At 42.8% G+C, this 239,382-nt stretch overlaps 1 protein-coding gene and 1 pseudogene across 6 annotated transcripts; one reads left to right on the top strand and one right to left on the bottom strand.

Annotated features, from left to right (window-relative positions):
• Nucleotides 1-6,636: 6,636 nt before the first annotated feature.
• Nucleotides 6,637-204,714, bottom strand: EGFLAM (EGF like, fibronectin type III and laminin G domains). Of its 6 annotated transcripts, none has more exons than XM_031666120.1 (22): nt 204,637-204,714; nt 126,928-127,037; nt 125,776-125,859; nt 114,149-114,266; nt 112,510-112,645; nt 94,646-94,812; nt 65,127-65,242; nt 64,223-64,541; nt 63,455-63,555; nt 62,262-62,362; nt 58,793-58,937; nt 53,206-53,395; nt 46,405-46,530; nt 44,158-44,401; nt 40,129-40,240; nt 36,084-36,200; nt 32,907-33,087; nt 23,006-23,084; nt 19,939-20,082; nt 12,763-12,846; nt 8,564-8,667; nt 6,637-7,742 (listed from the first exon to the last, which is right to left on the bottom strand). In XM_031666120.1, exons 2-22 carry the CDS (start codon nt 126,964-126,966, stop codon nt 7,588-7,590), a joined length of 2,862 nt encoding a protein of 953 aa, XP_031521980.1. In that variant the 5' UTR covers nt 126,967-127,037; nt 204,637-204,714; the 3' UTR covers nt 6,637-7,587. The 6 variants fall into 6 exon arrangements, with proteins under 6 accessions (XP_031521980.1, XP_031521978.1, XP_031521979.1 ...); XM_031666118.1 differs by lacking the exon at nt 204,637-204,714 and adding an exon at nt 203,676-204,114; XM_031666119.1 differs by lacking the exon at nt 204,637-204,714 and adding an exon at nt 170,002-174,706.
• LOC110743436 lies at nt 41,021-41,522 on the top strand (annotated as a pseudogene).
• Nucleotides 204,715-239,382: the final 34,668 nt, after the last annotated feature.

Below are 239,382 nucleotides of genomic sequence, written 5' to 3'. Positions count from 1 at the left end.
TGCTCTGTCACCCAGGCTGGAGTGCAGTGGTGCGATCTCGGCTCACTGCAACCTCCAACTCCCAGAGTTCAAGCGATTCTCCTGCCTTGGCCTCCCAAGTAGCTGGGACTACATGCTCATGCCACCAAACCCAGCTAATTGTTTGTATTTTTTAGTAGAGACGGGGTTTCACCATGTTGGCCAGGCTGGTCTCAAACTCCTGACCTCATGATCTGCCTGCCTCAGCCTCCCAAAGTGCTGGGATTACAGGGGTGAGCAACATGCTAGGCCCACACAATCTTTTTATGCAGCATTAGGTCTTTTCAACATTTTACTTTTTATCCTTTCAGAAATATTTTCCTATGTGAATGTGTGTATATATATGTACATGTCTATTCATATATATGTATATGTGTGCATATATAAAAGGGAATTGTAGATTCTATTTTGGAACTTGAATTTTTATTTCACATATTTTGAAAATCTTTTCATATAAATAGAACACTTCTATGGTACTCCTTCATGGATATATGAAATCCCAATGTATGGATGAACTATTTAATTCTGTATTCTGGACATTTTTCTATATTCATACTTTTCATTAAATAATGGATAACTCTGAAACTCAAACAAAAGTGTTTGGCATTAGTTTGATATCTGAATTTCATACTAAAAGTCATTGGCACCTTATACACAAAAACACCCAAACCAACTTTTTGATGTGGTCTTTTATGAGTAACTGGCTACCGAAGATTCCGACGCAGAGTTCCATGGCTTCCCTGCTATCTCTTCTAAGATGTGGGCTGCTTGGGGTCATGCTGAGTGGCCACTGGAAAGGGCAGCTGCCTGACAATTTCCTCAGTCCCCCTGGGCACCCACACCATCAGCTGTACCCCAGCCTAGGTCCTTAGTCATGGCAAAGGGTCCCTGGACCCCAGGAACACAGGATTTTCAAGAACTATAAATAGGAATTTTAAAATACGGTTATGCTCTCTGAGAACAGAACCCCCCTCATCCTGAGTGTTTGACTCATTGTTTAGGGATGCAGCTGACCGTGGCGTAACCTTTAGTTGGGATAGCACAGGACAGAAGGTGCATTTTAGGAAAACCAACTTGGTTTTTGGGGAGGTATCATCTGGAGGTGGGAGAGACTGAAAGTTAGAGTTGATCAGGGTTGTAGTAGGCAGGACTCTACGAAGGCCCCCAAGATGCTTGCGTGGAACTGTGGAAATGATGGATTGTCGCTCCCACGGTTAGGCTACTCATCAATTGACTTGGAGTTAATAGGTGATGATCATGGGCGGGCGACCTATTCAGGAGAGCTCTTCTGAGAGGGACTGGGCCCTGCCTAAAGAAAGTCTCCCCTGGCTTTGAAGAAGCAAAGAGCCAATGAGCCTCAGGTGAGACCACAGCCCAGGCGACACCTTGACGCGGAGCTGAGTCCTCTCTATCCTTGATATCCTCACTGGCACTTTGGCCAGGGGCTGGTTTGTGAATAGCGCGTCCTCAGTGAGTGTCAGTGAAATGTGAACCAACCTTGTGTGGGCGAATGCCTGGAGGGGACAACTACAGCAATCCTTGTGAGGGCCCGTAGGCCATCGGCTCTCCACCCTCCATCCCCACACCCCCAAAGCCTCCCAACACACTCCCAGGGGCTCCCGGCTTCCAGGCCAGAGGCAGTCACATGGATAAGGGAAGGGCCCCAGCCCTAGGCACATCCTCTTACCTCTCTAGCCCCATGTGGAGCTGGAGCAGAGACCGCCCGGGCTACCTTCATTTCTGAGGTGGTATGAATGTGGCCTGGACAAGCAATCAGCACATGTTCCACTTTCCACTGTATTAGACAGGGCCCCCCATTTCATTCCGAACCCCACCCCACAGTTGCTCTCTGAACCCCATGTTCAGTGAGAACATGGAATGCTGCCAGCAGGACCTGAGGTCACCACGCAGCGAGCCTTGCGACCCCTGCGGCCCCACACCCCTCTCCTCCCACAGCTCTTTTTGCCTCATAGTCCATTTTCTCTGCCTCTGCTTTCTTTTGGCCAATTTCCTAACAGGGCTTTCCTTAGCTAAGCCCCTGGCCTGGTGCCTCTTACTTTTGTTATTAAGTGAGTATAAACGGCAAATTTCTTGAGCCTCCCTGGCCTTCCTTCGAAGAGACATTCCAACTCAAGTCCTCTCCTAGCCAAGTCAGAGCTGTAGCCCCTTGACAGCAGGCCATCCGGGGAGGCCATACCCCCGGGCCGGGCCCTGGCTTGGAGGTGAGCGCTGGGACGTCGGGGGAGGCCATGCCACATGCTGGGAAATTTCTATGCCTCTGGACACCATTTGCATCTTGAGCAAAACTGAGAGACAAGATGGATAAATAGAAAAGAGGAGACCTCCTCCCAAGTGCTCAGACATCATGTTCTCTCTCCTGTCTTTCCAGGAAAGGGCAAGTGCTCCTGGGAGCTATGAACTTTCTAGGACAAAGATGCCTCAGCAAGAGCAAACGGGAAGAAGAGGAGCGGCAGGGGAGGCCTTTCCCGGCTGCCCGCCCTGCTCTTTCAGCTCGTGGCTTGGCCGGGGCGAGGCAGGGGCCCAGGGGAACATGCCCCTGGGCAGAAATAGCTTGCAACCACTCCCCAGGGTTATGGAGGTTATTTGTGGAGATGAAAGCAAAGGAGGGAAGGGAAAAGAATTTAACCCACACCCAATTGCCTGTAGAGGGTCCTGAATCCCACCCCGCTGGACTAGCTCTTTAGCTTCTGCTTTCAGATTTGCTCAACCCAGAGTCCCTGCAACAGAAGGGCTTTGAAAGACGGCAGATTCAGGGCTGTGATGAGAAAATGGCATGCGCTGGCAAGCAGACTCTTGGGACCTGACCTTTGTCTGAATCTCCCTCACTTACATGACTATACTGTCCACGACAGCTAACCCAAGGGAGCCCCGGAATGTCCCTCAACAATGCAGGTGTCCCTGGGCAGACTGCACCTGACCAGAGGTCAGGGTAAGGGCAGAAAAGCTCCATGGCACAGCATCGTTGCTGCGTCCTCGTGGTGGCACCACGGGCAAGTCACCCGGTCTTTCTGGCCAGCGTCCGTCTTCCTAAGTCAAACAGTCCATGCCCATCTGCTCCGGCCATCATAGGAGGAGGACTGTTATGAAGATCAAATATGTGAACATTCTCTGACTGTGAGGTTGCGGTGCGGTTACTCACAGGGCCTAGCCCAGAAGCCAGCTCATGCTGTTGCATTGGATTAGTCATTTTGCTGGCCCGAACATAGCCACCTGTAAGCTGGAACTTCCTAACGGCAGCCTCTCACTTCCACGGGACCCACCAGCTTAAATGCCGGCAGCCCTGGGACTTCTGGCCTCACAATGGTTGAGGCAGGGCTGCTTACATTTTCCCTTCTCTGTTGAGCGTGTGCCGGCTAAGTCCCCAGGTAGGATACCGTCGGACGACCCACATCTCCATGTTGAGAAATAATGTGGGAGTGGGCTAAAGCTGTAAGACCCCTGATTTCGGATTCTAATTTTGATTTCATGCTGGCAGCTCTCTCCCCACTGCGGGGAGAAAGTGCTGGAGAATGTCGTCCCGCCTTTGATAAGCTAATCTTACCCCCTTCTCAGCTAAGGGTCTGGGCGGTGGTGGGTGTGCCCGGACTGACCCCCAGCTCCAAGGGCAACTACTGTGCGTTCCTGGACTGGGCAGAAGCTGGAAGAGGCAGGGAGGAGGTGGGAAGCGGCTCACGCCTTGTCCAGGCTCCTCTCCTAAAGTATTGTCTTTCCACTTGGAGCTGGAATTCTCTGCCTTTATTTTCCTGCAGCTGGGCCTCTGCAGGCTGCCCCTGGGTCATTCCCTCCCAGGAAGAAGGGCATTCTGGGGTGGGGGTTGCTGTTGGAGCTCAGAGGGGCTGGGGGCCCCTCCTACTACTGCCTATTCTTCCTCCTTTGGGAACTCACAGTGCTAAAAACAAGCTTTCTGAGAACCATATTTTTCTGGGTTAAAGGTGAAAAATGCAGCGTTTCCTCCAAGTGGAAAGCCCTGGGCCTGCCAGCTCCAGCTCCGGGCGCTTTTCCGAGCTCCTTCCTCCCACACAGGGAGGAGGCGGCAGCTCCTGCAGGGCCAGCGGAGGAGGTGGGCAGGGAGGAAGGAGAGGGGGCAGCAGCAGGAAAGCGCCAGTGCCCGTGCCAGCAGGGCAGTCTGTGTGTGGACACCAGCCGGCCTGTTTGTGTTGGAGGGGCCTGGAGACGGGAACGGGACTGTGTCAGGAAATGAAAGACAAATACCAGGGTAGGAGAGCGGGGTGGCTTTCAGGGCGGCGGGCAGGCCGTGGGAGCTGCCTGGGCAGCCGCAGGAGGGGACACAGAAGACACCACAGACCTTCCTGAGAGAAATCCTGAGGTGGGGTCTCCAGGAACATGGAGGGTTATGGAAGTCCATCTTAATAGGAAAAGCAAGGACATCCTCAGCCCATACTTGGTCACCCTTGCTTCAAACATGTGGGAGGTTCCAGGGAATTTTCTCGGATCCTGACTGTGGGAGAAAAGCTTTTCAGGATCCCGTGCCCCACTCTATCCTTCCTTCCTAGGACAGGGACTGCTGTTAGCCTCTGAGCTCCCTGGCGACACCCCAGACCTTTCTCTCCAGCCAAGAGCCTGGCCAGCCTTCTCCAACATGCTCTCCCCACAGCGGCTACCCAAAAGCCAGGCACAGATCCCATCTCCCGGCAGGTCCAGTCCCTCCTCCTCAGAACAGCAACGGGGCCAGCTGCCAAGTATCAGGGAGCAGGTGGAAGGAGGGCAAGGAGAAGAGAGGATACCACAATGTGAGGGGGAGGGCAGGTGCTGCTCGCATCAGACCTGGCCTGGACTGGCTGGGCACCGAGAACATCACGGACCTTGCCTCCAGCCCCAAGGGTTAGAGAAGGTCAGAAAAGAGCTATGGCCAGGGGGTCACGGCATCCCTACTGCGCTCTGTCGTGAATGACACAGGACTTGCTGGGGTGGACCGATTGCATCAGCAGTGATGCTTTCCTACTGCTCCTGAGTCCATGCCCACTGCCAGGCAGCTTGGTAGTTCTCTCATGCTGGAGAAGAGCCCATATGTCACGTGGGGGCTGGCCCATTTCTTCCTCTCTTGAATCCACAGATGACTGGGGTGTGGCAGTGCCAAGCCGAGGCCGCGAAAGGTCTTCCACCTTTACTCTCGTGCTTGTGCCCTCCCCCATCATCAGGACAAGGGCATGCTCAGGCCAGCCCATTGGCCCAGGAGCAGGACAAGAAACACACGGAGCAGACACAAGCCACCTCATCAATCCAGCCAAGGCTATCCTGAATTAGCAACCCTGACACGTGTGAGCAAGTCCAACCGACACCAGAACATCCCACCTAGTCAAGCCCAGCCAAGATTGGCAGAGCTGCCAAGCTGACCACTCAACGTGAGGAATAAACATTCATTGCTGTATGCCATTGCAGTTTTGTGATTTTTCTTATGCAGCATTATTGTGGCCATGACAACAGATACACATAGAGAGAAAACTGGACACCCAGGAGCCCACATGGGATACACTGTCTCTTACCCTGTCCTCTGAGCCCGAGCCTCCCAGGTCACCAGCTCCTCTGGGGTCCCTCCACTCTGCTGCTCTCTCACCTGTCAGATCCCTACTCCCCTGACCCTGTCATCACATCACTCTTCTCCCCTTAGCCTCATCTGCTTCCCAGCCAGAGGCAGGTGGTTCTACTCCCAGGCCTGCATCCCTGGGACATTGCATTTTTCTCTGGATAACACTTTCATGGAACAACAACTCATCAGCAACAGCTCTTCCAGCTTCAATTCAGCTGAAGATTTTGCTGAGATCACAATGATATTTATGGCTGGAGGGAATCCATCAAAATGGGCCGTAAAAGCAACTCCATGACATCTTGGGAAGCACTGGTCCCAACAGTATCAAAGGAAGAGGTGTTGAGGCGAGGGTGTCTGGGAAGTGAAGGACCCGCTTTCTACCATGTGGCCTTTCTCTGGATTGCACTCATGTAAGGTTATCTGTCTAGGAGTGGAGGATGATGATGATGACCATGATTCCTCTGGGAGAAAGGATCCTGGCCATCAAAGCTTCCCAAACACAGGAGACTGGGGCACAAAGTGACCTCTCTAGTTTATTCATCTTTTATGATTACATTATGTGCTTAAAACTGCCTTGCACAAACCCCAAGTCTTGGCGAATGAATGCTGCACAAACAAAAGTAGAGTCAAGACTGGGATTAATTATAGGCTCTTGCATAAGTTAGATCATATTTCCCCCCTCTCTGGGGACAGTGTTCATCTCACCTTTCCCTTAGTAAGTCCGTCATGGGGATCTGCCAGTGAACCAGCTGTCTCTGGGGTCAAGTGCATGCAGAGCGAAGGGGCACAGCTCATGGTACAGAAGGAAGAAGTCCTGTTTCTCTGGTTTTCACCCAGATGCTCAGACCATCCTGACAGCATGTCCCCCGACCCCTGCACAGCCTTAGAAACACTGATTGTATTAGTGTCCATTAGTATGGACCTGACCTCCGCAAAATCAGTAACACCTCCATAAGTGAATGAATGAATAAGTTCTAGCTTTGTCCCCTTTATTCAAGTTTACTACAGATATTCCCCCTCTCTTAAAGCAAAAATGACAGTGACCTACCTCGGTAACACATGTTCCTTTTAATGTGCTTATCTTGGAAAGCTTCATATTCATCCCCTTGAGCCGTCGACATTTACCAAAAGAGGATGGTCAGCTCCCCAAGTCGCCCACCCAAGTTACCTATCCATTCCACTGACACCACAAATGGCCCAAACAAGTCTCTTTTGGGAGAAATTTTTAGGAAAGGTGTGCAAGAATTCAGGGTCATCCACCCAAACTTCCAAAAGTATACTGTGTGGACAGTCTGCAGCTATAAAAATATACACATACAAAAGTACAGCTACAAAATCATGGGGCTCAGCTCCTTAACTCTGCATTATAAAAAGTAGGAATTTCACATTCGAGGTAAGCTCTGGGGAAGGGGGCCGCATTATGATTATGATTCTGTGTTTGGTCTCCTTCCATCTTTATTTTCATGGACTAGTCAGAACACAGTGAGCCAGCCAGTGAGGAGTGGAAGGGGTTAATCCGAACAATCCACGGGTCAAGGTGGGAAATGTGAAGTTCAAGGGCACACAGTCATTCTGCTGTCAGGAAGAGTGTCATGAGTCAGGGAAGGAGAGAAGTATTTTAATACTGCCCTGGGGGTTTCTTTCTCTCTCTCTCTCTCTTTAATGTACCATGAATCACAACACAGTCATTGAGCTATAGCAGACAGGCTCTGGAATTTGCATTGATGTGTGATCTCTGGCAGCCGCTACATATTCAATGGACAAGGTCCGATGCTTCCTACACAGGGAATTCTGCTGGGTCAGCTCGCAGAGTGTCAGCAGGAAAGGCCACCCAGGGACGCCTGTCTTGGTTCTCAGTTTCTCATCAGTGTGTACTTTCTTTTTGGTGAGAGGACACACACCTGGTCCCTGGGCCTCTGCATATAGCATCAGGCAGGATCTCAGGGCCCCTGGGATTCTCAGAATAGAAGGCTCTGTCCCTTGGGCAAGGTCAGCTGGTGTTACTTGGCTCCGCAAGTGTTGATGTTTTTCCCATCCGCGGCATCTTCCACGAGGGCAATGTGGTAATCGGTGGACAGGGTGAAGTGAGAGATACAGCCCACAAGCCCTCTCATATATTGCCTGTTAGTGTGCAGAGCAATTTCCTTCATTCCACCTGCCAGGAAGCAAGAGGGAGATGAGGTGAGCCAAAGGGCAGGTGTCAGCAGGGCAAGGTCGGGGTTCCGCTTTGGGGCACTTGAATGTCTGCTAATCAAGGCATCCCTTGATTCATAGGATACGTGAGGGCTGTGGGCCCCTTGAGCTGCTTGGTACCTCATTTCTCACTATTTTATAATTATCCTTGAAGGAACAGATTGACTTGGATCAGTTTGGTACACAATCAACAGCTATAAATTCATTCCTCTTGTGTGATTTCTGGCCCAACTGACCACTTTGAGACCAAATAGTGTCTAGTAAATTTTGAAGTGTGGTATACTGTCAACAGAATGCAACGTGTAGTTAGAAGTGATGTCATCTTAAACCAAAAGAAATGCACTAATGTTGAATGCTTTCAATAGAAAATATCATATAGATAAAAATAGCTTTTCATTTTTATGCATCTGCACTAGTGAATTAATTCTAATAAGCCATTTACAGAAATACTAGTCATTCTATTCTGCAAGGGGAAAGAAAGACAGGTCCTGTTTTGTCAGAGAGAATTCATGGAGCTATATTTAGCAGATTCCTGTTTTATAAACAAGAAAAGCCTGGTTTTCCTGGTGGATCTGTCCAAAGCATAAAAGCATCGAAGGGAGCCCTTCCTGCCCCCTCAGCCATGAGTCAGCTGTTCAGAAAATGAAAGAACGGAGTATCTGGAGGGCTTCCTGATTTTCAGGTATTTGATCCAGCCAAGCGTGCAGACTCGGCACAGCAAATGGAAGACTAATAAGAAAAGCACTGGCCTAAGTTAGCTTTGGTCGAGGGTCGATCACTTACCCACATACAGAGCTCCATTGATGTTAAGCTGCCGCATCATGCCTGGGGATTTGCCTGTTCTGGCTCCATAGTCATCCACGGTTATCTTCCCTGACTGGCCATCCCTGCAAAATGCCGAAACAACAAAGAACAAAAAGCCTGGCATTTTTGGAGTTCGTTCAATCATTCATTCATTTCAATATAAACGTATTAAAGGGACCCGCTATGTGCCAGGCACTGTGCTAAATGATGGGGCTGCAGAAATCAAAGCAAAAGGCAAATTTGTGGCCCTCCGCAGCCTGCGATCTACTGAGGAAGACAAAAAGTCAAACTGTGAATGACAACACAGTGCCAGCACTCCGCCACGAAGACCACAGGGTGCTGTGGAATTCCACCAGAGGAGCGGCACCTAACTTAGACTAGGGAGAGGACAGTTATTAGACAGATGGTCAGAAAAAGCTGCCCACAGGAGATTCTGGCCAAAATGAGTCTTGTAGCCCGGGTGGGTTAAGTCAAGTGAAGGAGAAGGTTATGCAAACAGAGGAAGCAACAACAGCAAAGAGAAAGAGCAGGGGTTAGCGCAGATGGAACTCACAAAACACTGGGGCTGGGAAAGATGAAGCCCCAAGCAAATGGTCAACCGCTCGTAAGGAGTTGAGAATTTATCCTGAAGGTGACAGCGGGCCAGGGAAAACCTTTCAGGTGAAGCGCAGGGGAGGAGAGCTGGTGGCGAGGCATGGGAAGCCATAGGGAGCTGGGATTCTAAGTACATTGAGAAGCCAACAAGCAGTTTTTGTAGGTAGAGGATCATTCTATGGGAAGACTGGCTTGGAAGTTTCTAAAGGACCCACAGAGCCCTAAAGTGACTCTGAAGACAGGAAAAGGGAGGTGTTCATTGGTGGCAAGGGCTTTGCAGTTTTCAAAGCTGTTTTTCAAACCTATCCAGCCCCATGAGCCTTCTTCGAGCAAATACATTTGCTTCTATAGCACTGGGGGGTGGACTCACTCAGGCCTCACTTCTTGATAGCACCTTCTCTAGAGCTTTAGAGAACTTTCTGTTGTTCTGTCCCCGTCTTTGAGACCACAAACTTCCCATTTGGGAAGTGCTTTCTTAGAATCCTGTATCTGAATGCAGTACCCGCAACAGCTTGCCTTGCTTGCCCTGCCTTTTAAAAGAAATTACTCTAAAATATTCCATTTTTTTATACTTACTCTAGTTCATAAAGTCTAAGAATTTTTCATTTTTTATATCTAAAATGAAGATATACCTTATAATCAATGGCATCTTAGATTTGAAAAAATGTGGCATCACCTTTTAACATAATAACATGCTTCTTTACCATGTTTATTATGTATTGTCTGTTGCTTACCATTAGAATGCAAGACCATGAGGCAAGGATGTTAATTTTCTTCAGTGAGGTGTCTCCTATGTCTGGAATAATATAAGGCTCATCCCAGAAGATGAATGAACAAGGGAATCTGTGGATCTTCAGCGTCCTCACCTGAGATGGGAATAGCTATGCCCATCTCCCAAGATTATTGTGGAGATCAGATGTTATGTGCACAAAGCACAGGGCATGATACCTAATACATATCTTGCTCTATAAAGACTGGTAGAGGAATGTGTTGCTATTGTTTTCAATATCATTATCATATCATCATTTTTATCCGTAAAATGAAGATTATAAAACCTAAGTTGCTGTGAATATTAACTGAGACAAAGTATGAAAAGTACCTGGCACCTGGAGATGTTTAATAAACTGGAATTTATTTTCTCTTTTCTGCTGGGATTAATGTCTGCAAGACCAGGATTCCCCAGAGCAAGACAGGGTCCAAAGCAAGGCCCCCTGGGCAATCTCCTTTTCACTGACACTTCTATCTCTAACCCTGGAGCCTGCCACAGAGAATTAAGGCATCCAGTCAATCCTTCTTACCATAATTGATATCCATGGCCTTAACCCAGTTCCCCCTGATATCTGTTGTATCCTCCCTTCTAGGCCTGTCTGCTCACAACTCTCAGCATCGGCTGGAATCCTCCCATTCACCCAGTTCTGGGCTCAACTTCTGTTCAGCCTCATTGCCACCTAACACCCACCAGGAGATGTATCCATCATGCCAATAGGAAAAGCCAAGTCTGCTGAGTCATCTGCATGGTGCCCAGCTTGACAAACTGACATGTGAAATTCTTCCACTGCTTTATCCCTCCCAAACATCTGAAATCCTAGCTTTGAGTGGGTTTCACCATGGGGTGGGAAGGAAAGGGCTTTGAGCTGGGATTCTAATCTTGACTTTTCCCACAAACAGTTGTACAGTCTAGGGGAAGATCATTTAACATCAGTTTCCTTAGATGTCTAGGAAGTGCCTGGTATCCTCACCAGTGTGTCATCTTAATATACATAATCAAACCCCAACAACAACTGTGAAGGTTTAAAAATTATTCCACAATGTGTGAATAACCAATGGTCTCCACCCAAGGAAAGTGGGAGAAGGGTGCTGTTTCCTGATGTTCCCAGGGTGGGGATTTGTAGGGATCAAGTGTAGTTAGAGGTAAAGAGCTCAAGCATTTCATAGTCCTTTAGATGTTTCCGGCCAAGCCCCTTTAAAGATGGGTAAGAGGGAGAAATGAAGAAGTTAGAAGCCATAGAGTTCGGAGTATTTTGGAGTTAACTTTTGACTTGTAGTCTAGAAACTATTTGAAATCCAAGCATGTGGATATTCATGATGGGAAAACATTTCTTTTTTCAGAAAGTTAGAGTTGGGACTTCATCAAAATCACCCTCTGTCTCAAGGGCTTTCTAGGCCACCTGGGAAGCTGAGAGGCACAGATTTGCCTCTGTATCCCCATTTCCTCTAGGGTTTCAAAGGCAGGCCCAGCAGCCAGGGGTTGGGGGCCCAGTGAAGCTCTCCCCATCGCAGCCTACATGGGAGCTGAGTAGGAAAGTAGCCATGGTGGGCACCATGTTTCCCAGGCCTCACTCATGACTTTACCCACTGGCTGCCCCAGAAACCGTTATGATAAATTCTCAGGGAACCCCAACCAGAGCCTCGATTCAGCTTTTCTTCTCCTAGGACCTTCATATAACATGTGGGATTGACATTTCTAAGTTTCAGCCTGCTATTTGGTTTCTGAAAATATGTTGTTAGAAATATGGACAAGGGTATTAATAGTAAAACTATTATACAAAGAAGAGCAAAGGAATGATTCATGCAAAGTTAATCAGAAGTCAGGGTGGTGATTAACTCTGTGATGGGGAGATAAGTAATCGATGCTGGGTGAAATACTGTCAGCTTCTAAGGTTTAGGTAATGTTATAAAAAAAAAAGTGGCCGGGTGCAGTGGCTCATGCCTATAATCCCAACACTTTGGGAGGTCAAGGCGGGAGAATCACTTGAGCCCAGGAGGTTGAGACCAGCCCTGGCAACATAGCAAGGCAGATAGTGCACACCTGTGGTCCCAGCTACTCAAGAGGCTGAGGTGGGAGGACTGCCTGAGCCTGGGAGTGCAAGCGAGGCTGCACTGAGCCATGATGACACCACTGTACTCCAGCCTAGGTGAAAGAGCGAGACCTTGCCTCAAAACAAATGAAACAAACAAACAAAAAAAGCCAGAGGGATGGGGGAGGATTGCCTGTACAATGAGATTTGAAAGTCTTTTTTTTTTTTTTTTGAGATAGGATCTCACTCTGTCACCCAAGCTGGAGTGCAATGGCATGATCCTGCTACCTCCACCACCCAGGCTTAAGCAGTCCTCCCACCTCAGCCTCCATGTGCCACCACACCCAGCCAGTTTCTGTATTTTGTAAAGACGGGGTTTTGCCATGTAACTCAGGCTGGTTTCAAACTCCTGAGCTCAGGCAATCCACCCACCTCAGCCTCCCAAAGTGCTGGGATTCCAGTTGTGAGCCACCATGCCCAGCCCAAACATTCTTTAAAGTCCACATACCCTGAACTCTCAAGGCTCCTCCAGTTCAGCCATCAAAAGGTTTCTTGTCCAGAAGGTTACTGCTTAGCGAAGGTTTAGGGGTTCAGTTTCCCTGGCCTGTTAGTGTCAGTGTAGGGCACAGCGGGAGTTCATAGAAAATTCCCTGAATGCCCTGGATCAGGGGTACTAGGATGCCAGGCAAAGTTGGGGAACAGGACAGTGGGACTACAAGGGAACTGGATACCGCATCCCTCCATTGCTCAGCTCTGGCTCTGGCTCATGCTGCAGGAGGGACTCACCTAACGGCCTTAACTCGGTGCCACCGACCATCGTTGAAGGAGCCATTCACCATGATGGATGCCACACCACTGCCCAGGTTATAGCTAAGGCGTTGGAGAAGAAGAAGAGAACAGAATAAAACACTGAGGCACAGGCAGACACGGTTCATAGATGATTCTCAGGGCAAAAGTTCTTTGCAACTCAGAGTGCAGTTTTCTTAACAGAAAACAAGAGTGTTATAAAAGTTGGTGGGTTTCCAGGCTGGTTCATGTAATTAAAAATTATCAGACTTTTAAATTATGGTAAAATATACATAACGTAACCATGGCCATTGTAACCATTTTTAAGCATACAGTGCTGTAGCATTAAGTACATATTCATATTGTTGGGCTGGCAATCTCCAAAACTCATCTTACAAAACAAAAGCATTGCATTAAACAATAATCCCTCTTTCTTCCCTCCCCTCAGCCCCTGACAACCAGCCTTCTACTTTCTGACTCTATGGATTTGATTCTTCTTCATACCTCATATGAGAGGCATCATAGAGTATTTGTCTTTTTGGGACTGTGTGACTGGCTTACTTCATTTAGCATAATGTTATCAAGATTGTTTTTTAATGCCCTCATGTAAGGCAACATCAGTACTAGAGTATCAGGAATAACAAGAAGGGCTTTATCATGTGTAACGTTTTACACTGTGTTACGATGATGGTCTGCCCCCTCCCTCCACCCGCCAAATTCATGTCTACCCAGAGCCTCAGAATGTGACCTTATTTGAAAATAGGGTCTTTGCAGATTCATTAGTTAAGATGAAGTCATACTGGATTAGGGCAGCCATGGATCCAATATGACCGGTATCTTTATGAGAAGAGATTTGGACACGGAGCCAGAGACACACAGAGACAGGGAACACCATGGGAAGATGGAGGCAGGGACTGCAGTGGGGCATCTCCAAGCCAAGGAACGCCAAGGGCTGCCAGCCACCACCAGAACCTGGGGGACAGGCATGGAGCCGATTCTCCCTGAGACCTTCTAGAAGAAGCAAATCCTAGCACTGCATGATGGATTTCTAGCTTTCAGAACCGCGAGAGAGCCCATTTCTATTGTTTTAAGCCACCTAATTTATGGTCATTACCAGAGCCCTAAGAAATGAATACATCTGTTTTCACTTTTTTTTTTTTAAACTGAACATTGAAGAGTAGGGTGAGCCCCAGAGAGATTAAGGGAATTTGCCTAAAATCACAAACCTAATGTAGAACTTGAACTTGGTGTATCCTCTGTCCTCATCCCATTTAACTCTGCTATCAGGTTTCTCTAGTGGCTTCCTATTTTCTATTTCAGTTCCCAGACACCCTGGTACCGTAAGGGTTTCAGAAAACATGAACATGTCATTACCAGAGAGAAATATCGCCCTTAATCCAGTGTTCATTCAATTATTCTAATTAAATTTAATTCGACAAATATTTAGTGAGTGACTACTCTAGCCTGGGCACTGGGCCAACTGCCCAGACTTTCCCTGGATAATACAACAAAGCCTAGGCCACCAAGCTTTTGAAGGGAAGTATGTTCCACCTGGGATACTCCCTCCTCATTTTGTAAGAGGACATATCTCTCCTTCAACTCATTGCCCAGGATAGAGGGATGTCGAGAGAAAACCCGGATGAGTTACCAGGCACTCGCATGTACTCATTCTGAGAAAACAGCAAGAATCGGAAGTGCTTGGCTTTCTGCAGAGAAAGCACCATATGTCATTCCTTTGATAATGGAGGCTCAAAGAACTCACCCAGCCCATTGACATTTAACCAAGAATAGGACTTGGGGTGACTCGACAAACACTGGGACAAAGCTGCCACTCTGACCCTGAAAAATCCACTGTTTTCTAATGAATTTTCCCACATCAAGTATCTCCTTGTATAAAGCAGTCTGGCGGCGGAATTTTGAGATTTCATGATTTGGTGGCTAAATACTTCTTGAATGAATAGGAAGTAGGGCGAGTTGCTGGTGGGCAGAAACTATCTATGGCCATTCTGAGAGGCGGCATGGGGTGATAGAAAGAGCACGGACACTCACATTCAATGGACATGGCTTGATCCCCAGACTCGCTAGCTAACAGCTCTGTGACCTTGGGTAACTTGTTTCATTTCTCTGAGCCTAAATATTCTCATCTGTCAAACAGGGATAATAATTCCTTCCCTGAAGAATCCTAGGGAATGCTAAGTAACATGACATATGTAGGAAGCACTGCACATCATAGGAGCCAAACGAATAATCCTGCCACTCCAAACAGAGGCAGCACTTAGTGCAGCTTGGATATGGGGTTGACAATGCACCCCAAGGAACTGGTAGGAAGGAGAAAGTTGCCACCAAGGCTTGAATGTGTCACATCTCTCCTAGAAGACTAGCCACGTGGGAAAGTAAGCCAACAAGCTGTCAATATATAACCAAAGCAGTCCGGAGCACCCAGATCTCAGAATCAAGGTGACCTGGCTGTGTAAGGGCAGGGAGGCTGGATTGCAACATGATTGTGGTGCGGTGAATGAAAACCTTTTCAGTTGTCTAAGAGCCCATCTAGACAAATGGTGCACGCGCTTCCTTCTGTTCTCCAACCCGACAACTCTCCTGTTCAGGCCAAGAGCCAGAATGTACTCTAGGGAGTCAACCGTGAATCTGGCAGATGGGAATCCAGCCATCACTGCGGGAGGGGTCAACTCAGTTGGCTTCTCCATGGCCTGGTTCCCCAACCCCCCAATTCCATCTGACTTCAGACCCTCCAAAGAACCTCCCACTTCTCCTGACATGCTGATACTCACCCTGGAAAAGCTCCCTCATGTATATAATCATAAATGACCAAGAATAGTGGTTACCTTCACTGGGAGAAGAATGAGGGAGCATTTTTGGGTGGTGGACATGTTCTATGTCTTGTTCTGAGTGATAGTGAATCAGTGTTTACATATTCTAAATGTGTCAAGCTCTACACTGAACAAGCGTGCATGGCAGGAAGGCATGCCTCAGCATAAAAATGTAGAAACAGATATAAGAATGTGTATGTCTAACTTCTCTACCCATGTCTTGGGAACCTGGCTGCCATGATGGATTATTCTGAGCCGCTCAGCTTGGTGTGCACTAGAGGCTGTGAGCCAGAGCACCAAGGTGGGCCACTCGGAAATACCTTCAGGTGAGGCCTTTTGGAAACCACTCAGCCACCTTCCTGTTTTCCTGTGGTGACACTTTTAATCATGTCCCCTTTAAACTGTAGCACAAAGCACTTTACTAATGTCAAGTCTCTTCCCCCTCTTCACTGCATGAAGATGTGATGAGGTGAAACTAAGTGGGCAATGTTCAGTGTGAACGGTCAAGCAATGTTCACAAACCCCGCCGGTGGTAGGTTTTATGCCCCACGTACAATGACAAAACAAAATGAAACAAAACAAAACCAAAACAGAAAACAGAAAAACACACTCATTTTCACCGAGCACTTTGATTTCCTTTTTTTCTGCTAAATCTTGCACCAAAACTATAAATATATATACATACATACATTTTTAGAATCCCATCGCTTTTCCCTATTCTCTGGCAGAAAGGCTTTGAGCACTAAATTAGCCAAAGAACCAGCATTTAGGTGAAGAAAGTCATGAAAGTTGAGACTGTATTTTATTATCTTAGGATTCCTCTTCATCTGCTTTGAGCCTGGATCAAACACTGAAACCTCAAGAACAATTTGTCTGCTCTGTAGAAAGATTCACTCTCCAGACTGCACAGATCTGTGCTCCTCAGGGGCAGGGCCCATGACTTATTAAAAATAACAGTAACAATAATAAAAATAAGAACTACATTTTAATAATAACTACATGTTCTCTCTCTGAGGTAAAGGCTTCTAAGACTCAGAAAATGCTTGAGCAAGGATCATAACTTTTCTTATCATTAATTAGCTATGTACGAAGCACTGCACATCATTAATTAGCTATGTACGAAGCACTGCACATCATGGGAGCCAAACGGATAATCCCACCACTCCTAACAGAGGCAGCACTTAGTGCAGCTTGGATACAGGGTTGACAATGCACCCCAAGGAACTGGTAGGAAGGAGAAAGTTGCCCCGCGTTGAACCCCTTACATGAATTCATTCATTTAATCTTTACAGCGAACCCTGTCGTTTTGCAAGGAGGGGACAGAGGCTGAGATTTAGGTAACTTGCATGAGCCCACATAGGGGATCAGGCATGTGTGATTCCAAAGCCACTTCAGACCCTGTTTCACAGGGTATGGGTCCTGGAACCACCCGGGTGCTTGTTTCTAATCAGACCCCGGTGCCCACCACACCTATTGCATCAGAATCTCAGGGGGCAAGCCTGGGAATCTATCTTTGAAACAAGCTCCCCAGTGATTCACTGTATGCTGACATCTTCAAACTACTGGCCTACACTGGAATTCCTCTCTGTCCCCAGCCCGCTGGGACGCTTCCCTACGTCAGCATCGGGGGCATTGATGCGGTGGGATAATAGCCCAGATGGAGGACGAACAGAGCGGCAGTGATGGGGTGGCTCCAGGACCAGAGCAGGCACAGAAGTCAGCCTCAGCCTGGGCTCAGCAGTGTATCTTACATAGATCACAATCAGAACTCCAGGATTAGAAGAAAAACAGAGGGCCAATTTTCAGAATCCTGAGAAAGAAATGGTAACAAGAAATATGTCCAGGATACAGCAGAGCTGTTTGAAGGATGCTAAGCAGGTGGGAGAGGGGACGGGGCTCTCCAGGGCTTGGCGTGGGAACTGGTGGGAGCTGTTTCCCTGCGGGGGTAGAGTGGGTGGTGAATAGGTTCAGCAGGCAGTTTAGGGGGAAGTGGGACCATCCCACCCACAGCTGAGCTACTGTTTCAGTTCTCTTTTCTGGGCACAATCAAGTACTTGAGGCCTTGATGAGGTTAACCACAGGAAAACCACAAGAAAATGGCTTCAAGGCAGCCAGTCTGAAATAGGGTGTGAAGAACTCTGTGTTCAACCTCTGGGCCGGCAATGGGTGGGAGGCTATGGAGGACAGGAAGGCGGAGATGGTAAGAAGCTGTCTCTCACCTGCCAGCTTCCAGCCTCAACTACACACGACTCTCCAAAGTCCCCAACAATCATAGGACTGAGTCACTTAGCATGCTCTCCTATTTAGGGAATAGCATGACACTGGACAAGTGACATTTCCTCTCAAAATGCCTTTTATTCAAATGGAAAGATTTTTGTTATCCTGCTTGGGCTGTCAGTAATCTTAGCACACGACCAACAGAAGCCCCAGAATTAAGTCTTCAACTTCTCCCTTGTTTAGTGAGCCTTCCTTTGTCTATTTCAATTCAATTACTTTCATATCATTTAGCGGCCACTCGAGCTAGTCATCAGAGGGTGAACTAAGAAGTACAAGCCTGAGAAATGCCTCCCCCATGGAGCTCAAAGCTTTGAGGGTATCAGAATTGTCTGGGGAAACGGTTACCACACAGATTGCTGGACCCCACCCCTAGAATGTTTCTGGTTCAGTAGATCAGGGTGAAGCCTGAGAATGTGGATTTCTAACAAGTTCCCAGGTGATGCTGAGGCTGCTGGTCTGGAGACCACACTTGGAAAGCCACTGTCTAGAGGAGCGATTTCTAACCTCGTGTGAGGATATGCCATGACAATCTCTAGAGAAGTGTTTTCATGTTACAGGAGACAGACCCTGCCCCTTGGAAGCTCAGCTTTCACCCAATCTGGTAAGAAGGGTAGGGAGAAATCATTCAGGTAATTCTTTAACTACTTCATAGCTATGTATTTGACACATTTGAAAACTGTCTAAATTCACTTAAAAGAGGGAAGAACTTCTGGCACCGCCTTATCGGTAACACCCAAGAAGCATTTACAAAACTCTCATGTTGGCTGGATCCACTGAGACACGAATCTGTGCTTTGTTCCTCCGGCAGCAGGAGACTTGAAAGCGGGGATTCTCCTTCCCACAGCTACACAGCTAACAGGGAGCCGAGTCAGAATTTAAAGTCAGGGCTCCTGGAGCTTAGGGTTTTAGACCTTCCTGAGCTGCTGAGTCTTAGGCTGAGTACTCGCTTCCATGCTTGGCCTTCGTGCTTGGCAGTATCCAAGTCCTCTTTCTGCTCCTTCCTAATTGATGAGTAGGGAGCATGCAGCGGTAACACACTCGACCAAGGGCACAGAATTGTTCCTCACAGGGGTAGATGGTCAATTCCTAAGGCTCTGCCATGCAGTTCCTATTGAAGCTACTCAAGTGTGCCACTGTAGCATGAACACGGCCATAGACGATATATAAATGAAAGAGTACAAGCCAGGCACAGTGGCTGATGCCTGTAATCCCAGCACTTTGGGAGGCTGAGGCGAGTAGATCACCTGAGGTCAGGGTTTGAGACCAGCCTGGCCAACATGGTGAAACCCCATCTGTACAAAAAATACAAAAATCAGCCGGGCATGGTGGCATGTGCTATAAGAGAATCACTTGAACCCAGGAGGCAGAGGTTGCAGTGAGCTGAGATTGTGCCACTGCACTCCGGCCTGGGGGAAAGGAGCAAGACTCTGTCTCAAAAACAAAAAACAAAAAACAAAAAACAAAAAAAACAAAAAAACTCCTGTTGGAATACTGGGGTACTCTTGGTTTTTGGTTTTTGTTTTTTGGTTTTTTTGAGATGGAGTCTTGCTCTGTCACCCAGGCTGGAGTGCAGAGGCACAATCTCGGCTCACTGCAACACCTGTCTCCTGGGTTCAAGCCATTTTCCTGCCTCAGCCTCCCTAGTAGCTGGGATTACAGGCACCTGCCACTACGCCTGGCTAATTTTTGTATTTTTTAGTAGAGACAGGGTTTCTCCATGTTGCTCAGGCTGGTTTCAAACTTCTGACCTCAAGTGATCTGCCCGCCTTGGCCTCCCAAAGTGCTGGGATTACAGGCGTAAGCCACTGCACCCGGCCCCAGCAAGACTTTATTTACAAAAAAGAGTGGTGGGTCAGATTTGGCCTCCAGGCTATAGTTTGCTGACTGCTGCTGTATAAGATGAATGTTGGAAAGAAAGACCAGGAGCTTCCAATAAGCCTTGAAGCTTCAGGCTTCAGCCAGTTCCAGCAGACTGTGTTCTGGCTCCCTTCTGAATCACTCTGCTTGGCATGAGCTGCAATGTCTGAGAAAATCACAAGGTGCTGCTGAAGGCAGCTGGAGAGTGGGTTACCTGAACACGAGGGCTCCATCCCGAAGGCCCAAGGAAATGAAGTCGCTATTGGGCCTCATGGGGCTGTCTCCTCTCCACAGCAAAAGGCCATCCTTGGCAGTTGTCTTAAACCTCATGAACACATTTGATCTTGATCCTGACACCCTGGAGGAAATACACAAACAAGTCCACCAAATCAACCACCAACATCTGTTTCCGAGTAATTCCAGTTTTGCCTGCCAGCCCTGAGGAACCAGATGTAGGATAATCTGGCACTTTCTGACGCTTACTTCATCACCCTGAGTCGCACCACGGATCTAAAGGTCTAGACTGCTCACTCAGCAGCAGTCTCCCTCCCCAAGCACTGTGAACCCCACCACGGAGCATTTGCTGAGTGACAGATTAGCAAGACTATGGCCAACGTCACAGCTTAGGCTGCACCCCGTACACACCTCATTCTTTTCTCTTTCCTGTTTTGCTACTCAAGGGCCCCATTCCCCAACAGAAAGTGTGTTTCCTAATTACCAAGAGGCTTAAGTTGGCAGCCACTCTAGGCTAGGAGCACGGCTGTGGATGGCCAGCTCTGGCCGGTGAGTGACTGTCCTTGGGGACAAGGTCTAGACAGGGAAAATACCCAAATGATGGCGTCTCAGACAAGGAACATGGCCTGATAGTGAATGGTCTGGAGTGGTGTTGAGGCAGATCCAGGGTGGAGAAGAACAGGAAGCTTCAAGGAAAGGAGGGGTGCTCAGGCTAGGCCGGCTCCATGCTCTACATCCATGGCTGGGAATGGGTTCACAGGCTGATGTGCTCTTAGCAATGCTTAAGAATAGACTGGTTCAGAAATTCATTCTTATTAGCGTGATCAGTGTTTCATCTTGCACAGGGAAAAGAGGAAGGCTGAGGTCCTTGAATCAAGGGTGAGATAGGAGGAAACATAATTTAATATTGCTACTAGCATAATGTTATTGGAAAGTTCCTTTGTCCATTCTCTAGTCACTTGAGCCATCCCTCTGTCTGTCCCACACACCTGGGTCTGTGTCTGCAGAGTGTCCTCAATCGTGAACAGTGGAGGGGACTATTGTCTAGGCTTCCCAGAGCCTGAGCTCGTCAGGAAGAGACCAAGTTTGCATTCCCCATGCAGGGCCTCAGCACGGCGAGGGAGGAGCAAGGTCCCCCAGGCCAGGTGCAGCACAATGCAGCACTGACCCGTTCCCTAGAGACCTGCTTAGCCCAGACTTTCGCTCAGGTTCCTTCCCTCTCCCATTTGCCTTGCGTGTATTGATTGGTTACAAGGCAGTCAAGAGGTTCCCATTTCTCTTGCCAGTGATTGATTTAGGGGCAGGCATGTGGCAGCACAGAAGAGACACAATCGTATCCCTTTTGTCCAGTGAGATACAATTCTGGGAAGAATTCCTTCTCTTTTAGAAAGAGTCACATGAGAAAAAAAGTCTTTTTAACTTCCACTGGATATAGTCAGAGTCATCTTATGTGCAGCTTATAGGCAGCTGGGGAGTGGCCTCGGGAGAAGATGCTGAGGACAACAAGCAAGAAATAGGGATGAGATTGGAATCTTTGAGGGTACAGCTGCTTCTCTTAATTGATCAACCCAAGATCCAGTGTAAGTCTGGACACCTTGTGATATGAAATAGTAAATATCCTTCATGCGGAAGACATTTTAAGCTGAACTTTCTGTTACTTTGCACCAAAGGTATCTGACTGGAATAGATCCTGAACTTGACTTTTACCTGCAGCCTCACATACATGCATTTGTACTGTCATATACACACATACACACACACACACGCATGTGTACACACACATACACACACACTATGGCACTCAAGGTAGCTGTGGTCTTGGGCCTCATGTCTCCTGCTCTCATCAATCCCCTCTACTCCCCCAAACCACCTGGTAGTCTCTCACTAACCCCCAGAGACTGAACGCTTGGGCCCTTTTCACCCTGTCACTGCTTTCTAGGCTGAATGACCTTCCATTTTTGGAGAGAAAGGGCTGAAGAAGGAGGACGGTCTCTCTTGGCTGGGAATCCATTTTACCTAAGTCCCCATGCCAAGACAACATAGATAAATACAACCTGGGATTAGAGAAGTGAAGCAGTGTCTGCCTGGGGTGTGCTGGGAGTTACCAGGGACATCCAGTGCCCTAGGAGAATTCCTCCCAACCACTTCTGTTCCCTGACAAGTCACCAAACTCCACCCTAAGAACTGGATGCCTTTTGTTTAAAGATTTGCCCTTGTGTGTTAAGATGCAGTCAATCTGAAGAGGCAGGGAAATCCCAGAATGATTGTGTGGAGAGCAGAAAGGGGAATAGCACACTAGAAGCCACAAAGAACTGGGGGAAGGGAAAGAAAGAGATAAGGGGCAAACTGAAAGTGCCAAAGACAAGCTTGAGTGAGTTGAGGATTTTGCCACGTTAAAGGCTATTCCAAACCAAGAGCAACTCCAGGCCAGGGCTGGGACTTCTGCCACCAAGGGTGAGACGCCATGGCTGTGACTTGGGCATTTCCCTGCATCCACATGAAGAGTGCTGAGAAGCCTCTCACTGAACTGGCCAGAGCCTGAAGGGGACAAGAGACCTTTGCTGATGAAGATGCAGGGTAGGTACGGACCCAGCAGGGAACGGGCTTGGATCTGTCTGTCCTTCCGCTGCTGGCCCAGGTCAGAGCTGCACAGTCCGGCACGGCACAGCATGGAACTGCCCTGCTCAGAGAATCATAGTCATCACTGAGGCTTCGGGAACATCACTGCTTCTCAAAGCCTGAATACTGGAAACTCTGGGACCAGTCAAGTTGCTCTCTCCAGGCCCTTTGACCAGAAAAATACTAGATTGTTTGTAACAGGGTTATTTGAAAGGCCAGTTTCTCAAGTTTAGTTTGTTTTTTGTTTTATTTTGCTCTAGTTTCTATGTTTATTTCATGTTGTGTGTGTTTTTCCCCTGAGGCCATGGCCGAATGGTCTTCTTTGAGAATTATCTTCTGGCATGAAATATAAGAAAAAGCTCTGAGAAAGATATAGAGAAAAATTTACCCCCAGAAAGCTGAGGAAGGTGCCTGTTGAAGCTTATTACCTCTTCAAGATATCTGGGTTGTCATACGTCAGGTAACTGCGGCCAATAAACTGCGGGATCTCAATGGCTTCTACGATCGCTGTGACAGAACAGAAAAAGGAGGTTACATAGTATGTGGTTCTCTTGGCTCCTGCACTCACACATACAGCAGGAAAACACCCAGCTCCTGGAAATAGGATGTTTAACAATTCATCAACCCCTTCCCTTTGGCCGCACGCATATTCACAGTTGCCCGGCCCCATGGCCTGGGGTTGGCTTCTCCCCCACTTTTCCCTCCTGGGGAAGTCTTGTCCCTGCCACTGGCCTCAACGCTGCTGAGAAGGCCTCACGATGTGCTGAAACTTGAACTGTTCCCAATTATTCTTGGAAGCCAAAGAGCAGGTCTTGGGCCATGTGGGGAGCAGCTGGGGATAACCCCAGATGTTCTCCTAGGGAGGCAGAGAAAACAAATCCCTAAGTAAGGCCCCCTAGGATTCTTGAAAGTTAATTTGCTGCAGAACCCTTTAAGCGAGGACTTCGAGAGACTCTAAAGCACTATGAATGAGGCTTGGACTCCTGCATTTCCGATCACTTTCCAGTGTATTTCACAAGATCTTTTGTTTTGAAAAGGAGTTTCGCTCTTGTTGCCCAGGCTGGAGTGCAATGGCACGATCTTGGCTCACTGCAACTTCCACCTCCTGAGTTCAAGCAATCCTCCTGCCTCAGCCTCTCAAGTAGCTGGGATTACAGGCACCCACCACCAAGCCCGGCTAATTTTTGTACTTTTGGTAGAGACGGGGTTTCACCATGTTGGCCAGGCTGGTCTCAAACTCCTGACCTTAGGTGATCCACCTGCCTTGGCCTCCTAAAGTGCTGGGATTACAGGCATGGCCACTGTGCCTGGTCTATTTCACAAGATCTTCACTACAATCTCATGAAGTAGCAGTTAGTATGGGGGAAGGGAAGGGTTGGTTATTCTCACTTTACGGAAGAGAAAGTGAGGAGTAGAAAGCATGGAGGATTTGCCTGAGATCATGTAGTTAAGAGAGCACTAGGCCTTGAACCTGACCGGCTCTTCTTAATTCTGGCTTCCAGACCCCTCTCAGCTTTCCAATATTTTAGAAATACATTTTCTTCCTCCCAAACTCTCATTACTTTGTTTTCCTGAGGAATTACCCTTTTACACATAGTTAGCAAAAGAAGAGTTTAAGTAGCTGTGTGTGGTGTCACGAACGGGGGATGAGGCTAGGGGATTTCTGCTAGAGAAATAACAGCAATATCTCTTTCCTCTTTGGAAAGATACAGAAATGGTGGTTTAAGGAAATTAAGGTAGAATAAATCTCAAATTCAAAGAAAAGTACAAAATGAGGGCGAATAAGAAGGTTTATAAAACACGTTATAGTTTCACGAAAATACATGGTTGGTGCAAAGAAGACACTGAACGAAGGACTCTCCACCCCAGAGAGGAAACGTAGAATTATTTGATATTATGAACAATCGTACAGATTAACCTTCAAACATAAAAAAAGAGCAAAAGCAGCAAAGCCGATGACAATGGGCCCCCCAGTAGAAGTCTCTATGTTGGCAGCTTCCCAGAGCCTTTCATAAAAACTAAAAAAGAAAAGAAGAGAGGAAAGAAAACAAGAAAAGCAAAGGATGAAAAATAAAATTTAAAAGAAAATTTTGGAGGTAACTACCGAAGAAATTGCTCTGTGGTTCTCGGAAGCAGCACAGCCCTGGACAAAGGCCTGAGGCTGCAAGGACTTAGCAGGGCCAGAGGTGAAGGGCTCTTGTCACTTACAGTTCAGGGCTGCACCCCCAGCCACTCCCTTCTGACTAAGGGAGGTAGGAGGAAGAGGAGACAAGGAAGGAAAACAGGGAGGAAAAGAGAGTGGGAGGCAAAATGGCAAGAGGATGGGAAAGGAGCCGAGTAGGAAAACAGGTGGGATGAATGAGAAAGAAGGGACACTGCAGCAAGAAGAGGAGGGAAGAAACTGCCGAGGAAGACAACTGGGAGAGAAGGCAGCCACCTTCCCGGGCAAGGAAGGACGGGAAACAGAAAAGGAAAGAAGGCAGCGCCGGAAAAGGAGGGGAGGGAATGGACCCAGAGGAATAGACAGACATGTCAGGGAGGAGGAGGACTGGGCAGCAGGTAGGAGTGCAAACATGGAGGAGGTGGAAGGAAGTTCTCAGCTGGGGCAGCGGGCCCCTCATTCAGGACACCATGGCTGGGAAGGGAGAAGGAGAGAAGATGCAAGCTGAGCGGCGGGGGAGGCCTTCCCGGAGCTAAACGGAACCAAGGAGTCCCTGGTGGGTTGGGCTCACCCCCAGAGGGGAGAGGTACAGCCAGGGCCAGTCCCTGCTGTTGTTGGCCGTGGCGGTGGGCCTGTGGCCAACAGCCTTCTTTCCCCTGAACTCCTTGCAAGGGTCAGGACGTGCCTGCCACACATCAGCTCTGCACACGAGCTTCCGAGGGGGTCTGTGGGCGCCCCCAGCAGCTGCCGGCTCAGCCCCCAGCTCAGGAGAGAATGTCCTCTGGCCGGCCGGTGGGAAGGCTTCCCACCATGCGTAGGCATGTCCCAGCTCCCACACCACTCACCCCGGGTCCCCCTGCATGCGGTTGGCTTGCCCTGGCAGGCCCTGGCCCCAGCCCAGAGCACTCTCGCCGTCTCTCATAGGACTTACTGTACTTACTATTGAGGCAGTAGTTCCCACACTCTGACCGGTGCCAGCATGAAAGAGAACAGGGAGAATCAGCCTTTCACAGTCCTTGTCAAATCCCAATTACTCTGGTTGCAGATCACTTGAAGCCAGCCTTGTTTCTCTCACAAAGCTCTGCCCAAGGGTCCAGAACGTCCTCTTAGGGAATGTGAATATGAGCCCCGCGGGGAACCACTGGAAATCTCTCCTCGGCATGATTGGCACCCTGCCACCCGCCTCCCCGCCTCAGCTCGGCTTAATGAAGGTGGGGGTGGTGGTGGACCAAGAAGATGTTTGAAATCAGCTGTCTGACACTTCTGAGGCTCCCTCACCTTCAACCGACAATCTGCATTTCTTTTAAATCTAGAGACACAGCTCCTTGCTCAAGAGTTACTTAGCTTGTCAATGATTGTGACTTTTCTTGGCTCTAGGCTGCGTGTGAAAAAGGAATGATAAGCCAGCTAGCTGCCTCTTCTCTCTGCCTAGTGGAAAATATCGCCCTCATTCCCACCCCGTCTCCACTTGCAAGATTCCAGACCCCTGGTTATTTTGTGATTAACAAAGGCAGAGGCACCCTCGAGAAACACCGCAGAATAAAAAATGGTCAAACTATGCTTCACTTAAGTGAGTATATACAGGAGCAAATAATCACATCCAAAATCATCACAGCTTGAAGTGACCATTGAGCCCTTTCTGGCTCTTTGTAGTTGGTTTAAATGTTGTAAACATAACTGTTGTTGTTGTTGTTGTTATTATTATTATTATTATTATTATTTTGAGACAGAGTCTTGCTCTGTTGCCCAGGCTGGAGTGCAGTGGCATGATCTCGGCTCACTGCAACCTCTGCCTCCAGGGTTCTAGCCATTCTCCTGCCTCAGCCTTCTGAGTAGCTGGGACTATAGGCATGTGCCATCATGCCCAGCTAATTTTTGTATTTTTAGTAGAATTGGGGTTTCGCCATGTTAGCCAGGCTAGTCTCGACCTCCTGACCTCACGTGATCCACCTGCCTGGGCCTCCCAAAGTGCCGGGATTACAGGTTTGAGCCACTGCACCTGGCCAACATGATTATATTTTAACCTAACCCTGTACCTAATTTTTTTGCTTTTATTGAAAAAAATTTAATTGACAATAATTGTACATATGTATGGGGTACATAGTGATGTTTTGATACATATATAAGATCACATCAGGGTAATTAGTGTATCCATCCCATCTCAAAATGTATCATTTCTTTGTGCTGGGAACACTCAATGTCCTCCTGCTAGTTATTTGAAACTATTTATTATTGTCAACTATAGTCATCCTATAGTGCTTCGGAACACCAGAACTTATTTCTCCTATCTCCCTGTAACTTTGTATCCTTTAACAAATCTCTTCCTATTCCCCACTTCTCTCTACCATTTCCAGTATACCTAATTTTTTCTACATTGCCTTTTTTCTGTGGCAATGGTCTTACTGATTAGTCGAAATGTGTTTTTTTCATTTTCTTACATTTATACCTAAAAGCCTGTGCCATCTGGTGACACACACACACACACACAAACACCCCAGTGGACAGCAGCCTCTAAGCCAGAAGCCCTGCAGTCCAGGCAAAGCAAATTTTCCGTTTGAGGAACTTGGAATTCCCAATAGACTATAAAGAGTTGGTCAGGTGTGGTGGCTCATGCCTGTAATCCCAGCACTTTGGGAGGCCCAGGCGGGTGGATCACCTGAGGTCAGGAGTTCGAGACCAGCCTGGCCAACATGGTGAAACCCTGTCTCTACTAAAAATACAAAAATTAGCCCGGTGTGGCAGGGCATGCCTATAATCTCAGCTACTCGTGAGGCTGAGGCAGGAGAATCGTTTGAACCTGGGAGGCAGAGGCTGCAGTGAGCCGAGATCACACCACTGCACTCCAGCCTGGGGTGACAGAGTTAGACTCCATCTCAAAAAAAAAAAAAAAAAAAAAAAGGTTGAAGGGACTAATGTTTCTTTCCCACATTCACAGGACCTTAGCAAAGGAAAAGGCCCTGTGGGCATGGAAGGCTAACTTCCCCAACAACCAGGGCTCCTCTCAGCAGCGTCCTTGATAGATGTCCATCCCGCAGGAGCAAACACTTCCCACAATGAGCAGCTCACTCTTAGACAAGGTAGCACTCTTGTGGACCATTCTACTAGGCACAGAGATCTTTATTATAGTACACTGACTGTAGCCACAAAGTAAAAACAAACAAAACTTTCCCTACACTAGCAGCCCTTCAACTATCTGAAGACCAACATCTACATTAAACACCCCCAGATCTCCCATTCTGGGGGTGTTTAATGATATACCATCCACAGAAAAGAAATTCCTCTGAATTTGGCTCTTGCAGTTGGTTTAAGTGTTTTCTAAAGGAAGTTATCCTTCGCATTTTAGTGCATAAGTACATCAAAGCATGACTCTAATCATCTTATATTTTTTATTTTTTGAGATAGAGTCTTGCTCTGTCACCCAGTCACCTAGGCTGGAGTGCGGTGGCATGATCTCGGCTCACTGCAAACTCCGCCTCCCGGGTTTAAGTGATTCTCTTGCCTCAGCCTCCTGAGTAGCTGGGATTACAGGCATGCACGACCACACCTGGCTAATTTTTGTATTTTTAGTAGAGATGGGGTTTCACCATGTTGCCCAGGCTGGTCCCAAACTCCTGACTTCAGGTGATCCACCCGCCTCAGCCTCCCAAAGTGCTGGGATTACAGGTATGAGCCACCGCACCTGGCCTGACTCTAATCATCATAAAAGCATATATTGTTATGCGATATCAGAGCATCTGAATGTTTGGTTGTCCTAGGGTTTGTCTTTGCAGGCATTACTAAGCTGCTTCCTTAGCCATAGACATCTTATATGACCGTGTGACTGACAAGGAATGTACCTTGCTAGTTTTAAGATGGAGCTGACTTTTAAAATGGTGTCACCCTGGCTCTCCTATGCTCCTGTTTCAGGAATCTTGGGAACCATCTTAGAATTGTGCTATTACAAGTTCCAATTACTAAAGGAGGAAATGACCAGAATGAGGAACTGGGAACAGCCAACATGGTCATTAGCTGAAGGACTGCAGCAAACGGTCTGGGTATTTGTTTAATGTGTATGTTTGCATGTTTCACTCTTTAATTCATCTGTAAGATAAACACAATTGAAATTTTTTTCCTATATAACAACTGAATTACTTGTGTAACAATAACCTCTCTTTTCCAAATAATTTGAAATGACGTATTTTTAATATATTAAATATATTTTTAACATATTAAATATATTAAAATAATTAATATATTAACATTTTATGTTTAGTATTAAATATTAACATATTGTTAATATAATTTAGTATTTAAAATCAAATATTAATATATTAATATTAAATATAAAATTTAGTATATTAATTTTCAATACATTAAATGATATAAAATTTAATATACTAATTACATTAAAGAGAAATTCCCTTTAGTATGCATGATTTATGTGTTTTATTAATTTGTGGTTTATATATGGAGTTTTCTTATAGTTGCAGAAGCTTTTTTTTATATATACACTGGGACCAAAAACAAAAAAATCACCCAAATCAGACCCTGGAACATGATGTTACCCAACTAAACCCAACATAAATGCCCTAAGTGTTGCATGTGTGGTAGGTCAGTATTGATCAGGCAGCATTGGATACTTACGGACTGTGCGCCCCTGATGAGTACATGTGCTAAGCCTAGCTTTGTCTCAACAGCTGTTGGCTTTCTTGTGCGGGGCCACCTGCTATAGAGAAACACTGCCATCTAGTGGCCTGTGGGATCCTACACAGTGTGAATTGAAGCTCTTCTAGTAACACAAGGAAGGGCAGGGCCAAAGCTTAGTTTCCCAGGTGACTTGTCCACTATTGACTGGGAGAACCCAGAGAAAACATCTGTGCCCTGCATTCACCTCTTAGACACTCAGAGCACAGCAAAGGCTCTGAGAAATTCTGCAGAAGAGAGAGAATTGTCGGTTTACTCAGGATTATCCAAATGTATTTCACCATAGAAGCCTCCTCCCATTTTGTGTACGTGAATGCGTGTGTGTGTGTGTGTGTGTGTGTGTGTACAAAGCAGCCATTAATATTCCTCAGAACTTAGTTTTTTACCTGTGCTTTGTGAAATTCTTCTAGAACATTTTAGTAACTTACTTAGATACACAAGCTCTGAGGAACTGGGACACAAGATGGGTCCACTTGGATGCAAGTAAAGAAAAAAGGAACGAAATCTCTAAATATGGAAGTAATTTTTGATGGGGAAGGCCTTGTTGAGAAAAAAGGGGGCCTAGGCATTGGGGTAATGCATGGGGTGCTGAGGTTTAGGGTGGGAAAGATGCCTGAAAGTCAAACTCACCAATTGGAAGGCGAGAGGACCCCCAAGGTCAAACCTCATGTTTTTTCTTGGCACCTGAAGTCATGGCCGGGAGTAAGAAGAACCTCTAGCTTCTCCTGTCCTGGTGGGTCTTGAAGGTGGGACAGACAGGTTTGAGTTTCTGCAGTGGCCACTGCTACAGGAAGCCTGTGGTATCCCAAGAGCCTCTCAGATGCTTAGTGGGAGCTTGGTGCACCCCTCAGTCTGGGTCGCACTCTCCTGTCCCTGCCTCCAGCCTCACAGGGAAAAGTGGGGGCCCTGAAACCACCATGTAGCCTAAGTGCCTGGAACTGCTCCAGGATTTGTCTGAGTTTCTGGCCCCTGCTCTCCTGGGTTACCAAGAGGTGGGAACAAGTGTCAAATTGTCCAACTACGGCCCTTGTGGAACTCACTTGCCACACTATCTGATGCAGCTGAAAAGACCCAGACTCACTGACAATCCAGAAAATGAAATTCCTCATGGAGAAAGGCCCTTTGGTGTGGACTGGATGAGGCCTGATGCTGGTTATTTCTATACCATTTTGCTCCATGTAAAAGGATTGGTTTAACTTCTGTAGGGATACTGGGAACAGGGTCTTGCTTTTAAAGCATGGTTTGATTATGAGGCAGAAAAAAACTCCAACTTTGAAATATATGAGGCTAAAAATCACCTTGCTGAATGAGACAGGATTCTTTCTGACAACCAAAGATGGCTTCTCACCATTCTTGGTCTTTCAAACCAAGGATTTCCCCAAACTTTCTATGTATTCTCTTGCATCTCTATGGAACAACATAATTGCCCATTTCTTTTCCTTTTCTTTCCAATCTTTACAATGGGACTAAATGCTTTCCCCAATATTATAGCAGTTGGCATGGCAACTGCCCACAATTGGTACCTGCTGGAGCCTGGAAAAATTGTTGCAGAGCCCCAATAATCCTCTCCAGTCATTATGATGGGAGAGGAAATTATGGGATAGGGGCCATACCTCCGATATATGAACCTTCTTAGGATTTGCAAAGGATGCCATCTTCCCAGAAGCGGTATCTTGATTTCAAAACACAATCAGATACTGATTCAACATGGAGGGTGGCTGCTGGCTCATCTGGATTCCAATCCTGGATCTAGACTGCTTTGCAGGAAAAGAGTGTCCTGCAGTTCCCTCTGCTATCATCCATTCTCACAGATTTTGCCAGATCCAGGTGCTCACTGGGATCTACCCCAACCTTCTGGTAAGATTTGCTTCTCACTGAACCTGAACCTATAGTTATAAAGCTATAAATGTGAGCACTTTATCTCTGTTATGGCTGATGTTCTGCAGCAGGAAATGAGGGCTAACAAGGTCACACATTATCCTTTCTTTCTCCCTTTCATTTCCAATGCTAAATGTTCATCTAAGTCTGGGATTTATATATTGATCATTAATGTTAGATATAAGGCAGGTACGAACTCGAGGCTCCTGTGGTAAAATTGGAGACTTAGGAAATTCAAACACTGATGTGTGAAATCCAAACCCAATTTTCTGAATGAATGAGCCACTCTTCAGCTAAATCTCTGCAAGTACAACCTATTAGCTAAACAGCAATTTGCTTGTTAGGATTATAATCAGGGTAATTCACAAATGAATCAATTACTCTTGCTTGTTAAAAATACATTTCATGATTTGCCATGTAGATTTCAAAATTCATTTAAATATAAGAAATACTACTAAGTCTTCCAACTGGCAAATTGGCATCTTTCATATTTTCCAAGACTGCTGTAGAATGACTTCTCCTACCATTCCATATACCAACATAACTACCTGTAATTTATAGTTTTCCTCTAAGCCCTAATTCTGATAAAAATCAAGAACCTGGAAATAGGACAGACAGTGCACGTTCCTTCAGAGGCTCATTGCTTTATTTCCTCCAGGTTTTTGTTTTTTTTTTTAAGTTCTTGGGCAGGTGAGGCCACATTGAGACTGAAAAATGAAGGCCCAACATGATGGATATATGTGGGAAGCCTATTCTAGATACCAGGGCCATGTCCTCCATTTCCCATAAGCAGGTACAAAAAGCAAGTCCAGCAGGGTCTCATGGTCTATGACCTGCCCTGGCTTTCAGTCTAGGGCAAGATGGAAACTGAGTAGCCCACAGCACCTGCTAATGGATTTTATTTTTCTCTCCATGAATAATAATGACCAGTATTGGTTGGTTGCTTGAGTACTTACCAGGCCCTCTTCTAAATGCTCTGGATACATTGTCTCATTTAGTCAACACCATAACCTTCTGTGTTAGACACACAATAACACTGCTATTATTATTCCCATTTTACAGTTGAGAAAACTGAGGTACAGCAATTTGATAGCTTAGAAAATAGCACTATACAGAAGGCTATGCATACTTTAGTTTGGAGCAACTAATGTATAATTTGTGTTTTTGCATATTTGGGCAAGGTTTCTGTTATATAGCACTCACAGACAGGGGTCAAAACATTTTTCAGTCTACAGAGCACAGGCATTCATCTATCAGGACAGGCTCCAGGAGTGGCTCAGGCGCAAAAGTTCTGGAAACCCCTACTCTGTTGTGAGTTAACTCTTAGGTGACTAGACCATGAAGCGATTCTCAAGGAAGGCGCCAGGGCAGAGGGTGGGAAACCTATTTACCCACTGTTAGCAGAAGTATTTCAGCATTTAATTCTTATTAAAGAATTATGGTAGCTTATAAATAATCATCCAATAAGGTATTGAAATAATTGATCAAAATAACCAGTATGGCTGTACCACTGTTACAACTCTCCCATTAAGAGTTGTAGTCCCCCAGTGGACTGTCCATTCCCTCCACTCCCTCCAGGGAGCTGTGCCTCAGACCCCTGAGTGTACCTTTCTGGCAGTGAAGCCCCTCAAAGCCCAAGGGGCAGTCACAGTCATAGCCCTCCTTCCTGGGCCGGCAGCTGCCCCCATGGGCACAAGGGGCCCTCACGCAGGGGTGGGCCGCATTCTCCACATTCACCCCGGAGGTGAAGTCATGCTTCACGTGGATGGTTCGGTCGTTCAGGATGATCTTGGGAGAGAAAAACGTAAAGAAATTCAGGAATTGGGAAACATCTTTGTAGTCTTCTAAAGCTTCCCTTAGCACATTAACCTGAGCTACACATACGGAGATTAAACAAAAAAGTTTTGAAGTCCAGTTTCTACTTTTTCTTTTTGCTGAGATGGAGTCTTGCTCTGTTGCCCAGGCTAGAGCGCAGTAGCACAGTCTTGGCTCCCTGCAACTTCTGCCTCCTGGGTTCAAGAAATTCTTCTGCCTCAACCTCCCAAGTAGCTGGAATTAGAGGCACCTGCCACCACGCCTGGCTAATTTTTTTGTTTTTAGTAGAGATGAGGTTTCACCATATTGGTCAGGCTGGTCTCGAACTCCTGACCTCAGGTGATCCGCCCGCCTCAGCCTCCCAAAGTGCTGGCATTACAAGCACGAACCACTGTGCCCAGCCCAGGTTCTACTTTTATAGTCTTGGCATCTATGCAGGAGCTGAAGTGATCTGAAGTTGATCCACTTGGGAGAATCTGCGGAGCGAAGCGCTCCTCTGGTTCCAGAAGACTGGCCACTCGATTAGGTTGTAAAGAAGTCCCAAGAACTACAAAGTTCGGATTTCAACCCAGTTGCACATTAGAGCCACCTGGGGGGCTCTTAAGAAATACTAATGCCCAGACCCGCCCATTCCCATTGAACCAGAATCTCTGAAGGTGAGACCAAGTTGTCAGTAACTTTAAAAAGTTTTTGAGAGTCACCTCAGAAGATGCAGCCCAGGTTGGGAGACACTGGTATATAAAGGAGAGCGGGGAGAGTACAAAACACAGTATTACGGAGGCGGAGGTCAAACAGGGCACCCTGGCTCCCGGTGGCTGTGGAATCCAGAGACACTTCCTAGTGTACTCCTGTATGTTTCCGACTAATGTTCTCAAGAAGTCTCCTAAAATTCTATGAGCTGGACCTCCCCGATTGTCCCACTCACTTCTGCCATCCTCCTTCCCTGACGTTCCTGAATCCCCTCCCTCTGCACATTCCCTTCCCCACATAAGAAACAAAAGTGAAACACAGGTCACATTCTTTACCCCACTGTACATGGATTTACTGGTGCTCAAGAGCTCCCTTGCACCTTCTGCCCTGTAATGTGACTCTAGTGAAACTGATAAATTATGAGGAAGGGCTACCTGGTACCCCAGTCCCCAATAAATGGATCCAACATTACCAGCCCTTGATTCAGAATATGGATTTACTTTGAACTATTGCTGGCTTTGCAGAACTTGGAGACAGAAAGAACGCCTCCCAGGGGAACCCCCACTGCCCAGGGTTATAAGAGGTTAGCAATGGCACTTCCTGCCATGAATCTAAGCTTCCAAAGGCTTGCCTGGCCCTTGGAGAGCACTGGGAGAGTTGAGAGAAACTTTTCCCCAGTCCTGAATCTGAGAAGCTGCTAGAAAGTAGGCAGGATCCTTCTACAATCTCCTCCTTTCATGCTGCAAGTGAAGGACCAAGAGACTGCATAATATGTGCTGAGACAAGCCAAGAACAGCACTGTTCACTACAGCACACGGCCAAGCCCGTGAATCAGGCAGGAGAGGGCGGTCCTTCTAGCAGGAGATAGGGAGAGGGTTGTGTGTACCGGGTGAAAGGGAGGGCACAGCCTGAGAAGAGCGGGCAGAGGATGGATAATGTCTTGGCATCCCAGCTTGTTTCCTAGGTGAGAATTTGAAACACCTGGTTAAGCATGGCCAATCCCACTCATGGGGGAGAATGGTCTGAACTAAGGTATCACACACCTCAAAGTTCAGCAACAAAGGGAGACACATGACTGTCAGCAAATGTTGACTGGGCCTGACACTGCGATGGGAGATAAGATGGCCACAGCCCCAGGGGTCCTTTTCAGTGAGAGGAGGGACTCTTTCATCATTCCTCCTTCACCTTAGCCTCCCTCATGCTCCATCAGGATCCTTTAGCCACCATTGGCCACGAAAGGAAAACAGGATGAAGCTAATGTCCAGGAACTAAACATGCTTTTCTTTAGATCCTTGTTCTCCCAGTGTTCAGTGGTTCTGCCCGCCTGGGCTGGGGGGTCAAGCAGGTCTGTTGTAGACAGAGCGTGTCTTCATAACCACAGAGATCATGGGCAGCCCCATGAGAAGGAATAAAAGACAGAGAGCAGGCCAGAAGCAGTGGCTCACGCCTGTAATCCCAGCACTTTGGGAGGCCAAGGTGGGCAGATCACAAGGTCAGGAGTTTGAGACCAGCCTGGCCAACATGGTGAAACCCTGTCTCTGCTAAAAATACAAAAATTAGCCAGACGTGGTGGCAGGCGCCTATAATCCCAGCTATTCGGGAGGCTGAGGCAGGAGAATCTCCTGAACCCAGGAGGTGGAGGTTGCAGTGAGCCGAGATCACGCCACTGCATTCCAGCCTGGGCGACAGAGTGAGATTCGGTCTTAAAAAAAAAAAAAAGACAGAGAGCAGGGAAGCAGGGGAGTCAGTATCTTTTACTGAATTTTTTTTTTTTCCTGAACCTTCTAGGGAAAAACTCTTGATGCTCTTAAGAGCTTGGTTACATGATCAATGAACACCAACTGCTAAAGTGTGGGGGTGGGGATGAGCACTGGCTCTAACGTTGAGCAAACTGCAAAGTACCGCCAAAGAGAAGCGCGGAGCCAAGGTTGCTATTCACCTCCATCCACTTCCTTCCCTACTGTGGAAGTATCTGCAGACACCTGATGCCATTTCACTCCCTCAGCAGTCCTAATATAGTTTGGTAGATTTGCTGTAAAAATTCATCATCACCAAGTAGCATTCATGGAATGTCTGCTGGGCATAGACCCAGGAGCAGATGTTATAAGAAAGTGAGGTTGGAAAGCCACGCTGTGGGCATTAAAATCTAAAATCTGAAAAATGTGAAAACTTTCTCAAAGTGTCTTTCTTGGGTGCAGCAGATGACACTGATCGCAACCCTCACTTTCATTGTCCACAGGCTGGGTGGCCCAGTAAACACGAGGAAGAGATGCCTGTACCTTCTGGATGCTCCCGCTGAAAGGCTTCAGGACACCTGAATTCTTCTTCACATCATCATAATTGGGGACTCCGCCAACAAAAATGTCTGCGTTGCACTTAATCTGTGTGAAGCCTCCCTGCCAAGAGATTAAAAACAAAGCACGGTATAACTTTAAAACAGATGTTCAAAATGATCAAATGGGTCTTCGGTCCCCTGTTGTGGAACAAAATGGTAGACAGAGCCTCAAGCCCCACACGACAATCTGTCTACACGTGGGCTTCACTCTCACAGTGCTTCTCATTGCTACTTACCACCTGCCTGCAAGTTGGTGAAAGTCTTCATGTCTCTGAGACTTCGTTTCATTGTCTGCAAAATGGGAGTCATTGTATCTACCTCATAGCTATGTCATGATGACTGTGGCAGACTGCACTACTGGTCACAGGTACCCTCCCCACAGGAAGATTGCCTCCAACCTGTCGGCTGGCTCAGACGAGCTTGTGTGACTTCCTATAGCCAATAAAACATGAGCAGAAGAGAAAAGAATCACTTCTGGGCAGACGCTTTCAGAGCCAGAGAGTAGTTCACCGTGCCGTTTTCTCCTTCCCTCTGTTCCTGCAGCCCGGATCTCAGATTAGAGCTGCAGCTAACCATTGGTGGGTATGTGTCATGAGTGAGAAATAAACCCTTAAATTTGAGAGCTCTGGGAATGAACACACTTTAGATAATGTTAAGTTATTATTTCCTTTGATTTACGATAAAAGAAATACAAATACTAGCAGCTTTGATCGTTTATTTAACAAATATTATCGGGCACTTACTATAATATGCCCCATCTACTATGTTAAGTGCTGGACAAACAGCAGAAAATAAGAAAGACCCAGCCCCTGCCCTGCAGGGGTTTACGCAAGTAGGGAATACAGACAAGTGAAAGAGCAGGTGAGATCAGCACTGGGAAGAACTGTACAGGTGGCTATGGGTGCACCGGGGTGCTGGACAAGGGAGTCTCACATCCTACCCTAGACACAGGGAGTGGGGGAGGTGGTCAAGGAAGAGTTAATATTGTAGAAACTGGAAGACACTGGGGCTTAGAGAGAATGTGAGTATAAGGCACAGGCAAGAAGGGGCCAGAGGATGCAGGGCCTTATACGCCACATTAGGAGCATGAACTTTACCCCAAAAAACAGTGAGATTTAAGCAGGAGAGAGAGGTCTGTGCTTTGGAAGATCATTGGCCAGAAGGAGGAGAATGGATCTGGGGTCATGTCAAGGGTAGAGAAGACGAGACAGGCGAGCCATGGAGGAGGAGGCTCTGTTTATCTTAGGGAGCACCCACAGTGGCTGGGTCCAGCCAGGTAGCCCAGGGAAATTTCAATTAGATTAATTGACCGAAGTGCCTTCTGTCAATAGCCTTCAGGCAGATTTGAGGGTTCTTACTTAACTAGGAGGTTATCAAAGAAGCACAAAGGCTTTCAGGAATTCTTGTGGCCCAGAAGAATACTGAACCAGTCAGGAACTGTCACCACAAACCCACAGGCATCTTTCTCTTGTCATTGCTCTTATCCAAAAGCTAAAATAAGATGGAGAGAGGAAAGGAGGAAGGACACAGGGTAAAGGAGGTTTCAGAGCAGCTGGCTGCTAGGAAAAAAACCTGCATTATGTCTGTGTCCAGCGGCGGGGCCTCGTGGAGTGAGGAGCAGTTCCTTTTGGCTGCTCATCAAAATCCTCGTCCAACACCCTCCTGCTGACAAGTGGAAGGGCTGCAGCTGCCATGCCCAAGGGGGACCGCAGGAGAGAAGCAAACAGACCCCACCAAAGCCAGGCCTGCTCTGCAGTGAGGGGTTTTATGTCTGGATCCTACACTTTGGCTTGGCTGGAAGCAGTTTGCAAAGCTGAGCAAACCTCCAGGCTGGAGTTTCCTGAAAGTCTCAGAAGCACTGCTCTTTCATGCATCTTGCATAGTCAGACCCAAGCCCAGGCCGCTGATATTTCTCAGTGCTGCCAACTGAGCAGCCTGGTGGTCAGGTTTAGTCTGCACACAGGCTCTTGGGTGCTTAGGTCCTGGGTTAGCCCCTCAGAGTGTACTCTAACCCCTGCCCTCATCTGTCTCTGAGCTCTAAGACCACTGCCCTGTCGGTCACACTTCGAACATGATATGGCCAGCAGGGGAACAGAATTCCTTGTGGAAAAGACTTGATGAAGGTTTAGCATATGGAGATCAGGCATTGGCCTTCCCACTCCTGGCTCACAGTAGACTCAGCAGAACGTCCCTCCAATGCACACACCAGAGCCACACCTTCCTGTGGGTTCCTTTTGCTTTTCTTTTGCTTTAAAACTCCAGTCAGCTCCATTCACCCACATGCCACCAAAGGTCAAAAAGTCAAAATGGAGGGTGCAGGTGCCACCATATTGGCTTCATGCTCTTTTGCTGATGTGCAGTGATAGAAACTCTGAGGTGTGGTTTTTACCTATGTGTCATCTCTTAAATCCTAATAGTAAATGCAGCGTCCTGAAGAGTAACTTATTTATAGTCATGGACCCTGCCCCTACTGTTTACAAACATTCCCATCCTCAGCTTTTGTTCCTGTTTTACAGATGTTTGCAACTAAGATCTAGAGAGATACAATTGAATTTATATCATTAAACCAACAGACAGCCAGGTCCATTCTTGTGAGCTTCTAATTCTGTCTTGGAGTAAAGTCGGCTGTTAGAATGTTCTGGATTGCACCAGAAGTGACTCCGGTTCTCCATTTAAAATCAATTTCCCTTCATCCCTTCCTTTCTTCCCTCTCCCTCCCTTCCTGCCTTCCACAGATATATATGGAGCATTTTCTAGGTGTGAAGGGTGCCCACCCCTTGACACAGAACCCAATTTGGGATTCCCCTCATTCCCAAGGAAGTCCGTGGTTCCAATTGGTCCTCCCACTGCAGCAGCCCCTCAGGCTGGCTTCTGGACATATGAGACCCTCTTTCTTCTCTCTCCAACCAAGTACCTCTTTCCCCAGCAAAAGTGCCTTTTCCTTCCTTTTCTTTTTTCTACTAGTCTATTTGCTTATTAGTATACCCAAATTTGTCAATGTCCTTTGCAAATCTTCCTTTGCACAGAATGAAAACTGGTGGGAAGTAAGATATTGGCAAATCTAAAGTCCCCTCTATTTTTGAGGAACTGTAAACTGTGTGTGTGTTTGCAGAATCCTAGCAGGCTATAGTTTAAAGCAAATCTCCCTGACTTCCTCCTAAAAATGTTATTTTTCTTTGTACATGACCTTGGAATTAAAATCATGCAGGAAAGTTATAAACTTCAGTAGAAATCCTATCCTCTTGAGTCCATAACCATACACTATTCACTACCACCACCACCACCACCACCACCACCACCACTACTACTACTACTACTACTACTACTACTACTACTACTACTACTAGTGCTACTACTACTAAGTAAAGCTATTTAGTGCTGACCTGGCATCAGGTACTGCTGTTTTTTACATGTATAATTCTTTTAATTCACACAACAACTCTGTGAAGTAGGCACTATTATCATCACCTCCATTATCCCCATTGATAAGAGGATAATGCTGAGACAAGAAAAACAATCTTGGTAGGTCAAGTAACCAGTATGAGCTCATACCACTGGTAAGTAATTGAGCCAGATTTTGAGCCCCAGGGGTCTGGACTCACAGCCGGTTCTTGTCAGGCCTCCTCCATGCACCATGGGCCCTACCCCAGAGTCCGTGTTCTTACCTACTACCTGGTGCAGCTGATAAGAACAAAGATGGAGGTGGGAGGTGAAGAGGTGAAAGGCAATTTTGTAAGTGCTAAACGTATTGGGTGTCAACTCACTTAATCCTCACAACAACTCTACGAGGCCCATACTATTATTATCCCCATTTATAGCTAAGCGATAGAAAAGTTAAGTAATTTGCCCAATGGGGAGCTGGGATTTTCACACAGGCACTGAAGTCCATGTACTTAACCACAACACTGTGCTGCTTTTGTACCAAGACAGGCAGAAAACAGTACTCTGGCTCACACTCACCATCAAGAGAAAAGGTGTGCTGTTCTTACCTCTGCCATTCCCTCCACTACCTTCTGCTTATCCACCTGTAAGATGCCATTCTTTGCTGTGCGAGATACACGAAGCTCGTGCCAGTTGCCTAGGGTGAGGGGATCTTCACTCCTGTGGAAGGAAGATGTGATATTAATTTTATGTATCAAGTTGATTAGGATAAGGAATGCCCAGATAGCTGGTAGAACATTATTTCTGGGTGTGTCTGTGAGTGTGTTTCTGGAAGAGATGAGCATCTGAATCAGGAGACTTAGTAAAGATCTGCCCTCATCAACCTGGGCAAGCATCATGCAATCTGCAGAGGCTCTGAACTGAACAAAAAGGAAGAGGAGTGGGGATGTGCTCTCTCTTCTTGAGCTGGGACATCCATCTTCTCTGACCTTGAGCTTCGATGCTGGTTCTTTGGTCTTCAGACTTGGACCAAGACTTACATCATCAGCTTCTTGGTACTTGGGCCTTTGACTTGGACTAGGACAGACATCATGGGCTCTCTGGTTCTCAGGCCTTCAGGCTTGGACTGGAAATACACCACTAAATTTCCTGGGCTGCCAGCTTGCAGACGGCAGGCCATGGGACTTCTCAGCCTCCATAATCATGCAAGCCAACGCCTCAGGATAAATCTCTCTACATGTCTATTTATAGCCTATTGGTTCTGTTTCCCTGGAGAACTCTGACTAACATAGAAGGAAACCAAGCATGGGTTAGCATGTTATGGATCATTTTTGTCAATCTAGCCATGAGGAAGCTAATGCTAACCTTAGGCACCCCAATCCATTCAATAAAAAGAAAACACTAATTACTGCTTAGTAACAACAGCAGGATTAGTTACTGCTTATTGGACCCCTTCATACAGTAGGAGCATTGCATTTATTGTTTTATTTATTCCTTACAATGAGCCTGAAATGGGGTTCAGTGAGTCTGGTGATATAAGTTTTCTAGATGAGAGGTGGCGTGAAGGTAAAATATGGTCATGATTGTGCACAAGCTTGGAAGAAGAGAAAAATTATAGGAGCTATGATGTAAAAAGCCAATTCTTTAGTGTACCAATGTCTGTAACATACTTTGAAATGCATAAAAAATAAGAAGGACCTTTCTGCTGTAGGCCTGAGTAGTTGCTGTTGAAAAGGGCACATTCGTAAAACCTAGAAAACTGGTGGTGGTCCTGGCCAGACGCTACTCCAACGCAAAGCTGTCATCACGAAGAACGTTGATGATGGCACCTCAGATCGCCCCTATAGCCACCAGATATCCCCTTGGACAAAACTGTTATCAATAAAGACGTCTTCAGAGACCCTGGTCTTAAACACAAGGCCCAATGGGAGGCCAAGGTCAAGTTTGAAGAGATGAACAGATGGGCAAGAACAAGTGGTTCTTTGAGAAGTTGCAGTTTTAGATGCTTTGTTTCAGTCATTAAAATTTTTTTTAAAAAATAAGAAGGATGGATGGACAGATATAACAATGGCTAGATATGTGATGAGGCAAATATAGCAAAATGTTAATTACAGACTATAGGTGCTTGGTATCAGGATGCTTACCATACAATTCTTCTAATTTTTCTATATGTTTGAAATTTTTCATAATAAAATATTGGGAGGGAAACAGATTCCATATTTTCTGATATTGTAAAAATGATTAAAATTACATTAAAAGTTCAATTATTCATTCAAAGTGGAAGTGCTTAAAGTTTAATGATATTTATGCAACTTTTACTCATTACATTTTATAGTGAGGTGTGCAGAAAGAGACTCATTATTGCATTTGTATTTCTAGCAATGTCTAGTTCCTGGCCCTCGCTGAACTTCCCAATTATCTCATGGTCCTGGATCATCTTTAGAAAACCATGAGGAATACCAATGGGCACAATTATTGAAAGGTCACCACCCCCTCGCTTGATTTTTTTTTGCTTTGGCAAATGCTTTTGTGATTTGTTCTTAGCAATTAGAATTTAATCACCTTGGCTAAATCAATATGCAATAAAGAAATAAGCAGCCCCTTTTAAGTGGTCTATCTCCATAACAGAGCCATTTCATGTTTTTGTACTGCAGAGGTCATTTGCTGTCAATATGCCACCTTCTTCAACATCCTTTTATCGATCACGGCCATCAAGAACTCATTTCGATTGTTGTGATTTTTTAATCAAGTTCATAATGAATTTGCCCGTCTTATCCTTTTCCTAAAGTTAAAATGATCTGGCCACTTCTGCAACTTCCTGTAGTTTGGGTTTTCACCGCATTTTCTTAATTAAGCAAGAAGTCTTTGAAATGGTTTTCAAAATAAACAGCTTCCAACGGGGCATCTGAAACACCAAGAGTAATCACTGTCGTTAGGTTACGCTCAGGAGGGGATGGGATAAGGGGGCAGATGGTGGTTTGTCCCTTAGAAACTCTTGCCTCATTTTCATCACCTAATTCTGAAAAATTCTTTTTCCAGTTGCCTTTCCTGATAGGCAGTGAAACAATAACTTAATAAATGGACAAAAAAAAAATTTTAAACACCTCGTGTCAAAAATAAGCACAGAGTTATGAAAGAGAGAAATGCTGGACTTCTAAGGGTTCCATGTGCTCGTGACCCCACAGCTGGAGCTGCCACTGCACAGAGGCAGTGTGGAGGGGGCAGTCTGTCCAGGAGGAGGGCTGATGAGCCCCGACCCTCTCCTGGATCTTTCTGGTCCTTCCTTATCCAGGAAGAAAACCATTTAAAAGTGCAAGGTGATATTCAAGGTGTCTTCCTTTGTCAACCTGACATACAGTTCTAAGTGAATTGCTTAGGCTATTTTGCATAATCATATGTAAATTGAATCAATTAAATCCCCACCAAAGTTGTCTTGAAATATAGAATGTTTTTGCATAACCAGAGGTACAACAATATTTATCCATTCCCCTAGGGGGAAGGTGTCACTGATGTGCAGGAATTCAGCCACAAGGACAAAAACAAACCATCCTTTTTAAGAACTGTTAAAACCTAATGCAGTGAGCATTTTCTATCAGCCAGGAAAAATGATCAGTAGTTAAGGGCAATGCATAAGTTTTAGCATCTCACCCACATACTCTTTTTAAACGTGACAGTCTAGCAATATGAAGAGTGATGGAAAACAGTTTGCAACATTCTTTGAAACAACAGACTAACTGATATCATGTTACAGGGCACCATGGAGCAAAACATTCTAGTGAGTTTCAAAAGAGAAGCATTAGACAAACGTAGGAACAAGAAGTATGTCTGCATTCGATTAGTGGCCCCTCCGGCTTGAAGGTTAAAACTACCATCAACGCAATAAAAAGATGGGAGACATAAATAAAAGCATCTGCATCTACAAACTACAGGCTCCAAGGAACAATCCACCTGCTAAGTAATTTAATAGCACAAACTGGATAACAGTAGGAAAGTTTTGACTACTCAGACCAGTTCTGCAAATACCAGCAAGTACTGCAGAAGCAGCCATTTCCTGCTATGCTATTGAAACCACTCATCGCACATCTTTCTTGAGCATACTGCTTAGGGAACGGGTCTTTGCATTGCTGATGATTCACTGTCAGTTTCCATTAAAGAAATAGTTCAAGAGGAAAGTGAAAATTTAGAGTGAGGTCATCAAGGACACTTTTGTTCAAAAATATTAATACTTTTTTACTAGTTGACATGTATTTGCTGGATGCCCATCGTGTGACGCTCTGTATAAGATGCTGATTAGTTACAGTTTGTCAAGTTTCTGCGGATGACGTGGCATAACTTTAGGTGGAAATGGAGGCAGTTTACCTCCACCTGAAGCAAGTCCATTTTCCGTAGTTTGAAGCATAGAATTGCACCTGTTGGGGAGTTACTTGAGAAAAGGAAGCCTTGTGGGAAGGAGAGTACTCTCTATGGGAAGCCTGTCGTCTGCCTGAAGCAGGACAAGTCAGCACGAGTTTCAGAAGATAAGCATGTAGAGAAGACAGGACGAGTGTGAGCTGTTGAATGGCAATTTGGGTTTTTTTCGGAAGCGGTTACTATTTGCCTTTTTAAGGGAAAGGGTCCCAGAAGGTTTCAGCCCTCACCTGAGAACACCGGTCCCAGAGCCACAGTCAAAGCGGAACTCCACGTAGCCCCCTGCCATGTTGATGGACAGGAAGTCTTTGCTGCCTGTGTCATGGCTGTACAGGAGAACACCATCTCCTGAGTCTGGCCGAAATGTGATCTCAAACTCCGTGAAGGAAAGGTAATGCTGGGGCTCCAGTGGCCAGGGAGTTGCAGCGTAGGATCTCAGAGACTCTCTGAATTGAGGAATGGTCAAGATGAAAGCTGAAAAAACAAGCACGGTGTTAGAAATCAATCTGTGGCAGAAACTGGCCAGATGTGCACCCACAGCTGTGTTCTTTTCCTCCGGGGTACAGACCTAAACTATAATTCCCAGCGGCCCTGCAGTTAGGTTGCTGGTGTGACTGAATTCTGGCCGGTAGAATATGGGTGAAAGAATCATAGAGAACCCTAGGTGTGGCCCCTAAAACTTCCCTCCATCCTCCATGCTCCTCCTCTCCTCTTGTGTGCTGGCAGGATGCAGGTATCAGTGGAGGACTCTAAGGTCCTAGAAGAGCCATTAGATGGAAGGAAACTGTGTCCCTATATAACTGTGTGGAGCAAAACGCCCTCTCTCACCACTGTCTCTGACCTGCAGTGATTTTGTAATATGAGCAAGAACCAGCCTTGACTAGTAAGGCTTCTGAAATATGAGATGGTATGTAACAGCATTGGCTTACCCTGACTCATATGCCCTCTTTTAGGTGACATGAGATTTGAGATTACAAACGTTTTCCCCAGCATGGTATCTTAGGTCCAAATCTGAATTAGGGAAGAATTTGGCTAGTTTTGTGATCTTAGCCTCAGTTTTATTTTCTTTTTATTTTAATTTTAGAATTCAGCAAAAATGATTTTCCAAAATCATTTTTGGAACCCTCCATGATTTTCCAAAATCTTTGAAATTTTTTGTTATTATTTGCGTGTATGTGCACACATATGTGTATTTGTGTGTATGTGTGTTTCCATGTTTATATACATAGTGTGTGCATGTATGTATATTTACATACTCTCTGTACATACAGTATTAAAGTGTGGAATAATTTAGTAGAACAGTACAAATAAAGGTTAATTTTGTCCCATCACATTGCTAATGTTTCTGTGTCTACCTTCCCAATCCATTTTTTTTCCGAAGGCGGAGTCTCGCTCTGTCATCCAGACTGTAGTACAGTGGCGCGATTTTGGCTCACTGCAACCTCCGCCTTCTGGGTTCCAGCAATTCTCCTGCCTCAGCCTCTCAAGTAGCTTGGATTACAGCCATGCACCACCACACCCAGCTGATTTTTGTATTTTTAGTAGAGACGGGGTTTCACCACGTTGGCCTCGTGATTCGCCTACCTCGGCCTCCCAAAGTGCTGGGATTACAGGCATGAGCCATCGTGCCTGGCCCCACCTTCCCAATCTTTTATCAGAAATTGACAGATATTCTAAAGAGCATGAGCATGAGCTTTAAATGCTTTGAATTCAGTCTGATACAAACCATACCAATACATGCTTTTACTTGGGAGGTAGAGGCAGGAGAATGGTGTGAACCCGGGAAGCGGAGCTTGCAGTGAGCTGACATCGTGCCACTGCACTCCAGCCTGGGTGACAGAGCGGGACTCCATCTCAAAAAAAAAAAAAAAAGTTACTCAAGGGCCAAGAGGAGCCTACTCATTCTTAGCATCTTGAAATGAACATATGTTCGGCTGAGGGATGGAAGGTGCCCTGCAGTAAGAAGTGCTGAAAGGCTCAACATCAGATGAGTGAGTTATCTTTACTAAACAAATTTTGGCAGTCAGACACTCCAACCTGGTTAAAAAAAGTTTCCCCCATCTCTCGCAACAAAGCAATGTTGATCCCATAAAAATGAAAGGGCTTCGTTAGCTTTGTTAAAAGTACATTGATGAGGCCTGGCGGGTGGATCACTTGAGGCCAGGAGTTTGGGGGCAGCCTGGCCAACATGGTGAAACCCCGTCTCTACTAAAAATACAAAAATTAGCTGGGCATGGTGGCACACGCCTGTAGTCCCAGCTACTCGGGTGGCTGAGGCAGAAGAGAATCACTTGAACCCAGGAGGCAGAAGTTGCAATGAGCCGAGATGTGCCACTGCACTCCAGCCTGGGTAACATAGGGAGCCTTTGTCTCAAAAAAAAAAAAAAAAAAAAAAAAAAAACCTACATTGATGATAAAGTACATCTACACAAATTAACATGCAGATAGAAACCACCATCAACTTGCTTCTTTCTCACCGTCTTCACAGTGTCGACCTTTAAACCCAAGGGGACAGAGGCAAATGTAGGAGTCGGCTTTGATTGCTGTACAGGTGCCACCATTGACGCACGAGGCCTCATCGCAGATTCCACTGCTGCATTCCCCTAAATACAGAATGAGAATTACAAAGCCCATCCGCCATGTGTGCCAGTCCAACACAGTGGCACTGACCCCACCAGCAGCTCATGGTTCTGAATAAATACAGTTTAGTTCTTACTCCTGTTGATTTGCAGCTCTGCACAACTGCAAACAGGCTTTCAGGATAAGTGGAACCTGCTCTTCATTTTAATTTGATTTTGGTTTGTCCTGTACGAAGAGCCATAGAGACTTTAAAAAACATGATGGACACAATGAATCAAATAATATATTTCTGGGCAATTTTATGACCACTAACTGGGATGCCTGAGCTGTTTCTGCTTTAATTCATCTCTCTGTTGCTCCCACAAGAGCATATTTCAATCCCTCCAACGTCAACAGGGTATTTATGTTAAAAGCGTTCTAAATTGCATGACCCCAATTAGCTTAAGTGCTGCTGCCTTGTTGGTTCAAAGTTGAGACAAGCAAGGTAGGCACGGAAGGAGTTACCTAGCCACATCTAAGCAGATTAACTCACCGGGATTGTCAACTCCTCTGTCTGGGGTAGGGAGCAGAGAGGGCCCCACAATACGTTGGCACATGGGTTTCAGAATCCCTATTTCTACTTCCAAAGTTACACCCTGATGAGGGACAGAACGGTGGCCTGCAGTGAGAAGGCTGAAAGGCTTAACATCCGATGAGTGAGCTCTCTTCACCAAACAGATCAGAGAGATCCAGAAAGGGTATCCTTTGTCATTTTCAAGTGCATGTCATCAGAGGAAAACAAATGGACTTTCCATGGGCTGTTTTTCTTCTGCTTCTTTGTGTTTTCTCTTTGTGTGTAAGAAATCAGTTAGACAGATGGACCACCATCTGGCCCAGAACCAGATGAGGGAGTACAAAACACTTTTTCTGGGGGTGGAGGTAGAAGGGTGTGCCCCTGGAAATGAAGGGTCCAGCTGTGCTCTCTCCCAGTCGTCAAGGCTTCCCTCTGCATGAGCTGGTAGCCCACCCTGTGAGGGCAGAAGCCTCCCCTGGCCTGAGTGTGTCATCTCGGCCGGATGAATCTCTCACCCTTCCCTCCTTGAATTGGTCCAGACTTTTCATAAAGACTCACTGGGAGGACGGGTAAGGGCCAGGCACCCAGGGTAGACCCAGGAGAGGAGACTGACTTCAGGGACTGCTAACAGAATTTAATTAAAGCCCGTGTAGATGGCTTGCCACCCCAGCTGGGGTGGGCTAGCCTCTATGAATTCCAGCTGGTGGCTACTGAATGTTCAGGCAGACATGGCCAGTGGTCTCCAGCTACAGCCCTAAGAATGTCACCCCCAGCATTCGCAGTCTCCACAGAGATGCTGGCTGACTTCGATCTTAAAGAGCCAGACTCTCAAAGGTCCCTGAGCCCTGCCAATTTCTGTGGGTTGTGATTCCTTCCCAGAGCTTGGCTGGATCCACAGGAAGAAGCGGGGTCCTTGTATGTTATTTTAGATGAACAGAAAAGGATTACTTTACAAATCTTATGCATTTTAACTATTTTGTAAGAGGTGGGGGTAGGGTAGGGGAGGTCACGAAAGCCAGATGCAGTTGCTGACTTGGTGAAAGCAGCATTTCAGCAAGAGTACTCTGGGAATGGCACGCAAGACAGACTGATGAGTAACAGGAGTGGAGGAGAGGAAAGAAGTCCTATAGGGGAGTGAACAGGGTGGCCACAAAGAAAATGGAGAGACTGTGAAGGATCAGACATCCAAGGAAGGAAGAAATGAGAGATTCATTGTAGTGGTCGAAGGGCAAGAAGATTCCTCCAGCACAATCTCAATATTTGTAGCTTGAAAGACTAAAAGAATGGTGCAGGAGGGAAGAAATAAGAGTGGCTGTGGACAGGACCTGACTTCTGCAAAGCAAAGGGAGAGGTTGCTTTGGTTGGATTTAAGTCTAAGATGACTGTGGAAATACTCAGTGCTGGTATCAGGCCTTGAAAGAAGGGAGAGAGGTTCCCAGAGTAACCAAACCAGTGTGGGTACAGGGTCACACAAGGCATGGCACTTGTGTGAGCTGGAGAGAACCTGAGCATAGGTGAGTAAGCCACAGCAGCGGCTCTGTGAACCGAGAAGGAAAAAATATTGCATCTGTATTTTGCCTAGCCTCTGCCTGGAGCTGGGTATGTATTTCCATCAACTTTCAATGCAGGCAAGATACTTCTAGTATTAGTAGTTCTTGTGACTTGTGACCAATAGACCTCACAGTTGTTGTCACATTCCATTTATTGCACATATTTCAAAGTATCATTTATACTTGTTGCTACTTTGAAGTCATGGGAGTTATTTCACCCACCATTAAATAATTTTGTTCCTTAATGCTTTATAAAGGAGCACATATATTACCGTAAAAGCAAAACAAAAAATATGTGATAGGGCTGAGTTTCAGTATAATTGTTTCCCCTTATAATATTACATATATTATTTTTCTCCATTTAAGAACATCATTATGAGAAGAGAGAGGTCCATGGGCTTCCCCAGACCACCAAAGGGGGCTGCAGTGCAAGAAAGGTTAAGAACCCCTGGGCTACTGAGAAGAGAGAACCCTGGCAGCAAGGGCCCAGGGAAGCCAGGAAGGGTGAGTGCAGAGTGTAGCTGAACAGGTTCATTTTAGGGGGAAAACTCTCAACTCAGAGTGATGGGGAGGAGAGGTGGGTGCGGCAAGGTCATGTATACACGGACCTCATCATCAATATGTAAAGTCACTTTCACCAGCGCCTACCACAGGCCAGCTGTTGTGTAGGTTTCTGCTAGATAAGAAAGCAAGAGGTAGAAGAGAAATAAGACTTCTAAGGAGGGGAAAGAATGTGGAACATCATTGGGTGGAGTTCCTTAAAGAGACTATGAACTAGGAGAAAATTCCCTGTCTCCAGCCCCCAATCCATAACCCAGGCCCACCTATTTTTCCCCTAATGATCTGTCAGATCTCTCTCTGTTTCTACCGCCACTACCACCTGGATTAAACCGTCATTTGTCATGTGACCTACTGCAATAGACCTCAGCTGGTCTACATGTATCCCTGAAAGCCCCTTCTAATGAGCTTTCAGGGGATCACAAACTACATCAAGGCACCCATCCCCTACTTCCTCTTCCCTGGAACAAGCCCTTCCCTCGCCTGGAACGTCCTTCTCTCCCTTCTCCACATTTTCACTTCTACTCTTGCTTCATATTAACTTCCTCTTCTGAGAAACTCTTTCCCCGGCCCCCAAACCCTACAACCTCCCTATTGAACATCACCATTGCAGCATCACTTCTCCTTCATAACACTTACCCAAGGTGTAACTTCACCTTCACTGTGTGATTATTATATTAATTTGGTCTCTCCTCATGGTAACCATATGAGGACTGAGCCAGATCCTGCCTTGTTCATTACTTGATCTCCAGCACCCAGCACTGTGACAAGCACTAAGCAGGTGCTCAGTGAAGTATTTATTGAGTGAAATGAGGAAAACAGCTGGTAAGCCAGGGTGAGACCCATGGTCACCACAGACCCCTTGAATCTCAAATCTAGGAAGTGGTTCTGTGACTGCTCCAGCAGAGTGGGGATATCCAAGACAGGATTGGCATAAATGAGCGGTGGAAATACAGGTTTGAGAATCTGAATGGAAATAATCAAGAGCTGGACCAGAGAACGCAAAATTTGCTGAGATATCTGACTAACTAGTGTAGAATGTGACTTGCAGAGAGCACAGGAGCTGGGAACAGTCTAACGAAAGACAGGAGATGAAGTGGAAGGAACTGAGTAATGAAAGGCCCCTCTGGGGAATGAAAACAGGTTTAGTGGGAGGGCAGAGAAAAAGTCACAGCTGAAGATGGCAATGCCAAGTTAGAGATATCAGATGGGAAACCATGACCTCCCTGGTGAGGCCGCGTTTGACTTACGAAAACTTGAATTTCAGGAGGAGTAACCCAAAGGACAGCAAACATGAAAGCTGAGGAAGGATAACCAGCCCCACTCTTATAACCCTGGGGAAAATGAAATGGGAAGAAATGTAAAACACCAACATGGCTGACAGGTGCCATTAACATTCACATAGAGAAATCTGTACACTAATCCAATAGCTGTATCCAGGGAGCTGGAGCCCACAGGCGAGGTCTTTTTGGTGCCACCTGCTGGAGAAGCGGGTATCACACTGTGTCGGAATTAACAAAGCTGGCAGAAATCAGTTCTTGCCCAACTTTGCAACCTCTGAACTACCTGTCAGAGGTTTCCATGCCATCTCAGGACTGCCAGGTTTATTCAGGGCTGTTCCCCTGAAGAAACAGATGATAGCTGGTTTGATGGGTAGGATTAGAATATGAATAATAATATTAATAACAGGAAATATTTATGAAATGTTTGCGATGTGCAAAGCCCTATTCTAAGTGCTTTTTATGCACCACAACTCATGTAAACAAAATAATCTTATGAGGTAGATCCTATTTCTAGATGGGGAGACTGAGTTGCAAACATTTTTCAAATCCAGGCAATCTGCCTTCAGGGTCCAGGCTCATAAACAAGGCATGTGATTCCTAATGGAATGGCTGGTTCTTATGTTCTGAATCATCACAGAGAGAAAACGGATTTTGGGGACATTGTCCTACCATAGTGACAACTTTAACAATTGTTTCAGTCATTGCTGCTTCCTGTTTACTTTGACCAAGTAATCAATGGATGGTAAACGTTTTTAGTTAAGTAAACTGCATCTTTTATAGTTATAACAATGGCATCACCTATAGGAGTGAACAAGGTGGAGGGAAACAATTTGGTAGCCATTGATGTAGTTGATTTTGTTAAGAGGGTAGTCCCTGGTGCCAGTATGGCTGAGGTCACATTAGGCTCTACCACTTACTAGCTGTGTGACCTTGGGCAAGTTACTTAACTGTTCCGTGCCATTGGTTTTTTGTTTTGTTTTGTTTTGTTTTGTTTTTTAAGACAGAATCTCACTCTGTTGCCCAAGCTGGAGTGTAGTGGCACAATCTCAGCTCATTGCAACTTCTGCCTCCTGAGTTCAGGCAATTCTCCTGCCTTAGCCTCCTGGGTAGCTGGGATTACAGAGGCGTGACACCATGCCCAGCTAATTTTTGTATTTTAGTAGAGACGGAGTTTCACCATGTTGGCCAGGCTGGTCTCCAACTCATGACCTCAGGTGATTTGCCTGCCTCAGCCTCCCAAAGTGCTGAGATGACAGGCGTGAGCCATCGCGTCCAGCCCCATTGGTTCTTATCCGTAAAGTAAGGCTAATGATAGCACCCACTTCATAATAACCTTGGAAAGATCAAAGTAATTTAGAATGGTGCCTACTTAAAGTAGGTGCTCAACTAATATTAGCTACAAGAAAAACAAACAAAACAAAAAACTGTTCTAGGAGTCATGAGGATTGAATCCTACCTCTGACTGAGGAATGGGGAGAGGGATGAATTGATAATGTGGTCAAGAAAATGCAGCAAAATGTTAACGGTAGAATCTAGGCAATGAGACTATGATGTTCACTGTGCATTCTTTCAAAATAACATTTTAGAGATGGAGGGAAAAGAGATTCAAGGAAGAGACTTGGCCAAGGGCAAAGTCATAAGGATGTGATGCTTAGAGTAGTGAGTGAAAAGGAGAGTATCCTAGAGATATCGATCCAGAGTCCTGATATCATAGAGACCCTGTTATGGACTAAACTGTTTTTCCCCCCAAATTCACAGTTGAAGTCCTAACTCCCTGTATTTGGAGATAGTATCTTTAAGGAGGTATTTCAGGTTAATTGAGGTCATAAGAGTGGGGACTTAATCCGCTCTGACTGGTGTCCTTGTAGGAGGATATTTGGACACACAGACATACCAGGGCTGTGCACACACAGAGGAAAGATCCCTGGAGCACACAGTGAGAAGGTGGCTGTCTGCAAGCCAAGGAGAGAGGCCTCCCCAGGAACCAAATTGGCTAGCACCTTGATCTGGGACTTCCGGCCTCCAGAACTGTGAGAAAATTAATTTCTGATGTTTAACTCGCCCAGTTTGCAGTATTTGTTATGGCAGCTCTAGTAGACAGTCCCTGAATTAACCAACCTGGGAATTATCTACCTGCTGCCTTCAGTGATAGAATAAACATCCTTATTGCTTTAAAAATAAGCCAAGCTCTGCCTGCTACTTTCGATAAGTTATTTAACTTCTGCAAGCCCCAGTTTCTTCATCTATAAAATGGGCATGATAATAATTTCTACCTCTTAGAGTTAGTGTGAAAGTAAATGAGAGAGTGTATGAGAAAATGTTTGGCACTGTGATCATGAATTAGAATTCGACCACTTCTTTAAGAAACAGAGAGTATATGAAAGCTCTTCTTACATTACTGTGTTAGCTCTTCCACTGGACTGGGTGAGGTAAGGTAAATGGGCTGGATTGCTTATTGCTTTGTCCAATAAGACCATGCCATATTTCATGATGAGACCCAAATTGCTAGCAAGACACAACCAGTGTTTGGTGCACCATACTGTTACCATATTTTGGTGTTCAGATGCAGAGTCAGCATGTCTGCAGAGCACCAGCCTCACCCCCGGGGCCCACCTCTCTCCTGACGTTCTGCAGGTACCAGCTTCCCAGGGTAGCACCTAATGTTGCTGTTCCCTCCATGGGCCAAGCCAGAAAGGCAGTCCCATAAGACATATGTCCCATAAGACTACCCCAACCCACTGGGCAGCCACTTACCCACATCAGCCCCGCTGAGTGCTTTTCCCAGGGGCCAGGGCCTCATGTCGATTCTCCTCCCATTCACAGCGAGTGACTGCACACAACCTTGAAAGCCTCGGTTTGTCCCTGTTGCTCTGACCAACCAGTAAGCGCTGGGAGCGCCACCAAGATAGAGAGGTGTCCGGAAAGTAATTTTACTGTATTGGCCCTTTAAGAAAGATGACCACTCATGAATACTCTCACTAAACAAAATCGAAAGCCAAAACACACCAGATTTTTATGAGGGACATGGTTAAGACGTCAGTGACAGCTCCAGCGTTTTCTTCCATCTGTATTTATCTTTAAGACCTTGCCTTACTGGAAAATTAAACCCACGATTACCGTAGGGAACTCAGTGAGTTTCTCAGAGGGCTGTGCTTCCAGAAGGGAGGATTTTGGAATGTCTAGAAGGGAAGGGAAGGGAGGTCAGAGCCACGCCTGACCCACCAGGCAGTGAACCATGCTAGGCATCCAACAAAAACGTTCTCTTTCCAGTCCTGACACCAGCTGACTGTGTACTTTGGAAGGATCTTAGGGCTATTCTGTGCCTCCAAAGGTGATAATACTAATTTTGTATACAGTGGGCTAATAATTACCTTTTCATTGTCCTAGTCACCTTTATACTATATCCTGAGAGAAACATTGCTGGGGTCGGGTGGGGTGGGGGGGGGGAATTACTAAACAGATCATGATGCAAAGTGTTTTGAAATTTGCTTATGAATATGACTTTTTTTTTTTTAAGTGTTGTTACAGTGAGGTAGGAAAATTTCCCATCTTAGACCAAACCACAATCTGGATTGCAGGTTTTAAGGTTACAAAATACAGAGCTGAAGATTAGGTGGGACAAAATTAAGTCACCCTTGGCCTTTTTTTTTTTTTTTTTTTTGAGACAGAGTCTTGCTCTGTTGCCGGGGCTGAGCCATCTTGGCTCGCTGTAACCTCCGCCTCCCAGGTTCAAGCTATTCTCCTGCCTCAGCCTCCTGAGTAGCTGGGATTACAGGCATGTGCCACCACACCCAGCTAATTTTATATTTTTAGTAGAGACTGGGTTTCACCATGTTGGTCAGGCTGGTCTTGAACTCCTGACCTTGTGATCCACCCACCTTGGCCTCCCAAAGTGCTGGGATTACAGGCATGAGCCACCACACTCAGCCTGGTCATTCTTTTTTTTTATGACCAAAATATCTCATTCATCTGCATTATAGGGTAAGGAATGGTGTCAGGGAAAGGCACACTGCCAGAACTTATAAAATGTTCAGAGTGTAAGACTCTGAAACATAATTAGGATCCTTTAAACTTCTGTTACCAGCAAGTGGAAAATCTAATCATTGTTTTATCTTTTCTGATGAAGAGATAAGAATCATATGTAAATAGCAGACTGAACACAAGTTAGGATATGGGTTTTCAGGGTCAGTTACACTGTTTGCCAGCCACTGAGCATGCTGCTTTCATTAGATGAGTTAAATGTCCTCTTGGCTTCTTTCACCAAGATTCTCAGAATTGACTTCTTCTGGATCCCATCCTGGCCCTTCCAGTTTTGTTCCGTGATCTGGGGCCACAGCAGGAGGCTGACGGCTCAATCCTTTTCTAGAGCATAAAGTGCCTTGTAGGGGTGGGTGGCTACTTTGCTGCGCCCTTCGCAAGATCCCCGGCAATGGTCTTCAAACCTGGCTTCAGATGAAGGTTGCCTTCTGATCCCTGGAGCTTGCTTTGCCTGCCTCTACAGAGAAATGGAAGAATTCACATTCTCCCAGGGCAGCCCTTAACAGTTTGGGATGAGTCTGAGGCATAATTTACACTCCGGAGCTCCTCTACTGGATCAGGCAGAAACCATACTCTGAAAAACTTGGCCTGAGATCTCACTCTTGCTGATAACCTCTTCTTCCCTGTCCGTCTCCTCTCTCTCAGCAGTTTCTCCTGGGAGCACTTTCTTAATACATCACTTGCATAGGACTCCACATCTCAGGTCTGTTGCTGGGGAATCTCACTTAAGATAGAATCACTGTCTCTCAGGACAGCTTATTAAACAGCCACACTCATGGTCCTGCTTGACAACTTGCTTAGCGAGTCTCGCTAGTATGGAGGCAATCTTCAGCCTGAGTATCTATAAAGCTACACGCTTCTTGCAATTAATTCCTTTTTTAAAAAAAGATGGTGATATGGCTTGGCTGTGTCTCCACCCAAGTATCATCTTGAATTGTAGCTCCCATAATCCCCATGTGTCATGGGAAGGACTCGGTGGGAGGTAACTGAATCATGGGGGTGGTTACCCCCATGCTGTTCTCGCGATAGTGAGTTCTCACGAGCTCTGATAGTTTTATAAGGCGTTTTTTCCCCCTCGCTCAGCACTTCTCCTTGCTGCTGCCATGTGAAGAAGGACATGTTTGCTTCCCCTTCCACCATGATTGTAAGTTTTCTGAGGCCTTCCCAGCCATGCAGAACTGTACGTCAATTAAACCTCTTTTCTTTATGAATTACCCAGTCTCGGATATTTCTTCATAGCAGTATGAGAACGGACTAATACAGATGGGGTCTGACTATGTTACCCAGGCTGAAGTGCAGGGCTATTCACAGGCTCAAAGATGACCCACTGCAGGCTTGACCTCCTGGGCTCAAGCGATCCTCCCTCCTCAGCCTCCCAAGTAGCTGGGACTACAGGCGTATGACACAACATCTGGCTAATTTTTCTATTTTTGGTAGAGATGGGGTTTCACCATGTTCCCTAGGCTAGTCTCGAACTCCCGAGCTCAAGTGATCCTCCTGCCTTGGCTTCCCAAAGTGTGAGAATTATAGGTGTGCGCCACTGTGCCTGGCAATTAAATTAATTCTTTTTTTTTTTCTTTTTTTTTGGAGATGTAGTCTTGCTCTGTAGCCCAGGCTGGAATGCAATAGTGTAATGCAAGTTCACTGCAACGTCTGCCTCCCAGGTTCAGGTGATTCTCCTGCCTCAGCCTCCTGAGTAGCTGGGATTACAGGCACCCACCACAACACCTGGCTAATTTTTAAATATTTTTAGTAGAGACAAGGTTTCACATGTTGGCCAGGCTGGTCTCGAACTCCTGACCTCAAGTGACCTGCCTACTTCAGTCTCCCAAAGTACTGGTATTGGAGGCATGAGCCACTGCACCTGGCTCAATTAATTATTATATTCATTACAAACATAGAATCTTGAGATTAACAAAAAATATAAAAACTCGTATAATTCAAGCTCTCACTGGCTGTTGGATTCCTGCTACATCCCTAACAAGAAGTTTAGATAAGTTACCCCTTGAACACTCCCCAAAGATACCCCCCTCTCCTGAGGTAGTCTGTTGCACTTCTGTCCTTTTATTAGGTGAAGCTAAAATAGACCTCTTAAGGCTCATCCCATTCAGCTTCGGCCTTGGGGGGTCCATGGAGTAAATCTTCGTTTCCCAAGGCTCTTTCTTTGACTCTATAACGAAAAACCACTTTGTATGCCTTCATCTTCTCTTCTCCAAACTAAACATTGCTCCTTCAATCAATCATTGAAGGGATTTCAAGTCATCTTCCAGTTTGGGTGACTACCCTTAGAACTGCTCCAATCTGTCTGCAGCCTTCTTAGAATGTGATCCAGATGTGAATGTAATCCTTTCAGAGGATTAGAGTCACTATCCGAGTCACTAGAAGCTATCACATAGTCAACAGAATAGAATAAGATCATCACCTCCCTTTTTTAGATGCTATGACTCTGTTAACACAGCCTATAATTTATTTAGCTTATTGTTACCACAGGACCCTGTTTGTTAACAGCTATGGAACTTCCCCTGTTTTAAACAATTAGACATTTTCACAGGCTTCTATTGTAGCTTCTCCATTCTGTCTTCATGTTAGTATTTTGGACCCAAGCTAGAAGTTTCTTTATTCCTATCAAACTAACTTTTATCATGTTAGGCCTATTAGTTCTGGCACTGATGTAGTTTACTGACCCTGTCTTTTTCTTACCTAGCCATCAGAGCATAAACAGTCTCCCTGGATTCGCATTTACTAAATTGGAATTCTTGCTCCTTTGGAATCACTGGGATCCAAATTAATGAGATATTTTCTTCTATATTTTGGAAGGCAGGGTGTCAGCAAGGCATAGCCCTTTATATCAGGGGTCCCCAACCATGGCCATGGACCCATACCAGTCGGTGGCCTGTTAGGAACCAGGGTGCACCGCAGAAGGTGAGTGGCGGGATGAGCGAGCATTTCCGCCTGAGCTCCGCCTCCTGTCAGATCAGCTGTGCCATTAGCTTCTTAGAGGAGCACGAACCCTGTTGTGAACTGCACGGGCGAGGGATCCAGGTGACACGTTCCTTCTGAAACTCTAACCATGCCTGACGATCTGAGATGGAACACTTTCATCCTGAAATCAAACGCCCTCCCTGGTCCATGGAAAAATTGACTTCCACAAAACTGGTCCCTGGTGCCAAAAAGGTTGGGGACCACTGCTTTATATAATGTGCCTTGCTGGCGAAGAGTAGAGAGGAGCCCAAGCAGGGAGGAAGCTATAGACATATAAACAAAGGCTTTCTTGCTACATTTTTCCTTGGAGAATACAGACACCTGCCTGATTATAATTATAGGCTCAGTTCCTTGGCAGGCTTTTAATCCAAACTGTTTATTCTGAACATAGTCCTAAAATTGCTCAGACCATAACAAATATGTGAATACTAGGTGATTTGCTGAGTAGCCCAAAAGTCCAGCCCTTTTTTTTTTTTTTTAACCATTTCCTATAATTACGGCCACCCCTCAAAGGTAGATGAAGAACTTATTCCTGCATTTTGAACCAAATGAACCTTTCGAGACTATCTTCTGAAGCCACAGGATTGCAACACCCCATCCTAAAAGCAAGCTTTGTGTTTGACACGAATAATGGCTTCTAGGCTGGGTGTGGTGGCTCATCCCTGTCACCCCAGCACTTTGGGAGGCCTAGGTGGGAGAATTGCTTGCGTCCAGGAGTTCATGACCAGCCTGGGCAACACAGTGAAACTCAATCTCTACAAAAAAAAAATAAAAAGAAAGAAATTAGCCAGTCATGGTGGCACATGCCTGTAGTTCCAGCTACTTGGGAGGCTGAGGTGGCATGGTTTCAACCAGGGAGGTAGAGGCTGCAGTGAGCCATGATTCTGCCACTGCACTCCAGCCTGGGGGACAGAGTGAGACCCTCTGCCTCCAAGTAATAATAGTAATAATGGGTTCTATTCTTCCAATATGGGCCTTCTTCTACCGCTGGCTTTGATGTACTTAGGAAAGAGAACATATCTTTGGGCACAAGCCTGCAGCATGAACCTGTGCACCAACAGCAATGATGCTTGTAAGTTGAATTCTTCTCTTTGGTAGATGTGAGGTGGGTGTGTGTCCTGAAAGCTCACCTGGAGTGCAAGACCACTCAAGAGCACATCAAAGGTCTGCTGCATGGGTTCACCACGAGAAATAGGCCTCACCACGCCTATCCAGAACTTGAATCCTGCAGACGCTGCCACGGCTCTGTGCAGTGAGTCCCTCCCTGGAGGCTCATGGTGAGTGGTACATGGGGTGGGCAGGGTGTGGGGCTCATACTTACCTGAGACTGGCCTGTCACCGGGGTGCCGTTGTTCAGCTGCAGCAGCCCGTTCTGCCCATCTCTGTAGAGCATAACTGTGTGCCAGCCCCCCAGTTTGATTTTGGTCTCACTTACGATGATGGCAACCCCAGTTCCACAATTAAACCTGTTGGGGAGGAAAAGGAAAAGAAGATTCTTTGATGAACCAGCTCATTATGTTTTCAGATTCCATGGACGTCACTTCCAGGTCAACAGCTCCTTTCCGAGTCAGTCTATTCAGAGTTATGTTTATGAATATCAAGTGCTGTTGAAATCAATACAGGGAAGAACTAGGCACCTCTTCCTGGGGATGATCTCCATCTAGTTATCTTTCATCTGCCCATAGGACCTTTCAACGTAGGGCCTTTGTTAGCCTGATTTTTTCTGCAACTTAGGAAATCATGGGCATTTGCGTACTGTGCTTGCTACCTGCGTGACGGGATCTGTACCCCAAGCCTCAGCATCATGCAGTATTCCCATGTAGCAAACCTGCACATGTACGCCCTGTATTTAAAATAAAAGTTGACATTAGGCCAGGCATGGTGGTTTACGTCTGTAATCCCAGCACTTGGGGAGGCCAAGGTGGGCGGATCACCTGAGGTCAGGAGTTCAAGACCAGCCTGACCAACATGGTGAAACTCCATCTCTACTAAAAATACAAAGATTAGCTGGGCGTCGTGGCAGGTGCCTGTAGTCCAGAGGCTGAGGCAGCAGAATCGTTCGAACCCAGGAGGCGGAGGTTACAGTGAGCCAAGTTAACGCCACTGCCTGGGCAACAGAGTGAAACTCTGTCCCAAAAATAAATAAAAATAAAAATTAAAAATACAAGTTGAAATTTAAAAAAAACTGGGCATGGTGGCCCATGTCTGTAATCCCAGCACTCTGGGAGGCCGAGGCAGGTGGATCACTTGAGTTCAGGAGTTCGAGACCAGCCTGGCCAACATGGTGAAATCCTGTCTCTACTAAAAATATAAAAGTTAACTGAGCATGATGGCGAATGCTTGTAATCCCAGCTACTTGGGAGGATGAGGCAGGAGAATTGCTTGAACCCAGGAGGTGGAGGTTGAAGTGAGCCCAGATTGTACCACTGCACTCCAGTCTTGGCAACAGACTCCGTCTCAAAAACAAAAAAGAAAAAAGAAATTAATGAAAGGTAGTAGCTAATCCGCATCCCATTTTCTTTTTTCTTTTCTTTTGAGACAGTGTCTCGCTCTGTCGCCCGGGCTGGAGTGCAGTGGTGTGATCTCTGCTCACTGTAACCTCCGCCTCCTGGGTTCAAGTGATTCTCCCGCCTCAGCCTCCTGAGTAGCTAGGACTATAGGTGCATGCTATCACGCCCAGCTAATTTTTGTATTTTTAGTAGAGATGCGGTTACACCATGTTGGCCAGGATGGTCTTGATCTCCTGACCTCGTGATCCGCCCGCCTTGGCCTCCCAAAGTGCTGGGATTACAGGTGTGAGCCACCACACCCGGCTCCTATTTTCTTTTGACTAGAAGTCGATGATCACTTCGGCTCATTAGGAATTTAGCCTTCTCTGTTTCTGAAAAGGACAGGACCCATAAGAAAAGTAAAGGAAAAATCGTAAGAAAGAAAAAAAAGAAAAGAAAATGATGGGCAACTAAGGACCTCCTTCTTGTTTTCAGCGATTGCCAAATGCTTACCATGAATTCAAGGTACAGAGAATTAGAATACGAGTCACTCTGCTTCCAAGGATTTCTCTGGGGACTTTCCCAACTCTTAAATAGCAAAGCTCAGTGATATTCATAAAATATAAAAATCCAGGTCTTCAGGCTCATTTTGGCAAGCTGGCCAGCCCTGCCATCTGTGCTTAGCTGTACCTAAACACAGGCGAGGTCCACAGGAAGCTCAGCAGAGAGGTGAGACAGAGGAGGAGCGTCCTCAGATGGCTGCATTATTCTTGTTTTTATCCCAATCTCCCTATGGCCCGGGAGTGCCCACGGTCACCATGCCTAACAGGTGGAATCTTGGACCTTTCTGGTCAACTTCCAAATAGCCACCAGGCCTCTTCCACATGGATCCTGAGACTTCCCGTGGGGAAGGAGTCATGGCCAGCATTTTCCTTACTAGCATTTTCATTAACTGCAGTCACTTCTCAGGCCCTCCCTTTGTCTCGAGATCCTCAGTGAAGTGAGATGCAGTCAAGAGGTATTGCGGGACAGGCTTACCCCAGGGAGGATAGCAGATTCACTCAGCAGGAGTTGCATAGTTGGAGAGCTGCTACCAGCTAACAACAGTCAGTGCTACTGAGAGTCTATCTGATCCTCCCAGTGCTAGAACCCCACAAGGCAAAAAATACCGCCCAAGATCCTGGTGGCTAACACCAAACTTCATGAATCAAACCATTTAGCAAAGCATGGGGGCCCATTTTCTAGCCCAAGTGGGATACTCAGAGGCCTTCTTCAACTTAACCAAAAACATTTTTTATGCTGAAAGTAATTTAAGAAGACAATAATGGCTGATGCTGATTGAGTACTTGCTCTGGATCAGACGCTGCTCTAAGCGCTTTTATGAATTAACTCATTTAACCCTCACAACAGCCCCATAGGAAACGCAGGCTTGGAGAGGTTGCATCATATGCTGAAGGTCGGGCAGCAGGGGGTTGGTGCCATTAGGATGTCAGCGAGTGCACCACGGAGAAGGACCAGGCTGGTGCCCGTTGGTTGTTCACAAAGAGGTGCATTGCACACCTCCACAAGAGTCATTAAAACCTTCACCCCTCCACAAAACTCTGCCCCGCAGAAGACCGCACATAAGCTAAAGGTGGCTTCCATGCTGGGGGAGAAACGATGAGGGCAGTGGAGGCAAGCCAAAGAGTTCCCAGCACAGCCCAGAGGAAGATGAGGATGGGGAGCCCATGGGAGGTTGGAGGCTCCTCTCAGTCCACATCTGTCAGCCACATTTGCCAAAAGGAAATAAGAAGACCCCAGCCTTCTTCCCATCACATCCACTAGAGCTCCAGAGAAAAGGAACTGTATTCCTTTGGCTCACTCTGCATCTTCAGGATCGACAGGAGTGCCTATAGACAGGTACACTGTAGATGCTCAAGAAACATTCAGCAGCACCTACAGCACCAGTTACATCCAACAGTACCTGCAGCGCCAGGTACATTCAACAGCACCTGCAGAGTCAGGTACATTCAAAAGTACCTGCAGCGCCAGGTACACTCAACACCTCCAGAGCCAGGTACACTGTAGGTGCTGCTGAATGAATGAATGATTACAAGGTCCCAAAACGCAAGTTTTATAGGTTATCCTGCAATCCCAGTACCCCAGTATTTGGTAAACTGGTTCATATCATACTTATTTTATACAAACCATTCTTTCGTCTACTGGAATCTATCCTGTATATATTTCTTATACTACAAAAATGCAAATATAACGTAGGATAATGTAACAAAAGAAGAGTGTGAGGCTTTTGGCAGGAATTACCTGAACTGCAGGGAGCGTCGGATGATAGCCAGGGACATGAAATCTCCCCTCCCGTGTTCATTCTCCCCACAGTAGAGCAGTAAGCCATCCTCCGCCTCCGCCTGTGATTATACAAACAAAAGCCACATGAACAGTAAGTGCCTCCCCTTCCATAAAGCGCCATCTGGAAAAACTTGCAAATATGAAACTTGAGCATATTCCCCTCCACGATCCTATCTACAAAGGGTCAAGCACATGGGCTCCAATTCACTCCCAGATACCTGGTCCCAGTTCATTTCAATAAACAAATGGCAGTGATATAAACTGAGAGGTGGCAGTGAGGCGAGAGGAAGGTGACTCCATCTTTGACCTGCTCTTGACATGTCCTTTGTGGATGCACCTGCAGATCCTCGGAAAGCCAAATGTACAAAGACCACGGTCACAGTGAGGATGCTGCTGGTGTACATCCAATTCTACTTTCACTTTGTTCTTTCTATTTCCCTCCCTTTGGGGAGGAATGCACATTTGCTTCTTTCCTTCTATCAGGAGAACAGGATGGTAAGAACAGCTCAACCGAAAGCTGTGCTGGTGGTCTTAGACTAAGACGGGTCATTTCTTGAAGACTCAACACTGTGGCCATGACTTCACATGAGACTTCTTTCCAGACCTCCAGACCTTTTTATGTCATTGGAGATACCCAAAAGAATCAGTTTAAGCTGAGGTCACTGATTGAATTCTTATCTGCTGTTGATTCAAATCAGAGAACCTCCACTGGGCCCTCACACTGCAAACGTTGCATAGAGAACGGTTTTCTATTTGTTCAGTGACAGCTATCACAATGAAGACAGAGAATTGGGCTCTCTTTTTAAACAATTTTGGGACAGGGAATGCATTGTTTCTTCTCAATCCTGGCCTGGGAGAAATCACTATTATGAACAACATTGCTCGGACCCCAACATTCTCACTTGGAAGCTTCATGTCAGCCACTCTAGAGTTCAGTGACATACAAACCCACTGTCTCCTCACTGTCACACTTGAATGTTGTGAATGTGCTCCTCAATCCTATTGTCTCATGAGCTGGTTTAGAGACAGGCTCTGTGTCATATTTACCTTTGATCGCTCTTCCTGCTGCCTCCCTTCCTCTCCCCCAGCCTTTGAACATTGCTGTGTTAAAGTGTCCAAAAAGCACTCATCAAACAACGTGTCCCTCTTACCCTAAATTCAAGAGTAATTTGGAATGCCTGATAGGAGTTCTTCAGAGGTTCAAACGTTACATAGGAGTGGCCAAAGAACTGAGGATACTGGATAACAATATCTGAAGAAGAAAAAAGATAACACAAAAGAATGCTATTTCCTCACTGCTTCAAAAGCAAAAATCAATAGACAGCATTGCCTGGATATCATTAAGTGAGAACCCTCACTAATCTGTTCAACTTTGCTGTCTTCTTTTCTATACTTTTTATACCTACAACTCTCATTCTTGGAGACTTTGAGCTTCTGAAATTCTTAGGAAGAAGTTGCATTTTTGGAGACTGGCACTGACTTTCCTAAGAAGAAACCAATGACTTTCCTAAGAAGAAACCACTGTCACTAGCCCTCAGCTATACAGGCCTTTGTGTAATACAAGTTGGCCCAGTTGTTACCCTTCTTAACCCTCATGCATAAGTTTTAGCTGCATATTTTGGTAGAGATGTGATTATAGTAAAACCTACCTCTCTAAGGTAGTATCAGGATGATTTATCGATTGCTTTAAAGGGACTACACATTCGGCACACATAGAAATAGGATTGCTGTCTGCTTAGAAGCAATGAAAGTTGCCTCACAATTTGCCCTGTATAGCTAATTTAATGACCAATACGTGGAAGACGGAACTTATCTTGGAAAAGGGACTAGAAGGAACTATGTTTGGACCACAAAACTGCCCTCTGGCTCTCAATGGTGCCAATTCATCGCCACATTCTTCCTCTCCCCCAAGGGCCTACCTTCTGAGCAGCTCTCACCACCTTTGCCCAGGTTGCACTGGCATCGCGAGCCCCCCCAGGTGTAGTCATTGACACAGAAGCTGTCAGCAGAGCAGAGAGTTTCATCACAAGGCATGTCAAAGAGCCTTGACATTATGGCCACACCATTCTTCCCTTTCCTCTCTATGGGAATGGGCTGGGGAGCCACCGTGGTCACAGGGAGAGATGCTGAGGTAGGGGGGACGAGCCTGGAAATGGTCTTTGGGTTAGATATAGACATCTTCTTGCTTTCCATCAAAAATTTCTTATTCCCTCCTTTGGTAGCAGGAAGTGGTTTAACCTAAGCCGGAGAAGGAAAGGGGTTCAGGATGAACACAGAGCACGGCAATTAGACTGTTTTATTTATAGCTGTTGCCTACTACTTTAAAACATGGTCACTTCCAAAAACCCTAGGATGGAGATGGGGAAGGCAGCACTGACTCCAGTTTATGGACAAAGAGCTTGATGCTCAGGGACTTTCAGTGCTTTTCCCTGTGTTACTCAGAAAATCAGCAGTAAAACTGATATTACATGATTTATTCTTATTCTAATATGATGAAGATGCATGACTTTGTCAAGGAATTGTTCATTTCCTTATAATACCCGATTTTCTGAAATTTCCCTTGGCGGGAAATCGAAGTATGTTTTTGCCAGATTGTGGAGTCCGCAGGCAGGAGCTGCCTACGGACCATCAGCACGGCTGGTACTTCCCTACTACTGATTTATCAGCCCCTGGAGACTGAGCGTCAGAGGAAACAAATCAGTGTTAAAAGCAAATGGGCCCATTTAAGTTTTAAGTACAATGTTTATGGTCCATTGGCTAAATTGCTTTGTTCGGCAAGGAAACACAAATACCCTGGGTTTTAAGAGCAGAGATTATTGTTACCTCCTCAAAGGAGATATCCAAATCTAAGTCGTCTTCAAATCCTTCATCATCCTCACCGGCTCCCATGTCGGTGATATAACGGGGTCCATAGCGGCCACTTCCCGCCTCCTCAGGGCCTTCACAAAGAAAAGCAGCACACCTTTCATCAGCACAGGCCTTTGCTCCACTGTCTAGCCTAACTCAGCCGCAGGCAGAGCTGCACCGAATGGAACGCAGTGTATTGGAAACATTACAACGAATTCAACACAGAAAAGGAAGCATCAATGACCAAAACATATTAAAAAATGTTTCCTCTCGTAAGTTACTAAGGAATTGCCCACTGAAACCAGAAAGAGCTTCCATTTCATGCTGACAAGACTGGCAAAAATGTCAATCAGGTAATAAAAATGTTACCAAGGATGGGATCAATGAGGACTCATACAGTACTTGTGTAAACTGGTCCAGTCACTTTGTGAAATACTTGGAAATATTTCATAAAGTAGATGTTTGTTCATAGCTAGCAATCCCACCCCAACTTACAAATGTTAGAGAAACTCTTGCACATGTGTACCAAGAGGCATGTGCAAAACAGGTTCATAGCATCAGAATTCGTAACAGAAAAAATACTCCAAATATGCGATTTATAAGAATAAACAACACCCCAAATGTCCATCAACAAAGAATGACTAAATTATTTATAGTATATCTATAGAATGGAGTGCCATATAGTAGGGGAAAGGAATGAATCATCATTTAATGTATCAACATGGCTTAATCTCACATGATTTCATGCAAAAAAATTGTAAGTTGCAAAAGAACACATCTAGTTTGATGACATAATATAAAAGACAACAGCAAACAAAACAGTACATTACATAGGGATACATATATATGTAATTTAAACTCTTTTAAAAAGCAGGACAATCACATAAATACCCAAGGAAGGATAGAAAAAGGATGTGAATGAGGTGTGATTCACAGGGGTCTTTGAGAGTATTCCATCATATTCTATTTCTTAAGGTAAGTGCTGGGTACATGCAAATATTCATATTATTTTTGTATGTTATATATATATCTTATATATATACTTTTGATGTACAAAGTATTTCACTAAACGGTCTTTAAAACAAGAAAGGGAGATTATAGTAAACACTCCCACAACCAAAAAAAAGGGGGCCCTATAAGGTATCTTGGGGGCCAACCATTTCATCCATCTTAGCAGGATGACAAAATCTTTAGAACTGAAAGGTGGGTGAGAAAAGCTCTCAGACGTCAACACAGAGCATTGTCTTTTGGGGGACATTCAGTTGGCATTTTTATTCAACTGTCATCCGCAGAACCCACGGATCCACAGTGCTCTGACTTAGGCGGCACACAGGAAGCATTCCATCAGGAGGTGGTAGCCTTTCAAAGAGCGGCTCCAGGGCACCTGCACGTCCTCACAGTGGATCTGGGCCAGCACAGGTACTAACTTGCTGTCCTCTCTCAACCGAACAAGCCAGGCACCAGCCTTTAGCGCAGTAACAACTTTGGCAACAGAAACTGACTTTGGTAGGATGCTGATGCCCACTAGTTTTTAGACATCCAGTGTCTGGATGACTAGTGAAAAAGAAAAAGGAAAGATAACATAAAAAGCATAAAAAACATAAACTAAAGACATTTTGCTTTCAGAATAAGCTAAATCACGCACCATTCTCACGAAGACAAACTCACCCTCCTACTTTGTCTGTCCGGGCTGCTATAACAAAAGTACCATAAACTGATGGCTTGTAAACCACAAACATTTATTTTTCACAGTTCTGCAGGCTGTGAAGTCCCAGATCAAAGGGCTGGCAGTATCTGATGAGGGCACAGATGGTGCCTTCTCACTGCATCTTCACATGGTGAAAAGGGCAAACAAGCCCCTTTGGGCCTCTTTAAAAAGAGCACTGATCCCATTCACAAGGACTCCACCCTTATGATCTAAGCACCTCCCAAAGGCCCCGCCTTGGGGGTTAGGATTTCAACATATGAATTTGAGGGAGACATAAACATTCCGACCATAGCACTCCTCCAAGCAAAACAGCAATCAGATTGAAAATGGAATGGAAGGAAATGGCAGAAAGTCATTTTTGTCAGGGGGCGTGCTGTTGACCAGAAATCCATCTCCTCCCAGACCAGAAGACACAAATGTGGTCAGCAGATGATACAGATAACCCAGAGACAGGGTGGAGTGAGCTGTTCTCAGGGGTTCAGGAACATCTTGGTGGAGGTGGGATAGCAAAGCGGAGGTGGTGTTCTCACCCCTTCCACACCAATTCCCCAGTTTTATTGAAAGTAGCCCACCTGTCAACTGAAAAGTCAACCTGTGGATGCCAGATTTATACCTAGATACATGTTCTCTAAAGCCACCTGCATGCAGCATATCTGTGTGCCAGATGTCTTCGCACAAAAAGCCCTTGAGGACAGCTCCCTCCTCTTGTCTCTGTCTTTGTGCGGCAAGCAGTCCCCCTTATCTGTATTTTTGCTTTCTGCCATTTCATTTACCCTCGATCGACCACAGTCCAAAAATATTAAATGGGAAATTCCAGAAATAAACAATTCATAAGTTCTGAGTAGCCTGATGAAATAGCACGCTGCCCTGCTCTGTCCTGCCTGGGATATGAAGTATCCCCCTGTCTGGCGCATCCATGCTCCATATGCTCCCTGCCCCTTGGTCAGCAGCCGTCTCAGTTGTCAGATTCACTGTCACGGTATCGAAGTGCTTACGTTCGAGTAACCATTATCTGACTTCATAATGGCCCCACAGTGCAAGAGCAGTGATTCTGAGATTCAGATATGCCAAAGAGAAGCCATGAAGTGCATCTTTTAAATTAAAAGGTGAAAGTTCTCAACTGAATGAAGGAAAGAAAAAAAATCACATGCTGAGGTTGCTAAGATCTATGGCAAGAACAAATCTTCTGTCTGTGAAACCGTGAAGGAAAACAAAATTTATGCTAGTTCTGCTGCATATATAGGGTTCAGTATTATCTGCAGTTTCAGGTATCCACTGGGGATCTGGGAATGCATCCCCCGCAGAAAGGGAACTACTGTATCTATCTCTCTCCTGGCACCTCTCTCTTTCTCTTTCTCCCCTCTGTCCTTTCCATCGCTCTCCATTTCTATCTCTGCCTCTCTCATACATTCAGAATTGTTAGATTCCAGAAGAAGAAATCCATTTGGTAGTAAAAGAATTATACAGCACATACATAAAGCAAACTGGCTTTTATCTTCAGTAGGTTGGTCTTTCTCCCTCCAGGCTGTTCTCCCTTGCCCTGTGCGCCTTATTGACACATTCTCAACAAGGTTAAGATTCTCTTCATCTGTATCCTATGGTTTCCTATCCGAAAAATCACCTTCAGTGACTCTCCACTGCCTACAACATAAATTCTAGGCTTCTTGATCAAGAATTCAAGGTTCTCAATTAAAACAGCTCCTTTTTTTCCTCCTTCTTCCCCCCTATCACCATGATTTATTGAATTCTACTCCCTCTCCTCTTCTTACCCGGTACTATTGGGTGCTGAACATGATATATTTCTAAACTTTTCAATAATCTTACAAGGTAAGTATGACTAATCCCATTTTGTACATAAGAAAACTGAAGTCAAGAGTAGTTAAGTATTTTGCCTAAAATCAAACAGTTTATAACTGGCTGAGCTGAACTCACATCCAAGGTCTGTCCGGTGACTGCTCTCCTAATCGCCTATTGCAGAAAAAGCCACTGTGGAGGTAGAAAGATCGGAGAATTTTGAGAAAATTACCATATGTTGATCATTCTTAGTGTGCCAGGAGCTGTTCATACACTGCTTAAGTTAATCCTCACAAAATACTATAAAATTGGTGTTATTACTTCCATTTTACCAAGTGGAGATACAGACACAGAGAGATTAAATAACTTGCTCAAAGGCAGGCAGATGAGGAATGGCAGGGCTAGATTTTATCCTTGGTCTCTCTTTTGACATCATGTTACTTAATCTGAATCCTAATTATGTTTTCAGGTTTTTGTTGTTTTTTAAAAAATACTCTTTAAAAGCTGTATAATAGCCAAACTGGTCTGCCAGTTGTCTCCTGAATGCATCTTGTATTTTCTTACCCTAGGATTTTGGTTAATGCTTTTTCCCATTGTCATCTTTTTCCCACTCCTATCTCCTTACACACAGCCTACATATTCTCCCAGGGGGCATGCATTCTATGGAGACAGAGTTTAATGTGTGCCATCAAAAGACCAAAATCAAGCAACATTCTAAAAAGAAAACAGACTCTTCTGGGGAAAAAATGGTGACTCCACAAAGTAAGAAGCCACCAAGACCTGTAGGACATTCCTTCATCTTCTCCTGGATGGGGCTACCCAGCCATGGATATGTGCCTCTGATCAGCATAAATGCCCATTGCTTGATAAAGTCAACCCATGTGTAAGGTGGTGTGTACATCTTCTGGGATCCTGGCCTTAGACTCTTGCCCTTGTGTTTACCAACTGGATTGTAAATCCTTTGAGGGCAGAAACCACATTTTAGATTTCTTGATATCCTTTCCCTTCCTCCACGTCACTAACACTTCATGTACTCAACAAAGGCCAACACCTTTGAGAGGAGTGAAAGGAGACACTCCCACAGCGTTGAACTATGTCCTGCCCTTGCTCAACATGGTGGGACTCTGCCTCCCAATCCAAAGACCCCCAAAACTGCCACCAATCCTGTCCTTTTCCCCAAATGAAGCTAGAATTAAGAATGCAAAGAATCTTAGACACCATCCAGCCTAATCTTCTCATTTCACAAGCATGGAAATTGAGGCCACAGAAGACAATTGACTTAAAATCAAGACCATGCATCTCATTAGAGGAAGTTCTAACTCTCGAACCAGATAATGTGATTCTTAGTTCGATGTCCATAAGACTCTATCGCACAATTTTTTTTTGCATCGAGTATCTAAAGATAGTTCAGTCAGAATAACCTGGAAGTTAGAGAAGCCAAGGGTTAGAATGCAGGTGGCTGAGATCTCTTACTGCCCCTCCATCTGCTCTAGGAAATTCTGTTTCCTGAAGGGAACTCCTCAGAGAAAAGGACCACAAGCAAACTGCTGCTGCTACGAAATGATACCATAATGAGAATGGAAATAATCCTAGATTCTCTGCTCATTTTGACAAGTAAAATAAGGCACATATTTTTCAATGAATAATGTTCTTTGGTCTTTGTAAAAATTGTTTCTGTTTTGACACTTTTTGTAACTTATTTCTTTGAAACCTGAGTTCACTCAGTTTGGGGAAACATAGGGTATGGAAGAAGAATGGGAAAAGGAATATGGAATCACAAGGATTTAGAGTCAAAGCAATTTTAACTTTCGTAGAAAGACTGCAGGGATCAGCTAACACAACCAGCCCATTTTACAGAGGAGTCAACTAAGGCTCAAAGAATCCATGAGACTCGCCCAGAGAAGCAGCTCATTAGTGGCAGAGCTGATCTAGAATTCTGGGGTCCTGCTGCTGCAACCCAGTCATCTTTGCAGCATCCTAAACTCCCTCTCTCACAATAATCCAGGATAATAGTCATTTCCCATTTTTAATAAGAAGGAAATGAGCACAGAGAGAACCAGGCACAGCATGATGGAAGAAACCTGGAACTAAAGCCTCACTGCTTCTGTTTCCTGACTGCCCCGCCACCTCGGATCCCAAATCCACAGCTTACAGGAACTTTTCACCAATGTTATTTCTAAGTAGCACAGAATGTACGGTCCAAGCCAATGATAAGAATTCTCCCTGTAGCCTGGGGTTATTGTAATTAAAGTGCATAACTTATCTCTTTCTACTTGGCACTTGGTTAATTAGGAAAAGAGAACATTAAAAAGGAGACATTTATTAGGATCAGAATAATCAAACCACTAGTTCAGGGGTTATTCCACTGTAAAAAAGTTAATAAACAAAACACAAATTTTTGTTAACAGATAAAAGGGTGACTTTTATTTTATAAAAATCTGTGCTTTGTTTCAATAAAGGCATCACAGGTTTTCTATAAATAATGAGTTTCTCAGCTATATCAACGTGATGTAGTTGGAAATATCGCTAGTCATAGAATCCCAATGATTGGGAGGACACAGACGGCTTGGGTGACCTTGAGCAAGCCACTTCATCTCTCTGGGTCTTGTGTTTTCCGATAAAGTAAGGAGTAGGATTAGACTTGATGACCTTGAAATCCTTTCCAGCACTAACATTCTGTGACCCTAAAAGTCACCCTTTTAATTTAGGCATCTGTCACATCAAGCAAGGTTTGAAAAAGAAACAACTAGAGAATTTTACTTATGTGGATGAAAAAGCAAACAGAAGTTAGTTCAGCATGGAAGTCACATGCTTTGGGGATTGTAGCATTGTGTTCTCCTGTAGGAGGTGATCCATCGTCATTTATCAGAATCCATCTCCACTGAAAAGGACCAGGTTGTATTTTGAGTCCTTTCTCTTAATGTCTTTTAGCAACGACAAGGGAGGAACACTTATTCCCTACTCTTGAAGTTCCAATCATGAGAATAGAGTCTCCCTAAGTACTGCTGGATTCTTGTCCAACCCCTTTCCCTCCCTACAGATGTGGGGACAGTGACCTGGCTGCTAAGTGGAAGCAGTAGGTCCACATTTCTGAAGAAGGGAAGCTCATCTATCAAAGGACCTTGGGGGCCGGGGGCAATGGCTCACACCTGTAACACTAGTACTTTGAGAGGCTAAAGTGGGTGGATTGCTTGAGCTCAGGAGTTCGAGACCAGCCTGGGCAACATGGTGAAAACCCATATCTACCAAAAATACAAAAATTAGCCAGGCATAGTTGCGTGTATCTGTGATCCCACCTACTCAGGAGGCTGAGATGGGAGGATCACTTGAGCCTGGGAGGCGGAGGTTGCAGTGAGCTGGGATAGTGCCTCTGCACTCCAGCCTGGGTGACAGTGAGACCCTGTCCCCCACCCCCCAAAAAAACTAAAACAAAAACAAAAAAGGACACTGGGGAGGGAGGAGGAATTCAATTTGGAACTAATTAATTCAGTTCTTCCTACCTTCCCTCTCCACCTAGCACAGTGGAAAACAGTAGCCTGGGTAGGTGTGAAACCTGTGCAAACCCACACTTTCCCTCAGGTAAGCTCCCATAGTCTGAACTGGACAGAAGGGAGTTTGCAAGCTCACTTTGGCTCTTAGAATGAGCTATGTCTTCTGACACAGCCTTTTTAGAAATAAGAATGGCATTTGATTCATCTGCTTCATCTTCATCCTTATCATCTTCCTCTGCTGACTGTGTTGTTTTATTTTTCAATTGATTTCAAAAGTGGGCAAAAAAAGTGCCATTAATTGTGTCTCTTCAAAACCCTAATACCCACCAGAATAAGAATGGTTCTCCACGAGGCTGTAAGCCACAGACAGAAACTGGGTCATCTCTTTCAGTGCAAATGTTCAAGAATTGGTTGGTTAGATGGAATAATGACAGGTCAGACCTGTGACTTGAGTCCCTTCAAAGTCTTCCCAGGACCCTACATGACTTGCCCCTGCAAGCTCAAGCCTCATCTCTCACCAATTTATTCCTTCTTACCATGTTCCAGCTGCACTGGCTCTTCTTTCAAAGCTTTGGATACACCATCCTTTCCTCTGACTCAGGGGCTTTGCAGATGCTGTTCTCTATGCTTAGAAATCTTATCCCTCACTGCCCATCCTTTTACCTTTTTAATTCTTTTATATTTCTGTTCAAAATCACTTTCTTAGGGATGTTTTCCCTGTATCCCAGATAAGGTCAGGTATGTTCTCATAGCTCTCTCCTTTTTAGTGGCATTATGAGTTTGTAATTTTATGCTTATTTATGTGATGATTTCATAAATGCAATTCTCCCACCAGACTGTAAAATCCTTGAGGAAATCAACACTATCTATTTTGGTTTTTGTTGTACCATCAAAACCTCACTCACTCCTGACACATTTTAGGGACTTATAGAATGTATGGAAAATAGAAACAGTGAACTTTTGGGGTAGTTTAGGCATAATAACAATATATGACAGCAGCATTCATCTAGGTTCTTAACAGCAAAAGTTCAGGCCCAAGGGGAGCCACACCTTTCCAGGATATTAAGGAAGTCATTCTGCAGAGTGTTCCTGGAAAATAATCCACACCCAGAGCCCCTTCTGGAGCTGATGTTCCCAGTGGCTCTTCCGCATTAAGTCACTTTGGCTTGGGCTATATGCTATAAGTAAAGTCAGTCCTGCTACCCTTGCCAAAAGTTGACTGAATCAGGATCTATGCCTGATCTTATAATGACCACATCCAGTCATTATACATTATGTAAGGACCTCTGAGGGTCCTTGGTGTGACAATCTGTGCTTCACGTTGGAAGGTAAGGTAGATATTCCGACCTCAGCTCCCTCCTCTCTCACCTGCTTCTGCTGTAGATACTACAGAAGTGAAGTACCGGATTTTTAAGCCCCCTTTGTTCATGGGGTGGGGGTAGGGAGAATCATAGTGACTCCAGTTTGGGTCACTAAGATGCACGAGGACACCTGTTGGAACTTCCCAGCTTTCCGTATTTGCTTAGGCAGTGAAGGTGCTTGTGATAGCTGGAGCTGCAGCAGCTAATGCATTCCTAATTGAAACATGGTGATCAAACAGCTCAGTTAGACCCTGTCTTAGAAAATATTGAATCTAATGCTGGACATGGTAGCTCACACCTGTGATCCCAGCACTTTGGGAAGCTGAGGTGGGAAGATTGCTTGAGCCCCAGAGTTCAAGACCAGCCTGGGCAACATAGCAAGACTTCATCTCTATAAAAAATAAAGATAAAAATTTTAATTAAAAAAATATTGCAACTGAGTGCATGCTGTGTGAGTGAGGCACAAGAGCTACTGGGTGACTTACCTAGTCGTTGGGTTCTGCATGAAGAAGGCCTGCTCAGGACCAGCCAGCACAGGAACTCAGGGGCTGCAAAGATGTGGATGGCTTCCCTTGCTCCTCCCTTTCCCCCAAATAATCTGCTGGAATCAGTCCCTTCCAATCTGAATGAATCTCATGAATGCAGCAGTTTGTTTTTATGATGGTAGGGTTGGGACTGGTGGGGGAAAGTAGCTCTAAGTACCAGCCATAGGCAGATATGTTGTTCTTTTATGCTCAGCATGTTTCATGAAACTCTTATTTGACCATAGCCTAAGAATGGCACCTCAGGCACCCAGTGACTTCCACAGCCCTCACCTCAAAGCTTCTCAGATGCCTTTATCTTTATGCACGTCCACACAGCAGAAGCGCAAACAGTGCATAATCCCTGTGGGGTGTTGCCTTTTGAAGTACATAAGCCGGTCAACCAAACACACGCCACTGTGTCTTTCTCTCTCAGAGTCTCCCTTTCTAAAGATAATGGGGCCTTGGAAAGTTAAGCAGATGGCCAGAGACCAAGGTGTTATGCACCTGCTTCTCTACCACCTGCTGATGGAGGAGATACATAGGCAAAGCATAATGGGAGAAGCAACTGTGAACACAGCAGGAAAACCCAAGGCCATCTTTCCATCATGGTGTGCAAGAAATTTCAGGCTTGGAGCCTTTGTGTGTTTAGAGAATAATGAATAATAATTTACTGGCAACCTTCTGTGGCAATACTTCAGGACTGGAGGTGGGGTGGGCAGTGTAAAATTCAGACAGGTGATTAAAACATTTCTAAACAGCTGAAATGGTGGCTGACATTAGGAATTCAGTGCTATGTACACGGCAGGCACTCAATACGTATTTGTTAGATGAGTGAGTAAATTAGTGAGTGAATGTTTTCTATACGAGCCAAATCTTGCAGGGTGCTCTGCACACGGTAAATGCAAAATAAATGTTAGTTGAAAGACCCCAGTTATAATCTCATATGATCTATGTATCTAGTCAGTCATTTTCACTGGGAGTTCGTTAGCAATTATAAACTGACTGTTAATGAGAGAAAACCATTTCCCGTAGCATCAGGAGGATATGGCTTTAAAAGGAAGCTTGCGCTTTGGCGGGTTCTCTCTCTCTCTCTCCTTCTGTGGGATAATCTGGCAGTACATAACACATTCCTTATCATTTGCACTTTTTAAAAAGAAATTTAATGGCATGTGATATGTTTATGGGACAACATTATGTTTAGAAAAAAGATGGATCATTGGTGTTTACATATGAGTAGCTGGGGGTGGGAGCAGGTTGGGATGGGTTGAAGAATGAATAGGACGTTTTTAAAAAGTGGGTACAGTGATTGTAAACACAGTAACTCTAGCTTGAAGGAAGGCAGGGAGATGGAATGGTAGGTGGCAGGTTGTGAGCATAAGGAGGGTCTTTCCTGTGAGTAGGGAACACACGTTTGTGTCCTTATGGGGATGATCTGCTAGAAAAGCAAAGATGAAAAGATAAATCATTTGGAGACACAGGGTAACTAATGGAAAATTGACATACGTAGTATGGTCTCCAATTGGCTCCCTAAAAAAGAGGGCTCAATTCACATCTTGCACTGAGAAATCAGGAGCTAGAACAGGGAAAGTGAGATGGCAAAGAGAGAGCAGATGTAGCTTGTCGGTGGCTCACAATCCAGTGGGGAGGGAGACTTACACTCCTACAGCTGCACAGCAAGAGGGCTGAAGCTAAGATGTGAGCACCTGAGTCTCTGGAGCTTCTCTGTTCCTTAAAGAGGCTTCACATTTGAGTACCAACCATGGTTCAGTTCTCCTTTAGGTATTCGGATGGGCGAGTTGTTCAAACCAGAGACACTTACACTCTCTCTTCTCACTCTTTAAAGACAAAGTGCTAGGAGAAAATAATCGTCCAGGCAAAATCCTATATTCAGCCTGGGCAAGATGGTAAGACCCTGTCTCTCAGAAAAAAAAAAAATTTTTTAATTAGCCAGGCACAGTAGCTCACACCTGTAGTCCCAGCTACTCAGTGGGGGAGCTGAGGCAGGAGGATCCCATTAGCTCAGGAGTTCCAGGCTGTAGTGATCTATGATTGCGCCACTGCCCTCCAGCCTGGGTGACAGCGAGACCCAGTCTCTACAAAAACAAAAACAAAAAAAAACAAACAAAAAAAAGCCAAGCATGGTGGCTAGCACCTATAATCCCAGCACTTTGGGAGGCCGAGGTGGGCAGATCACCTAAGGTTGGGAGTTCGAGACCAGCCTGACCAACATGGAGAAATCCCGTCTCTACTAAAAATACAAAATTAGCTAGGCATGGTGGTGCATGCCTGTAATCCCAGCTTCTTGGGAGGCTGAGGTAGGAGAATCTCTTGAACCTGGGAGGCAGAGGTTGTAGTGAGCCGAGATCATGCCATTGCACTCCCACCTGGGCAACAAGAGCGAAACTCCACCTCAAAAAAAAAAAAAAACAACAAAACAACCCTATATTCAATTAAATGGTTGTTCAACCGAAAGCCTAAAACAAAGACATGATCACAAAGCCCGAGACAGTTTATCACTAACAGATCTTTAAACATTTATTCAAAAGTATATTTCAAGACAAAGAAGGAAAGAGTAAGATGCGAAGAGTTGTGGGCACAGAAAGTGGTAAATCTGTAAATAAATCTAAACAAGCATTGAGTTTAAAAAATGTGGTTACTAAACAAGGTAGAACAAAAATACTGAAAAGTAACATGTAACACAAGAAGGAACTGATTTGGACTAAAGCTGCTAAGGCTCTATTGATACAGAAGGGCTGGGCTCCTGGCTAAACCCCACCCTTAGGCCTGGAACCACAGCCCTAAGTGAAAACAGCTGACCCCGTTTTTCCACCCAAATGTTGCCTTTTTGGCTTGCCTCGCCCCTGTCCTGTGCTCATAACACTTCAGCTGGCAGAGCAACACGAGTGGCTGAGCAGCGAGGATACAAGCAGCTGAACGGTGAGCAGAGAAGCAACCGAGTGTTGGAGACTACAGATAGATGGATAGATGTGGCTAACTTCAGACAGTGCGGCTTTGGAGAGGGGCCTAGCCGGAGATGGCTGGGCTGCAGGGAAAGGTCACCTTCCCATCCCCTTTCCAGCCTCCCTTTCCGCTGAGAGCCACCCGCCGCTCAATAAAGTCTTCTGTATTCATCACCTTTCAAACAGAGTTTGTGTGACCTGATTCTTCCTGGACACCGGACAAGAACCCGGGTGCCGAGAGGGCTGGGGCTGCCACCCTGACCCTCTACTAAGCTGGTTGGCTCTTGGCTGTCTCTGGACGGCAGAGCTGAAAGAGTATTGGTGGTAACATGCTTGGACGCTGCTGCGGGGCCCGCACAGAGCCTGCTCCACCAGGGAGGAGCGACCAGCCAGTGCCAGCATTCGTTCGCTCTGGTTCCCGCACTCTCCCTCCCGCGAGCACTGGCCAGTGGTGGGCTGAGTGAAACGAGCCACTCCAGTTCCAGCCCAGGAAGGGAGTCAAGTGAACTAACCTGTCTCATCATTATTGTTTTATTATTGTTTGAGAGGAAGGTAATAGATTGTGATGAACTTTAGACTGTTTAAGTTTGAGAGTTAACAATTTATGGATGGTAAATTAAAGAATTTATAATTTCATCCTAATACAGGGGAAGAAAGGACTAAGAAAATACAGTCAATCCTATAGAAAATAGAAAAGGGCCGGGTGTGGTGGCTCATGCCTGTAACCCCAACACTTTGGGAGGCTGAGGCAGAAGGATCACTTGAGACCAGGAGTTCAGGAACAGACTGGGCAACATGGTAAGATCCCATCTCTACAAAACAACATTAAAAGAAATTAGCCAGGCATGGTGGCACATGCCTGTAGTCCTAGCTACTTGGGAGGCTGAGGTAAGAGGATCACTTGAGCCTGGGAGGTCAAGGTAGCAGTGAGCTATGATTGTGCCACCACATTCCAGCCTGGGTGACAAAACAAGACTCCGTCTCAAAAAAATAATAAAAAAAATAAAAAAATAAAGAAAATAGGAAAACAGCAGAAACAAAAATCCTTCTCTAATAAAAAATGGAAAAAGCAGAGTAAATATAATAGCACAAAATAGGACTGTAGAAATAAATAATACATGTCAGCCATTATAACTATAAATGCAATAAACTTGTCATTTAAAAAACAGCGCTTGTCAGATTGGATTTAATACATTTAAGCTACATGCTGTTTCCAGAAAGTATCTAAAACATAACATACAGAAACATCAAAAGTAAAAGAATGCAATATATATTCCAGGCAATAGATAAGAGAAAGCTAGTGTACCTATATAATTACTGGACAATGTAAATGTTAAGGGGGAAAAAAGTATCATTAATGATAAGATGGTTATTAAATAATGATTAAAAGAATCACCAGGAATATAACATGATTCTAAACTCATATGCGCCTAATCTCATGGCCTCACATACATATCAAGAAAAAAACTGAGAGAGGTGTAGGGAGATAGAGTGAGAAATTGTAATGTATCTTCTTAGTAATTGATAGATCAAGCTAACAAAAAATGCATAAGGATAGAGAAGATTTGAACGATATTAAAAATCTCGATCAAAAAAGCTTAAACAGACTTCTGAATATAAGAGACTTGGGAATAAATAACAAAAGCTATAAAGAACTTCTGGTTCCTGCACTCTTCCTCCATGAGGAATAGCCAGTGGTGAGCTGAGTGAAACGAGCCACTCCAGTTCCCGACCACGAAGGGGGTTGAGGGAACTAACCTGTTTCATCATTGTTGTTTTATTATTGTTTGAGAGGAGGGTAATAGATTTTGATGAACTTTAGACTGTTTAAGTTTCAGAATTTTCTCCATAATGGAGAAAATTATTAAAGTACACTAAAAGACTCTGAAGAAAATCTAGATGAGATATAATGTGGTGATTAAGTCAATGATTCTATATCACAAAGATGTCAGTTCTTCCAAAATTAGTTTATAAATACAATATAATTTTCATTTTAAAAATTCAATATATTTTCATTTTTAAAATCCCAACAGAATTTTTCATGGAATTGAAAAACTGATTCTAAAATTTCTATTGAAAAGCAGAGAATCAAGAAAAGAAAAGGTATTGTGGGCCAGGCACGGTGGCTCATGCTTGTAATCCCAGCACTTTGGGAGGCTGAGGTGGGCAGATCCAAGGTCAAGAGATGGAGACCATCCTGGACCCACAGGGTCTTTGCTTCATATCTGCTACTACTCTATTGTGCCCCCAAATACCTTTGAGCATTTGGGGGCGCAACAGAGTACTTGATTTCAACTGGGGGTGATTTTGGTCCCCAAAGAATCTTATGTATTCAGAAAAAAAAATTATTTTCACTGAAAAACTTGTTTGCGTTTTTTGTTGTTGTTGTTTTTTGTTTTTTTCTTGAGACCCTGTGGGATCTGACTGCAGTAGAATGAGCCTGGGATACTGATCCTCAAACTTTCTTAACTTCTGTTGGGTTTACAACCAGGTTCCTGTGGGCCACTGTGTCACTGCACAGACTGCCTTCAGTCTAACCGCATGGTTTTCACACATGTGGCTGGGACATGCAGCAGGACACAGCAGGTGTTCCTGGTCAGGAAATGTTCTCGAGGCACTAAGAAAGGCAAAGGCATCCCAGTACTTCCGGCTTATATAAGGAAATAGTTCAGGGAACGGATGAAGAAACTCCCCACTTGGGAGTATGGGAGCACTACTCACACTGCTCTCAAGAGGAACCAACAGAAAATGGATGAGAACAGAGTGGTGTAACTACGCATGTCAGTGGGGTCTCTGCAACAGAGAGGAGGACAGGAAGTGCAAGCAAGGATCACTGGCTAGAGAGTTCCATAAATCCAACGCTCATGGTGACTGTAAGACCTTCAGAGAGTCACATAATCCGGTGGTGTCTCAGTTCCTTATCTGAAAATTGTGGAAGTCCGGCTAGGTTCTTCAATGACTCGCCAGTTTCAAAATTCTATGATTTCCATTTGGCATTCTACCTTTTTCTTTTCATGTCTGTTCTCCTTAAAGCAATATAAAATTGCCTCCTTATTCCTTCTCCTTCCTCTCCACTGAGTTCCACCACTGTAGCCACAGCAATCCTGCTTAAAATATAAGTCAGGCCATGTCATTTTGCTGCTCAAAATTTCAACATCTTGACCTTTAACTTTGAATAAGATTCAAAGTGTTCATCAGGACCTATAAGGTTTGACATGCTCTGACCCCTGGCAAACTTTCTGACCTCACCTCCTATCATTCTTCTCACTCACCATGTTCCCGCCATGTGGGCCTCTTACTATGAGCTTCCAGTGTCCTCTGGGCTCCCACCCCAGGACCTCCGCATTTGTCACTCCCTCCACGTAGAGGGATTCTGCTCAAATCTCTCTTTGAGAGAAGCCTTCCCTGATAGCCTATCCCAAGCAGCAGCTCCCACTATCCTCTACACCCTCTTAGCCCTTTACTTTTTCCCCTTTTCACTTATCATTACCGATGATATTATTTATATAGTGTAATTCGATACAGACTTATTTCACAGACTCTCCCACAGATATACCTCATGAGGGCAGAGACACTACTGATCTTGTTTACTGCTAAAACCCCAGCACCCGGAAATTACCTGGGCATAAACAGGCATCAAATATACATTTGGGAAACTGTGTGAATACGTGCTTAAACAAGTGAAATAATCAATGTAGTGTCAGAAATTAGGTTCTTTACTTCCTTGAACATCACCCAGTTTTCAGGAGTGATGTTAGGAAAAAAAAAAAAGCCTGACAAATTTGTATCACCCACTTTTCTAATTTTCATTGTTCTAATTCTTTCTGAATTTGCCAGCTCTTTATTTCATTTTATTTTGGAAAGAAATGTACTGTACCAGTTTTTTGCATCATTTGGACACAGCATTATAAATAAAATGTTATAAACGCCAAAGGTCGCTGAAGAAATATCTGTTTTTGTTTGAGGACGTTTGGTTGCAACAGAAAAAAAATCTAAAATTAGTTGCCCTCTCCCATGTTGGTTGGGACTTTGAACCATAGAAGGTGCCCTCTATCTGATGCAATCTAATGGCGCTGCTCTCAAAGTCAACCACTTCAGGTGACTCCAGACTGAGCCCTTAAGGGCTCTTCCGGCTCTGTAAGTCTGGGCACTACTGCCATCTGCTGGATGACTGTTGGTACTTCCTCCTGAGCAGCTGTGCCTGGCGGGCCCCGGCACTCCCTAAGGATCCTGTGATCAACATCAGTGATGAGAGAGATGATCCACGGGGCCAAAATGCAGACATAATCACATTTTAAAATATGGTAGATGCTTGGATTAGAGTTCAAAAGCAGCACTAATCTATGTTCTAAGACAGGCCTCTTGGCTCCTCATACCAGTGGGAATTAGAAGCTAGTATCACCAAAAAATTCCAATTGGGGCTCAGATTTAGAGATAGAGCCTTACAGCAGCTGATTTATTTTTCCTTTTGAAAAAACATTTTTATCTCAAAATGTATACATGAATATTATGTGTTAATAAGAGATTAGTGCAACATAGGCTATTGGTTAAATTTGTGAAATAGCAGGCAAGACACTTGGGTTCAGAATACCATCCACTTGCTGATCAGCTGTGTATGTCAGTCTATCCAACTAGAAACTAAGGGAGAAATAATGGTGCTGGCCCACTCTGTTTCAAAAAGATACCAGAGGGTAGATGAACTTGGCCAACCAAAAGACAAGTAAGGTTACCATCAAGAGGCCCAGCTTTGTTTACACCAGTGAAGCAATCCAAATGTCCATCAATGAGGAATTAGTTCAATAAGTGTGGCACGCCTTTATAATGGAATATGCTGTTATTAAATTTTATGATGTATGCCTATATTCATTTGTATTTATATATGTATACAGTATTTTGTTGCACAGAAAATGTATATGTACTATGATTTCATCATTGGATTAAAAAAATTATGGAAGATATTATCTGCCAAAATTTTAATAGTGACTATATCTAGATGCTGAGGTTAAAGATAATTTTCATTTTAATATTTTTTATGTTGCCTGAATTTTTTCACTAACAATAAGCATTATAGAGCACAATATCCTCTTCACTTAGTGATAACAAAAATACCATTTCTGTTTTGCAATTATTGCAATGGTTTCCTTACTTTCCCTATTTTTGCCCTTACCCCTCTATATTCTACTAAGAGTAATTTTGTTAAAATCTTAGTAAGGTCTTTTCATTCCCCTGATTAAGCACCCCCAACCCTCCCAGTCTTATCCCTCTCTGAGAAAAAGCCAAATCAAATGGGTTCCAGTGGGCTCCAGGTCCCTAACCAGCATCCACTAACTGTGCCCTCCCTCTCTAACCTCATCTCCTTCCACTTTTCTCCCCTAGAACTCCCTTCTCCAGTTACACTGACCTTCTTCTTCTCTGAACACGCTTGAGGAATCGAATCTTTAGACAAAAGGAATCTCACTAATTTTAGGAATCAAGTGGCAGATTCTGGACCAGAACCCAGTTTGGTGATTGATTACCTTTTCATACTTGATGCCTAAAATTCCTCTGTCCTTCTCCACCCTGCCCTGTGCCCTGGGAAGCTGACCTGCCTGGCGGGACTTGTGTCCTGCCCATTAGGAAGCACCAGCAAGAAAGAAGACAGAGGAAAAGGAGTCACAGTGTTTCTCTAACTTCTACCCTATGAGGTTGTCACGGGACACATGTCTGAAGGTCACAGCTCTTGCAGGATGGCCCTCCTTGTCCATCTGGATATGGTCCCAATTAGCACATGACCAAGCTTTTGCAAACAGTCCCCTCATTAAACTTGCTTCAAATCATCCAAGTACTTTTGCCTCTATTTTGTGCCAGGAGCCTGATGAGACCCCTAGAAAAGTCATCCCACAGTTGCTTCTCATTTATATTTGTCCATACGTGTTTCATATTTGGTTGCATTATCAGACGAGATCCATGAAACTCAACCAGCATGCACCGCGTCCCTCCTATGTCTGTTACTGTGCTAAGCTGATTTCATAGACCTCCTCTCTTTGTGCTGAACAACAACTGTGACCCTACTCTTTCATCAAAGAGCTGAAATGATTCTAGAAGTTAGGTGCTAAGAAATGATTCCAATGAAGAACTATAGAAAAGCAAGAAATGCTCCAAAGGAAAGAAGAGAAAAGATTAGCCATGACACTATGAGTGTGAAGGAAAGAGAACAAAATGGATAATAAAGTAAATGAAAGGAAACAAAGCAAAAATAGGCAGGATACTTGTGCATGGGTATGTGTGTGGATATCACCTCAATATATTAATGTTTAAAAATCCATTGAGTGGAATAAACAGTACATAGTTGCACATTCTGTGGCCATGAAATATCAGCCGACTGATTGAGCAGATGCTCCAGTTGAAATCAGAGCACCGTGAGTTCCTTTCCTTTGAAAACTTACATTCCCTTATCATTTGCTTTACTCTCTCTTCTCTACCTAGCCAGAGGGGGTAAAATATCGGTGTCCTGATTATAAGTAAATGTATGATAATGTAAGATGCACAAAGGCCTCAGAAGAGCAATTAATAGGTATTTAAACAGCAAAGTGAATCATTCCCCGTAGAGCCAATAAAGTTGTGCAAATAAACGTTGCTCAGATTTACATGCATGGAGGCATCAGCAAATCAATAGAGCGATTGCCATGGAGGACACCCTGAATGTGAAATCACATCTGAAGTTATATTCATGCTCAAATGCAAACTGAAAGTGCAGGTTTGTCTAGGCTATGAGTGAAACAAAGCATTTATCACTCCTCCTGTTCCCTTTTTCATCTCACGTTCTAAAGATTTACAAAGCCATGAAGCTCACTGAGGTATTGGCCTATCCCATGCTCCTGTAGTAATGCCTAGCAAAGGAACCTCCCCCTCAGTTTGCTTTTTCTCTTTCTCCAATGTCACCAGCACAAACCTGTTCCAAAGCAATTGGATTGCAGGTCTCTTCTTTAAGAACATTTATGTGAAAATTAAATCACCGAGAGCCCTATCAAGGGAACAAGTTCATTAGTATGCGCTAATTGATTCCTTAAAAGCTTGATAAAATTGCTATCTAAAAGGGGATTTACCAAATTTCCTGAACAATTTCTTGAAAATTTAGGGAAAAATACCCCAACAGTATAGTACAGAGGTCAGTAAACTCTGGCTCACGGGCCAAATCCAGCCTGCTTTCTGTTTCTGTAACAGCAGTTTTTACATTTTCAGAGGTTGGGGAAAAAGTTTAAGAATAATAATTTCTTGTGACACATAAAACTTAAATTCAAATCTCAGTGTGCATAAATAAAGTTTTATTGGAATACAGCCATGCATAATTATTTATTGGATGACTGCTTTCCTGCTATGACAGCAAAGTTGGCCTAAAAATCCTAAAATATTTACTATCTTGCCCTTTATAGAAAAATTTGCTGACCGTTGTCTAAGTAAATGGTTATTTTTGGGAAGACTAAAAACAAACAAAGCTAGCAGCGTGATACTGTAACTCTAGACTTTTTTTTCTTTTTTTCCTTTTGCCTGAGTCTAGAATGTGCTTAAGTAGTAAGCGACATGAAATTTTATTGTTACCAGAGCTTGTGACTTGTAGTTTTAATTCTCTGACATCTGATCACTACAGTCTTTTAAAACTAAGCAACCAACTGAAGGAGTTCAGGAAGTGTCCCCCCAATACAAGCCGCTTTACTGTGCTGATTGCCTCACACTGAGGGCACCCGGGGAGCAGCAGATTCAGGGAGGGGCTTTCTTTTACCTGCCTGAAGACTGATCTGCCAAAAGGAATGCAATTGCCAAGGGATCCCCTCCCCAGAATCTCATTACCGGGGAAGATTAACTCCTATCTCTGGAGGGAAGACTGGGGGTTAACACCACACCCAGACAGATTGTCATGGGCTATCTGTCACCTATTCTTCAGAGGACCCATTCATCATTTACTCTCTCCTATGTTCTCTACGTCCTTCCTCCGCGTCTACAAGCTTCTAGATCCCACTGAGTTTGGGGGTATTCACTTTTTTTTCCCTGGAAGCCCCTGTGCATATAAGAAATGTGTGTACCTTTTCTCCTCTTACTCTACCTGCTGTCCGTTTATTTCATGTACTCAGTTATTAAACCCTCTGTGGGCAGAGGGAAAGTCTTCCCTCCTGACACAATCAAGCCCCATCCTAATGATTCTGTTGGACCTAACTCATAGGGCTTCCTCCATTCTGCCACTTCCCGGTGAGGAAAGTTTTTGTTCTTGTACTTCTGTTTCTGAATTCTGGCATTCTGGTGTCTTCCCGTTCCAAGAACAGAGCCCAGGGCCTGGAGTCTAAAGAAAAAGCTACAGAACCCCCAGCGGCTGCCCCTGTCAGTCACACCATCCTTCAGTAACTATGCCTGGAGGGAACATCTATTAACATCTCCTTCATCTTGAAGAGTGGTCAGATGCCTTAACCTCTGTTCTACTTGTGTTTTCTTAAAATAACCCTGAGAAGTAGAAAATATCACCTATCTCAGGCATTACTGCACCCATTTTAGAGATGAGTAAGCTGAGGCCCAGAGATACTAAGTGGCTTTTCTGAGGAGGTCCCGTAGCAAGGCGGTAAGAGGACAGTTTTCCTGGACCTCAGACCCAGATTTGCTGGCCAGATTCTGCCCCTTGCAAAGGTACAGATGTTTGGGGGCAGTGAAGAGCGTATAGGTTGCCAAGAACTTTTCATAGGTATGGATTGAAAGAGGCTGCAGCTGTATGGAAGCTGCTAGAGAGTGCTAATAAGTCATGGGGACTTTGGAGCACTTCCTGATTGCTTCCTAGCCATCCCCAGAACATACCACTACCTTCTGTCTCCACTTGCTTCCCCTCTGCTCACTGCTGAAGCCAATTCAGGGGTATTGCCGCCAAATAGGAGGCCTCGCTTGCGAACAGGGATAAGGGAGATCTATTCTGTGGCTCTACGACAACATGTACCCAGGGACCCTAGCATGCTGTAGCTGGTCTCCAGGCAGACAGGCAATGAAAAACAGGGGCCCAAATTTCAGAGCAAAAACTAGGCAAAAGCCAGACTCACACATGGACCCTTATGGGACAACGGGTTTACACAACCAAAGACAGCTGTACTAAGCAAGCAGGAAGGTGTAGAGAAGAAAAGAGGGGTGAGATGGGAGGGTGCTGGGGAACAGCATGGAATCAGATTTACTGTAGAAATCTGATTTGGGCTGGGTGCGGTGGCTTACGCCTGTAATCCCAGCACTTTGGGAGGCTGAGGCGGGCAGATCACCTGAGGTCGGGAGTTCGAGACCAGCCTGACCAACATGGAGAAACCCTGTCTTTACTAAAAATACAAAATTGGCCGGGCGTGGTGGCACATGCCTATAATCCCAGCTACTAGGGAGGCTGAGGCAGGAGAATCGCTTGAACCCGGGAGGCGGAGGTTGCAGTGAGCCAAGATCGTGCTCCCACCTGGGCAACAGGAGTGAAACTCCATCTCAAAAAAAAAAAAAAGAAATCTGATGTGAGCCAGAGGGAGTCTGTCTCAGCTCAGTGGAAGAGTATGTTTCTGAAACTGTAGAAGAAAACAGATTATAGGGAGAACAGTATGGCAAAAACCAAACCAAAACAAAACATCTCTCATACTTCCCTATGTAATCTCTGAGGATCTGAGACCACAATTAGCCTTATTAAGAGAAGGAGGGAAAAACAGTCTAGAAATGTTAATGCATATTATAATGATCAAGTAAGAACACAGGGGTAAAATGAGGGCTTGGTTTGAAAGAGGGTTAGAAAATGTCTCTCCCTTCATCAACCCCCTATCAGCAAACTGTACTCTTTTTAGCACTAGAATCTCACCTTTACAGCCTTGAATTTAAATTCACTGGGCTCGCTCTCTTCCTTCCTTCTTTCCTGCCTCCCTCTTTTACTCTATTTGCTTACCTTTTCCTTATTTATGCCACATTGCAATTCTGGGAGTTCACTTTTGCCTATGAACCTTGCCAGCGGGAAATTCACTTTTGGCCTATGTGGGTTTCCAGAACAACTGTTTCCTTTCATCTTGTCTTTGAATTTCCCATACAGTAGCAGTAGGGAGTTATCCAATCACCAAAGTAGTCACAGACTCTTAGCTAGTTAAGTCGCTCATTTATGTACTCAAAAAATACTTACTGAGTGCAGACCTTGTCTAGGGTGTTGAGAACACAACGTTGACGGCTAGGAGTGGTGGTGCCTACAATCCCAGTACTTTGGGAGGCGGAGGCGGGAGGATCACCTGAGGTCAGGAGTTCCAGACCACCCTGGCCAACATGGTGAAACACCGTCTCTACTAAAAATAAAAATAAAAAAATTAGCTGGGCATGGTGGCAGGCACTTGTAATCCCAGTTACTCAGGAGGCTGAGGCAGGAGAAGCGCTTGAACCTGGGGGGCGGAGGTTACAGTGAGCTGAGATCGCACCACTGCAGACTGAGTGACAGAGCAAGACTCTGTCTCAAAAAAAAAAAAAAGAGAACACAACGTTGAACAAGCTATTCCAGCTCCAATATAGACCTTATCCTAGAGAGGAGATACAGACAATACGATGCAAAAAATAGATTCAGGCAGTGAAAGTGCTATGGAGAAAATAAACCAGGGTATTAGGCTGAGACCATAGAAGCCTGGGGTTGGGCACAGTGGCTCAGGACTGTAATCCCAGCACTTTGGGAGCCAAGCAGGAGGATCGCTTGAGCCCAGGAGTTTGAGACCAGCCTGGGTAACATGGTGAAACCTTGTCTCTACAAAAAATACAAAAATTAGCCAAGCATGGTGGTGTATGCCTACAGTCCCAGCTACTCAGGAGGCTGAAGTGGGAGGATCACTTGAGCCTGGGAGGTGGAAGTTGCAGTGAATGAACATTACGGCACTGCACTCCAAGACCCTGTCTCAAGAAAACCAGAAGCCTATCTGAGAAAGTGACATTTGAGCTAGGATCTGAAAGGAGAAAGGGAGGAGGCTGGCGGCATGATCATAGAAAGATCTGAGGGAAGAGAGTTCCAAGCCCAGGAAACAGCAGGTGCCAAAGTCCCGAAGCAGAAAAGTGCAAAACGGTCTTTGCTGGGAAGAGAAACAATATTATCTACTAGGAACTGATCTAAGGACACCAATTCACTTCAGTGAAGAATGTATTTGCTCTTTCTCTGTCTATACCATGAGGATAGTACCCTAGAAATTAAGTGGTTTTGGTGGTTAAGACCAAGTTCTATTCCTAGCAGAAGTTATATAATCCTAGAGTTGATTATACATGTAACTTATTTTTAATTAAATTCCCATTTTTGGAAAAAAGAAGAAAGGCACGTGACTTTTTTACTTCTGCCATTTCTATTATTTACCATTCATGTCCTTTTTACTGGCTTTCATTCTACTTGATGAAAGAATGTACTCAACAAGCTTCAAGCTTGGTAATTGGTGGCCAGTGGATGCAGTGAATACATTTTTTACAAATCCCCCAGTTCTGCACACCAACTGCCTGATTTACCAGATCAAAAGGAAACTATAATGATGCTGGTGTTTCTTTCTTGCAGGGAAAAAAAATACAGCAGGATGGGAGTAAGGAATGAGAGATCATGATTTGGGTCTTCTTTGTATTTTCTCTTGGAAACAAAACAGGTGCTGATTTGTGTGGAACGCCTCCCGGGAGAAGATGGATGTACATGTAGATGCATCATTATTATTCAAGGTCACCAAAATGATCCTAGCTCTCATTAGAGGACCTAGACATCAAAGTTTTTTTTTCTTCCTGTTCTACTTATAATGTTGTGAAGCTGGAATTAGATGTTGTCACTGCACAAACTTCTCAACATTGCAGTGGAACCACCAACACCATCCTCCTTTCTCACTTCAGCTAAGTGCCAGTTAATGATAATACTGGGCCCTGGCTTTCATTAACTACCAGCACAAGAGCAACTAAGATCTTCCAATTGCCCCATTAAGCAATTAAGTTGCTAATAGTGTCTGGCATTAATAGGCCCAGAGGGAAGTAAAAGCTTCCCCAGTTAGTAGGGCTGAAGGGTTATCTTTTCTTATAAAAGAGTTTAACCCTAAGATAAACAGGCCACAGAGGACCCCAGGGAGTGGCCTGTGTCCTGGGTGGGATCTCAAGGTTCCCACTGGGCACTTAGCCTCAAGGGTCTCCTTGAACATTGTGTTGTGAAGGTGGCTGTTCAAGGAGCAAAGTGGGCATCGAATCAAGTCAATATTCATGGAGACAGAGAGGAGAGAGAGGAACGAGAATGGGGTAAGCCCAACATGTAGAAATATTGATCTCACAAATGGAGAGTGGTGTTCAAAACGTTTCTCTGTCTTGATTTGGGACTAACTAATCTAAGGGGCTGCCAGCTGTAAAATACTAGGGCTATACTAATACATACGGGTTGACTTTCAATCAACATATATGTTTTACTCATATTTCTGTATGTGCAATTTACCTTATGAGTTTTTAAACCAAAAGCAAATGTAACAAGAACAAAAATAGACAAATGGGACTTAAACTAAAAAGTTTCTGCACAGCCAAAAAAAAAAAAAAATCAACAGAGTAAACAGACAACCTACCAAATGGGAGAAATATTTTCAAATCATGCCTCTGAAAAAGAACTAATATCCAGAATCTATGAGGAAGTCAACTCAAACAAGAAACAACCCCATTAAAAAGTCGGCAAAGGACACTGAAACCCCCTTTGCAAAAATTATAACAGAGGAAATTATGACAGTGAAATAGATCAGACTTAACTGATTCTATCTTGCTTTTAACCTTTAAGCTGTCTTTATTCATTCCTGGGCATAGGCTGAACTAACCTTGGGAAGGAATTCAGTTTATGGTTTGACTCTGAAACAAAGCTGATAACAGCCCTTTCCCAAAAAGATCCCTTTCTTGACTGGGGATCGGTCAGCCTTTGTAGAACTAACAAACTAGCTACAAGATTAGAAATTACAGTTTAGGAATCATGCAGCCTCTGGCTCTAAGAGTTTGAGCCTCCCCAAATCGCTCCTGGGGATAACATCACTATTGTAAAACCTAAAATCAGTGCTTGAGATATTTTGCAGACCTTGTACTGGATGGATCGGCTGACACCACCCTGTCTGGTAATCTGGCTCAACCAGTTCTGTGATCCCACCCAGGAAGAGAAGACAACACGACAACCTCACTTCAGTCCCCGAGGATTCCATCTCCAACCTGAGCAATCAGCACTCCACATTTCCCGAGCCCCTACCCACCAAATTATCTTTAAAAATTCCGATCCCCGAATGCTCAAGGAGACTGATGGAGTAGTAATAAAACTCTGGTCTCCTGCACAGCTGGCTTTGTGTGAAAGACTCTTTCTCCATTGCAATTCCCCTGTCTTGAAAAATAGGCTCTGTTTAGGCAGCCGGAAAGGTGAACCGTTGGGTGGTTACAACATGAACAGATATTTCTCAAAAAATGATATACAAGTGGCCAAAAACTCATGAAGAAATGGTCAGTATCACTAATCATCAGAGAAATGCAAATTAAAACCACAATGAGATATCTTACACCAGTCAGAATGACTAGTCGAAAAAACACTACTCTGAATAAATTTGTGAGGCCAGGATGGTATTTCTACACTTTGGGCTTATCGCATCCTCACTCCTCCCCTTCCCCACCATCTACATGAATGTTTACTTGACTTGATGGCAACTTTGCTACCAGCTGTTGGCATGAATGTGGAGAAAAGCGTAGGCTTATACACTGTTTGTGGGAATGCAAATGAGTACAATCTCTATGGAAAACAGTATGGAGATTTCTCAAAGAACTAAAAATATAACTATCATTGAGCCAGCAATCCCACTACTGGGCAACCACCCAAAAGAAAAGAAATCATTGTATGAAAAAGACTCCTGCACTTGCATATTTATGAAGCACTATTCACAATAGCAAAGTCACGGAATCAACCTAAGTATCTATCAAAATTTGATTGGATAAAGAAAATGTGGTATACATATACCATAGAATATTATGCAGCCATAACAAAAAACAAATTCACGTCCTTTAAGCAACATGAATGAAACTGGAGGTCATCCTAAGTGAAATAACTCACAAACAGAAAATTAAACACTGCATGCTCTCACTTACAAGTGGGAACTAAACAATTGGTACACGGGGACATAAAGATGGAAATGACAGACACTGGGGACTCTAAAAGGCAGCGGGGAGGTTGGGAGGAGGAGGGGCTTGAAAAATTACTTCTTAGGCACAATGGTCACTATTTGCCTGATGGGTACACTTGAAGCTCAAACCTCACCATTGTGCAATATATCCATGTAACAAACCTGCACATGTACCCTGTGAATCTAAAAATTAAAAACAAAAACAAAAGCAACTTTTAGAGGTTTTATTCTGTGTTGTCAGAGTCTCCTTAGTCCATATATTCCACATGGACTATTCTCTGTCTTTCATTAATTGTTGATGTTAACCATTCTCACATTACTTTGCATTAGAAGAATAATCTTCTCTATACGCATCTCACTCAGGGAAGCAGCTTCACAGTCAGCCAAACCCAAGTTCAAATCCTGCCTTTACAATGATCAATCTTGCCAAAATACATTACCTTTCAAAAACTCAATTTTTTTTTTTTTTTTTTTGAGACGGAGTCTCGCTCTGTCGCCCAGGCTGGAGTGCAGTGGCCAGATCTCAGCTCACTGCAAGCTCCGCCTCCTGGGTTTACCCCGTTCTCCTGGCTCAGCCTCCCGAGTAACTGGGACTACAGGCGCCCGCCACCTCGCCCGGCTAGTTTTTTGTATTTTTTAGTAGAGACGGGGTTTCACCATGTTCGCCAGGATGGTCTCGATCTCCTGACCTTGTGATCCGCCCGTCTTGGCCTCCCAAAGTGCTGGGATTACAGGCTTGAGCCACTGCGCCCGGCCCAAAAACTCAATTTTTTTACTCCGTAAAAAGGGGACACTATCCCCCCAGCACAGTGTTTCTGTGAGGATTAAATGGGTTTTGCAGGTAAACGGCACAGCACAATGCCTGGCTCATAGTACACCTTCCCAGTGGTAGCTCTGATATTATTTTGTATTATTTGAAATTTATTAATTTGAAGTAATTTGTTAATTAGTTAAATTGTTATTAATTTAGCACTAATTAGATAGTGCTATTTGATAATTAGGTAATTTTATGTATGGGAAAAGCATGTTTTGGAAGCAAAATAATAGTCTAAACCAATACCAAAATAAAAAAAAAATGTATCCCAGAATAAAGGGTTTTCCAAAATATCAGAAATGATCAGAGAGAAAAACCACAATTGAAATACTAATTATAGCACATGCTTTTGTATTCACGAAACAGGGCATCTAATAAGTTTTGTTATTCTGATCTGAGTAACTGTGTATACCTAGAAGCAGTAAAATTATGTCTATTTAAGAAAGTTTCATAACAGAATTTTCACTGACTTAGCATGGTTTTGTCCAGCTTCCCCACTCACAATTACTTTGAAATTTTAAAATTTTACTTCGCATAACAAACAGGCCAATTATAATAAAATCTTACAGATCTGTAAAACACTTTCACATAACTTATCCACTTAATCCAGAAAAGCAGAATCCAGCAATGGGGAAATTAGAATCAGAAACTCTAAGACCAGATCAGTGTTTCCATTAAAAAAGAAGCAGTATGAGGCCGGGCACCATGGCTCACGCTCGTCATCCCAGCACTTTGGGAGGCCAAGGAGGGTGGATCACAAGGTCAGGAGTTCGAGACCATCCTGGCCAAAGAGACTGGCCTGGCCAACATGGTGAAATTCCGTCTCTACTAAAAATGCAAAAATTAGCCAGGCATCGTGGTGGGTGCCTGTTATACCAGCTACTCGGGAGGCCGAGGCAAGAGAATTGCTTGAACCCAGGAGGCGGAGGTTGCAGTGAGCTGAGATCACTGTACTCCATTGCACTCCAGCCTGGGCGACAGAGCGAGATTCCGACTCAAGGAGAAAAAAAAAAAGAAGCAGCAGCAGGAGCTGCATGAGAGGTGCCCCAACCCACCCATTCTTCCCTGACTCCAGTCTCTATGCATACATCTAAATCGGCATGTGCTTGTTGTATCTCATCTTTATTCTACGTTCTTGACTCTATGGAGAAGGGGAAGCTAAAGGATAGACTGAAGGAGGTGAGCCTGGAGCAGCTCACAAAATGGGAGCAGGCGTTCCATGGGGAGGGCAGGTGGAGACACAGCATCAAATGGCTGCTCACTTTGTAGTGCAAAAAGACGGACTCAGTGTTTCAAAGTACTGTCAGCCCTAGCTCCTGTTATTCCACAAAGTTCAGCCAAAGAGTAATCAAACAAGGCCTTCCTTTAAGTCGAATCGTTAACATTTCTTCCAGAAAGAAGGCTGTCAGCCCTTGGCATGTGGCTTGAAAGTTTAAGCTTCTAAATTCTAAAGAAGAAGAGTGAAAACATTTGTTTGTCTGGGTGGTCAATAGTACTTATCGGGTGCACGAGCATGTGCATCTGTGTGTGCATGTGCGTGTGTGCGTATGTGTATGTGCGCGTGTGTGTGTTTTGGAGTATAGCCTCCCTATATAACCCAACAATTTAATTTGACAAAAGGTGACCTGACATTCAAGGTTAGGGTAGGGGTTGTTTTCAAAGGAGCCAAAATTCCTCAGATTTGGGGAACCTCCTGAATCTCTACCCCTGAACACAGCAGTGACCCTGGATGTCAGCTGTGTGGATGCTTTGTGAGGACAGGAGTTTATTCAGCTCCGCTAACCAATAAAAACAGGGCTTCATGTTGGCGGGTTAAGCCAGCTACCAGTGCTGGCTCCTTTCTGACAGCACCTTTTCAGGGTAAAGAGGACCCAGAGAAGCACCAGGCCCTACCGGAGGAATGTATTGGCAACACTGAAAAGATCTGAGTCTTCAAACAAAAAAGTGCCAACATTTCCGTTCTCAGTTGTCCCTACTATACACGGTTCTAGGTTTATGGAAATATACCCTCCACTCCCCAAATACAAAAAACCTCTAAACTGGACTGGGCTTGCCAAAGTGGTCTAAGCCCTTGCCAATCCAAGAATGGTTCTTGGCATCATGTGGGAGTTTGTTAAAACCCAGACCAAAACCAGAATCTGACTTTAACAAAACCCCCAGGTGATTTGATGAACACTGGCCCAAGCGTCCCCTAGGCACTATGAGAACTTACACCATTGGCTACGGCCACAGCTCCATGTCAGCGCTCAACTTCTTTGATACTCTTCGACCACCATTCAGAGGAGTTAATGTTGTTTGAACATCCTTTATTTTCAGGCGAACACAAACCCTGAAGACTCCAGGGGCCTTAGTTTTTTCTCCTATGGTTCTAAGATTAACTCGTTTTCTCAAAATATGAAAAAGAGGGGGAAGGCTGCACATCATTTTGCTATGTGGTCTGTTGTGTGACTGTGAAAGAAAACTGACCTCAAACTTCCCAAGGATGCAACAAAAATAAATCCTCTGCTGACCTCCAGGACATAGAAACAGCCTGTGTCCCTCTTGACAGCCTCTAACTTCCAAAGGGCTGGGAAAACCGCAGGAGGAAAGCCTGGGGTTAGTCCTTTTCCAGGCTATCCTTCTGCACGGCATCCAGGTCAAGCCAGTCTTCATGAGGCACACCCAGATAGGCAGCTCCCTGGGTCCCTCAGAAGGGCCCTGGTACTCACAGAGGGTCCGGATGATGTCGCTGGGCCAGCTGCGGGGGCTGGGGCCATGGGAATTCATTGCCCTCACGGCAAACTGGTAGTTGGTATCTGGATCGAGGCCCTTGATGACCATGGAGTCCATCTGGATCCGCTCATGGATTAAGGTCCACCTCTTGTCGAAATCTGGCCTTTATTGATTAGAGAAAAAGAAGAAGCAGTAGTTCAGAAATACCAGAGCGAAGGGAAGCTAGCTGGCTGTGTAAACTAACAGCATTTGAACTCTGGAAGCAATACTCGTAAAAGTAAGTTAACATTTCCTATCTGAAATTAATCCTGATTTGAAATCACAAGTCATCATTTGCAAGTCCCTGCTGATAAAAACAAGGAGATTATTTTTAGGGTCAGTTGTAAACACTGCTTAAAGACCATCCGCTTTTCCTTGTAAGGCCCTCGCTATGATGAAAAGATCTTCACGTAGGAATTCACTTTCAAGGACTCTGCTTTCCAGATGTTCACAAACAATCCTCCCTTTGGCAGTCCCCATCCCCAGAGGTCAGAAGAACACAGATTCCGTCTATTCACAATCTGTTCACAAAATAAATATAAGTTTTATAGGGTGACTAATTGCATGAATTGTCATGGGAAAACCCAAGAAGAATCTGTTCACGGACATTCTTAGTCTTAACGAATTATACAGCTAGGCCAATGTGCTGAATTTTTACATGTCTTTTGGAGGACCCTTCAGAGAAGGCAGACCTTTGCTTAGAGCTCCCGTCTGGGAGGTAATAAACAGAAGGCGGGAGGATGAGCTCTGGAGTTCAAATCCTGACTCTCCTACTTACTAGCTGCTACTCAATTCCTTTAAGACTCAGTTTTCCCATCTGTAAAATGAGAATAATAAAAGGACCTACCTAAGAGGACAGTCATAAAAATTAAATAAGATATATATCTCCAGCCTAGTACCTGGCATCAAATTGTAAACACTCAGCAGGTACCAGCCATTATGCAAGGGACTTATTCACAAAACGAGTAACTTATAGCTGCCTACTTACTCTATACCTGCATGATCCAATACGGTACCACTACCCCATGTCAGTCAGCACTTGAAATGTGTCTGAATTGAGATGTGCTATAGCATAAAATGTGCACTGGATTTTAAAGAAAAATAAAAAAGAATGTGAAATATCTCAGTAATTTTTATATGGGTTATATGTTCAAATGAGTATATTTTGGATACAGTGGGTTAAAATATATTACTGAAATTAATTTCATTTCTTTCTTATTGCCCTTTAAGTGCCACTCTTAGAAAACGCAAACTTTCACATAGGCTTACATTATATTTCTACTGGATAGCTCTGCTCTATGTGGACATCCTAGCTGAAGGGGAGAAAAAAAAGAACATTCCAGATAATAAGAACTACAAGATAAAAGTTGGAAATAATTGTGCATGGCCTGAGGACAGTGTGAATGGTCTAAGGGGAGTACAGGCTTTGTGCTAATAACATCAAGGGCTTTCCATCTACCAAGCACCCTTCTAACTAATTTACTGCTCACAAATGCCCTATGTAGTAGGTACTAATATTAAACACCCCCACCTTTTTTTTTTTTTTGACAGATAAGGGAACTAAGGCACTGAATGGGTAAGTAACTTGCCCAAGGTCACATAGCTGATAAATGGTGAGGCCAACTTGGATTGGTAAGATGAGGTTAGATTTAGAAGACCCTTAATACTGGATGAAAAACTGGAGTGATGGCGGGTGAGAGGCAATTCCCCATCACTTTGCTTGCTCCCTGGCTGCCTCTCAGGTGTTCTGTTGTTAAACACCTCTGCCCACAGCTATTTAGAGGAAGGCAGGAAACAAAAAAGTTCTGTTTGTCTTTGATGAACAACTTACCAGGCAAGGAAAGAGACTCATTTTGCTAAAAGAAGATGCCGGGGTGAACAGCTAATTTCCTTAATATGAGCTCGCCCAGTTTTTCATTAGCAGGAACGATTGAAAGCCCGATGGAGTCTTTACGCCCGGTAAATGATGCTTCCTCAAGCTTACTGAGCTGGGAGTAGTGTGTTAATGTGTTTGGAAAAGCAGAGTTCATAGGGTATGCCCATGGAGGAAGCAGGGCTGGTTTCTCTTTCCTGATATTCTTTCCCCAAAGATGGAATTCTCATGTAAACTAACTTTATCATCAAAGAGAAAACCTTGGTGAGTGGAAGGAAACACATTTACAAACTCAAATTAGAACAAAATCACTTCGCAGAGGAAAACCACAGGGGATATCTAAAAGTAAAGTCAGAAAAGATGTGATCTTTAGATAAAACTCTCCTGTTATCCTTTGCTAAGCTTCCCTTGTGATATTTATAGAGGAAATAACCCATATCTATTCTCACAGTCTGCTGTTATTTACCCAGGACTACCTGCAAATACCTGCAACAATCTTTATGAAAAAACTACAGCAAAACAAAAAGGAGATGATTTTGTACATGTCCATTGAATGCAGAAAAGAAAAACTGTAATTTCCAGCAAATAAGAGATTGAAATCATTAACATTTATTTTTATTCTATAGAGTGAGAGAGATGAGCTCATGCAGATTGAATGCCAGTTCCAAACCTTTAACATTTTGCCTCTGATTTTGTCATGAGTTTCTTATTTGAATGTTTTTAGAGTCTCTTGAGGTACAAAAGTACAAAGGTACAAAAGTACAAAAAAAACTTTTGCCTGAGAAAGAGACGACCAGGCAAAAGTATTGTCTTAAATCGTCTCCCAAAACAGCTTTATCTTTTTTTTTGACTGAAAAAAATCACTTTATCCTAACTACAAAGTTGTTGGTCAGATCACTATAGCAACACTATCTTGGCAATGTATTCAACAATGAAAAGGCCAGAGGGTGAGAAGTTGACTGAGAATGGGCTGCCACCCCCGAGGAACAGGTGGACACCTGGCCAACTGGTGGGGTGGCTTAAGCCTGTAATCCCACCACTTTGGAAGGCTGAGGTGGGAGGATAGCTTGAGCCCAGGGGTTCAAGACCAGCCTGGGCTATGTCTTAATTATGTTTGACTATGACTATGTTTAATTAAAAAAAAAAAATTAGCTGCGCATGGTGGTACACGCCTATAATCTCAGCTACTAAGGAGGCTGAGGTGGGTGGATTGCTTGAGCCCAGTAGTTCAAGACCAGCCTGGGCAACATAGTAAGACCTTGTCTCTGCAAAAAACTTAACAAAAAAAAAGAAAAGTTGGGGGGTGGGAGGATTGCTTGAGCTTGGGAGGTTGAAGCTGCAGTGAGCTGTGATCACACCAATGTACTCCAGCCTGGTGACAAAGTGAGACCCTGTCTCAAAAAGAAAAACAACCTCAACAACAAAAAACATGGGCAGTCACCAGCAGGGCCTACACTTCAAGCATTTTGCCAAGTAGTGAGATAGGGTTGGGCCAGGCACCCTATACTTCAGGAGATCAGTGGCTCACCTTTGGAAGGTTACTGGGCAGGGGAGTTCAGGTGGGGAATAGAGAATGCAACCAGCAGTGGGTACTCAAAACCCAGTTCATCAATTCACTTAATCAGGGCTCACTCACTGGTTCATTTTGCCACTTACCAATGGCATTGTTAGAATCCAACCTGGCTATCAGAGCTCGGTGAAATCTTAGAGATAATTTGGTCCAAGTGTCTGAGGCCTCTCAGAAATTGTATGCAAGATTTTACACATGAACACATTTCATTTTTCTAAGTAAAGGGTCCTTCACTTTTATCAGATTCTCAAAGATAAAATTATGATCCCAAAAGCTTTGAGAGTCACTGATCTGACCCAGTCTCTCATTCTACCCACATGGTCACTGAAGAAAAATAATTTACCCAAAGTCACAGAACTACTGGGTGGCATATCTTTCTGTTTTAATTCCTTTCTTGAAGTGTTCTGACTACCTTGCCCATTGTCAATCTCAACCTTAGTGAGCGATCATTTTTCTTGATACTATCAAATCCCATAGGTGGCTGCCATGGGCTAGTCGATTGGTAGATGATGCATGATTATCAACCAGGCACCCAACACAAAAGTTATATTCCAGGAGGCTCCAGGGAAGTATAAGCACAGTTCCATTTTCAGGGAGTTTATAACCTAATAAACTGGGGATATAATACATCTGAGCATCAGTGCAGAAACAGTACCTCTAAGGACCAGTAGGAAGCCAGCGCAAAATAGCACATTTCAAGAACTGTATTTGAATAGGTCACTGTGAACTAGAATCCTGAGGGAAGTATAAGTCCCAGAATCCACATCCTAGGGAGACATGGTTCTCTACGTTGATCACTGGGCAGAAGTTGCTCTAGACCTATCTCCACTTGATACAGAATCCAAAGAGTGGGTACTGCTGGCTTAGGTGGAGGAAACTTAGTAAGGATAGGATGGTGTCTTTACATAAGAGACAGACAAATAAAGATGGTGTGGAAAGCTTCTGTGTTTTCCATGTTGGACTAAGAGGCCCAGTGGTTTCTTACAGAGAAGCCAATGGCAGGAAAACCTTTTGAGGTCCATTAGGAATGACTGACAATGAAGCTGACTGCCTTGGAAGGGATGAGCTGTGCCTCGATGACTATATTAAAGCAAAACTGGGTGGTCCTCAATCAGGGATGATAATGTAACAAGTGACTTCCTGATCAGGGTGGGAGCTACTTAATTCAGCATCTCTGACCTTGACTCATAGTAAGTAATACATTTTTCCATAGTAAATATACCTATGCACATGAATATGTATATTATATATGAGTACAAAGCTGAAAAAAGTTTCAATAAAAAATATTTAGCTTTACTACCTTATTCATGTTTCTCCTTTCTTTCTCTCCTTTTCTGTTCTTTTCTACTTCTTTAAAAAAACAAAATGCTGGTAAAGGACCACTAAATTGATCTTGCTCCTCACTGAAGTGCTGTGGCCCATAATTTCAAACACACTGCACTAAACTTTTCCTCCTAGAATACCTCAGATGGCATTTCCAACTCTACAATTCCAAAAATAAAGAAAGCGGGTGTCATTAGCCCCTGAGAGGAATCTGTTCCTTGAACTTGAATTCAATACCAACACATGGCAAATGAAGCCTGTTCAACCTCAAACATGCTCTGGATTTATCACATATCAGAGCTGTTTTTGAATGATCCACAGTAAGATATACACTGGACATTGTGACCCAGTAAACACCACACACACACACATACACCTGAAACAAGTTTCACAAAATGATTCTCCTTTTTACTGTGCGTGAGAGCCTGTGGTATTCTCTTTTCTATCCTATTTCACCTCTCGGTTTGAGAACTCCTGTTCCAGAAAGATGGAGCTGAGATGAAGAGTGAAGCTCAAGCATGTCATAGACGTTAACTAGGAAATTGCTAAAACTGGTTAAATCCTGCTAGGAAAATACTTTTGAGAGTGGAATTTGTTGGAGCAGGAAACTGTCCTCTAGGGGATACAGCAGAACGTCCAGAATAGCCTTGACAGTAGAGGCCACTCTACTGGCCTTAGAGGGAGGGGACCAGAAGCCTAATTGTAGCACAACAGACACCTGTGGCTTCCTTCTTTCCACATCGAACCTACCAACCCACAATGGGATGCTTTCTGGAAGATGCGGGGTTACTTGATGGCTCCCTCCCTAAGTATTTTCTCTCACATTATTCCTTCTAAGCATCATCTCAGAAACAGAATTAAAAAGCCTTTCCTCCAGACAATCCCATGCCTTGAATCTGATTCTACTACCACACTGATTAGGTCACCTTCCAGTATAATTTTATACTTCTGTCTTTTCTCCGGGGCTGTGAGCTCATTAAACATGGTGACTTTGTCTTCTTCATCTCCGTGTTCCTCGAGATGTCTGCATGATCTTTCAAAGACTGGAACGCTACCAGTCCCTTTCCTGTTTAACAACTTTCCATAGTTCCCTATTCCCTTCAGGATACATATGGGCTCCTCCATAAGGCCTTTGTTTGGTGTGATCCTCCCTACCCATCTCTCACCCCACAGAGCTCCAGGCTTTCTAAGCAATTCCAGGAACATTTTCTTCTTGCCTCCAAGCCATTGCTTAAGTGGCTTCCTCAGCCTAAGCCTTTCATGTTGCTTCCTCCCTCCCCTTTTGCCTGGTAATCTCTGATGTGTCCTTCTTTGCTCCCATAAGAAGCCTTCCTTCCTTCAAAACTAGGTCAGATCAAGCTTATGTTTCTCTAGGTTCCTGGTCGCCATGCCTGCCTACAACACTCACTACTCCTCTGAACTCTGTCCATCTGCATTCCCCAGTAGACTGTCCAAGGATAGAGTCTACAGCTTATTTATTCATCCCTAAATCTCTTGTATGTTTTTCACATGAGATGCTCAATACATACCTGTTTGTATGAACATATGCTCATAGGAGGTATCCAATAAAGGGTGATTGAGCTGAATTAAAATATCTTCAGAATTCAACTTAGAAATAGCATGACGCCCTAAATCAGGGTTGGCAAATTTCAGCCAGCTGCCAGTGTTAGTAAATAAAGTTTTACTGGAACACAACCACACCCATTTAGGTACTGTTTACGGCTGCTTTCTTACTACAGTGGCAGAGTTGAACAGTTGAGACAGAGTTCACACAGCTGGCAAAGCACAGAATATTTACTATCTGATCCTGTGAGAAAAAGTTTACCAACCCCTGATCTAAGACAACAGCATGCTTTAACCTGGCTTGTGCCACTTTGACAATCCAATGAAGCCTATGAACCCCTTCTCAGAGTGATGTTTTTAAATGCATCAAATATATAGGTTCACAAAGGAAATCAATTGTATTGTAAAGAATGATCAAAATAATAAAAATCATGAAATAATATACTTCTTTATTAATACATTAAATTTAAAAACCTAGCAATGGATTTAATAACTATACTAATTTCAAAGTAGTGATAAACATAACTGCTATTTCAAGATATGTGCGACCATTGTAACCGGATGGTTATCCGGATGTAACCAGATAAGAAAATACCTGTGATTCTAATGTTGATAGGGTCACAAGAATTGTTAATACGATTGTGATTTATTGTCTACATTCATTTTTGAAGAAACTGCTAAATTTCCATTGGTAAAACTAAGGATATATATATTTTTTCCAATCCAAGTCCTGGGACCCCTTGAATTCTATCCAGGAAACCCTTGGGGATCTATGGACTGCCGGTTAAACATCCTGCTCTAAGAGAAGAGATGTGATCCCATAGATTACCCAGGGCAAACACAACAGGGTGAGAGAAAACCTCCCGCTCAGAAAAGCCTCTGACTCTGTCAATTTTACAGACTGGTTTTATGCAGGATTTGCTCTACACTAAATGAATTGCAGAGAAAAGTCCAAAACTACTCAGTAGTCAAAGATGAGGAAAAAAAAAAAAAAAAAGATGTATTATTTGACCTTCAGCTTTCAGCCTTCTTTCTTTAGGTACAAATTGGTTTAACCAAATGACAAACAGATGGATACAATGGGGTTATCATAAACTCAGCTGGCAATTTGTCCCAGGTGGGGCAGTAGGAGAGCACACTTCATTTACAGTTTACAAATGGCTCCCAAAGCTGTTTCATAATTCAATTTATGTCAATTGCCATCAATCTAACCAGGGATTATATCAGGAATGCTTAGGGTAGGAGGAATGGAAGCTTTACGGGATCAATTTGCCAAACTATAGGCTGGACTTCTTTAAATCCTTTAAAGTAGCCCTTCCATTAGGGCCTGAGCAAAGGGACTTGACAGCTTCCAGAATTTCTAGGACCAGGTGCCAGGCTAGAAGGTGGTTCTAAGATTTTCAGTTTCAAAACTAAAAGTATGGAAAAGAATTCTTTGTGAAGCAGCACTTGTTGCCTGTCATATGAAATCCCAGCTGACATCCAAGCAAGCTCATTCTTGCTTATATCTAATTCTATTGCTGATGGTAATGAAAGCTCATACTTAAATAGCAAAACTTCTAACACTTTTTTTTAAAAGAAAGGGAGTTTGGGGGGTTGTTTTCTCCCATTTTCCCCCAAAATTAACTGTATAAGAATAATTCTTTAAATATTTTCAATTCTAACTTTTGGGGGCTAGCAAGCCAACATCAGATTACATCACTCTTAAATATTGCAGTCATATGCCCAAGTTTTGCTATATATTCCAGTAAAATGCTATGAAGAACGGTGGCAGTTTACTTAGTTACTATGCTGAGCTCTAAGACATGAATTTGCATTCCACATGAAATAAAATCACAGTAGGAACTTTCAAGTTAGTCATACACATTTAGGTATCATTTGAAGATTTACCACATCTTGAGATTACTTTTATGATGAAAAACCGATAGCAATAAATAAACTTTCAGTTGGGATTGAAGTGGGGCATTGGTGAGGGGTCGGGGGATGCATATGATCCTTGTTGGCTCTTACATGGTTTTTATTTCTGTAGTGGGTGAGGTCAGATGTTGGTTACCATTGTGGCCTCTGATATTGGTGTTAAAGGATTCACTGAATTACTTGGGGGTAATGCTTTTTACATTATTTACTCAAAAATAAGTAACTGTTAGTGTGAAGATACATTTGCATGTGGCTCAGGTTAAAAAAAAAAAAAATCAAAAATCCTCCATGAGCCATTCTTCTAAGTGCTGTACAGACCTTTTCATCTCTGCAACCCTTCTGAGGTAGCCACTATTACCATCCATATTTTACAGCAGAGGAAAGTAAGGCTTAGCAGGACTAAGCGGGTTGCTCAGGGATCCAGCTAGTTGCTGGCATCCTCTAGATCAAGCTTGTCCAACTCACTGTCTGAGGGCCACATGTGGCCCAGGACAGCTTTGAATGTGGCCCAAAATAAATTTGTAAACTTTCTTAACACATTATGAGATTTTTTTTTTTTTTTTAGTTCATCAGCTATCGTTAGTGTGTTTTACGTGTGGCCCAAGACATTTCTTCCTCTTCCAATGTGGCCCAGGGAAGCCAAAAGATTGGACACCCCTGCTCTAGATCAATCCCATGACTACCTGTGTCCAAATGCTTACCAGCACCTATTTGACATGTGGTGTGTTTACAGTGCTATGTGCTATATTCCAAACAAAGGAGCAAGGTAGACGTTGCCTTCATGTTCCAAGAGGAAGACAGACCTTGAAAAAGTAATTAACTACGAGTGTGCTGAGTATTGAAAGTAAATGTTGGAGGTATAGCTAACCTAATCTGGGAGTAGGTGAACGTAGTCAGGCAGAGCTTCCTGGAGGAAGTGACGCTTAAAGGGGAGTCCTGAAGGATGAACAAGAGTTAGCTAAGTAAGGAGGTAGAAGAGCTATCCTGACAGGATAGCAATCATAAAGACTTGTAGCCAGGGAGGGTGCGCTGGCTCATGTCTACAATCCCAGCACTTTGCGAGGCCGAGGTGGGTGGATCACTTGAGGTCAGGAGTTCGAGACCAGCCTGGCTAACATGGCGAAACCCTATGTCTACTAAAAATACAAAAAAAAAAAAATAGCTGGGCATGGTGGCACATGCCTGTAATCCTAGCTACTCGGGAGGCTGAGATAGGAGGATTGCTTGAACCTGGGAAGTGGAGGTTGCAGTGAGCTGAGATCACACCACTGCACTCCAGCCTGGGTGACAGAGCGAGACTAGATTCTATCTGAAAAATAAATAAATTAATTAAATAAAATAATTTGAAAACACACTTGTAGCCAGGAACAAGCAGGTTATGTAGGAAAGCAGAAAACACCCATTGAGAAAGCCATATAGGAATAGTTTGCATTGATTGAGCACTTACTAAGGGCTCGGTGCTGTTCTAGGCATTTCATGTGTGTCAACTCATGTAATTTCATAATAACCCCATGAGGCAAGTAAATTATTATCCCCATTCTGTTGTCTGAGGCCCCGAGAAGTTAAATAACCCACCAAAGATCACACAGCTTAGAAGTGGTAGAGACAGGGTTTGCACTAGGGAGTCCAGCCCAGAGCCTGTGTGTTACTCAATCCGTCCATACTGCCTCCCCTACATCTTGATACTAGACGAGCAGAGTCACAGGATTTGAGATGTCACGCATCCAGCATGCCTTAATTTGCAGAGAAAGAAACTGAGGACTGGAATCAAGCAACTTCGCCAGGCTTAGAGGCTGGTTCAGAACTGTCTCTTCTGATTCCACATTTGGACACACTTAAACCTCAAGAGATGATACCATGAATCAGGCTGTAAGCCTCAATTCTGAATGAGAAACTCCTTTAACCTTCACAGCTTTTGACCTTGACCATGAGTCAAATCACATCATCCCTTACAACTGTTCAAAGAAAATCCATCCTCTGTTCAGCTTCCATTCTGAATCCCAGACTTGATCTTCATTTCAGTAACAGCCTTTGCAGGGTCACTTCCTGTGAGAAAACTAATTAAGTTCCTTTGTTACTTACAGAATATGGAAATCTATGATGAGATGGAAGGAGAGATGACTTTTAACAAAAATATCAATTTGCGAGTAATACTTTAAAAAACCCACCCAGGTTGCATGACCTTGAAATTCTCAAATGAAACCAGTATGTAGGTGCTGCAATCCACCTAGAAGCAGCCCTGTGTGAAGATGAATTCTTCAAGTCTTATTATGGAAGGCATCTGCCAGGGACCAGAGAATTATTTAGGCAGAAAAGTCAGAAAGGAAGAAGCTGAGATCCGGCCACTGCACTCCAGCCTGGGCGACACAGCAAGACTCCGTCTCAAAAAAAAAAAAAAAAAAAAAAAGGAAGCATTGCTCCTTCTCACTTACTAATATAAATATCTTACGTTGAGATTTAGAGATCAATGTTTCTTGACCTGAATCCCTAAAACATACACAGACATGTTCTGAACTTTCACATGTACCCAAAATAAACCAATAGTAGACTTTGTGTGTGTGTGTGTGTGTGTGTGTATCTGAGTCTCACTCTGTTGCCCAGACTGGAGCGCAGTGGGGTGATCTAGGTTCACTGCAGTCTCCGCCTCCTGGGTTCAAGCAATTCTTGTGCCTCAGCCTCCTGAGTAGCTGGGATTACAGGCGTGTGCCACCACCCCCGGCTAATTTTTGTATTTTTAGTAGAGATGGGGTTTCACCATGTTGGTAAGGCTGGTCTCAAACTCCTGGCCTCAAGTTATCTGCCTCTTTGGAACTGGGATTACTGGGGTTACAGGCATGAGCCACCGCACCTGGCCAATGGTGGACTTTTAAACTAAAAACAACTGTTGCTGAGCTTTAGCCTGCCCTGTCCAGCAGGTAACAATGCAAAGCTCTGAAGCAGTTTTAGCCAATAAGGTGACACCTTCAGAAAAACTGTAGGTAAGTTAAAAGAAAACTATTTTTCACCTTCATCCAACTCAATAGACAGCATACGACAGGCATGGCACCCCAATTGGAACTTCAGTGATGAGGAACGTTTTTCCAGGTCTTTGGTTTTCATTGCCACCATACTATATATTATTTGCTTATGAGAAAGGCACTTACCCTGGGGAAATTCTTAGGCAGATGGAGGAAGGTTTCTCAGATATTTATAGCCAAGATATTTCAAAACATACATAGCTATATTTATGCTTGGTTCTTATTTTAATAAACACTAAGCATTGCTGCCCCCAAAGAAATTTTCAGTGTCACTTTAGAAAAGAAATATTCTCCTTCACCTCAAACACATGGCTTTTGTGTTTTAAAAAAGCAAGTAAAAGTGTTTAAAACACTGCAAAATATGTTACAGCCTGAAGGCTGACTCAGAACTTGCCTCTTCAGATCTTTTCTGAAAATCTATGGCTACAAAGAAAGCTAACAAATAGCCTCCAGACCAACTTTGGGGGAGATCATGAAGACTCCTGCCATCTAAAAGCTTTTATTCTGCCTGGGCCTGAGACCAAGCTCTTCTCTGAGGCAGTTACTGAGAGCGCCTTCAGGGTGCTCACACCTGAGGTGTCCTCTATTTGGGGGGTAGTAGAAGCTGGATGAAGAACAAAAATTTGCTTGGTCCTAAGCCCCTGACTCAAGATATCATCATATTATGCATAAGGTCTACTTGAAATATCATGAAAACTAGCAAATAAGTAAGTAGTCAGCACTCCCATACCCTGGTCTCATAATTTTTCAGGTTAATCTTCTATTAACCAGAGGTCTCACTCTGTTGCCCGAGCTGGAATACAGTGGCACAATTACAGCTCACTGTAGCCTAAAACTCTTGGGCTCAAGTGGTCTTCCTGCCTCAGTCTCCTGAGTAGCTGGGATTTCCAATGTTGAGATAGCTCTCCTGGCTTAGTTGAATATTTAAAAAAAAAAAAAAAATTCACTTGAACCCGGGAGGCAGAGGTTGCAGTGAGCCGAGATTGTGCCACTGTACCCCAGTCTGGGCGATAGAGCAAGACTCCGTCTCAAAAAAAGAAAAAAAAAAAAAGAAAAAATTTGTTAGACTATCTCCTAACAATGTCTTTGAAATCTTTATCTCCATCGAATAGCAAATAAGAAGAGTAACCAATGTGGAAGTGCCCATCAAGACAGAGAGAGGACTGGAACCTTACCTTCCAGTGACAGAATTTAGACAAGAACTTCACATTAAGCTATCTGAATCTGAGGATAACTTCTGAATCTAAGAGTCCTGCCTCTTAGATGTATAATAATAAGGACCTTTTGGCTCACACAAAACCTGTCATGTGTATTTCTGTACACAGGAAGTAGAAAAAGGAAGTCACTATTAAACATTAAATGGACCTCTCTGGGGAAAATAAAATAACTGAAGACAACGGTCCCCCCACCCCCCACCCAAAGCCTTTCATCCTTTCTTACTGTCTTAGTCTCTTTGGACTGTTACAATGAATACCATAAACTAGGTAACTTATAAACAACAGAAATTGATTGCTCACAGTTCTGGAGGCCGGGAAGTCCAAGATCAAAGTGCCAGCAGATTCAGTGTCTGGTGAGGGTCCATTGACTGGTGAGGGTCTGCCTTCTTTTCTTTTTTTCTTTTTGAGACAGGGTCTCACTCTGATGCCCAGGCTAGAGTGTAGTGACATGATCATGGCTCACTGCAGCCTTGATCTCTGAAGCTCAAGTGATCCTCCTGCCTCAGCCTCCTGAGCAGCTGGAACTACAGTATGCAATACCACACCTGGCTAATTTTTTAATGTTGCCCAGGCTGAGGGTCTCCTTTCTGGTTCATAGATGGCATCTTACCACTGTGTTCTTACGTGGTGAAAGGGGTGAGAGACCTCCTGGGCCTTTTTTACAAATGCCACTAATCCTATTCCTGAGGGCTCTGCCCTCATGACCTAACCACGTCCCAAAGACCTCATTCTAATACTATCACCTTGGGTGTTCGAATTTAACGTAAGAGTTTTGTGGAGGACATAAACATTGAGACCATATGTAGCACACACAAACTACAGTTTCAGAGTTAGAGCCCAGGAAAGCTCTTTCTGAACATACATTCACTCACTTATAATGGGATAGGCTCCGAGATGTTTACAAGTGGATTTATTTTGCAGCCAAACATTAAATGCTGCAACAAGCTATGGAGGCTTTCTTTCAGGAATACATCAAACAGCAGCCTGAGATGAGGTTTCTCATTTCCTCAGCCAGCAGGGCTCTGGGCAGGCTGGGTCTAAGCTTCCATCTCTGAAGGTGAGTCACAAACATGAAAGGACATGGGGATTCATAAAAAGAGCACTGGGCCGGAAGTCAAGAGAATTCGGTTCTAATTTTATTCTGTCCCCAACCAGTCATTTTTATCTTGGCAAAGTAACTTATGCAATGGAGTCTCAATTTCTACTTTTGTGAAAAGGAAATAATGGGACTGTAGGATGGAAACAGATACACACTGAATGTCTACATGTAGAGATACTTTATGAGGAGTATAAGCAAGAGCTCTGCAATGAGGGTTGCACTTGCTTGATATTATAGAGGAGGAAATAGGGGTTCTGAGAAAGGATAACTTGGCTGAAGTTACAAATTCTGGAAGAGATAGAGGCAGAATTCCTAGCACAGGGGATGTAACAAGCGACTGGGCCTTCCCATATTCCCATATTCCATTTAGAATTCAACGATGTACAAGAATTCTAAATTTGAAGCTAACCTTCCAGACACTGTGAAGGTATTTGTCAAGGTAAAGAGATAAATATATATTAGCAGTTGGTTGGAACGGCATACAATTTTAAAATATACATAAGAAGCCAGGCGCGGTGGCTCATGCCTGTAATCCTAGCACTTTGGGAGGCCGAGGCGGGTGGATCACCTGAGGTCAGGAGTTTGAGACCAGCCTGACCAACATGGTGAAATCCCATCTCTACTAAAAATATAAAAATTAGCCAGGCGTGGTGGTGGGTGCCTGTAATCCCAGCTACTCAGGAGGCTGAGACAGGAGAATCACTTGAACTTGGGAGGCAGAGGTTGCAGTAAACCAAGATCATGCCGTTGCACTCCAGCCTGGGTGACAAGAGTGAAACTCTGCCTCAAAGTATACATATATGAATTTGAGACCTTGAGCCCCTAGATATTAGAGAGCTCTGAATGTTAAAATGCATTTTAATTGGAATTATAGTTGTACATAACACCCACATATACCTTATACTTTTGTAGGTTTTTAACATCCGCACAGCTTTTTCTTACACAAAGCTCTTTCTCTTTCCCATATTTTCAAGAATATCACTTGATCCTCCTAACCATACACTATAAGGCTGGAAGATGTCATCGCCCACATTTTATAGATAAGGAGTTTGTAGCCGATGCCTCTGGGGTCAGGGCACCTCCCCTTGTCCTACTTCTGATTTCAGCAGCAGCTGTGGCATGGACAGTTCTTGGAGGGCTCAGACTCGCCTCCTGCAGCCAGCATGTGACCTCAGACATATGCTGTGCTCCTGTTACTCCTCACCTCTCCGGACTCCCCGCTTCATCATAAAATGTGGGGGAGTTATACCCTCAGGGGCAATGCTCACAGTGGATCCATGTCTCCTGCCTTTTTCATGGTCAACGTGAGAAGAATTCTGTGGGTTTCAGAGAGATCTCAATGGAATCGAGACCCCAGTGAAGACCCCATTGCCTACAGCAGTGACTTAACTAACACACCCTTATATATATCCTCCTTTCCTGTCTCATTCTCCCCACTCTCTCATTCCCACTTCCAAATAAACTATTTGCACCCAAGTCCTTATCTGCAGCTCTCTTTTGAGGGGACTCCACACTATGAGAGGCATCAAGGCTCAGTAGGGGAAGTAACCCGTGCGGCGCCACACGGCTGCCAATAGAGTTCTCTCTATTCTTCTCTCAAAATTCTTCTGTCTGAATCCAGTGACTCTCTTTCATCTTCTATTTTCAGGCATGCACACAAGGTTAAGAAACTGCCATTTCTACCTTATATAGATATAGAGAAAATTTTAAAAATATGTGTTTGAACAAAAAATTAATAGTAAATAAATGCTTACCTTTGCTCAGGGTTACACGGATTATCTTCCAGGCTACCATAAAAACATAAAAAACTGTGCTTTTTGTTTTTTGTTTTTTTTTTTGGAGACAGAATCTCGCTCTGTACCCCAGGCTGGAGTGCAGTGGCGTAATCTCGGCTCACTGCAACCTCTGCCTCCTGGGTTCAAGCAATTCTCATGCCTCAGCCTCCTGAGTAGGTGGGATTACAGGCATCCACTACCATGTCCGGCTAAGTTTTGTATTTTTAGTAGAGACGGGGTTTCACCATGTTGGTCAGGCTGGTCTCAAACTCCTGACCTCAGGTGACCTGCCTGCCTTTACCTCCCAAAGTGCTGGGATTGCAGGCGTGAGCCACCACGCCTGGCCAGAACTGGGCATTTTTCAAAATTTTAAAGTATTACATCTTCCTTTGCTGGTGTTGTCTAATGTATCTGTGGAAGTAAATTATATGTTAAGTTTTGCCCCAAGTTTTACAGATGAGAAAGCTGAAGTTTTAGGATTTTCAGTGTAGCACATTTAACCAGTATCGGAACCAGGATTAGAATCTTTTTTATTTTAGGGATATTCCAGGTTTTGCCTACAAAATCTATTCAATGGCAGGGGTGTAGATTATCTTCAATGCAAAGCATTGTTCTGGGGCTTTGCAGTGGGCATTATAAAAAAAAAATTCTTAGAATCTGTGCCCCCTTTTTCCAGTAATTGTACCACAGTTTTCCTTTGAGGATCCAATCCTCTTGAATACTCAATCCACATAATCCAGGTTTGAGTGAACAACCCGCTGTTAATTCCAGAGCTTGGAATATGACCAGTGCCTGACCAATCAATGAATTCTCCCCACACGGGCCACAGTGACTTGTGCAAAGGATGGAAAGGGGCCTCAGCTTGGCCAATGAGAATAAATATTGAGATTTTGCTGGGTCCATGGAGAAAGCCACTCTCCTTCCTAGGGAGATAGGCTGGTCACTGCAGGTCTTGACTGCCTGGTGGCCATTTTGCCACCATATAGGAAAAGTCCATCTAAATGTGAAGCCACTAAAGCAGAGAGGTGCATGGAGTCATACTGCTGAATTGACACGGATCTAGCCTCCCCTGAATTTAGATTTGCTGCTGGACTTTACAGTTACAGGAGCTGATGCATTACTGCCTCATCTTCTCCTTTCACGCTTCTGACACTTGTAATTTAACAAGTCCTGTGTGAAACACTCCGTACTCAAGCATTAAAGAGATTCAGTGCAGTACCTCACCTCTCAAGAAACAAATATCTGCTTTCCATTATCAAGGAATAGGCTAGGAAGTCAAACACAGAAGTAGAGCTAATCAAATCTTGGGAGAATCCTTTGTCCCCGTTTCAGAGAACCTTAGGAATGAGGTCCTGAGTCAGTCTCTTTATGAATGAAGAAAGCAGCAGGCCTCAGACAAGCCTCATCACCTTTAACGTAGGGAATCCCAACTCTACAAGCATTGTTTTCAGACTCACTCACCAGCCACCGCTTCCATTCAAAATCAAACAGCAACTAGAGTTCAGAGGAAATACCTTAGATTGGGAATTTTTTGTTGACCTTTGTTTTCCTTTCTCTCTTTCTTTAAAATGACATAGCAGTACTAACTTGAGAATAAATGCTTTAATATCTATAAAAAATGTCCAGTCACTCTCTACCCTCTGTTAAGCTGAATAAGAAGAAATGGAGAGGTAGATGAAAGAAAAACATTGAGGCCAAACCAAGACACTTGTCCCAAGGCAATATGGATGTGAAAGAAACAATGGGTTGTCCTTGTTTTTAAAAGATTTTCCCCCTGCTCCTAAGAAACAGCATCATCAAATATTTACTTTGATATATAATATTTCAAAGCCAAGAGGGCAAGGCTCATGCTTGAAATGTAGGCAGGCTTATCGGAAATGGTACCTCAGCAGTTTTCAGAGCCTAGAACAGTCTCTGACTGTGCCAGGGAAATGAGGAAGAGGTATGTGATACAGACAGGTTTACTGGATGACCCACCAGCAAAGAGGTGTAGGGATCATTACTGGCCCAAGTATATACATGGGCTTCCAAGCCTGTGTTAGCTCTTAAATATACACGCGGTAGAGACCTAGAGGTGACTCTCCTCATTGCCTTACATCAGGCTTGGAATTCTGACATCTACACATTTTTTTTTCTTTTTTGTTTTTTTTTTTTAGATGGAGTCTTGCTCTGTCGCCCAGACTGGAGTGCAATGACATGATCTCAGCTCACTGCAACCTCCACCTCCCAGGTTCAAGGGTTTCTCCTGCCTCAGCCTCCCAAGTAGCTGGGATTACAGGTGCATGCCACCACGCCCAGCTAATTTTTGTATTTTTAGTAGAGACGGGGTTTTACCATGTTGGCCAGGATGGTCTTAATCTCCTGACCTTGTGATCCACCCACCTCAGCCTCCCAAGTGCTGGGATTACAGGTGTGAGCCACCACGCCCGGCACACATTTGACTTTTGAATGTGACATACAGACTTACCTGATGAATTCCACAGAATAGTACTGAATAGGGGCGCTTCCTTCACTTGCTCCAGGTTTCCAAGACAGGGCCACCTCAGAATCCGAAACCACAATGACATGTGGCTGCTGGGGAGCTGCCGGAGGCAGGCAGGAATCTAGGTGGGACAGCAAACACAACTAGACTAGGCTGGTGGTCTCAGCCGTTGGAGAGGTTTAATATAATACATAAACAGCATGAGTGCTTCCTATACCCAAAATATCTCTGTTCAGAACAGCCTCAAAACTCAAACCAAACACTGTGTGAGGTTCAAATCAATGAGAACTGGTCTTCCCTTCTCCCCGCTGCACCCCTGACTGCAAATCCAATTAATTATGTCCCAGTCACTAATCCTGGGACACACAGTGGTAAGTTCCCTGGAAAACCTTCTATCACATTCTCAACTCCTACTAGCCTTCCATCTGTGTTTGCATTGTCAGAACTGATATTTACCTTCAAGGAAAATTAAATGCTTACGATCACTGCCAATCATTCTTTTCTCTGTGTGTTTTGCCCCTGACAATCAGAATGCATAGTAATGGTAGGTCATTTGGGAAATGCCCTTCTACATAAAGAGGTAGGAGTTACCCATGAGCCCATCGTCTTAAGTGACCGCTGTTTCTGATCACATCTGGACACACACATCTCCTAGCCTTTGTTCACACTACTCCAACTGCCTGGGAGACCTTTCCTGTCTTTTCTTCCTAGCAAAATCCTATGCATTTTTTTGTAACTCAGGCCAAAGGTAGGACTCCTTCTGAAAGCCTGTGAGGCTGGGGCAGAGGAAGTGTGCCCTCCCGTGTGCTCCACAGCCTCCGGTGCAGTCCTTAGAAGTGCTGCTGTCACCAGGCGCAGTGGCTCATGTCTGTAATCCCAGTACTTTGGGAGGCCGAGGCAGGTGGATCACAAGGTCAGGAGTTTGAGACCAGCCTGGCCAATATGGTAAAACCCTGTTTCCACTAAAAATGCAAAAATTAGTCAGGTGTGGTGGCGTGTGCCTATAGACCCAGCCACTCGGGAGGCTGAGGCAGAAGAATCACTTGAACCCGGGAGGTAGAGGTTGCAGTGAGCCAAGATTGCACCACTACACTCCAGCCTGGGTGACAGAATGAGACTGTCTCAAAAAAAAAAAAAAGAAGTGCTGCTGTCACTCATTTGTCATTGGCTTCTCCTTCCACAAAAAGCTCCTTGCCAGCAGTGACCACCATCAACCCAACTTTGTACCCTACCGTCCAGCTTGGTGCCACCTCTAAAAACATTAGTTGCATTCCCTTTGCCTATAAATCTCTTCTCCCACTCCCCTTCTTCACCTTAATTCCTACTTACTTGTCGGATCTCCACTAGTTGTCATCTCTTCAGGGAATTCTTCCGTTATCCCTGTGTTGTATGTTCCTACAGTGCTGAAGCACCTATCATACTCTGTGACTACACACTAATGAGGGAATGTTTTGACTTACCCCACTAAGTTCTGAGAGGGCAGGGGCTGTGCTTACTTTTGTTCTCTACTGAATTCCCAGAGCCTAGCACAGTGCTTGGCACACAGGAGGTCCCTATTGATATTTGCTGAATGAAGGATGCATGAACAGCCTGCCACCTATTAATGAATTTGAACCTACTTTACCTTGGGACAAAGTGGTGACATGCCGAGGAGAGCTCAGCCGCCCTTTGCCAGCCTGGCTGTAAGCTGCTATGCTCACGCGATATTCAGTGCCTGGTTTCAAGTCTCCAATCACTTCCTCCTGTCAATGACCAAACAAGAAAGATGCCAACAATCAGAAGATTTGTTTGAGCAAATTGTATGATTTCCATGAGGTTTATATCTCGAGGTCCCTGTGAAATTGCTTGGCATAGAGAATGTTTTGCTTTATCTAGGACTGGCCCAGTTTTAAGCTTTGCCAAGAAAAAAATGACCATGACATATTTTCCAAGACTGGAGGATGGCCCTTTATTGAAATCTATCCATGGTCCTAGAAATGGACACATTCAGACTAGCAAATGTTACTGTGAACATCAGAATTCTTTGATCAAAGTACAGGCTGCTGGAGGGCAGGTGATGATTATTTCCAAGGCTGGAATTCTCCAGTTCCTTCTTTCCATTCGCCGATTTCAGATGCTCAGGGAATAGCTGCAGCTGTACACTGAGGTCTTGATTTGTACCTAGAAAGTAGGGACTGGAATTTCAGTTCTCAAATTTTAAACAGCATTAGAACTACCAGGAAGACTTTCTTAAAAGTGTGTCTGTGTGTGTGTGTGTGTGTGTGTCTGTACTTCCCCTGCACAAAGGGCCCCAAGCAGGAAGCCCCAGCCGAAGAGGGCTTTCTCCACCTTGAGCTTTGGCAAAAGTGGTGTGTCCCCAAAGCTACAGTGCTACATAGTAATTGGGAGATTGGTGGGAAGCAGCAGCCCATTGTAGTGGAAAGGCACTGTCATTGTAGTCAACCAGCCCTGGGCTTGAATCCTGATTCTGCCACTTATTACTAGCTGTGTCCTTGATATTAAATTCATTAAGCCTCACTTTCTTCTTCAGTAAAATAGGCGTGACATATAACCATCTTGCATGATGGTAACATTTGAGATACTGTGTGTAAAGTAGCCAGTATGGAAGATGTGCTCAGGAAATGAGTGGTCATGACTATTGTCTTGGGCATGTGGGAACCTTCCTCTTCTCTGTTTACCTAGGCTCCCGAACTACTCCAAAGGCCAAGCTCTCCCTTTGACACCTTCCCTGACCATGCAGGCCTGGTGATCTCACCCTACTGAAAATTATGCCACTACTTTAACACATTTACAATGTATTTATTTAAAACTATTACTATTTCTCCTTTGGGATTAGAAGCAACTTGAGAGCAGGGACCATGTCTTACAATTTCTTCACAACCTCTTTTGCAGATGTTTGAACATTCATTGTTGCTAAGAAGAATTAAGGGCATCCCTATGATTTTTTAAAGCATTCAACAAATAATTATTGAATACTTAATACAGTAGTTCTTAAACCCTGATTACACATTAGAATCACTCGTTGATCTAAACGACTGATGCCTGAACTCCACTCCAGATCACTTAAATCAGAATCTACAGGTGACAGAACCAGGCATCTATTTGTTTAAAGCCCTCCAGGTGATTCTAATGTGCAGCTGTTCTGTTCTAGGGCTTGTGAACTGCTGTTCTAGGGCTTGGCTCACCTCTCAGGCCCTGAACTGCCCCATCTGTTCCCCCTCCTCTCATTGTCCTGATCCCCCTAGATCCAGTATCTACCAGATCCTTCTGTATTTACTATGCTCAAGACCCTCACACCTTAAAAACAGTAATTCCCTACCACATCTGCACCCCAGCTCCTCTCCTCAGAGGCAACCTCCTTGGAGTTCTCTTTGTTGCCTCACCTCCTATTTACTCCTGAACTTACGCCCACCTGGCCACTCTCACTACAAACCTATTGAGATGTTCTTACCAAGACACCGTAACAACTCTGTAGTGAATCCAGTGGGTGCATCTCAGTCTTTAATGACTCGTTGCAGCTTTCAACACCATTGTCCACCCTTGCTTCTTCAATCTCTTGGCTCCGTTGGAAATCATGACTCTGCTCCTCTGTGGTCACCTTCTACTTCTCGTGTTGCTCATTTCCAATACCCTCCATCCACCCCCCTTTCTCTGCTACCTGTAAGGATTGGTCTTTCCCAGGATTTCACCCTGTCACCATCTTCTCTTCTCCCTCATAGTCTTGCTTAGGTACGCTCCCCTCCCATTCCGTTAGCTTCTGGCACCACCTTCAGGGTGACATCTCCCAACTCTGCACCTCTAGCTCTGGCCTGCCTCCTGGTCTCCAGGCATGGAGTGCCTCTTGAACATCTCTACCCAGAGACTACCAAGCAACCCAAGTGTAACACAACCAAAGCTCGACTAATCATTCCTCCTCCTACTGCCAAAACCAAACCAAAACATAGCTTCACTGCTTGCCCTCTCTCTCTCTCTCTCTCTCTCTCTCTCATTACCCAAGGCCAGAATTCCTGATGCTTTCCTCTATGAGTTCACCCTACACCCCTCACCACCATCTAATCAGTTACCCATGCAGCAGATTCCACCTCTTTCATATCACTTGAATGTGTTTCTGCATTTCATTCTTACAGCCCTTGAAGACCAAGTCCTCATAAATATGACAATGGGCTCTGATTCCCCTGCCACCAGTGCTGCCCTGCCTGTACCTCCAGTCTGGACTCCACAGTGCTATGCTAGTTATCTTTCTAAATCCGCAATCTGATCACATACTTCACACTTTAAAACCCCTCAGAAGAGCATGTTCGTGTCCCCCTGTTTATCCTTCCAGCATCATCCTGTACCATGTTCCCTCCTTACATTCTACATTCCAGTCATACTTAAGAACTTGGCAGGGCTCAAATTTATGCCATTCAATGCCTCTGGGCCTTTGAACCTGCTGCTCCCTCTACATGAAATGTCCTTCTCCCTACTCCTGCCTGGCTCACCCCTACTCATTCTTCATGACTCAGATCAGCTGAGACATTACCTCATTTCTCTGGCCCCGCCCCAGTCTGGTTAGGTGCCCCTTCTCTAGGCTGCCCTGGCGTCCTTGGTGCACCTCAATCTGAGCAACGCTCACCTTGTATTTTAATTATCAGTTGATTTGTCACCTTGTCCCCACCCACTTGAAGCCAGTAAGCAAGTTCTTATTCCTCTGGCATCCCAAAGCTTAGCATAGTGTTACCAGGCATCTAGCAAATGCTCAAGCAATGCTTCTTGATGAATGAATAAATGAACTAATGAATGATGAAAGAAAGAAATCAAGCCAAGATGTCTCATGTAAACAGATGACCTCATCAAGAAGCCAACTGATACTACTGACCCTGCATCTTGACTCACAGCATCAGTACCCCTGCCCCAGGCCCTGGATTAGCACCTCCTGGGACAGGACTGACCCTCCTGCCCACCTCCTTCCAGCCACCCCACCACGTCTTTCAGACCTGCTCCCTTGTCCCATTTCCACCTCGGTGCCTGAGTTCCGGCCCCTTTGACTCCTTGCCTGGGTCTTCAGTCTGCCCCACCCTCCCTCCCTCCCATCTCCACTGCATCCTACATGTGGCTTCACAAGGGGCCTCTGCTGCACATGTGGACCTGCCTTCAGCTCCCCTCTCCGGCTCTACTTCCTCGCATCTGTGCTCCTGAGCTTCACCTTCTGTCTCCAGGTTTCACATCAAGTTTGGTGGTTAAGAGACTGGAGGCAGCAGGTGGATCCAACCCTCTGTTCTCACTCCTCTCCCGACTAACGCTCCAGGCTTTCCTCGTGGAAGCAGAAACACTTTCGAACCAACACAGCACTCTCCCAGGCTTCTGCTTTAGGGTCCTTTACTCCTGGGAAGTCATGATGCTGGATGAAGTGTGGGTGGTGATGTGGATCCAGAGAGTATTGTAGATATCGCTCAATACCAAGCACAGCTACCATTAACTACCAGTGACGGGTGTTTTCTCTGTTTCAGGAACAAAGGGAAAGAAGGCTATGTGTAGCCTTATTTAATTCTTCCTTCAGTTCCGTGAGGTAGGTATCACTCTTATTTTCATTTACAGAGGAGAAAACCTAAGCCCTGAAAAGTTCACAATTTGCTCAAGATTTAGTCAGTGGCAAAATAGGGATTTGGGCCCTTCTCCATTTGACACCAATGCCCAAGTTCTCATTGGCCAGTACATGTACAGAAAATTTTAAATAATGTTTAAATCAACAACAAACAATACTTACCATAATCAGAGAAAACTAGATTATGACTACTTTATGACCACGGACGTTAATGTATCAGAAATTTAAATGTTACCACTGAAAACCAAGCAAAATCCTATTTGTAGTTCCATATATAGGTTAAAAAATACTGGAACTCTTTATTGGATATGGAAGATTAGTGCTACCTTCAGCTTGGGTGCATTCTGAGGAGTACAGGGTGACCTTCCCAGAAGCCAGCTGTTTCCTGTCTGTCTCTTTTTCTGCACTGACACTCCGGAAAGTGGCATAATGGTGAAAATCAAGGGGACTGAGCAGTAAGGGCCACAGAAACATGTTGAATTCAGCGATTTCACTGTCACTTCCTCCCCTGACATCTCTCCTCTCAAATGGAATCCTCAATGTATTATAACTTGTGATAATCCTTGCAATTTGTAGTAAAATACCACACACCCTAAATCTTTGTATTTCTGTCCTTAAAGGTCTTACCATCACCACTTCAGGCTTGCATCAAACTAGGGCAGATGCTGAACATGCTCTTTTCAAAGTACAGAAACAGTCTTTTGCTTTGTTTCGTTGCCTTGTGGAAGTCTGAAGACAAGTCAAGATGTTTATCTCTCCTGAACTTCATTTCTCCACAAGTTAGTGAGGAACAGAGTGGGGGAAATTGCTTTCCTGGAGTAGAGGCCAGAGGGACCTCAACAGTCTCCCCCAGGCCCTTCCCCCACCATTTTTTGGGTGAAGCTGAGTGCTTTGCTGCAAAATACCCCCTATTTTGTGTTTGCCTAGTTCTTTCTGAAATGCAAAACCCCTTTGTCTGCTCAACACCGCTGTTGAGCGGCTTCATGCGAGCAGTGAATTCACAGCTATAGAAGAGAAAAGCAAGGCTGGTCACTGAGCCCAGTGAGAAAGCTCGGGCGACTTTCAGGACTCTTGCCTTCTTCACAGATTGCCAGAACAACAAACTTTCATCTTACAATTGGTATCATCATTATAGTTTTCATTTATATAGCATTTTGGAATTTATAAAATCTCTGTACACCATTATTTCCTTTAATCTTCACAACAACTCTAAGAGATCAGTCCTATTGTCTCCATTTTGCAGACAATGAGACTGGATTCAGAGAGTTTATATAACTGCGGGCAACCATGGGTCTGATTTCCCTCATGAAACTTTATATAGTTTTAATCACCTGACTCATAGACACAGCATCACTAACTAGTTCTGAAACGGGCACCTGGTTTTTCCCATGTTCAACCACCTTTTCCATTCCCTGCATTCATGGTCTGTCACCTGGATGACTCATCCCATTCTCTTCTTTCTCATGATAGAATCCCCGTATTTCAGTTGGGCCACTCAAAGACTACATTCTCAGCCTCCTTTCTCTCCAGGTGTGGCCCTATGGCTAGATTCTGTCCAATAGGTTGTGAGTGAGAATGCTGATGCCAACTTTTGAGATCTCCCTTAAAAGGAAGGACTGTGTTTCCCTTCCTCTTTTCCTTATCTATTGGCCAGAGTGTGGATGTGGCAGCGTAAGCCATTCCGGACCATGGGCGGGAGGGCACAAGGGGTTGGCAGAACAATGAGTTGGAAGGAGCCTGGCTCTCTGATCAAGTGAAGCCACCAGAAGGTGACATCCAGACAGTTCCATGGGGGGGAATGTAAATGCACATCTCATTAGAAACACTGTTAATTTGAGTTTCTGGCCTGCTAGACTTATATCTATCTAATACATGGCCCAATATACAAAACCAACCTGGGTTACCATGTAAGAAGAGCCCAAGAAAAGATGAGACTCTTCTCTTTTTTTGAGACAGAGTTTCACTCTTGTTGCCCAGGCTGGAGTGCAATGATGCGATCCCAGCTCACTGCAACTGCCTCCCAGGTTCAAGTGATTCTCTTGCCTCAGCCTCCTGAGTAGCTGGGATTACAAGCATGCACCATGATGCCCGGCTAATTTTTGTATTTTTAGTAGAGATGGGGTTTCACCATGTTGGCCAGGCTGGTCTCAAACTCCTGACCTCAAGTGATCTGCCCACCTTGGCCTCCCAAAGTGCTGGGATTAGAGGCATGAGCTACCGCACCCAGCAAGGCTATTCTTTACTACATACTTTTCACTCTGCATTGACAAAATCATGTTGAATTGTTCTGAACTGAAGTCTCTGACTCTGATTTCAGACATCGCCTTTACCTCCTTACAGGCTGCTGTTCTTTCTCCTCCTACTGCCTGAAATACAGATCATTTGGCTTCAGAAATAAGGCTAGAGGCTGTCCTATTCATTAGTTCAGATGAGCACAGTTGAGAGGAGGCATGAATTGAGTAGAGAACTGGACGGGGAGCCAGGAGATCCAGGTTCTGCTGCTAACCTAGCTGTGTAGTCTTGGGGATGCCACTTAGCTTCTCTGGGCCAAAGATTTAACACTGAAGGTCCATGATTCTTCTAAAACAACCTTCATTAATAGCTAGTAAACTTGGCTTCAACCTCACAGTTGACCCTACAAGTCAAGGCTAGGCCCCAGTTGCCTTAGTGGAAGTTGGGACCACCTAGCATCGTCCAGTGGAAGGCACCAGAGAAAGAGAAAAGTGCTATCTTCCAAGCATCCTTCCTCCAATGCGCTGAGGACGGCTGTGCAGAGCAGGGTGGAGGGAGGAGTTGTAGGGATTTCTATTCTCTGGGTGATCACAGGAAGTTATTTTCCAGAGCTTTGCTGCAGGGGCAGCATTAGCTTTGGAGGCTGGACAAATCTTCCTTACGTGGATCTGTCCTATGTACTGCAGGAAAGTTAGCATCCCTGATGCTTGTCCACCAAAATGCCCAGGAGGGGACAAAGGCACCCCCAGCTGAGAATCATTACTAGTCCATCCCTTCTTTTTTTGTTTTTTTGTTTTGTTTTGAGATGGAGTTTCACTCTTATTGCCCAGGGTGGAGTGCAATCACGTGATCTCGGCTCACTGCAACCTCTGCCTCCAGGGTTCAAGTGATTCTCCTGCCTCAGACTCCCAAGTAGCTGGGATTACAGGTGCCTACCACCACACCCAGCTAATTTTTTTTTGTATTTTTAGTAGAGATGGGGTTTCACTATGTTGGCCAGGCTGGTCTCAAACTCCTGATCCACCCATCTCGGCCTCCCGAAGTGCTGGGATTACAGGCATGAGGCACTGCGCCCAGCCCCATCCCTTCATTTTACAGTTGAAGAGAAATTCAGAAGAGCTCAGTGACTTCACCTCAGGTCACCCTTGCTCTGATGAGAGAGCAGGAACAAGCCTTCTGATTCCTGGTTAAGTTTTCTCTCTCTAAGTTCTGGGTCAATCAGTGGACTCTAAAGCAGGGTGGTGGTGCATCCCCAGGGACAGCAAGACAACCCACTGAGATGCCAGAAGAAAACACAAGAACTCTCTATTTCTGTTTTATCTCCTCCTTTAAAATTCTGTGAGATTTTATAATGTACATAATATATTAGTAGAGTAGCAGATGTATAATTTATAAATACATAAATATACATATATTGGTGCATGTTCAAATATTTTTAACTGATGGTATGCATGATCAAAAAGTGTAAAGACCACCACCCTAAACATGCTTATCGATTTCTAACTCTAAAAAATTTGCCAAATTGCCCTGATTTGTTTTACTATTTTGTTTTCCAGGAGGAAACCTGGAGGGTATTATTTTAAGAAAAAGATAAGGTGGGCTTGAAATGCTGCCAAATTGGAAGCTTCTAGAAGGCAGATTATCAAACAATGCAGCCCAACTCCACATTATCAGCCAGGGTATTTTGGTCATTTTATCAGTCAAATCAGATTAACCATTTGTCAACCCACTCCCCACTTTGGTATTCAATCCAGAAAACCAAATCTATCGGTCCTATCTTACTGAAAACACAATCTGGAATTGTCAGAGGAAATAAGGGAGTGAGAAAAGAGGAGGTAAAAGGAGCGGGAGCTACCTCCAGAGAGGTGCTCACTAGTTAAATATTTTCTCTCCTTTTCAATCTGTTTCACCTACTCTTGAACCAGAGCTTAAATTACTTCAAACTTCAGAGAGGTTCCCCTTAACCCTACCCTGCTGTGTGAGATGAAGAAGTACATGCAAGGATAAAAGTGGCTTCCTCTAAACGATTAAAAATTCACCTTGTAGATTCAGCTGTCTGTGCTTACACTAGAACTAGGCACTCTCCACTGAGCCTTAATCAGCAAGAGGGAGATGCAGGAAAATCAACATTTTGATGAAAAGAGATCCCCTGAATCCTGGGTTGGGACAGGTATTTAAATTTTCTAAAACATGCTTACAGAAATTGCCTGATGATCAGGTTGTCCCTGGAGAGGGGAAAAAGCAGAGGCAACTTGAAGAGTAAAAACAAAAACTTGCATGAATAAAACAAATCTGTACAGCACCTGCCCCTTTTGCCATGCACAGCCAAGGGCAGCAAACACACATCTTTGAAGTATGAATCATACTGACCACTTACTAAGCTCTCATTCTGTGCCAGGCATCGTGCTGAAGGTTCTACAATCATGACCTTATAACTCACATCTTTATCTATAGAATGATATGATATAATAACTCACATCTTTATCTATAGAATGATATGATATAGTACAGAGTTCCTAAAACTTTCTCTGTTCTTGCCACCCTTAGTGTGTCAGTAATATTTATAGCATCTCAATGCCAAAAGAAATGCCCATTTATTAAGTAGTTATATCCAAACAACTTGGTAATAATAGTTGATATGGTTTGGCTCTATGTCTCCACCCAAATCTCACCTTGAATTGTAATAATCCCCATGTGTCAAGGGTGGGACCAGTTGGAGGTAACTGAATCATGGAAGTGGCTTATCCCATGTGGTTCTCGTGATAGTGAGTGAGTTCTCACAAAAGCTGATGATTTTATAAGGGGCTTCCCCCTTCACTCAGCACTCATTCCCTCTCCTGCCGCCCTTTGAAGAGGTGCCTTCCGCCATGATTGTACGTCTCCTGAGGCCTCCCCAGCCATGCAGAACTGTGAGTCATTTAAACCTCTTTTCTTTATAAATTACCCAGTGTCAAGTGCCTTTATTAGCAGCATGAGAATGGACTAATACAGTAATTCACACAGATGTTGCTGTTTTCCTCAAAAATGTTAAATATTCTACTGTGCCCCTGTGAGCCTGCTGCAGAGCCCTGGAGCACCCTGGCACACGGTTTGGGAACCACAGACACACTATGATATAGATATTTTTGGGATCCCTGTTATGTCAATGAGGAAATTGAGACCTATAAGGTTAAGCAGCTGTTTTGTTGAAATGCAGAAATCTGAACACAAGTCCATCAGAATCCAGGACACATTCTGCTATATCAGACTCCTCCCACTCCCTTGCTGAATCACTGCCTTTATGTGTAGTCATGATTTCCTCTTTTCATTCTGTTTATTCTGCAACTCTCCCCACCCCCAACCCTCCCTACCCCCAAACACACACACACACACACACACACACACACACACACACACAGAGAGAGAGAGAGAACAAGAGAGAGAGAGAGGCATGTGTGGACACATTCATGCTCATTCATTCCCTGGGCTCAAACCATTCCAACTGGGATGTCCCTCCCTTGAGTCTGCCTTTCCAGAAAGTTCCTGCTTCAGTCTTCAGTCCCAACTTTCACCTCTTGACCACTTGTTCCCACACTCACCTCTCCCTCTTCAAACCTTGTCTACTAAGCAGCATGTTAATAACGACATCTGATCTTATGTTGCTCCCTAATTGTTTTATCTGTGTGGATGTGGTTTTCAGAAGACGGAAAGCTGCCCCCAAACAGGGACTGTGTGTTGTCTTATGTTGGGCATAGAGTAGCCCCTATGCAAGTTTGTCAAAATTGGCAAGATGATCAAATGCAGAATTTGATAGCGTACTCTAATGCCTAGATGCTGATAATGGAGAGAATGTATTAACATATAAGTCATCGGGAATGATAACTACCACCCACGTGGCTTTTATTTGGTCCTCACAAGAGAATAATTATTACACCTCTATCACGGAAAAAAAGTTGAGGTTTAGACAGTTTAAGTGACTCTGACCAACACTACCCAACCTGTAAATGGAAGAAACAGGCCTAAAAGTCCAGAGTGCTGGTCTCCCTCCCAGCGCTGTTTTGGGTTTATACAGCAGTGACCTTCAGAGAGATGCCAATTTTCAGCCCAGGTTCTGCGATGGGCAGGATATCAATTTCAGAGGCACTGCCTAGACTCAAAGGCATGTGTCACTCTTGATACCTGAACTAGGTTCCAGGTCAAGCAGTGAGCCCTGCAGGACACCAGGCTAGGGTGGCTGGGGATACTACTAGGGACAATCAGGCTTCTTGGTGAGGTCAATGAGCTTATTGAAAGTTCCAACCCATCTCCCTCTCTTCAGACAGGGTAAACTATAGAGGCTGAGGTTGACAGCTTCTGCGGCCAATGCTGGATGCTTAAGCAAAAGTCTATTTTGAGCTTAAATGCATGTCATACAAAAAAAAAAAGCAAGCTGGAAATGTGCATCTATTCCTTCTGAGTCATGAGAGCTTTGGTAGAACCAGCAAGGGCAGGGGCTCAGAGGTCAGTCAGCTCTGAGTTTACAGTTGATGCTGTTACTCACTAATGTATGATTTGAGGAAAGTTACTTCACCTCTCCGAGTCTCAGCGTCCTTGTCCATAAAATGAGGTCATAGGATAGTTGTGAAGAGTAAGTGGCAAAGCAAATGTAAAGCAAAGGGTGGTGGCTGCCAGGTAACAGATGCTCAATAAGTGATAGTTCCTTATCATGGATGACAAACAGGTCTCTCTCAGGTGCTGCCGCCAGAAGGCATGGATCAAACAGGAGCTAGCACCACCACCACCACTGTTATAATAGTGTTATGAGCACTGGTGCTAACGCCTTGTAGAGCAATTCCAAAGGCTCTAGCCTGAGGTTGTGGCAGAATGAGGAAGGGGAGTGAAAGAAAAGAAAATACAAGATGCCTAAGGCCAAAAATTCACTCAAGAGACCTTGACGAGAAACAGAAAAGAAAATAGATGAGGACCCAACAATTGGCTGGTGGAAGGACGGGGTGCTGGGCTTGAAAAAAAAATAAACAACTTGGACCATTTAAATATACATTTCAAATTACATCCTCTTCTTCTGCATTGTGTCTTCAGGCAGCTGGGAAGATACAAATGCGTCATATTTATGTATAAAGCTTTTATTGGGATTAAGGAAAAAAACAGAACTGAACTTTACGAAGAAAAGAAGGGGAAAAACCAGCTGTAAGGTGGCAGTTTTCTTGCATGATAAAATAGGGTTGAGTCCAGGATGGAAGCATTTATGCCAGGACCCTTTCGTCAGATGCCTGTTTTCCAGAGATGTAGATGGCATGGTTCAGAGGAAATGTACATGGATGACATTGGGAAATCCTAACGGACTATTAGAAGCATTAGTTATTATTACATGTACAGTAGCACACACACCAAATCAGCAAGCCACCTGAATAGCGCCCACGTGCTTTTGAGGGGGCTGCCAGGATGGAGAAACTCACCGTGGTCGGGATGTCCCGGCTGAGAGGCACGCTGTGCGACTGCTCCTGCAGGGATTTATCTGCGCCAACCTCAGAGTAAAAGACCTTGAAAAGATGCAGACACCCCGGTGAGAGCAGAGCCCGTGCTTGTGTAAGATCAAAGGTTGTAATTGCACTCACAGTGGCAGCAGGCTCTGAGGTGCATCGCCTAACGTCACGTGCACTAGTTCTGCGGGAACACACATCAGACCTACTTGGATTGGGTAGGGGGTGTTGCAAACTCAGAAGCCTGCGGAGTCCAGGAGGAAGACACATATCAATGAAGTGAGATGCAGAGGTCTGGACGTGGCTCTTGTTATTTTTCCCAAAATGCATGAGCCGCCCGGGTAATCTTTCATTTTCTCACTTTCAATAAGACATGAGTCCAGAGATATATTCCTCTACTTTTAGAAAACAATAGGATGAGGGCCATTATCAATGGCTACTGTCCCTCGGTGAAATGGAGACAGCAGCAGGTGGTGGGATTGGGGTGTTACTGAGGTCTTACAGCTCATCTAAAATGAGCAGCTCAGTTCCAGCAGGTGGATAGGAATGGGGACCCAGTGTGGCCAGCTCTCCCCATATCCCAGAGAGTTCACAATTCCAAACATTTATGTGAAATGTCTTGACTTCTCAAAGTTGACTCATTTCTAAAAACACTATTCAAAGAAAACATTTTGGTGAAAAGATATCAGCCCAATTTGCAGCCTCTGATAGGTAAGAATGCATTCTCTGCTGCTTCCTCCATCTTGCCTACCCACCTTCTTACTTTACATTATTTTGTACTTATTGACAACATTCCACAGTGATTTCCTCTTTCCTATGTTCATACTTTATTCTCCAGATTTGACTATAGGCAATTGAATAGCAACAACCACATCCTTTTAGTTAATATTTTCCCACAGCTGAACAGAGAAACGACTGGATAGATCCTAAGTGAGTAATGCAGATGTGATGTGACATTCAGGGCATTTACAAATATCCTTCAAAGGGGGACATCTCTTCTAGCTTTATGGAGGGAGAATGGGGCAGTTACTGATATGGAAGGACAGATATCTAGAAAAAGCAAGGATGAGAAAGACATACAGTCACATAACACACCCACTGAGGAAACTCCCGTGCCCGTGGACTCACAGTGTACCCAAGGATGGTGCTCCCAGGATGCCTTGGCATTTTCCACTGGATGCTGAAAGCCGTACAGTTCAATGCGCCCAGCTTGATGTCAAGAGGAGCCCCTACCTTGCCTGCCCCCAAACAAAAGAGATTGTGTTAGAAGCTCCACACATGCCACCTTGAGTATACTTACACAAGATTTAAGAGTGTGTTCTCTGATAGATGAAAAGCCTACTTAAAGATAATTCCAGAAATGCAGTCAATTTCTGATACACCACACCTATCTCAGCTGACCTCACTCACTTTGCTATCCCCTCCCAACCTGGCATCAGTAGATAAATCAGTCCAGCTATTGCCCTCATTCTCTCAGGTAACTTCTAATAGGTCAGGGACCAGCAAAGGGAGATTCAGGGTAGCATAGACCACAAATACTTCTGACTTGACTCTAAAAACTTAAAATGTATTAAAGTAAGATGACAGGCACATTTGTATTTACTCAATAGCATATATGTTGTATGTATACATTTTATAGATGTGTTCGCTTATATAGCTAGGATATTCCTGTTGTGGGACATTTCAAAAATATAGTTATGTATAAAATGAAGTTTAAAAATTTCAAATGCTTTACTATCTATTTATCTTAAGTAACTTCATAGTTATAGATGATAAGATTTATAATTATAAAATAATATATACAGGTTGCCACAATGTAGAAAACATAAAACATTATATCTAATTCTAACGTTCAGAAATGAGTCCTGACAGCATTGTGGTATATCTCCTGTTGGTCACGTGCAATTTAAAAAAACTGTTTGTGTGTGTGCGCGTGTGTGTGTGCTTCTATACAGTTGACATCCTTTATCTGAAATTTCAGATTTTTTTGGATTTTGGAATATTTGCAATATACTTAACTGTTGAGCATCTCAAATTCAAAATGCTCCAATGGGCAGTTCCCTTGAGCATCACACTGGTGCGCAAAAATTTGGATTCTGGAGCAGTTAGGGTTTCAGATTTTTGGATTTGGGATGCTCAACTTTGTGTGTGTGTGTGTAACTTTTTTTTTTTTTTTTTTTTTTTTTTTGAGACAGAGTCCCACTCTGTTGTCCAGGCTGGAGTACAGTGGCGTGATCTCGGCTCACTGCAAGCTCTGCCTCCGGAGTTCATGCCATTCTCCTGTCTCAGCCTCCTGAGTAGCTGGGACTACAGGCGCCTGCCACCACACCTGGCTATTTTTTTGTATTTTTTAGTAGAGACGGGGCTTCACTGTGTTAGCCAGGATGGTCTCGATCTCCTGACCTCGTGATCTGCCCGCCTTGGTCTCCCAAAGTGGGAGGATTACAGGCATGAGCCACCACACCCGGTCAAAACAATTTTTTTAAAAAGCCTCAGACTAGAAGAAAATATTTGCAAAAGAAATATCTGATAAAGGTCTGTTATCCAAAATATGCAAATGCTATAGAGAAAACATTTATTTTCCTTCTAAAATTTATCCTTCTAAATTTCTAGAATTTCTTCTATTTATCCTTCTAAAATTCATATGTTAAACTCTTATTCCCAATGTAATCATATTTGTAGATGTGACCTTTGGGAGGTGATTAGGTCATGAGGGTAGAGCCCTCATGAACATGACTAGTTCCCTTATAAAAGATACCCTAGAGAGCTCCCCCTCCCCTTCTGCTATTTGAAGACACAGCAAGAACACAACCGTCTATGAGCCAGGAAGTGAGCCTTCACCAGACACCAAATCTGTTGGTGCCTTGGTCTTAGACTTGTCTGCCTCCAGAACTGTGAAAAATAGATTTCTGTTGTTTATAAGCCACCCAATCTATAGTATTTTGATATAGCAGCCAAACAAACTAAGATAACACAGAACTCTTAAAACTCAACACGCCGGGTGTGGTGGCTCATGCCTGTAATCCCAGCACTTTGGGAGGTCAAGGCAGGTGGATCACCTGAGGTCAGGTGTTCGAGACTAGCCTGGCCAACATGGCAAAACCCCATCTCTACTAAAGATACAAAAATTAGCTGGCTGTGGTGGCAGCAGCCTGTAATCTCAGCTACTTGGGAGGCTGAGGCAGAAGAATCACTTGAACCCAGAAGGCAGAGGTTGCAATGAGACAAGATTGTGCCACTGCACTCCAGCCTGGGCAACAAGAGCAAAACTCCATCTCAAAAAAGAAAAAAAAAAAAAAAACCTCAACAATAAAAATAAACAAACAACCTGAGTGAAAAATGGACCAAAAGATTTCATGGCAAAGACACCAAAAGCAATCACAACAAAAGCAAAAATTGACAAATGGAATCTCATTAAACTTAAGAGCTTCTGCACAGCAAAATAAACTATCAGCAGAGTAAACAGACAATCTACAGAGTGGAAGAAAATATTTGCAAACTATGAATCTGACAAAGTTCTAATATCCAGCGTTTATAAGGAACTTAAATTTACAAGGGAAAAATAACCCAATTAAAAAGTAGACAAAGGACATGAACACACACCTCAAAAGAAGACATACAGGCGACCAACAAGCCTATGAAAAAGAGCCCAACACCACTGATCATTAGAAAAATGCAAATCAAAACCATAATGAGATACCATCTCACACCCAGTCAGAATGGCTATTATTAAAAAGTCAAAAAATAAAGATGCTTGCAAGATTGTGGAGAAAAGGGAACCCTTATACACTGTTCGTGAGAATATAAATTAGTTTAATAATTGTGAAAAGCAGTATGGCAATTCCTCAAAGAGCTAAAAGCAGAACTACCATTCGACTCAGCAATCCCATTACTGGGTATACCCAGAGGAATATAAAGCATTCTACCATAAAGACACATGCATGTGAATGTTCATTGCAGCACTGTTTGCAATAGCAAAGGCATGGAATCAACCTAAATGCCCATCAATGACAGACTAGATTAAAAAAATGTGGTACCTATACACCATGGAATATTATGCAGCCATAGAAAGAACGAGATCATGTCTTTTGTGGGGACACGAATGGAGCTGGAGGATATCATCCTTAGCAAACTAATGCAGGAACAGAAAATCAACTACCCTATGTTCTCACTTATAAGTGGGAGCTGAATAATAAGAACTTAGGAACATAAAGAAGGAAACAATAGACACTGAGGTGTTGGAAACAGGCCCCCAAATCTGGCCATAAACTGGCCCCAAAACTGTCCATAAACAAAATCTCTGCAGCACATGTTCACGATGGCCATGACGCCCACGCTGAAGGTTGTAGGTTTACCGGAATGAGGGCAAGGAAGACCTGACCCATCCAGGGCAGAAAACCTCTTAAAGGTGTTCCTGAACCACAAACAATGGCATGAGCGATCTGTGCCTTAAGGATATGTTCCTGCTGCAGCTAACTAGCCAGAGCCCATCCCTTTATTTCAGCCCATCCCTTTGTTTCCTGTAAGGAATACTTTTAGTTAATCTATAATCTATAGAAATAATGCTTATTACTGGCTTGCTATCAGTAAATATGTGGGTAAATCTCTGTTTGGGGCTGTCAGCTCTGAAGGCTGTGAGTCCCCTGATTTCCCACTCCACACGCTATACTTCTGTATGTGTGTCTTTAATTCCTCTAGCACCGCTGGGTTAGGGTTTCCCTGACTGAGCTGGTCCTGGCACTGGGGTCTACTTGATGGGGGAGAGTGGGTGGAGGGAGACGAGTAGAAAATATAACTTTTGGCCGGGTGCGGTGGCTCAAGCCTGTAATCCCAGCACTTTGGGAGGCCGAGACGGGCGGATCACGAGGTCAGGAGATCGAGACCATCCTGGCTAACACAGTGAAACCTCGTCTCTACTAAAAATACAAAAACTTAGCCGGGCGAGGTCGCAGGCGCCTGTAGTCCCAGCTACTCGGGAGGCTGAGGCAGGAGAATGGCGTGAACCCGGGAGGCGGAGGTTGCAGTGAGCTGAGATCCGGCCACTGCACTCCAGCCTGGGTGACAGAGCGAGACTCCGTCTCAAAAAAAAAAAAAAAAAAAAGAAAATATAACTTTTCTGGGTACTGGGCTTAATACCTGAGTGAGGTAATAATATGTACAACAAACCCCCATAGCACATATATACCTATGTAACAAACCTTCACATGTACCCCAAACTTAAAATAAAAAGAAAAAAAGAAAACAAATAAAAGAAAAAGAAAAATGAACCAAGACTTTAACAGACACCTCACCAAAAAAGATACCATGATGGCAAGTAAGCATATAAAAACATGCTCCACATCATATGTCATCAGGGAAATGCAAATTATAACACCAATGAGATACCATCTCTGTATGCCTATTAGAATGGCCAAAATCCAGAACACTGATAAAACAAAATTTTGGCAAGGATGTGGAGCAACAGGACTCTCATTCATCACCAGTGGGAATGCAAAATGGTACAGCCCTTTGGAAGGCAGTTTGGCAGTTTCTTACAAAATCAAACATACTTGTCACACCACCTGCATGTGCACTCGTTGGTATTTACCTAAGGGAGTCAAAAACTTATGTCCACACAAAAGCCTGCACATGGATATTTACAGCAGCTTTATTCATAATTGCCAAAACGTGGAAGTAAACAAGAAGTTCTTTAGTAGGTGAATGGATAAATAAATTGTGGTATTTCCAGACAACAGAGTATTATTCAGTGCTAAAAATAAATGAGCTATCAAGCCACGAAAAGGAAACTTTTCCTTTTTCCTTCACTTAGCCTTAGAATAGGCTAAGTGAAGAAGCCTATTCTAACATAGTCTTAAAGGTGGCTGAAAAGTGGGAAGAAAGATAATGGAAATGATTTATCGGTCCCTTGTAGAACCATAAAATAACCAGTAAGCACAGCCTCATCCATAGTCTCAATTCTCCAAGTTTCCACGTCGAGGAAACCTCAGTGGTTATTCCTAAGTGAAAGAAGCCAATGTGAAGAGGCTACATACTGTATGATTCTAACTCTATGACATTCTGGAAAAGGCAAAAGTAAAAAAGACCAGTGGTTTCCAGGGATTAGGAGAGAACAAGGGATGCATAGGCAGAGTTCAGAGGGTTCTTAGGGCAGTGAAACTATTCTATATGATACCGTAATGGTAGATACATGTCATTATACATTTGTTTAAACCCACAGAATGCCCAACAGAAAAAGTGAACGCTAATGTAAACTATGGTCTTTGGGTGAGAATGATGTGTCAATGTAGGTTCATCAACAAATGCACCACTCTGGTAGGGGATGATGATGGCGGGGAGGCTATGCATGCATGGGGACAGGGAGTATATGGGAAATCTCTCTACCTTCCTCTCAATTTTACTATGAATTTGAAACTCTGAATAGTCTTTTAAAACCTTGGCAAATTTGGTTTTAAAAAGCTTAAATATTTTAGCATCTTTTTTGGCTATTTTTCTCCCTATTTTCAAGTATTTTGCACATATTCAATTGGGTTTTAGTTTTTTTCTCACTGATTTATAAGTACCCTTAATATGGGAAAGATCTGAATTATTCACCTATATTTTCTCCAGGTAGTTTTGTTTGTTTCCCCCTCTGTAATTATCCAGTACTGGCCATATTTATTGCCAAGTGAAGAGGCCTATTCTAACATAGTCTTAAAGGTGGCTGAAAAGTGGGGAGAAAGATAACGGAAATGATTTATCAGTCCCCTGTGGAACCGTAAAATAACCAGTAAGCATAGCCTCACCCATAGTCTTAGGAGTATTTCTTGCTTCCTTTGCTCCGGGAAAAATTGCAATTGATCAAGGCAGTCTCCTTGGGTCACTAAGAGGGGAACCAGTTCTTCTATCCCTTGTGTATCTGCAATGGTTCAGTACAGAAAATAGAGATGTTCTAGGTATTTTAAACAGGAAGATAGTTATGGAAATTGGTAGAAAGAGTGGAGAAATTAATTCTGGAGTCTCCAATGGCTCTATTAGAGAGAGAGAGAGGGAGAGAAAGAATGAATGAGAGAATGCTCTAGTGGTGATTCAGAACCAGGACGCCTCTGCCTTCACCCTCACTACTGGCTTTACTGCTGCCACAACTGCTTCCAGACGCCCACAAGACTGGCGATGGGCCCTGGAATGATGCGTTCTCATGTTTTCATGGCCTTGCTTGGCTAGAGATATAACAGCAGGAAAATGGCCTCCACCCCACTCTGCCTTCCCTCTCTCTCAAGAGTATATCCAGTTGGTGGGACCTAACTGACATCCAGAATATGGGCTACAGGATAGTCTGGAAAATGCAGTTTTTATTTTTCCAGGCTTTGCATTATAGTAATGGCATCTAGAAGGAGGATAAAACAGTCACCCAGAAGGTGAACAAGCCAATCTAAGGTATCCATGACCTCTTGGCACCCATAAAAAGCATGAATTATAATGCTATCCCCTTTACCTTCCTATTCTGTAGAAAAGTATTTAAATCAGACCCTGCTGGGCCCTGGTTAGGTATGACTCCTATTTTATTGGCATTTTCACTCATTTATTTGCTCTTTCACACACCTAACATACATATTGAGCACCCTATACATACCACGCACTGTCAGTCTCTACGTTAATGATGAAGAGAGACACAGGGACACAAATTAGCAGGATATTACTATTGGGTGTGAGAATTAGGGTTAGGAAGTTGGAGTACTTTAGTGGCCCATAGCAAGGACATACCAGGCTCTGTGCAGTAGACCCATAGGAACGAGGCAGACAGAATAAGGAAGGGAAAAGGGTCCCAGGCAGAGAGAGCAGCATATACTCTTCCCCAAAGAACTGGCGGATGAACCACGAAGATAGAACTATTGAGACTCCATGGCTGGGTGGATGTGGGTAGTGAAAGAGAGAAAGAAAGTAGAAATTAGGTGACTTCAAGGATTCTAGCTTGGGCAGCACAGAGGAGGAGGATGCCAGTCACTCAGCTGGAAGTGACTCAGCTTGACCACCCATGAAGTTGTAGGTGTGGTCACCTGCAGCTGGTGAGTGACAGGTGGCCCAGTCAGACATTTGGACCAAATACCAAAAATATTCCAGATGAATCAGTTAAATATGGGATCTCAAATTATAGAAAATAATTGAATTTTGAAATTAGACTTTTAAAATTTATTTACTTATTTATTTATTTAGTTTTGAGACTGGGTCTCCCTCTGTCACCCAGGCTGGAGTGCAGTGGTGTGATCTCAGCTCACTGCAGCTTCCACCTCCCAGGCTCAATTGATCCTGTCACCTCAGACAACTGAGTAGCTGGGACTACAGTCACATGCCACCACATCTAGCTAATTGCTTGCTATTGTTATTATTATTGTAGAAACAGGGCCTCACTATGTTACCCAGGCTGGTCTTGAACTCCTGGGCTCAATCAGTCCTCCCGCCTTGACCTCCAAAAGTGCGGGATTACAACATAAACCACTGTGCCCGACCCTAAACCCAGACTTTGAGGAAGAACCTTTCTAAGCTTAAAAGAGACTAAAAATAAATAAATTTTAAAAAAATAATGGAATCCACATCATAAAACTTTCATTATGCTGTTCAAAAAATTACGAAAGAAAAAATTCAGACAATAGATGGAGGGGTAAATAATTGCAGCAAAATGAGAGGCCAACGGGTATCTTTATTATAAAACTCATGCATATTAATCAGAAAATTCAGACCCTAATAAATAAAATATGAAGAGATAATTTGCAAAAAAAAAAAAAAAAAGGAAGTATAGCTAGTAAACACACATGGGGAAATATTCAAATTTGCTAGTTATCAAAGAAATACACATTTCAAAAACTGAGATGTTTTCACCTACTAAATTAGCCAAAACATTAAAGTAAGAGTAATGCTGACAAGGGTACATGAATGCACTACTCTCAAAACATTGCTCGTGGCAGTATAAATGAGTATTCAGACATTGTGGAACACACTTTGGTGGCAATATGCAATGGTATCCAGGGCCATAAATCTGTTCTTACCCCTGGGGCCTCCAGAAATCTGATTGTAGACAGCCACAAGGAAGGAATCTTAAAAGAAGAGAAGGCTACTAATATGGTTTGGATCTGTGTCCCCACATGTCGAATTGTACTCCCCAGTGTTGGAGGAGGGGCCTGGTAGAAGGTGACTAGATCACGGGGAAGGATTTCTCCCTTGTTGTTCTCAGGATAGTGAGCGAGTTCTCATGAGATCTGGTTCTTTAAAAGTGTGAGGCACCTCCCACTTTGTTCCTCCTGCTCTGGCCACGTAAAACATTGTCTGCTTCCCCTTCACCTTCTGCCATGATTGAAATTCCCGAGGCCTCCCCAGCCATGTTTTTCGTACAGCCTGCAGAACCATGAGCCAATTAAACCTCTCTTATTTCTAAATTACCCAGTCTCGGGTGTTTCTTTACAGCAGTGTGAGAACGGACTAATACAACTACCCACATGTGGATGTTCTTCAGAGTACTACATGTGATACAGAAAAACCAAAGCAATCTAAATATTTAGAAAGAGAGAATAGTTAGGCCGAGTATGGTGTATCACCTGAATCTACTGGTATACACACAATAAACACAAGATGTGTTTGTGGTATCTTGAATTGTACCCTGGAGCAGAAAAAGAACATTAGTGGGAAAACCAGTAAGATGAAATAAAGTCTGTGGTTCAGTTGATAGTACTGATAACTAGTTAGTACTATCACTAATTCACTGTTTAGATTTGACAAATGTGCCATGGTTATGTAAGATGTTAACATGAGGAGAAACTGGTAGAAGGTGGATAGGCATTCTCTCTAGTGACTACCCAACTCTTCTATAAATCTAAATTTATTTCAAAATAAAAAGCCTATTTAAAAAAAGAGGCTTGTATGACACTGTGGCAAATTACGATGTAGTATTAAACAGAAAAACATACTCAATGGCCACCAATACTATTATTACAGTTATGTAATATGTTCATTTGAAAAATAACTTGAAGGTAACAGAAGAAAGCTAATTCATACATTAGGGTGGCTGAGATGAAGGATAATTTTTCTCCCATATTCTTCTATTTGGCAACCTTTCCAGAATGTTACATTGTTTTCCCAATTTTAAAAGTTCACTTTCAAAAATATTTTTACATTCAAAGATCAAAAGACATGTGGGTGCGGGTAACCACACTCCTTGGTTACTAAAGGAAATCTGCAAAATAACACTGCTTCATGAAGTTTGCACCAGTTGGGTTGGAGCAAATGGTGCTGTCTCATGTTTGCAGTCTGTTTCTCTGTATTTCAGGGTATGGCTAAAAATAGTTTGTGATGAATGATGCAGATCTTTTAGCTCTCAATAACAAAAGGTAATATACCCGCGTAAAATACCCTTATCGGCCAGGCGCGGTAGCTCACACCTGTAATCCCAACACTTTGGGAGGCCGAGGTGGGTGGATCACCTGAAGTCAGGGGTTTAAAACCAGCCTGGCCAACATGGCGAAAGCCCGTCTCTACTAAAAATACAAAATTAGCCGGGTGTGGTGACGCATGCCTGTCATCCCAGCTACTTGAGAGGCTGAGGCAGGAGAATCGCTTGAACCCGGGATGTGGAGGTTGCAGTGAGCCGAGATCGTGCCATTGCAGTACAGCCTGGGTGACAGAGCAAAACTCTGTCTAAAAATAAATAAATAAATAAATATCCTTATCAATGGACACAACAAAATGAAGATGCCCAGGAAGGAGGCTGTTAGTGCTGTGAACAAGGCCACAGGGAACTGTCAGCGGACGGGGACCAAAGCACCATCAGGGAGGACCTGATTATAAAGGGCACGGAACAGGCGGCCCCTTGCTCCTCTCTACTTCCGTGGCTGCTCATCAGCTAGAACAGGATTTTTCAAATGTTTTGCTCTCTATGTCCTGGATTCTTGAGGGCAGTTCTGATTCTGAATGATGTCCCACCATCATGTCCCTTTGGGTCCCCATCATAGCAGTGGAAGCTAGAGGGGAACCACCGCTGGCCCTCACGGGAAGGTGGGCCAGGTCTGACAGTGTCTAGGAGAGGGGAGACAGGCCCAAGACCAGGGCTCCGGCGCCACGCCCTCATGAAGGTTCTGAGCAGAGCTATGGGAAGCCCGGTGCTCCCAGCAGGCTGTCTTCACACACACTCACCTGTCACCACATACCGACTGGAAGAGTTTTTTTCTCTTTCTCAAATTAATATTTATAATATGTATATACATAAACATATTAATATATACATAAACATAACATTTATATAGTTCTATAATTATTATAATTTTAATTTTCAGGGTTTTTAAAAAAGAAAATAAAGGTAAATAAAATACAGCTAAAATTTCATACTGCATCTCTTTCTTCCTTCCTCTCTTCCAGAGATAACAACCATTCTGATGTTATTGGATTTTATCCTCATGAAGTATGTACTTTTATCTGCATGTTTATTTTTCCTGGAATAACCTAACTGCTCATGAGTAAAGAGATGGATAAATTATGGTTTACCCATACAGTGCACTAGTATCTTTACCACTTGAATTTATTTAAAAACAGTATTTTGTATTTCCTTAAAAAGAGGAAGATCTATTTGAGAGGACAGAGAGAGGGAGATGCCTAAATCTTAAAGCAATGCTCAAACCTTAGCCCACTTCTGATCTTTGCCTCACTGCTGGCCTAGAAATCACCTTTCTTAGGTTTCTAAATCTGTCGCCACTTGTCCATGCACATTTTGGTTTCTCGAACGTTATTGCTGCCATCTTTGTCTGTTTCCTTTGTCCTGCTGGTTACTACTCTTCTCCCCAATTTACAAGCATTTTAATGGGGACTGAAGGGACCAGTAGTAAGTATGTTTCTTCAACTCCTCATGTTTGCTAGAGGTAGTGGAGGAAGATATTTCCACTCTACAGATGAAGAAACTGAGGTCTAGAGTCTGTTGAATGGGGATCTTGTCAATGGGACAGTGAGAAGCCAGGTAGAGAATTTCTTCCTCTCTGCTCCCCTTCATGTTGATGTTCCTGGTGACTCTGCCCAGCCTCCCTGTTCTCAGCTCCCACTATACCCTCTTCCCTGCCAGTCATTGCCACACATATGCTGTGGCTCCTGCACCCATTTCTCCAGCCCAGCCCTTCCCTTCAGAGGAGCAGGCCTATATACCCAATGGCCAGGTGGACCCAGGTGACACTGGGCCTCTCAAATTCCACATAACAGAACTGAATTCATCATCTTTCTTTTTGACCTGAGCCCCTCCTGTAACCCTGGTAGATGGCATCACCATCCACCATGACTTCCAGAAACCTGCAAGTCACCCTCTGCATCAAATTGCTCACACTGTCTCCATCCTCTCCTCTTCAAGGAAGCCTCAGAACCCTGCTCAACACTGGGCCTGGAGCAGCACTACTAGTTGTTCAGAGCTGTGCACGCAGTGCAACCCACTGCCTTCCCCCGATCCTAAGGGATATGATTTCCCTCTCCACAGCTTCTGCAGCCTCTTTTGAAGAATGTGTGTTTGTAAATGAAACTTTTTTTTTCTGTAAAGCAGTTGAGTGCAGCACAAAAGTTGGGGCCATTGGATTGGGACCTCTAAAACTTGTGTGGAGAAGGCCTTATAAATGGCAGATAGAAGGAAGTACCAGAGGCTTTCTCAAGCGACATTTGCATTTTGAGGACAGCATTTTTCTATTTGTGTGTTTGTTTGAAGTGTCCTTGAGAGGACAGGACCCAGTCCAGGCCCATCTGAAGCTATATTTGCAGAGCAAGTATATTGATATTGTGTTATTGGGGTATATGTGGAGGGGGGGCAGGCTAAAGGGAGGAGTAAGCCACCAGTGGGACCACCCATGGGCTAGAGATAAGTTCTAGGTACAGAAACGTGGTGAACCCAGAAAGGCCAGAGAAACCATCAGGGAAAGTCACGGCACATGGTCTGGTATCACCGTAAGAGACGCGGAGACGTTAGGGTATAGTCCCAACTGCGATGAACAGATCAAAGTAATTCTCTAAATCTCTTCCAGCTACCAGAGAGAAACATAAGAGGAAAACCACCCAAGGCTTTCCTCACATCTCTACAATGTCTGAATCATCAGGAAAAGCTTTGGCTAGGGCAAGGAAAGCTTTTTTTTTTTTTTTTTTTTTTGAGATGGAGTCTCATTCTGTCATGCACGCTAGAGTAGTGGCACGATTTCAGCTCACTGCAACCTCCGCCTCCTGGGTTCAAGTGATTCTCCTGCCTCAGGCTCCAGAATAGCTGGGATTACAGGCAAGCACCAACACGACAGCTTAACTTTTATATATTTTTACTAGAGACGATGTTTCACCATATTGGCCAGGCTGGTCTCGAACTCCTGACCTCAAGTGATCCACGCACCTTGGCCTCCCAAAGTGCTAGGATTACAGGCATGAGTCACTGTGCCTGGCTGAAAAAACTCTTAATTAAACAAAAAATTTTAAATAATGGTTATAACTCTGAAGTCTTCTGGGATCTTATCTATTACATAGAAACATGCTAGTGTTTCCTCAATATTAAAAAAAAAATCTAAGCAGTAGGCCACTTACGTGTGAGACAAGTAATATTAATCAGTTAAATACAAAAATAACACTTGTTTCACCAATAACGGTTACAAATGATGGAAAAATATGGTACATAATAGAAAACTAGTTTTGAAGAAACACAGGGTTTGAAACTAAAATAATGCATCTATACAATATGCCCTGAAGCTGTGTTCCTGTAAACTAAAAGCTATACTGCTTAAGAGATAAGTAAATAAAAAGGGGGTTTCTTTGCTATGAGGGAGCGTATGCTTGAGTTTTTTTTCTCTGGAGGACTTTCAAAACTGTATTGGGCTGTTGCATTAGAAACTTCTGAATAATTAGGTCAATTTCTTATGGAAATTTTATTTCATAAAATACTTCAAGTTCTGAGCGAAATTCATCTCTGATTCAATTAGTTTCGTAATCCAGTTCATAAAAACACTTCAAAATGCAAACAAAAATATCATCTGTGACAGAAATACATTGCTAGCTTTTTAGTTATTTGATTTTCACAGAAAGAACCAAGTTACATTCACTGATGCAATAGAGAATGCCCAGACTAACTAAAAATAGTCAGAAAATTCTGAACAGAAAAACAAAAACCATATTTCCATCTGTTTGAAGCTTGTTCCAACTAGTATTATTAAAGTAGCACTATGAATATGTAACCCAAAAAAAACAGTGGCCACTGGAGCTACTTCCAAGGCGATGCCTTCAAGGCAGCAGTGAAAAGGTGGGTTTAAAACACAGAACAGTGTTTGTTCTAGTTACCTGTGGATTAAAGAAGTTGTCAGTCACTAAGGAGCAGCAGGAAGAGTTTTCCAGACCCCTGCTGGCTTTTCTCTGTGGAGCAGTTACCCCGCATATCACAATCATGCTTCCCTTTGAAATTCATCATGCCAGAGTGCAATTCCAAAGAATAGTTTGCCACTCCAGAGAGTAATCCCAGAGAGTGATCCATCATTCCCAAGTGTAATTCCAGGGAGTAATCCACCTTTCCAGAGTGCTTCAGTTTCCTCATGTCCTAGCCAATGGGCTGGATTAGATGATCATAAATTAGAGTTCCTCCCTAAACACTTCATGGGGAAGTATCTGCAGAGCACTGGCGGTGAGCAGGAAAGACAGTCACTCAGAACAGCTCCTCAGCGCAGCTCCCTCAGACCCAGGCAAAGGCGGGCCCTGTTTTAGAAGGACCAGTTTGGATCCTCCTCTAGCCACACCACTCCCCATGAGTAGAGTCCCAAGCTAAGAGGACATTCCTATGGAAAGCCTATGCTCCATCCACTCCTTGGGTACTCATGACCCTGGAATTCCCTGCCCAGAGAGTCCCGAGCCCTTTTCCTGGTCCTCAGTGGCCTTGTCCCTGGGCGTGTCCTTCTGAGGGTGGACTGCACTGCTAGCCATGTGGGCCCTCAGGCAAGAGGGTGGCCAATGGGTTGCTGTGCTGCAGGACGGGCAGTGGACAGCACTAGCTAGGGTTGTGGGCAGAGGTGTCCATGCCTGTGCATATGAACATCCTTCAGGGAGGGGCAGGGCTTGGCTTGGGGCAGACCAAGGCTCAGCGGGGCAGTTCTCTCCAAGTAGAAATAGGAGTTGCCTCCTTTCGAAGTAGATATTCAAGGAGTCTGACAAATTGGAATTGGAACCTGCTCTTTCTAGTCATTATGAAAGTGTACTGTATATTTGTCAGGATAGAAGGAGAGAAAATATTGTGTCTAATAATTAGTTAGCCTGTTTAATGACTTGTAGGTTTTAAGACAAATGTACGTGGGCTTCTATGGGAACTCTCGTGCTCCGTGCACCAGTGTCAGGGGTAGGTCTACACCTCTGGGTGTCACACTGCTCACAAACTGGACTCAGCTGGGTTGTAAAGGGATCTCACAAAGGATTCTTCTGGCCCACGTGTTGACTTCAGGCACAGAACAATCCATGCTGAGAGCCTCTAGCAGTGGTTCCTATTTAGACTCAGTTGGAAATCCCAGGGGAACACGGATGCCACAGATCAAGAGCTGCTGGAGACAGTGGCAGCACCAAAGAGTTGACAACCTACTAGAGTGATTATCAGTCAACTCAGTTATGTTAGAGATGGTAAAGGCACAAAACCGCTTCCAAGTACCTACTCTGTGTGGGAGCCTGCACAGTGTGACCTGTTTGTGTCACCGACTCAAGCACAATTCTTACATCACGGGGCCCCAATCCCCAGGGCCATGGACCAGTCCCGGTCTGTGGCCTTTTAGGAACCGGGCAATACACAGCAGCAGCTGAGTGGCGAGTGAGTGAGCCAAGCTTCGTCTGTATTTACAGTCACTCCCCATCACTAGCATTACTGCCTGAGTTCTGCCTCCTGTCAGATCAGCAGCATTAGGTTCTCATAGGAGCGCGAACCCTGTTGTGAACTGTGCGTGTGAGGAATCCAGGCTGTGCACTCCTTATGAGAATCTAATAATGCCTGATGATCTGTCACTGTCTCCCATCACCCCCAGATAGGACTGTCTAGTTGTAGGAAAACAAACTTAGGGCTCCCACTGATTCTACATTATGGTAAGTTGTATAAGAAATAATTATTTCATTATATATTACAATGTAATAATAATAGAAATAAAGTACACAATAATTCCAGTGTGCTTGAATCATCCCACCTCCCACCCTCATCCATGGAAAAAACTGTTTTCCAGGAAACCAGCCCCTGGTGTCAAAAAGGTGGGGGAACTTTCTAGAAGACTTGTTGCAGATGTTATATCCATAGTCCTTACTAGGAGTTCCTATGTGGTCAGGCTCCAGGCCCATGAGATGGTAAGAATTCATATTAGGGGTAAATATCACCTTGGCCTTTCTCCGGTGGTTCCTCCACACCTTCTTTGGAAAGATTACCTTGTTCCAAAGCCCTGTCTCCTTTAGCAGACCCCAAATTCTCAGGGGGGTCCCAGGCTGGGGACTGCTGTCTTACGTCATCTAAGGAGGCAAGCAGGAAAGCTCTGCATCTCCACCCACCAACCTCCTATCACCACACATATACACACAGACACACATAAGCATACACACACATGCAGACACACACATTCACAGGCATATGCACAAAGCACACATCGTCCACCTCAAGAAGAAACTGACTTACAATCATTTAACAATTGGAGGAGGACAAAGAAGCACAGACTATGAAATCTGACAAAGGCATCTGAACAAGAATATGGTGTCGAAGTTTTAATGCTAGAAGGGAGTTTCAAATTCATCTAAACCAGTGGTTCTCAAACTTCTTTTGGAAGCATCAGAATCACCTGAAAGACTTGTAATAACAGCCTGCTGGACCCCACCCTGTTTCTAATTCCTCTAAGTCAGGAAGGGGTTGCAAGAATTTGCATTTCTGAAAAGTTCTCAGGAGATGCTCATACTGCTGCCTCTTGAACCACTGGTGTAGTCTAATCTCAGATTTTAATGATGGGAAAATTAAAACTCAAAGAAGCTAGTGTCTGTGAGACGACAGTAGCTAGGGAAGAACTGGAACGAAGACCTTGATTTATTGAGTCCCTAGCCAGGTGCTTTCTACCAGCTAGCATGTTCTTCCAAATTTTACACCGCCATGATGGCTTCCAATTTTACCTGGGCCCTGTTCTCCAGTCATATAGTGACTCCCAAGCCTTGTTGTTGCTTCAACATAGACAGCCTCTTAGAAGACACCTCAATGGTAGTGATTCCTAATTGGAGAGGGTGCCCTCAGGCAGTGTTTCAAACCTCTAAATGTCTGGATCAAGAGCATTGCTTCATGGAGTTTAAAGAAGCTCCCCAGGTGGTCCTGACATGCCCCTGCTCCTGCCTGAACCCCACTGTTAGTCCCATTCTGCCAGGTGATCTCATCCATTTGTATAGTGTTCCCAGGCACCTGCTAAATGTGTCTTTTCAAGTACACTATGCATATCTAACTAGACACTCCAGCCTTGATGGCTCACAAACACCCCAAATGCCAAGCATTCCAGACAGAACCCATCCTCTTCCCCATTCAGATCTCTGTCTCCTCCCACATTCCCCACAGTCCTGAAATCTGGGAGTGTTGTTCACACCTCCCCTCTGTGTTCCAGATATGACTCTCCAAGTTGCCCTCAATAGCCCGTAGAATGCAAACTCCACGAGGGCAGGGACTCTTGTGTTCGCTCTTTATTCCTGGCAGCTACAATAGTTTCCAACCCTTAATAGGCATTCCATAAGTATTTGCTGCCTGATTGACTAAATGGCTGACTGAATAAATCCCTGTTCTCCTTCTAGCCCTACCGCTGTGACTCTATCCTGCCTCCCATCAATCTGTGCTGACATCCCTCAACCTGAATTTTCTCTTCTAGGTTCAAAGCCCACTAGGGAAAAGAAATCATGGTGTCAAGCATGAGTCATCTCTCCACATCAGACCCCTGTCTTGGTTGAGACCAGGCTCAGGTTCCAGGCATCCCCAGTCAGAAGGTCTAAAGACAATGTCTCACTCCAAAGAGCCCTGGGAGTCGGGTGTCTGGTAAAGGAGACAGGGCTCTGGAACAAGGTCACCTTTCCAAAGAAGGTGTGGAGGAACCACTGGAGAAAGGCCAAGGTGATATTTACCCCTAATATTAATTCTCACCATCTCATGGGCCTGGAGCACAACCACATAGGAACTCCTAGTGAGGACTATGGACTATAGCATCTGCAACCAGCCTTCTAGAAAGTTCTCTCAGATAACCTCAGGAATCATGGTTTATTCTCTCAGAAAGCAGCCCTCTCTGGAATTCCTCTGGTTCATTGCTAGATGAGTGGCTTTTTTGAGTTATTGTGACCATGCTGAGAGTCTTTCTTGAGGAAAGAGAGAATCATATTAAAACACCAGAGGGCAGGCATGGTGGCTTATGGCTGTAATCCCGACACTTTGGGAGGCCGAGGCAGGTGAATTACCTGAGGTCAGGAGTTCGAGACCAGCCTGGCCAAGACGGTGAAACCCCGTCTCTACTAAAACCATGAAAATTAGCCAGGCATGGTGGATGCCTGTAATCCCAGCTACTTGGGAGGCTGAGGCAGGAGAATCGCTTCAACCCAGGAGGTGGAGAGGATTACAGGCATGAGCCACCATGCCCGGGCTCTGGTGTTTGAATAATTTTAGACTTATAAGAGAGTTAGTACAGTACAGTATACTAAATAGTATAGTTAGATACTACAGTATACTATACTATCTAGCTAGCTAGATACTAGACTAGTATAGTATAGTATATATAGTATATACTATGTTATCTAGCTATCTAGTTGGATAATATAGTACATACTACACTATCTAGCTATCTAGTTAGATAATATAGTATACTGTACTATATAGTTAGTATAGTATACTATAGTTAGATAGTACAGTATACTATACTATCACCATAACTCTCCTATAAGTCTAAAATTAATCCAAAATAAAACAACTGAAAAAAATGAGGGTCCTTTCTTTCGTCACCACAATCCCAGCAGGAGACTCTCTTCCATGAGGCAGGGCCCATTTCCCCAGGCAAGGGGAACAGAACTGTCCTGAAAATCAAAACAGAAACCTGGTATCTTGACTGAGTGTCCGCTCACAGCCATTGAACAACCGCATTAACTCATGGGTGAGAGCACCTTTCCTTCTTTTTCTCATTCTCAGGATCGGGTTTCTCTCCGATTTCCTCCTGCCAACACTGGCCTCCAGCACGTAAGTCAGCATGTCTGGTGAGGAGCTGTCTAATCCACACCTGCCTCAGGCAGCAACTTCCTTTCCCCTTACCCTCATACTGCGTCAGAATCTGGTCTCTGCAATTCTCCTGATGGAAGCTTGAAACATTTTGCCAAGTCTTCACCTGTGGCTCCTACCTGTAAAGCCACAGGATTAGAAGAACATGGGGTTTAATAATTTAATAAGCCATACAACCTTGTATGTAGTACAAAAGGCTTGACATTTCCTGTCTTTCAAAGACTTTTTAAATGGAAAACAAACCACATCCCTTTTCCCAAAATGCTGGAAACTTTGAAGACTCATGGTTATGGTATGAACTTGCTAGGGATGATAACAGCTATAATTTATTGGCCACCATCTCTAAGCTTGGCACTCTTTGGCATTTTACAAAGACAGTCTGCTGCCCCAAAGCCTACAGGCACAATTTGGAAAACAGAAAAAAAGATTCCCCTTCCTGGCAGACATAGAGTCCAAGGCCAGGCACAAGGTGTGGTGAGAGGATGTAACCCGCTTCCAACCCTCCATCCCATCTTCACCCTCTCCCTGCCCTACTCCCTCCTGAGCAGTTTTGGTCTCAACAGCTCATGGCTTAACAAGATGATACCCAGCTAAATTGCAGATCTCTGCCTTCTCAGCTGCACACAACATTATATAAGTTGGTCTTTTCAATTCTTTCAACGGCTCTGCAAGGTAGGTATCAGTAAACCCATTTTTCAAATGAGGAAACAGAAAACAGACATTTTTTTGACATGTTCAAGATCATAGAAAGTAATCTTGCTGCATCCGTGTGCAAGAAGTCAGGATTTGACCGTGGGTCTCTCTGACTTCGCAACAGATGTTTCCAATTACTTCCAGGATCACGTGATAGAATGGACACTAGAACGTTGCAGGAAGCAAGCAGACTATCACATGGGGCAGTAATTGCTGGCAGAAGTCACATCAACCACTCATCCTGCTCATTCTGTCCTTGGCCCAAAGCAGCAAATCTTCTCTTGCTATCATTTTTTCTTGGTAAGAACTTAAAAAACTGACATAGGAAAACTGAGAAATGTGACTTCCTCAGATTTGGGGTTGAGGAGCAGACTGGCCTGGCAAGGTTATTCTCCAGAAGAGAAGCGTGGGAGCAGCTGAGTTGGAACTCACGTCCCAAGGGTGTTCAGGGTGCAGTGAGGGGCACACTGTGAGCACATGAGCTTTGGAAGTCAGTGGAATGTCATGGAATTGAGTCCATAGTATGGAAGAGATGCAGAATCTTTAATAAAAATTGCCAAAATCACAAAAATGAGGGAACGAAGAATCATCATAGCTAAAATGTATTCACTAATGTCAACATCAGTTCTAGGAGCTTTGGATGTGTTAACTCATCAATCCTTACAACAACTCTACAAGGCAGGCACTATTATTGTCCTATTTTAGGAATGAGGAATCTGAGAAACGGAGAAGTTAAGTAGCTATTCCAAGGTAATCCAGACAGACCATGAACCAGGACCACTCCAGAGCCTGGGGCCCTTGGGGAGTAATACATGGAGCCTCATGTTTGCATCTGTGAGGATGGAAATGACACAGTCATGGGGACTGGAGCTGGCGACAGAATCACACTCCAAAGAGGTAAAAGTTTCTATCAGAATCCTAGAGAGAGCCTGGAGTTGCTCTGAGCCCTGAAATAGGGATCCAAGCCAACCAACTAACCAAAGAACAGGAGGCACCGCACGGGCTATACTAGTAATAAAATTAAATAAAAATATCAATAACTGCTTTAAGGACCAGATTCTGTGCTTAGGCTTTTTTTTTTTTTTTTTTTTTGAGACAGAGTCTTGCTCTGTTGCCCAGGCTTGAGTGCAGTGGCGCTGTCTGAGTTCACTGCAACCTCTGCATGCTGGGTTCAAGCAATTCTCCTGCCTCAATCTCCTGAGTAGCTGGGATTGCTGGCACCGGCCACCACACCTCGCTAATTTTTTGTATTTTTACTAGAGACAGAGTTTCACCATGTTGGACAGGTTGATCTCGAACTCCTGACCGCAGGTGGTCCACCCGCCTCAGCTTCCCAAAATGCTAAAATTACAGACGTGAGCCGCCATACCCAGCCTGTGCTTAGGCATTTTAAACATATATTCTCATTTAAACTTCACAAGAATCCCATTGTACAGATGAGGAAACTGAGGCTGAGAGAGAAATTAAATAACTTCCCCCAGTCACACACCTCATAGGTGGCAGCTAGGAATCCAGGTCAGAAACCAGCCTCTCACTCACTGGCTCATTAATGCTCTCTCTTGTCGGGGAGGACACCAATTTCCTCTCAAGTTTCTAATTTCAGAACATCTCCATAAGGTCTGTTCAGTTGGGAGCAATAATATCTTACGATTAATTGAGCAAGCATAATAGCAGCATGTCATATATAAACTTTTTAAACACAAAAATGCACTTATATATTGTGCAATGAACAGTGGTATCGCTTGTGTAGGGACAGAAGTTTCATAACATGGATGGTGCCTATCAGGACTTAGGATATCAATAAGGGGAAAAGGTATGCATGACTGACACACTAAAGCGTGATGAGTTGTCTATTTTCTGGCACAAGCAAATCATGTCACAGGGAGTAGAGAAGAGGGGAACCATAGAGGCTGGAATCACTAGGGATTATAAAATCTAAGTTAGAAAATCAATACCTAGTAAATGAGATTTGAGATATGCAAAGTCACCTTAAAGAGATAGGATAATGAGACTTGAAAAAAATGCAAGGCTAAATCATCCTGGATGCACCTCCTCTTGGTGTCCTAGCTGGTATCTATGTTGATTTTAGTCAATGCTCATCTTATACCAATTGTTAAGTATTTTGACTAGCCTCCTGCTATTAGTCAGGATAGCCTAGGTTGTCTATTATAGCAAATGACTCCCAAATACAGTGGCTTATGGCAAGAATTTTTTTGTCATGCATTCTAGAAAATCACCGAAGGTCAGTTGCAGCTCCGCTCCATACTGTCCCCACTGTGGGACCCACACTAGTGGAACAGCCTCATCTGGAGCACGGGGAAGCATGTGCTCACTGTTCAAGCTCCTTCACAGTAATGACACAAGTGACTACCACTCACCTTTCATTGGCCAGAGATAGTCATATGGACCTACCCGAGTTCAATGAGTCACATTACGGATTAACAATAGCATTCTGCCAACGTGTGAAGAAAAACCATGTCTTTTGGGTGGGCAGTAAGATTTCATTTGGAATATAGAAAAATCTAAATCAGAGAGGAAAAATATGGCAGTGTTCACCTAGGCCCTGTCCAGGGGACCCAATGCCTGGGAGCCCTTCTAGGGTCACATCCACATCCCTAGGGATCCCTTTTCAACATAGCAATCACTCTGTGATCTGTTCAGGATCCAAAGACAGGCAAGGAGAACAAAACTATCAGGCATTTGTATACGTCCACTGCCCACACCCTCACATTCACATAATGGTTCTGGCTCTGCCTGACTCTCTCTTGAAATAGTGGACTTAAAATACCCTTTAACTGTAATTAAAACACCATGGTATTGGCATAGGAATGGACAGGAAGATCAATAGAACAGAACAGATAGCCTTGGAATGTATAAAAACTTAATTTATGATAAAAAAGACATCTTGGATCAATGGAGAATGGAAGAATTATTCAACAGATGACATTAGGACAGTTGGTTAGCAAATTAGAAGAGAAAATCAATTTCTAGCCTTAATTCATACTACACACTAACGTAACTTTAACTCCAAATGGAATAAAGAACTAGAAAAATACATATTTGTAAAGCCACAAAACAAGATTCTCCTCATTCATACCCATCCACCCCAGCAGAATTACTTCTAAGTTTTTCTTAATAGAATAAATCATACACAAAACAAACAGATTATACAACACATTTTTTAAAAACATTTCTTTCTGTCAAAACAACAACCAAAGTTAAAATGCAGCCTGGGAACAAATATCTACAGACAGACAAAGATTAATATCATTTAACATATAAAGAATGAATACAAAATACGACAAAAACATTTTATGGTGCATAGAGAAAAACGGACAAAAGGCTTACATAGACAAGTTATTAGAAAAGGTAAAATTTAAAAACACAGAAAAACATTCAAATATTTTACATGAGTAATTCAAATATTACATTAGTAATTAAAGAAGTACAACTTATTGCAATCCTGAGGGCCATTGCTAATAAATCGAGACAAGTTTTTTTAAATGATAGAATCCAGTTCTATAAAGGGAGTGTTTTTATATGTTTTGATTAGTTATTTTACTTGGTAAAACTCTTTTGGAAAGTAATTAGGTGATGTATGATGACTCTTTAAAATACACTAATATGCCCTAGTATTAATACTTCTCACAATGTATCCTAATGAGATAATCTCAGATATGGAAAAAATACTTTATGCATGAGCATGTTCATCTCAAAATATTTGTAATACTTAAAATTAAAAACAGCGTGAATTCAGGTAAGGTGTTAAAGCAAATTATGATAACATATTTGTACTTGATGGCCTATTACTGAAATGATGCTTGCCAAGAATTTAAGATAACACGTGGAAATGTTTTTGTTATGATGCATGTAAACAAGGCAATCTGTGAATTGAATGCATGTACAATATAAAATTATGTAGAGCCTCCCTTTGCATCTGTGTGAGCTAAAAAAATTATGCAAAGCAAAATCATGAGATAAAAAAATCAGAAAAGATTATGCTTGGCTCAAAATGATTAATTTTTCTGTCTACTTTTCTGTATATTTTATTTACTTGTTATTTTTTGTTTTATTTTTATTTTTATTTTTTGAGACAGAGTCTTGCTCCATCTATCACCCAGGCTGGCATACAGTGGTGCCATCTCGGTTCACTGCAACCTCCACCTCCTGGGTTCAAGTGATTCTCCTGCCTCAGCCTCCCAAGTAGCTGGGATTATAGGCACATACCACCATGCCCAGCTAATTTTTGTATTTTTAGTACACAGGGGTTTTCACCATGTTGGGCAGGCTGGTCTTGAACTCCTGACTTCAGGTGATCCACCCACCTCTACCTCCCAAAGTGCTGGTATTACAGGCGTGAGCCACTGCACCAGCCTGCATACTTTAACTTTTCTCTAAAGAGCATGAATTACTTTTATGACAGAAAATAAGCATCTTCATAACTGATAATAATAACTGAGTTTTGACTGTGTCAGGTGCCAAGTTTTGGGCACTTTACAAAATCAGGGCAAGTACCTACAACCAAAGGCAGAAGAATAACATCTAACATGTTTTAGATGCTAGATATATTCTAACTGATCCCATATATTTATCCTATAGATGTTATTATCATCCCTGTTTTACATATGAGAACCTGAGATACAGAGAGCTGGAGTAACTTTTGCAAAACCACACAGCTGGCGAGCATGTGATGGAACCACGATTTGAACCAAGGCAGATTGGCTCCAAAGCCAGCACGTGTAACCACACTCTACAGAGATTATTGCATTTAATCATCACAACACCCCTGGGAATAAAGTAACTGTTATTATACCGCGTTATAAATGAGAAAACAGGCTTTGAGAATTAAATGACGATGGTTACAGGGCTAGCAAGAATGGACTCAGGCACTCATACCCCAGAATCCCCTCCCCTTCCAAACCACTGGCTTAAATTGCATTGTGAAATAAACAATATATATATATAGGTCCCATACTTCTCTGTTTTTTCCTCTGCTGCTCCCTTTTTCTTGGTTAAGGGCGTATAGCCTTAGTTGCTCAGTTTGTCGATTGTCCAAGGACCTCTTATACCCATTCCTTCCTTCTGTTTCTTTGCCTTTTTTGCATCCCCTTCTCAGTGTTAGCAACTCTAGGATTGCCAACTTCACTTCAAGTTTGTGATTTGTTAAATATCTTGGTAGGGAGGGAAGTGTAAGGGCTTTCCAATGTTTTATAGATGTCTTTATTTACATTCTTGCTGTCATTATCACCCAAAACAGAAGAAATGAAAAAAAATGCAAAAGACAGACAGGTTTGTCCATTAATGGATGAACAAAGAAAATGCACACACACAATGGGATACTATTTAGCCTTTTAAAAAAGAAAGAAATCTTGTCATTTGCAACAACATGGATGAACCTGAAGAATACTACATTAAGTGAAGTAAGCCAGGCACAGAAAGAGGAAGATCACATTATCTCACTTACACGTAGGATCTTAAAAAGTTGAACTCACAGAAACAGAATAGAATGGCCGTTACCAGGCAGGGCCTGCAGGCTGGGGGATCGGGGAAATGCTGGTCAAAGGATACGAAATTTCAGTTAGACAAGAGGAGTAAGTTCGAGAAGTCTATTGTACAACATGATGACTATAGTTAATGTATAGTTAAAAACTGCTAAGAGAATAGATTTGAAATGTTCTCACCACTAATAAATGATAAGTATGTGTGTTGATAGTCTTCCACTAGCCATTCCACAGTGGCTGCATATTTTATAACACCATGTTGTACCCCATACATAAATATAATTTTTGTCAATTTTTAAAAATTTGCAAAATAGACAGGTGGCTGCTGTATAGGAAATGTGACCAACCCATCGTTCCAAGTGGGAGAAGGAATGGCAAGGAGCCAAGCAGAGGAAGGGTCGCAGGGCAGTGGGAGATTAAGGATGGGGTAGGTGCTGAACCCTGCATCTCTCTAGGGCTGTCCGCATCACAAGGCTCTGTGGCATAGCCAAAGTGCCACCCTCAGATGATCATTTTTCAGTAGTTCTCACATGTGAACAGGTCTTCGTGAGAAGGAATGAGTTTATTGGCTAAACTGGCTTAAATAGTGGCGTGTCAGGTCAAGTGCCTGCGAAACAGGAATCTTAAGAAAGGTCTGTATCACTACATCTGCAACCTTGTGTTATGTTCAAAAATCACCTACAAATTCAGGCCACAAAGGTAGATATTGATAATGGCTTTAATATTTATGTTAAGGCATTAGGAAAAAATTGATACTTTTTTTTCTTTTTGGGAGTTAAATTATAACAATCAGAGAGATTCCTAGAGAAGGAGGTAAAAGGATGAAGAAGGTAGGAGGGAAGAAAGGAAATTGCACAGGAGGCAGGGTTGAATAGCTTCATGTGAAAATAGCTAAAGAATAATTTTAATAGTTTTTGAGCCCTCTCTGTGTCACACAGGGTCTGACAAGTACATATGTAAAACTCATTTAATCTTCACAGTCACCTCATGTAGTAGGTTATATTACTCCCAGGACACAGATGAGGAAACTCTGGTACAAAGTGTACAGCTAGTAAGCGAGAGAGCATGGATTTGGACTCCGGCTCTCTCACCCTGGAGCCACAGCTCACAACCACTTTCTTAATCTGAAGAAAGCAACTTCAGAGCAAAACAGTGGCTTACAATAAATAAATGAAGAGGAGGAAAGATTATACTGTTTGGGGATTTGGAGGATTACCAGCTAGAAAAGCATATGTGAAAGGCCATTCCAATCTGTTTAGCCGCTTTAAAAGCTAAGACTCGACTGTTGCTCTAGGGATGAAATAGCATCTAGTGTCAACGCTTCTCTGTGTGTTCCTCAAGCACTCAGCAATCCTTGAGGTGCTGAATGGTGCTAGCAGCTTGGAATTCCCCATTATGGCCTACTTGAGCCATCGCTGTCATGGCTGATGCCATCGTCTGGCATTATGCCAGTGGTGGCATTTGGTGTTACTGTGTAATATTGGGTCGTCGTCATTTATTAAGATGTAGGCAAGTTGGATTTTGTCTGTCCCCCAAAGAGTTAAATTTACTGTCCTGAAGTGGACTGACTGTCCCCTTTTGATGTTGTACCAGAGTGAGAGGGACAATTAAACAAAAGCAAGTGCCAGGCTGAAATATAAGCATTCTCAGACCACCAGCCACATAGGGAGCTGCAACCTTCATGTATACTTTACGGTACAAACACAGTGCTCTTGACTCAAGGCTTTAGGTCACATTGTCCAAGTGTTCCTTTGCTTACACTGAGTATACACAGTTGATGGTTGTGGGCTTCTCAGTATGGGGTACATTGGGCTCAAAAAAATACAGAAAAGGAGAGAGAGGGCAGAGCAATCTACACCACAGGCTAATGGGGTGGGGCAAAATCTCAGTGCCTTTCACTCCCTCAGTTTCTTTTCCCTACTAGTGCTAGTGATGGGCTTAAATATAATCAACATATAGTGGGTTAGAGAAGAGTGAAATGTTTTCATTACTGTTTGCATGTCTCAACCTTGCCTATACTCAGTGGTGTGCTGGTAAAAGTTTTTCTGAAAGCCCCAATTTGTAGTGCATACCAATTTCTGTGGTGTAAATACTCACATCATGGCCAGTTTTAAGTTACCATTGTAATATCAATGAACACGACTTTGGGAAGAGATGTGCAGTAGCACATTATGTAGTATGTACTTCCATGGTACAAATAGTAGATGTAAATAACTTCAAGAACACAGACAACACAAAAATGTACTAAAATAATTAGTAAGTGATGAGTTTTGAGCATTTGATGGTAAATTCATACAACATAATTTAATTTTTAATAATGGCTATGTTGGCAGCTGGCTTGCAAAATCCCTGAAAATTTAACAATTGGCTCTTGTGAGTCTGTAGGAGCTGTCTCTAGTACACCACTGTTCCTAATCCTATACAGCTACCAACACAACATTTCAGATTCCTAGGCAGTCAGAGCCCACATATTCTTGTACAGTTGGGCAATGCAGTGCACAACCTGTTCAACTCAACATATCAACCTTGTAGGTAATATGCAAACCAGGGCGTATCTTGGTTTTCCATTCCAGATTCTTTCTTCTCCCACAGTCCTCTTCTGTCTGACTACCTTGGTGAGATGGGCCTGATAGAAAGAAGCATTTAAGAACTTTCTGACCTCTATCTCTTTCACTAGAGTCAATCATCATCCTCATCTTCCTTATTGCTACCTTTTTTTTGAGCATCCATTCTAGTTCTGAATTCTTAACATTATTTACTTTTAAACCTTGGAGTGACCCTAAAAGTAACCATTCAATTTCCTAGTTTTTGGATGAGGAAACCCAAGAGAGGTTAAGTAACTTGCTTAAGGTTATGCAGCTAGAAAAAAAAATGCCAGAGCCAGTCTTCTGATCCAGATCTCTCTGGTTCCAAAATTGGTGCTCTTCCAATGACACCAAGTTGCCAAGTTTCTTTCCCTTGGTACATCCCAGCCTTCAGCATGTGGACGTTCTCACGAGCAGAAGTCACCCAGTCAGAGCTTCATCAAGGGAAAAGAGAAAGAGCAATAAGGACATTGACAAGTGGCCCCATTGGTGGGCAGGGCCCCACAGCTCTGTGAAGGAAGTAATAAAAGGGACAAGAGTAGGCCTGGCTGATTTAAAAATGTTAACAAGAACTTCGTGGCTGTGCCACTTTGGTGTAGTAAAGGCTACCCTTTTGTCTTTTATTTAGCAATTGTGAGAGGGGAGATGTTTTGAAAGGGACTATTTAAAAAGCATGTAGAGGAAGAAGTCTGTTTATTCCTAAGGGGACATCTTTCCAACAACATATTTTTCTGGGAAACTATTCTTTCCCACACAACACTATGGTGATGGAATAACCAGGCCTTCCCCAGAAGCTCAAAAGGAAACAAACTGAAACAAACTGAGACCCAAGAGTCAGAGCATACCAGAGAAACATCAAGACGGCAGTCAAAGCCAAGAAAGCCATGACCACCCCTCAGGCTGGAATAGGCAGCAAGGCCACAGGTCAGTGTAACTCTGGGGTCAAAAATGTTGGAAAATCCTACCCAGTGAATTTGTAGATCTTTAGGCATATGGTCCCCTGCATATCTAAGCAGTTTCAAATATTTCTTTAGTTGGACAGACATGCAAAGAGAAAGATAAGTGCCAAGAGAATAATATGCAAAGAGTAATAGGAAGAAGAGCAGCAATTTTTTCAGAGCTGTGTGACAAAGTGGAGCTCAGCAGAGATTTAGGGCTACACCAGGTATGGATTAGTCCATTCTCATGCTTCTACAGAGAACTGCCTGAGACTGGGTAATTTATAAAGGAAAGAAGTTTAATTGACTCACAGTTCCATGGGCCTGAGAGGCCTCAGGAAACTTACAATCATGGCAGAAGGGGAAGCAAACATGGCCTTCTTCACATGGTGGGCGGAAGAAGAAGGGCTGAGTGTAAGGGGAGCCCCTTATAAAACCATCAGATCTTGTGAGAATTCACTCATTATCACGAGAAGAACACAAGGGACACCATCCCCGTGATTCAATTACCTCCCACTGGGTCCCTCCCATGAAATATGGGGATTATGGGAACTACAATTCAAGATGAGTTTTGGGTGGGGACACGGAACCAAACCATATCAAGGTACCAGGTACAACAGATAGACAAATAAACAAAACTAGGAATATATTATCTGTTCCTGAAAACAACCCCAAAACTTAACAACTTAAAATAATGATATTATTTATTTATTCACGATTCTTCAATTTGGGCTGAGCTTGGTGAAAACAATTTGTCTCTGCTCCACACAGCATCAGTGGGTTGGCCTGACTATGGCTGGAGGATCCACTTCCAAGACGACTTACCCACACTGGGGACTAGGCACTACTGCAGTTGGCTAGAAGCTCAGCTGGGGCTAGCGACCCAGGGCCTTGGCTCTTGGTTCTTGCTGCCAGCTGGGCTTATTGATTCTCCTATGTGAGGCCTCTTAAAGTAGTAGTTACACTGAGCTTCCCCACTGTATAATTCTCTTAGGGTACTTAGATTTCCTGTGTACAGAAACTGTCAGAACTTTGTAAGGCTGAGGCCTGAAATTGACTAAATAGCACATCTTCTGCATCCTATTGATTAAAGCAAATCACAGGGCTAGCCCCTGTCCAAGGAGAGGGTACTACAGAAGTGTGTGAATACCCACAGGAAGTATCATACATTGGGGAATCACTAATGTAATAGACAAAGGGTGATCTTTCTCACTAGTCTGAGGAAAATTGTATATTCAGCAGTGTAACTACAATGTATATATAAACAAAATAAAATAGAGTTACATGAAAGCAAAAAGAACATAAATCATAGAATAGCAACAATAGCTGCAACTGCAATTCAGTAAAATGGCCCCAAACAGGAGATACTAAACTATAATAGCCATCATGGGGGAGGAAGGGTAGCTTCCCTGTGAGCCCAGAGGCCAGGCCAGGCCAGGCCACCAGCAACCAGGACTTCAGCCTAGCCAAGCAGCCCTCTGGTGGAAAACACATGCTTCTTCTGGGGTCCATTGTCTTAGAACAGATATTACCAAGTGATCGAATGTTGAACTTTGATGTGTGAGTTGGCTAACAATTTGGTGCCCCTTCAAAGTGATGCTCTCTCTTTTTAAAAAGATCACAGTAATTCAGGTAAGATTTCGTATTTATTAGGCCTAGAACTTTTCCACTTTTACAAATCAAGGAATCATTTATTAGACTGCTCATCTACTTCAGTCATAAGGACACCATGATGAACTAGCCAACACCAAAGAGCTCTGTAGGTCAGGCCATTCTGATAACTGCTTGGCTCTACTGCCAATTATCATAACCATGGTCACCCACTCAGTTGCTAGTGATTAAGTGCTACCTCTTGGCTCATATAATCCAGGATCCCATCGTCCCCACTGAATTTAGGGAGCCCACTTTGATGCAGCCATTTGCACTCTCAATTCTCACTTACACAGAAGAAACCACTACCAAGTTCCTTAAGGATGCCAGGACACACCTAATGAATGTTTGTCCTACTGCCTTGGTGAAGGACGTGTCCTCTGAACATTTCTGGGGTCACAGTGAGAGGGTGACATGCACAACTTACATAATAAATTCACTCCAGTGTTCTAATCTTCGCTAGTTTGGATTCCCTAGGAATAATACAAAATTTGTACTTTTGCCAGTCTTTTAAATCTCTTCTCAAAACATTCAGACATGTCAGATATTTTATCAACGTTACTTTGCGGAGTAAGTTTCATCCAGAGCCTACTGACCTGTTCCAGTTGGACTGGCTGCCTTTTCTATCTAGTAAATATTTGTCATTCTAGCATCTCCTTCCCACTATTATTCTGGGGACTCCTTATATCCCTCTCCTGGGTTGGATCTTCTGTCTCCTGCACCTTTGGTCCTGCATCGTGGTTCTTTCCAAGTTTTGGTAAAGGTCATCCTCCACCACCTTCCTGAGAAAAGATGCAAAGGAGGTAAATGTATTAAGAGTCTTCTATCCTCATCCTTCATTGATAGTTTGCCTGGGTATGGAATTCTAGGTTAGAAATAATTTTCCTTCAGAATTTTGAAGTAATTGCCCTACAGTCTTCTTGCTGCCAGTATTGCTGGTAAGTCCAAAGCCATTTTGATTCTTGACTTTTCCTGTTTTTGTTTTTACTTTCCGGAATTTTGTAGCATTTTCTTTTCATTTCCTGGCTTGGGTCTATTTTCACCTTTTTGTATATCTGAACTATTTTATTGGTAATATTTCCTTGGTTTTTTCTCTTTTCTTCCTTTGTAGAATGCCTGTTATTTGTACAGTTGATGTCCTGAATTAAGGCACTAATTTTCTGTTCTCTCCTTTTTACCATCTCTTTATTTTTTGTTCTACTTTCCAAAAGATTTCTCCAAATTTCTTTTTAATCCTTAAAGTGAGCTTTCCATTTCTGATATCATATTTTTAAAACCCCAAAGCTCTTTTTGCCCTTTTATTATTATGTATTTACTTTTATACACTATCCTGCTCATGTTTACGGTTGCAGTATTTTATCCGTCTAGGGATCTAAGTGAATACTGTTTTGTTTTTTGTTTTTTGGTATGTTTCTGTCACATTTTCTTCATTTCTCATGGTCTCTATTTCCTCCAAGATATTTCTACTTTATGCTGTTGGCTTTTATCTTTCATGTTAGAGGCACTGTTTAGATGTTTGGGAATCCTTGATTATCTGCTCATATTTAAGTATTCATGAATAAAAAGCTCATTGTAAACTTTGTGTGTGTGAGAGGGGCTTCTTGACTGTGAACTTTACTGTAGATGTTTTGAGAGTTTTCAATATCAATATCATTATGTTTTTCCTTTTAGGCTGGTCAAATCCCAGGGAAGATCTTTCAATATCCTACCTAAAGGAACAAGTCTGACCAAAATATGGGAACTGAGCAGGGAAGAAGACTGAGGTCTCCACATCCCATGTACATATACTTTGCAGTACGGTATCCATATCCCCCATTGTGATGGATGCCCCCTGTTCACAGACCTTTTGCTTTTAACTAGTCTTTTGGGAAGAGGGAGGGGATTGTCTGGCTATGCAGATATTAGAAAGAGATATGGAATTCTGACTGCTTCTCAATCACACTTTCAATCAGTCTTCTTTCTCTTCTCTTTTACCTTCTACTTCCAGAAGTACTTGGTACCAAACTCTGAGAATTTAGGGGATTCCAAAGTGTAAATCTGAAGGCTCTCAGTGTTCCTTAATGCTAGCTTTAGATTCTCTTTTATTTTTATTTATTTATTTATTTTTTTTTTTGAGATAGACTTTTGTTCTTGTTGCCCAGGTCGGAGTGCAATGGCGTGATCTTGGCTCACTACAACCTTCGCCTCCCCGGTTCAAGCGATTCTCCTGCCTCAGCCTCCTGAGTAGCTGGGATTACAGGCCACACCTGCCTAATTTTTTGTGCTTTTTAGTAGAGATGAGGTTTCACCATGTTGGCCAGGCTGGTCTCGAACTCCTTACCTCAGCTGATCCACCTGCCTCAGCCTCCCAAAGTGCTGAGGTTACAGGGGTGAGCCACCATGCCAAGCCTACATTCTGTTTTCTTATGTCTATTAAGTCATTTATCACTTTTCTATCTACCTTCCATTTTGAAATTTTGTGACGGTTACCATTTTTTTTGGGAAAAAAAAAACATTTATAGTCATTTTCGTGGAGCTTTGAGTAGGGGCAAAAATAGCCATGTGTTTAACCTACCCTCATTGCCTTCAACATTTCAGCAGAAACACAAATAAGTATTTTTTACATATATAAGCAATACTTATTTAGAAAGCTAGGCTGCTCACTATTTTAGGGAAGATAAAGAAGGGTGAGTGATCCACAGCTTCAGTTTTATTGCCTAGCAATTCAGCTCCGGCCCTAGACTTGCCTAGCTCTCTCAGCAAAACTTAGAAGCCCTATAGATAACTGGACTCATCTCCCCTACATAGCATTTTACAGACTCTTTTGTTAACAAGAATTCCCCGTGAAAGTTTTATCCCATTCACTCCTCCCAAAGCAGCTTTATCAATATTTATCTTCCAGTCATAAATTACTGTCTATTAGAGGTGTTCTTGTAATTCCCATTGTGTTCATCTTATATTTCCAGTGAAATTTTTACTTCCTTGTGATATTTTAGCATTCTTCAGGCAACTGCTCAGCTGCCATCTCCCCTAATTTTTCACTGATTGAAGATTGATGAGAATACTATAGTAGACTTGGGGAGAGAATTTAGATTGGGGGAATGTTTTTCTTTAATGAAGTCCTTTGAAGAGTGTGCTGGGTAAATCCCAAGGACAATGGGTGTATTTCTGCTCTTCCACAACTACTACATGCTTTTCTTCCCTATGAAATGAGAATGGCAACCCTTCCCTATCTTTCCTCACAAGCAGCTGCACAAACTGATTTAAAAGACACCTGCTAAACCCTGGTATTCTAAGAATCCAGAATGAGCTCATGGTTGAATCTGGGCTGTTAGGGCATGACGATAGCCAGGAGTAGTGAGGATGGAGGTTTCTCATGAAATCCTCTCTCAGACACTTATGGCCTGTTCGGAAAAAATACTCAGAAGCTGAAATAACTAAGGTTTGTCTCTTACCAGGTATCAGCGAAGCTTTAGAAAAATCTGTATGGTCTACTTTACAGCTACTTAAACATGGGAGAAAAGGCTTGTTTTCCACGTGCTCGTTTTTGATTCTCAGACACCTTATAAATAAATCTCTTAAAGAAACAGTCTGAAATGTCAAGAGTCTGTGTGCAGAAGTGCTTCTGAACTGTTGGGGGAAAATGAACCCAAGAAATGGAGATAAAGTTAATTTATATTTTAGAAAGGAGACATTTCTCTTGCTAATTTACTGACCATTTGTTTCATGTCAAAATTTATACTTACATTTATTCTATCTTTGAATTCTTATAATGATTTTATGAGATAGTCATTATTATTGTCCCCATAATGCAGTTAATGGAGGCTCAGAGACTTGCCCAAGGTCACGGAGCAGGAGGATGGCCCAGCTGAAATGTGAATGCAAGCTTGTCTGATTCCCACACCTATGCCATGTTTGTCATCATTATCCTCGAGGAACTCTGACTTTAAATAACCTGTCTATGTTACAAAATCTATACGTGTGGTTGAGACTGATTTTTTTTGAGATGGACTTTCACTCTGTCACCCAGCCTGGAGTGCAATGGCACTCTCTCGACTCACTGCAATTTCCACCCCCTGAGTTCAAATGAATCTCCTGCCTCAGCCTCCTGAGTAGCTGAGATTACAGGTGCCCGCCGCCATGCCCAGCTAATTTTGTATTCAGTAGAGACGGGGTTTTGCGATGGTGGCCAGGCTGGTCTCAAATTCCTGACCTCAAGTGATCCACCCACCTTGGCCTCCTAAAGTGCTGGGATTACAGGTGTGAGCCACCGCGCCTGGCCTGATCTCCTCCTATTACAAGATTAAGCAGGACCTTTGAGGCTGTCAGGGGAGGGAGATATTGGAGATTGACGCCAACTGCATACCAGGCACTGGACAGCAAACTTGCCTGGCATCAGAGGCTTGGGTTGATTTAGACATGATTGGTAGCCAGCTCTTCCCAAACTCTCAGAATGTAACAAGTTTCAACCTTAACATAGCTCTTTTTCTTCCCATTATTATTTTTATCTCATTCCCACCCTACTCCACTTCAAGCTCCATGACCCAAGCATAATTCTTGGATTTTCTGTGTTAACCCTAGCACAGAAAGATGTCATAATGCTATTTAAAGACCCTGAACTATACATCACTTAAACCTACTGTTATTTTTCCCATCTAAAAAAATTCTCCTGACCCTGTTTCTCCAAGCAACTACCACCCATTTCTTTTATCCTCTTTCCAGCAACCAAGAGTCATCTATACTCACTGTCTCCGATTCCTCCCCTCCCATTTTCCTTTAAACTCCCCTCAGTCAGTTTTCACCCTCACTATGCCACTAAAATACCTTTCTTCAAAGGCACCGGTGTCCTCTGGCTTTGCTTAAACCCCATGGCCAGTTCTCTGTTCTCACCCTACTTGAATGCTCAACAGCATGTGCAAGTCGATCACTTGTTCCTCCTGACAGTCTTCATTTGGGTTCCAGGTTTCCTTGGGAAACCCTCTCCTGGTTTCCTCCTGGTTTTACCTCATTTCCCCTGAGAATCTCTTGTGGGTTCTTCCTTATCTCTCTGGCTTCTTAATGTTTTAGCACCTGGTGACCTCAACACACTTGGCTTTCGGTACCATCGTTCCGACCACGGTTTCCCCTCCGAACTCCAGACTTGTACATTCAACAGCCCTCCTGACGCACGGATTTCTAACAAGCATCTCACATGTAACAACACCTCCAAAACAGAGCTCCTGATCTCCCAACCACCACCAACTCTGCTTCACGCGGTCTCTCTCATCTGACTTGACATGAAGTCCTTCCTTCTAGTTGCTCAGGCTAAAAATCTCAGCATCATTCTCTGCTCCTTCCTCTTTTACTCATAACTCATCCACAGGCTCAGGAAATTCTGTTAGTTTTATCTTCAAAATATTGTCCCAATTTAATCACTTCTCACCACCTCTGCTGCTACGACCCTGAACTGAGCCACCATCTTCTTTCTCCTGGATTACCGCAATTACCTCCTAACAGATTTCTCTGTTTCTATTTTTATTCTCAACACAACAGCCAGAGCTTTACTTCAAAAAGAAAAATACAGCCGGCCCGCGATGGCTCACGCCTGTAATCCCAGCACTTTGGGAGGCCAAGATGGGTGATCACTTTAGATCAATAGTTTGAGACCAGCCTGGCCAACATGGTGAAACCTCGTCTCTACTAAAAGTACAAAACTTAACCAGGCGTGGTGGCACGTGCCTGTAGTCCCAGCTACTCAGGAGGCTGAGGCAGGAGAAGCATTTGAACCCAGAAGGCGGAGGTTGCAGTGAGCCGAGATCGTGTCACTGCACTCCAGCCCGGGCTGAACAGAGTGAGACTAAATCTCAAAAAAAAAAAAAAGAAGAGAAGAGAGGAGGAGAAGAGAAGAAAAATACAACAGGGTTATTCCTCTGCTCAAAACCAGCAGTGGCTCCTCATTTGACTAGTGTGAACATGCCCCTTGGGACCGTGCGTGATCTGACCCCGTGGTGCGGCCACCCAGGCCTTTATGTTCCTAAAACAGGACAGCCACACCCCCACCTCGGGACTTCTCACTGGCTGTTCTTCATATTGCTGACTACCTCACTTCCTTTAACTCTTTAACATTCTCAGTGAGGCCAATCTGACCACTCCATTTAAAACTGCAACCCCTCTCTCTCTCTTTGCCTAGCATTCCTTATCCTCCTGACTTGGCAACACTTCCTACTTTTCTATAGCACTACCCATATACATTTGTGTATTTATTTTCAGATTGTTTATTTTTTCCACTCGAGAACAAGTTCTATGACAGCAGAAAACAGTGTCTGTTTTTGCTCATTAAGGCATCCCAAACACCTAAAATGCTGCCCAGCACTTATATAATAGATGCTCAATAAATACATGTCAAGTGAATCCTAACACCTTTCTGGGAGGCTGGCCATCAAAATTTGCAGCTTTCAATCATGGCAGAAGGCAAATGAAGAACCAGCATATTATCTGGTGAGGGCAGGAGCAAGAGAGAGTGGGGGAGGCGTTATGCTCTTTTAAGCAACCAGATCTTGCATGAACTCAGAGTGAGATGACCTCTGGTAAATAATAGAGTATTTAATACCCATCTCAAAACCCCAACACAGGCGTTTCTACAAATGATTTAAAGGCCCAGAGATGATGCAATGATCTCAGAGCAAGAACTCACTCATCACCAAGGCAATGGTGCTAGGCCATTCAAGAGGGATCTGCCCCCTATGACCCAAACACCTCCCACCAGGGCCCACCTCCAACACTGGGGATTATATTTCAACACGAGATTTGGAGGGAACAAACATCCAGACAATGACACGTGCCATAGCCAAGCCTCACCTTAGCTCACTGTCTTGCCACAGTGTCTTGAATTCTAAATTCTCACTGGGCTGTGGCTTCCTTATATAAGCCACATAGTACATGGATACTTTTAGGTAAATGAGAATGAGTAGGCAAAAAAAAGTTGTATTTTTCCACAGTAATGAGCATCTGAGTAGGGAGAGTCTTGTCTGTCCTTATTCTTTCTTGTGTGTTGCAGAATAAAAGCCATGGCCGAGGGGCAGCACATGGTAGTGACCAAGAACAAAGTCTCTGGACCACAGAACCTGGGTTCACAACCTGCTCTACCACTCACTAGTTATAATTCCCAGGGGTAATTTCCTTATCTTTCTGTGCCTCAGCTGTCTCAACTGTTACATAGGAAGAAATCGTTGTGCCCATATCCAATATTGTTTTAAAGATGTGCAGTTTAGGATTAAGGTAAGAAATATATAAGAAAATATATAAGGTAAGAAATGTGACACTTTGGGAGGCTGAGGCAGGTGGAGTTTGAGACCAGCGTGGGCAACGTGGTAAAAACCCTGTCTCTACACAAAATATAAAAATTAGCTGGGCATGGTGGTGTGTGCCTGTGGTCCCCACTACCCAGGAGGCTGAGGTGGGAGGATCACCTGAGCCCAGGAGGTTGACACGACAGTGAACCGTGATCACACCACTGCACTTCAGCCTGGGTGACAGAGTGAGACCTTGTCTCAAGAAAAAAAATAAAAAAGATAAGAAACTTAAAACAATGCTTAATACATAATAAACATGCAATAATCTTAGCTAATGTTTGTCAAAATATTTACATATTGTATTGATATTTATTTTGGTGATTCAGTGGGAGGTTTAGCTTCAATGTTCACAGGCATTCAGATAGGGCTGTATAATAGAGTATTTAATACCATCTCAAAACCCCAACACAGGAGTTTGTACAAACGATTTAAAGGCCCAGAGATGATCCAGCGAATTGGGGCTTGTGGAAGTGTAAGCTCGATAGGACTGAGGGAGGGAGCTATTTGTACAGCAGCATGCTCCTAGGGAGCGGCAGAGAAGGTACAAAGAGCTGAGATGTTTTACCTCTTTCCGAATCAGAGAACCCTGGAAGACAGTACCTAAACAATTACCTCTAATGATGACTCTGACATTGCTCAAATTCAGCGGGAATGATAGTCTATTAAAGCCAAAGCCTTTAACAACGCCAATCGCTGTACAGGCGGGAAAGAAGAAAATGTCAAAGAAAGACTCAGTGCTAGTAAAGGTTCCCAGCCTTAGCATGTCGGAAAACCATTTCCCTCCTTCTCTAAGTAGACAACAGATCCCCTCTTATCTACGTTGTCAAGCTTAGAGATGTTTTCCGAGTCTTCATAAGCCCTTGAAGTCTTCAGTTTTCTCCAAGCCGCTCTTCCCAGGGTGTTCTCTAGGTGATGTGTGGATTTTGGCTCAAGGACGCTGGATCCTGACTGAAATGCGCTCAAGCAACATTGTCCTTACGACAGTAACGGGGAGTGGATCCCAGCTGCAAGCTGTCTCCTCCTTGGCCACGTCTCTTTACAAAATGATTTAGGACCCGGGGTGCCCAGAAATAGCTCTGAATCTTTGGTGAGAGGTTTTCAGAGCCGAGAAATTACTGGTACACCTCCTACTGCTGTTACTGGGATAGTGAGCCCAGGGACAATAAGCGTGATCCTTTGGCGCTAATAACACTTACTAATGAATGACTCTTGCTAGCTTTTTGCCTGAGAAGTGTGACTTTAAAGACCAGGTAATTGCTGCAGAGGACAGGCTCAGGGTCAAGCAAGTTTGGATTAGGACACAGCGTTCTTAAAAGCTCCCTTTCCATTTCAGATGTGATTTAATCTTCATATAACCTAGGCTTTAGAAAAATTCCAAAATCCACAGTGCAGAATCCAAAGGAATAAAATATCCAACTGCCAGTTTAATGCTAAACCAAAATTGTGTGATTTGAAATTCATTGACAAGAGATTAGATATTTTTAAAATTCTAGGAATATCTATGTTTCTGGATAAGTAAATAGTGGAAAATAATGGCCTTTATTTGGTACGAAGATGACTCTCTAAGTATACAATAAGATCCCTGACCTCTCTTAATTTAACTACACCATTATCTTTAATTTTTTAAACTTTTTATTTTGAAATAAGTTTATACTTACAGAAAAGTTGTAAAAATAGTAATAAGAGTTCCTCTATACCCTTCACCCGGCTGCCTCTAATGTTAACTCTTACATAACCATAATACAATGGTAAAAATCCAAAAGAATTAACATTCATACAAATTTTGTCAGTTTCCCACTAATGTCCTTTTTCTGTTTCAGGATCCAATCAGGATCTCATATTACATTTAGCTGTTATGCTTCTTAATCTCCCCCGATCTGTAACAATTCCTACATTTTACCTTGTCTTTTATGACTTTCCCACTTTTTAAGAGTACTGGTCAGTTGTTTTGTAGAATATCCCTCAATTTGGCTTTGTAATTTTTTTTCACAATTAGATTGAGGTTATACATTTTGAGCAGGAATACCACAGAAGTGCTGTGCCCCTCTCAGTAAATTATATCAAGGGGTACACAGTGTCAATGTGTCTTATTACTGGTGATGTTAACCCTAGTCACTGGAATAAGGTGATGTCTGCCCACTCTTTCCACTGGCAAGTTACTATTTTTCTTTTGTAATTAATAAATATATTTGGGTGCAGACTACTTTGGTATTACGAATTATTCTATTTCTGTCAAACTTTTGCCCACTAATGTTAGCATCCATTGGTAGATCTTGCCTGCCTCAGTTATTATTGCAGTGTTTGCCTAATGGTGATTTTCTATTTCCCTCATTCCTTTGATGTTTATTAGTTGGAATTCTACTGTAAAGAAAATGCCATTCTCTTTAAGTGACAGGCAGCTGAGTATCCTGTGAAGCAGCTGAATTTAGATGAAAGAGCATGGACTTCAGAGTCAAACTGGCTTCTGTGAGAATCCAGACTATTCAACTTATGGGGCTGCATATTCGGTAAGTTGATTCTATCATCATCACCATCATCATCATCAAATTAATGCTTACCTGCTATAAAACAACTCTTTAGCTTGGTTTAGAATAGTTATAGCAATAAAAGTCAGAAGACTTTCTTTCTGCCTTGGCTTCTCCCACAAAGAGACTGGAGCGAGACCACTCTTCTTCCTAACCTGAACCCATCAATACCCTATGGACCCTATTTTCCTTTTCTTTTTTTTTTTTTTTCCTATACATCATTTCTCATCCCCACCCCAAATCCCCATGTTGATCATACACAACATTTCTAAAACATTTCCAAACCATTTCCTAGCCAGCAGGGTTAGGTGTAACCAGGAATCAACAGATATGGCAACCTGTCCCCAACCCACCCACCAAAGTGCCGTAACAATTATTTTGAGACTTGTCTTCGATTGTGCTTTGCAATTTAAATAGCACTAATCCTAACTATATAACAAGTACTCCTCCACATTTCAGGATTGCAAATTGTACTACTTACACTGTGATATTTGCCTTCACAATATAGAGTTAAGGTCTTTTAACCCACTATCAATTGAAAAAGGAGGTCTGCTTAAAAATGAAATACATTCTGCTTTACACAAGCATTTTTTCCTACTACAAGTTTGGAAGGAAGACAGGTTTTACTAGTTGCCTAATAACCATAACCTTACTTTATTTTTTCGTACATTTTGAGGATAAGGGAAGTTATAAAGGGGTAAATTTCACATCAAGATCTATCTATCCATTCTAGTTTAAAATTTTAAAAATTATTTCTATTTTTAATCAATTATATTCTAGATTTTCCCATGTAATGAAATAATGAAATAATGAGACGCTTCCAACCTACATCTGGAGCAAGGAAAAGGGGTGTTGTGTTTGGTAATTCCCTATTCAGCAGTTTGTCAATCTAAACTTTATTCACCAGCCATATTTTTTTAAACTTTTTCAAATATATTATGTAAAAACATACATTTATTTGAACGACCTCTCTCTGTCTTGGCTACTACTGCAAATAGGCTTTCCTCTCCAAATCAAACTGATAAAAAGTGAATTAAAAAGCCCTGGTCACTGCAATATTCAATAAACTTTGTATTATAGTCAACTGTTCAGATACAGTGGTTAGCGGAATCTAGCTGTGCTTCTTAGTCATGATGTGTTGCCATCAGCGTGAGCTTCATTGCAAGCACCTTATTACTAATTGTACCAAAAGTACCAAAGTTTAAGAATGAGTTGCGGCAGGGTGCAGTGGCTCACACCTGTAATCCGAGCACTTTGGGAGGCCGAAGTGGGCAGATCACCTGAGGTCAGGAGTTCGAGACCAGCCTGACTAACACGGAGAAATACTGTCTCTACTAAAGATATAAAATTAGCCGGGCCTGGTGGCATGTATGCCTGTAATCCCAGCTACTCAGGAAGCTGAGGCAGGAGGCAGGAAATCACTTGAACCCAGGAGGCGGAGCTTGCGGTGAGCCGAGATTGTGCCACTGCACTCCAGCCTGGACAACAAGAGCAAAACACTGTCTCACAAAAAATTAAATAAATAAATAATAAAATAAAATAAAATAATGAGTTGCTTTTTAAAATAAATTGAGGTAGATTTTAAGTTAAACCTTAATTAATATGATTTGGATTCAAATTATACTTTCTGGAAGGGAAGATGAATGGTAAAATTATAACTAGAACCAAGATAAACCTGTAAAACCTATAACCTTTCTGATTTTTTTTTAACAATGAAAATGATGAAAATGATGCTGTATGGGAGCATCACCCTGTGACCATCATCTTCTATGTCATTTCAGCATTGGAGAGGGGTACTGGACCTTCTATGCTTATACTATAAAATTATACAACACCTGTGTATTTACTTATAGAAACTCAACTATATGCACTTGGCTATAGGGGTAGCTTAGATTATTGATAAAAAGCATTTAATCTCCTGCCCAACATGGAGGAAGCATACTTCTCAGCCCCTTTCACACTGGGGATGGCCATATTATTTGCTTTCACTTCATAGTAAGCAAGGTATATATACAACCCCACTCCTTGTGTTTAAGTTTAAAGATATTACTTGATTTGACCAGTGAGATGTTAGCAGGTATGATGCTTGAAGTGTTCTTGCACACTTGGGCTTCCCTCTTGAGCCTCTGTCATTGCCATGAGAAACTGCTGCCCCCTCAGCCTGGGTCCTAGAATAGACATACGTGGAATAGACCTGAGTTTAACCTGTAACAAGGAGTCCAAGCTCATGAGAACCTGCAGCTTGAAACAGTACTGCCTAGCTGAGCCCAGCCTAGATCAGCCTCACCACCGCCAATCTGCAGAAACATGAGTGAGAATAAATGATAACTGTTACAAATCATTGAGTTTCGGTGTGGTTTTCCGTAAAGCAATAGCTGGTTAATAGAGTAATTTTAAAAAGAAAGAAACAGTAATATAAAGAGTGCTTGATGAGTGAGCACCTGCAGTGAGTATGAGCCAGGACTCCTGAATTTAGTGTTCCTTAATAGGTCTTCATTCCTACGTGCATCTCCCAGTGTGAGAGTCAAACCCTGAGTGAGATTTTGGTGTTTAAAGAGAAATATTTTTCCTACAAATGGCTCCCAACATGAAAGTCATATGTGTAGACACCAAATCACATATGCTATATGAATAATCATAATAAAGATTTTCAAGAGTAATGTTGATTTCTTGCATAATTTTTATATAATGCAGTGCATTATATAACCCTATAAAACGTGCAACTCCACCATTTGTATCTTGAAGAACCGTATATAAAAACACTTTGGGGAACCAGTAAACAGCTAAGGAAAAAATATGTTTTCACTTTTTGTGTGTGTGGATAACTGTTTATGACTGAAGTATTTCAGGAAAGGAAGAAGATCTTAAAGGAGGAATTCTTGGCAGCCAAGTCTCCACACTGTGCCAGTACAATAATAGCAATGATCATTGTTTTAAAGCCACTTAAAATTTATACAATGCACAAGAATACATTTAATCCTCACTGTAATTCTGTGAGCAATAAGTATTGTTATCCTTATTTAATTTATTTTACAAACAAGAAAACCGAAGTTCAGAAAGGTTGAAGATTCTGTCTTTATGACACCACTGAAACTGGTACAGGAACTGGGACTCAAACCCAGGTTTTCTGATTCAAATCCTATGTTCTTTCATACAAAAACAACTGCTATACAGCACAGATTAGAAAGTCAAGGGTCTTCATAGTTTGAAGCACCAGATGAATTAAAAGGTTACAAATAAAAAGCCTTATTAGACTAGAAGTTCTCAGGCAATAGCATTTCAAACTTCTCCAAGTGGAAATGAAAAACACATGGAGTCAGAGTCTCAATGGCAGAAATAAAAGCTGCAACCTAAAAACAAACAAACAGAAAACAGGAAAAGACATTTCCAGTGAAGCTGCTTTTCGCCAGGATAACTCTGTTTTATGTTCCATGGTGAAGAGAATAGACAGAGCAGGACATTTTTTGTGATGATTAATGGTTCCCCATAGAAACTCTGACTTACCTCATCTAGTGTAATAATTATAGTTGTTCATATGACTCTTTATGCTATTATGTCTTTTCCTCCCAACACTGGCACAGAATTTAACTCCTCCAGAAAGTTCTCCTTGATTAATCACACATGCTACCCAGCCTCCAGCCCTGACAAATCTTCTTACACCTATTTATACAAAATTTTCATATAGGAAGACATACTTTTCCATAGTATACTTAAATTGCCTATATGTGTATAGGTGGGTACCATCCCTTTAGTATACCTGGAATCATGCAATTTTGATACAGGAATCATATCAGCTCAATGACCTGGGTGTTCAGTTAGCATTCAGCAGCAAACTGGGGAACACGTGATTAATAAATAGGATGATTTCAGAACCTGGAAGATGAAAGCAAACTTTTAGGTTACCTGTACTTGCAAGAGACCGCCACTGGGCAGCTGACTTTTTCAATGTTTTCCTTTTAAACTTTTAATTTAAGCAGCGGTGACAAACACATGAAACACAACAAAGTCATTTCTCAAACAAACTCTTAGCCATGTAAGAACAAAGAGGTGGACAATGAAATCAGAAGGCAACTCGTTTAACACAGGTAAAAGAAAATGCTTTTTTTTTTTTTGTCCACTGCATAATTAACTTATAAATTTGCTGTGCAGGAAATTGTTGAAGCAAGTAATGTGATAAGATATTGTTAAGGGTCTGATTAGGAATATTCTGTTTCTGCACATCTTGGGCGGGGGAATGAGAAGGGCCACTTACCTTTGGTTAGTGAATCACCATCTGTGGCCAGAAGTTCCTGTCTTGGACTCAACATTTCAAACTGAAGTTCAACACTGACAAGGAGGGGTTGGGGTTACCATGTTAGAAAACTTCACAGGTTGCAAAACCCAGAAAGTGACTCCGTGGATGAGGCTGGGGCCATTGATTGTGCTGCTATTTCTTGACATAGAGTTCTGCAGTGCAATGGAAATCTAAAAGTCATTCTTCAGAAACATGTCAGTGAGGAAGAACCAGGTGGAATTTCCCTCTTCGGTCCATGTCAATTTTTCTTAGACTATGAAAAGTGCAACTCTGAATATCAGGTGACAGCCCTGAAGAGTCGCTTCCTTTTTCTAGCCCTGAACCAAACAAAGCCAAAGGTTTTTGTCGCCTCCTAATCATTAGCAATCCTTGGCATATGGCTGAGCGTGTACAGGTTTCTGGGCAGTTTTCCTTAAGGTTAATTGCATTCTCTTTGTCATGTCCTCAGAATGAGCAAACCATTTTCATTCCACTTCTATTTCTAATGGGAATAATGACAGGTGCACATTTCCAGATACGACACGTGGAGACACATGGAGAGGAACCTGCTGCAAATTGCTGGAAACCACCCTGCCCTCATTAGTCAGCTCCCTCTTCTGTTCCTACTCAAGCGTGGAAACTGCAAGTGGCCACACAGATGCCAGAGCTTGGGTGAGTAGAGAAGCTGGTAGTGGTGCAGGAAGCAGAGAAACAGAAAACCTTCTCCTCCCCAAATCCAGACTTCAGAGTGACCTCTGGGAAGGTCAGCCAACATGGGCTGAAAATGAAATGGATATGCATATGGATATGTGTGTGCACATTTACAGTCATAGTTACCTGACTTATTCCACCAAATGCTTGAAGCAACTTAATAAAATACGGTCCATGCCCCCAAGGAGTCTACATCCTGACTAGATCCAGAAAAAGATCTCTAAGTGATAGTATCCCTGCTATGCGGGATGCCACAGAGTGAGTGTGGCAGGAGCATAACTGATCCCTGTAGGGTTTTAAAGGAGAGAGGCAGCATCCCAGAGGGCAAAGAAGGCTTCATTCATGGAGAAAGCAACTGAGCTGGGCAGAGCACAGACAGACTTTGCACTGGAGGCCAGAGCAAAGGGAACTCTAAGTGGAAGAAGAAATGGCACAAACGAAGGGAGGAAGGAAAAGGACAAGATGGTTTGGAGAGAGGTCAGTAATACAGTTTGGTTAGAGCACAGAGCTATCTCTAGTAGCAGCAAGTAGTAAGAGGCCAGTGTGAACAGACAGTGGGTTTTGGAACAAGACTGGGTTTAAATCTTGCCCACTGCATTGTTCTGTAACAGATGCTGTCAATGCTCATATGCCCTCGGGTTATCGGCACAGTTCTAGAAAACTGACAGCTTCCTCGCCTCTGCCTATGGGTATATCCTGGCTGACAGCCTGTGTTTGGCTTGTGGCAGGGCAGGTGGACTTGCTGGGGAGTTAACATCTCAAGAACAAGTCTCAAGCAAGGAGGGATAGGAATCGGTGGAAAACTAGTCCAGCTCCTTGGTCTACTGTGCGGAGCTCTGTTCTGCAGGCTCTCAGAGGGTTTGCAGCTGTGCTGAGCCCGAACTGCTCACAGTGGTGACTCACTCACCACATTACTGACCCTCTACCCTGACTCCTCCGTGGGCTTCCTGGCACCCAAGTCTTCATCTCTGTGGTCTGATTTTGGAAAACTCCAAACTAAGACACTCTTTAATGCTCAGTTTGCTCATCTGTCAAACGTGGATAATAATGCCCACCTGAATAACTGTTGTGGGATAAGATAATGGATATAAAGAACCTAGCAAAGTGCCTGACATAGTAAGTGCTTCACAAATATTGGCTATTCAATAAATGTTAGAGATCCCTGCATTCTGGGCTGTTTGATAGTGGGAACTGCCAAAAGACTTTAAGTAATGGAGTGTTTTGAGGAGACTACCGTGGCCTTCCTTAGAGGTCCCTGGCCTTCTTTGGAGAAACTTAGTCTTGAATGGAGGACCCTGGCTTTCCTTGTATATCCCTAGTCTTCACTATAGAATTCTGGCCTTTATTGTAGGATACCTGATATCCATTTCTCCACACATTCCAAGCCCATGAGAGGTTTACATGTTTCTGCCACGTGACTGGTTCTGGCCAATGGTTGTGAGTAGAAGTTAGTGTGTCCTTTCTTGAACAGAACATCTGTCAGTGTGAGATCCTTCTGTCCGCTTTCCTCCTTTATCAGAAACTGACAAAATTCTAAGTAGTGGAGCTTGGGTCACTGAGTAAAGATGCTTCAGAGATCGGCCTCTTATAATCTACCATGGCAGTGCAGCATGAACCACAAGTAACCTTTGTTTCAAGCCATTGAGGTTTGTGGCTGCTTGTTGCTGCAGTACAATATACCCTACCCTGACTAATACAGATGGGTAGGAATCAGAAAGACTGAAAGTAAGTTAGTTAGGAGTCTATTACAGGTTTCAAGTAAAAAGAATCTGAAATAAGACCCGGAAACTGAAATGTGTGTTGGGAAAAAGAAAGAGTAATTGCCAAGGAAGAAGAATTAGCAGGTAGAGAAGGAGAGGAAAGGAATTAAAGATGACTCCAGGACACAAGCTTAGCAAACTGAAAGGAAGATGGTATCATAAGAGAAAGAGGCAAGAGTAGAAGAAAAGGTGTGTCAGGGAGACTCGTTTGCTATGAGACCTGAGTTTAAAGAGGTTCTGCTTCATACCACCAAAGGAAGCCTTCCTATTCCCACTCCCCCAAAAGGGCAGGAATTGGGGGATTAATAAGGAGATGAGCCACAAAGGGTTTCTCTAAGGTTACCGTTATAAAAGCATGTGGTGATCACAGACCCAGTTATAGAACATAAAGGTGGGGTAGCTTCTACTTGGGGCTTCTACCTTATAATACAGTGCTTTCTCTACCACTCAAAACCAACCCAATACTGAAGAAACAACACACATCTGGTCTACGGAGCCAGAGGAGCAGTTGCTCAACAATTTGGTTAATTTAATATTGTCTAGACAACTGAAATATGTAACTTGTTAAAGAAAAAACAAATATTTGTAATCTTCTCCTTTCTTATAGTCTGAGAGCGTTTTACCGCAAGAAAATTCGCATTTAGGCTGTCCTAAGCTTCATTATGCAACTGAACAATACCACTTCTCTCTGATAATGGGTAAGAGCCCTATATTTTCTCAGCTTATGAACCAAAGCGTGAGGAACTCAAAACTCCACTCTTAAACCTTAAAAGTGAACTATTCAGTCAAACTCTTGGCTATTATAAAGTTTTATGAAATCATTTAGTTTTTCTAGTTAAAGTACAATTGGGAAAGGAGGGCCTTCTATGTGATCAGAAGGCTAATAATAATATGCATAATAGATCATATCACAGTGGAGACCCTGTCTTTCCTGGCAATATGTTTTTTCCATTTTCCAGTTTTGAAACTGACCATCTTTCTTTCATAACCCCAAAAGTTACAGTTATTTTACTAATTATATTGAAAGTGCTAGAAGATGTCATGAAAATTGGATAATACAATAAAACAGCCTTACCACATATTGAAGCCCTTTTATCTTTAACAGTTTTTTAAAATCTGCAGACCATCTAACCTGTGCAGTGAATTTTCATTTATATAAAACTGCTGCATTAATAAAAATCTATATTAAGAAATTACACTGAAAAAGCAGTTCATAATGTACCTTTCAGCTTTATAATTAGTTCTGTAATCTTTAATCAGATGATTTAGATCTAATATAGTTAAATTACAAACTAAGTAATTTCTGTTTCCAACAGGAATCATTATATCTTTGGAATTTTCCAAAGCGTTAATGAGTTTTAGAGAAATCATTGTATTTCTCACTCACTATGTTCCCAGAAGTTCGCACAATACTTGGCATATGGTACTTAAATAAACAATTGCTAAATGAATACACAGATATGTAAACATTAATAAGTGATTAGCAAAATCACATTGATTTGTCATTGCCCCCACTTAGGGCATAAAAGATACTCATTTCCACATCTCAGCTTAGAACATGGATCAATTTCTTTCTGACTGGTTGGGAGTTCATTCCAACCAGATGGTACCTCTACCTTACCAGTCATTAAATAGAAATATGCTTGTCTTGGCCAGGTGCACTGGCTCACACCTGCAATCCCAGTACTTTGGGAGGCCGAGGTGGGCAGATCACTTGAGGCCAGGAGTTTGAGACCAGCCTGAGCAACATGGCGAAGCCCCATCTGTACAAAAAATACAAAAATTAGCTAGGCATGGTGGTGCACACCTGTGGTCCCAGCTACTCGGGAGGCGGAGGTGGAAGGACTGCTTGAGTCCAGGAGGCAGAGGTTGCAGTGAGCCAAGATTGTGCCACTGTACTCCAGGCTGGGCAACAGAGAGAGACCTCATCTCAAAAGCAACTGAAAAAAAAGGAGGTCTGCATTGAACCTACTGCCAACTAGGCTCTGTGCTAGGCACATATATGCCTTAACCCCTAGTAGCATTATATGCCATAAACCATAAAACCCCCAAAGGTAAATGATTTATTCCCATTTTACAAATGAAAGAAAAAAACTGAAGCTCAGAAAGATTATGGAAACTGACCAAGGTCACAAATCTAGGAGGTAGGATTGTAAAGTACATCTATCTGAGTTTAAGATCTGTTACCTAAGACTAATCACATTGTCAGCAATAGTGATCCTGGGAGATACGAATTTTGTAAACCAAAGTGCCATACAAATACAAAGCTATTGTTATCATAATCTCTCAATTTCCTGTATTTCTATCATTGCCCTCATAGACTCTCTTGTCTGAAGTTGATGAATACCATTGAATATATCAGTCAAGTACTTTACTTTATCAGGGTCCTGTGGTAGGCTCTGGCCAGGCCTGCTGTGTTCAATCTCCTCTCAGTCTGTTTAGATTGGACATGACTGCCTGAGTATATTCACACATTGGTCACCATCTCATAGGTGCAAAACTGCTTTTCGGGAGTGATGTCTACTCATTATTTTATAATCTGTGTAAAGTATAGCAAGATGGTGCTGATGGCAAAGTATCCCAAACTCAGATATTCAATCCAGAGATATAGCTTCCTAATGGCAATATATCTACAAAAGGTAAGTTGGCTGGAGCTTCAAGGTGACAAGGCTAAGGATGATATATGCTTGGTAAACTACCTAGGGCTTTCCATGCCCCGACAAAACCTCATTCCTGGCGGGAAGTCTACCATGCCACTAAGTCAAGCATTTTTTTCCTCAAGGAGCTGGATAACTTGGGAAGGTGTGCTCACCTCTTACTTCCCCTAGGCTGATACCTCCTGATACATTTTGCTGAGAACCTATCATGTGTGCTCATTGGAATAGACTGTAAGATGTAAAAGATGTGTGTGTCACAGTATTCACTTGGGTCATGTCTCCAACCCTCCTTCTGTAGAGCAACTTCAGCCTGGAAAAGCAGAAATAAGAAGCAGCCAAAAAAAAAGACTCTAGCCCAGCCTGCCTTGGTTCTAACCCTGACTGTTGCTTAACCTCTTTCTGGCTCAGTCAAGAAACTTGAGCACTGCAAGATGATCATGCAGAATACCCACTTCAAAAGGATGTTAAGGGGAATAAAAGTGTTCTTGTTTCTAAGTGCTTGAAATGCAGCTGGCATATAGTTAAGCTATACAAATGTTTACTATTTTTTCAAAATGCTGAGTTTACTGATCACTCTAATTTTTACATATGTGTGTCATTACAGAAGATTCAGGCTTTAGCGATGACTCTAGTCATCGCTGACTCCAGCGATGACTCTGGTCTTTCGCTGGAAAGAGTTTCATCAGTTGGAACTAAATCATAGTGAGCAAAAGAAAGTCTACCTAAGTGATATAGTTTGGCTGTGTGTCCCCACCCAAATCTCATCTCGAACTGTAATTCCCATGAGTTGTGGGAGGGAGGTGATTGGATCATGGGGGCAGGTGCCCCCATGCTGTTTTGGTGATAATGAGTGAGTCCCCAAGAGATATGATGGTTTTATAAGGGGCTCTTCCCCCTTCACTTTCTCTTCTCTTTCCTGCTGCCTTTTGAAGCAGGTGCCTGCTTCGCCTTCTGCCATGATTGTGTTTCCTGAGGCCTCCCCAGCCATGCAGAACAGTGAGTCAATTAAACCTCTTTTCTTTATAAATTACTTAGTCTCTGGCAGTTCTTTATAGCAGTGTGAGAATGAACTAATAAGTTCTTTCTGAGTAGAAGTTACTTCCTGAGTAGACCAATGGCCTCCACTCCCTCTGTCAAACATATGACACTGACCCTGAAGGTAGCTTGGGCTGGCTGGGGATGCACTCTGTATGGCTCTGGTGCATCATCCCCCAGCCCACTTCCACCCTCCCCGCAAATGTGGAGTAGTGTGTAGAGTGCACAGTTACCATGAGGCCACTGTGATAGTCCTGGTCACTGTTTTGATCACATGACTTTTTATTTTGTAAATGAATGAAATACAAGTACAACAAGAAAAAGTTCCTGTAAACACTAAGGTGATTGCTTTAGAATAACTCCAAAAGGTGATTCGGAAACACAACTGCTGTGACTCTAAAAGATGGGGAAATCGAGAAGCATTCTGCACTTTGATCATGCACTGGGGCTGCAGTTTGTGCTTGAAGAATTACCAAGAGCTCCAACTGGTGGGCTCTCATTTTTTTTAAAAAAGTTTCCATTGCTATTTTGAACTGAAAAAATATATAATAAAATCTACGTGAAAATCATCCCCTGAACTTCTACAATCAACTAACAAATCCAAATTGGACTGGACAAGAGCGTTTCTACTGTAATTATATGAAAATAGTTGCTCTTGATAACAATTGAGTCTTGTTTTTTCTTGATAACAGAGCTATTGTCACTACTTTAAAATATGAACAGAATGGGGTATGGATCAGGTCTATAAAGCTTTCTACATAGTGTTTATGTATTTTGAATATACATAGTTATTACTGCCTATTATCTACATCAAAATGGAGAGTTTATTTGGTGACGTCTTTATCTTCTCAAGATTATTTACAATTAAAGTGACTGCAGCTACTGCTGAAGCTAACTCCACTGCACTTTCTTTAGCTGCAGCATACATTTCAACCATTACAACAACCCAGTCTTTGCTGGTGCTTGAGAATTGAATCAATCTATTTGCCAGGAAGAAAGAGAATTTCGGCAGGAAAAGAGAATGTTCACAATGTCAGTGATGAATGAGGAGACAACAGAGTAGGCACACAAAAGAAAGGTGCAGGCCAGCCAGGCGAGGTGACTCACACCTGTAATCCTAGTACTTTGGGAGGTCGAGGCGGGCGGATCACGAGGTCAGGAGATGGAGCCCATCCTGGCTAATACAGTGAAACCCCGTCTCTACTAAAAATACGAAAAAATTAGCCCGGCGTGGTGGTGGGCTCCTGTAGTCCCAGCTACTCGGGAGGCTGAGGCAAGAGAATGGTGTGAACCCGGGAGGCGGCGCTTGCAGTGAGCCGAGATCATGCCACTGCACTCCAGCCTGGGCGACAGGGAGAGACTCTTTCTCGGGAAAAAAAAAAAAAGAAAGAAAGAAAGAAAGCAGCAGGCCTGCTGGAGCGCCCTATCTGAAGGCTCGGGGTTCCAGCACTCTAAAGCAGGGTTCAGCAAACCACAGCCCACGGACCACATTTGGCCCTCACCCTGTATCCATAAATAAAGTTTTATTGAAAAGCAATCATGCACATTTATTTGCCTATCACCTGTGGCTGCTTTTGCTCTACAATGGCGGAGCTGAGTAGTTGCAAGAAAGACCCCATAAATAGAAATAAAAGCGAATAAAATATGTATTGTCTGACCTGTTACACAGAAAGTTTGTTAACCCTGGCTCTAAAGGATCCATTCTATACAAGACAGAACTCTATTATAAGGTATGACTGTAACTGTGTTTTTAAAAAGTTTTCTGGAACCTTGCCACAGTAGATTAATTCCTCAAGGTTATCCCAACAATGAGAGGCAAGCCAAGTGATTAACTAAGCCACTGACACTGTCCTATGACACAAATTTCTCCTCTATTTCCCCTTCAGTAGCGCCTCACTTTGGAGTCGGCTGAGAAGATCATTCCAGACGGGAGTTTTGACACTGTACAAATGCACTGTCTTCACATCTACGCTGACACCCCACCTTTTACCTGCAGGTGTCTGTGGCTTACAAGTTGGTGCCTCTTACAGACCCTGTAGTTTGGAGCTTATGAAGAGCTGAGAAGGTAGGTTTGGCTGTGACTAGAGAGCAAGGACAACCTCTCCACAGGTCATTTGTTTCTGCAGGCATGGAACCATCTTACAAATCTGGGCTCAGGGTTCATTGCCTCTAAATGTAGAAGCAAAGGCTAAATTCAAAAGGCAAGAACTACTTAATGAAAACAGAAGCTCCACTACATATGTGTTTCTTCTACCTACCCCACGGAGTCAGAGAGGTGGTGGATCTAGCAGAGACAGCTCTAGACCAGGGGTCAGAAGACTTGGGTCCTCATCCTGATTCGACCACTAACTAGCTGCATGAACTCAGACAAGTGACCTGTCTGCCCTAGACCAGGCAGGGTTGAACAGTTACCCCTAAAGTCCCTTCTAATGCTAAAATGCGAAGACTGTACCATGCCAGCCTTAGGAGGCTATGCTGTTACTACCAGTGCCTGGCACATAGCAGGCACTATATAAATGTTAATTATCGTAATCATTATGTAAAGGCACAAAGCATGCCTTTAAATGTAAACATGGATTCTTCTCCACTACAACAATGAATGATCTAGAAGCAAATTACAACAACAGGGTGTAACCATAAGCAATGAAGACTGTAACTCCTACTGGTCTTCTTGTCAGCACAAATGAATAAAGTTTTTTTTCCCCCCACATTAGTTGTTGGAGGTGGTTCTTGTACCCAAATCCCAAGCCCTTCCAGAATATCTCCAATTGGAGAACTGGTCATTCAATCAAAGGCTGTAGATTGTACTGTGATGTAGATTTTTTTCTTCCCCATTGAAAATCCCAGGCCAGGCATGGTGGCTAACACCTATAATCCCAGCACTTTGAGAGGCCTAGGTGGGCAGATCACTTGAGCTCTGGGCAACATAGTGAGACCTCGTCTCTACTAAAAATTCAAAAACAGTTAGCCTGGTGTGGTGATACATGTCTGTAGTCCCAGTTATTCAGGGGGCTGAGGTGGGAGGATCACTTGAGTCTGAGAGGCCGAGGCTGCAGTGAGCCCTGATTGCACCACTGAACTCAACCTGGGTGACAGAAGAAGACCCTGTCTCATAAATTTAAAAAAAAAAAAAAAAAAAAAAAAAAAAAAAACTCAGTGCAGGTTGGGAATGAGAACTGGGATTCAGGATTTTGAAGTTACCTAATATATTTTGCCTTCTTTCCATGATTATATACAGTGTATAAACCTGGTAGGAGGAGGAAACAGTTGTCTATCAAAATGGTAAATGGCATTCAGTCTTAAGTTTCTAAATGAAGTTAGCAGTTATGGGTATAGCCAAAATGTGAGTGCTTGCCATATCCTCTGGGACCTCACCATTTCCAGCTACCAGGATCTGCAACTTTTTGCCTGAGAGTTTTCTCAGAAGCCACAGAAACTGCTCTGCCTATTAGCCTGGGAGTGCCAGGGAATTAACACCTACCTTCCCACAGCCCTCCCCGCAGTGACTGATAGCACTGATATCAATACCCCAGCTTCACCCCTCAGGTGGGGTAACTGAGCTGCTTGTTCTATACCATGTTCTAGAGTTTCTCCCATGAATTTAGGTTCTAATTATACACATGTAAACTGCTTGATAAGAAAACCTTCATTGACTCCTTGTCTCACTTTTCCCTCCCCTTACTTGTTTTGTTTTCACCGTTCAAATAAACTATGTTCATTCAAATCTTTGTCTTAAGTTCTGTTTCTGGGAAATCCAAACTAAGACAATGGAGGTGACCTAATTAATTCTAAATTTTTAACTTGACTAATAATCATTTTCACCTCTACTAATCAGTAAAATAGGAAGTATGAGATGCTGACAGCCAAGAAATCAGAAGAGTCTAAAACATATTGAGACCGTAAAAATCAGCAAAAAGCTAAACCTAAACAGAAGTGGAAAAGAATCCAAGCTTACAGTGATCTTTCCCTTTAGGTAAAACTCACTAAAGTAGTATGAGGTTAGTTTGGGTTCATGATGACTCTCAGGAGATGAAGAATTCTCTTCCCTTTATTTCATATGAGTCCAGAAACCTTTGGATTCTTAGAATTATTTTTCCAGTTAGATTATTTGTATTAGAATAAGTAGAACAATAAAATAACTTTATCTTCTTTAGCAGCTACAGTGTATCAAGCACAGTCAATTTACTGTTGGCCAATCTTACAGAATCTGCAAGTCTTGTGTAGTAAACCCATTTTACTGGGGGAAGGTGGTAAATCCTGTGGAAGGTTAATTTTCTGGCCCCATTTCACCGAGCTAGTAATGATAGAGTCCAGATTCAAATACCTATCAGTCCTCTTCCAAATGTCATGCTCAATTTCCCCCTGTGCCACTTCCACAAAAGACATATGGCTATTACCATCAGGCACAAGAGGCATTGAGACTGAGAAAACATAATATGACACATTACTGTAAGTATTATATGATTAGAGTTTGCAGATTTAGCAAACAGAAACACAGAATGTCCAGTTAAATTTGAACTTCAGATAAATAATGATTTCTTTTCTCGTATAAATATGTCCCATGCAATATTTTGGATAGCTCTACATTAAAAATTATTTGTTTGATCCAATGATTTTTTAATAAAATTATTTGTTGTTTATCTGAAATTCACATTCGGCTGGACATCCTGTATTTTATCTGGCAACACTAGATATGATGCTTAGCTTATCTCTTTATTTAGTTCATACTTTAATCAAAACTTAGCATAATATGTGTAACAGGACTAAGTTTTTAAAAATATTTGTGGTAAGAGAACCTAAGTAGATCTACCCTCATAACAGATTCAGTATAAAATACGATGTTGCTGACTCTAGGCACAAGGTTGTGTAAGGGATCTCTAGAACTTATTCGTAGAATTTCTACTGAGTCCTGGATACCACTGCAATCATTTCGCAACACCACACAGCTATCCCTATGTCAGTCTTAATATCCCCTTATCCAAGTGCTCAGATTCGGGCCCAGGGGACTAGTGCATCCTCAAAGAGCACGGTTTCTCTCACACTATAGTTACTGCATGAATTTACAGCAGGCATCCTTCCGCTAGACCAGACCTAATTCTCAGAGAGTTCTGAATGCAAACTAAACACAAATCAAAACCTTATGCTTAAGCCTAAGGAGGAAAATATAAATAGGTATATATTACAAAGCAGTAGTACCAAAGGTATCAATTAGGATCCCGGCAGGAAGAGGAATGTACTTAATCAAAGAAAGATTTCAGTTAGAAAACTACTTACAGAGGTGTGAGCAGCTTTAAGGAACAACTAGAGACACTGATGCACCCAGAGACCCAGCACCAATAAGACATTGTTACTACCCAGGGCCAAGAGTGCAATGGGGAGTAATGTTGTCATGGAGCCTGCCAGAGTTGGAAGCCGTGGAGGGCCAGGAGCTGTATGTAGTTGTAGAGAGACATGGCTGTGAGCAGTGAAGTTGTACCAAAGGAGAGGGGAATTGGGGGGAAGGGGGGAAAAGAAACAAATTCCCTCCCCTGCTTTCCTTGGATCTCCTTCAGGTGCCTCCCATTGGCTGAACCCAAAGAAGCCAGGGGGCAAAAGAGTAGGTGACACAGCTGGTGAGGTCAGGCCCCACAGAACACTGAGCAGGGCAGAGAAGAGCTGACAGTAACTGTGGAGTGAAAAGCAGGGCAATCATAGCAAACCCACCAGTATGTGGGTGCACAGCAGAACATGCCAGAAACTCACTATGGGTAAAGATTTGTAGTCATTTATGTCTTCAAACTGGTAGTTTCTTTTGTTGGTAGTTCATATTTTTCCATCATCCTTTTGTTATAAAAATATTCAAGCATACAGAAAAGAAAAATAATTTTCAAGTGAATATGTGTATATGCACCACCTGGTAGAATCTATACTGGCTTTATCGTATATCTATCCAACAATCTGTCCCTTTCTTCATCATCAGTATATCTTGCTTTATTAGCTTCTTTAAAATTTTTGTTAGTTGAAAGATCAAATTGTGCGTATTTATTGTGTACAACATGATATTTTAAAGTATGCATACATTGTGGAATGGTTAAATCTAGCTAATCAACAAATGCATTACTTCACATAGTTATCACTTTGTTAGGCCCACTTAACATCTACTCTTACCATTTTTCAATAATACAATATATCATCATTAACTATACTCAGCAAGCTGTATAATAGATCTCTTGAACTTATTCCATCTAACTGTAGTTACATATCCTTTAGTCAACATTACCCTAACTCCCTTCCCCACTAACCACCCAGCCTCTGGTTACCACCATTCTAATCTCTAGTGCTATGAAATCAACTTTTTTCAACTTTTTTCATCTATGTTGTTGCAAATAACATGATTTCCTTCTTTTTATTATGGCTGAATAATATCTCATTGTGGATATGCACCACATTTTCCTTATCTGTTGATGAACTCTTAGGTTGATGCCATATCTTGGCTAGTGAGACTAGTGCTGCAATAAACATGGGAGTGCAGATATCTCTTCAAGGTACTGATTTCATTTCCTTTTGATGTATGCCCATTAGTGGGATTGTTGGATCATATGGTAGTTTTTTGTTTTTTTTGTTTTTTTTTTTTTGAGACGGAGCCTGGCTCTGTTGCCCAGGCTGGAGTGCAGTGGCCGGATCTCAGCTCACTGCAAGCTCCGCCTCCTGGGTTCACGCCATTCTCCTGCCTCAGCCTCCCAAGTAGCTGGGACTACAGGCGCCCGCCACCTCGCCCGGCTAGTTTTTGTATTTTTTTTTAGTAGAGACAGGGTTTCACCGTGTTAGCCAGGATGGTCTCGATCTCCTGACCTCATGATTTGCCCGTCTCGGCCTCCCAAAGTGCTGGGATTACATATAGTAGTTCTATTAATTTTTAGATAAACCTCCATACTGCTTTCCATAATGGCTGTTCTAATTTACATTCCTACCAATAGTGTATAAAAATTCTCTTTTCTCCACATCCTCACCAACACTTGTTATCTTTTGCCTTTTTGATAACATCCATTCTAACTGGGGTAATATGATATCTCATTGTAATTTTGATTTGCATTTCTCTGGTGATTAGTGATATTATTGAGCATTTTTTCATATTCCTGTTGGCCATTTGTATGTCTTCTTTTGAGAAATGTCTATTCAGATCTTTTGCCTACTTTTTAATTGTGTTATTTGTTTTCTCACTATTGAATTGTTTTAGTTCCTTATATATTTTTGATATTAACCCCTTATCAGATATATAGTTTGCAAATATTTTCTCCTATTCTGTAGTTTGTCTCTTCACTCTGTTGAATGATTGTTCCCTTTGACGTGCAGAAACTTTGTTTGATGGATTCCATATGTCTTTTTCTTTTTGTTGCCTGTGCTTTAACCCAAAAATTATATCCAAAAAAGTCATTGACTAGAGGCCAGGCACGGTGGCTCACACCTGTAATCCCAGCACTTTTGGAAGCCAAGCCAGGTGGATCATTTTAGGTCAGAGTTTGAGACCAGCCTGGCCAACATGGTGAAACCCCGTCTCTACTAAAAATACAAAAATTAGCTGGGTGTGGTGGTACACACCTGTAATCCCAGCTACTCGGGAGGCTGAGGCAGGAGAATTGCTTGAAACAGGAGGTGGAGGTTGCAGTGAGCTGAGTTCATGCCAGTGCACTCCAGCCTGGGTGACAGAAAAAAAAAAAAATCATTGACCAGATCAATGTTATAGAGCTCTTTGCCTATGTTTTCTTCTAGTAATTTAATAGTTTTGGGTCTTAGCTTTAAGTCTTTAATCCAGTTTGAGTTGATTTTTGTATATCATGAGAGAGAAGGGTTTAATTTCATTCTTCTGCATGTGGATGTCCAATTTTCCTGGCATATTTATTGAATACACTATCCTTTTCCCAAAGAGTGTTCTTACCACTTGTGTCAAAAATCAGCTGGCTATAAATGTGTGGATTTACTTTTGGACTCTCTATTCTGTTCCATTGGTCTATGTGTCTGTTTTTATGCCACTACCAGGCTGTTTTCATTACTATAGCTTTTTAGTGTATTTTGAAGTCAGGTAGTGTGATGCCTCCAGCTTTGTTCTTTTTGTTCAAGATTGCTTTGGTTATTTGGGGCCTTTTGTGGTTCCATACAAATTATAGGATTTTTTTCTATTTCTATGAAGAATGTCATTGGTATTTTGATAGGAATTGTAGTGAATCTGTAGATTGCTTTGGGTATTATGGACATTTTAACAATATTCTTTCTTCTAATCTGTGCATATTGGATATCTTTCCATTAATTTGTGTCTTCTTCAATTTCTTTCATAAATATTTTATAGTTTTTCAGTGTAGAGATCCGTCACCTCTTTGCTTAAATGTATTCCTCAGTATTTCAATTTTGGTATCTATTATACACAAGATTGTCTTCTTGACTGTTTTTCAGAGAGTTTGCTAGAAATGCTACTGATTTTGCATGTTAATTTTGTATCCAGCAACTTTACTGATTTTTTTTTTATCAGTTCTAACAGTTTTTTGGTGGCATCTACAGTCTTCTCTATACATAAGATCATGTCATCTGCAAAGAGGGACAGTTTGACTTCTTCTTTCCAATTTAGAGCGTTTTATTTCTTTATCTTGCCTAATCGCTCTGGCTAGAACTTCTAGTACAATGTTGAATAAGAAAAATGAACATCCTTATCTCATTCCAGATCTTAGAAAAAAAGCTTTCAACTTTTCCATGTTCAGTATATTGGCTGTGGGTTTGTCATATACAGTCTCTATTATGTTAAGGTACATTCCATCTATACCTAATTTGTTGAGACTTTTTATCGTGAAGGAATGTTGAATTTCATCAAATGCCTTTCCTGCATTTGTTGAGATGATCATATAGTGTTTGTCCTTCATTCTGTTAATGTGAAGTATCACATTTATTGATTTGTATATGTTGAACCATCCTTGCATCCCTGGGATGAATCCTACTTGATCATGGTGAATGATTTTTTAATACACTGTTGAATTTGGTTTGTTAATTTTTTTGTTGAAGATTTCTGTATTCAAGTTTGCTGGGTATATTGGCCTGTAGTTTTCTTTCTTGTTACATCCTTATCTGATTTTTGGTATCAGGGTACTGCTAGCCTTGAAGAATGAGTTTGGAAGTATTCCCTCTTCTTAAATTCTTTTAGAGGAGTTTGAGAAAAATAAGTATTAGTTCTCCTTTAAATGTATGGTAGAATTCACTAGTGACACCATCAGGTCCTGTGCTTTTCTTTGATGGGAGACTTTTCATTACTGATTCAATCTCCTTACTCATTGTTAGTATGCTCAGATTTTCTATTTCTTTATAATTCAGTCTTGATAGGTTGTGTGTGTCCAAACATTTATCCATTTCTTCTATATTATCCAGTTTGTCGGTGTATAATTATTTATAGGAGTCTCTTGTGATCTTTGTGTTTCTGTGGTATCGCAGTAATACATCCTTTTTCATCCTGATTTTTATTTACTTACTCTTCTCTTTGTTTTCCATCTAGCTAAAAGTTTGTCAATTCTATTTGTCTTTTTTAAAAATCAACTCTTTGTTTTGTTGATCTTTTTATTGTTTTCCTGGTTTATATTTCATTTATTTCTGATCTGGTCTTTATTATTCTCTTCTACTAATTTTGAGTTTAGTTTATTTTCTTGTTCTTCTAGTTCCTTGAGGTACAATGTTAGGTTATTTAATTGATATCTTTCTTCCTTTTTTATTAGGCATTTATTGCTAAAATATTCCCTCTTAGAATTGCTTTTCCTTTATCCCATAGGCTTTGATATGTTGTAATTCTATTTTCATTTTTCTCAAGAAATTTTTTAATTTATCTGATTGGTTTGGCTCTGCGTCCCTACCCAAATCTCATCTTGTTGCTTCCGTAATTCCCATGTGTTGTGGGAGGGACCCAGTGGGAGATAATTGAATCATGGGGACAGGTCTTTCCCATGTTGTTCTCTTGATAGTGAGTAAGTCTCATAAGATCTGATGGTTTTAAAAAGGGGAGTTTCCCTGCACAAGCTCTTTTTGCCTGCCGCCATTCATGTAATACATGACTTGCTCCTCCTTGCCTTCCCCCATGATTATGAGACTTCCCCAGTCATGTGGAACTGTAAGTTTATTAAATATTTTTCTTCCCAGTCTCAGGTATGTCTTTATCAGCAGCGAGAAAATGGACTAATTAATTATCTTTTAATTTTTTCATTGACCCATTGGTTGTTCAGGAGCAAGTTGTTTAATTTCCATGTATTTGTGGTTTTCCCAATGTTCCTCCTGCTATTGATGTCTAGTTTTATGCCATGTGGTCTGAAAGATACTTAATATAATTTCAATCCTCTTAAATTTGTTAAGACTTGGTTTGTGGCCTAATATATAATGTATCCTGAAGAATGTTCCATGTGCAGTTGAGAAAAGTGTGTATTCTGCAACTGTTAGATAGAATGTTCCGTATGTGTTTGTTAGGTTCAGTTGGTCTGGAATGCAGTTTAAATCCAGTATTTCTTTTCTGATTTTCTGTCTGCCCATTGATGAAAGTGGGGGATCAATATCCCTTACTATTCATATTGCTGTATTGCAATCTATCTCTCCCTTCAGTTCATATATATTTGCTTTATATATTTATGTACTCTGATGTTGGTTATATATATATTTACAACTGTTATGTCCTCTTGCTGAACTGAGTCTTTTATCATTATATACTGACCTTTTTTGTCTCTTTTTATAGTTTTTGACTTAAAGTCTATTTTATCTGATATAAGTATAGTTACTACTGTTTCCTTTTGGTTTCCATTTCCACAGAATATCTTTTTACATGCATTCACTTTCAGCCTACATTTGTCTTTACAAGTAAAGTGAGCCTCTTATAGGTGGTGTATAGATGGGTCTTCTTTTTCAAGCCACTCTATGTCTTCTAATTGGAGAATTTGATCAATTTATATTGAAAGTAACTATTGATAGGTACACACTTATTACCCCTATTTTAAAATTGTTTTCTAGTAGATCTTTTCATTCTTTCTTACCATATTTCTTTCTGGTTAAGCAGTTTTCCCTGGTAGTATTTTTGATTCCTTGTCTTTTGCTTTTAGTGTGTATATTATAGGTTTTGCTCTGTGGTTACCATGAGCCTTACAGAAAACATCTTATAATTATAACAGGTTATTTTAAGCTAATAACAACTTAACTTTCATTGGGGGGGAAAAAAAAAACCTCTACACTTTAGCTCCACTCCCCCTCCACATTTTGAATGTTTGATGTCACAGTTTACATTTTTATGTTGCATATCCCTTAACAAATGATTGTAGTTATTATTATTAACAGTTTGTCTTTTAACCTTAATACTAAGGATGTAAGTGATTTATATACCACCATTACAGTATTAGAGTATTCTGAATTTGACTGTGTACTTACTTTTACCATTCAGTTTTATACTTTCAGATTTTTTGTATTACTCATTGGTACCCTTTTCTTTCAGCCTGAGGAACTACCTTTAGCACTTCCTGTAAGACAGGTCTGGTGGTGATAAATTTCCTCAGCTTTTGTTTGTCTGGGAAAGTCTTTATCTATCCTTCATTTCTGAAGGATAGCTTTGTTGAGTACAGTATTCTCAGCTGGCAGTTTTTGTCCTTCAAAACTGAATATATCATCCCACCCTCTCTTGGCCTGTAAGTTTTTTCCGGAGAAGTCTGCTGCTAGGCATATTGGAAATCCCTTATATGTTATTTGCTTCTTTTCTCTTGCTGCTTTCAGGATCCTCTCTTTGGCTTTGATCTTTGACAGTTTGATTGTAATATGTCCTGAGACAGCCTTATTTGTATTTAATCTGATTAGAGACCTTTGGCATTCCTGTAATTTGATATTTATATCTTTCTTCACGTTTGAAAAGTTTTCTGCTATTATTCCTTTAAATAAGCTTTCTACCCCTTTGTCTTTCTTCTACTCCCTCTTGAATGCCAATGACTCAAACATTTGCTCTTTTGATGCTATCCCACAAATCCTTTAAGCTTTCTTCATTCTTTTTTCATTTTTTCTTTTTAATCCTCACTGTATATTTTCAAATATCTTCAAGTTCACAGATTGTTTCTTCTGTTTAATCAACTTTGCTGTTGATATACTTTTCATTTTGTTCATTGTATTTTTCAGTTACAATATTTGATTTTTAAAAATATTTCTCTATTCAATTTCTCATTCTGGTCATTTATTCTTTTCTTCATTTCATTAACTGTTTCTCCGCATTTTATTGAAGTTCATTGAACTTCCTTAAAACAGCTACTTTGAGTTTTTTTTTCAGGACGTTCATGGTGCTCCATTTCTTCAGGGCTAGTCACTGGTGCCTTATTTTATTCATCTGATGATGTCATGTTTCCCTAATTGTTCTTGATCATTTTGGTCATGTGTCAATGTCTACACATTGATGAAGCAGATACTTATTCCAGTGTTCACAGTCTAGCTTTGTCTAAGAATGTCCTTCAATAGTAAGCCTATCTAGAGATTTTGGGCAGGTTGTCAGGGTGTGGTCCCCAAGACTCTGACTACTGCACACATTGCAGTGCAAGGGGGCCCTCTAAGCCCAAGTCTGTCACAGCTAGCACAGTGCCAAGCTGAAGTCCCATGGCTGCTAAAGCTGTCACAGCACGGGGCTAGAATCTCATGGCTGCTGAGACTGCTGCAGTGCTGAGGTGTAACCCAAAGCCCATGGTCACTGAAGCTAGTACACCACTGGGGCATGCCCAAAACTCGCAGCTTCTGAGGCCTTCCTGACACTAGGGATTATTTGGAGTCCAAAGCCTCTGTAGTTAGCCAGCAGTGATGCAGACCAGAACCTGAGTCCATCTTGCAGGGGCTATGTGTTCCCATCTGGTGTTGGGATAGGTCTAGGGGCCATGTCTGTGGGTATCAGCCTGACATCAGGCTGCGTAGGACTTTCCAGTGCTGGATTTTACTGTGGTGGGCCCAGTATTGGAGTGCAAAGCAAAGTCCTATGCTTATTTCTCTTTCTTTCTCTCAAGTGTATGGTATGTCTCTCCATGCTGTGCTGCCTATTGCTGGGGAAGCGGTGACATGGGTAATGTATAACTGTCCTTCCTACCTTTTTCAATGTGTCTTTTCTTATTGTTATGCTATAACTAGGTACAGTGATCTCCAACCTGGTTTCTCTAGCTCTTGGGAAGCATTTTCATGCGTGGATAGTTATTCAAATACATGTTTATGCAGGGGAATGATTGCTGGAGAGTCCTATTCCACCATCTTACACCATTCTCCTCTTCTAAATCTTATTTTTTTTAATGTATTTCAAAGTAAATTTCAGATGTTGGTACACCTATCACTAATACTTCACCAATTCAAAACAATTTACTTAGTTTATTTTTAACTGCTATTGTAATGCAGGTTACTTTTAGGTTATACACGACACAGACACACACACATACACACACACCCCCGTCTCAAAATGTCAACTGATGAATGTTTCGGTCAATTGGTTGCTTTCAATAGGACTTACCAGGAGCATTCATTTTTATCAGGCATGTTGGTTCTTAAAAAACAAAGAATGAAAAATCCTTTGCAAACACTCTAGCTTTTGGCTGCTTTGCTTTCAAAGGAATACGGAATTGATCTTCATAAAGCAAGCCAGGGTCAGTATAATAAAATTGAAGAAGAATGTTGAAGAACTGGAGTACTGTTTTACTTATGACTTCATAGTCAGATCTCATTATGGTAGATTGGACTAGCTTTATCCCTTCTCCTGCAACTTGGCCTTTTCAATCATACCTCCCATGCCATTCCCACACAAGCCTCTCTTTCCTTTGGTTTTAAAGACAAATGGGGGAAGGAGAATTGTTGAACATTGGACTATTTTAATCCCTCCCCACCTACTACTTTTCAATGTATGAGTAAACGGTATTGCTTTTGCTTCTTAGCCTCCAAAGACATGATAAAGCAAGTCTGAGGTAGCCCCATGCATTACTTCAAGCTCTACCTGTTCTCTAGGTATTGAAGATGAGATATTTCACAGCACAGACTCAATCAGAGTCTCCTTAAAACCCCACTATTCCAATAGCTTTTGGCAGCAGGTAGGTGGGATTTAAATTATATATTGCTTCAGAGTGACTCTCTGGGGCATTCACTTCTCTGAATCATACTGAAATGTGGGTTTTCAAATGTCTGCATATGTTGTGCAAATATGTTGGCACATGGAAGTGACATTTTTTCTGTATGAAATGAATTCAGAAGCTGGGAGTAGGATCAAATTAATCACACAATGTGAAAACGTATTTTCCCCAAATGAAGCCATTGTTTTCCATTCCATAACTGTCTGTGAAGGGCCAACCATATGTAAGATAATCCATTAGGCAATGAAGAGGATACAAAAGTAGAGAAGTCATGGTGCTTTTCTTGACCAAGTTACATATCTAACAGACGACATGAGTCAGGTATACAGATAATATAATATAAAGTAGAAAGGGAGAAGAGAGGAATGGCTTCTGGCTGGAAGAGTACACAAAGACTTCATAGAACTGGAGGTAACTGGGACATGCTTTGAAGCGTGTGTTTCCTTGGGTAGAGACAAGGGAAGGATATTCCAAGGGGTCAGATCAACATGTGGACAACGTTCGGCATTGGGAAAGTGAAGAGGAGGTCTTTGGAATGGCAAATAATCTATCCTGGTTGGAATACAGGCATATGTTCAGTGAAAAGACAGGAAAATGAGTTGGGGCTATATTGTGACAGATTTCAGAGGCCCAGCTTTAGAGTTTGGAAAGCAGTAGTAAGCCAGAAAAGAATATTAAATTCAACAGTGATAGGACTGGAACTTCATTTTGGGAATATTATTCTGGTAGAGTATAGTTGAAGCAAAATGAAGATGGAGAACACATCATAGAAATAGCATCTTTTACATTTATTCTCTTAATATCACAGTAAAAAAGTAGCTAAGGAAATTTTGATATTCTAACTGCAAATAATGTCTTTCAGGGTAGGGAGCCATGCAGCTGATGCCTGAAAAATCTATTACTACTACCGTGGCCTGATCCTTTCTTCTTGATTTTGTACAAAGTCCAAAACAAATGTTGGGTGTTTTTATTAAACTCAAAGTTGACTCCAACTCTTTCATCAATATCAGAACTTTATGACTAATATAAACACCAAAAGTCTTCATTTGAGGAAATAAACTCTAATAATTCATGATATAAAATTAAGGAAAGGAAATTCTTTTCATTTCCACTTTTGTGAATGCCTAAGCTCAATTATACATTTATGTCAATGTTGTCAATATTAGGGCTTACAATAAATATAGAAAAGTTAACATCTCTACCACTATATAAACTCTATAAACCGCCATGAATCTAATTAATATGCACTAACATTGGAGTGCCCATTATGTACCAAATGTTTAGGTACTTTTGTAGGTATATCTTCTGTCATCATCAAAGTTTCTCATTTATTTATCACACAAAACCTTTGTAGTATGTATTATGGACCTTAAATTTCAGATGAAATATATAAGGCATAAAGAAACTATTCTATCTGGAATCAGACAGCAATACATTTTAAAGCTAGAATTCAAACCCAGGTCTGTCTGACTGGAGTCTTACTACAGTTCCTACAAGGTGAAGGGATGCGTATTATGGGTGTAGGTTGTGGCTAAGCTTGTCAATTACTTAAAAACGACTATCAAATGAATGCTTGGTTTTTTTTTCCCAAACTAATGGTTTATCTAACTACACCAATTAGGAATTCCCAGAACATCAAAGAGATGTTTGAGAAACTAACAGAAGCCTTGAGACTGGAATGATAAACCTTGAAATATGACACATTGAAGGTCTAACAAATATCATTTGCTACTAAGGAGGATGGCTAAATTGTGGAGGGATGGAAAGCTTCAGAGCCAGGCTGTGTCATCTGGGTGGTCCTTAAGATCCCAAGAGGGTTCTCCATAGAAGACATCTGAAAAGATTTTGGGGATATCCTCCAGCTGCTACAGCTGCTTCTCAGTTGCAAACAGACCTGCAGTCATCCAGCATTTTGTAAAATAAGCCACTTTCCCCACATACCAACCAGTGAGGAGCATGACTGAAGGCTGTCCCAGGTCACTCTACAGAGTGTCCCACGACACACATGGAGTCTTTCTACATGAAGCCTGGATGAGGAGCGTGTCTTCTTGATGAGGTCCCTCCTGGCTGCAGAGCTAGACTCAAGCACATAGCAATAGTCACACTCTTATCCATTAGCTGCAGAAACACCTCTGGGTTGATGGGAAGCAACAAGGGCTAGAGGCTGGATGATCTAGGTTCATGTCCTGGCTATTCTTGTTTCCTTTTTGTTAAGTCATCTGCCCTGACTTCCTGGTAGGGCAAGGATTGCAAAGATCAAATGAGATCATTTTTAGAAGTGCTTTGAAAAGTGCACAGTGGTTCAACCAACTGTATCAATTTGTTTTTGTTGAGATCAGCCCACACCATCTTCATCTTCATCAAAGAAGGCTGTGGTATCTAAAAAAAAGATTTTTTTATAATTTAAGAAGCAACTCTCACTGAATATTCTACCATGACTAGTCAGTCCTTTTTGTTATGGTACACAAACAGAAGGAGTTTCTAGTAAACTAGGGGTGGGAGGGACTAGAGTTCTAGTTGATATGCCTTAGAAACTCACTCTATTTAATCCACTGGGTAGTGACTTTTTGGCTGTTTTTGTTGTTGTTGCTGTTGAGACAGGGTCTTGCTCCCATCGCCCAGGCTGGAGTGCAGCGACAGGATCATGTATCACTGCAGCCTCGACTTCCTGAGCTCAGGTGATCCTCCCACCTCAGCCTTCTGAGTAGCTGGGACTATAAGTGTGCACATCACCACGACTGGCTAATTTTTTGTATTTTAGTAGAGACGGGGTTTCGCCATGTGGCCCAGGCTGGTCTCAAACTCCTAGGCTCAAGCAATCCACCCACCACTTCAGCCTCCCAAAGTGCTAGGATTACAGGCATGAGACACTGAACCTGGCCAACTTTTTTTAAAAGGGATTAATTTTACCTTTGTAAAATGTGGGAAACATATAGTAACATATAGCACATATGCACTTACCCATATACATATTTTTGAACCTTACTGCAAACTGGCCTAAATCAATTTGACTGCTTGGTTTTTAGATTCCTTTTTAAAATTGTGGTGGCCTCCAGCAAGTAAAAATAGATGGTAACTATTTGCTTTTGAACCAGGTTGTACACTACAATGAAAGCAAATTCCAAGTCAAATTCTGCCACATATACAAGTATCCATGGGCAAGAAGCCACAAAAATTATCATACAACCTGCTGCTGTAAATTTGGTGATGTCTCCTCTTTGTCCTTTCAGGAACTCCAAAGCACTGCATCAGAGACAATCTACCACATCTGGTTCTTTTTCTTCCTGTGCACATTACTGAACCACATTTCCCAGAAACCTTACAGTTGGGTTGGGGCAACATGACCATATTCTGATTTGGCACAGAAAATCTCTAACAAGACTTCTTTTTCTTTACCTCCCACCCTGGAGGTCCATTTTAAAGATGGTGGTGTTATAAGATGGTGGTATTAAAAACAGAATGACTCGAGTCTTCAAGTCACCCTTTCGAGGAAGACAGTTGAGGCGGGCTGCCTAGAAAGAAACATCCACTTTGGACTATAGACTAAGTCCAAAAAATAAATTTTGTGTCAAGCCACCAAGATTTGGATTTGTTACAACAGGTAATGCTAATTACCCTAATTAATACAAGCACTTGCTTGAATCTGCTAAGAGAGATACATCAATATTCTCATGGCAAAATCAGCAAACCATCTTGCTGGGTGGGGCCAGGCAAACGACTACTATTGTGTAAGGGAAATGCAGAAATGAATGGAACTCTAGCTGTATTCAGCCGCTCCAAAGTAGCTTGATTTCTGGAGTTGTTGGATTCTTACTCTTTGTCCACGTAAAAATAGAGGGACATGAATAATCTTTCTAGTTAATCACATATTTCACCAATAAAAACATTGCATCTAACATAATCTATGCCAATTAACAAACCCTCTAGTGTGACTATCTGATAACATCATTCTAAGTATTTTTGCTGCCACTTTGAACGTCATAATAAAGTTCTTCAAATAATCACTAACCAGTCTGAATTCCTGCCTAAGACAGAGGTGAAGTTCCAAATATTTAACCACCGGCATGGCACAATCACCAAGAGATGAAAATAGATGTAAATTCTTATGCCAGAGTGGTACCTTCTAGCCTGGATTACTTCAAGTGTTAACTAAGACCCCCTAGGGTAGAGATTAAAGTAATTCATACAGTCACTGTTTATATTGAAGTATTTTAAAAATAAATCACAGACAATATAACAGGTGCCTAATTCACAGCCATCACCCATTTTATTTATTTCTCTGCTCACTCCAAGAAGTACAAGCAAAGGATCATGGGATCTATTCCTAACGGAAAGATTAGATCAATAAAATTAGCCATCTGTCCGTGGAAGTCTTTAAACTCAGGTTGTATTTAAGTATTATGTTTCCAAGTGCCCAGATGTTACAGAAAAGTGCCTGCTGATACAACTCCTTTTGCACAATGTGAGCCACTAAATGGCTAATATAAACTTATTGCACCAAGAAAAATAAATAGCATTAACATTGCATTAAATCTGATTGGGGATTTTGGTTGCCCTGTCAGCAAACACAAGTGTTAAAATTTAAATTGCTCAGGACTTGCAGAGTCAGACAAGAAAGAATTGTCAAGTGTCTCTAGGGGAATAGAGAAGGGGGATACTGAAAATGAGATCAAAGCACTGGGATGCATATCCTTGCTCGGTCTGGTTGGTGAAAGTAATAATAATTACTATGACTATTGTTAGATCATCTTCTGTCCTTAGGTAGCACTTCAGCTCTTTCAAAGCACTAGTCTGCTTTGGATAAGTGGGGTCTTTTGCCAGCTAAGGAAACATCAATAGGAAATGGACTAAGTGAGCCCGGTCTATCTTTCCATGTCCCTAGTAGTGATTCCTGAATTACTCCAACCAACTTATCAGTGAGCAAAACCTGGACCATTTCTTAGCTCTCTGGCTTTACGGAGACTTTCACTGACTCCCAGCAACATATCAGTTTGGATAATTCTGTTTTAGGAACAGTTGCTGCCCTACCACATCCTGCAAAACCTCCCCCAAGACAATTACCAGGCAAAAATCATCCTCATTTTCCAAACCAAAAATCAAGGCATGTGGTTGACCAGAGAGTCTTTCTAATTTGTTAATTCATTTGTCTGAAAAATGTTACAATTCAATACAAATTACATCACATGTAACCATACCTTAATACATATGGAAAAGAATAAAAAGTACATAAAATCACAAATGTCTGTGTTTATTACTTCTGATGCCTGGAAATTAGAAATTCTTCTAGGTTTTTCTTCTTTGTCCAGATTAAACAATCCCAATTTCTCAAATATTGCCTTCAAATGTCAGTCTTCTAATCCTTTTTAATGCCCTGGTACATTACCATATTGGATCTTCCCTGGAACACTATATGATAGGGTCTTTCTTTATCCTATTTTCACAGACGAGTAAACTGAGGATTATGGAGCATATATAACTGACCCACTGTCACCATGTAGCTGTAAAGTGTCAGAACTTGAACCCAAATGTGGGTAACATCAAAATATGTGCTCTCATGCAAGCCTTCATGCTCTACCAAGAGAAACCAGCCTTGAAGGCTGAAAGAACAAGCTTGGGATTGGGGGTGAGGGGAGGTAAGGGGGGAAAACGTTGGTTATATAGAGAACAGCGTGGCTTTTTTATTAACGCCATTGCAAGGTTTCCCTCTTTGACCAGTCAACTTAGAGTCTAAGGGCAGAGTTGTTCTGGTTAAACAGAGATGCCCAGAGCAACGTGTTGTCGTCAGGAGTTACAGCTGGGCGTGGTGGTAGGAAGTGGAGACGATCAGCATAACACAGAATACCTGGTTCGAGGTACCAGGGAGAAGTAGGCAGTAGGGGAGTCCAAACTCTCTTTTGGCATGTCTCAAAGTGTGCATCAAGTCATCTGAGGTTCTTGTTTAAAAAGGCGGGTGCCTGGCATTGCACTCTAAAAACTCACATCCACTTAGTGCAGGAATTACTGCTGAGGGCGGAGACCCGCGCAGAGCCAGCTCTGGAACGTGCGCCCTCTGCTGGCAGAAATTTTGTTTGACTCACCTAAGCCACTCTACATGAGAACCCATGAGGGGTTCTGCAAGGAAGCAAAAGTACCCCCCTCATTTCAGGAGGCTGAAGTTACACCCTGGGGTCCTTCCTTGAAGGGGAGGTCCACAATCAAAGATGGTTTGGGGGAATTTCCTCTAAAAGCTGCCATATCTCCTCACCTTTTCCCTTTTACGATACCTGAAATAGCAGGTGCATCTCTAAGATGTGCAGCTTGACATGTAAAAACAAAGGCAAGGCACACGGGCTTTGAGCGACTCAAAAGATTTTCTGCTGCAATCAAGACATCACATCATGCAGTCAGCTGGGAAACACTACAGTCCCGTTTGCCAGGGTGTGAGGCATGAGAACACAAGGTAGCCACAGGATAGCCCTGGGCAAGCTGGGGTCCCACCTCAGCCTCAGATGCTGAGTCCCAGTCTTCCAGAAATCTAGCCAAAATTACTAGACCACTTTTGGGCTGTAGTAAGCCATGAACAGATGGACAACTATTCCCCAAAGAATGCTAAGGTTATTAAAGCCCTCGGCTCTGGGTAAGAAAAACAAAAAGCACCAATCAGCTCCTTTCTGGCCAAGCCACTCTTCCCTGAGAAGGAATTCAGAAAAACAAGTCTTGCCTCACATTAAACTACACTTACTCCTGACCTTGACTTCTCTGTCCCTTTACCTCACAGAGAATTAATGGAAAGAAAGAGTGAGACAAACAATGAGAGATGGAGTCAGAGAGAGAGGTGCTTCCTAATGAAGATTAAACACGATGTTGAAACCCATAGGAGGGGAGGCAGGCTGACGGAGTGAAGAATCAGAGGAAAACATGTCTGTCTGCCTGAATTACTTGGGGCGCTAGGAGTTGGGTGTTGGGGATGCGTGTGCTACGTCTCTAGCCCCTAGCTTCTAGTGCCCCATAGGTTTTGTGAGCTAGAGATTTCCCGGAGAAATGAGACAGCCTGAATCAGCACTGCGATATGGAGTACAGTGGACTGGAAAGGGGACAGGAAGGAACACACGGATGAGAGAATCTCCCCCAAAAGCCACGCTTTGGGAAGAGGGTTTGGATGAAAGCTATAAGCGAGGAAGTAACCAGTCTCTTGTGAATTCCAGGTAGATCAAGGTGGCATGGGGGAAGTAGACCAGGGTGACCCCTGATCCCTGGCCACCGCCCATTAGCCATTCAGCCTCACACTAGCAGCAGCAGAATGCCACTAGAGGTGCATGTATCTCTACCAGCAACCAACAAGGTGTATTGCCCACAAGCTAACTCTTCTCTTCCAGCCTTTTCTTTTTGCTTCCTGACTTTCCTTACATCTTTATTCTAGTTTGATTCTACCACTAGAGAAATGTTGAGAAAGTGGAAAGAAAAAGATGAGAGAGCTGCATCTTGCTAAGGATGACTGTGGACGCCCAGATCCTCCAGGGAAAACCTTGAACTCTGAACGCTGATTTGACCTTCTCCCACTGACCCTGGGACCTCAGGCAAACTGGACAGGCAGGAGAAAAGGCAGGACCCGTGCAGTTCTCCAGCTCCTCTAGTGCCAGAGAGTTAATAAATGTCAGGAGACTTGTCTACATAAACAAAGAGCAACCCCAGGCTCTAGGCCTGGGAGCACCGGTCTTTAACCCCAGGAACCCTTCCCAGACATGCCACGGCAGTCAGCCCTAAGTCTGACTTCACTGACAGAAGCTTGTAGAGAGACAAAGATCTATACCCTATCTACTGCATAGAAATGAGGATGTCTTCACGGCGCCAGCCACTGTGGCCTGAGAGCTACAGCAAGGCTTCCAAGCTGGAGATGGCTTTGCCTCTGACGTACCACCTCCCACCACCAAGCATAAGAGTGCTTAGAAAATAAAGCCAAGATAGCCATACAAAAGCAAATAAACCTCGACTTATATCTCACACCTCATACAAAATTAACTCAAAATGAATTATAGACCTAAATGTAAAACCTAAAAAACTTCTGCAACAAAACATAGGGAAACATCTTTGCAGCCACGGGTTAAGCTTTCAAAAAAACAGCGTGAGCGATTTAAAAAACTGATAAATTAGACCTTATCAAAATGTAAATCTTCTGCATTTTGAAAGACATCATTAAGAAAATAAAAAAGACAAGCCACATACTAGAAGCTGAGATTCACAAAACACAGATCTTATAAAGGACTTGCATCCAGAATATACAAAAAACACTTAAAACTCAATCATAAGAAAATAAACATCCCAATTTTTTTTTCTTTCTTTTTTTTGAGACAGTCTTCCTTTGTCACCCAGGCTGAAGTGCAGTGGTGCAATCTTGGCGCACGGTAACCTCCGTCTCCAAGGGTAAAGTGATTCTTGTGCCTCAGCCTCCCAAGTAGCTGGGACTACAGGCATGCACCACCAAGCCCGGCTAATTTTTGTATTTTTTGTAGAGCTGGAGTTTCGCCATGTTGGCCAGGCTGGTCTCGAACTCCTGGCTTCAAGTGATCCTCCCACCTTGGCCTTCCAAAGTGCTGGGATTACAGGCATGGGCCACCAAGCCTGGCAAACATCCCAATTTTTAAAAATCAGCCAAAGATTTAAACAAAGATTTCACCAAAGAAAAGATGGCAGATAAATAATTTTTTTAAATGTTCAATATAATTAGTCATTAGAGAAATGCAAATTAAAACTGTGATGACATACTATTACATGCTTTTTATAATAGAATCGCTAAAACGAAACGGAAAAAACGACTCTACCAAGTGTTGTAGAGGATTAGGAGCAGCTAGAACATTCATACATTGTATGAATGTAAGATGGTACAGCCACTTTGGAAAACAGTTTGGTGATTTCTTATCCAGTTCAACATACACCTGCCATGTGACGCAGTGATCCCACTCCTGTTTACCAAGAGAAATGGAAACATATATCTTCCAAAGACTTATATGTGCACGTGTCTAGGAACTATATTCATAATAGCCTAAAACTGAAAACAACTTGAAAGTCCACTAACTAGCAAATGGTTAAACAAACTGGAATTTCAACGCACAACTACTCAACAATAAGAAAGGAACAAACTTCCAATATATGCAAAAACATGGATGCATCTTCCGGATGCAAAATATGACATTCTGGAAGAGGCAAAACTGCAGGGATGGAAGTTAGATCAGTGGTTACCAGGGGCCGGGAGGGAGTCATTTTTCTACAAACGGACACAAGGGAATCTGTAAGGATGATGGAAGTGTTCTATATATTTCTATTCCGGTGGTGATTACATTGCTGTGTATGTTTGTTAGGGCTCATCAAACTGTAGACTTATGAAATTTATTGTATATAAATTATACGTCAATAAATCTGACTTTAAAATGATAATAAGGACAAGAGTTAGCATTATGCCTGCGGGAATGAAGTGACTTGTGGCATGCTGGTTCCCGCAGTTGTCTGGATTTTCCCCTCCCTTCTTCCTGCCCCACCACAGAAGAATGGCAGTCCTCCTGCACTTTCTGGTGAGACTCAGGTGATGGGACAAGCACTAGGCGAGAGACCACTCAGGAGGGTGGGAGGTCTAGGTACTAGTTCCAGTTCAGCTTCTGATGTTAACTGGGGCAAGTCACTGAGTCACCCTCAACCTCACTGCAAAATGAGGATTTTTCACTTCCTTCCAGGCCTATGATTCTAACTTGTAGTCTGAAAAGGAATGAAGGCTATCCAACACGTTGTGTTTCCACACCGTGAAGGTCTGGGGAAAGGACAGGGCCCTAAACCCTCCCATTCTTCGGTGACCCCTTTTTCTACCTTCAGGTACTCTAGTGGGCCCTCTGGCCCTCACAAGCCTTAATCCTCAGGAGTTCAACAAGAGAAGCAAGTGGTTCATCATCACACCATAAGGCCACACCCTGTGATTCGTATAAATGAGGCCAGTAGACAGTAGCTTCCAAAACTTTTTCAGTATCATAAGCGTTCTGTTGTGTTAGGAGGCATGGGCATATCCCATTTACAAATGTTTAAGAGCAACACAGGATCCCCACACAAAACAGCAGCCTCCACCTAGCCTCCAGTATCAGACCCACGGGAGCTCCACTCTTCAACCTCCAGGAAGACACCCTACAAGACATGCTACACACCTCTGCAAACACAGTGTTCTGGACTCAGTTTCTGGTCCTGAATATCAGAGCTGAAATTTCCATTCCACCGCTTACTAGTTGTGTGACCTTGAGTGAGATATTTAACCTCTCTAAACCACAATTTCTCCTTCAGAAAAAAAAGGGATAATAATAGTCCCCATCTCCCAGGGCTATTGGGTTGATTAAATAAATCACTATGCATCCAGTTCTTAGAACAGTGTAGCAAGCACTTAGTGTTCGTTATTATGATTTAATTTAACTTAATTTGAAAACTGTCATTTCTTGTAAGTCTTGGCAAATGCAGAGGTTTCTTTATTAATGTTCAGTGTCAAAAGATGAGCTATCTTGGGGTGAAGAGAAAGGTTGCTTGTGTTGAACCCAAACTAGACTCAGACTTGAAGCTGCTACTCGGTTTTTTCTCACCAGAGGTAGGTGGGGATGGGGAATTTGCAGGTTGATTTTGAATCCAAGACTTCTCCAACAATGCTGTACTTATCAAAAGTAGACTTAGGAGTATGAGAAGACAGGGAGGGTCATCCAAATAAAACAGAAGCGCTCCAGTATGCCTGCACAGTGGCCACGATACCTTCAAAGTACTATATATGAACCAATTTCTGTTGAGGAAACAAGGTACAAAGAAACTCCCATATGGATACTAGCAGGATTTGCTGGTGTCTGGGGAAAATTATAAATCAGCTGGTTGCTGCTCACATCAGAGCCAAGCAGGGCACATTCAGTTTTTTAATCTGGACCAATTTTCCGGATCAAAAACTAGTCTTTCCAAGGGATGTAAATGCAGGAGGGAAATTTCCCCTGAAGTTTATGAAGTAGCCGTCATTTTAATCTGAGAAGTTTTCCAACCTGAAAGCCAGTGTCTGGATAAAATTATAAAGTAATAAAAATAAAACTCTTCTAGGTTGAACCTAAACACTTCTATCTCAAATTTTATGTAATTAATACGCCAAAGTATTTAAGAGGTGGTGTTTCCACTATCAAAACCCCATCTATGCTTCAGATAAAACCAAAGAGGTCAGCATGGCATATACCTGATATGAATATCAGAATGAGACCCTGAATGAATCAGGTAGAAAATCTTTTTAGGAGAAGAACTACAAAAAATAAGAAAGAAAATATGGTGACCCATATGAGCAGTTTTATACTACAGGTTTTTATAAAATACTTCTTAAAAATTCCCGTTAAATGGATTAAAATATATCCTTAAAAAAGCATTGCATACAATGTTCATGCTTTAAAACTGTAGATATAACTACGCTTTGTTTAAAAATTGTGACAATTAATGGGTTATTTCATGTGAATAAATCTGCAAAATGCAATTGATCGTGATGTGGTTATCTTAAGGAGGAAAGTTAGAAAGAAGCCCTTCACTGAAATCCTTGAAGGTGTGTGTATGTGTGCATGCAGGAAGAGAAACAGTTTAATGTGATATTACCTTGGACTGAAGCTATTATCTCCAAAATGAATTGAAGAGCTCATCAGTGGAATGGCTCATAATTTAAATATGGTGTAGATTATGATAACGACCTTAGATTTCAAAGGAGGTAACAAGTGCTGGTAGTAAGAGATACAGCGCAAAGACTGAGAGTGTTTCCAGAGCCGAAATGCAACAAGTCATATTTCCAGATAGAGAGTTCCAATGTGAAAATATTTAAGCATCCACATGGGATCCGGCTAAGACGATTTTCTTCGCCCTCTGATAAATTTTCCTAGCTTTGTCTCTTTCTTACAGAAACGTTTGTGAAGACAAACTGCACTTTCTGTGAGGTTTTGCAGACTGCATTCAAATAAAAGTTACATTGTTTTCCATTGTTCATAAGATATAATTAATCCCATAAGACAACCTCCCTTACAAAGTAAGCTAAGACAAAACAGATTTTTCAGAATTCTAAATATGGTCCCAGCAGAAAATAATAAAAATCGTTATTTGGGAAACAATGTTTAGAACTTCATTGTTTAGAATGTTCTACTTTGAATAATCTCACAACATAGGCCAAATCAAAGTAGACCAAAATAAACGAAGACTTTTTACCTATATGAAGCTAGAGGAAATACACGTTATGGTTTCAAGTTCTCCCCCAATCCTCAATCCCTTATAACAAGCTGCAACGCACATATCTTTGTTTAAATAGCAGAGCAAAGACAGGAGTTCAAAACACGGTAAAATTAACCCACTGGGTGCTTCCTTCTGAACAAACGGCCCCAGAGTGGAAGAGAATGCTAAGAGCAGAGTCCACATCCCTGCACAGTGCGTGGGCAGGACCGGAGATGGGCAAAGGGGGCTCCAGGCAGCCCTTAAGACACTTAACAGGAAATGGCTGAGCTCTGGACACTATGAATTCAGTAAGATGTTTGGAGACGCAGGAGGGGCCGGTTTGACTCCTCTGCACCGTTGCCATCCTCTGTAATTGAGACAGCACGATCGCTGTCCCAACTCTCAGCTCTCTGCGGTCAAACACGGGGACCACCACCTCTACTGTGTCTGGAAAACTGATCATTCTTTTAACAAATAAATATCCCTAGGGTCGCCCGGGGGCGGGGGAGGGCGAGGTTCGCGTCTTTTCTCAGCTCCTGGCAGAGCTGAAGCGAGTTAAGCCGACGCTGGTCGGGAAGAAGGAGGCGGTGCGCTGCCGGCTCTGTGTCCTCGCCCGGGAGCCCAGCAGGGGCGCTCCGGGCGTGGTGGCTCCGGGCGGAGGAGCGCATTACCTGGTTTTCGGATGGCCGCTCGGAGCGACACCGCGCCGGGTCCGAGGCTGGAAGCCAGGAGCAGGAGCCGGAGCAAGACGCCTAGGATTAAATCCATTTTGCCGCCGGCGCCTGCAAAGTTTCACCAAGTCCCGGGCGCACAGGGAAAGGGCGTCTCCGGGGGCGCGTTGGGGACGCAGCCCCCGCGGATCCCCGGGCCAGCGCGAGGAGGTGGGGGGTTTCGGGGTCTGGGCCCGGAACCACGGGGCAGTTCCAAGAGGCAGGACTGCAGCCGGGAGGTCGGCGTGCGGGAGTGAAGCCTGCTGCAAGCTGCAGGGCTTTTCGCGGGGGCGGGGGCGACGAAGGAGGCGGACGGGGAGGGAAGGGCTGGCCGCGGGAAGGAGGGAGGCTCGACCGGCCCGGGGATGAAATTACAATCGAGTGGAATTGAGAGGGGCAGGCCCTGAAACGTTCACTCCTCGCCCACCTCGGAAGCAGAGAGACCGCCCCTCACCCTCTCTAGCGACCCCCAGCGTAGCCGTTCCTGGCTGGTGACCTAGATTGGGGACCTGGGAGGGACCGACTTCAAGCACTGGAGACGCAAGGCAGGAGTTAGGCGACTGCGGGTCGAGGACCCTCCGCGGTCCTCACCCTGAAATCTTGGGACGTCCCTCACTCCACCCGGGCCCTCCTCCTGCCGCGCCCCTCTAGGTCGCCTCCACCCAGCCTGGCGACTTTTTCTAACACCTCAAAGGTTGCTATAGTTCGTCCAGAGCACTTGGAGGAGCGAGGGGTAGACCAGGGTCTGTGATTTGCAAGTGGGGTGGGGGGTGAGAGGAAGAGCGGCGGGGCCGGCCGGGTCTGAGGCGCTAAGAAGATAAATGGGATTTAAGGCGCGCAGATGGAGAGCTGAGGCCAGGCGGCTCAGACGCGGACGCCGGGTGGAGATTAAGGCCCGGAGCGGGGGAGTGGGAGCCCTTACCGGCAGACGAAGGCAACTTGAGACCCTCCTGGGGAGGAGATGAAACTCCAAGTTAAGCCTAGCTTCTCACGGAGGGACGCGAGCTCGAGTCCTCCGGCGTACTGAGAAGAGCACCCGGCGGCGCCCAGATGGGGCTGGGGCTGGGGGCCAGAGCGGGGTCCTGGCCTCTGATCCCGGGATCGGGCTTCCTGGGTTGTCTCCCTGAGAGGAGAAAGACTCTTTCTCTTCCGCTGAATTTGCTGCCCCAGAACTCAATAAAATGTACCTTTTGCCAGATTTTGCGGTAGTGCCCGTAGAGGGGAAACCTTGGGACCCACGTCCCGTTGCATACTGGCGTTCTGACCTCCAAACCAGCGAGAAGAGAAAACAGATACAATAAATAAACCAAGAGGGAATAAACTTAGAGGCAAACGCGGCCCTCTCCAGTTCCTGAGGAAAGATCAAAGGCCCTAGGAAGTGCCCCGCAGAGGAAATGTGCAGTCACCAGCAAGAGGACTGCGCCCGACCCCGCCCCACCTTGCAGCGCTGCCAGGACTCGGTGAGCGTCCTGGTTCTTCACAGTTAGCCTATGTTTGGGAGCGCCGGAGGAAACAATGCTGACTGATATATTCTTCTCCCCTCCCCAGCCCCCCAAACACACACACAGGATTTCTACTCCTCTTTTAAGAATGAAATATCCCCTGGCTGGAGAGTTTGTAATGAGCTCAGTCTTGTCAGTTAACAAAGCTGAGTATGTTCCCTTATGTGTTGGCATTTTCAAGTGTGCAACTGTCTGTTCCAAATAAATTCAAAGTCCCCTCCAACTTGAGTATTTGGAAGTCTTAGCTGTGACACCAGAGCTTGTCCTCTTACACAGAACTGGAGCAAAGTTCAGACAGGACTATGCTCTTCACTTCCAAGGTGACCCGTAAAGCCGGTGGCTAAGCTAAGCAAAGTGACTGCCTCCGAAGCTGCTAGTCTCTAAGGTACCAAAATCATAGACCTTTTAGCATTACCAGGAGCCCTAAAGGTCGTCTAGGCCCTGCCTCCACTCCACACAGGATCTGCTTTCAGCATTGGTGGTGGGTGGCGCCACCTCCCTTTGAACTCCACCTGTGTCAGAGAGCTCCTCCAGCCTCCAGCGCCAGCTGGGAAGTTGTTGGAGGCCTTTCTTTAGGCAAAAGTGTTTTCTTATCTCAGACTTAATGTGGCACCCAGAACCAAGCGAGTGTTGCAATGCAGATGCCTCCCATGCAGGCTTTCCTACTTAAAAATGATTCTCTGTGATGCAGAAACTGGAAGTAATAATAATCATTGATATTATGCCTACCATTTATTTAACGTCTCCTATGTACCAAACCCTCTTTGAAGTGCATTTTATCCCAATAACAACCATACCAGGAAGATACTGTTATTACTATTCTCGCCTTTTACAGATGAGGAAGCTGAAGCAGGGAAAGATTAAGAAACTTGCCCAAGGTCATGCAGCTCCCATGCAGTGGGGTCTGGTTCTAGCCTTCAGGCTTTTAAGAAGACAATGTGGAAAGTAAATACAGCAGTGGACCAAGAGAATCAGGAGATGTGGGTGTTTAATCCTAGGCTCTGCGTATAGTGTGCCTTGGTAAAAATGAATGGGCTGGATGAAACAATCAGTAAATTCCAGGTTTTGCTTTCTCTTTATTAGCTGATAAAACAGCACCATCTAATCTAAGCTACCTTTAATCCGAATGTGCCTTTTAAAAGACCTGTGCAAATTGTCCATTGCAAATTTCGCAAGCCTGGGCTTCAGCCTTCTTGCCGATGTCCTCCACATGTGCCCACAACACCCTGGCATCCCTGGCCCTGTGCCTCCCTTCCATTTTTTGCAGATGGCCATAGGTGACTTGGGAAACAGGCTTGGTTTCTTCAGAGGCCCCTCTTGTTTGTTCCTTGGGGGCATTACATTAGATTATATTGTTGTACTTTACCTCTAAGGGCCTGTACACACTCTGGATTATCAGGCTATTGAGGTAAGACCTTATTTCACAAAATCCGTTTCAAATCTAGGGCACATGTTGCATCAAACTTACTCGCTTCCTTTGCAGTTCAAATCACATCCTCCAAGGTTCCCTCTCCTTCCAGTTTGATAACCAACTATGGCATTTGTAAATGTGACCAAAGACAAATAGAACACTTGCCTTTCACTCTCTTCCTGCTTTCTGAGAGGAGGGAAACTAAAGAGGGGCCAAGGGGCTTTGAATGTTTCAAAAAAAAAAATGTGTTCAAATTCACTGGAGGTCTAAACTCAATTAATAAGGTCACCAGCAGAAGAGTGACCTGCCTACTTTGCTCATTATCATGGAAGAGGAATCTGACCTTTCCTGCATGGAATAGATTTGGAGGCTGGTAGAAGAAAGTAAAGGCAAACTTATCAATTATAGAATGTTTATTAAGACTCTAAGTGAAAGTGACAAAGAGGCAGCAGCCAAGAATCATTTTTTGATTTATTTTTCTAAATTGGTTATGGGTACATGTAAAATTTGAAATGTGGATCAGGCAGAATGTATAGTGAAAAGTAAGTTTCCTTTTCTTCCTTCTACCATCACCAGTTTCTTGGATATCCTTCTAGAGATGGTCTATGAATGGACAAGCTAATTATATACACATGTATTTAACACAACCAAGAGCATCTTCTACACACTTCTTAACCGGATGATCCTTCCAAATCAGCAGATACAGATCTGCCTCCTTACTAACTGCTGAATATTCTACTGTGTGATGTGTAATTTATTTGTTCTTTCTTCTGTTGTTTCCAATTATTATAAACAGCATGGCATGAATGACGCTGAATGTGTAATAGGTTGCACATGTTATAATAGACTGTAGCATTCATTTCTAGACTAACTATGCTCGGTCAAACAGTAAATGCCTTTTCAATTTTGATAATTTGCCTAAATTTCCTCCCAAGGAGGTTGTACTAATTTACACCCCAATAAGCAGAATATGTGCCTAATTCCATGAACTCTCACCAACATAGTGTCTTATCAAACTAGAAACATAAATTTACATATATTTATATGTTACATTTTAATCAACATACAACATACAAAAGTATCAAATAATAAGTGTACCACTTGATGAATTATAGCAAAGTGAGCACACTTGTATAACGTTTATTAACTACTGCCCAGATCAAGGAATAAGATATGACCAGCACCCCCACAAAGCCCTCCTCATGCTTCCTCTCCAGAAGTGTATATTTTTGAAGAAGGATGAGGGATGAGAATTCAAACCTCCCATTTACTTTTAAGTAAAACACACAAATAAAAGTAGATCAGTAAAAATAAGTAAACACTTTCCCTACTCCAATGTAAAACAAATATTGAGACTGAATCCCATTATGTGTAAGGCTCTGTGCTAAGAGCAGAAATAATATATTAGAGAAAATGTAGCAATGTTTTTTGCACTCAAGAAGACTACAAATTTGTTGGGAGATGAAGACAGTTGCACTGCCAATTATTCCATAAAGCAGAACAAAGGAAGCCCTAAATAAGAGTGCAAATAATGTGCTATTGGGTTGAGTGACAAAGACCCTGTATTACAAATGATAACATATATAATAATATACTGTATAATGCATAGCCATCTGCTATGCATTATGTCCTCCTTGCTTATACTTGATTATACTTAAGTATGTAATCAATGGACTGACAAAACAAACGTGTGTAATAAGCCCCCAGATCAAGACATAAAACAATACCAGTACCCCAGAAGCCTTTCATTCTTCCTACTAACCGTAACCTACCCCACAACCAAATAGGTAACAATTTTCCTGATTTCTAGCACCTAGATTATTTTGGCCTGGTTTTGAACTTTATATAGATGGAATCATGCAGTAATGTAATCATTTATGCCTCTTTTACTCAACATTATGTTTGAAAAAATTCATCCAAGTTGTGTAGTTATTCATGTTCATTGCTGTGTAGTATTCCATTATATAAATGTATCACAATTTGTTTATCCATTTTACTCCTGATAGACATTTGGATTGTTTCTAGTTTGGAACTACAACCAAAGATGTTGCTGTGAACAAAGATGTTGTTGTATGTGTCTTTGGCAGATGTATGTATATGTATCTGCTGTGTATACCTGTGAGCAGAATTATTAGGTTATATGATAGGCATATGTTTAGGTTTGGAAGGTATTGTTAGACTTTTCCAAAGTGGCTATATTCATTTACACTCCCATCAAAGTATATGAGAGTTCTAGTCATTCAAAAATCATACCAACGCTTGATGTTGTTTGTCTTTTTCATTTTAGCCATTTTGGTGCATGTTAATAATACCACATGGTGGTTTTGACTTGTGTTTCCTTGAAAACAAGTCAAGCACCTTGTCACTTCTTTATTGGTTATTGTATATCCTATTTCGTAAGGTGCCTATTCATTCTTTTGCCCATTTTCTATTGGGTTGCCTACTTATTTCTTATTGATTTGTGGAAGTTCTTCATATATTCTGGATACAATTCAGAGGAGTTTTTCTGTTGTAGTTGAATATATTGGTAATATTTTCTCCACTCTGTCTTGTCTTTTAACTCTCCTGATGACTTTTAATGAACAGAAACCCTAGTTTTAATGTAGTATGATTGATCCATTTTTTTCATTTACGGCTAGCAATTTGCCCCAGGTCACAAAGACATTATCCCATGTTTTCTTTGAAAAGCTTTATTGCTTACCTTCTACATTTAGATCTGCAATAGATTTTTATGTATGATGTGAGGTAGTGCTCACAGCCTTTTTAACTGGATGCTCCCTCCTGATTTTGATATGGGCAGCTGCAGCCAAGATGAGGCTCAGGGCTAAAGCTGGGACTACACATCTCACCTGGGATAAGCCCTCTAGTTTGCCACCCTGCATTATATGTTTTGGATGAAGCTCTATGTGTTTACAACAAAGCCGATCTGCCCCCAAATAACTCACTTAATTAAGTATTTTACAAATGTCTTCATGAAATTTCTGTCATTTGAAATACTCCCATGGGTTAAAACTATGACTTATTTATGACTTATAGCCCTTCTATTCCAAAAATCATGGGAGAGAAATGTTTTAAGAACTTTTATCCAGGTGGTCCCTCTTAAAATGGACATATGTTTCCTGAAGGGGAAGGAAGGACTCATGAATACTGTGCCTGTTAACACAGTGGGGACTCATTTATTAGCTCATTTAGCTGTCACCTAGGACAGCAGCTCCAGGGTCTACAGCAAGTAGAATAATACATGAGTTTAATGGTAATTTGGGAAGGAAAATTTTCAGAATCTAGGATATGGATTGTTAGTAATAGCAAAACCCTGAAAGCAAAAAAGGCAACCATCATTGGAGAAGAGACTGGTAAAATAAATTGTGGAATGCAGTAGAGCACTCTGCAGCTGTTTTAAAAAGATGGGCTTTGGCCAGGTGCGGTGGGTGGCTTATGCCTGTAATCCCAGCACTTTGAGAGGCCCAGGCGGGTGGATCACTTGAAGTCAAGAATTCGAGACCAGCCTGGCCAACGTGGTGAAACTCTGTCTCTACTAAAAATACAAAAATTAGTCAGGCGTGGTGGCAGGCGCCTGTAGTCCCAGCTATTTGGGAGTCTGAGGCAGGAGAATTGCCTCAATCTGGGAGACAGAGGTTGCAGCAGGCCTAAATCATGCCACTGCACTCCAGCCTAGGCAATAGAGCAAAACTCCATCTCAAAAATAAAACATAAATCTGCTTAGAGCTTCGTGTGCTGCAAGGAACAAAGTGAATCCAGCAAATTTGGACAGTGCAAATGTGTTAATAGAGTGTGAGAAGAGGACTGGAGTGTCTGAGGTGAATGGGGGAAATTAGCATTGTGTTAGTTTTCACTGCTTATGTTTTTAATCACGGGAAAGTCTGTTTGGGTTAAAAAGAAAATATGAATGAATGTTAAAAGAATATAGGGCAGTCTAGGTGGAGTGCTTGGTGGGACAGGAAGAATGATAGGATCTGAAAAACCAAGAGACGAGATATAGATCCTGGATACCTTAGGAGAAAGAGAGGATGAAGAGATGGAGACCAGCACTCCCAAGGGGGACGTGGGCATGAAAAGCAGACCTCACAAGTTATATGGTTCTGTCTAGAGCTGCCAGACTGGATAAGAAAGAAAGATAGACATGCACACAACAGGGTCTCTCCCTGTATTTTCAGGAATATGGAGAAGCCGTCGTCTTCCTGAAAATACAGGGAGACCCCCTGTCTTGTGCATGTTTTGAAGATGTGAGGGATTCTCCAGGGTCCTGTGACCTCTACCTAACCGTGAACCACACAGGACACAACAGAACGAGAGAGCCCCAAAGTGGCCACATGCAACTGCATACCATACTAACAGGCATCTATTTGGAGACTCACACACAATTTCAAACGTAGGGCTAGTTTGTGAAATGACACGGCAGCAAGGAGATCTCCATGGAGTAGAGGTCAGGAGATCTGCACTCTCGTTCCATCTCTGTCACTATTGTCAGTGGGACTTTAGCAATTCCATCAACCACTCTATCCCTTATTCTTCCCCTCTGGGAATTGAAGATGTCAGATAAAATGCCGTCTCAGTCTGTCCCAAGGCTCATGGTCTCCATTTTCATGACAGAGCTGCTTTCCTTTTCCCAGGACAGGCAGATGTCACTTGTTAAACACAAAAGAGTCTTATAAAAGTTTTTTATCAGGAAAAACTTTGAGGTTGGAAAACAAGCCTCTAACCAAAAAAGTGAGATGAAAACAAAACAACATAAAATGCAGCATTTAATACACACACACACACAACACACACACACACACAAAGATGGGAGGACAAAAGCAATGCCTTGCCTCTGAGATGGTTGTAGGAAGCTGACTCACAGTTTCCAAGCCAGCCCTATGTAGTCCATCCAGAGAGCGGAAATGGGAGGCTTGAGAAGGGAAGGCAAGGAAGACTCCTGCGGGGAGGTAAGCATAGGAAGCAGAGAAATGCTGGCTCCGTTTCTGGCTTCTTCTGCAATGGTACAAACAAATGCAGATTTTCTGATGCCAAGAAAAAAACCTGTGAAAAGAAGCAAAAGGCCAGTTTTTCAGTCTGAGTTTGATATTTTTCTGTGTTTTTCTTTAAAAAAATGTTTTCGACTTTTATTTTAGATTCTGGGGTACGTGTGCAGGTTTGTTAAGTGGGTACTTTGCGTGATGCTAAGGTTTGAGGTATGGCTGAGGTATGGATGATTACCCTAGTACTGAACATAGTACCCAATAGGTAGTTTTTCAGCCCACACCCTCCTGCCTCCCCGCCCCTTCTAGTAGTTCCCAGTGTCTGTCGTTCCCGTCTTTATGTCCATGCGGTTTTCTTAAAGGGGGAAGTAGGACAAAGGGGACTGAAGGATTTGTAAGTACAGTCTGATCGGTGAGTGTCGCCAAGTAGAAGGTGTCAAGAAGGTGACAAGTAGCTGAGTTAAGGTTAGCTACATTATGGTTAGCTAGCTATGGTTAGGTTGGTACCCAGTCCCAGGGAAGGAAGGGTGGCGAGAGAAAAGGGTTCAAGCCAGAGAAGAAGGTGGGCGGCATGTCAGGATGGCAGTGCTGGTGACAGGAAATAAGAACGGAATAACTTTAAAGGAAATTCCTTAGTGGGAGGGAATGGCTTAGATTCCTATTTTAAAATTAATTGACAATATGAAGAAAGATCAACAGTTAAGGAGGAGGAGGAAACAGCTTTGATCTCCTCCCCGCTGCAATGAAATGTAACACCTACTTTAAAGGGTGTGCCCATCAGATAGGATAATCCAAGGCACTGCTCATGCCACACCCTTGACCATCACTGAATGTAGGTTGGCTTTATCATTCCATCAGTCACATCTATCACAGAGACAAGTTAAGTCCTCTCCAAAGTTAAACTCCAGAAGCACTAGTAGATTACTTGGATGGCACATGAGACTTAAGGCCAAAGATGAAGCTTTGATCCAGACACTTTGTACAGGAACTGGAAATAATGGAAAATCAAGCATTGCATTTTGGAACAATGAGTGATCTCCCCCAAAAGATAATGAAATACCAGAAGGGGGTTCTCTGGGGTAGGAATCACGGCCGCGCCATCTAAAGAAAGGAACATGCATACAGGATACACCTACAACTGGTAGGAGTCACCATTAAGTCCTGGCTGCTCCTGGGAACAGCTAGCCCATTCGTATTTTCCTTTTGCTTTAGTGCCTCTTAATTTATCCAGTATGCCTGTCTTTCATGTTCCCTGTTTCTAATCTTTGTTTATTACTTGTTATACGTCTTTAGATGAGTCACATTGCCTATCTGACATCAGTTTCCTGGGCTTAACTGGTAGAGCACAGGATCCTTCTCAGCTCAGACGTCCTTGTGTCTATGTTTGGGCATGGCAGCCCAGACACATTCTTCTCAGTTGTGCCCAGGTCCCAACTACTTATCCTTGAGAAATGCTATTAACATTAAAACTCTGATGTCAGAGCTGAAGGAATACATTAATGTGATCGCTGAGTCTAGATGATGGAAAAACCCATGAAGAAAACTCAGAATGTGGAGATGTTGGCTTGTGTGTAGTAGGCAAGCCTGTAAGTATTTGTCTGATGAACAGAAAAGTATGGCTTTAATCATTCTCTGGTCCCAAGCTCTTTCATAATCATGGGGTTTCATTGAAAAAACAAAAAAACAAAAATACACACAATTCAAGCTATCCACTTTCACCAGGGTAAAAAGCAGACAGTGGAAAAATAATGACTTTTATTTCTAATGCAAACGGAAGTATTGGTATATGTATGTGTACCCCTGTATGTGTACATGTATGTGTGCACCCATGCTGGTGTGCCTATGCACACCTGCACTTTCCCAAGCAGTATAGGACTATATGGAGGGAAATGAAGATGAGGAAATGACCCCGATGTCAAGAAAAAGATTAGCAGCACCCCCGACTCACTGGCCCTCCACCCACCAAATTATCCTTAAAATCTCTGATCCCCAAATGCTTGGGGAGGCTGATTTGAGTAATAATAAAATCCAGATCTCCCATTAAGAAATGAAAAAAGAAAATGAGAAAAAGAAACCGAAGTGGAGGAAGGGACAAAAGTGGAAGATGTAGATAGCAGGAAGAACATTGTCACCTATATTCCAGAAAGTCCACAGAATTCGCTCACCGGTTGGATAGATTGGTCTCAAATTTTAACGATTTAGCATTTTAATGACAAGTCAAGTAGATAAGCAAAGTTGCCAGTCCAAACTGGTGGCTCCTGCTAGGTGTGCCCTTTTAAAAGAAATCTGAATTTATATAAACGATTCTTTTGGGAAATGATTGGGATTTTAAAATAATTTTTCTTATTTTAGGGAAGTAATCACCACAGGACAACTTTTCCAAGTGTTTTTGACTTGAGAGTAGAATAGACACTTAAGCTAAAATGTTAGCTTTAATTTCAATTTCTATATCTTCAAATAGAAAGATAAAGCATTATTGAAATGAAAATACAAGCTGGTAAAAAATAGTAGAATATATGTACCAAAATTGAGATTTAATTAAAAATGCAAACATTATATTATTGAAAGAAAACCATCATACTTAGAAAAAAAGCCCTCTTAAAATGTTCTTCATCTTCCCCTCTCACATTTTCTTGGGAAGACAAGCCGCGGGTTCAGTGATGGAGAGCAGAAATACTCTATGAGCACGCTCACGTTCATGGCAGTGCTGCTCACAACAGCCAGGAGGTGGAAGCAGCCTACACATCCATCAGCAAATGAATGGATAAGGAAAATGTGGTATATATGTACATACACTGGAATATTATTAACAATTCAGCCTTAGAAGGGAATCCTGCAGTCTGTGAGACATGGCGAAACCTAGAGGACGTTCTGCTAAGTGAAATAAACCAATCAGAGCAGGACAAATACTGCATAATTCCACTTATATGAGTTATCTAAAATAGTCAACTCTTAGAAGCAGAGAATATAATGGTGGTTGCCAGGGGATGAGGGGAAGAGGAAATAGAGAGTTGCTAATCAATGAGTACAAAGCTTCATTCAGTTAAGCAAGTTCTTAGATCTACTGTACAACATTGTGTCTATAAATGACAATACTATGCTGTACATTTAAAACTCTGTTAAGATCACAAGTGTTCTTAGTACAATCAGAAAGTTAATTTTTACAAAAAAAAGAAAAAGAAAATAAATACTCTAAGCCTCTTCGCACCTCTTCAGGCACCCAAAACACAATTCCTTCTGCCTACAATACTTGCTTAGTCTAAAGAGTAAACTTTAATAGCACATTATCTCTAAAAATTACCTATTGGATCATTTAAAGAACTGATAGTCAACTTTTCAAATTCCCAAAGCATCTACAAATCTGTCAAATGTATCTGATTCATTCTTAACACTCTAATGTGTTTATCCAGATTTGAAGGTTAGCTAGCAGGAAGTGGGAGGTAGAAGATGTGATGGGATTTTATTCTCAAAATCTAAATTAATTAGGTTTATTTATTTTGCAAAATTATTTAGTTTGCAAAATTATTTAGTTTGCAAAATAAATATATATGAAGGAGAGTTTGTAAGGTATATATTTTCTTTTTTTCTTTTCTTTTCTTTTTTTCTTTTTTTTTTGACAGAGTCTTGCTCTGTTGCCCAGGCTGGAGTGCAGTGGCGTGATCTCGGTTCACTGCAACCTCTGCCTCCCAGGTTCAAGTGATTCTTCTGCTTCAGCCTCCTGAGTAGCTGGGACTACAGGCGTATGCCACCATGCTCAGCTAATTTTTGCATATTTAGTAGAGATGGGGTTTCACCATATTGACCAGGCTGGTCCTGAACTCCTGATCTCGAGCCTCCCAAAGTGCTGGGATTATAGGCGTGAGCTACGCACCCGGCCCCAAACTATACATTTTCTAAATTTTAATATGTGAATGATACTCATTAGAATCTAAAATGTTAAAAGCTTCCAAATTTATGTATTATTAAGGTTTTATTTTGTTATATTTTTATTACTAGCAAATTAATATATAATTATGTACTATTAATTTTCCCTTTAAATAACATTTTCTCCTTCTCCCTAAATTTTCGGCTGATTATGTGTTTAGTCTGTTCAGAATTACTTGTTAACATTATGAATATATTCCCAAACAACAATTATTCTAATGTAGCTCTACCTAAATAAAGCTAGCTAATTTAAAAGCTAATAACGGCACAAAATTATATTCTTCTAAATCTTGCAAAAAAATCCAGATTTCAGTTTGTTAAGCAGTAATGTCACAAACAAAAAGGCATATTACTCAAAAGGATTATTGAGTTGAGGAAAACAGCCAGTAGATTTTGCGGCCGGCAAGATTATATCATTAACAAAATTTCTCTTAGATCTATCAGGCCAAGGACTAGACTGGGGACCCCACGCTCAGCTGACAGAGCCCACAACCGCAGCAGCTGTAGAGTGTCTTACCTCTCCCCACTTCCCTCACCCCACAGCACCATGAATAAGGAAGCAGGAGAAAGTGCTGGAAACCTGCAGTGGGTTGGCCACAGGAGAGCTTCAGGTTCTTGGCCCAGCCCAGTTCCTTCCTGCCCAAGGCAGTTTGATTGACCAAGAGCTGGTCACCAGAAGGCATGAAGTCTGCCCCTTAGCAACCGTCTTCACATCCTCCGCTCTCATCTCATTTCCTAACTTCTGGCTTTCCCATCCCAGAATACTGTGTCAATTGCCAAGCCTCTAGTATATGATATTAGAGAGTTAGCAATACATTATTTATGCTGATAAAAAATAAAAAAAAACCCTATTTCCAAGCAAAGTGTAAATGGGAGATAACAGTTTTGCCTTTCTGAGGGCATATTTGCATTTCACAGGAAATCAAAGCAAGGAAAAAAGTAGATAGCCTAAGATGTAAATGGATGGCTCTGGATCAGTAGTTCAAAGCTTGGCTGCACATTCGAATCACTTGGGGGGACTTCATAAAATACCAATGCCTAGGTTCCATCTGCAGAGATTCCGGTTAAATCAGTCAGGGATGAGGCCTCAGCACTGGGATTTTTCAAATCTCCCCAAGTGATTTTAATGTGCAGTCAAAGTTGGGAACCATCGTTCTAGAAGGAAAGGACATCTAGAGTGATGTCTTGGAGCTGGAATGTGAAGGTTGATGAGCACTTACAGGTAGCTGGGAGGAGGATGCTGCAGACAAGACTTCTGCCTCAGGTGGGAAGCTGGTCTGGAGCAGCCCTTCTGCAACTTTCATGTACATATTCATCTCTTGGGATCTTGTTAAAATGCAGATTCTGATTCAGCAGTCGGGGTGCTCTTGAGATTCTGCATTGCTAGCAGGCTCCCTGATGATGCCCGGGCTGCTGATCTGAAGCCCGCATTTGAGTGGCAATGGTCTAGATGACCCCAAAGATCCTTTCCAATCCTGAGGTTCTATGATTCTGTGAATTGAAAGCATCAGGCTTGGGGAGGTAAGTTTCCAGAGAGGGAATCTGGAGGCTTGAATTTGCAGTATGATATCTGTCAAGCCCTGACATGACAATAAACAAGTTTGGCAAGGAGTGTAACTCCCTATGTACAGTTGAGGAGTCAGGTTGATACACACCTAGCAGGGAAGCAGATGTTCTAAGGAAACGATTCAAAACTCAAAGGGAAGTTCAGCTCAAGGAACCAATGAGCCTATTCAAATGTGCTTCTGTGTAGACTTGGTGTAAGCTTAGAAATCCAGTCATAAGAGTAAGGTCTAAAAAGGTAGGAAAGAGAAGGGAATGTGTGATATTTAAACATATCAAATGATTTCAAACGCTCTACATTTTATAGTTTTTAAATTGTGGAACCATATGGGACAAAAACTTTAAACATAAATGTAGTAAATGCATATAAAGGAAAATCATATTAGCTTGAAGTCAACGTGTTACATTGGGATGATTTATTCTAAAGCAATTTTTAAAATCTTTTAGGGACTTGATAAAATATGTGTTTTTCCTTTTAATGATCTTCTTTATCAAATTTTCTGTCTGGAGCGGGTAACACTTTTGGGCTGTTGGTTTTCAGAAGAGACTCTTATCTCTACTGAGCCCATTATTATGCACCATTATAAGATGAAGATGAGGCCAGGCACAGTGGCTCATGCCTGTAATCCCAGCACTTTGGGATGCCAAGGCAGGCAGATCACCTGAGGTTGGGAGTTCGAGACCAGCCTAATCAACATGGAGAAACCCTGTCTCTACTAAAAGTACAAAAAATGAGCCGGGTTTGGTGGTGCATGCCTGTAATCCCAGCTACTCGGGAGGCTGAAGGAGGAGAATCGCTTGAACCTGGGAGGCGGGGGTTGCAGTGAGCTGAGATTGCATCATTGCACTCCAGCCTGGGCAACAAGAGCAGGCTGTGTCAATAATAATAATAATAATAATAATAATAATAATAAAAGATGAAGATGAGGGTGTAACTTGCAACTAGAAAAGGAGACAGAATCTAGAGTTAGAATATTCTTACAGAATTTTGCAAGTCAGACATTTTACAAAGCACTAAATGAATACTACAATGAAATCCACAATGAATACTACAACTTTCACAATACTCTAGGATTCTTTAGTAATTGAAAGTAGTGGTTCTCAAAGTATGATCTGGGGGCACTGGTGGGCTCTCTAAGACCTTTTCAGGGGCTCTGTACTATTACCATTTTCTTATAATAATAATAAGATGTCATCTAACTTTTTGGCTCAAATTCTGTCATGATTATACCATGGAGTTTTCCAGAGACTCCATGTCATGTTATTCGCAATGGATTGAAAGAAGAACTATCCTTTTTACATTAACATGTAATGGGCTTAGTTAACTATTTTAAATAATTTAAAATTTCTTAGTTTTAATTTTTATTATGGTAAATATTGGCAGATATAACATATGTATGCAAAAGCTTTTTGCCATCCTCAATAATATTTAAGAATGTAAAAGCGTCTTGAGACAAAAGAAAACAAAGCTTTGAACCACTGGTCTAGGGCCTTGCTTCTGAAAGTGTGGTCCGTGGACCAGTAGCATTGTCTGGGAGTCCGTTAAAAAGGCAGAATCTCAGTGCCACCTCAGATATACTGAGTCAGAATCTGTATTTTCACAGGATGTCCAGGTGATTCCTATGCACGATTAGGTTGAGAAGCATTGACTTATAGCTTTTACTTAGTTAGTCATACTCTTGATACAGCATAATGATTAAAAATGTGGATGCTGGAGCTACATTTCTTAGGTTTGAATTCCATCTTAACCACTCCCTAGCTGCGTGAATTTAGGCAAATTACACAGCTTTCTGTGTCTCAGTCTCCTCATCTGTAAAGTAGGGAAAATAATAGTAGCCAGCTCATAGAGTTGTTCTAGAGATAAATGAATTGATATACGAAAAAGTGTAGAATGGTGCCTTGCTTGCAATAAGCACTCACTCACTATTCATTAAGTATTAGATGCTCTTTCTACTTTAGGGAGTTTACAGATCAGTGGGAAGACAGAGATCCCAGCAACTTTCATATAATAAATCTGCTAAATGGATTTCTTGGCTGTTCAGAAAGACCTAGGGAGCCCAGAGGCTAACTAAGGAAGTCAGGGATTTGATTCTGAAACTCCAAGAATGATGGACGTTTTCAGATGAACTCAGCATGGAGAAGGCATGTCCAGTTGCAGAAACAGCAAGTGCAAAGGCAGAGAAGCCTGGGAGAGTGTGCTATGATGGAGGAAGGACAGTTTTCCTCACCAAAGCCTTTGAGAGTCACAAAAGAGGAAACAGAGGCACAGAGAGGTTAAGGAACCAGACCAAGGTCACAGAGCTGCTACCAGGAGTGGTCGGGAGCCAAAGAAAGGCAAATGGGTTCCTAAGTCTATGAACTTTTCCACTGTGTGAAACAGCCTCTGTCTGTGATACCAACACTTTGAAATTTGTTGAAATTTGTTTTATGGCTAATAAGTGGCCTATGTTTGTAAATGTTCCAGGTTCTCTACTTGGTGAGTACTGGTTCCAATTTGCATCAAATAAACCAAACTTATTATCTGAATTGTTCAAATCTAGATGGGATCAGATGATAAAGGGCTTATCTGAAAGGCAAAGGAGTTCAGATTTCATCCTGTAAACAACGGAGGAGAACTGAAGGCCTGTAACCGGGAGAGACATTTGGATTTCAAGATTATAAAGATCAGTCATTTGGATGTTGTAGTAAATTATATTCATGCAAAGTAATACCATGATGAAAAGGTGACAACGGGCAGGAAAAATGTAACTCAAAGAGCATGAAACACGAATGAGATCCTGCTAGGCATGCCCTGGCCTCCAAGAAAGGAGGTCTTTGCCTACATCCACGGGTTGGGCATTTTTCTAAAAGGAGAGCTGCACCAAGAACAGATCTTTGTTAAATGCTATTTGGAGATCTGGAATTTAAATTGATCTTTAGCTAATGAGTCCTCTGACAAGCAGGTGTGTATGCTTTTTGTTTGTTGGTTTGTTTTGAGACAGAGTCTCGCTCTGTCATCCAGGCTGGAGTGCAGTGGTGCAATCTCTGCTCACTGTAATCTCTGCCTCCTGGGTTCAAGCAATTCTCATGCCTCAGCCTCTGGAGTAGCTGGGATTACAGCTGTGCACAACTACACCCAGCTAATTTTTTCTGATTTTACTAGAGATGGGGTTTCACCATGTTGCCCAGGCTGGTCTCAAACTCCTGAGCTCGGGCAATCTGCCCGCCTTTGCCTCCTTAAGTGCTAAGATTACAGACCTGAGCCACCGTGCCCGGCCAGGTGTGTATGTTTTAATCAACAGCAAAATCATAGAGTCTAAAACCTTGTTTGATAATGGGTAAAGTAGCCCAAAAGGTCAACCTGATCGCACTCTCACCTCCATTCACATGGAGTTGTGAACTCTGAATAAAATAAACACTCAGCAAATGTCTTCCCCTGCTTGCTACACACCCTGGAGCCCAGCATCCTTCACTCCCCAGTGCTAATTAAACCAGGCTTTCCGGGAAGTAACTGAATTAGTGGTTGACCAGAGGGATGGGGTTTCTCTTCTGCCTCTGTGGGAGTAGGTATCTGTCCACATAGGAAAAAGGCAAATGAACACATCTGGATAATTAAAGTAAGGGGAAACAATTGTTATTAAAGGTAATACTATAGGGACAGAGAAAAGATCAGTGGTTGATAGAAGGGGAGGGGAGGGTAGGAGCTGATTACAAGGGGGTGCAGTAGATTTTGAGGGAGCTGATTAAATCATTCTATAGTTTATGGTTGCCCAGTTGTATGTGTTTGTCAAAATTTATAGAACTATATACTAAATGTAACTTATTTTCAATAAATCTGACTTTAAAAATTGCATATGGTATCTTCTCCATTTCTGAACTAGTTCTCTATTTCCTTAACGTACTTCTATAGCTAATATTTCCTGAGTGCTTAGTATTTGCCAGATGCAATGTTAAATACTTACTTAATATTATGTTGAGCCATTTCATATCGCCATCTTTATAGGTCAAAAGGCAGTCAAATATCAGCCATTTCGGGTGATTTAATCTAATAGTTACCATGACCCTTTGATGTAGATACTATTATTATCTTCACTTTGAGATGGCAGAATGAGGCTCAGGATGGTTAAGTAATTTTCCCAAGAGTACAGTGAGTAATGAAATCTGGGTCCAAAAGAATATATGTTCAGTATAGAAAACTGGTGAAACACACAAAAAAAAATCCAGAAAGCAAAGATAGAAGACCCAAGCACAAACCATCACCCAAAGTGATAACATTTTAGTGTATGATCATCAAATATTTTTCTAAGCATTCAGTAAAAATTATTCTGATGCTTTTATCTAATAATTGAGAAAATAATTATAGATATCAAATAAATATTGTACAGTGGGGCTATAAATGAAGATTTTGGTCATATTTCAGCTTGCCAGGCATTTTGATAATTGAACAACAGTATAATGCTATTTTATGTACTAAAAGTTTTAATTTTTAAATCCATCTTCTTTTCTTCATACTCCCTACCCCTTGACACTGGAGTCAGTCTCACATATTTAAATGACTATTGAAAATTATCATGCATTTCCAATGCAATGGCAGCAAAAATGCTCTCACTAATCTAAACTTACAGGTGTCCAGCTAACTAATTACCACATTAATTTATCTTGAGAGCCCCGTTATCTTCCCCGTCTTGGAGTCATTGATAACTTGCCGGCTTCAGATGAATTCACTGTCTCAGAAATAGAGAAAGAGCATTGTAGAGTTAATTCTAGCTGCCAGAGAAACTCAATAAGCCCCCAAGAAGCTTTTGGAAAATCAAAAAACCCTTAAAAAGGTCTTTAAACATAGTTTTTCATGTTTGGCCCAACAGAGTAATAATGCTTCTTTAAAGATAGCAGGAGTGTGAGCCAATCAATACACTATTAAGATGCTGACAGCACTGAGATAGGATTACATGAAGAAGAAATTGTGAAACCTTTAACTTTTTCATTTTCAGCAAGAAGAATTGAGGGAAATGGCTTTTTTAAATTTATTTTTATCTGAATGGCCTTAGGTAATACAATTTTTTCATTTTAGGCTCAGAAGTTCACATAGAACCAAGAGATCAAGTTAACTTTTTATCTTTCTTTGTCACTATCTTTTTCGTGACTTTTCCCCCACGTCTGGCCTGGCTTCCCAGTTTAGGGAAAAAAGACAACTAGTTACTTGGTAGAGTAAAGACTATTTCCAATTATTGCCCTTATAAGAGTTTAAGCAGATTAACTTACAAAGTCACTTGGCTGCACTTATACATTAACCTGAGCTCTGAAACATTTTCTAAATAGAAGTCTATGAGAGATTTTTAAGGCTGGAAGCATCTGTGGAAAAATACATATCCCACCCCTAATTTTACAGATGATAAAACTGAGGCCCAAAGAGGTTAATTGATTTGTTGAAGACCACACAGATAGAGAGATGGTATTGGAGTTGAAAATCACCCTAAAGTCTGGGCACGGTGGCTCACGCCTGTAATCCCAGCACTTTGGGAGGCCGAGGCGAGCGGATCACTTGAGGTTAGGAGTTTGAGACCAGCCTGGCTAACGTGGTGAAACCTTGTCTCTACTAAAAATAAAAAAAACTAGCCGGGCATGGTGGTGGGTGCCTTTAATCCCAGCAGATCTGGAGGCTGAGGCAGGAGAATCTCTTGAACTCGGGAAATGGAGGTTGCAATGAGCTGAGGATTGGGCCACTATACTCTAGCCTGGGCAACAGAGTAAAGTTCCGTCTCTAAATAAATAAATAAGTAAATAAATAAATAAAATTAGAAAAAGAAATAAAATCACGCTAAAACCCAGACCCTTAGAATAGACCAGTGACTCTCTGCTCTGGTTGTACACTAGCATCACTTTGGGGAGCTTGAAAAAAATTCTGATGCCTAAACTGCACCTCAGACTAATTAAATTACAATCCCTAGAATGGGACCCAGGCACTGTTGTTTTTTAAGCTTCCCAGGAGATTCCAAAGGCCACTCTCCAAGTGCACAGAACCGATGGGTAGAGGCTTTTGCTATTTTGAATGTTCACTCTAAAAAAGTCAACTTACCAACATTATAGACAGCACGGGACATGCCTGATTTTGAACATACACCAGATTAAATTTTGTCGTTTCAAATGTAATGACATATGGAAGTCTTTAGCACTATTTTCCAAATATTTCCAGCTCTCTGCTTTCCAAGCACTTGGTAGGATTACATTTCCTAGCCCCTTGTGATTGAGTAGGGGCATGTGACCCATGCTGGCCAAATGAGTTTTGAACAAATGTTACTTTGGAGCTGGAGCCGTCAATTGCTACTTCGAGCTATTTCAAAGCTCTCGTTTTCTGCCACAGTGACCAACAACATTCCATAGAGTGGAAACTCTACAATCCTGGATCCCAGAGAGAGGACAACACTCACAATGGATATGTAATGTAGATAACAAATAGACGTTGTTGTAAGCCTCTGAGATTGAGGTTGTGTGTTACCATAGGATAATCTAACCCATCCTAAATGACTCCTTATAGAACCCTAAAGTTATATTCTGTGAAAAGAAAAGTAAATTATCTTTAAAAGAGGAATAAGTTTTCTCCCCCAAAATTGTATTCAAGAGCTCATTGATCTTTTCTGTTTTCTACTAAGGCTAGGTCATAAATGTTTAATTTTAAACTCAAACTCTCAAAAGTCTTGTTTTGCTCCCAACATTGATAATGTTATTTTCATGCATCATAAAATGTCAAGCAGAAGAATCACATGGAACATTTCCGATGTTCAGAAATGAGTAGCTACCTTTAACAGACTCAGGTCTTCTCAAGACATGCAGTGGGAGTTCTTCTTCTAACATGACAGCTGTTGTAACATCTACCAGTTGACTCACACTTGAGCTCATTTTAAGTTGTCTCTTTATGCTGTTGAGTTGTTGCCTTAAGATTGTTTCAAATTTTTAAAAGTTTCCAATAGAGGACTCCATTGCTATTAGAATCTGCATGGTTATGACCTGTGATCTAATTCACTGATAGATAATCACTCTGGCATCTGCAGAGATGACCCCTAACTTCCTTCCCAGGCTCATATCCTAATGTTCTTTCTCATGAATATAATATCTTCCCCTTTTCCTTCTTCCTCAGAGGCCCACTGGAGCCTATGGTATATGAAGGGACCATCTTGGAAGAAGGGCTCTTCTATCTCCAAGTCAGAAACTGAAGGTGGAAGAAGCAAAATGTATCAGCCTCAATTATGGGCTAAAATCTGGCCAAGATAATGCCATGGGATGAGGAAGAATAGATTGTGGAAAGCTGAGGGTCTGAGTCACTGGGAAAAGTGGCTGAGAAGGGACTTGAGACACCACACAGCTCCAATAACCCCTGGCCAATGCACAATAAATGAACTCTTCATATTGAAAGAGACACAGCAGAGAGAACAACCCAGCATTGCAAAGGTCAAGTGAAGTGAACTTGTTGACCTAATAATGAGCCTCTTCCTCTTCTAACATGTATGATTGATTATATGACCAGCACTGGAGCCTGTAACACTGTGTTCAAGCTAGACATATCTAAGCCTGCTGATCCTTCAGACACTCCTTTTATTCTTTAATTGATGAAACAGGCCCATTTTTAAGCATTTACCTTCATTCTTTTTATTCCTCTGGGAAATTTCTCCCACCTCTAGTAATCAATTTCACTACTTAGTGGTGACTCTTCAACTTTAAGAATAAAAAATGTAAAGAAAGGAGATAAAGTTCTTTTGCAAAATTGTCAAGAAGGCTATAAGAAGGCTATCTTTTTTTTTTTTTTTTTTTTCTGAAGAGAGAATCATTTCTGTTGATGGAAGTTAAACTCCATGAAGCTTTCTCAAAAAACCCTAATCAATGAGTCATTGTTACTGGGAAGTTACTACCGTGTAGAGGAGGAGACTTTAAGACTCAGAAAATGAAAAGCTTCAGATTCAAGTCTCACTCTATCACTCACCAGTTCTGCAAGTGTGAAGATTAGGGATACTTTCAAGCATTAGCTTTTTCTATCTTGGAAAATGAGGATACTAATAAACTTGCTCTAACTTAGCTATTGCATTGAGATCTAATTGGATATTATACTCTTCAGACTCTGGGCTTGATATTGTTACTGATATGAGAGTGTCCAAAAGTTTAACCCTAATCATGAAGGAAAATGGGTTGTGAGAAGCAATAAAGGGAAATATTATGATGCCTACAATTGACTCTCAAAAATATTCAAAATTGTCCAGGTGCGGTGGCTCACATCTGTAATCCCAACATTTTGGGATGCCAAGGTGGGAGGATTGCTTGAAGTCAGGGGTTCAAGACTGGCCTGAGCAACAGAGTGAGACTCTGTCTCTTTAAAAAAAAAAATTAGCTTGGCCTGGTGGTGCATGCCTGTAGTGCTAGCTACTTGGGAGGCTGAGATTAGAGGATCACTTGAGCCCAGGAGTTCTAGGTTAGTAAGATGTGATTGTGCCATTACACTCCAGCCTGGGTGACAGAGAGAGACTGTGTCTCAAATAAACAATTAAAATAAACAATATTCCATAAATGTGTGTTAGTTTTAATAATACTCTAAGGCTATTACTGTCCTAGTAGGACATGCCCATTCCAGGGATGTCATCTGACATTTAATCAGAAGACCACACTGCAGAGGTAATTACTGTAAGCACTTTGGCTATCTTTGTGATCCACACTACAGGTTTTTCTAATTAGCATAATGAATGCTAGAAATGGGTTTTCATTGGCGAAAATAATAGTGTTTAATATATGTGGATTGGCTAGTGCAGGAGTTAGCAAACTCTTTCCATAAAGGACCAGATAGTATTTTTGGCTTTGTGAGCCATAAGGCTTCTATGATAACCACTCACTCTGCCATTGTAGTATAAAACCAGTCATAGACAATATGTAAACAAAATGGCATGGCTGTGTTCCAATGAAACTTTATTTACAAAAACAGACACAGGCTATAGTTGGTCTATGCACCATAGTTTGCCACCCCTTGGCCTAGAGTAGCTTAGAAACCCTGTCTGTCCTTGAATAAATAGGGTTTAAGAATATAAACCTCTTCACACAGTAAGATAGTTCCCAAGGTTGGCGTATTAGTTCGTTTTCACACTGCTATGAAGAAATATCTGAGGCGGGGTAATTTGTAAAGGAAAGATTGTTAATTGACTTACAGTTCCACGTGGCTGGGGAGGCCTCAGGAAACTTACAATCACGGTGGAAGGGGAAACACACATGTCCTTCTTCACATGGTGGCAGGAGTGAGAAGAATGAGAGCAGAGTGAAGAGGGAAACTCCCTATAAAACCATCAGATCTCATGAGAACTCATTCACTGTCACAATAACAGCATGAGCAGCATGAGGGTAACTGCCCCCATGATTAAATTACCTCCAACCAGGTCTCTCCCATGACACATGAGGACTGTAGGAACTACAATTCAAGATGAGATTTGGGTGGGCACAGCCAAACAATATCATTCCCCCCCACCAGGCCTCTCCACAAAACATAATCATACCTTTTGTAACAGTCACCCAAAGTCTTAACTCATTCCAGCGTTAATTCAAAAGTCTAAGTCCAAAGTCTCATCTGAAATAAGACAAGTTCCTTTCACCTATGAGCCTGTAAAATCAAAAGCAAGTTAGTTACTTCCTAGATAGAATGGGGGTACAGGCATTGGGTAAATACACCCATTCCAAATAAGAGAAATTGGCCAAAACAAAGGGGCTACAGACCCCATGCAAGTCCAAAATCCAACAAGGCAGCAATTAAATCTTAAAGCTCCAAAATAACCTCCTTTGATTCCATGTCTCAGATCAAGGTCACACTGATGCAAGAGGTGGGCTCCCACGGCCTTGGGCAGCTCCACCCCTGTGGCCTTGCAGGGTATAGCCCCCCATCCTGGCTGCTTTCACAGGCTGACATTGAGTGCCCAAGGTTTTTCCAGGGTCACAGTGGAAGCTGTTGGTGGATCTACCATTCTGGAGTCTGGAGGATGGTGGGCCTCTTCTCACAGCTGCACTAGGCAGTGCCCCAGTGGGGACTCTGTCTGGGGGCTTCAACCCCACATTTCCCTTCTGCAGTACACTAGCAGAAGTTCTCCATGACGGCTCCACCCCTGCAGCAAACTTCTGCCTGGACATCCAGGCATTTCCGTACATCCTCTAAAATCTAGGTGGAGGTTCCCAAACCACAGTTCTTGATTTCTGTGAACGAGCAAGCCCAATACCAGGTGTAAGCTTCCAAGGTCTGGGGCTTGCACCCTCTGAAGTAACAGCTGAGCTGTATTTTGGCCCCTTTTAGCCATGATTGGGACACAGGGCACCAAGTTCTGAGACTGCACAAAGTAGCAAGGCACTGGACCCAGCCCAGGAAACCATTTATTCCTCCTAGGCTTCTGGGCTTGTGATGGGAGGGGCTACCATGGAGACTTCTGACATGTCGTGGAGACATTTTCCCCATTGTCTTGGTGATTAATATTGGGCTCCTTGTTACTTATGCAAATTTCTGCAGCAAGCTTGAATTTCTCCCCAGAAAATTGGATTTTTCTTTTCTATTGCATCATCAGGCTGCAAATTTTCCAAACTTTCATGCTCTGCTTCCTTTTTAGACATAAGTTCCAATTTCAAACCATATCTTTGTGAATACATAAAACTGATTGCTTTAACAGCACCCAAGTCATATCTTGAATGCTTTGCTGCTTAGAAATTTCTTCCACCAGATACCCTAAGTCATCACTTTCAAGTTCAAAGTTTCACAGATATCTAGGGGAGGGGCAAAATGCCACCAGTCTCTTTGCTAAAGCATAGCAAAAGTCACCTTTATGCCAGTTCCCAACAAGTTCCTCATCTCCATCTGAGACCACCTCAGCCTGAACTTCATTGTCCATATCACTATCAGCATTTTGGTCAAAGCCATTCCACAAGTCTCTAGGAAGTTCCAAACTTTTGCACATCTTCCTGCCTTCTTCTGAGTCCTCCAAACTGTTCCAACTTCTGTCTGTTACCCAGTTCCAAAGTTGCTTCCACATTTTTGGATATTTTTACGGCAGCTTCCCACTACCCAGTACCAATTTACTGTATTGATTTGTTTTCATCTTGCTATGAAGAAATACCCAAGGCTAGGTAACTTATAAATGAAAGAGGTTTAATTGACTTATAGTTCTGCATGTCTGGGGAGGCCCCAGGAAACTTACAATCATGGTGGAAGAGGAAGCAAACATGACCTTCACATGGCGGCAAGAAGGAGAAGAATGAGAACAGGGTGAAGGGGGAAGCCCCTTATAAAACCCTCAGATCTTGTGAGAAGTCATTCACTATCATAAGAACAGCATGAGCAGCATAAGGGTAACTGCCCCATGATTAAATTACCTCCAACCACGTCCCTCCCATGACATGTGGGGACTATAGGAATTATAATTCAATATGAGATTTGGGTGGGGACATAGCCAAACCATATCAGATGGTTTCCAAAATAGTACTAAGTCTACCACTGGTTTGGAGAATTCTGCTTACCTGCTGGCAACATAAGGCTAGCTGAACCCTGCCTCTAGGATATTATTACATGTGCCCCAAATGTGTCATTCAAACAGGGAGTGATCAGAACATCTAAAAGGGCAAATACCTGGAGCCGTTGAGTTGCATACTTTTATGCTTTCCTGTCAATAAATGTGTAGTTGTAGAGTTTGTCTGCATCTTGCTTTTATTGCCTGTAGTGTGGTCATGGGCTTGGAGAGCTGTGTTCCTCACCTACCACTGACTATTGGTGTATATCTAATATTAATAAAGGGAATCTAGGAATTCTGTGCTGCTAAAGTGCTTAGGCCAGTTCACAATAGAAGTAGAAAATAAAAAAGAGAAAGAGTATCACCAATTGAGGATATAACTCATTCTAGAAAGGAGAAAAAGCCAAGCAAAGAAGCCCTGTCCCATGAAATCATAACCACTCAGGCTTCCATGTCACACAGAACTCTGTGCTTCTGAGTCAAAGATGACATTATCTCTGCATGTCTCTATGGCTGGAAGACCACCCCCAGATTAATAGCCCTTTCAACTCAGTGGAAGACAGTTCTTTGATTTGGAGCAGCAATTATTTTTACAAAGCCGGTTATTGTTGGCAACTTTACTGCTTTAAACTGTGGTATGTGCTTAGAAATATTGCCTCCTTTCCAGCTGCTTGATACCAGACAAAATTTCCAACAATTCTTTTACAGGGATTGTAAGGATTAAGTGAAACAGGTATGTAGAGCTTGCCCCTTTGTAAACACTCTATAAATGTGAGGTGTTTATGATAATCTTCTACATGTCATGTGGCTTCTGTCTCATAAGGATCCAGGTTTGCTTGTTTTTTTTTTTTTTTTTAATTAATCCCCTGCTCTTCTCATTGTGCTTTTATTCACAAAATTCTACAATTTTAGGGCAGAAAAGGGCCTTCAAGATCATCTGACCTAACTTCTCTCATTTAATTCCCTCATCTCATGCCTGATCACTGAGAAAGCTTGAGAACTTATCTTCTTATTTATACATTTCCATATGGAGACAGAAGCAACATTAATATAGCAGATTTTAGAATCATGTAGCCAATAACAGGCAACTAGAATGCTTTATTCCAACCAAAACATGGGTCAAAAAAATAGCTTAAAACCACGGAAAAATAAAATAGAGAGGAACTTTGTCAACAGTTCAAATCACTATAATACAAATATTTCAAATAAAAATATCCTTTCCCTTTCCTCCTCTAGGGTTTCAGGAGCCTACTCACTTCATGAAATAATTTTGGAAAGCACCTTAAAGAGTTTATTCATTCACTTGTTTATCCAATCCATACATTTTAATAAAATACATGATTAAGTTTTCCTCATAATGATTAAGATGATAATTATAAGCACAGAATTCCCAAAGCTCTATCTCCATCTTTAACCAGCCTCTTTCTTTGCATTTTCATTTCCTTCTCCAGTTTTGTAGAGTTGGTCCAAACTTCACTCATTACACAGATATTCATGGAACATCTATTCAATGTCAACTCTTTGCACAGGGGATATCGCAGTAAAGAAGCCAGACACAGCCCCAGCTCTTATGGAGTTGATGTTCTGGTGAACTTTCAGTAGTTGGGATTCCTTTGTACCTACACATGTTGAAACTTAAATTTATTTAGATTCTACTAGCATTTCTCAAGTTCACTCGGCTTACCTGGCATTTTCACATGCATTGTCTCTTTATTCCTTATGACAACCTTGCAAAGTAAGTATTGCTATCCTAATTCACCCAAGATCATGCAGCTGTAGTTAAGTGATGGAGGCAGAACTCGAAAGTAGTTTTTCTGATTCCAGGTCCCATGTTCTCTCTCTCTCTCTTGCCACAGTTGCACAATGAACTTTTCCAGGTACCGCTCCCCTTCTCTTACGTGTGTCCTGGCGTCTTCAGCCAGGCTGGTCTTAATTCTAAATATTGTCTCACCCCGCCCAGCCTCTCTCACTCCTCTCTCACCTCCCTACTCCAAGCCCAAACACTTCGGTATCTTACAAATTTGTTTCTGTTCAGCATGTTTAAGTACAGACTATTCTATCTACTTAGCCCTTCTGCAGGACCAGGGAGGCCAAGCGAGTTGCTGGGACCTTGCATCACTGGAATTCTTTGGGAGAATTCCTCCCTAGTGGAGGAGTCTGACATTAGTTGTTGCAAAGAATTTATTATACAATAATAATCCTTTATGATGTCTATCACATTAGACATGCTCATATCTTGCGTTCATTGGTATTTGGTTAACAGATATGCATGCTCACGTGTGCAAAACGACATTATTGGGCAAAGCCACTCATTAAAACACTGTAATGGCAAGAGGCTGGAAACAACCTACATATCCATTAATAGGGTCCCATTAAATAGCACATGGCACATCCATAAACTGGAATACTATATGGAAAAGGGAGGAAGTTCTTTATATATGGATATGGAAAGATCTTATAGATGTTATTGTTAGGTTTAAAAAGAAGAGTTCCAAAGAGTATTTATAGCCTAATATATTTGTATGGAAACATGAAATATGTATATGTTTATTTATAGATGCATGGAATACTTTGAAAAGATATAAAATAAATTGTTAACAGTGATAGCTTCCAGAGAAGAAAACTAGGTTTCTAGAAGTCAAGAGAGAAAGAGGACTTGCTTTTTCATTGGATGTTCTTTTATTTTGTTTGGATATTATAGGCATTGTATTATCTACTTATACAAAAGTTTATTTAGAAAACTGAAAGATAAGACGTTTTTACGATATTTGGGCTGCTCAAGAACAAAGTCAATTTTAAGTGTTAGATGATTCCTTGAAATTTAAGTGTTGGGAACCTAGAAGTGCTAGTTACAGTATTTTGTTTGCCCATATACCTAAGTAAAAAGCTAAAAGTTAAACACCATTGATGCATTAGCTATCAATAGAAAAACTGAGGTTAGAAATAAATAGTATATATTACAAATGTGACATTGATTTGAATTTTTAAAATCATCAAACCTGATTAGGTTTATAAACCCATTGCTTTATAATAATGTACAAGGGAACACTTAGAACATCATTAGGAGCTCATTAAAATAGAACTACGGGAAAATGTTCTGTTAAACAAATCAAGAAAAGAAAAGGAATGAAAAAGCAATTTCCCACTAAACTTATAACAAGAGGCATATGCTCAGCCACTGCTAATCACACTCTCCTAACTCATTTAATTACTAAATGTCTTTTTAGTGTTAAAGACCATTTTAAAAATAAATTTGCATTTTTTAGATGTCATGGCTTCTGCATTGAAAGAAATATTACTTTTGATTGGAAAACGCTAGAGTGCTCTTTAGTACTCTCTGGCAGAGCTGGTTAGCTGTCTTTTTACACAACTGTGGTGTACGTAGACAGATACTACTGCATGCCAGTTTCATGAACAATGAAAATCCTGTCCTTGAATCACATCAGCTCGATTGTGTGTCCCTTCTCAAGCTGAACTTTGATGTAGCTGTAAGAGTGCTTGGTATAAGGCTGTTGGGGAATAAGTTGTTTTCATTCTGCTGAACCATAAATGACTCATCACTGAGGACACAAAGGTGAAGGCCCAGCAGGCAAATGCATGAAAGTTAGAGTTAGAAAATTGAGTTTCAAAATGTTCACATCAACATTCACAATGTTAACTTCTTCCCTGCTCATCTTCCTCTAGGATTGTGTCAGTCGTAGACTAACTGCTGGAATAAGCCATTGCAAATGTCTGGTTATTTCTCACTCATGTCTGAGTTTAATGCAGATTGATGGGAGAGTGGGAAAGGGAGGGAAAGGAGCCTGCTCTAAGCAGTCATTCAAGCATCCAGGATTCCTCTGTTTTGTGACCCCACCAATTCCAGGACAGGGAGTCAAACTTTTTTGTGCTAGGGACCCATTTAACAGCCTGATGAAGCTTAAGGACCACACTCAGAATAATATATTTAAATGTATAACATGAATTACTTGGCACTACAAAACCAATAATATTCAAATATTATTACCTAAATATTTAAGAAATTGTGATATAGGTGCTGCCTTATTAGAATAAGATCCAGAGGCAAGTATAAGTAATAACCACAATGTCCCAGTAGGGATAATCACACAGCATTTTGTGATCTTATCAAACAACTGTAATGTGCTATGAAAGTACCTGTTATTTCTATCAGTGCCAAAGTCTATAGGTGACAGGTACTATTTATTCTGCTGTAGTTTGTGGCTTTCATTTGTAATAGAAAAAATATACTAGATTTCAGTTTACCGGGGAAAGATGCCTTTTTTTTTTTTTAGACAGATTCTTGCTCTTTCACCCAGGCTGGAGCGCGGTGGCGCCATCTCAGCTCACTGTAAGCTCCGCCTCCTGGGTTCACACCATTCTCCTGCCTCAGCCTCCCGAGTAGCTACGACTACAGGCGCCCGCCACCATGCCTGGCTAACTTTTTGTATTTTTAGTAGAGACGGGGTTTCACTGTGTTAGCCAGGATGGCCTCGATCTCTTGACCTCGTGATCTGCCCACCTCGGCCTCCCAAAGTGCTGGGATTACAGGCTTGAGCCACAGTGCCTGGCCGAAAGATTCATTTTTTTCCCCATTCAAAGTCTCAGATCCCTAAATTCTATCCACAGATCTCTGAGGTCTGAGTACTCAGGTTCGACCTTTCCCCGGCTCCCTCCCACATTATCCTCTGGCTCTTCTGCTCCCAGACAGCAACAAGGGAATCCAGAGGACTGCAAAGGAGGTTTTATGGGCCAGGTCTGGTGGCGATTGCGGTGGTGAACATCGTTCCTGCCCACATTCCATTGAACAGAACTCAGTTTTATGGTTGTACCTCCCTGCAAAGAAAGATGGGAAGTGCAGTCTAGTGTGCGTCCAGGAGAAAATGGGAAATGGTTTGGTGAACAATTGCACAGTCTCTAACCTAGAAGACTTCATGACTGAAGAGAGCAGTGAAATTGTGCTTACTGAACATTCGGAAAGGAAACATTCCTCTAACAACAACAAGCCTCTTTTCTAGATACTTTGTAGGGAAATAATTTTACATGAATGAACTTTAAGGGAAGAAAAAGAAAATTTCACTCTCAAAGCGTCATTTCAATACCAAGAGACCATTTAAAAAAATCTGAGCCCCCAGGAGGAAGGTTCAGCCTCGCACTACTCATTCCGGGCTGCTCTTAACTCGCCCTCCCCGCTCCCATCCTCACCCCTGCTGCTGCTGAATCTTCCTTTGATTCTCCTTTCCTGCCCTGCACTTTGGCAGAACCTGATGACCTAAAAGAAATAACACATGATGGGTCACTGGGCAGAGTGGGCCGGGGTGTTGGCCTGAAGGCTTTCCCTTCACGTTCTCACAGTGAGAGAACACGTGCGCTTCTGGTCATTGAGTCTTTTACATTCTGAAGGTTTAGCAATTCCCTCTAGGCTAATTCACGGAGACAGCACGATTCTGATCTCAGGAATATATGTGGATAAAGCCGGGTCATGACCCTAAGAACAGGCGTCTGCTCTGGGTATTAGGATTTCAGCCCCCTATTAACTCTAAATCAAAACAACAGAGATGTCCTTCTACAACAAGCACACTGGCTCCATTTCAAACAGCCAGACCCTGTGTCCTGCCCCTTCCTTATCCCCCCATGGCACCCCCTGCACTCGTGCATGCCTGAAGACAGACTTCAGCAAATCGATCCATACATTCATTTTGCTATTTCCAAAGGTGACGCATCCCCCATAACCTGACAAATTATAAAAGAAAAGAATTAGCCAGGTTCAATGGGATGACAGAGCCCAGCAAGGGATACGGGCTGAGTTCACAGAATCTTCAGCCTGCAGCCTCACACCAATATTTGAAGCAATTCAAGGTGCCCACTCCTACGCTGATGCCTGGCTGAGGGCCAAGTTCTCACCTCCTGTGTGATGAGGAAGGTGACAGAGTGACCTCTGGGAAAACCACCTGACTCCATTTGCAGACTGAAGAGAAAGGCCAAGCGTCTGTAAATGTATATGATGGCTGCTGATCTCATTCATTCTCGGAAAGCATTTAATTCTCCATGTCACATTCTTCTTAAATTGTATCGGCACCTGCCCTGTACTAATGGGCCCCCAGGCATGTGGTTTCTGCTGGAGAGTAAAGGAAATCACAGCCTTTATATCACAAGCATTGATTGATAGCATTATTTATTCCATCGCAGTAGCATCCAGAACAATACACAAATGAAAGCCGTTATTTATTTATTTATTTTTGCTGGTTCTTCTGGGAGTTCAGACACCAGTTTATTCAGAATTCAAAGTGGCAAAATGAACCCCAGCAAAACGTAAATATATTTCACTTATTAATTGTATTATTGCTTGTTTCTAAACTCACAGCCTGAACATCATCCCACGGACACTTTTTCAGAAATTCTAGTAGAAATATTTTCTTAACTCTGCTTCAACTAAGTGATGTTTGCAGACAAGTAGCCCCATTTTCCCTTCAGTCATTAGAAAGCATGGCAGACCTATATTTTAAACATGTATGAAGCCTACACAATGAGCATACCCAGGGTACACTGCACCAAATGCAGAGCAGACTGTTCTGGAACTTAAAACCTTCTTAGATTTTAAGAAGTCATGGTCAAGTACCCCTGCCTGTGTTTGGCGCTGGGTGAGCATGTTGGGTGCATCATGCCCATGTGTGCTCTCCACCAGCCAGCTCGCTAACTAGCATGTGGCAACACTGCAGAAGGAGCCAGTTCTCAGTTATTCGGGGCCTGACTGTTCAGTTTTTGAATCATCCCAAAACTCCATGTTGTTTTCTTTTTCCTCCTTATTAAGATTTACCCTGGGAAGGTGATACTGTAATCTACAATCTTACTTCCTTACACAAGTGTTGGTGGGACAGACATTGGAAATTATTGGGAGTGAGGGAAGAGAAAACTGTTAGCTATTTATTGTGATTATTTTAATTGAAACTGATTCATCATTATAACCAGTAATCAAACATTTCTCATATGTACAAAACATTTCCCAGTCCTCCATCACTTCTTCCTCCTTCTCCCCGCATCCCTTTCTCCCTCTCCTCCTTCCAAATCAGAAAGGTACTAAAACCGAGCAAATTCATTGTCTCTTTCAATTATGAAGTATGGTGCTCATATACATTCTCTAATTTGATTCTCACAAGAACGTCAGAATTTCTGTAATTTACTAATAGGGAAATCAAGTATCAGAGAGGCTAAGGAACTTGCACAAGGCTACACAACTAATAAATAACAGAAGTGAGATCCAAACTCAGGTTTTGTGACTCAGATGCTATTGGTTTCTGTGCATCAAAGATGCTAAAATAAAATATTCTTCAGTGTTGGTTGTTGGTTAATAGTAAGAGGCCAGCTGCAGGTTTATGTTGGGTGAGCACACTCTGCCATAAAGGTAGTTTGACCTACACACTATTTCCAGTCCCTAGCATTCACCATCAGTGAAGAATCTGGGAAAAATTCGAAGATTCAGAACTGAGACAAAAAGGCAAGGCCAAGGCCGGTGACTCACGTCTATAATCCCAGAGCTTTGGAAGGCTAAAGCCAGAGGTACACTTGAGGCCACGAGCTTGAGACCAGCTTGGGCAATGTAGCAAGACCCCATCTCTAAAAATAATGAAAAAACAAATTAACCAGGCATGGTGGCATGTGTCTGTAGTCCCAGCTACCTGTGAGGCTGAAGCAGGAAAATCACTGGAGCCCAGAATTTTGAGGCTGCAGTGAGCCATGATCACCCACTGAACTCTAGGCTGGACAATAGATCAAGACCCTGGCTCAAAAAAAAAAAGTGTAAATGCAGAGGGTAAGTATGTTGTTTCATTGGGCCTGAGTGGAGAAAGGATCATTGTTGCAGAAATCAACACAGTGAACACAGATACTTTGCACTTGACCAATCCTGCTGTTAAACACCACTGTCCTTTGGCCTTCACAAGTTTGGAGGGCCACATTATTTCTGACCAGTCTTTATAAGTACTTATTTTATGAAATCATGAACTTTTAAAAAAATATCTACAAGTGAAATGAGAATAATTAAATGCGATAATACAGCCTGGGCATGGTGGCTCATGCCTATAAACCCAGCACTTTGGGAGGCCGAGGTGGGTGGATCACCTGAGGTCAGGAGTTTGAGACCAGCCTGGCCAACATGGCGGGCAGAACCTCGTCTCTATTAAAAATATAAAATTAGCTGAGTGTAGCAGCGCACACCTGTAGTCTCAGCTACTCAGAAGGCTGAGTCAGAAGAATTGCTCGAACCCGGGAGACAGAGGTTACAGTGAGCCAAGATCACACACTTGCACTCCAGCCTGGGTGACAAGAGTGAAACTCCGTCTCAAAATAAATAAATAAATGGGATAATATTAATTATCTAACAGTGTGCGAAGCACGTAGTAGGTCCTCAGTACGAGAGCTACTGGTATTGTCATCATTATTATTGTTATTGTTAGAATTATTCTGCCTTTCTCCCTATTATGAAATAGCCAAGTTATAGTTTTTCACTTTGCCTCTGATACAACACACATAAATGCTTTATCTGGAATTTTATACCTTATTATTCAAGACAAGTGCAATGACTAGTGATGACAACCAAACCAACCTTTATACCAAGTCCATTCTGATCTAGAATACATTATAATTACAATGCTTGAATACTCTAATCAGAGTTACAACCAAATATATAAATTGACTCTTAGAGAGGTATTATGACATAGCTAGCTAGAGTCAATCAACTATGCTAATATTTCCTTTCCTCCCTTTCTTCCTTCTCCCTCCTTCTTTCTCCTTCTCCTCTCTTTCATGATGGTTCACAGAATGTCAAAGTTAAATACTTGAAAGATAAAACAGAAGGCATCTGTGCATAGTAATCAGATTTGTATACAGTAGATTGGTTGATGTTTTGTTTCTTAATCCTGCAAATCTTTGATGATCCTTGTCCCTACGGGATTGGAAGTTGAAAAGCCACTCCCTCCAAATCTTCCCCATGCCTGAATTTCTTCCACTGGGGACTTGCATTAGGAACTGTCTTCTCTTTTCCCAGAACTCTCTTTAAAAAGGCAAACAATGCCGGGAAGGGTGACACTTTGTCCTTACAGCTTGGTATACAGAAGTCTTTCTACTGATTTCTTTTTTGACTTGAATTACCAAAGGACATTGAGAACACTGAACAAAGAGATGAGGAGGTGGGAGAGTGGGGGAGGGGGCATTTCTAAAGATAAGCATTGTCTACCTTGCCATTTACCCAGTGACAGTTTTAGCTCTGGGTTCATTAACTCTGCAATCCAGACACCTTCAATTGTTGCCAAATGGAACTCTCCAAGGACCACCTGAGTTTGACAAACAGGTTTTCCATAAGAACATAAGGACACACAAGTGGGTTTAGAGAAAGGACTCACCCAAACTCTCTCATCTTCCCTCGTCAGGTCTACCAACTGCAGCCTCTGCACACGTATGGTCTCTCTCTCCTCTGGTTACGCAGATGGTCTTCCTTCCTCTGAAAGATCAGCCCTCCATTTCCACTCTGACTCTCTCCTCCCTCATCTTCTTGAGGTCTATGTTTCTATGGTTCTTTCTTTCTTCTGCAGCCTTTCTTCTCTGTATTCATTTATTCTAATCAGCATATAAACATGCCGGCTCTCCTGGTTCTCTGACATCAATGATGTCTTTCTTGGCCTCCTTTGCTGGTGTTGGAGCTCAGAACACTCAACCTCAAAATATGACACCTTGGAAATTGAGAAAACAGCAAGAGCAGAAAGCTCACTCTCTGACCTTTCTCTGCTTTTCTGTGTAAGAGCTGGCCGTGAAGGAATTCCATGACCTACCTTACCTAAAAATAGGGCATAAGGCCATCATGTGACAGGCATCCTACCCTATACCTGGAAGCCACAGATCCATCTAAACAGGTAAGCCTTGCTGGGTTCTTCCTCAGTTTGCTCCCATTAAATCAGACCCTTTTTGTCCAATCATATTTCTACAGGGCTGTCCATTCTTCATTAAACCTAAGCATAAAAATAGAGTTTTCCCTGGGTTTGGGGGTCTTCATTACTCCAGGCTCTTGTGTCATGTAAAACTTGGGTTAAATAAATTTATTATGCTTTTCTCTTGTTAATCTATCTTTTGTTACAGGAGTGTCAGCCAAGACCCTGGCAATTGGTATGGAAAATGTATTCCTTCTCCTTTACACTCCTTTACTTTTACAGGGATTGTTCAGGGCTTTGCCTCTACCCACTTCTCTTTCCTAACTCCAATTCTTTCCTTGATCTCATCCAGTTCCTGGCTTTAAATAGCAACAATATGCCGATGATGCTATATATACATGTCTAGACTTGACCTATCTCCTCTACTCCAGACTTGTGTACCTTTCCTTGGATTTGATGTATCTGCTTGGATGACGAGTAGGATCTCAAAACCAAACTATTTCCCCAACCCAAAGTTACTCCTTCCATTACCATAATGACCTCAGTAGATAATTCTGCTTTCTGACCAGGTGATCAAGTCAAAAAGCTAAGAGAATCCTCTTTCTCACCAACTCCTCCCATAACAAATCCACCGACAAATCCTGTCCACTCTCACTCTAAGGCATATTCCAAGTCTGTCCACTTATCTTTATATCTAATATTACTATAATACTTTTCTCCAAATCTTTACAACTTATTTCCTAAAATAACTCCTGCAGGCCTCCCAGATCCCATGTTTGTCCATACAAGCCACTTCACTAACCTGTCAAAGTTATTTTTTAAAAACACAAATAATGTCATGCCTTTTCTCTAAAATGTCTCCAACCATTTCCCATCGGACAAG

The sequence above is a fragment of the Papio anubis genome, chromosome 5 (assembly GCF_008728515.1).
Source record: "Papio anubis isolate 15944 chromosome 5, Panubis1.0, whole genome shotgun sequence".
Lineage (NCBI taxonomy): Eukaryota > Metazoa > Chordata > Mammalia > Primates > Cercopithecidae > Papio > Papio anubis.
This window is presented reverse-complemented; position numbering and strand designations above follow the sequence as displayed.

What these genes read in the sequence shown, in the direction of transcription:
- EGFLAM (XM_031666118.1), bottom strand. Translation starts at nt 203,772, where the DNA reads ATGGATTTAATCCTAGGCGTCTTGCTCCGGCTCCTGCTCCTGGCTTCC. An exon ending in AAATTACTCTTGAATTTAGG is followed by an intron (nt 62,363 to 63,454) that starts GTAAGAGGGACA and finishes GTATAATCACAG; the next exon opens with GCGGAGGCGGAGGATGGCTT. An exon ending in CACCGAGTTAAGGCCGTTAG is followed by an intron (nt 8,668 to 12,762) that starts GTGAGTCCCTCC and finishes GGCATTTTGCAG; the next exon opens with GGATGGCCAGTCAGGGAAGA.